Source organism: Phocoena phocoena, chromosome 1 (assembly GCF_963924675.1).
Source record: "Phocoena phocoena chromosome 1, mPhoPho1.1, whole genome shotgun sequence".
NCBI classification, from domain to species: Eukaryota; Metazoa; Chordata; class Mammalia; order Artiodactyla; family Phocoenidae; genus Phocoena; species Phocoena phocoena.
In genome coordinates, this window is record NC_089219.1 from 12,051,207 (window position 1) to 12,333,820 (window position 282,614).

The 282,614-nt window shown below is 48.7% G+C and overlaps 7 protein-coding genes and 1 pseudogene across 18 annotated transcripts; 4 read left to right on the forward strand and 4 right to left on the reverse strand.

Annotated features, from left to right (window-relative positions):
- The first annotated feature begins 4,885 nt into the window (after positions 1-4,885).
- Positions 4,886-21,168, forward strand: FBLIM1 (filamin binding LIM protein 1). Of its 2 annotated transcripts, XM_065893022.1 has the most exons (7): positions 4,886-5,135; positions 9,973-10,148; positions 10,712-10,829; positions 13,124-13,293; positions 15,960-16,138; positions 16,958-17,075; positions 21,055-21,168. In XM_065893022.1, the coding sequence occupies exons 1-7, from the start codon at positions 4,886-4,888 to the stop codon at positions 21,166-21,168; spliced, it is 1,125 nt and encodes a 374-aa protein (XP_065749094.1). The 2 variants fall into 2 exon arrangements, with proteins under 2 accessions (XP_065749094.1, XP_065749104.1); XM_065893032.1 differs by lacking the exons at positions 9,973-10,148; positions 10,712-10,829.
- A 26,381-nt stretch (positions 21,169-47,549) lies between these two features.
- Positions 47,550-48,389, reverse strand: LOC136119334 (dehydrodolichyl diphosphate synthase complex subunit NUS1 pseudogene; annotated as a pseudogene).
- A 28,220-nt stretch (positions 48,390-76,609) lies between these two features.
- SPEN (spen family transcriptional repressor) lies at positions 76,610-157,935 on the forward strand. The gene is made up of 15 exons (XM_065893708.1): positions 76,610-76,692; positions 100,964-101,284; positions 104,391-104,867; positions 130,124-130,284; positions 132,518-132,718; positions 136,269-136,420; positions 139,485-139,610; positions 139,958-140,071; positions 141,180-141,293; positions 142,261-142,361; positions 147,505-155,611; positions 156,035-156,508; positions 156,675-156,869; positions 157,200-157,358; positions 157,804-157,935. The coding sequence occupies exons 1-15, from the start codon at positions 76,610-76,612 to the stop codon at positions 157,933-157,935; spliced, it is 10,917 nt and encodes a 3,638-aa protein (XP_065749780.1).
- A 2,581-nt stretch (positions 157,936-160,516) lies between these two features.
- Positions 160,517-166,688, reverse strand: ZBTB17 (zinc finger and BTB domain containing 17). Of its 3 annotated transcripts, none has more exons than XM_065875706.1 (14): positions 166,484-166,688; positions 165,425-165,613; positions 164,646-164,786; positions 164,188-164,307; positions 163,392-163,630; positions 163,170-163,312; positions 162,772-163,072; positions 162,382-162,469; positions 162,184-162,300; positions 161,974-162,094; positions 161,619-161,749; positions 161,085-161,294; positions 160,877-160,966; positions 160,517-160,800 (listed from the first exon to the last, which is right to left on the reverse strand). In XM_065875706.1, exons 1-14 carry the CDS (start codon positions 166,686-166,688, stop codon positions 160,517-160,519), a joined length of 2,379 nt encoding a protein of 792 aa, XP_065731778.1. The 3 variants fall into 3 exon arrangements, with proteins under 3 accessions (XP_065731778.1, XP_065731777.1, XP_065731779.1); XM_065875705.1 differs by having other exon boundaries at positions 160,877-160,988; positions 161,083-161,294; XM_065875707.1 differs by lacking the exon at positions 165,425-165,613.
- A 29,888-nt stretch (positions 166,689-196,576) lies between these two features.
- Positions 196,577-199,091, forward strand: SRARP (steroid receptor associated and regulated protein). Its single transcript, XM_065872956.1, has 3 exons — positions 196,577-196,604; positions 197,205-197,357; positions 198,661-199,091. Exons 1-3 carry the CDS (start codon positions 196,577-196,579, stop codon positions 199,089-199,091), a joined length of 612 nt encoding a protein of 203 aa, XP_065729028.1.
- An 8,429-nt stretch (positions 199,092-207,520) lies between these two features.
- HSPB7 (heat shock protein family B (small) member 7) lies at positions 207,521-209,652 on the reverse strand. 6 transcript variants are annotated; one of them, XM_065891846.1, is made up of 3 exons: positions 209,472-209,652; positions 208,884-209,002; positions 207,521-207,700 (listed from the first exon to the last, which is right to left on the reverse strand). In XM_065891846.1, exons 1-3 carry the CDS (start codon positions 209,650-209,652, stop codon positions 207,521-207,523), a joined length of 480 nt encoding a protein of 159 aa, XP_065747918.1. The 6 variants fall into 6 exon arrangements, with proteins under 6 accessions (XP_065747918.1, XP_065747927.1, XP_065747890.1 ...); XM_065891855.1 differs by having other exon boundaries at positions 207,521-207,658; positions 208,869-209,002; XM_065891818.1 differs by having other exon boundaries at positions 208,869-209,002.
- Positions 209,653-214,762: 5,110 nt separating this feature from the next.
- LOC136138184 (chloride channel protein ClC-Ka) lies at positions 214,763-227,000 on the forward strand. Of its 4 annotated transcripts, none has more exons than XM_065896799.1 (19): positions 214,764-214,863; positions 215,522-215,650; positions 216,400-216,528; positions 217,494-217,633; positions 217,976-218,053; positions 218,147-218,225; positions 218,759-218,884; positions 219,258-219,342; positions 219,453-219,554; positions 220,101-220,185; positions 220,445-220,618; positions 221,083-221,152; positions 221,322-221,432; positions 221,796-222,009; positions 223,053-223,186; positions 224,861-224,949; positions 225,097-225,180; positions 225,938-226,024; positions 226,536-226,583. In XM_065896799.1, exons 1-19 carry the CDS (start codon positions 214,764-214,766, stop codon positions 226,581-226,583), a joined length of 2,064 nt encoding a protein of 687 aa, XP_065752871.1. The 4 variants fall into 4 exon arrangements, with proteins under 4 accessions (XP_065752887.1, XP_065752871.1, XP_065752879.1 ...); XM_065896807.1 differs by having other exon boundaries at positions 225,100-225,180; XM_065896815.1 differs by lacking the exon at positions 221,322-221,432 and having other exon boundaries at positions 214,763-214,863; positions 226,536-227,000.
- Positions 227,001-228,083: 1,083 nt separating this feature from the next.
- FAM131C (family with sequence similarity 131 member C) lies at positions 228,084-235,935 on the reverse strand. Its single transcript, XM_065873057.1, has 8 exons — positions 235,910-235,935; positions 234,740-234,789; positions 233,506-233,621; positions 232,584-232,619; positions 232,216-232,309; positions 229,564-229,746; positions 229,186-229,296; positions 228,084-228,352 (listed from the first exon to the last, which is right to left on the reverse strand). Exons 1-8 carry the CDS (start codon positions 235,933-235,935, stop codon positions 228,084-228,086), a joined length of 885 nt encoding a protein of 294 aa, XP_065729129.1.
- Between the last annotated feature and the right edge of the window lie 46,679 nt (positions 235,936-282,614).

Here is a 282,614-nt window from a genome sequence, read left to right on the forward strand (position 1 = left end):
CCCTCCCCATTCCACTTTTGGGGGATGGGGGTGCAGGAGGCGGGAGGGGGTCAGGTACAGGGCTCAGGGTGGCAAACCGGGTGACCTGATTGCCAGCTGGGCCCTGTCGACCAGGCCTCCTGGAGGAGCCTGTCCCCCAAGACTCTAGGACCCACCTGCAGAGGGCTTAAGGGCCCAGACAGGTCATTACCCCCATTTCAGAGGCGAAGAAACTGAGGCCCAGGAAGGTGGAGTGACTGCCTAGGGTCACATGATTCAATCCAGATCCACCTGACTCTTGAGACCTTGGGAGATCCCAGGCCAAACTGGTGGAGCCACCAACCCAGGTGACTGGGGGAGGGGGAGGGGAAGGACCACTCTGGGTTCACAAAGGACGAGGAGGGTGGGCAGCGGAGGAGGCCTCCCACCCTCCAGGCCTGGGTCGAGGGGAAGGGAGAAGTGGTCGAGGGAACAAAGGGAGCGGGGAGGGGGCGGCGCGGGGCGCGGCCGGGCAGGTGGGGGGGCAGGTAGGGGCCGCTTCCGCCCGGCGGGAATCCCGGGCCCCCTCCCCCAAGCTTCACCTTTTATGGTAAGGCGGCCGGGGCGGCGGGGCGGAGGGAGCCGAGGGGGCGGGGAGGGCGGAGGGGCGGGAGGCGCCGCGCCGCTCCCGGTTCTGCTCGATCGGGTGACCGACCGGAGCCGCCGGGGGCGCGGGCGGCCCAGGTAAGCGGGGCGGGGGTGGGGTGGGGGTCCTGTCCTTCCGTCCCCGCCCCGGCGACAGACAGGTGACAGCACGGGCAGCCCTCGGCCGGCGCCCACCCTGCTCCCCAGCCGGGACCCCAGCCCCGTCGCTCCCGGAGGGGGCCCGCGGGACGAGGGGCCGCGGGCTCTGTCCTTCTGTCTCAGTCCCTCGGTCTCTGTCCTCCGAGTGGAGGGAGGGCAGTTCCGGGGGGAAGGCTGGGGTCCCTGCCCGGGAGCGGCACGCGGAGAGCAGGGATGGGCAGGGCGGAAGCTCCCGCACAAAGAGGACAGCGTCCCGCACATGGATCGAATTAAAGTCCCCGGCAGCGCCCCACAGTGACCCGGCCGGCCGGCCCGCCGGGCTGCTTTGCTAGAGGGCGCTGGGTTTCCGGAGCTCCGGGGTGCTCCGGGCCCCTTTATCCAGCCAGGGTCAGGCGAGGGGAAGGAGAGGCCGCAGGGCTGCCCCCCTCTGGGCCTCAGATCCTCTCGGGGGCTGGGAAGGGGTGGGACTGGGCGATCCCCAAGGTGTGTGCCTGGGGCATCCTGGCCTGGGTCCTCCTGCAGCCCGGATCTGAGGACCCCGGGAAGAGGGTGGGCAGCACCCAGATCCCTGCTCTTCATAATGATGGAAGCTAAGTCCTGGTCCTCGCAGGCCCTCCAGGGGCTCCTCCTCCCACTCTGGGGCTGAATAACCAGTTAGCTTTCTCTTGGCACCTACCAAGTATCAAGATTTTGAGTACCCCCTCTCCTTTTATCCTCTCAGCCACCCTTCCAGAAAGACCTCATTCTTCTCACTCTATGAAAAAACTGAGGCCCAGAGAGGTTCAGTGACCTGCTCAGGGTCGCCCAGCAGGAAGGAGGGGGCCCAGGGTGAACTCAGCCCTTTGTGCCTCCTCTGCTTCCCTGGGGTGGGGGAAAGGAAGAGGGACCTCTTGTGCCAGGCTGCAAGGTCCCCTGCAGGGGGCGTGGGGCTCAGTCTCACTCCCACCTCCAGCAAAGTTTAGCTCCCAACCAAGCCTAGGCTACAGCTTAAAGGTAGTTCCAGAGGGTTCTGGAGGGGGTTAGAAGGAGTGTGACAGGGGACAGTGTGGCGGTGGGGGTGAGGTGGGGTAGACTACCCCACCCCTGGAGGCCCTCCAGCTCAGCCAGCCTGGGCCCTGCCCTGGGCTGCAGCCGAAAGCCCGGCTGGGTGGGTGGCTGGATCTCAGCCTCCTTCCTTCCTCTTGACAGGAAATGACTTTCCTTCCCTTTGTTTCCACTTTCTCCGCTTACCCAGCTGGATCTCAGATTCGCCCTCTGGGGGAGGAAGGGTGGCTGCCTAGGGTCTCCTGGGCTGGGCTGGCCGGGAGGCTGCCCCACAGGGAGCTCTCTCACCCACAGCCCACACTAGGGTGACCTGGGGGGCAGTGGGACCAGGGGGAAGCCGAGGCTCCCTTTCCTTCCCCGGGGCTGACTGGGCTTTGAAAATCCCTAGCCCGGCCTCTTCCCCTGGGGCCTGAAGTCCCTGCAGGAACCGCAGGGGAGGGATGGGGGTGGGGGAGTGCTGCCCAGCTGTGAACATCTGGTCTCAGTGCTGGGACGTTCGCCTTGGACATTTTCTGAGAAACCAGCAGATCTGATTTCCCGGCGGGGGTGAGCCGGGATGGAGTGGGGTTCAGGGCGGGAGGGGAGGGAGGCAGAGGAGGCATCCTCAGCTGTCTCTGGGGATGAGCCCAGGATATGCTGACCATCAGATAACTGGTCTGGACTGGGCCACCCTGGGGTAAGAACAGGCCTGGGAATTTTGCCCCCCCCCTCCCCCCCCCACCCCTAGCCATCCAGGGAAGAAAAAGTGTGTCCTCTCAGGCTCAAGGATACCCCCTGGACTTCCAGGTTGGATGGTGCCCTGTTAGAATTCCAAGTCTGCAACCTCTTGCTTGGGGCCTCACCTGGCCTCATCTATAAAGTGGGGGCATAACGCAGGCTGTGTTGAGAATTAGGTGACTTTTGAGGCTGGGAAAGCACTCTCCATAGTGACTGGCACAGGGCGAGCACTTTATCAGTGAGTGCCCTTGTTGTTTCTTGCATTTAAAGGTTAAATGCACTCTGAAAATTGTTTGCAAAAACAGATTCTTAAACTTGTAACGAAGTATGAAATTGAAGTGGAGGACAGCCAACAGAAGCAGATGTACTTTCAAACATCACTTACAAAACAAGAAACAAAAGAGAAGTACTTTAAAAGAACTTTTAAAGCCTTATTCATATATTGGTTTCTTATTCACGTTTCTTATCAGAATGACCTGCACGTTTTAACCAAACACAAATGAATTTAAAAGGAATTTAGGAGCCTATGTTGTTGTTTTGTTATTATTATTCTCCATCAGTCTCCAAGAGAGCCCACGGTGGCCAGTGGAGGGAAGGCTTTGAGTGGCCACTTGGGCTCCAAGTCCACATTAGGGTCCCTTGGGGCCTCAGCCCCACCTCTCCAGGTTCACTCTTTGGGTCCCTATTTACTCTCCTCCTCATGAATCTATGGGCCGGGCTCTGGGGCCATGTCGGCGTGGCCCATATGGAGAGTAAGATAGAAAAAGGGCACAGTCCTGAGCTGAGTGTGGTCGACTCACCCCAGCCCATGACCCCACTTCATCCCTAGCTCTGGAGCCTACTCTCTGCAGGAACCACCTGAGAGAAGGAAAATGGGCTCTCCCCGGTGGGGATGCCGCCCTGCTCCCAGATCCATGCTTTGATGTCTACTGTGAGCCGGACTTGGGTCACACAGATATCACAGACACAACTGAAGGTAGATGAGGTCACTTGTCAGTTGGTGGGGGGGGAGCAGACATAGTGATGGTGAGTCAGCTGTCATTGCCCTGTGGAATAGACAATCGCCCTGGAGTCGGGAATCAGGGGAGGCTTCATGGAGGAGGTGATGTTTGCTCTAGGCTTCTAAGGAAAAACTGAAATTCACCCTGCAGCAGGGAGGAGAGGAAAAACAGGTGGTGGAAACATGCCAGAGCAAGTAAGGGAGAAAGATGGTCCAGGAACTGTGCGTGGTCCAGGGTGGTCAAAAATAGGTTGAGTCCAGGGAAATTTAGACTTTATCTTGAAGGTAGTAGGGAGCCGTGGAAGGCTTTTGACTAGAGGAGAAACAGATTTATGCTCCAGAAAGATCACTCCAGAGACAGGGTAGGAGGCAGGTTTGGAGATCATTGAGGCACCCTCACCCCTGTGCCTGAACCAGGGCCGTGATTTTGGAGATGAGACTGAGTGAGACATTCTGGCCATACAATCAAGACTTGATTGGATGTGGACTCTGATGGCGGACAAAATGATGCTGGTTTGTGAGCTGGGCCGGGAGAGGGCAGAAGAGCCAAGTGGCCAAGAGCATGGGCTCTGTGTTCAGATCCCAGGTCTGCTGCTGCATGACCCTGAACAAATGACTTACACCTCTTCACCTGGGTTTCCTCATCTGTAAGATGGGCACGGTGAGTGTGCGGTAATAGTGCCTCTCCGCCGCAGTGGTGGGAGGATCTGTGAGTTAATGAACAGCAAGTGTTTAGGGCCCTGCTGGCACAGAACAGGGCTTGGTAAATGGTAGCTCTTTGTTCTTCTGTCCGCTTTGCCTCCTGGAATCCAGCCCTGATGTTCTGACGAGAGTCACACTGTTTCCCGCCCACCGTGGAGCTGGCCTGAACGTTGGGGACGTCACCTTTCCCAGGAAAATCCAGATCCCAGGTGAGGGAGTTCACTTGGGGTGTGGCCCTGGGCTGGGACGGGCAGTCAGCTGCCCTGGGAGTGGGGAGCTGCAGGAGTGGCCCCTCCCTCACGCTCCGTAGAGGAGGGAAATTAATCATTTGTGAGGTGAGCAGGGCAGGGCTGCCCTCTGCTCCTCCAGGTGTGTAGGTCCGGGGGAGGGGTATTCAGGACTGCCGGGTCCCACCCTTTGGCCAAGCCACCTGGTGGGCACCTACCCTTCCCTGTGGGACATCCGCAGCCCCTTCCGTGGCTGGGTGGGGCACTGGCACTGTGGAGTGGCTGCTCCTGTCTTGTTGGGAGGGGAGAGGCTCCCTGCCCTGGGGGTGTCTGCGTGCCCAGGTGGAGCACCTCTGCCCCGCCCCTGCCATGCCCTGAACCCTGCCCAAGCCTGCGCCTCACTCTGTCCCCAGCCCCACCAGAAGCTGAAGCAATGGCCTCAAAGCCTGAGAAGAGGGTCGCCTCATCTGTCTTTATCACCCTGGCACCTCCACGTCGAGATGAGGCTGTGGTTGAGGAGGTGAGGCGGGCAGCTTGTGAGGCCCGGCCTGGCTGCCCCCGGGAGTCTCCTGCTCCCACGAAGGCACCCGGGGCCGGCTCTGCGGGGAGGCTCCGTTCTTGGACACCCCCCAGCAGGGCTGCAGCCCCAGTGCCAGCTGTTCCACATCAGCTCTCCAGTGGAGGTAAGAGGGCGAGGGCGGCGGGTGGGAGACCCGGTGAGAGGCATCACCAAGGTGGGGAGGAAATGGCAGGCTCTGAGGTCATTCATTGAGCACCTACTGTGTCCCAGGCAGCCTCTGGAACCTTCCTGCCTGGGTTCGAATCCTGGCTGCTCCGCTTCTTGACTGTGTGACATTGGCAGGCAACTTAACCTCTCTGTTCCTCAGCTTCCTAATCTGTAAAATAGAGATAATGATAGTACCCACCTCAAAGGGTCCTTGTGAGGATTCGATGAGTTAATACATATGTAAAGTGTTCAGCCCAGCGCCTGCCATGTAGAAAGTGCTAAATACCCACCGTTATTATTCTGGGCCAGGCACTGGGAATGTGAAAAGAGAGAAGGTTTTCAGCATGCATGAAACTTACCTCCTGGTGGGGGAAACAGAGATAATAAAAACAAAATATAATATCAGGAAGACACAAACACTCTACTAGAATAGAACACAGTGAAGAGCCGGGGAGGTACAGCTTTTTATGGGGTGGTCAGGATGGCTTCTCAAAGAAGGTAACATCTCAGCTCAGTTAAGACCTAAATGACAGAGTGGAGCTAGAAGGGAAATGGGAACAGTATGTGCAAAGGCCCTGAGGCAGGAATGAATTTGGCAAGTTGAAGGACCTGAAATATAGTTTTGTTTTCTCTTGCGCTCTGCCATTCACTTGCTGTGTGGTCTTAGGCAAGCTGTTTCCTCACTCTGGGCCTCAGTTTCTTCCTCTGGAAAATGGAAATTTGGTCATGTATGTGATGTGAAATCTCAACTGTTGGGTAGAAGCAAGGAAGGATGACAACCTAGGGGCCCAAGGTGGCTCCTCATCTGATAGCGCACCAGCTCGAACAAGGAGGCACTGAGACGCTTAGTGCGAGAGGCCAGCCCGGGAAGGCAGGTGAACGCCCCGGAGTCCTCAGAGCGAGGCTAAGGCAGCCTTGTGCATCCATCACCATGGAAACCACCTAGAGTCCAATGGGAAGTGCCAATTATGGGAAGCCAAAAACAGATGGGAGAAGGGACCACACGTGGATACACGTGAGAGTACATGAATATTCGTGTAACATGCTTCTTCATTATGACGCAGCCTCTTAAACTGATCTTTCCTTCCTAACCACACGTGCCAAGAACAGCCTCCTGCTGCTTCTCTGTACAGGAGAACCAGGACCATGATGACCAAAATTCACACATCAGGACATTGATCCAATGGGAAAAAGAAAAATTATGGCCCTTCTGGGTAGGAGAGGGAACCTAGGAAATATAGTTTAGTTGCCCAAATGCCAAACTTTCCTGGACATTTTCATGGGGTATTGGAATTACAGGCAGAAGATCCAGGGAGCAGGTTTTGTGGTAGCAAAACCAGACCAGACCTTCCTCGGGCGAGATGGCCTTACAGTGGCTGGTCAGGCATGTTGCTGGCCAATTTGGCAAACACAGAGCACGGGGAATCTTGGGGTTCAGGCCCGCTGGGGTGAGATAAGTTCTAGGTGAGCAGCGGTCATGAGTCTGGTCTGACTGCAGAACACAGAGGTGGGCCCTGGGGGTCTGCCTTCTGCTCAAAGCCAGCTCTGCAGCAGGCTGTCATCTGACACCTCACCTATGCTTGTCCCCTTAGAAATCCACCAGCATTTCCTGAGCCCTTTCATCCTGGCAGAAATCCCCCCCATCTCTCTCTTGAATTCCTGCCCACCCTTCACAGCTGAATGTCTAGAACCTCAGGCAGGTCCTGGGAGAGGCCTCAGCTCTCCTGCTGTCTCTTCCTGACCTGGTTCCTGGCTCAGTCAGCTCACGTAGGGCAGAGTCTCACACTTTAGCAGCATCGGCATCCCCTGGGGGCTTGTTCTAACACAGCCAGCTGGGCCCTACCCTGGGCCTTCCTGATTCAGCAGGTCTGCGGTGGAGCCCGAGAATTTGCATTCCTTACATGTTTCCAGGTAAGGCTGATGCTCTGGTCTGGGGACCACACTTTGAGAACGACTGTTCCAGTCCAAAGGCGTTAATAGGTTAGACTTTCGGAAGAGAAGAGTAGTTCTCAAAGTGTGGCCTTTGAACCCGAAGCGTCGGTATCACCCAGGAAATGTAAATTCTAGTGTAAATTCAAAACACAATTCCAAAAAGGTCAATTCCCAGAGCTTACCCCAAACCTGCTGAAGCAGAAGCGCTGGGGTGGGCCCAGATATCTGCATTTGGACAAGCCCCCAGGCGATTCTGGGGCAGACTCACAGGTCTAGAGCAAGCTTCGCATCTGTATAGCCCTTGGGCAGAGGGGTTCTTACCTTTGTCAAATGGGTGGGAAACCTGAACCCAGAGAGGTGCCCCAGCGAACATGCAGGGAATGGGACCAGAGCCCAGGTCTTTAGGCAGCAGGGCCTTGAACATTCTCTGTCTGCTCTCCCAGGGTGTCTAGGGCAGTCTGACCTTGCTGGAGCCTGGCCTACCTTGGGCCCCCATGACAGGAGGTGGGCAGAGTGCCTCCATGCCCTCTATCCCGGGGTGCTATTAATAGCACTCCCCTTGAGCGTGGCAGTGGGCACAGCCCTGCGCTGCGGCCTCTCTCCCGAGTTGCCCAGTTGCCACTCCCCAGGGAGCTGGACAGCCCCTTGTCAGGGCAGCCTGCAGAGGTGGGATTACACTATAGTGAGTGTTCCTGGATGGAGGAGATCCTTCACACCCGCCTCCTCCCTCCCTGCCGGGGGCACCCGCTGGCTGGCAGATAGGGTGGAGGCCACCTCCTCACCCGCCATCGCCCCACACCATGCCACTCCTGTCCTCTGTGGGTATGTGTGTGTTTGCTGTTGGGTTGTTATTGTTTAACGAAACTTTTAAACATACACAGAAGTAGGGAAAACAGTACAAGGAACCCTGTATACCCCACATCCAGTTTCAACAGTTACCAAGATTTGGCTACCTTTGTTTCATCTGTTCCTTTTTTTCTTTTCCTTCGTGAAGTATTTAAAAGGAAATGCCAGTAATCAAGTCACTTCAGCCCCACATTCTTCAGGGTGTCATCTCTAAATATGGCCTTTCTCTTACATAACCCCAAGGCCAAACAATGCATAACAAAATCAACAGGAATGCCTTATGATTATCTAATAGTCAATCCATAATTAATTATCCCTAAACTGTCATAAAAATGCCTTTTAACTGTTGGATTGTAGAGGAATGGATTGTGTCTTGTATTTCTTTTGAGCTGTATCATTCAGTGGAATATTTAGCTTTTCCTTGTCTACAAAATGAGGAGAATTAAATGAGATGATTAATCCTTTGAATCAGAATCCAAATAAGGTCCATAGCAGTGCTGGCCGATAAAAACATCATGCAAGTCACAAATGCAAGCCTCCTATGTAATTAAAAACCTTCTAGCATCCACTATGAAAAAAGTGAAAAGAAATATATGATATTACTTTTAATGATATATATTATGCAACCCAATATATAAAATGTATTATCATTTCAGCACGTAATCATTATCAAAATTTTTTTTGTGTGTGTGTGTGTGTGGTATATGGGCCTCTCACTGTTGTGGCCTCTCCCGTTGCAGAGCACAGGCTCCGGACGCACAGGCTCAGTGGCCATGGCTCACGGGCCCAGCTGCTCCGCGGCATGTGGGATCTTCCCAGACCAGGGCATGAACCCGTGTCCCCTGCATTGGCAGGCAGACTCTCAACCACTGCGCCACCAGGGAAGCCCCTCACGTTGTTTTTTAGTACTAAGTTTTCCAGCACATCTCAATAGCCACATGTGGCTGGTGGCTTCTGTACTGGACAGCACAGATATATACATTATATATGGTCATTTTTCTTAGGTCTCTTAATTCTAGGGACATCTCCTCTCTTGGTCTCTCCCATGCCATTAACTTCTTGCAGAAACAGGGTCCGTTTCTGTAGAATATCCCACACCCTGATTTGTCCCTTTGCCTCCCCGTGGTCTCATCCAACTTGCCCCTCTGTTTTCCAAATTTATTATAAATGGAGTTAACTCTAGAAACCTGATTGGTTTGAGTTGGTTTTCTTTTTATGTTTTGGGTTGTTTTTTTTTTTAATAAGGCCATTTCATCAATAGTGCCCATCCCTTCCTATACATAACACGAGTCAGAAGACTCCTGATGTCCGCTGAGGTTAATCGGTGGCTTCAGGTGACGATAGCTGGACCTTTCCTTTGGAAAGTTCGCCCCCAACTGTCCGCTTGATACTTTCAACACCTAATGGTCTGACTCTATTATTTAACTAGGTGGTGGTTCCCAGCCTGGAGGGCTTTTTAAGCACCCCGTGACTGGAGCCAGCCCAAAGTTTCTGATTGTGTAGCTGCGTGGCAGGCCGAGAAGTTGTGTTTCTAACAAAGTCCCAGGTGGTGCCATGCTGCTGGTCCAGGAGCCACACCTTGGGAACCACAGTCTTGGGGGTTAGTTTTGCTTACATCTGCACAGGGCCCATCCAGCGGGGATTTCAGACGCCCTAACACCCGGGTAGGGGAGGCTTTGCTAGGAAGGGCTTTGGCGGCTACTGTTTTCTGAGCCTGTGCCACGTGCCAGCCACTGTGCCAAGCCCTCACCTGCATCATTTCATTTAATCCTCGTTAACAACCCTAAGCGATTGAGACCCACGTTCCAACTGAGCAAACTGAGGCTCAGAGAGATTGTTTCATGCCGAAGGACACACAGCAAGTCAGAGGCAGAGTCAGAGACGGAAGCCAGGTCCGGGTGACGCTGGACCTGGGCCTTTAGCCACTATATGCTGCACGGCCTCCTGGGCAAGTGTCACCTCCTCTGTGTACCTGCAGAGACTCTGGCCAACCCACCCTTCCCTTCCGGTTGCAGGATGTTCACTTCCTCCTCCTCCCCTGGATGGCGAGGACACACTCCCCGACCTGGACCTCCTCCCACCTCCGCCGCCGCCCCCTCCAGTGTACCTGCCTCCCGACGAGGAGCCCCCTGCCCCGATGGGGGCGTCACTCATTTCAGACTTAGAGCAGCTGCCCCCACCCCCGCCGCAGGTACTGCCAACCCTTGGTCCCTGACGGAGCCCCGTGGGTTGGGGAGGGAAGGTTGGGGTCTTTCGGTGTTCTAGGCCTAGAGGTTGTTTGGTCCCTCCTCCTACTTGAGGGCAGTCCCTCTTCAAAACTCTTTCAGGCTGGTAAAAATTAGACGTGGTTTTCAAGGTCCTTGGAGAAGGGGTGCCACACCCTTCCCCCCGCTAAGTGCCTCCTTCATCTCTGAGGACGGCATTCCGCTGTGTCTAACCTAAATCCCTTATGCTGCATAGAAAACCCATATTTAATCCTCTGCCCTTAACAGAGGCGTTGTAGAAATGGGAGAGGTTCCAGGCCAAGGGAAACCCTGATTCCAGGAGATTCCTTAGAAGCAGAGGGAAGTAGCTTTGAAGGAAGCTACTTCCCTGAGTGAAGGAACCCAGGGCAAGGAGCTGGGAGAGCTGGCCTCAGTTTCTGCCTCTGTACAAAGGGGCTAATTGCGCCTGGTGCCACCACATGAGGAGCAGAGCTGAGAGGGCTGTGTGCGGTCCTCACTGGGTGACTCTTCTCCCCTTCTATCCCCGCAGCCCCTCGTGGAGGGGCCTCCCCTGCAGCCTCGGCCCAATCATCTCAGACCCACAGAAGAGGAGCTGCCACCTCCCCCGGAGGAGCCTGTCGGCTTCCCCGAGAGAGAGGCCTCCACAGGTATGGGCATAGGGACGGAAGGACTGTGTGTGACTCCCAGGGGCCCTCGTGCGGCCAGCATGAGCTTCCAGGGGGAACCAGGAGAGCAGGGGCCACCGCGTCTGTCCCGGCTCACAGTGTGGTGATGGGCCTTATGGTTGTGCATGAATTGTATTTTTATTGCATTAACCTGTTTTCCTTTATAACTAAAGTCCATTTAAATATTGATCAGCAAAATTTGCCATGATAGCAAAAATGCCCTAAGTTTTTTCACTATGTAATTTTTTGAATACATAACACCCTTACATAGTACAAAATAAAAAGCACAAAAGGGCACACTGTGAAAAGTCTTTCCCCTTCCCCATCCCTGTATCATCTAGTTTCCCTGCAGATAGACAACCTGTTAATACCCTGTGTATAACCTTTCAGAGATATCTTACGCGTATGCAAGCGGATACAGATATATCCTTCCCCCATTTCCCCACAAATAGTAGCAAGCTCTGTGCTGTTTTGCACTTTGCTCTCATTCCTTTGTAGTCTTAGAGCTCACTCCACATCAGAACATAAAGAGGCTCCTTGTTCTTTTCCACAGCTGTGTAGTATTCCTTAGCAGGACCCAGCCACATGGATTTAACTAGTTGCCTGTGGACAGGTGCTCAGGTGGTAATGCTGAGTGAATCGCCTTGCACCTGATCATTTTGCTTGTGTGCAAGTTTGTGAGATAAATTCCTAGAAGAGGAAGCACTGTGATAGTTTTGCCACGTTGTCTTTCTTGGTCATCCAGATCTACATTCCCACCAACAGTGTCGGAGTGCCCGTCTGCCCACAGACTCTCCAGCACCGTGTGTTACTAATTTAATAAATGGCTATTAAGTGCCTACCATGTACCAAGGCCTTCTCTAGTCCAGGGTTGTAAAATAATTCTCCTCTGGTTTCTTCCAGTGTTCTTATGGTTTCCCTTTTCACATTTAGATCTTTGATACATTTGGAATTATCTGGGTGTAAGGTGTCACAACAGAGATCCCTCTTTTGACTTTTTTGCAGATGGCAACCCAGTTGTCCTAAGGCTATGTGTTTCTTTTTTTCTTCTTCTTTCTAGTTGTGGCGCGCGGGCTCCAGGGCACGCGGGGCTCTGTAATTGTGGCACGCGGGTTCCAGAGTGCATGTGCTCTGTAGTTTGCGGCACGCGGGCTCTCTTGTTGAGGCGCGCGAGCTCAGTAGTTGTGGCCGTGGGCTTAGTTCCCTCGCGGCATGTGGGATCTTAGTTCCCTGACCAGGGATTGAACTCACCGTGTCCCCTGCATTAGAAGGCGGATTCTTTACCACTGACCACCAGGGACGTCCCACACTATGTGTCTTGATTTTAGCTTTTTAAAGACCCTTTGCCTTTTTTTTTTTTTTTTTGGCCACACTGCTTGTGGGATCCTAGTTCCCCAACCAGGGAACCAGTGAAAGCATGGAGTCCTAACCACTGGCCTGCAAGGGAATTCCCCACCTTCCTTCTTTTTCATTTTTTTTTAAAGTTAAGGTTTTATTTATTTATTAATTATTATTAACGAGCTCAAGCTCGTTGCTGTGAGCGGGCTTCTCATTGCGGTGGCTTCTCTTGTTGTGGAGCTCGGGCTCTAGGTGCATGGGCTTCAGTAGTTATGGCACGCAGGCTCAGTAGTTGTGGCGCACGGGCTTAGTTGCTCCACGGCATGTGGGATCTTCCTGGACCAGGGCTCAAACCTGTGTCCCCTGCATTGGCAGGTGGAGTCTTAACCACTGTGCCACCAGGGAAGGTCCCCCATCTTCCTTCTTTTATTTATTTATTTATTCATTTATTTATTTTTGGCTGAGTTGGGTCTTCGTTGCTGCGCGCGGGCTTTCTCCAGTTGTGGCCAGCAGGGCTACTCTTTGTTGCGGTGCGCGGGCTTCTTGTTGCGGAGCACGGGCTCTAGGCGCACGGGCTTCAGTAGTTGTGGCTCGCGGACTCTAGAGCACAGGCTCAGTAGTTGTGGCGCACGGGCTTAGTTGCTCCGCGGCATGTGGGATCTTCCCGGACCAGGGCTGGAACCCGTGTATCCTGCACTGGCAGGCAGATTCTTAACCACTATGCCGCCACGGAATAGTCCCCCCACCTTCCTTCTTAATGCCCCTCATGACCCTGCCCATGAGCTGAGGCTGCATTTATAACACCCGGGGGTTTCAGACAGAGACCTGGCACTCTGGGCTGGTTCTGGGTGGCGACTGGGTACAGTTCTCCCAGGCTGGGCGGGTATATCCTCTACCCCAGGATATCCTGTATATAGCCTGTATATCCTCTACCTCAGACGTCTGTGCCTTCTGCCACAAGACCGTGTCCCCTCGAGAGCTGGCTGTGGAGGCCATGAAGAGGCAGTACCACGCCCAGTGCTTCACGTGCCGTATCTGCCGCCGCCAGCTGGCCGGACAGAGCTTCTACCAGAAGGATGGGCGGCCCCTCTGTGAACCCTGCTACCAGGTAAGCCCCAGGGCAGTTCCCCAGGTGCCTGGCACTGAGCTGGACACCTGGAAGATGTGGTATCATCTCTTTCTCCACAACAAGCTGGGGAGATAGGCACTAGTGACCCATTTTACAGATGAGGAAATTGAGGCTCAGGGAGAAGGAACTCAGCCAAGGTGTGTTTGTTCCCCGTGGCTGCCGTAACGAATGACCACAAACTCGGTGCCTTCGAACAGTACACATTTATCCTCCTATGGTTCTGGAGGTCCGAAGTCCAAAATCAGTTTCACTGAGTCAAAACCAGAGTTTTGCTCCCTCCAGAGGCTCTAGGGGAGAGTCAATTTCCTTGCCTTTTCCAGCTTCTAAAGCCATATTTCTTGGTTCCTTTGTCCATCTTCCAACTCAGCAGTGTGGCATCTTGCATCAGTATCTCTTTTCCTTCTGTGTCAAATCTCCCTCTGCCTCCCTCTTGTGAAGATACTTGCGATGACATTTGCGGCCCCCCTAGATAACCCAGGATAATCTCCCCATCCCAAGATCCTTAACTCAGTCACATCTGCAAAGTCTCTTTTGCCATGCAAGATGGTCGCAGACTCCAGGGCTTAGGATCCAGATATCTTTGGGGGCATCATCCAGCCTTTTCCACTGTCACCCCAGGGCTGTCTGGTTCTGAACCCTGCCCGTGGTTATTTATTTATTTATTTTTGTCCATGCCATGTGGCTTGCGGTATCTTAGTTCCCCAACCAGGGACTGAACCTGGGCCCTCGGCAGTGAAAGCACCGCGTCCAAACCACTGGACCACCAGGGAAGTCCCATCCTGCCCGTGGTCTTGCTGCTCCCTCACCTAGAGCCACAAGGTTCCAGTGCACGGTGTGACGGGGCATCTCTGGGTACCAAAGACAGTCTGAGAGAGCTAGTTTGGATGCCAGGGTGTTGGAATTGCTAACTCTCCTGTGGCGTGTGGTGGCGTTTTTCCAGGTAGTGTACAGAACTCCCACATATGCATCACCTGGGGGTACAGTGGATCTCACCTTGTCCTTATAGATTGGTAGCACCTGGCAATCTGCATTTTTAACAAGTCTCTCAGGTGATTCTGATACACATTGAAGTCTGAAAACTGCTGATTTAAGGTGTTAGAATATTTGGAGTCGGGACTATTTAGAAAACTCAAAATGATCTGATCCCAGGCAGTAAGGTGCTGTGGAAGGAGAAAGGAGCCAGGCCACCCCACCCTGACCCTCTGACCCCATCAACATGACAGTGGGGGGTGTCCTTACGCTCTTCCCCAGCTTGGAGCCAGGCAGGGGTGAGACACTGAGGTGAAGAAGGGGTGAGGGTGGGCTTACAGCTGGGAGCAGCCAGGAGGGGCTTCAGCAGTGTGCTGGTGAGACAAGGGCTGCCCCCAGGATGGTGGGGGGCGGGAAGCAGGGAGAAATGCTGCCCCCACCAAACGTATCTGTCCAGAGGAAATCAGGTTAAGATGAACAGGAAGGGGAAGAGACATGTAGGGGAAAAGGTGGATGGGTTAGCAAGAGGCCCTGTGTTCTGCCTCAGTGATACCTACACCTTTCTTTCTCCTTCTCTCTCTTTCTCTCCCTCTCTCTCTCTGTCTCTCTCTCTCTCATCCCTCCTCATTCCAGAAAGGATTTGAGGCAGCTTATAAGAATGCACATATACCTGTAGTCAATAATAATGTTGTAGGACTTCCCTGGTAGTCCACTGGTTAAAACTCCGTGCTTCCACTGCAGCGGGCATGGGTTCAGTCCCTAGTCGGGGAAGTTCTGCATGCTGCACGGTGTGGCCAAAAAATAAAAACAATGTTGTACACATAAAACTTTGTTGTTGGGCTTCCCAGGTGGCGCAGTGGTTGAGAGTCCGCCTGCCGATGCAGGGGACACGGGTTCGTCCCCCAGTCCGGGAAGATCCCACATGCCACGGAGCGGCTGGGCCCGTGAGCCATAGCTGCTGAGCCTGTGCATCCGGAGCCTGTGCTCCGCAACGGGAGAGGCCACAACAGTGAGAGGCCCGCGTACCGCAAACAAAACAAAACAAAAAAAACTTCGTTGTTAAGAGGATAGATCTCATATTAGGTATTCTTACCACAGTAACATAAAAAAAAATTTTAGAGGATACATATAATACCATGACATAGAAAATAAATAGATAAAACAGAGGAAAATCAAGGTAGACAGTTAATAGCCCAAAAATATGTGAATGAAAGACCCCTGTACTCATCCTAAAAGTGGAACATGGAATTGGACTGTGAGCTTCCAAGTGGCCAAATGGAAAAGTGTAATAAGTTTCAAGGTTTATCGTCCATAAAATAAAAAGCACAGCAATTCCTCTGGGAATGCCTTTTACTGACTCTGAAGTTTTAGAGAAATTTCTCCTATGGGCCCTTATGGACCCTGGCCTCAAGCATTTCCTAGTAACAAAAAAAAAATGCAGTCATAGCTTCATGGCAGGATTCCTGACTGTACACCAAGGATATAGCACCAAACTCGATCCCCTCTAAGCAATGTGGAGGTTTGGGGGTAGTAGTTCCATGCCAATTGCATGAATGTGAGCACCTCTCCCGTATCTCTGCCTTCCGGGCCCCTGTGGGTAGCCAGTCTGATGCCCCTTGTGGCTTGGAGTGGGCACACCCACGGGATGGCTCTGAGGCAGTGGCCCTCTGTCCCAGGACACCCTGGAGAAGTGTGGCAGGTGTGGCGAGGTGGTCCGGGAGCACATCATCAGGGCCTTGGGCCAGGCCTTCCACCCCACCTGCTTCACGTGTGTGACCTGCGCCCGGTGCATCGGGGATGAGAGCTTTGCCCTGGACAGTCAGAATGAGGTGTACTGCCTGGACGATTTCTACAGGTACAAGAGGGGTCCGGGCACTGCATGGGGCACGGAGGACAGGGTGGGGCTCAGGCGGGATGGAGGAGTCGAGCCTGAGTGCTGGGGGCTGGGTCAGAGCTGGCCTGCAGAATGCAGGACTGCCTGTTCCACATACCCTGTGTTTGACTTAGCACCTGCTTGCAGCTGACACTTTTTGAGCAATTCCCCTTGGGTTTAAGCCATTTAATCTCAAAACTATCTTACAGGCAGGCACTATTAAAGGTTCTGTTTTAGCAAATGTGGAAACTGAGGCATGCAGTACATAAGTACCTAAAGTCTCCCCGATCGTAAGTATGGAAGCTGCGATTCAACCCCCACTGACCTGATGTCCAGGCCTTGCTCTCAAACCCCAGACCGCAGTGCCTCCCCTCAGAGCTGGAGCCGTATGGAGTGGTAGCAACACACATCTGCAGGGCCCCATCCCTGCCCTCGAGTTGCTCGCTGCCCAAGGGGAGAGACAGGTGTGCCTAGTAAAAAAGGAAAGAAGAAAAAGCAGTGACCTACAATACAAGACAAATGAAATGGGTGCCCCCCTGCTTTCTTAAATTCTAATGTTCCCATCACTTCCTTGCCTTGAGCTAATTATACCCTGGGAAGCAGGGTCTAATTACACGGGTCTCTCCATCCGCTCCTGCCAGGAAGAAATAGGCATTTGTGGTCGTAGCTCCAGGTGTAGTTAGATAGCAACGGGTCTGAAATAGCTCTGGGAGGTGAACCAGAGCTGGCCCGCGTTCTGACAGCTAATTTCTGTGGTTGTCGATGTGAACGCCTCCTGAGCATAAGTTTCTTTCCCTCTAGGAAATTCGCCCCTGTGTGCAGCATCTGTGAGAATCCCATCATCCCCCGAGACGGGAAGGATGCCTTCAAAATCGAGTGCATGGGAAGAAACTTCCATGAGAATTGCTACAGGTGTGAGGTGAGTGGAGCAGTGCTGATTTAATAAGATGCAATTGATCCTGTTCAATCACCGGACAAGCCCTGTTGAAAGCCTGCTGTGTGCCAGGCCCTAGGCCAGGACAAGTCCAGGTTGGGGCTCTGCTCTCAGATTGCTCACCATCCAATAGCAGAGACAAATGAAAATGAAAATAATTACAAATATGCTCTATTAATCAGAACTCCTTGAGTTAATGATAGAAACCAAACTCAACCTGCTTTCCGCAAGAAAGGAGATCTTAACGGGAAGGCTCTTGATGGTGATACCACTGATGACATCGAATGGTATCGTAAGGCTCTCTCTCCATCTCTCGGTTCTGCCTTTCTTGTGTGTTTGCTTCATTTTCTCTTTCTGTGGGCTGGCATCCTCTGTGGGGCAGGGGGTACGGTGCGTGGCCATGGTTGGCTCAGGTTTATATCCTTCCAACTTAGAAACCCCATCTAGGGATCCCGTTCAGTCTCAAGAAGGCCTCTGATTCACCAAACATGGGTCACATGCCCATTCTAGACCAATCAGTGACCAGGGGCTATGATTGATAACCTCTGGGGCCAGGCAGGCAGGACTGTATGAAACAGATTGGGATTGATACAACCACTGGAAAGAAGAAAGGGATGCTGGGCAGACCCACACCACAGATGTCCTTTTCAGGTGCTAAGAAAGAGCATGTATAAATCAACGTTGGGACAAAGAAGGCAGTGATCAAGTGATCAAGGCTGGTGCAATCAAAGGCACTCTTTTAGAGGAGGCAGTGCTTAACCTGGGTTTTGCAGGTTGAGTAGGAGTTTGCCATGTATTCAGAGAGGGGAAATGAAGTCCAAAAGGAGGCATGGGCCTGTGAAATCCTACTGTGGCACAAACAGCCTGAAGAACTGGAGGAAGTAGAAGTTTCGAGGTGTGTCTGGAGTGTAGAGTGCTGGATGGTGTGGTAACAGTGACGCCAGAGAGCAGGAAAGGGCCCCCTGTGCCAAACGAATGAGTCTGGACTTCAGGCTGCAGGGAGTGGGGAGGCTGAGGTGGGGACGCTGGTTAGAAGCCGGTGCAGCAAGAAATGCCTGGGGAGTCGCACAGGCCCCACACTCAGAAGGGTCCTGTGCTTGCTTTGAAGCTCTGCTGTCATTTTCTTTTAATCTTTCTTTTTTTTTTTCTTTATGTGGTACGCGGTCCTCTCACTATCGTGGCCTCTCCCGTTGCGGAGCACAGGCTCCGGATGCGCAGGCTCAGCGGCCATGGCTCACGGGCCCAGCCGCTCCGCGGCATGTGGGATCCTCCTGGACCAGGGCACGAACCTGCGTCCCCTGCATCGGCAGGCGGACTCTCAACCACTGTGCCACCAGGGAAGCCCTAATTCTTCATTTTTGAATAAGGGATTCTGCATTTTCATTTTTCCCTGAACCTTGCAAATTATATAGCCAGTCCTGCTGGGGAGGCTGTAAGAGCCCTCCCCTACCTCTTCCTGTCACCTCCATGTCACCGATGTTTCTGTCTTCTCTGGTGATGGTGACAAAGGGGTCACCTAAGTGGGGACTCCAGAGCAAGTCTCTCTTTTTTTCTTTCTTTCTTTCTATTTTCTAATTGAAGTATAGTTGACTTACAATGCTGTGTTAGTTTCTGCTGTACAGCAAAGTGATTCAGTTATACATATATTTCTTTTTCATATTCTTTTCCATTATGGTTTATTACAGGATACTGAATATAGTTCCCTGTGCTATACAATAGGACCTTGTTGTTTATCTCTCCTATCTGTAATAGTTTGTAACAGAGTAAATCTCTTAATCAGCCAGTGGAGTGATTCCAAACATTTATTTGCTCACATTTAAACAGATATGTAGGGAGTTCTCTGGTGGTCTAGTAGTTAGGATTTGATGCTTTCACTGCCGTGGCCTGGGTTCAATCCCTGGTCAGGGAACTGAGATCCCACAAGCCTCGTGATGCAGCCAGAATTAAAATAATAATAATAATAATAACAGATATGTAGAACTAAGAAGCATTTTCGCTGAGGGTGACCAGGGAGTTGAGTCGAGAAGTTGACACATTGCTTCATGATTATGTTGATTTGTTCTGGTTCAAAGTCCGGCTCACAATGCATCTTGAAAGAACAATGGTAAAATTCAAGTGCTGTTATCGCCATAGCCCACATTAGATCCAGTGGTGACTGGCATTTCCCCGGGCCTGGCTGGTGAGCAAATAAGCCCTCCCTGCTCCTCCTTGGTCAGCTTGGCTGAGGCTACTGGGAACATTACCCAGGCTCTGCCATGAGTCAGAGTTCGGACTCCACCAGCTGCATTTCAGGCTGTAAGGCTCCAACCACAGTGGCCTAAGCAGATGTGGGTGCTGTTTCTCTAGGAAGGGAAATGGGTTTCAAGATGCCATCCACGCTCCCTCCACCATGCCTGCCTACCTTTTTTTTTCTTTTTTTTGGCTACACTGCCCTGCATATGGGATCTTAGTTCCCTGACCAGGGATCGAACCCGTGTCCTCTGCAGTGGAAGCTCAGAGGCTTAATCACTGGACCACCAGGGAATTCCCCATTCCTGCCTACTTTGTGGTCCATGTTATTTCTTACTATTGCTGGAAGGGGAACAATACCTTCATACTTGGCTAGTATCTTATTTATTTATTTATGTTTGGCTGCGTTGGGTCTTCATTGCTGCACGCGGGCTTTCTCTAGTTGCGGCGAGCAGGGTCTACTCTTCGTTGCGGTGCGCGGGCTTCTCATTGCGGTGGCTTCTCCTGTTGCGGAGCACGGGCTCTGGGTGTGCGGGCTTCAGTAGTTGTGGCACGCGGGCTTCAGCAGTTGTGGCACGCGGGCTTCAGCAGTTGTGGCACGCGGGCTTCAGTAGTTGTGGCACGCGGGCCCAGCCGCTCCGCGGCATGTGGGATCTTCCCGGAACAGGGCCCGAACCCGTGTCCGCTGCATCGGCAGGCGGACTCTCAACCACCGCGCCACCAGGGAAGCCCTCGGCTAGTATTTTTTAATATATAAAATGCTTTCGTGCTCGTCTCACCTTATTTAATCCTAATGATGATCTTTCGATATGGGAGTTCCCGTCTCCGTTTAAGATGAGGAAACTGAGGGTGAGAAGAGTGGTTTTGCCGCGTGTTCTTCTGGGCTGGGTTTGGGCAGCTTTCTGCCACCTGACAGCTCCTTCGCGAACTGTGTGACTCGGTCATGGTTGATTCTCATTAGGAAGAGGTCACGTGTGCCCCTGTGGGACTTTAGGCTTGGTACTTGGTGCTCTCAGAATGCCACACAACTGGCTGTTAGGGATAGCACAGGTCCTGGCACTAAATAGCCCAGAGTCCCCTTGAGACACTCGAGGTGCAGTTCCAGCGAAGAGACACACAAGGGTGTCCTCCCCAGCTGGCCCAAAGTTGTCCCTGTGGAGACCAACCCCTCTGTTCGGATCAGTGAAGCTTCCAGGGGACGCCAGCCGTGCCCTGAGCCGGGTCTCTGGACATGAATTCCTCCTGTTATTTCCTGTGTGTGCCCGAGTGAGGCCCAGAGGAGGTGCGGGCTCGTGGCAGAACGGTGAATTTGGCAGTTTGGGCCCCAAGTCCCCATCCTCCAAATTCTAAAATCGTTTGGTGATTTAGAAAATTGGAAACATTAAGGTTTGTGCTAGTGTCGTAGACGTTCAGGCAGTGGAACAACAAAAAGAACCCTGAACTCTGAGCCTGGAGACCCCATCCTCTCCCAGCTCTGGAACCAGCTGTGCGACCTGAGGCAGGCCGCACCCCTCCCCGGACCTCAGGGGGAGGGTGTTAAGGCCCTTCTAGCCCTTTCCACGATCCCTCAGGGGGCTTCTCCACCAAAGGGCCCCCTCTTCTCCCAGTGTCCTCGGTTCTCCCCTCAGCTGACTGAGTTAATTTCCTCAGCGGATGCTGGCGAGTCCCCCCTGCGCAGTCTCCGCGCCGCTGTGCTCAGGCCCGGGGTCCATCCACGTGTGCCTTGTTCCCGCAGGACTGCAGGATCCTCCTGTCTGTGGAGCCCACGGACCAAGGCTGCTACCCTCTGAACAACCGTCTCTTCTGCAAGCCGTGCCACGTGAAGCGGAGCGCTGCGGGCTGCTGCTGAGAGCACCTGTGGGCTGAGGGCCGTGGTCGCACACTAGCCCCACTCGGGGTCCCTCCCCAACTCGTTTCCCTTCCTGACGTGCTCTTGCACACTTTCCTTCCGAGCCACACAGGGACCAGCCTGCGGGCCTGCCCCTCGTGTCCGGGACCCAGGCCTCCTCCCAGCTCAGAGCGCCGTTTAGACTCTCAGCTGTTCCTTCTCTGCTCTGGGCACCAGGAGGCTTCCGTACCATGAGTGTCGTGCCTGGGGGTCCCATCTCCACGACTCTGGCCCCTCTTGAGCACTGGCCTTGACCTCCATTTCCAGGGGTGAGTTGGGGTGAGTCTCTAGATGGCACCCTGTGTCCCTAGCAGTGACACATTAGCTCTGGGGGTGCTGAGACCAGCTCTGCCTTGCAGGACTATACTATTTCAGGAAAACTGCAAAGTCCCTTAAAAAGCACTATTTTTAAAATTTGAAGTTTAAGTGATGAGAAACATTCTTCGGATTTTTTGGAGGGGAGGTGGGAATCTTAATAGAAAATGCCTTCCATTGTTCATAAATGTACAAGATTGTGACCTACTGGTGGCATGGCCATGGACTTCCCACACTGGGGACATGTCATGCTGACATGGGGCCGAGGCATGAACCTGAACATCAGAGGCAAGAGTGAAGGATGACATGCTGACACCCAAGGAAGTCGGCAACCCCTGCACCCTGGCTTCCAGCGCCTCCTTCTGTATGCGACAGTGATTCAACAGACATGGATTGAGTGCCTGTTGTATGCTGGGGAGCAGAGTACAGGGGCTCTGAGTGTTCGTCCTGCAGCAGCCTCGACTACGGCCGTGCACGCACACACACACTCCTCCAGGACAGCAACAGGGGTGTCCCCCAACCCCTACTCGGGCCCTCCAGCCCAGGCTGCCCTGTGACCACTGCCTTCTCAAGGCCACACCTAGAAGATTCTTCTTCTCTTTTAAGGAGAATCATTTTTGTTGCTTTGTCCCTTCTAAGACATTTTGTAGAACATGAACACATTAAACAAGATGTGCTTTCCTCCCTGGGGCTGTCTCGATGTACCATGTGCTCCCAGAGGATGCCCTGGGCTCCAAGTACCGGGAGAGATTCTCTGTAGGGCCCCTTAAGGGCTTCAGACCGGAGCACAGCTTCTTGCCCGAAGCTTAGAGCAGTGAGTCGCAAACTCCAGGTCTTCCCATACCTCCACAATTTCTATCATAAAAGGACCTCCTATTCTATTATCTCCTTAATATTTTCTTTAACTCAACATCCTTTTTTTTTTTTTTTTCTCACTTACCGATTTAGTCTTAGGTTAACCAAGCAATATTCCATGCAGTCACATGTCGATGTGCTAGTTATACATGAAAATAAATGCATAACTATTCGAAGTTTGTCTGTGTTCCAACTAAGACCTCACCTAGGTAAATGCTGGCCTTTGATAGTAGCACCAGAAAAATGTCTGGGCATATCTGCTCAGTGTGGCATGAGTGTCCAGCAAGTGCCTGTATCCCCTGCCCCCAAACTGGGGCTCTTCTCAGCAGGTCAAGAAGCTCCTGTCCCTTCTCATCCCCAGCAATGAAGATTTACCCAGGCCAGCTCGCAGGTGCACTGTTCCTGGACACACCCACCAGCCATGACGTGGCTGCTGGGTGACCAGGGTGGTCCCTGCAGGAGGCCCTCTAAGGCCACCAAGTCCTTTAGCAGAGTCAACACCACCCTCAGGATGTGCTCTCCGCACGTGGGCCACGCTGCCCGTGAGCTTGCTTGCCCGCTGCAGCTCGGACACCACCAGCTGGGCCTGGTGAGCGCAGCTCCGGAGAGAAGGCTACGGGGCCAGAAAGTGCGCTGGACCTGGAGGCAGGTGACCCCGGTCTCAGACCTGGCTCTGCTGCTCTACAGCCTGGACAAGTTATTAATCATCTGAGCCTTGCTTTTCTCATCTCTAAAATGGAAGCAATACTGGTATCTATCATAGAAGATTGCTGGGATTAGAAGTGTTGGGCTGGTGAGGTTTCTGAGAAGCTCTTGAGTCCCTTGTACCGTCTGGTGCTGGCTGGCAGTTCTTAGCCATCACTGCTGTCAGCGTTCCTCCACGGTCCTTTTGAAGCCCATCAACCAGAGACCACTGGGGACATGCCCGCGGTTCGCAAAGTTGGGTTTATCGTGCTGGCTGCAGGGGGCGGGGTGCATCTCGGCGAGAGTTGGGGGGCTCCTAGAACTTGGGTAGGTATTGAGGGGTTTGGGGAGGATTTAAGGAAGCGGGGGTTTGCTCCGAATGTGTGCTGTCGGGAAGCAGGGGCGTTCTATGCTTGAGAAGCTTGATTCTCTTCTATCTAGGATGTGGCACTGTAGCTGCGGTTGGTAGGGGAGCAGCAGCTGCTCACAGGATGAGGGATATTGGCCATTTGTGTATCTAGCCCAGAGGGGCTGGGCTCCAGGACACGCCTACAGTGCTCTGTGAGGTTGGAGCTCACCAAGGCCCAGAGATGAGGGCCGGGCTAGCAGCTCCCAGCTGTTGGGACACTTTTCTCTCTCAGTCGCCAAGTTTGGTTTGGTGTGTTTTTTCTTGTCATTAAATTGTCATCTTGTGCTGTGGTTCCTCGTGTCCCGGCCTCTTTCTGGTTGGTTGTGTTTGGAAGGGTGGCGTCTGGATGAAACTCTGGGGGGCGCCTCTGTCTTCTGGGCCGCACATTCATAAATCACAACAGAAGGGGACACTTCTAGGGAGATTTATGCAACGTAAAATAAGCCAGTCAGGAAAAGACAAGGCGCTGTGTGATTCCACATATGTGAGGTCTTAAGAGTAGTTAAATTCATAGAAGCGTGGTGGGTTAGGAGCTACCGGGGTTAGGGAGTTGTTCAGCGAGTACAAAATGTGAGTTTGCACCATGAAAAGTGGTCTGGAGATGAATGGGGGAGGTGGTTGCACACGGTGCCTAACACCGCTGAACACTTAAGAGCCCGCCTGCCGCGACTCAGGAAGCCCACGTGCCGCAACTAAGGAGCCCGCCTGCCGCGACTCAGGAAGCCCACGTGCCGCAACTAAGGAGCCCGCCTGCCGCGACTCAGGAAGCCCACGTGCTGCAACTAAGGAGCCCGCCTGCCGCGACTAAGACCCAGTGCAACCAAATAAATGTTAATATTTTTTTAAAAATGGTTATGGTGGTAATTTTATATTATGTACAATTTACCACAGTTTAATAGTATACATACTGAATGCTTGGAGACAGGGTGAGGAGCTGATAAAGTGATGTAAGAGTCCCGAGGGGGGGACGTGCCATGCCCCACACTGGGGTCCTAGGAAGGCTGTCCATTACTGTGCGCGAACCCAGTGAGTGAGATGCTGCAGGCTGACCTGGGCTTCCTGAAGGCAGGTGCTATGCACGGCCACTAGAGGGTAGCATGGGCTAGCGAACCGGACATTGAGCCCTGGGGAGCCAACGTTCTCATGCCCCTTACGGGGTCCTCAGCTTCTCCAGATGCAAAATGGGAATAATTCCTGCCTGCCCGCTGCACATGGTTGCAGTGAGGCTGAGAGAAGAAAACGACTTGGAAAACTAGAAAGTGAGCGATGTGGCTGTGGAATTGCTGCAAGTGGAACATGGGTGTTGGAGGGAGACCCATGTCAAGAGACTGAATTTCTCATCTGCCCAAACCCCTACCTGTTAGGAGGGTCCCCTGGGAGTTCCCATGCTGCCACCCCTGTAAGTCTATATCTGGGAACCTGGGCTCGGTAAGCATAGAATTGGGACAAGGGACACCGTGAGATTGCTAGGGAACCCTGAGCCTTCCAGTTTGTCACCCTGTCCCCAGAGTCCCCCTTAACCCGAGGCCACACCCAGCATGTGCCAACCCCTCCAGGGTAACCAAATGCTGCTCGCTACTCTGCTAGGGACACAAATGGTGGAAATGAGGGATTAAAGGAGAGCAGAAGGGGATCAAGTTTGGGGAGAGAAGAGAAGACTGGGCTGATAAGGAAGAATCCTAGTGGCCACAGGACATTTGCAAAGAAATGGTTTTATCAGTTTACAATACAGTTCTCATAAGGTGAATAGCTCCTCCTAAAAAATAGTAGTCTACAAAGTAGCTACTGTTAATATCCCGACTCAAAGACAAGCTGCACATCAGAGAATCAGAGAGATGGTGTGACTGTCGAGGGCTTCACATCAGAGTCAGGATCAAACCAGGTCCAGTAAAAACTACAGGCCAGGGCTACAGACGCAGATCACAAACACCCACATTCTAGAATGTTCCAGAACCCATCGTGTAACACAGATGCCAAAATCCATCTGAAAAAATTCTTAAATGTTTTGAGCCCTTCGTCTTAAGAGCTGCTGATTTTAGGCTGCAGGCCTGTTGCAAGTGAGATGTACTTTCCCGGATGCATTCAGAAAGGATCTTGCATTTATAGTGTGTGAATCACGCTAATCTCGTGAATGATCGTCAGCATAGAGACCTCGGGCTGTGCCCTACCCATGACCTTCCTTTTGCAGAAAATAAATGTTCACTTCAGTGGAAAACTACAGACTGTCCGCATGCAGCACCATCTTCCTGGTTATTGGATTCTAGCCTTTCATTGTCTTTCAGCTATTTTACAACTCTGTAAATTGTAGTAACTGATAAATCCCCTCCTTAGAGGTTCCCCCCATCCCCTTGTGGAAAACTCAGTTTCACCTACATCTGCCCATTCATTTCAATATTCCTGACTTATAAACGTGAACGTCCTTCTGCTGCCGGTTGTAACATCCACCTGGTTCCCTTCTGAGTTAAACAAAATGTTTAACACGTATTCATTTTTTTTTTTATCTGTATGGGAGTCATGATTAGTCATGATTTTATCTTTTCTTGAAAACGATCTTTTTTTTTTTTTTTTTTCCCTGTACGCGGACCTCTCACTGTTGTGGCCTCTCCCGTTGCAGAGCACAGGGTCCAGACGCTCAGGCTCAGCGGCCATGGCTCACGGGCCCAGCCGCTCCGCAGTATGTGATCCTCCCGGACCGGGGCACGAACCCGTGTCCCCTGCATCGGCAGGTGGACTCTCAACCACTGCGCCCGAAAACGATCTTTTAACACACGGTCTTAACGAGACCTGGCTCTCCCCCTGGTTAAGCCTCTAACCAGCTACTTGACCCGAAGACACAATCTCTTTAGGCCTGAGGGTAAGGAAGGGCAGAGGGAGCTGCCTTTCTGAGTTCTCGTTTGGGGCGAGGCTGGAGAGCTGGGGATGATTGATTATCCCTGACAGGGTTTCAGCAAGGATACGAAGCAGACGGAGGTGGACCTGGGATGGGCACCAGGCCTGCCTGACTGGGAGGCCCAGGCTGTGACCACCTGCCACTCGGTGGGGCCAGGGATGGCCCACACTAACTGATGCTGGGGGGCCGGCCCCTGCCCCACAGAGCCCTCCCCACATCCCCTCCTTACAGCTGAGGAAGCTGAGGTCCAGGGAGATGCCATGCACAGCCAGCGGCCACAGTGGGACCATACCCTGGGATTTCTAACTCAATCTTTAGGGCCTGCTCAAAGCAAGGTCGGTAGGGCCTGTCCTCTTCCCCCGTAAAGGGGCCCAGAGGGTGAGGGGCAGGGCCTCCTCTAGACATAACCCTTGACAAGAACTTGGGGTTGAAGAGATCTGGGCTTCTCAGTAATGATGACGCTGACAGTAATAACAACAGCTACCATCTCGTGGGCAGGAAATGCCCGCATGAAACAGGAGGGAAGTGGGCAGGGCACAACCTTTAAAAGAATGACATAGCCCGAGGACACGACATAAACTGATTAGAACCAAATGGGTCCAAGATGTCGGACGAGTCGACTTCCACTAGACGTTGAGCCTCAGTATACGCTCACCGAAACACGTCAACAAGCTGAATAACACACCCCCAGGCGCCATGACAGTTCCAAGGCCGACCATAAAGGTCAAAAAGTGGGCGGTGGCCCAATTTCTGGAAATCCCCGCCCCTTCCCCAAAATAGCTGGACTACTCCCCTCACTCACTGGGGGATGATACCCACCCCTATAAAACCTGACAACCCTGCACCCTGGTGCCTTTCTCGCCTTCTGAGATGGCCCACGCTCTGTCTGTGGAGTGTGTTTCTCTCTAAATAAATCCACGTCTTACCTATCACTTTGGCTCTCACTGAATTCTTTCTGTGATGAGACATCAAGAACCTGAGCTTCATTAAGTCCTGAGACCAGGTGTGTGATCTCAGTTAAAAGAACGTGGGTTCAAGTCCCAATCTGGGTTTTGGTTGGGTTCGAGTCACAGTATTACCGAGTCCAAGCTTGCTCTGCTCACCCCCAGTAAATCGGAGACGAGGCGTTGAGGCAAGGAATAACGACTTTATTCGGAAAGCCGGCAGAACGAGAAGATGGCAAACTAATGTCTCTGAAGAACCATCTTCGCGGGGTTTGGATGCCAGTTTTTCTTTTACAGAACGGAGAAGGGGAGGAGATGAGGAAGTCAAGTAAAAAGGCCATAAGATTTGCAAATGTCCCCTGGAATGGCCAGCCTCAGGGAGGGGATGTGTTCATTTCTTCTTTCTTTCTTTCTCTCTTTTTAAAAACTATTTATTTTATTTTTATATTTGGCTGCGTCAGGTCTTAGTTGAGGCACTCGGGATCTTTCATTGCAGTGCGGGCTTCTCTCTAGTTGTGGCATGTGGGGTTTCTTTCTCTCTAGTTGAGGCATGCGGGCTCAGTAGTTGTGGCATGCGGGCTTAGTTGCCCCACGGCATGTGGGATATTAGTTCCCCAACCAGGGATCGAAACCGTGCCTCCTGCATCGGAAGGCAGATTCTTTAACACTGGACCACCAGGGAAGTCCCAATTTCTTCTTTCTTGCAGCCATCCACAGGTGGACAGGGTCAGGATGTTTCCCTGAACAAAGGCACTTTGGTTTAACATTCAGGTAGAGGGGCAGGGTTCCCTGAGGCAGGCCACTTTGTATAGACAGTATCCTCTTAGTGAACAAAAGCAATGGGAAGCAAAGGTTAAAGTGAAAGAAACATATCCAACATGAAGTCAGATTTGACTCTTCCCTGTTACACCAGCACGTGGGTTCAAGTCCCAATCTGAGTTGCATGGTTTCACATAGACATGGTCTCTTTTAGTCCTTGCTCCTGCCATGAAGTAATTACCTGTGATCCCACCCTTCAGACAAGGAAACTAAGGCTCAGGTCGCACCACGAGTGGCTTCCAGCTCTAAATCCCTTTCCTCCACTGCTTTTGCTGCCTAGCAAGTCACTTACTCCTCTGATCTCTTCTTCCTTCTTCTGTAAAACAGAGATATTTATAATTTCCTCATCACAAATAGCATATGAAAATAGCGTATGACTAAGTGCAATGTGGTTCTCTGGATTGGATCCTGGAACGGAAAAAGGACATTGGTGGAAAAACTAGTGAATTGGATAAAGTGTGGAGTTTAGTGAATAGTTCTTTTTTTAATATAAATTTATTTATTTTATTTATTTTTATTTTTGGCTGCGTTGGGTCTTTGTTGCCACGCGCGGGCTTTCTCTAGTTGCAGCGTGCGGGGGCTACTCTTTGTTGTGGTGCGTGGGCTTCTCATTGGGTGGCTTCTCTTGTTGCAGAGCATGGGCTCTAGGCGCACAGGCTTCAGTAGTTGTGGCACTTGGGCTCAGTGGCTCATGGGCGCTAGAGTGCAGGCTCAGTAGTTGTGGCGCATGGGCTCAGTTGCTCCGTGGCATGTGGGATCTTCCAGGACCAGGGCTCGAACCCACGTCCCCTGCATTGGCAGGCAGATTCTTAACCACTGCACCACCAGGGAAGCCCCTAGTGAATAGTTTTGTACCACTGTTGTTTTCCTCGTTTGGACAAATGTGCTGTAGTTATGTAAGATGTTATCAAAAAGGAAACTGGTGAAATGTGTAAGATAACTCTCTTTGTAACATTTCTGGAAATCTAAAAATTATTCTAAAATTAAAAGTTTATTATTTTAAAAGTAACTGGACAGGGCTTCCCTGGTGGCGCAGTGGTTGAGAGTCCGCCTGCCGATGCAGGGGACACGGGTTCGTGCCCCGGTCTGGGAAGATCCCACATGCCGCGGAGCGGCTGGGCCCGTGAGCCATGGCCGCTGAGCCTGCGCGTCCGGAGCCTGTCCTCCGCAACGGGAGAGGCCACAACAGTGAGAGGCCCGCGTAACGCATAAAAAAAAAAAAAAAAAAAGTAACTGGACAAAGGAGAAGGCTGTGAGCTCCAGGAGGCACTGCCCTTCGCTGACAGGAAGACACGAGGACAAGAGGAGGCCATTCTGCAAATGAATCTGTTTGGCTGGGAGGAGGGGAAACGTCTGCAAAAGGGGAAGGGATCTACTGATCGAAGAGAGGGCAGGGAAGGAGAGGTGGGGGACCCAACCCAATTTATGTGGATTTCTGTTCTCAATAGTTCCCAGGATCAGAGCAAGCCCCTGGTGGCCCCATATGGCTGTGGCCAGGCAGGCAGTGTAAACAAAGCCTTGGGGCTGCCATTCCCCCACCCAGGGGGTCTCCGTATGGCCTGGGAGTCCTGGGGTGCAGTGGGGGACCACGGCAGCAACGAGGAGACAGATGCCAAATGAGGGGTGGGTGGAGAGGAGATTTCAGAAAATCAGGGTGAGCTTTAACCAGCGTGGGTGGCATTTTTTTTTTCCTTTCTGTAAACAGAGCAAGAATTCCTTGGGAAAGAAAATATAATCCAGCCCAAGAATCTTGAGCTGTTCCTTTAAAGCCAGCAGGGCTCTTGCAAAGTTCAAGTTGAGACTGGCTGGAGCAAGAGAGAAACCTGAGAGGTATTAGCCTGAAGGCAGATCCATAAAGGCCAGGGAGGGTTATGAAAGCTCTGTTTGGGGCCTCTGAGTCATGGGCCAGTCAGCTTGGGACTGTGGCCTGGCTGAGCCCAGCTGGAACCTCCCTTGAAAATCTACACCCCTCCATCAGCACCCCACCCCCACCTCCTGGGCAGGGCACAGCTCTGGGATGGCCACAAGCAGCTTGCCTGGAGCTTCCACTTCATTCATTTTTTCATTCATTCATTCAAATATTCCTTGACCCCTTCTGTTTGCCGTCATTGCCCTTGGCACAGAACTCAGTTTAATGAGGGAGAGAGAAAACAGAACAGCCTCTGCTGGGGGACACACATAACTGGCAGGTCAGGAGAGGAAAGCTGGAGAAAGCGTGATGTCCACTGTAGGATGAGTGGGGGTCAGCGAGCTGCTATTCCAGAGCATCCCAGGTGCTTGCTCTCTGAGCTGGGCAGCTGCATGTTGCTAGGAGCGTGGCAAGGGGCGGGAATGAGGTCCAGCCAAGGTCAGGACCAAATCAGCAAGGGCCCTTGGGTTGTGTGGAGAGGATGGGACTTTATCCCTGAGGGCAATGGCCGGATGGAAGAATCCCAAGCCCTGGTAGAAATCCAGAGCCAGGGAACCAGAGGACGTGAAATCCAGCTGCGCATTCTCACAGAAGTGGAGACTGGAGCCCAGAGAGGGTGTGAGACCTGCCAGGCTCACACAGCAGGGTAGCACCATGCCCAGGTGTCCTGATTTCCACAACAGGGTTTTTCCCGCCCCTCCCACTGTCTCTATTATCTTCCAAGACTTACTTGTGGACCCAGGCAGGTATCTGCAAACAACTCGAGGTAGAAGAACTAAGGGTGTGGGCGGGCGAATTGAGTCGGTGTTTTGAATAGCCTGACCCAGGGCAGAGGATCCCCTGGGGGAAGGAGGGCAGAGTTGACTTGCCCCAAAGGATGAAGTGAGTCACTGGGGAGCAAGGCTCGCACTTCCTCCTTCCTTTGGGCTTTGGTCTCAGTTCCCTAGAAGGAGGCACAGCCTGAATTCCTGGGGGCGGCCCCCCTCCGGGCAGGTCCAGACTGGGGTGCCGGGCCATCTGCAACCCCAACTCCTTCACACTCCCTTTCTGAGGCCCTGGTAAGTTTCCCTTTTGGCCCCTGGTCTGACTCAGGCTCAGCCCGTCACGTGGACATTGGCTGCAGAAAGGTGCATCCTCCCCGCTCCCACCCTGAGCTCAGCCACGCTTCCTCTGCCGTGGGCCACGCCCCCTCCTTTTTCTCCGGAGAAGGAGCCGCTCCGGCAAAGAACCCGTGGCTGCCCAGCCAGCGGAACAAAATACCGACTGCAGGGTAGGGCTCTTCGGAGACCAGGTCACCAGGAAGCCCCTGGACAAGAACCAGAGATAATGATCCCCCGTGGCTGTCACCGATTGAGGACCTACTATGTGTCAGGTGCTAACGCAGCCAACAGCCCCAGGAGGCAGAAATACTAGTGTCCCCATTTTACAGGGAGAAGAGAAGGTGGGCCACGGTCATGGGGAGTGAAGGATCGTGACATCCGGGTAGCCCCGGGGACCCACTCGGGACTCAGGTCACGGATTTTTTTTAAGTGGGGGCGGCTGGGAGAATTCCCTGGTGGTCCGGTGGTTAGGACTCCGTGCTTTCACTGACGATGGCCCAGGTTCAATCCCTGGTGGGGGAACTAAGATCCCGCAAGCCGCCGGGCACCGCCAAAAAAATAAAAAATAAAGTGAGGCGTCTGGCAAGGTGGCGTGTTTTGCTCCAGGCGCATCCAGCTGCCCAGGGGAGGCGCAGAGTGGGCGGGGAGTTGGGTTTGACTAGGGTTGGGGTCAGGAGCAGGGAAGGTGGTGGAAGCGTCAAGTGACTGGGTAGGAAGGGCAGGGAGGAAGGAGGGGCTGAGGGACAGTGAGCAGGGGGTGGGCTCCGTGACCGCTGGGGTTGGGGTACCAGAGGGAAGGGAGGAGGTGAGGGGCAGAGGTCAGTCAGTGGAAATCATCGAGGTGGTGCAGGCCCTGGCTCTGGGGCTCTGAACGTCGGGGCAGCCTTTGCTCGCAGGATGTGAGTTGTTTGCTTCCCTTTGTGTCCTCATCCCACAGGCTGCAGGGAACAGGCACTCCATGAATATTTATGGAGTGCTTAAGTGGCTACTTGGGGGAGTCTGGGGTGGGGTGACTTTCCTCTTTCTACTGTGGTTTTTTAATAACAGCTTTATTGAGCTATAATTTACATACCACAAAATTCAGCCTTTTGAAGTTGGGGGATTTTTTTAACAGTAGTTTTTGGTATATTCACAGAATTGTATGGCCATTGCCACTATCTAATGTCAGAACATTTGATCACCCCCAAAAGAAACCCCATACCCCCTTTCCCCATCCCCTCAGCCCCTGGCAATCACTAATCTACTTCCCATGGGTTTGCCTATTTTGGACATTTCTTTCTTTTTTTGATATCTGTTTATTTATTTGGCTTCATTGGGTCTTAGTTGAGGCACACGCAGATCTTAGTTCCCCAACCAGGGATCGAACCCATGTCCCCTGCATTGGAAGGTGGATTCTTAACTACTGGACCACCAGGGAAGTCCCATAGTTTGGACATTTCTGTCAGTGGAATCATACACTACATCGTGTTTTGCATCTGGCTTCTTTCACTTAGCACGTTTTCAAGGTTCATCCATGTTGTAGCTTGTGTCAGTACTTCATTCCTTTTTATTGTCAAATAATATTCCATTGTGTGAATATACCACATTTTGTTTATCCATTCATCAGCTCGTGGGCACTTGGGTTGTTTCCTTTTTTTGGCTGTTATGAATAATGCTGCTATAGGGCTTCCCTGGTGGCGCAGTGGTTGACAGTCCGCCTGCCGATGCAGGGGACACGGGTTCGTGCCCCGGTCCGGGAAGATTACACATGCCGCGGAGCGGCTGGGTCCGTGAGCCATGGCCGCTGAGCCTGCGCGTCCAGAGCCTGTGCTCCGCAACGGGAGAGGCCACAACAGTGAGAGGCCCGCGTAAAAAAATAAATAAATAAATAAAATAATGCTGCTATAAACATTCATGTACAGGTTTTTATGTGACTATATGTTTTCATTTCTCTTGGGTATCTACCTAAGAATGGAATTGTTGGGACAGTTCTTACATTGTTTGAATTCTTTAAAATGAGCACATAATTCTTTTACAAAAAACCAATTTAAAAAAAAGTCATTTTTTGGGGACTTCTCTGGCAGTCCAGTGGTTAATACTCTGTGCTTCCACTGCAGGGGCCACTGGTTTGATCCCCGGTCAGGGAACTAAGATCCTGCATGCCACACGGCGCAGCCAAAAAAAAAAATCGTTTTTCAAAAAAGATGATCTGAAGCCATAGAAAAAAACAGTGCACCAAAATCTGTGATAGGGAAGAAGTGAGGACGGCCAAGACCGAGGCCACCACCTGGTTGGTGTGTGACTTTGAGCAAATCACAGCCCTTCTCGGGGCCTGGCCTGTGAAATGGGGGTGGGGCAGGGTGGACAGGGCAGCAACAGAGGATTGAGCTGGAATGAAGACTTCTCAGGGCCCACCCAACCCTGACAGCTCAAGGTCTTGAGGCGGGCTGGGTTTCCACACCTGGTTAGAGAAACAGATGAAGGAAATGATCTGGTCTTTTGAGTTCTCTTGCTGAAAGAATAAACAACATGATACTGGTGGTCCAGGCAACAAGGCCAAATTCAACCCAGAGGAATGTTTTAGGTCACTCCCTCTACAGTTCCTCATTGAGATGAAGACATATTTAACTCTACCTGCTATTTATCTTCCACTCTGAACCAGTGCTTTGCAAACTAAAATGTGCATAGGAAATCCTGGGGATCTTAATATGCAAATACTGAATTGATAGGTCAGAGATTCTGCAATTCTAATGAGCTCCCAGGTGACGTCAATGCAGCTGGTACCCAGACCACAATTTAAATAGCAAGGGTCTAGGGACTTTCCCGGCCGTCAGCGCGGCCGAAATAAGTAGCAAGGCTCTCTCCCTTTGCAATTTTCTCATTATCCATTAGGACATCTGTCCATATTGGATGTATTTTTTTAAAATCGATCTCCTCCACTTCATTTTTTTTTTCAGTTTTACTTTTTGACCGCGCCCCGCGGCATCTTAGCTCCAATCGAACCCGCGCCCCCTGCAGTGGAAGCGCGGAATCTTAACCACTAGACCACCAGGGAAGTCCCTATTGGATGTATTTTAATGGATCTCTTGGAGTTGTTGGATGAGTAGGTGAATGAAAGAACGAAATGCTTATGTCTGTCCCAGGAAGAGCGTGAAGGGAAACAATGTCATTTCGTCCTTGCAAGAAGTTTGTCCCCATCTTGCAAATGGGGGGTGGGGGCGCGTTCTGAGAGGGCGGGCAAATGGCAGAGTTATGGCTTGTTCTTTGGTCTGACTCCAAACGTAGTGCCCGCGCCCTGGCACTGCTCGGTTCCCACTTCCCTCTCTCTCCTGCATCTCTAGAGCCGCCATTCAGCCTTGGATTTGGAAACACTTGCTGGCCCTAGATAGAAAAGGGGTTAAAGACACCTAAGCCCTAGGAGCTGCTCCCACAGACATGCAAATCTATGTGACAAAGATGTTCCCTGCAGCAGCCTTTATAACAGAGGAGAACTAGAAATTCCACTGCACACGGTGGAATTGCTAAAAGATGACTTAAAACTACAGAAACTGCCTTCCCGTTAGCTTGTATCACTTGTCATCTCCTTCTTGGCTTTCATGACTACTTCTTGTTTATTTCTTGTCTATGTCTGTCTCATCCACTAGAATGTAAATTATTTGAAAATAAGAACATTGTTGGGTCCCTAACTTCTGAGCAGGGGTTCAATTAATGTGGAATGAGTGAACCTAAGCATTTCGCAATAGCAAGTAAAGGAGCCGTTGCAGAATTTTATGCACAAGATTTTTTTTTTTTAATGTTTGAATGCAGGCAGAGAAAAATCTCTAAGACCATATATTAATTATCTTGGGGATTGGGACTGGGGATTAGGTGTGGGTGATCCTCATTTTCCATTGTTTCATTCTGGCTTTTTTTTACTACAAACATGAATTTCTTTAGTAATAATAAAAATAAATGTTTTTAAAAGAATAATCATCCAGACTTCTTTCTATGTATGCAAGCATGGATGTATGAGGATGTTTATTCCAGCACTATTTATACTGGCAAAAAAAAATGGAAATTATCATTTACCCACTTTAAGATATATATTGTTTTAATTTTTTACAATGAATATTGTAATGGACTGAATGTTTGTGTTCCCTCAAAATTCATGTGTTGAAATCCTAATCCCCGAGGTGATGATATTAGGAGGTGGGGCCTTTAGGAGCCCTCATGAATGAGATTAGCGTCCTTATAAAAGAGACCCCAGAGATATCCCTCACCCCTTCCACCATGTCAGGATACAGCAAAAAGATGGCCATCTATGAAGGAGGAAGCAGGAACTCACCAGATACCAAATTTGCCGGTGCCTTGACCTTGAACTTCTCAGTCTCCAAAACTGTGACAAAATAAATTTCTGTTGTTTATAAGCCACCCAGTCTATGGTATTTTGTCATAGCAACCCCTATGGACCAACATGGACTTGCACAGTTGAAACAAAAATTAACAAGAGGGTGATGTATAGGCTGGTTGGCTTATAACCCAGAGAGCAGCCAGCCAGAGAGGCTCCCTGCCAGGCCACAGTGCAGGGGCCACTGCACCTGCCAAGCTTATGTTGTTCTTTCTTCTCCCACGTGTCATGTGAGCAGTAGAAATAGTATCTAGCAACTGTGACCACAAGTGGGGAATAGGTGATCTGCTTTAGAGACCAAATGCCCAACCCTCTGCTGCTGCCTCCTTAGGGACAAAGGTCAAAAGCCCTGCTGAGGGCTTCCCTGGTGGCGCAGTGGTTGAGGGTCCGCCTACCGATGCCGGGGACACGGGTTCGTGCCCCGGTCCGGGAAGAACCCGCATGCCGTGGAGCGGCTGGGCGCGTGGGCCGTGGCCACTGAGCCTGCGCGTCTGGAGCCTGTGCTCCGCAACGGGAGAGGCCACAACAGTGAGAGGCCCGCGTACCACACACACACAAAAAAAGCCCTGCTGATGCCAGGGGCTTGTCCCTCAAATCAGTCCATTACCTCCCAACATCCCGGCTTGTCTCTGGAAGCTAGGTTTTCTCTCTCTGGCTCAGCCTTCATGGGCTACCAACCCATAATGACCACACACTCAGGACAGCATAAACAAAACCCTTGGATGAGAGAGAGCTGGGCTATGTTCTCGGAGCAATCTGGGGAAATAAAACTCAAGTCCAACGTCTGGCTCTGTTGGGAGATTTACTTGCCTCATTATTCATGGTAGTGAACCTCTCTTTTTTTTTTTAATATTTATTTATTTGTCTGGCTCTGCTGGGTCTTAGTTGTGACATGCGGGATCTAGTTCCCTGATGTTGACCTAAAAAAAAAATGTAGAATGTGAAAGTTGCGAGTTACGTTTTATTTGGGGCAAAATGAGGACGGTAGCCCAGGAGACCTCGTTTCAGATAGCTCTGAGAAACTGCTTGGTCGGGAAGTGAGGCGGGAGCCAGGTTGTCTAGAAGTTTCATAACAAATTCTTCTAGCCCCTTAAATATCTTTTAAAATTGGGGTAAATAGAACAGACTTGTTTGGCTTTTAATGCTGGGGACCAGTAGGGGGTCCCTTTTGGCCCATTTAACCTTAGGTAGTGTAGTAATATCGAAACTTTGTGTTTTAATCACATAAATGTCCATTTTTTTTATCCAATTTTAAATAACCATCTAAAGACTTCTTTATTCATTTGACATAATTCCTTTAAAATTTCTACCTTATTGGAAATAGTATCTAGACTCTCCTTACAGGATTTTTCATGTTAACATTAATTATTCTAATGCTTTTATTAGCATCTGTGAGACCCACTGAGGGAAAGTAAAGACCACAAATGAAGCTTCCCAAACCAGTTTTTCTTACTTGTTTTAAGTTAAAGAAGTTCTTAGGTTAATAATCTGATATATTTCTTTCTTCCACCTTTAATTTGATTTTTTTTTATAGGTACCAATAAAACAACTCTTTATAATGAGAGTGCTAGATTCACCAATTTGTTAGTTTCTCCAACTTTAAAAGGATCCCTCATTTGGCCATTAATAAAGTATATATATTTATAGTGATTCAAGCCATTAAGATGCAAAGGCTTTCCCATAAGAGAGCAGGGGAGGATGTAACCTAAGTAAGATCTGGAGAGTCTACTCTCAAAAATAGTATGGCAGAGGTCAAGTTTTCAAAACACGTACATACACACATAGACGTACATGGAACGTCTTAGGAAGATCAGGTAGGACATTTACATCTCAAAGACACAGAAAGAGAAATGCAAGTTTCCCCCAAAAGGCCTTTGTTTAAAGTCCGAATTCTGAAAAAATATTTTTATCAAGCAAGCTTTTTTAAAAAATAAGTTTATTTATTTATTTTTGGCTGCATTGGGTCTTCGTTGCTGCACGCAGGCTTTCTCTGGTTGTGGCGAGCGGGGGCTACTCTTCGTTGTGGTGTGTGGGCTTCTCATTTCGGTGGCTTCTCTTGTTGCAGAGCACGGGCTCTAGGTGCACAGACTTCAAAAGTTGTGGCACGTGGGCTCAGTAGTTGTGGCTCGCGGGCTCTAGAGCGCAGGCTCAGTAGTTGTGGCGCACGGGCTTAGTTGCTCCGCGGCATGTGGGATCTTCCCGGACCAGGGCTCGAATCCATGTCCCCTGCATTGGCAGGTGGATTCTTAACCACTGAGCCACCAGGGAAGCCCAAGCCAGCCTTTTAACCTTAATTTAACTGTGTACGCAATAAAAGAGCCTCCTCATTTTTAGGGTGAGATTTCCTTTAATTTCCAGTTAAATAAATACTAATTGTTATAGATCTGAAAACCCAGGCATGTAGGTCCAGATGGTTAACTCAAATTCCTTAGCAAATCCCAATGGATTCTGACTTGGATCTGGAAATTCCTTAGCCAAGGCTCTAAGTTCTGCTTGGGTCCAGGATGTATTCGTAAGCACAGAGGATGGTTCACTTCTCCCTGCAATAGGCTTCTCCTTAAAGGGAGCTATAATCACTTCTGATTTTTTATCCTCCTTTGCTGGGGAAGAGGGAACAGCAGGAGACAGAAGAGTTGGAAGAGAAAAAAAATGGCGTCTGGGTCAGGCAATTCTGATAGAAGAGGACATGTGGGAGGGGCAGAGGGACAGACAGAGTCAGAGACAGGGTGCTAGCAGCCTTTTTTAGTCCTGTTATAGTCTCAAAAAGTTACTCTACCATTTTCTCTTTTAGAAGCTTCTAGGTACCAATCAATGGAAGCATTCATTCAGTCTGTTTAATCTTACGGCCAGCTTTTTTTTTACAGTGTGTGCAACTATAGCAATTTGGGACTATCAGAAGAACCCCAATTTGGCTATTTTAGGTTGAGATCTCCCGTAGCATAATTTCTGCAATTAACTAGGTACCTGCAAGTATGAGCTCCATACAGTGTTGTACATGAATCCGGCTGGGGTGTTAGTTGGAGGTTGCTTTTCTGACATCCTCGTTTTTGTGTTTGAGAGATTCTAGTTCCCTTTTTAAGTTGAATTTGTCAGGGATAAAATTTACTAGTGAAATTGTGTGGTGGCCAGTGTGCTGCTTGTGAGCTTAACTCCTCTGGGCGTAACCCTAGAGTCGTTTCAGCCCCCTTATGTGTCTCAGTTTTTCCCTTCAGTGGCCTAAGACTACCGTGGGTGCTCGGATCGCTGAATGGCCAATTTTTATCTGTGACCCCTGGATAAGTAAGTGTTTTGATTAACGAGTGGGTTTCCCTATGGGACCGCTGCACGGTATGAGGCCTTTGCCTCCATCACTCCTGTAAATGTATCAGTCTCCTGAGAAAGCCATAACTGGCCGGGAGGAGTCTTGTCCCTTTTCTTTGGAGTAACACTCTCATGTCATATCTTCACTTTTATCCCGACAAATTCTATTAAGGCGGCTGAACTGAGGAAAAGCGTCAGATCAACCTCTTACCTAACCACTCAGCCAAGACCACTCAGTCTCCTACAACTGAGCAAACCCTGGTATCTTTCAACCAAGCCCCGCCCCCTCCCCCCACACAGTCTCTTTCAACTGCTCAGAAGCAGTTACCTCCTATACACCACCAAATAAAACTCAGGATCATCAACCAACACAGGAGATCCGAGAACCAGGAAAGACTTACCCAAATTCATCTGGACTCTCCAAGGAGGCAGACGAGTGCCAGGGGCCTCTGCTGGTACCAAGGCTCCAGTTCCTCGTAGAGTTCAGGTGAAGGAGAGAAGTCCACTCCGGATCCCTTCGTGATCGCCGTAACTGTTGACAAAAAGCACAATGTGAGAGTTGCAAGTTGTTTTATTTGAGGTAAAATGAGGACTGTAGCCCAGGAGACAGCATTTCAGATAGCTCTGAGAAACTGCTACAAGGAGGTGACGGGGAGAGCCAGGTTATATAGAAGTTTTATAACAAAAAGCAGGTAGTCTGAATATCAAAAGATTATTGTTAATTAAAGAAAACCAGATATCTCAAGTTAAGGAATTTAGCGGTTTTCTATGTATGGGGACATGCAAGAGTCTGGGCTCACTGACATCATTCCCTTGATATGCACCTCAGCTATTTGGGGCCAGTATCCCATGTTTTCACATCCTGAGTTTCCACAGGGCTGCAGTCTGATGGCTGCTAGATGGCAGGCATTCTCCTTTTTTAATTTAACTTTTTATTTTTTTAAAGACCCAAGCTCCCCGATGGCTTTTGGGGGAAGGGTTTTTCTTTTAATTTTATTTATTTGTTTGTCTGTTTGTTTGTGTTTAGCTGTGTTGGGTCTTGTTGCTGTTTGCAGGGTTTCTCTAGTTGGGGCGAGCGGGGGCTACTCTTTGTTGCGTTGCACAGGTGGCTTCCCATTGCCGTGGCTTCTCTTGTTGCAGAGTACAGGCTTCAGGTGCGCGGGCTTCAGTAGTTGTGGTGCATGGGCTCAGCAGTTGTGGCTCTAGAGCTCAGGCTTAGGTGTTGTGGCGCACAGGCTTAGTTGCTCCACAGCATGTGGGATCTTCCCGGACCAGAGATTGAACCGTGTCCCCTGCACTAGCAGGCAGATTGTTAAACACTGCACCACCAGGGAAGTTCCGCATGTATTCTTTTCAGCCCTGAGCTTCCTCAGGGCTCACCAGCTCACATTGGAGGGCTGCAATCATTGACGACTGTGAGTCCTTTGTTTAAATATTCCATTTATCACTGACCCGGGCCCCCTGCAGTGGAAGCGTGGAATCCTATCCACTGGACCACCAGCAAATTCCCAACCTCTCTTTGATAATGATCTCCCAGACAAATATTAACTCAGCCGTGGATAGAATGTTAGGAATACTTCTTACCTTCAAGGACCTGACAATGTACAAGTTCAACGGAGATAAGTACCTGCAATTTAGGTTCTGTAGAGACCAAGAGGGCCCTAGAATGCTTCCAGTCTGGGTGGTTCCCAGTTCATTACCCAATGAAGGGATGCTAAAATAGGTTTACAAAAATTATAGTACGTTCTAAATGTTTACATTAGACAAACTTTAAAAAAAAGTTTTATTTTATTTTTGGCTGCCTTGGGTCTTCATTGCTGCATGCAGGCTTTCTCTAGTTGTGGTGAGCAGGGGCTACTCTTCGTTGTGGTGCATGGGCTTCTCATTGTGGTGGCTTCTCTTGTTGCGGAGCACAGGCTCTAGGTGCGCGGGCTTCAGTAGTTGTGGCACACGGGCTCAGTAGGTGTGTCTCGCGAGCTCTAGAGCACAGGCTCAGTAGGTGCGGCATGCAGGCCCTAGAGTGCTCGGGCTTCAGTAGTTGTGACACATGGGCTTAATTGCTCTGCGGCATGTGGGATCCTCCTGGACCAGGGATCAAACCGTGTCTCCTGCATTGGTAGGTGGATTTTTAACCACTGTGCCACCAGGGAAGTCCTAAGCAAACTCTTTTAAAACACACATATATCACAATGCAATTATGCTAGTCACAAGATTATGGGAATTATAAAAATATTCACGCACAAGAGGCCACAGGCTGTGTGGCCAGGTAATGGGACAGAAGTTCATAGTTGTCTGATGGATATCTTCTTTCACTCCTGCCTGGGAATATCAGCCACAGTAGAGAATGTTTGGTGCCTCCCCCTGAATGGCCGTTTTCTGTCACATCACACACCTGGTTTTCATCTCCACACTTAACTCCATCAGATGTAGTCTTATTGGCAAAACAAACAAACAAACAAACAAAAAACATGAGGGACTTTCCTGGTGGTCCAGTGGTTAAGATGGCCAAAAAAGAAAAAAAAAGTTTCATTTGTTTCCTGATTTGCTGAATGCCCCCTTTAGAATAAGAGTGCCACAAGACAGAGATCTCTGTCCACTTCACCCCTGACTGGCACATGGTAGGCACTCCGTAAATTTTGGTTAAATGAATGGATATATGATATCCTCATTTATAAGAACTCATTTATGTTCACGTAAATGAGGCTACCCCCCCCCCACACGCACAGTTGGATTTAGTGATAAGAGAGACTAAATTCCCTAGGGCATGATATTTCCCAGGGCAGATTAGTAGATCAATGGTGTCCCTGGCCCCTGACCCCCTATGAATTCAGGGAGGTGATATTTGAGCTGGATTTAGGGAGATGAGTGTGGTGGGGATTTGTGGGGAAATCCATCTGCCCTTCTCTCTGAAGGACATTCTGAGGGAAAAGGCTGTTCGAGAGACTATTGCTAAGTGAAAAAGCAAGGTTCAGAAGCGTTTCTCTAAAATGATCCCATTTTTGCATAAATCAGTAATGTTACTACTTATAGAAAAGGTTGAGGAATACACACCATGTTGCTGATGGTCTTGACTCTGCAGAAGAGAGCATCTTAGGGAGATTTTACTTCTCTTGCTTTGGGTTTATATAGTGCTTAAATTTTATGTATTATGTCATGCATATTTGTTATCAGTAAAAAAAAAGATAAAAAATAACCTTACCTTGAATTGTCTTACAATGTTTAATATGCTTTCCTTTTTCCTTTCTTCATAGAGACTTGTTTTGTTTTCAGATGAGTCAAGATGATCAATTACAGGAATGCCCCCAGACTGCAGGACTTTGAGTTGATTTTAGGATGTACAAAAGAAAACATATATCAAGAAGCATAATGAACTGTGAACTTGCTGCTCAGTTTAGGAAGTAGAACATTACTGGTAATGTGTCCTTCTCTGTCCCATCCCCTGAGTCCCCACCAGAGGAAACCACTATTCTAAATTTTGTACGCGGGGAATTCTCTGGTAGTCCAGTGTTTAGGACTGTGCGTTTCCGCTGCTGGGGCCCTGGGTCTGATCCCTGATCAGGAAACTAATTCCCACAAGCTGCAGCGTGGCCAATAATTAAATAAATAAAATTTGTGTTCAATATTCTTTTCTTTTTATTGTTACTCCCTTTTAAAAAATAATTTTTGGCCTCTCACCTTCTGAGATGGCCCAAACTCTGTCTGTGGAGTGTGTTTTTCCCAAGGCTGTTCTCACCTTTTGAGATGGACTGAATTCTGTGTATGGAATGTGTATGTCTCTAAATAAATCCACTTCTTACCTAAGGAAAGTTTTTTAAATATAAAATAAAACATAATTTTTATGATAAATGCATACATCCTTGATCAATGTATTTGTAAAAATTCATCAAGCTGTATACCTACAACTTGTGTACTTTCCTATCTGTATGTATGAACATCCATCAAAAGTTAACAATAAAAAAAAAAAAAAAAGGGACTTCCCTGGTGGCGCAGTGGTTGAGAGTCCGCCTGCCGATGCAGGGGACACAGGTTCGTGCCCCGGTCCGCGGCTGGGCCCGTGAGCCACGGCCGCTGAGCCTGCGCGTCCGGAGCCTGTGCTCCGCAGCGGGAGAGGCCACAACAGTGAGATGCCTGTGTACGGCAAAAAAAAAAAAAAGAATTCACTCCAGCTATTAAACAGATGATGTATTTCTCCATTGAAAACACAATAAAAAAAAAAAAAAGAAAAAAAAAAGTTAACAATAAAAAGAGGACAGGGGGGCTTCCCTGGTGGTGCAGTGGTTGGGAGTCTGTCTGCCGATGCAGGGGACGCGGGTTCGTGCCCCGGTCCGGGAGGATCCCACGTGCCGCGGAGTGGCTGTGCCCGTGGGCCATGGCCGCTGAGCCTGCGCGTCCGGAGCCTGTGCTCTGCAACGGGAGAGGCCGTGGTGGTGAGAGGCCCGCGCACTGCAAAAAAAAGAAAAAAAAAAAAAGAGGACAGGTGCTCAGATAGTTCTGCCCTAAGACCAATGTAGGAGGAACCCCTGCCCTGGGCTCTGCTTTAGAAGACCCTGCTTAGTGGCAAGTCCCCAGAGCCCAAGGGATGAGCCCACCCAAAGCCCGTGGCCCAACCTCTCCACCTTGTTCCAGGGGGACTCTGGAATTTCTGGCCCCTATACTCTGAGTCAACTTCCCAGGCCTTCCCGGGACTCTTCCTGAGTCCATTCTTCTGAAAATTGACTGTCTTGCTGGTGTGTGGGCCCCTAAGCCAGAGGAGCGGCCAAGGGCTCTTTTTTTCTTTTTTTAAAGAATGTCACGGGGCTTCCCTGGTGGCGCAGTGGTTGAGAGTCCGCCTGCCGATGCAGGGGACACGGGTTCGTGCCCCAGTCCAGGAAGATCCCACATGCCGCGGAGTGGCTAGGCCCATGAGCCATGGCAGCTGAGCCTGTGCTCCGCAACGGAAGAGGCCACAGCAGTGAGAGGCCCGCGTACCGCAAAATAAATAAATAAATAAATAAAGTGCCAAAGAAATATAAATGATTATTAAAAAAAAAAAAAAAAAAATGTCACGGATGATTTCTCCAGAGGGTTCTTCCTTTCCTTTCCTTTTTAAAATTTTTTAAATTTATTTTTTGGCTGCGTTGGGTCTTTGTTGCTGTGCACAGGCTTCTCTAGTTGCGGCGAGCGGGGGCTACTCTTCGTTGCTGTGCACGGGCTTCTCATTGCGGTGGCTTCTCTTGTTGTGGAGTACGGGCTCTAGGCACGCGGGCTTCAGTAGTTGTGGCACGTTGGCAGGCTGGTTCTTAAACACTGCGCCCACCAGGGAAGTCCAGGGCTCTCTTTGTAGGAAGCGTGACTAGCTTCTAGACGCGGAGGCTGGGGCGCCCACACCTGTGTGCATGAGGCTCTAGGTGCGGAAGAGCAGTAGAGGTGGGAAGAGGAGAAAGGGGGAAAGGCTGCAGGCTAAGAGCCGACTCTCCTCCAACTGCCACCTCTAGTTTGGAACTCCAAAGAGTCAAAGAACTGTACATTTGAACCTGGACTTCCAAGCTATTATGAAGTTGTATTTGTCAAGATGGGAGAATAGAAAAATATTTGACTTAACAGTTTGTTTGCTTGAATTTTAAGTATTTAGACTCAGGTATATGAATCTCCATTGGTACTCTAGTTCCAGGTCCTGCAAATGTTAGGGATGAGGCTGTGCCCGGGGACCCACTCCCACAGGGAATATGGCCCGAGGATTTCTTTTTTCTTTCTTTTTTTTTTTTTTTGTGGTATGCGGGCCTCTCACTGTTGTGGCCTCTCCCGTTGTGGAGCACAGGCTCCAGACGCGCAGGCTCAGCGGCCATGGCTCATGGGCCCAGCCGCTCCGCGGCACGTGGGATCTTCCCGGACCAGGGCACGAACCCCTGTCCCCTGCATCGGCAGGTGGACTCTCAACCACTGCGCCACCAGGGAAGCCTCTGAGGATTTCTTAAAAGCCCCTCAGGTGATTCTCACGTGTAGCCAGAGTTGAGATCGTCTGTTTTAAGATATCTTTTGATTAGTGTTTTTTGTTTTTTTTTTTTTGGCTGCATTGGGTCTTTGTTGCTGTGCGCAGGCTTTCTCTAGTTGCTGTGAGCGGGGTCTAGGTTATTTTTCATACCTAATATTTAAACTAATCCATTCTATTTTTTTTTTTTTTTTTTGGCTGCGTCGCCCAGCTTTCGGGATCTTAGTTCCTAACCGTCAGAGAATTCCCTAAACTACTCCATTCTAAATGTACACTGTCGGGGGGAGTTCCCTGGTGATCCAGTGGTTAGGACTTGGCACTTTCACTGCAGTGGGCCTGGGTTCGATCCCTGGTCAGGGAACTAAGATCCTGCAAGCCGTAATGAGGGAAGAAATATTAAACAACTATCAAAAAATCATTTATTCATTTAAAAAACAACAGAACCGGGCTTCCCTGGTTGCGCAGTGGTTGAGAGTCCGCCTGCCGATGCAGCGGACACGGGTTTGTGCCCTGGTCCGGGAAGATCCCACATGCCGCGGAGCGGCTGGGCCCGTGAGCCATGGCCGCTGAGCCTGTGCGTCCGGAGCTTGTGCTCCGCAACGTGAGAGGCCACAACAGTGAGGGGCCCACGTACCGCAAAAAAAAAAAAAAAACAGAATCAGTGAACATGCAAAATTAAATTACTTTTGTAGACTTTGGTAATATTTTATTACCTACACAGAACTCAATCTTACTTAAAGATCTTTTTATGCAAAGTCACCATCAGGATTTACTGAGTAAAAATCGTGGGTATTCACCTGGCCCTAAATGTCCTATTCCAAAGAGGAACAGGTGACTTTTGAGGAAAAGAACTGCCTTGGTAACCTCCCTCAAATACTTATTTTAAATGAGCATAGTTAATGGAAATATTTTGTAAACCACCTTTGGGTACTACAGAGCACAAGGCTCACCAAATAGAAAAGGAAATCAAAACTTTCTTTCCTTATTCAGGAAACTTTCCACCTTTACTTTTAAGATTACAACTTTTTCACCTTTTTTTGACTGCTTCATGCAATTTTTAAATTTTTTAAAATTCTGCATTTCGATGTTGTAAGAGTTCTTTTTCAAACGATCTTCAGAACACAGACAACAGAGCAACACTTTCAAGCCATATTGTTTGACAGTCATGAAGAGATGAAAATGGACGGATGTCTGAAAAGAGGTATTCCCTCTGCTCCAAAGGTGAGCAAACTTTTAACATGTGAGCAACACAGAACTCCATTCCTCTGGCGATCTCTCAAACTCAGAATGCTTCCATTTAATAAGTCGATATATTATTCTTTTTTAAAATTTGATTTATTTATTTTTGGCTGCGTTGGGTCTTCGTTGCGTGCGGGCTTTCTCTAGTTGTGGCGAGTGGGGGCTACTCTTCGTTGCAGTGCGCGGGCTTCTCATTGTGGTAGCTTCTCTTGCTGCGGAGCACGGGCTCTAGGCACACGGGCTTCAGTAGTTGTGGCGCACAGGCTCAGTAGTTGTGGCTCACGTGCTTAGTTGCTCCGTGGCATGTGGGATCTTCCTGGACCAGGAATCAAACCCATGTCCCCCACACTGGCAGGCAGATTCTTAACCACTGGGCCACCATGGAAATCCCTGATATATTATTCTTAAAAATTAAAGTTGGATTACTAGGAAAGACTGAACAAAAGTTATTCCCCTTCCCCCCAAAACAACAAAACAGCTTTAATCACCTCCTCTCCCCACAAAAACAGGGAAGTAGTTGGGGTGGAAGCCTTTAAATCTGAAATCTCAGCTCCTAAAACATTGCTGCTCTTTGCTCAGAACTGCAAGTCCACATATTTTCTTCTCCAATATTTCCCCCATTTATAAGTTTATTTCCATACATGCATGCATGCACACACCCACACATACTCACTCACACGTGCTCTTAGTCTCAAGTAAGACACTTTTTTTGTGTCTGCTGATAAATTATGAGGATTATGAACTAGGTGTGTACAGGTTTTCAGAGGTGCTTTGTCAACATGAGTCACTTGAGTCCTTTTCTCCAAAAGCCTGAAATCAAATTACACAGCTGAAACTGTTAGGTGTCCGTTTGGGGGGCTCCGAAGAGCTCTGGTCCTTTATGTCTCAGCACAGAAAGAATTCAGTGAGAGGCAAAGTGATAGATAAGAAGTGATTTATTAGAATAGGATGCTATGAGGCTTACAAGTGGGCAAGCGAGAGGATGCTGCCCGGGAGAACTTAGTGGGCTACACTTTTATAATCAAAGGAAAAGTGGGGAGGAGGAAAAGACCACCTTCTGCCTCATTCTTGGGTAGATGTCATGCTTCCATCATTAGCTCCTCCTCCAAGTTGGGCAAGGGAGTTTTCTTGTCCCTACGTGGTCAACCTAGGGCTGTCATGGCACTATGGAAAAATTATTTTAGGTCTTAGTATAATGAGGGTCTTTCACTTTGAAATGTCACCTTTCCATAAATTATTGTTTTTAATGTGTGCAGAGAGCATGTCCTAGGGGTCACTAACTTACTGAGCTCACTGGGCAGGATGTGGGTCTCATGCCACCATTATTTTATTGTTTTGGGGCATGTCTCGTGCTTCTGTTGCATGGTTTTGTTGCTAAGCAAGCCTGCTTGGTTTCGTGGATAAGCAAACCTGCTTTTCTGAGTGATCATTAACTTAGGGGGGTCTCCCACACTTTTTTCTTTACTTACAATCCCCTAGTGGGATTGACTATTTAATTACCTAAATTTGTCCCTTTATTCTGTCCCTATCACAACCAAGGATCACTACTTTCCCAGATGCTGTTCACAGGCTGCATATTGACGAAGGGCAGATAAAAAGTCCTCATAACTGATGTTTAGGTAGGAAGGCAAAGAGACAATCTCTGTCAGGCTGATGTGCCAGGGCAGAAAGCCTAGTGTGCTGTCCTCAGGACTAAACTTCAGTACTAAATCAGGACCACGGGCACCATTCGAACTAAATAAACGGTCTGATACATCTACATCCAAATCTGTGGATTTCTTTTGCTGCTGGGCTACTAACTGGCAAAAGTCTTGAGCAGCTCTCACAATATCTGCTTTTGCATCTTCTGGGGACAGCACCTTCACTGCCGAATGGCAATCTTCATCATCACGATTTGCAAATTCTGGTGAGTATTTGGAACCATCTATGTCCAGAAGTTCCTGCTGCTGTTTTAAAATTTCATCCATCAATCTGGAGTTATTTCTTTTGAAAATTCCTTTGTGGTCGTAGACGCTAATGTAAGAGGTGCCCACTGCCATACATCACACCATGAGGCTTGCGATGTCGGAGAAGCTGGGCTCCGGCTCTTCGGAGATCACTAGGTCTACCTGCACAGGCAGCTTCTTCAAGGAGCTGGCGTCCTCGTGCCATTGCAGCCACGGGTGGGCGGCGAGCGGGGCGGGCTCCCCGCGCGGATGCCTGTGGTCAAGGCTGTTCCCGCCGATAGCCGGGGGCTGGCGGAGCGCGAAGCCGAGCGGCGCTAGGACCGCGGCGGAGGCGGCGCAGCAGCAGCTCCGCCAGGTCCAGTTCCAGGTGCCGAACCGCAAGCGGAGCCGGGAGGTGAAAGTGCGGTGCAGGCCGAGCAGAGCCTGTAGCCCCGTCATAGTCTCGTGGCGCCCGGGCGTCCTCTCCTCCCCCTCCCCCACCCGCGGCCAGACCGCTTCTTATCCGGCTATCGCCCCGCGTTCCCCGCCCCCCGCCCCCGAACCCCTTTTTATACACTTTTTTTTCCCAACCCCTTTCTGCTGCGAGCACTTAACCTCCGCCGCTAGCTCCCTCCAACACCAGACTGTTTGAACCACGCAGACCTGAGTTTGCACACTGGCTCTGCCAGCCTAAGGGCTTAATTTGGGTCCCAGTTTCCTCCTTTATAAAGTTAGGATAATACTGCCTCCATCAAACAGTTCTAATGAGCCAAAGTATTGGAAAGGGCTTTGTAACATGTACCAAATGTTAGCCCTATGGGTAAGATGTCCGTCTAACCTTCTGGATGACCGTCATCCCAAAAGATTACTCTCCATAGTCTTTCCTAAGCAAGAAGAAAAGAGATTTGTGAGAGTAAGTTTTGTAATTCACTTACCCTAATACCATTGGGCAAGAGCTGAATCACAACATGTGAATTACAGCCTGGACGAACGCTTGCTAGAAACATTCTCCAACATTTTTAGCTAAAAAGTTGTTCATTCCTCAGTGTTCTCCCTCTTTTGCATCCCACACCCATTCAAGGACTGACTCAGTCGTAAGGCAGAAGTAGCATGAATTCAGCAGCAACTTTATATTTAACATCTTCTTATATTCTTACACTGAGCCAAACTTCTTTAGGTAAGAAGAGCCCGGGAACTGGAGGTCTTCAAGAAACCGAATCAGAAGTTGCCAGAGATTTCGGGGATTCAGACATTAGGTGAGAGGTTGGACCAGATAAACACTAAGATCTCTTCCAACTGTAAAGGTCTACATAGAAGAGTTCCTGCCTCTAGAAGCATAGAATCTAATTAGGGAGATAAGACGCGAAGAACATGAAGGTGGTGTAGAAAAAAGGCCAAAATGAGTGACAATGAAGAAAATGCTATATGATCTCAGAGACCAGTGGGAGCTGGAGAGGGGTGCATTCTTTTTTTAAAAAAATTTATTTTATTTATTTTTGGCTGCGTTGGGTTTTCGTTGTGGTGAGCAGGCTTCTCACTGTGGTGGCTTCTCTTGTTGCAGAGCACAGGCGCTAGGTGCGTGGGCTTCAGTACTTGTGTCATGCGGGCTCAGCAGTTGTGGCTCACAGGCTCAACAGTTGTGGCTCACTGGCTCTAGAGCACAGGCTCAGTAGTTGTGGCACACAGGCTTAGTTGCTCCGTGGAATGTGGGATCTTCCGGGACCAGGGATCGAACCCATGTTCCCTGCATTGGCAAGTGGATTCTCAACCACTGTGCCACCAGGGAAGCCAGGGGTGCATTCTTGCAGGTGAATCTAGAGGTGAAGCTGGAGGGGTTTGTTGGATTGGGAAGGGGAAAGGGAAGAGAAAAATACATTTGTAGCAAGTGGCGATGGATGATATTATCCAAGGTTGGAATTCAATTCAACAACCATTTACTGAGTGCATCTGTGGGGCAGATACAAACATAACTCAGTATTTTAGTCCTGAAGAAATTCTGAAAAATCATCTTGGTGTCAGGTGAGTGACCTCCTCTTCAGACTGGTTGGTTCTATGGACAACGGGGTAGGCTGTTCTTTGATCCAGGGCAGTGATCCACTGGAGTATGTGGAAACCTGACCCAAGGATGGTCCATCAGCATCAAGACAAGAGTGGGCTTCTGGGCTCCTTCCTCCATTTGCTCCTCCAGCCCTCTCAACCCTTTTGCTATCAGTTGCCTACGTAAAATTCACTTCTATTTGAACTACCTAGACTATTTTCTGTGTTTCCTAACTGTTCTGATATAGCATTCGACAAATTGATAATTAAAAAAAAACAAAATATGGGAATTCCCTGGCAGTCCAGTGTTTGGGACTCCAAGCTCTCATTACTGAGGGCCCTGTTGAGGTTCCTGGTCGGGGAACTAGGATCCCACAAGACAAGCAGTGTGGCCAAAAAATTAAAAAATAAATTTAAAAACGCATTGTATGGTGATAGAAGTAGTCACTGGGCACCCAGAAGAGGCCCTGGACCCACGTAAGGCACAAACACTCATTGGGATAGCACTGAGATTGGTCTGGCTGGGGCAGGGATACTCTGGGAGGTGGCTAAGTCGAGAAGGAGAAGGCTGGAGAGATTCACTTCACTGAGTGCTTATTGCCAGAATTTCTTCTAGGCACTGGAGCTTACATTTCAGCGGGAGAGTAAACAAGAGATCGCAGATAGAAATAAGCACAAAGAACAGTAACATAAGGGAAAGATATAGGGCAACGGTGTGGGAGTGCTCTTGATGGTCACAAAGGACCTAAGGAAGTGCTAGCTGAGATCTAGCGATTGATGTCAAGGAGACTTGTGTGTGCAAATCTAGATGAAGAGACAGCAAAGAGAACGTCCTGAGGTGGGAATAAGCATTGTGTATTTGAATTACCACTGCAAGGAATGGTGGCAAGTTTTCAGCTGGGTGAGGCGTGAGGGTTTAACCCCTTGAGGCGCTCCTTCGAACTGAGAGGTATGGTTTAATAAGTCAGCGAATGTGACTTGGGACAACTAAAGTTGGCAGGCTTGGATTAGCTGTCACTCAAGGAAGGGTGGATCCTTGGTCTGTAACTGCCAATCAGGTTGTGGAGATTTTAGGGCAGCCGCAGCAGCAGCACTGCAGTTGAAGGAAGAGTACAGCCTGCCAGTCAGTGGGAGGCTAGAGGCAGCAGCTACCTGTCATCGCTACTTGCTTTCTGGAAACTGTTGGGATATCGTAGAGCTCACAAACTCTCATACATGTTCTTAGTTCTGTCGGGTACAGAGGATCTATTTTATTCTCATATTGTAGATGAGGAAACTTAGTGAAATGCCTTACCCTTTACCTAGTGAGCTACAGGTTAGGCTGAGACCCATTTATCCTGATCTCCAGATGAGTGCGTGTTCCTTAAAGATGGTCATGTGAACTCCAAGATATTAGGGACTTTAAAAAGTGGATGTGTGGGGAGAAGCTGACTTCTGTCTCACCCCAACTCTATGTTTTCAGTTGCATCTTGACTCCCCACCTTCCATTTCCAGACCCACACAATGATGATAGTTAAATGTTTTACTGCAAATGCAAGAATATAGCATTTGAATGTGAAACAAATCTGAAATCAATGAAACAGGTAACGTCCTGGAGCAGTGCTGTTCAGTAGAAACATGTCAGCCACGTATGTTACATTTTCTAGTAGCTCCTTTTTATAAATAAAAAGGGACAGAGTAAATTAATATCTTTAATTCAATATATCAAAAATATTTTTAAAACAATCAATATAAAATATTAATGAGACAGTTTAAATTCTAAGTCTTCAGAATCTGGTGTGCGTATTACACTTAAGGACATCTCAGTTTGGGCTAGCCATATTTCAAGTACTCAATTCGACTTGTAGCTTGGACAGTCTTGGTCAGTGCAGTTCTAGAAGTAGAATTGCTAGTCTTTGAGGCTGACAAGTGTGAAGTTGGCAGACATCTTTTTGGGGACAAGATGTCTTCTAACATCCCTCATGTCACATGAAATAAGCATGTACTAGGCCATCCTTCAAGAAAAGGAAATGAAAAGAACTATAGCTAAGTCAACTTTTTTTTTTTTTTTAATTTATTTTATTTATTTATTTTTGGCTTTGTTGGGTCTTTGCTGCTGTGCGCGGGTTTTCTCCAGTTGCGGCGAGCGGGGGCTACTCTTCGTTGCAGCGCGCGGGCTTCTCATTGCGGTGGCTTCTCTTGTTGCGGGGCACGGGCTCTAGGAGTGTGGGCTCAGTAGTTGTGGCTTGAGGGCTCTAGAGCGCAGGCTCAGTAGCTGTGGCTCGCGGGCTCTAGAGCACAGGCTCAGTAGTTGTGGCACACGGGCTTAGTTGCTCCGCGGCATGTGGGATCTTCCCGGAGCAGGGATGGAACCTGTGACCCCTGCATTGGCAGGCGGATTCTCAACCACTGCGCCACCAGGGAAGCCCTAAGTCAACTTTTTAAATTGTAAAAGATTGTATTGGAAGGGCTCTCTGAGATGACCTAGTCCAGAAGTTGGCAAACTTCAGCCCTGGGCCATATCTGGCTCACTGCCTGCTTTGTTTTTTTAAATTAAATTAATTAATTAGGCCGCGTGGGTTCTTTGTTGCTGTGCGCGGTCTTTCTCTAGTTGTGGCGAGCAGAGCTACTCTTCGTTGTCATGCGCGGGCTTCTCATTGCAGTGTCTTCTCTTGTTGCGGAGGACAGGCTCTAGGTGCATCGGTGTCAGTAGCTGCGGCTCGTGGGCTCTAGAGTGCAGGTTCAGTAGTTGTGACGCATGGGCTTAGTTGCTCTACAGCATGTGGGATCTTCCCGGAGCAGGGCTTGAACCTGTGTCCCCTGCATTGGCCAGCGGATTCTTAACCACTGCGCCGCCAGGGAAGTCCCTGCCTGTTTTTTTTCTGTGGCCTGAGAGCTAAAAAATGGTTTCTACATTTTTAAATGGTTAAAAAAAACTAAATGAAGAATAATGCTTCATGACGTGAATATTATATGAAATTCAAAATTCAGTGTCCATAAAATAAAGTTTTTTCAGAACACCTCCACCCTCATTTGCGTATTTTGTCTATGGCTGCTTTTGAGCTACAACGACAGAGTTGCCACAATGACAAGTGACCCACCAAGCTCTTTTACAGGAAATGTTGGCTGACTCCTGCACTGACCAGTCGTTCCCATTCTATTGGTAGGGAATTGAGGCACAAAGAAATGATGGGCCTGAGATCACACAGTCTGCCAGTGGCTTAAATGAGAACTCAGCAGTGCCCTGTTAAGTGTTCTTTTCACTATACCATCACGTAAAAGCAAAAGCTTCTCAGTTTATCATGATAATGTCTGCTTGGTCCTTTTACTTGCATATCTGCTTCTCACCCGCAGGCCTAACCTAGGTTTCAGTAGGGGCGGCTGCAATCTGTAACCTCGAGAGGGCAGCAATGGTTAAGGTGACTCCAGAGTGCAACCTCTTATCCAAGAAATAACCAAAAGAGAGTATACTGTCCCGACTTTAAAAAAAAAAAAAAAAAGGAAAAAAGAAAGCAGGTCAAAAAGGGCCTGAGTTGCTTTTGATGATGACATGCATACATACTAGTGCAAATGTAAGGCATTTTCAGTTTTTTTTTTTTTTTTTGGACAAATTGCCAAAGGTGAGTTCACGCTCAGAAAATCTCCACATCTAGCTGGAATTGAAAGAACAAAAGCCAAATCGGCAACGAAACAAAGGTAGGCATTTTAAGAGAAAAGCACCCATACATTAAAAAAAAAAAAAATCTATTTTCTGAGTATTGGGGGAACATGGAGTGGAAATTAGTCCTCCTCGAGCCCTAGGGACAGTTTTAAGTAGGCGAGCTGTGCTCATGACCCAGATTTGTCCTCGTTCTGAGTGGGCTGAAGAAGGGGTTCCATCTCTTCATTTGGGGGATATCTAATCATAAAATGTGTCTAGTGAGGCTTACAGCCTAGTATCTATGAGGTATTTATGAAGTAACATTAATATTTGCAGGGCTTCCCTGGTGGCGCAGTGGTTGAGAGTCCGCCTGCCGATGCAGGGGACACGGGTTCGTGCCCCGGTCCGGAAGATCCGCGGCTGGGCCCGTGAGCCATGGCCACTGAGCCTGCGCGTCCGGAGCCTGTGCTCTGCAACGGGAGAGGCCACAGCAGTGAGAGGCCCGCGTACCACAAAAAAAAAAAAAAAAAAAAAATTTGCAGTGGTATGTAAGATCCTTCATATTAAAAGGTGCCCTGTGCGAGATGCAAGATAGACTGGTGTTACTGTGAGGGCAGATATATTTTGTGGATGTCACCACTGTTGTTGTTTACTGAGGTGTCACGGGAAAAAAAAGTAGGTTAAGACCAGGTGGCACAGTCTTTCAACGTGACTCAGAACTGGGCCATAGGAACCTGTATAGGCAGACTATCACATCAGATGGTGTAGAGAAACCTCCCCAAGAATGCATAAATCCTCAGAGGCAGAATGGTTAGTTTCATGACACATAATCACGCCTGGAAGAAATCTGGTGGGGCTAATTAGAAAAACACATATGGCACTTCCGACTTTACAGGGAAGGGGACTGAATTTTATTACTCAGCAAATATTTTCCTCAGCCTGAGCTTGACTTCTGAGATTTTCTGAGAACTGAGCATTTTTTCTAAGTAATCCTAAAAGGCCTGGTGCTGGGTAACAGCAGGAACTAGGCTGGTAGCCTAATTAAGCATCCCAATACTGCAATACTTAAAAACACTTATGGGAACCCCAATGAGTTCCTAATTCCTAAATTTAATCCTAAAGTGCTCCACTGAATCCTCTTGTATGACCTTGGTTAATTATGTAATATCTAATCACCAGAGATAACGATGAAAAATTGAAAATGATGGCATGAGCTGATTCACTCTCCTTGCAGGTATTCCATCAGGACCAAAGATTAGGGCTTCTCCTAGGAATAAAACTTCAGCATATAGGAAATTGCTTTCAAACTCTAGCAATTAAGTGTATTACTTACTCTAGTCCCTGGAATGGTAAGAAAATGGAAATGAACTGAACGGGATTTTTTTTTTTTTCAGTCACAACTCTGGTCCAAATCAGTCCTATAATGTGGGAAGACCGTACAGAATTATCATGAAAATAGTCTGGTGTACTTGGAGTATGTTAAGAAATCCTCAGCAGAAATATCATTATGTTTAAACCTTTTTTCTTTTACCTAGAAAAGTAAATCCACAACTCCAATACTGTATTTACTTTGGAACTTATAAATTACCAGAAAATAAAACAAAGACAGGAAGAAAGAAAAGAAAAAGAGAGGTATTATACCACTCATATGCCCAGTATTGTAAATATAACTTGGAACTTAATTTACGACATTGCATAAAGCTAATTGACTTAGATGGTTTTGGTTTTCTGGCCTTTGTATATTTTTGTCAGTTCTGTAATGTTACATGGTTTATAGGATCAAATCCTATTTTACAAATTCAAATACAAAGGTTGTATTCCACCTTTGAATTTCAAACCAGTTGACAGAATCTTTAGGTCTTGGTATATCCCTCAAAGGAAAAAAAAATCCAACTTACCAATGACTCTGTTTCCATATTTATATTGTATTTCTCATTTAAGGAGTCAAAAACTCAGTGGACTTTACTCCAACTCTTTCTAACATAATACCTTGGATTTCAGTAGCATTTCTCAGATTATAAAGTACTTTTACATCCACTCTCTCATTTCATCGGGTCTTCAGAACAACCCTGTGGGTTAGGTATGGCATACATAGTATAGTTCTTTAATAATTTCCAAAAATTAATTCAATGAATATCTATTGAATGGCTATTGTTTGCCAGACACTCTATTAGATAATGACCATTCAGTGGAAAATAAAACACACCAAGGGCCTGCAAAAAATGTTTGTGATTTGCCCAAGACCATAGAAAGTAAATCCAAAACCTTTTGACTGTTCCCATCCTCAGCTGGAAAAACAGAGCATGGAAAACTTACTTATCTCGACTCTGTCTCTTAGTACAGTAGTGGCATTTCTTGTATAGACTTGCTCACCAGCATTTGCTCCCATACATTCCAGCTCCTGGTCTTTCACTAGATCAACTATTTTATACTCCCAGCTAAGGTCAATTCCTTGGGACTTCCCTGGTAGTCCAGTGGTTGAGAATCCTCCTTCCAATGGAGAAAAGTGGGTTCGATCCCTAGTCAGGGAACTAAGATCCCACATACCGCTGGGCAACTAAGCCCGAGTGCCACAACTACTGAGCTCACGCGCCTCAACTAGAGAGAGAAAAAACCTGCATGCCACAACTAGAGAGAAGCCTGCGCGCCGCAACGAAAGATCCCGCACGCTGCAACTAAGACTCGACACAGCCAAAAATAAATAAATAAAATAAGTCTTAAAAAAAAAAGTATTGAAATTTCTTCCCCCTTAAGAACAAACTTCTCGGGAATTCCCTGGCGGTCCAGTGGTTAGGACTCCACACTTTCACTGCCGAGGGTGTGGGTTCAATCCCTGGTTGGGGAACTAAGATCTGCAAGCCGTGCAGTGAGGCCAAAAAGAAAAAGAATAAATAAAATAAAAACAAACTTCTCTCAATCCTATTTCCCCCAGCCACTCTCCCCTTACCACTCCATTTTTCTTCTCTTCTTTCGCAGCAAACTGCTCCCATTCTCTAATTTATAAGTCAAATAAGTATTTATGGAACAGATGCAGAATAAATGAACTAGGAATGTTTCACATGAAGATAAGTAAGTTTGAATATTCAGAGGACTTGTAACAAAAAAAACCAAACCAAACAAAACTGGTTTTATATTTCTCCAAAAGGGAGAACTGTTAACCATTGGTTAGAAACATCCAGCATAATATTTGCACATACAGTTTCAATACAATGGATCCTACAGTTTTTCAAAGTAAGAAATGAGATATCTTTTTTTTTTTTAATAAATTTATTTATTTATATTTTATTTTTGGCTGCGTTGGGTCTTCGTTGATGCTTGCAGGCTTCCTCTAGTTGTGGCCAGCAGGAGCTACTCTTTTTTTTTTTTTTTTTTTTTAATTTATTAATTTATTAATTTATTTATTTTTGGCTGTGTTGGGTCTTCGTTTCTGTGCGAGGGCTTTCTCTAGTTGTGGCGAGCAGGGGCCACTCTTCATCGCGGTGCGCGGGCCTCTCACTATCGCGGCCTCTCTTGTTGTGGAGCACAAGCTCCAGACGCGCAGGCTCAGTAGTTGTGGCTCACGGGCCTAGTTGCTCTGCGGCATGTGGGATCTTCCCAGACCAGGGCTCAAACCTGTGTCCCCTGCATTGGCAGGCAGATTCTCAACCACTGTGCCACCAGGGAAGCCCGAGATATCTTTTTTTAAAAAAATAGTATTCTTGGACCTTCCAAGGAAGTCGATTTTTCATGACATATCCTCCACACCAGCAACTGATGCACTCATACCATCAGAAATACATCTCAAGTCAACTAACTGGTTTGTTAAGGAAGTGGTCTTTTGTTCTTCAGTTATATTTTAAGTTCCACATCAGGGATTCTCAGGAGGTATGAGAAAAGTCCTACAAAGCAGACATATCAGAATCCCTGGAATTCTGATATTCCATTCTAGGGAGACAGTCTCCCTTCAACCCCTGAATGAATCACTTACCAGTACAAATCAGTATGAATTGATGGAAGTATAGTCTGTGCTAGTACAAGAGAGTAATTAGAAAATATAAACTATATAATGAGCTAGGCTTCATAAGTAGAAATTGTTTCAACAATTATTAAGCATAAATGTTTCAGGATAAAATATACATAATACTTTATATTTTATCACAAGCTCCAATAAGGAATGATAAAGTAATACAGTTGAAAGTAAAAATTTTAATGTCTGTATTTATCAGAACACAAGATTCTGAAGGTGGAGCTTGAGCCCAGGATGATAAACACATTTTCAAATAAAGCATGTAGCAAAACTAGTTAACTGTTGTTCATTGGGGAACTACAGCAGGCTCCAATATGACAGGTGGAGAAAACCTGTTAAAAGGAAACTTCTGGGCACTTAACTTCTAGGGCATTACCATTCTTGTGATGGAGTCAGTTTGTCATCATCATTCTAATACTTTTACAGGAAGTCCAACAAAAGTTGCAAAGTCATCAGCAATTATTGAAGTATACACTTGAGAAACCAGGGTAAAGTCTGCCTTGTTGCATCTCCAAGCACTGCATGACTGGCTGGCTGAATCACCTCAGACCACTGGTGACCATCAATACTTATATAAATTCCAGGAAAATCTCTCTGCTAGATTCTTCGTCCTACTAACCAAATTCTTCTAAGTACTGACCAAATTCCAAGTTCAGAATTTTCAGATTTCATAAGATAGTATTCTTTCCCAAAGAAATCGTGCATTATTCAGATCATTATGGAACAGATACAAGGCTAGCAGCAGGCCATATCTTGAGAGTGTAATAACTCTTCCAAAAACCTAAAGGTTTTGAGTTTCTGATTCTTGCACTGATCCAGGAGCTTTTTGAAACTGACAGTACTTTATATCACCATAGTCCCTGGCATCTTTCTCTCCAAGTCCACTGTAGTACTTTTCCAAAGGTCAGACTTCATATACTAATTTTTTTCCTTCAACCCAGTCCAATCAAGCTTTTGTCCCCTCTGCTCCATTAAAACTGCTCTTGCCAAGATCACCACTGACCTCCACATTGCTCCAAGAGTCAATTCTCAGGCCTCACCTTAACCTCTCAGCAGCATTCCACAGTTGATCACTTCCTCCTCCTTCAGATATTTTCTTCACCTGAATTCCAGGACACTACTCATCTCTTGGCTTTCCTCCTGCCTAACTGGTTTGTTCCTACTCAGTTGCTCTGCAAGTTCCTTGCTTCTGAGACCTCTTAAGTGAGAAATGCCTCAGGGCTTTCCTGGTTCTCTTTCCTTCTGTATCTACACTTACTCTCTTGGTGATATCATTCAGTTTCAGACTTTAAATGCCATTTATATGCTAACAACTCCCAAATACACACGTACACACGATTATGCATTTTATATATATATATGTAAAACACATCTTCAGAACTTCATCCTGAACTAGACTCATATCCAACAGCCTACCTAATGTCTCCATTTGAATATTTAATAAATATCTCAAATTGAACATGTCCAAAACTGAACTCTTAATATTCCCCTGGATAATTGCTCTGTCTAGTGTTTCCTACTTCAGATGACTGCAACTTGATCTTTCTCGTTGCCCAGGTGAAAAACCTCAGGCTCACCCCTGACACCTTTTATGAACTCTATATTCAATCCTTCAAAAAGTCCTCTTGGATTTACCTTCAAAATATATCCAGGATCCCTTAGTCATTAAAGCTCTCTTATTTTTCATTTGGGTTACTGAAAGAGCCTCCTTTCTAGGTTCCTGCTTCTATCCTTGATTTTTTTTTTTTTAATTTATTTATTTTATCTTTGGCTGCACTGGGTCTTTGTTGCTGTGCATGGGCTTCCTCTAGTTGCGGTAAGCAGGGGCTACTCTTCGTTGCGGTGCGAGGGATTCGCCATCGCAGTCGTTTCTCTTGTTATGGAGCAGGGGCTCTAGGTGCGTGGGCTCAGTAGTTGTGGCGCACGGCCTTAGTTGCTCCGCGGCATGTGGGATCTTCCCAGACCAGGGCTCGAACAAGTGTCGCCTTCATTGGCAGGCAGACTCTTAACCACGGCGCCACCAGGGAAGCCCCTATCCTTCATCTCTTATTCTCAACGCTTCTCAAAACCTAAGTCATACCATGCAACATCTCACCAATTAAAAGCCAAAGCGTTCCTGCTATGGCCTACCAGGTAGTGTAGATCTGCCTCTCACTCCCTTTACCTCTTTGACATCCATCATATCTTATACTCTCTCCCTTGCTCATTCTGTTTCAGCCACACTGGTTTACCCTGCTGCTTTTCATGTGCCCGTCATGCTTCTACCTCAGGGTCTTTGGACTTGCTGTTCCCTCTCCCTGGAACCCCTTCCCTAGATATCCACAGTTTGCTCCCTTAGCTCCTTCAAGTCTTCAGTATTTTCTTGAGGCCTACCCTGGTTGCCCCATTTGAAACGACAACACATGCTTCCTCTCTCTTATCTTTATATTTCACCATCTTACTGCTATTATTTAATTTCCTTTTTATTATATTTATTGCCTCTTCTTCCCCTCTCCCCCACAATAAGCTTCATGAGAACAAGTATTTGTTTTATTCTGCAATGTGTCTTAAGTATTTAGAATAGGACCTGGCACAAGGGTGATGCTCAAAAATTATCTGTTGAGTAAAGACCCTGATTTTAGAAGTCTTTTTTTTTTTTTTTGCGCTACGCAGGCCTCTCACTGCTGCTGCGGCCTCTCCCGTTGCGGAGCACAGGCTCCGGACGCGCAGGCCCAGCGGCCATGGCTCACGGGCCCAGCCGCTCCGCGGCATGTGGGATCCTCCCGGACCAGGGCATGAACCCGTGTCCCCTGCAACGGCAGGCGGACTCTCAACCACTGCGCCACCAGGGAAGCCCCTTTAGAAGTCTTTTTGATGTGTTGTCTAACTTGGCCATTTAAACTGTGATGCCAAAATGATAAGCCTACAGGTTTCATATAATCTGCACAATTGTCTTGCTTTAGGGATGACCATATATACTCTGGCAGGACAAACAAATGTTGGGTTGTTCAGGAGTATTTTTAATTTGTAGAGATATATTTCTATTTTTCTAAACAATATACTGTTGGCTGCAAGGATTTGTTCTTTGAACTCCAGTACTTCTGGAGTGCTGAACTTCTCAGTTGTGCCTCAGAAGGGAAGAGACTATTACAGCTCTTTGTGGGAGTGCTTAACTACGGCCAAAAATATTTTGAAACACTTCTCATATTACTAAAGTCTTTAAAGAAGATCATTTATCTTTTCCAGGAAAAGGTTATTATTGTTTTAAATTTGCTTCTATGCCAGAGTTTGACATGAAAAGCTATCCTTTCCTGGAACAATGAATAGAGATATTTAATATTTCTATATGTTGTTTAGAAAAGTTGCACACAAGCTTCACCAAATGCCAAAAGATAAAATCAATGGCATGAGCCAAGGAGGCCTAGCACATACCTCTTCAATTCTACACCAGCTGTCTTAAGGATCTGGGTATAATTAAAGGTTTTGGTTAACACTTAATTTCTTTCAGGAAACACAAACTGCTACAAATTAATTCAAAACCTGTTTTAGAATAAGAAAGAAAAACTAAAGGAACAATGGATTGGTAATCCTGGAATTCACTAGTCCTGCCTGCTTCGACAAAGTGAAGAGACCCAGGACTACATATACAAACGTATTTTCACTCCTGGGGCAGATTATGAGACTATGAAGAGTTGGAAAATGTTTTGAGGCCAACAATAGAAGGGGAGAATGGGGAGGAGAGTTATTCCTGAATTTCTGTTCGACTGTTTTGCAAATGTATGGCATTGGTCATAAGGGAGAAGTGAACAGTGCAAGACACTACCTACTTTTTTTTTTTTAAGTGATATCACTTTTTAAGTTAACCATTTTTTAGAGCAGTTTTAGGTTCACAGCAAAATAGAGCAAAAAGTACAGAGTTCCTATATACCCCATGCCCTCAACACACACAGCCTCTCCAACTACCAACATCCCACATCAGAGCAGTAAATTTGTTACATTTGATGAATGTACATTGACACATCATCACCCAAAGTCCACAGTTTACATTAGGGTTCATTCTTGGTACTGTAAGTCTATGGGTTTTGACAAACATATAATGACACATATCCACCATTGTATCACTGCCCTAAAAAGCCCCTGTGCTCTGCCTATTCATTCATCCCTCTCCACTAACCCTTGGCAACCATTAATCTTTTTACTGTCTTCATAGTTTTGCTTTTTCTAGGATACAGTTGGAATCATATAGTACATACATAGATACTACCTACTCTTAAGAATATACGAATTGCGGGACTTCCCTGGTGGCACAGTGGTTGACAATCCGCCTGCATGCAAATGCAGAGGACACGGGTTTGAGCCCTGGTCTGGGAAGATCCCACATGCCCCAGAGCAACTAAGCCCGTGCGCCACAACTACTGAAGCCTGCGCGCCTAGAGCCTGAGCTCTGCAACAAGAGAAGCCACGACAATGAGAAGCCCACACACCACAACAAAGAGTAGCCCCCGCTCACCGCAACTAGAGAAAGCCCACGTGTAGCAACGAAGACCCAACAACGAAGACCCAATGCAGCCAAAAATAAACAAATAAAATAAAATGAATGGGATTATTGCAAAAAATATATATATATATACGAATTGCAAACATTTTTGTGTAAAAAAAGGATGTGCTTTTGTGTTAAATGTAATAGCTAAAGATGTGAAATAAGTACTCGTTTTATAAATTTAAAAAATTCGAATTAGAATTGTTTAAACATACTTCTATGTCTGTACAAAGTGAAAGAAAGGTTGTGCAATCATTCTCTGAATTTCAACTGCCTGGCTAATTAGGGGCATGATATTTTGTTTGCATTATTAGAATACCATATTCGAATTTCCCAATAAAACTAATAGTTTCATACTATTTAATTTTGGTTGTGTAGGCAAAAAGTAACAGCATTTAAAAATAACACATTTCAGGGACCTCCCTGGTGGCACAGTGGTTAAGAATCCGCCTGCCAATGCAGGGGACATGGGTTCAAGCCCTGGTCTGGGAAGATCCCACATGCCCCGGAGCAAGTAAGCCTGTGTGCCACAACTACTGAGCCTGCGCTCTAGAGCCCGGGAGCCACAACTACTGAGCCCACGTGCCGCAACTACTGAAGCCTGCGTGCCTAGAGCCCGTGCACCGCAACAAGAGAAGCCACTGCAATGAGAAGCCTGAGCCCCACAACGAAGACTAGCCCCCGCTCGCTGCAACTAGAGAAAGCCCGTGTGCAGCAACGAAGACCCCAGCACAGCCAAAAATAAATAAATAATTTAAAAATATACATTTCAGTAAATCAACTATACCCCAATATAAAATTAAATTTAAAAAGGAAAAAAAATGTTTCATAAACTCTCACAACCAAAAGAATGTACAGTATTCTGCTTCACAGAAATCTTGGGTATAAAAAATCAAAACTCTGTGCAGTGCTTTTAGTCATACTGGAACTGAAATAAAATTTGGAATCTAACATCCACTTCTCAGACACCTTTCATCTGGAAGCCATCAAATCCTGATCTGTTCCCTCAACAACAAATATATTTTTTACATTTCCATCCTATCATTATAGCTTACCCCCCCCCATTACTGAAACAGATAGCTGCCTATAATTAAACGTAGTAAGAAGAAGAAGAAAGAAAAACCTACTGTAGCTGTGACACCAAAAAACTTGAGCCAGAAGAGCCTGTTTAAATTATGAACTCAGGCTACTGTGGAAAAAAAAAAAAAGTTAAACAAAAATACCTTGTACAAAAAGCAAGTCTAGAAGACAAATTCAGCAGCATTACTGTTGAATTTCCTGGCTTTGTTGATTCGAGTCGCAAAGTTAAGATTAACAATGCCAAGATTCATATTTAAATATGTCCCTTGAAATCAGGAAAATAGCTCTTTCAGTATTTCAAAAGATACTGGAAGGCACAGAACGGAGATTTTATTGAGTCAATTTGTTATTCACATACTCACAAAGGATTTTAAAAAGAAGTCAAATGGAAGATATTCTCAATAGACAGAAATAAGACATTCCAATCTATTGTTCCAGTTTATAGCTCAGATATAAATAATGGGCTATAAAACCTGATCTGAAAATAGTTGCGCAGTGCGTGCTTCACAGCCAGCCAATGAAAAGCAACGTCTCGTTTCTCCTACAGCTGACAGCCCTCCAAACACACTACTTTTTTTTTTTTTTAAAGAGACCAACCTCTCGGTTACACTGGCGTTTAGCACCTTTGTTGGGTCTCCCAGCTCCGCAGTTTTAACTTCTATTTGCGGAACGCCACTGTGATTCAAGGCATGGCATTCCAGCGGGCTTAGTACCCCCGGCAGCACAGGGCTGCAGAAAGCGCCTCCACTCTCAGGGTGAAATTACAGCTTCCCACGCTCCAGTTCTGAGCACTACCTTGTAAAATCGATCCCTTTCACACTGCAAGGGTGGGGGTGAGCAATCCCACTTTTCAAGGGCTTAGAGAGCAGGAAGAATTCGGGACTCCGTGCACGCCTCTCGGAGCTTTTCAGAGGTTCACACGCCGCGCGCACCCGGCGCGTGTCCGGGGCGGGTCGCGGCACAGCCCGAGCCGAGCCCAGAGCCCAGAGGCGAAGAACAAAGGGGATTCGCCCGCCTTCGCTGCCGGAGGCTGCCCGCGCGCGCTCACCGGCCCCGCCCCTCCCCCCACCCCTGCGGCTGCGCGAAATGGCGGCCACACCACAAAATGGCAGCCCGAGCGGGCCCAGGCGGAGAAATGAAAGGCGCCGCGGACCCCTCCCCCACAGCACAGCAATGCCAGGCCGAGCTTTCTCCTGATGGCAGTCGGGGGCCTCGGCGCGCCTCCTTAGCCGCACGGAGACACCACGGCCTCCCCGCGGCGCCCCGCCGGGCAGCACCGTCCGCCACCCCGCCTCGAGTCCAAACGACGCAGCGGCTTTATGCCTGGACTGCCTCTGCTCTTCCAAACGGGCCCCTCTTCAGGAGTCCCTTACTTAAGGGGGTACAAACTGGAAAGAACTGAGCGTGGCACACCTGCCGGGCGACCCTTGCCCGCCCAGGTCGCCCCTCGGGCCGGGCGCGGGGAGGGAGCAACCTTTACTAGGGTCTCCACACTCGCAACTTTAGCTCCAGGTCACCAAAGTAAAGAGAGGAAAGGGGTGATCAAAGAAGCCCCCAAATGAGGGGGAACTAAGGAACCAGGGGCCAAAGCCCTAGACCACTCCTTCAGCAGCCACGTCGACCCCAACGCACTGAGCCCACACCCGAGAGCGCAGCGAAGAGCCGCTGGTGGCCCATCGTGCGCGGGCAGCTCCAGAGCGCGGATGTCGGCTTTCCCTCCACCACGCAAACATCCAGTGAGCGTTTTAGGTTTTTCATCGTTCCCCCCTGCCCTCTCCCTTCTCCCTGTGGTGAGGGGCCTCGGGGCCTGGGCACAGGTACAGGAAGGAGCGGTTGCTGTGGTCCCCTTGCTTTTTCCCCTGGCGTAAGGGTCTCGGTGGGCTTGGGCTTTGCTTTGGTCGTGGCTTGATGGAGGCAGGGTGGTGGCGGTGTGCTTTGGATTTTTCGCTTTTCCTTCTCTCAAACGCTCGCTTCCCTGCCCTCCCCATCCCCCAGCTTCCCCTGAGCTCCGTCTTTCCAGAAACTTCTCAGGGAAACTCAGCAAAAAGCCGTAGGCTCCGACACCACCTTCCTCCTGGAGCATGCGCGACGCACTAGGCGACAAGCTCAACGCCCGAGTGTACGAGTGTGAGAGTCGTAGGTGTGCGCGCGCGCGCTCGCCTCGTGGGGCGGGGCGGTTCTCTCACAATGAAGGGGATAGGTTTTTCTCCCCTCCCCCAACGTTCCATCGTTGCGCAAGCGCGTTGAGCCAACTCCCCTGGCCTTTTGAGAGTAGTGGGGGAGGGGCAGGCCCAAAGCTCTGGAGTCGCTGCTCCGCGCGCCTGCGCACTGGGTTGTCTTGGCCGCGATTTTTCCGCGCAGCTTGTGGTAGTGTCTTTGATGGTGAGGTGCGTCTGAACACCTCGGTTGTGCCCTACTCACTGTGTCCTCTATTCCCTCTGGCGGAAACTGTAGCCTCTTGAGGGGTTATTAATTACGTCCCGCGGGTTTCCTGAAGATTGGCCTTCCCTTTGTGTCTCAGGGCTAAGGTTGCACCGTGTCTCGTTGGCCCCCTTCCACCCCTGCCTGTGCCAGGACCCCAGACTGGAATCGGTGACTGGAGTGTGTTGGAGCCTTCTCCCAAGTGGGGGAAACAGCCCTGGCCAAAGGACTGGGTGATGGCCGCGCTGGCTTCCATCAGGAACTGCCTGCAGTTCTTGCTTACTAAGCCAAAATAAAGGTGTTCTTTATTTGGTACGCTGCCCTTGGTCCTCGACACCAGCCTCAGCTCGGGCTGGCGGGGCTGGCTGCTGGGTTGGTCCTCCGTGTATGGATACAGACAAAGAAAGGGCCTTGGCGTACCGCTCTGTCTTCATTTGCAGAATTGAGCTTGGAGCGTGGTAACCATAGTAACCGCATTTACTCTCTTAAGGTGCCTATTGTTTTGTTCTCCTTTCCTCTTCCTTTAGGAGTGTGATGGAAATTACTGCCAGAGTTGTAGGTTCTTAACCCGCCCCCCCCTCCCACCCCAAGCTCTTTACCTTGCCATGTAATCCACTTCCACCCAACCCTGTTTTTGAAATCCAGAAGGTTAAGTAAGGTCGTCTTGGCAGGGCATGGAGGCTTGCCACTTTTCCAGTCTGAGCTTTGTTTCCTTGCCACTCTTCCTTTTGAAGTACCTTCGTTTCCCCAGTGGAGTAATTGTCTTCCTATATTCGTTAGCCGGGTAACGTACCTTCAAAGCCTCAGAGATGTAAGGTTTAAAAGAGGGAGCTTGTTTGCGAAAACGGCACCTTTCGGGGCTCCAAAAGGCTGACGTGGCGGTTGCAATTTGGCATTTTATCATCGTGATAACTCGCCCGCAGGTGCTAGGGAGCCATTGACCACACCGAGTCCGAGGTCAGTCCAGGTCATCGCTATGGGAGGAGCCACTCAGTGGGTCCCACCTCAGGGAGATCTTTCTTCCTGGTGGGAATTTTGAGTTGGTGCCAGATTACCAGCAGGAACTCTTAGCTATCTCGAGGCTGTTGAAGTTCTAGCAAGCAATAGAATTCTACCCCTGCTAACAAGGCTATACTGTCATTTGAGGCTTGGAAATGACCAGATCAAGAGTCCCTTGAGTTTGCAGAACTTCTGTTAGAGATTCTGCCTTAACAAATTATGGTTAGTGAGAATATTTAAAGACAAAGTTCCTACAATAAGGATAATGCTACTAAAAAAGGGGAAGAAAAATTTGAGTATGTACGTTTTGCAATTTTAGATAGGCATAAAATCAAAGTTCTTATATGCTGTCTAATAATTAGAATCTTGCAAAACTGATCTCGAAGGAAACAATGTATTTAAGTTGAAAACTATGGAGAACAAAAGTAACCTAGTTTAAAGCCACTTTTTCGGGTGAATGTTTTTTAAGTAAAGGGTTTAGGTTTGGGTGTGAGTTTAAATTATCTTGTGGGGGTGGGCAAAACACAAACTCCTTTTATTAGTTCGTCTCACTGCACCCCTCCCACCAGCTAACAGTATACAGTGAAATCTTTAGTTGTGACTCTTGCTGGTTCTGTTTTCTTAGAAAAAAACATTTTAAGTTAATCTCCTATCTTCAAAGAGAGTTATCTTGGGACTTCCTTGGTGGTGCAGTTGTTAAGAATCCTCCTGCCAAAGCAGGGGACACGGGTTCGAGCTCTGTCTGGGAAGATCCCACATGCCGCGGAGAAGCTAAGCCCGTGAGCCACAACTACTGAGCCCGCGTGCCACAACTAACTGAAACCCGCGCGCCTAGAGCCCGTGCTTCACAAGAGAAGCCACTGCGATGAGAAGCCCGCGCACTGCAACGAAGAGTGGCCCCCACTCAACGCAACTAGAGAAAGCCCGGGCGCAGCAACGAAGATCCAACGCAGCCAAAAATAAATAAATAAATAAGAGAGAGTTATCTTGAGGCGAATGCTTTTCAGCCAAAGAATTTTCCAAATAAAACTGTAAGGGATGGTTCCTAGGACTTTTGTAGTATATAGCCTGAAAAAATTCTATTACCTCCTTTATCAAAATACTGAAATTTAACTTTTAAATATACATTTAAAAATAATTCCAGCATTTAACTCAGAAATGCATCATATCCTACCTAGCCTTTAAACAGAATGTGGCTTTATTTTAAGCCAAAGGTTTCAAGTGTCTAATTATGGAATATCATGTAAAATTAGCAATCATTACCATCCTGAAGATTAATAGCAAAATATTTAAGCAGTTACGTGATTTAAAGAAGCATTACTGGGACTTCCCTGGTGGCACAGTGGTTAAGAATCTGCCTACCAATGCAGGGGACACGGTTTCGAGCCCTGGTCCGGGAAGATTCCACATGCCGCGGAGCAAGTAAGCCTGTGTGCCACAACTACTGAGCCTGCGCTCTAGAGCCTGTGAGCCACAACTACTGAGCCCACATGCCACAACTACTGAAGCCCGTGTGCCTAGAGTCCGTGCTCTGCAATAAGAGAAGCCACTCATTCACTGCAGTGAAGAGTAGCCCCTGCTCGCTGCAACTAGAGAAATCCCGCGCGCAGCAAGGAAGACCCAACGCAGCCAAAAATAAATAAATAAAGGGCATTACTATTAAATAGCAATAATTTAATTAAAATGGAAACAGGTTTTTTTTAAAAACTAAATTTATTTATTTTTATTTTTGGCTGCATCGGGTCTTTGTTGCTGCGTGCGGGCTTTCTCTAGTTGTGGCGAGCGGGGGCTACTCTTCGTTACAGTGTCCGGTCTTCTCATTGGGTGGCTTCTCTTGTTGCAGAGCATGGGCTCTAGGCGCGTGGGCTTCAGTAGACGTGGCACTCAGGCTCAGTAGTTGTGGCTCGCGGGCTCTAGAGAGCAGGCTCAGTAGTTGTGGTGCACAGGCTTAGTTGCTCTGCGGCACGTAGGATCTTCCCGGACCAGGGCTCGAACCCATGTCCCCTGCATGACAGGCAGATTCTTAACCACTGCGCCACCAGGGAATCCCAGAAACAGTTTTAAAACATATTTGGAACAAGTTCATGATGTTTTGAATTCTCTACTTCAAACTAGAGCAAGGCTTTCAGAGGAGCAGTAGGGGAGCTTAACACCCGAAGTCTGAAAATGTCAAGACACATGTAATAAGTTACTAAATATATTTTATTTGGTATTATTGTTTTTGAGATCCCATCAAGTGCACTTTGATAGTCTTCTCTGAATTAAATAGTAGCCTTGATTTGCATTATGTGTATTCTGCTGACTTCCTGATGTTTAAGTGACAATCTCTTAGACCTGGGGGGTTTTTGCTATTGTATGTCATTTATAATGAAGAGGTTAAGTTTTTTCTCACATGAGGATTAGTAGTAGAATTTTAAAAGGTTGAATGAACTCTCTGAATTAACATAGAGAATAATAACGTTTTGTTCACGTGGAATCTGTTAACATAAATATGTTGATTTAATGTAGTGAAGTATCAGCATTTCAGAGGAGCCCTAAAGTAACCCAGATGCTGACTTCCAGCTCATTTTACTGTAACTTTTTCTAATTACAAGAGCAATATATGTTAACCAAAGAAAAGTTTAGAAAATATAGATGAATAAGAACTTTTAAAAAAATTGAATTCTACCACATAGGCACAACCATTATTAATATTTGCAAGTATCCTTCCAGTCTATCTTTTATTCAGTGCCATAAACATTAGTAAATTGTATTCACAATTCTAACTATTAGGTATAATCTACTGTATAGAGAACTCTGCTCAAAGTTATGTTGGCAGCCTGGATGGGAGGGGAGTTTGAGGGAGAATGGATACATGTATATGTATGGCTGAGTCCCTTTGCTATGTACCTGAAACTATCACAACATTGTTATTATTTATTTATTTACTTTAAAATTTTTATTTATTTCTTTATTTGGCTGTGTTGGGTCTTCGTTGCTTCACGCCAGCTTTCTCTAGTCCTGGCGAGCAGGGGCTATGCTTCGTTGCAGTGCGCGGGCTTCTCATTGCAGTGGTTTCTCTTGTTGCGGAGCACAGGCTCTAGGTGCACGGGCTTCAGTAGTTGTGGCTCGCGGGCTCTAGAACACAGGCTCAGTAGTTGTGGTGCACGGGCTTAGTTGTTCTGCAGCATGTGGGATCTTCCTGGACCAGGGCTCGAACCCGTGTCGCCTGCACTGGCGGGTGGATTCTTAACCACTGCTCCACCAGGGTAGTCCTTATCACAACACTGTTAATTGGTTATACTCCAATATAAAATAGAAAGTTAAAAAAAAAATAATAAAAGGTATATTAGCAGTATTTCCTCATAGGAGGAAGAAAGTTACCTTTAGCAACTTTCCAAGGAAATGGTGGAAATATAAAAATTGATTTTTTAAAAAGGAAAATATCAGCCATTATATTCATTTCTGGAAAACCCAAAACAATGTGGAATAAATTATTTAGCTTTCTTAGAGAATTGAACAGTAAAGTAGATTATGAAGTGTTATGCTGAAAGAATGATTTCGAGAAGGACTAGCTAGCTAATACTATTCAACTGATTGGCGTTTTGATCATTTATGTATACATAATTTCACTACAGTGAGCCTGCTATATCAAAATAAATCCGTTACTAGACTGGTCTGTCTTTTTCACTAGTTGACCCTCAGAACTAGCAAGATGTCAAACACTCTTTTTTTTTTTTTTTTCTTGCGGTACGCGGGCCTCTCACTGTTGTGGCCTCTCCCGCTGGGGAGCACAGGCTCCGGACGCACAGGCTCAGCGGCCATGGCTCACGGGCCCAGCCGCTCCGCGGCATGTGGGATCTTCCCGGACCGGGGCACGAACCCGTGTCCCCTGCATCGGCAGGCAGACTCTTAACCACTGCGCCACCAGGGAAGCCCTCAAACACTCTGACAATAATATATTAGTGTTGTCTGTTTTATTTTCTACTGTTTAGGAAAAAGCAAAAAACAAAAAACAAACGCTGATTCTAATAATAGGAGTTTGTTAGTATTGACAAGTTCTCATGTGGTTGGGTCTTTGATCATTTTAGAGCTAGTTAATATATATTTATATGATGCCTTTAGGAACAGTGTTTGTATTTTAAATATATGTTTTCTCATGAAACAGTTCAATTTTAATAGTGTGGAACTTGATTGGTAACAAAATTTTTGTTAAATATCTGGTAACTATTCTCTCCTGTTTAAATGGTGATAGTAATTTATCTGCTCTATTGGCTAGGTTAGCATTCAGAGCCTGAGTTTGAGGCTCAGATGCTTTCCCCAACTGGGCTTCCATTATGCATGACTGAACTCTTTGAGCACATCTAGCATGCTAAATACAGGTGCTCTTCACAGTGTGAAATAAGACCTGATTAAAAACACATCTTTTTTTTTTTTTTTTTTTTTTCGGTACGCGGGCCTCTCACTGTTGTGGCGTCTCCCGTTGCGGAGCACAGGCTTCGGACGCGCAGGCTCAGCGGCCATGGCTCACGGGCCTGGCCGCTCCGCAGCATATGGGATCTTCCCGGACCGTACGAACCCGTGTTCCCCGCATCGGCAGGCTGACTCTCAACCACTGCGCCACCAGGGAAGCCCAACACATCTGTTTTAATTCCACTTTTCAAATGCCTCTGCTTTAATGTCACCTTTCTGAATTGTCTTTCACACTCAAATGGGGAAATTCACTTCACCATCCATTTATCATAGATGAGAGAAGAGATCACACCCTACTTTTTGATCATTTTCAGTGAGCGTCAATTATTTTTTTATTTTTATTTTTTTTTCAATTATTAATTGTTAGACTAAATTAAAAAAATCAGGATAAGAGTGGGTTGTATTTCTATTGAAAACATACAAAAATAAATGCTTATGAAAAAAATTTGTAAATATTTGTAACAAGGACAGAAACAAAGAAAAGCTTTCCCAGTGTTTCCTGATACATTGCCAATGAACATGAAAGCACTGAGAAAACCCAACACTTGATTTGGGGCTGTGCAAAGGGCATGTACTTATCAGTTTTGGTGTTATTAAGAGTTTTGCAATAGAAAAAGTCAGCAAAAGAGTGCAAGGAACTTCGTACTTGATATGCAATCACTGCATGTTGATTTGATTATAAGACCTGGCTATAATCCTGAAAATGTTATAAATTGATCATGGTATGTTTTTAACTTCAACTGATGCTTACTTTTGGTATTCATATGAAATTAGCAGTCAACTTAATAGTATTCATGATATTTTTATTCTGTGTTACTTCCAAATACTTTTACATATATTATCTCATTTGATACTTCTAGCAACCTAGAAGTTTGATTTGATACTTTTTGATTTGATTTGATTTGATTTGATACTTCTAGCAACCTAGTTAGAGAAAACAGATATTTTTATCCTCATTTTGCAGATAAGGGTATTGAGACTTTGAGGATTTAATTGACTTTACCTAGGCTGTATAGCCAGTGACAAAATTGGAACTGGAATTTTTGACTCTTTATTTATTTTTAAAAATTTATTTATTTTTGGCTGCATTGGGTCTTCGTTGCTGTGCACGGGCTTTCTCAGAGCGGGGGGGCTACTCTTCGTTGCCGTGCGCAGGCTTCTCATTGCGGTGGCTTCTCTTGTTGTGGAGCATGGGGTCTAGAGCACAGGCTCAGTAGTTGTGGCACATGGGCTCAGTAGTTGTGGCTCACGGGCTCTAGAGCGCAGGCTCAGTAGTTGTGGTGCACAGGCTTAGTTGCTCCGCGGCACGTGGGATCTTCCCGGACCAGGGCTCGAACCCATGTCCCACTGCGCCACCAGGGAAGCCCCTGGAATTTTTGACTCTTAACCCAGAGGTACTTCCATTATACTATAATGTCTCTCATTCGTACCATCAGTGTTTTTCAGTATCTCCCAAAGTTCAAGGTCAAGTAGCATTATGCTGAAAGAATCTGTAAGGAGCATGGACATTACTTTTAACCTGCAAATATTAACTTTTATAGAGATGGATAGAATTCCCACCTGAATTGCTCATTTGAACTTAGCATCTATAATGTGAACTATTTTTCCTTCAAATGAATCTGTCTTATTGAAATTAGAATAATATTTTTTGGGGCATCGTAGGAACACATTAAAAATTTGAACAGAAATGAAATTTGTTTTACACATTAAATAATCTGCATGTCTATTTAAGCTGATGTATTGACATTTTATAAACTGAGAATTCTCTTTTGAGAAGTGTGTATCAGATTTTTTAAAACCCAAGAAGCTAAAATGAACACCTTGGGTGCCATTTTTGGTGTCTGTAATTCTGAAAACAAGTATTTTGATGAAAGTAACACTTCAAGAGAATCTGAGTATGAGGTGCTATCAAATGATGTTTAATGGAATTTTGCGAGCATATGTGTGTGTGTGTGTGTGTGTGTGTGTGTGTGTGGTGTGTTTGTGTGTGTGCACGTGCAGGCGCGTGCCTTGCTGCTTGTGGGATCTTAGTTCCCTGACCAGGGATTGAATCTGGGCCCTGGGCAGTGAAAGCGTGGAGTCCTAACCACTGGACTGCCAGGGAATTTCCTAGCCTTTATATTGTTAAACAGAGACGGTTTCTCAGTTGTTTGATAAATCTCTGGTAAAATGAGAAATGATAATTAACTTAATTTGGCATTTGCTAATCGTCTTTTTGATATCCTGTGATCTCTAAAGGTCTTTGGGAGAACTTTAACTCAACTTTGTTTAACAATTTGTATGTTAGTAATTTTCCATGCAATTTCTCTTCTGTTACCTCCCAAAGGTGGGGAGCTTGAAAGTATTTGCAAACAACTTTGTCCATTTCAAATTAAATTTTATATAAAAATTATGTATCTACTCTGCTTTCTACATGGGGAAACAGCACTGCTGTAACAAGACCTTTAGGATACTCTAAGATAACTACATTTAAAAAAAATTTAGCTGGCAAACATGTTGCTTTTAATTTTCATTTAATGTCTCCTTATTCTTGTGCCATGGAGAAAGTATAAATACCTCTTAGTTGGTTCTTTGTTTTAGCTTATCCTTTTACTGTTCTGTGGGAGTACATAGATGGATACAAAATACCACATTTAATAATGACTCTAACTAGGCTCTCTTCTAATGATTTTGCTCTGAAAGCCCCCCACCCTTTTCAGCCCTTTAATTTTCTTCAGCATGATTTTAACTGAAGGCTGCCTTCAAGGTGAGATATGCCTTTATTTCTCTAATTGCAAGGTAGTGTTTTCTGAATCCTCTTCTTTGTTGCCCCTTTTAGTGTGATTGAGCTCAGCCTTTTCTGTTCTTCCTGGTGACACCAAGAAGATGCAGCTAATTCAGGGCCTATCAGGTTTTATTTATTTCATTTTTAAAAATTTATTTATTTATTTTTGGCTGCGTTGGGTCTTCGTTGCTACACGCGGGCTTTCTCTAGTTGCGGCGAGCGGGGACTACTCTTTGTTGTGGTGTGCGGGCTTCTCATTGCGGTGGCTTCTCTTGTTGAGCACGGGCCCTAGGTGTGTGGGCTTCAGTAGTTGTGGCTCATGGGCTCAGTAGTTGTGGCTTGAGGGCTCTAGAGCACAGGCTCAGTAGTTGTGGTGCAAGGGCTTAGTTGGTCCGCGGCATGTGGGATCTTCCCGGACGGGGGCTCGAACCTGTGTCCCCTGTTTTGGCAGGCAGATTCTTAACTACTGCGCTCCTGATAGCCCCGCCTATCAGGTTTTACATGAGTAATTTACATAATATTTTAAAATATGTTTCAAATTGTGGTTGCTAATATTGAAATTTATGCTTCGTGGAAAAATGCCCATCAGTTCAACACTAACTGCAGCCACATATACAGAACTATGAAGTTCATGAGTTTAGGTAACAGTGTGCTGGCCTGACACTCCTTATGTGATAGTTGTGGCAAATGTAAATGGCTAATCCTACATCTGAATGTAGGTTGATTTGCTTTCACTTTTACTGAGGAATCAATTCCATAATATTTTCAAGAACAAAAATTTCCATATCATTTAATGACTGATTTGCATGAAGACAAGGTCAACCTCTGTGGTGGCGTTAAAGGCCTTAACTGAATTATGAATGAGTGCTGTTATTGTGGAGGTGCTTTTTCTAACTTTTCTAAACCACCTCTTTCCATTTCTGCCTGTTACTGGCCGGCCCCTTCCCCCGCAAAAAAAAGTGTGTTGAAATAGAAAATGTAAACATAAGCCAGAAAAATAGCATAGAAAAAAATTAAATTACCTGGCTCAAAATCTAGAATTTTTAGAAGTAACTTGTCAAAATTCCAAATATTATTTCAATGGATGGTAAGGTTATTACCTGAGCTAGCACATCTTGTTCTGTAATTGTTGCAACTGTGTAAGTAAGACAAGGGCTTGCTTAGCCTTCTAACATCCTGAGAGAGGAAGGAAGAGAGACGATCTTAGCTGAGAGTTGAGTAGACCTCCTGAGATCAAGTTTAAGTATAGTATAGACTATTAAACCAAATGCAAGAAAAGTTGATGTGACTCTCTGACACATCATTAAGAAGCTTATGTTAAACTATATGGCAAACAAAAAAACTACTTGGAGCTTTACCATCTGTGGAATTAAAGAAACAATTTATGCACAGGTGACCCCATATATTAGTGCTATTTATTATGGTGACCATATTTTCCAATTCAAAATAGCACAGTTTGATGATGTTGGCTTGTATCAATATTTATGGAGAAAGTGAATGAGATCGAATATTTAAAATATTTAAAATCTGGTCTGTACCGGTGATATTTTATTTCTGTAGATAGAAAATGTAAAAGAAAGCTGAGTTACTGACTGTTCTAAAAAATTCCATTTTTTCTGGACTCAGTACTGTTGCCTTAATTTTGTGGGTTTTCCCCGGGGTTCTGTAAACTAAAAGGTTCAACTGTAGGCTTTAAAATTTAAAAGCTTTTAGGCCTGGAAAGGCTGGAGTTCTAATCCCCTCCTCGGCTTAGATATTAAATTATATAGCAAATCCTCTGAGGGGAACACCATCAGACATGTAACCGTCTCACTTCATTCAGTTCTATTCCTGGTATGCCATAACGATCAGCAAAGAGAACGTGCAAACGGTTTCGCAAGATTCTATATAAAATGAAGTTGCTTAATGTTACATTCTTGGGAGGGATGGGTTTCTGAAGCCGTCACAGCTTAGCTGGGCCGTGAGAAGGGCGGCCTTGTTCTGACACTTTCCCAAGCAGGCGCGGCTCTAAGTGCCCGGAAACGCCAGAAGCTGGCCAAAGGTGAGCAGGGGAAGAGGTCCTGGCTTCTCCTAGCAGAGAAGCCTTGGCAGCCGCTTTGACACGCAGCCCTGTGAATACCAACCCCCTTTCTCTCTTTTATTCCCCCAGGCCAGCGCCTGGGACCCCCCTACTCGAGGGGCCGGAGGCTATGCCTACCTCTGCAAGCGCGGGGCCCCAGGCCTGACACGGCGCCCGCCCTAACAGAGTGCTGCGCGCCTGCGCACCGGGACCAAGCGCGCGAGCGTTCCTTCCTGGCCCTGCGTTCCTCCCTCCCCCGCGCGCCTGCGCATCGGCTGGGAGGAACTCGGCGTCTCAGCCTCGGCGGGCTGTCGGGAGGCTGCGCGCGCGCCCGAGGTGAGGGAGGCGGGTCGCGCGCGCCGGTGGGAAGCGTCCGGCTGCCACAGCGCCAGCTCCGTCGTAGTCGCTGCCGCCCGGGTCTCGCTCGCCCCTCCTACCCGCTCCCCCTCCCGCCGCCTCCCGAGCGCATGCGCCGCCGGAGCGCGGGGGTCGGCTTCGGGTGTGTGGTGGCGGCAGAGCGGAGCTGCGAGGCCCGAGAGTCAGAACCTGGGGGAGAGGGATGGTCTCTGCACGGGGGGGAGCCGGAGGAGCCGCCGCCGCTGCCGACGCCACCGCCGCAGCCGCCGCCGCCGCCGCCTCGGCGCCCGCCTCCCGGCGCTGACGGGCTCGTACGAAGCCGGCGAGGGGGAACCAGCACCAGCGGTCGCCGGCACACCGCCCAGCATGGTCCGGGAAACCAGGCACCTCTGGGTGGGCAACTTACCGGAGAATGTGCGGGAAGAGAAGATCATCGAGCATTTCAAACGGTGAGTGACATGAGGCCCGGGGCCGCGCTCTCTCCTCGGGCGCCGCTGGCCCCTCCGGCCCGTTGCCGGCCCCTCCCCGTGCGCGGAACTGGTGAGGAGACCGGGGCCAGACCCACGGACGGGTGCGGGAGGCGCCCGGCTGCCTGGCCGCTGCTCGGCCCGTGTCGCGGCGTTGGGCCTCGGGCCTCGGCGGAGCGGGCCCGGCTGCCGCCCTCTCCGTTCCCAATAAGGAGGCGGCTGTCTCTCGGCCTCCGCGAAGCCGGCGCCGGGAGGGTGCCCTCAGGCTGGCCAGCCGGCGGTGGGGTCGCGTCCTAGCGCGCCGCTACCACGGCTCCGAGCAGCCGCCCCCGCCGGCCCGGCAAATGCGGCGGAACCGAGCCGCCGACGGGCTGGGACCCGAACCCCTACCCCGCCCCGACAGCCCCCGGCCCGGCCGACTCCAGAGTCCCGCAGCAACTCGCGCTCCTCACCCTGCGGACGCGTGGACATGTCTGACCTAGAGAGGGTTTTGTGGGGAAAGGAAAGGTTATACAAAAACAAAAGTCTTGGTAGGTATCGTAGGGATATTTCGGAACTGGGAAGACCCTGCTGGATTTTAGGGACCTCTCACGGAAGGTTCACAGACCTAGAAGCGAAATGGAAATGGCAAACGCAAATGTTTTGATTTCTTCCTCTTGTTTATGTGGGGTCTGGTGGGGGGTGGTGTCTGAAAATAAGTTGGTGCGTCTGTTTCGGCTCTTTTCGCCTTCCTCCAGCGCTCTGGGGTCCCTGGATGAGGAGGGTGGTGGGGACCGAGTGCTCGCAGAGGAGGAGCCACCTCATGTAGCAGAGTCCCCACCGCGCTGTGCTCCCAGCCTCGGGAATCTCCGCTGCTGTGGCCGCGCCGGCGTTAACACCGCAGAGCCTTTTTTAAAAGGATGGTGTTTCCCTCCCACCCAGGATTCCTAAATCAGTGGTTAAAAAATGCATGCCTTTTCAGATTAGAAGATGTAGCTCTTTTAAAAAAAGATGTAGCTTTTAAAAACGTGCTTCCCAGAATATTTTTTTTTGTTCATAGCGGAGTAGGAATGAATGTTCTTATTACATTTTACTTATTTAGTAGCTTTTACCGTTTGATTTTGTTTTGTGAAATCTATGTGGGTCATAGCTGATAGAGCCCTCCATGTGAAATACTGAAAATGACGGTTTACTTACATTGGTGTAAATTGAGAAGGACTGTAGCAGATATGTGATTGCCCTCGAAAATTACTGTTTCTTGCGATATTAAAGACTGCGGAAGGTTTTAAGTTTGGTATACTCTAAATTCCTCTTACTATCTAGTGAGTGAAGGGGAAATTATGGAGCGCCCTTATTAGTGAGTCACCATGGGAAAAAGAGATTGCGTCGCTTGCTCTTAAGCAGCTTGCATAAGGAAATGGAAGCAGAGGCAGCGGAGCTCCGCTCTTTCAAATGGAGGATCATTGATTCTGTTGGTGGTTGCTGTTACTGGGGTATTAAACCTTCACCGCTGGAGCGCGCGTCTGCGCGTGTCCGCGTGTGAAAAGGAGCCTGGAATAGTGAGGCCGTTCATAACCCACTAAAGCTGTCTTCGTTAGGACTGGGGGAGGCGCGCTTCCAGGCACTCCCGGTGTTTACTACGTTGTGCTGAGAAATCAGGCAGCGGGAAGGCAGGAGCAAAAACTCGCCTCTGTCCCCTGTGACAAAGGGGAGATCTCGGGCTCAGTGGGGAAACAGATGGGAACTCTCCGTGGCGCTGCTCCACCCCTTACCCCATATGGAGGCCCCAGATCTTCAGTGTTTTGGTGGAAAAATCATTTAGGTGCAGATTATTGGACTGGAAAAGCCACTTAGATGTGCTCACTTTTATCTCCTTGTGGACCTTCTCTGTAGGTGTCTGCCTGGGAAATTCGTATGCACCGACGTGCAAACACGTGCATTGCAGCATTTGCTTTGCCCCCTCAGTATCATGTGGCCAGACGTGTCATTTCGCATTATGCAGATTCTAGAGACACTGTATGCCTATCGCGGGGAGTTTGACCCCTCTGCAAGATGAGGGGTTAGAGAGGAAAGAGGAAATCGTCCGAGGGAGTTTTGGAAGGTTTTTTAAGTGGATGGTGCTGCCGGCCGGCTTGTGTGAATGACTTTCTAAAATGGCGGCCAGGACCCACTTTAAGTGGGAATCAGCAGAGCAGATCTCAGAATGCACAGAGGGAGGAGCGGGCAGAGGATGCGAGCTGCCTTGGAAAGCGGCGGTCTGGAGGAACGTTGCTGTGTTAAAGAGGGCTTAGCTGGCACATTGCTCACGACTGCATTTAAAGGAGTGTGTTACGTATTGCAGAGCAAAAGCAGATGCTATTGATAAGATTATCTTAAAACTAAGTAGACCTAGTGTCCCTGAAATTCCTTTATTTTAAATGCAACTTTTGAAAATTTTAAACAAGTTTGCTTAGTTCTTTGGGTAGATGGTGCATTCTTAGTGGGTTTAAAGAGTGTAAAAAGGTTTACAGAGAAAAATCTCCTCTTTACCCCGACCCTGGGAATTCCAGTTCCCACTCTCCCCTTCCCATCTCCACCCCCTAACAGGTAATTTCTATTTCTGGCTTCTTGTGTATCCTTAAAACGGGTACAAGAAATGTTCTTGCTGATCCAGCTGTGAAGCTAAATGGACTTTGTTTGGAGAAATTCAAGGTCTTTTCTCCTTATTGTAGAAAATGTTTTGTAAAGTGTGTGGTTGCTACCGGGAGGAAAACTAAATGTGAATAATTTAAGTGAAAGGGATAAAACAGTGCTTGTACCAGAATGAGAGTTCTGCAAGAAAATTTAAGAACATCCAATTCTGATGTCTTTTAGAAATCATAATGAGAAAAACCATGCAATACCTATACTAAAACTGAGGTTGAAGTGCCTACTTTTACCGTTTTCCCTAGCTGATTTCAACATTAATAACTGTTTTACAGGATTAAGAGGTGTACACTGGGAATACATTATATAAAATGTTTTCAAAATGAATGTTCTCGTAACGGTGATTAGGCTTTTGTAGTAAGTATTTGGATTAAAAAAATGATTAAATGAGGCAGCTTTGGGAGCAGGGCAGTTTAAGAGGCATTTGGGATGGGGGAGGGTCAGAGCCAATTCTTTTATTTATATTTTGATTAGTGCTTTTGCTAGAAAATAGGTTGAGGGAAGGTTGCTGATTTGGCTTTTTTTTTCCCCTCTGTGCCAAAGAAAGAGCAAACCTTTAAAATGTAATCAGAACATTTTCAAAATTTGGCTTTACCTTCTTGCAATAAGAATAATCTGTTGTGCTCATGATTTTAACAGCATTCAATATGCTGATTGAAAAGAATTAAATGAGTATTTCTGAATCAGATTTAGTTAACAAAGATCCATTGCAGGGACTGAATTTGCACAATAGAGAAAGTCCTTTTCTTTGTATGGTATGTTAGCTGGATTGAAGGGGGAAGGGAGGAGTTATACAACAATTGGTCGCTGTCTTAGTTGTTAGAGGGAGAGAGGTGTGTGCAAAGGCGACTCCCTGAATTAGAATGAACAAATGAATAGAACCCTTTAAAGGACATAAAAGTCTCTGTATCTTATTTTCAGGTTTGAAGTAAATCACATATTCAGGTTCTTCCCATCCATTCTCCAGTTCTAGAGAATAAGTTAAAGATCACACAGAGGTTGAGCAAGGTAGCAGCTCATGTAAAAATTTTGTCAAAGAATGAAACTCATTTAAAAGTGTTTTGTTTTCTTAACTTTATTTTATCTTGCTGCGGTCACTTTCTTTAACCTCTTTATTGGAGTATAATTGCTTTACAATGCTGTGTTAGTGTCTGCTTTATAACAAAGTGAATCAGCTATACATATACATATATCCGCATATCTTCTCCCTCATTTTGCTAACTTTACATGTCCAATCATAATAGTTTTCCTGAGTTTAAATAGCTGGAATATATGTTATGTTACATGACTTTGGTTTACTTCTGGGACCCAATATGAAGTATTGTGGTAAAGTTTCCTTGCCCTTACATACTCCTATAACTAGAGATACTTTTAGACTTAAACAAATTTGACTCCCTAGCCCGCATCACTGCTACATGGTTTATTCTTTTGAGCTGGGCCAGTTTCTTTGAAGAAACACCTTTGTTTTTGAATGTTATAATTTTGAATACCTATTTTCATGACAGGCTTTTTGAACATTAAAAAAAGTAAAGTAAAATAATTTTACACTTATCTTGAGAAATAGCATTAGAAACTAATACAGAATACTTGTGATGTTGTATTTTATTTCCTGAGTTAGAATGCTTCTGGCAGATTGGAGGGAAACATAGGGTTCAGTGCCAAGAAGAATGATGGTGTTTGCCTTGTATAGAGGGCACCTTTTCCCAACTGCCTTTCTTGTGGACTCTTGATTGCTCAGGCGTTGTATTGTTTGGTATACTTATGAAGAGATTTCGGGCTTGATTTAGGAGACATTTTTAATCCTGTACGCACCAGTGGTTTGGAAAGACTTGTATAGAAGTTATAGAGATAGTGGTAATGTGGAAGTTTTTCCAAATATTCTTCCAAGTCTCATTTTCCTCTTAGTTTGAAATTTTGCCTAAATTAAAAAAAAATTGAAATGTTTCATGAAAACTAGCATATTCCAGTTGGAGACTATATATTTTTTTGCTTTTACTTTTAAGACTCCCTAGTGTTTGAGCTGTTTTTAACTAGTCACAGTATTTAGAGTAAACACTGTAGGCTGAAAAATACCTTGAGTATGTATATTCATTCAGATCGTGCTCCTGAATGTTGATATTGGATGATTTGAAATAAATAGTTGTTCAACTTTAAACTGACATATTAGTCTGCTGAACAAGGAGACTAAATAACGTAACACTTTTCTATAATTCAATTTCTAACCTTTACTGTTTGTTTTGTTTAATGTTTTCTTTATTATTATATGTCTTACAGCCACTCAAAAATTTTTAAAAATTTTCTTTCTTTTCTTTTCTTTTATATTTTGGCTGCGTTGGGTCTTCGTTGTTGCTCCCGGGCTTTCTCTAGTTGCGGCAGGCGGGGGCTACTCTTTGTTGCAGTGCGTGGGCTTCTCATTGTAGTGGTTTCTCTTGTTGTGGAGCATGGGCTGTAGGTGCGCGGGCTTCAGTAGTTGTGGCACGCGGGCTCAGTAGTTGTGGTTCACGGGCTCTAGAGCCCAGGCTCAGTAGTTGTGGCGCACGGGCTTAGTTGGTCCGCGGCATGTGGGATCTTTCCGGACCAGTGCTTGAACCCGTGTCCCCTGTATTGGCAGGCAGATTCTTAACCACTGCGCCACCAGGGAAGCCCACTACCCATATTTTGGATGAAAATAGCATACTCTATTGTGGAAACCGATTAGGATGTTTAATCAATTTATTAGAAATTATATAATTTTGTGTGCTGTCTAGCTGGTTTTTTGTGTGTGGAAATACGCTTTGCAGTGAAAAGATGTTCTTGGTATGATGTTAAAGTATTGCAACATTCTGATTTTTCCCCCTACATGTGTCACTGTCTGCCAAGTTGAAAATTATAAACATCTAAAAAAACCCCACAACGGGATGTCTCTATAAAACCCTAACTTAAATTCGGTGAATTTTTGGATTTAATTACTTAGGATTTCATTTTGAGTATAGGGATGAATTGAAATCTAACATGTTTAAAGATTTTTATTATATAAGAACTGCTCCACCTCTTACAGCTAAGGAATATTTCTGGGAAAATTCAAATGGAAGATACCTATTATTGCTTGTGTTATGCACTTGGTGCTAGATTTTTAGTCCAGCATTAAACTCTGGGGGTATGTGTATGTCTTTGTATCTTTGTATTAGATGCTGAGTTTGGGTTACATTGACAAATGAAATTAAGGTTTTTCTGTTTATATCTTGTATTGGCTTTGTTACATTCTTATCATGTTTACACACAGTATATGTACTTTTACATATAATACATTTATAGTTTATTTGATTCTTAAAATTGACTCTAATCTTTTAGAAAAATACCCCATCATTTTATTCCTTTGATTAAAAAACTAGGGGCTTCCCTGGTGGCGCAGTGGTTGAGAGTCCGCCTGCCGATGCAGGGGACACGGGTTCGTGCCCCGGTCCAGGAAGATCCCACATGCCGCGGAGCGGCTGCGCCCGTGAGCCATGGCCGCTGAGCCTGCGCGTCCGGAGCCTGTGCTCTGCAACGGGAGACGCCACAACAGTGAGAGGCCTGTGTACCGCAAAAAACAAACAAACAAAAAACCAAAAAACTAGGATATTTTTACTCAAAAACACTTTGTATTTTACAACTATATTGGATGTATAGTGATTTGCATCTTTTGTAAGTCAGTAAATTGGTAGGTGGTGGATTTTTGTTTCAACCGTTAATTTTTAAAATTTATGCTGTCTGCAATAAAGGCTCTTTTTCACTCAAGATACTTTTATTCTTTATTTTTAAAATTTTTTAATTTTTATGTTTTGGCCACGTGACACAGCATGCAGGATCTTAGTTCCCCGACCAGAGATCGAACCCATGCCCCCTGCAGTGGAAGCAAGGAACCCTAACTACTGGATTGCCAGGATATTCCCCACTTAAGATTATTTAAGTAACCTCGGATGAAAAGAAAAAAGATTTAAAAAGTTTATCACTTTATTATGTCAAAAGGGTGTTAGAATGAAAACTATTACTATTTAGACCAGAATTTAGGAGGAGGTACTTAAATTTGGATAGGAAAATAGTATGTCTTTATTTTCACTAACTTCTTAATCAGAATTTAGCATTTCCATCAATTATAACTATATTGTGGTGTAGTACCAACATGGTAGTATTAGTAGTACCTGTGATGATTTCACCACCAACGCCAGTCAGATGTATTTTCATATTTTACATTACAGTTGTTGCAGATATTTCATTTATGCTCATCACAACTTGGAAATGACAATAGCTATTAGACCTGCTGTTAAATACTTATATTTAATGCATCAATAAAGATGCATATATATATTACTGTATGATCAATCTGTGTTGTAGATATACTTTTAAACTTTACCTTGGAGAATTTTGAACATACACAAAAGTAGAAGAATAGTAAATAAATCTCATGTACCCATTGTTCAGCCCCAATGACCATCAACCAGAACGTATTCTGCCTTACGAGGAAAAAAGCAGAGGAGGGGATGGAGAGTAAATGCGGGTGGGAGTGACGAGGAAGGCCTCTTTGAAAATATGGCATTTGATACACAGGAATGAAGGCCTATCCATGCACGTAGATCCACTTCTCACCTTCCTATGTGTTTGTTTGTTGTTTTTCATTTAAAATTTATTTTGAAATAGTTCAGGAAAAGTGCAAAGAATTCCCACATTCCCTTCACACAAATTCCTCAGTTGTTAGCATTTTGCCACATTTGCTCCATTACCTTCTCTTGTCTTTTCCTGGCATGACATCCTTAAATTCTCCAGTGTATATCTCCCCAAAACTGCATTGCACCATACAGTATTTTCGGCAAGGAAATCAACATTGGTATAGCACTATTACTCAATCCATAGACCTCATTCAAATGATGCCAGCCATCCCAACAATGTCCCTCTTTCCTTTTTGGTCCAGGATCCTAGCCGGTACATGTTGTCTGTCTGGAACAGTTTCTTACCCAAATTCTCATGTGCCTGATAGTCTTAAAGAGCACAACTCTTTTTTTATTTTTAATTAATTAATTTATTTTTGCGTTGGGTCTTCATTGCTGCGTGCGGGCTTTCTCTAGTTGTGGCAAGTGGGGGCTACTCTTCTTTGCGGTGTGCGGGCTTCTCACTGCGGTGGCTTCTCTTGTTGCGGAGCACGGACTCTAGGTATGCAGGCTCAGTAGCTGTGGCTCGCGGGCTCTAGAGCGCAGGCTCAGTAGCTGTGGCTCGCGGGCTCTAGAGCACAGGCTCAGTAGTTGTGGCACACGGGCTTAGTTGCTCCGCGGCATGTGGGATATTCCCAGACCAGGGCTCGAACCCGTGTCCCCTGCATTGGCAGGCGGATTCTTAACCACTGAGCCACCAGGGAAGCCCAAGAGCATAGTTCTTTCATTCTGCAGGCTGACCCTCTACCCAGGTCTGTCCAGTATTACCTCATGACCAGATCAGGTCTTGCAATCTTGGCAGGAATACCAGAGAAATGATTCTGTGCTTTTTCAGAATATGGAGACAGTATTGGATCCATCCCACCAGTGGTGATGTTAACTTTGATCACCTAGTAAAGTTAGTGTGTTCACCGTTTTCCCCCCTTTATTTGATTAGCATTTTATGGAGAGATATTCCAGTATTGCACTGATAGTCTTTTCCATCATCAACCCTAAAGCCAGTAGTCTTAGCAGCTATTGATAACTTTTTGTAAAAATATTTATTTATTCATTTATTTTTGGCTGCATCGTGTCTTAGTTGCGGCATGCGGAATCTTTCGTTGCAGCATGCGGGCTTCTCTCTCTAGTTTTGGTGCACGGGCTCAGTAGTTGTGGCGCACGGGCTTAGTTGCCCTGTGGCATGTGGGATCTTAGTTCCCCGACCAGGGATCAAACCCACATCCCCTGCATTGGAAGGCAGACTCTTAACCACTGGACCCCCAGGGTAGTCCCCCATTGATAACGCTTGACTGTATTATATACTGCTGTGATTGTTGCCAAATGAGCATCTATTAATTGTTATTTCTTATACATTTATTCTGTAGGTAAGAATTTTCCATAATTTGATTTGGAAATATATATACACACACGCATATATATGATTTCCATTTTTTTCAATGGGTTTTAATTCAGGACTTGCTTATTTTGATACCCAAATCATTCTAGATTTGACCAGTGGGCACTCCTTCAAACTGGCTACTGTGTCCTTTTGATATCTCCGCACTACTCTTTTAAGCATTTCTTTATTTCTGGCAACAACAAAGGCTCATCTTGTATTTTCCCTTTCCCAGTCCTGTAATCAGCCATTCTCCAAGAGACTCTGGTTCCTTTTAGGGAGGGATGGTATTTAGAAACCCACGATCTGGGTGCACAGTTTACCCATTGCTGCAGAGCTAAGAGGATATGTATTGTGTGTGTACACATGTATATATGTTTACATGTATATATAATACATATATCTCTATATATTTTGAAACTATGTTCACACGTTTCAATACATGAGGATTCTTTCTAACCTCCCCATTTCCATGTTTATAAATCCCTTCTCAGACAGTGAGAAACTTCTTATTATTCTCAATATATTTACTTATTTGCCCAGTGTGTTCTTAGTGTAACTAATAGGCCAACCACTCTGCCTCCCCCACCGCTGCCTGCCACCTCTGGGCACCTCACGCCTGCTGCCTCTGCGTCAAATCACCTCCCTCTTGGCTTTTCTCGTTGGAAACCAACATTGTGGGGGAGGTGGAAGGCAAGGCAAGAAAAGGAAGGTGGGGCTGGAAATGACTTGCATGTTTTTGTCTTCAGTTTTTTCTCTCATAGGAGACAACTTGTGGATGAATGAATTACCTGCCTCTGGTACCATTTGTAAGCAGATTTCGAGCTACCCCACTTTTAAAATTTTAGTTTTGGTTCTACTTCGACCACTGACTTTATGACATGAGGTTAATTACAGGATCAGTATGAGCTGTATTATATGCTGAGTCATTCAGAAGAGGGGCTAGTAAGAAGGGAGTTTGTTTTTTAGGTATCATCATTGCTCCATTTATTTGGGCGTCAGTCACTCACTTTGTGTAGTATCTCAGCAAAATCTTGCCCTCACCCCACTTCCCCCCAGGCTTATTGACCTCAACCTTATTTCTTTTTTTGTTTGTTTTAACTTAAAATTTTTAATACTAATTTTAAATTAATAAGTTTTAATTAATTTAATTCTTAACTGAAGTGTAACTGACATATAACATTATATTGGTTTCAGGTGTACAACGTAATGATCTGGTATTTGTATATATTGCAAAATGATCACCACAGTGAGTCTAGTTAACATTCCTCACCATACATAGGTACAAAAAACGTTTTTTTTCCTTGTGATATGTACTTTCAAGATTTACTCTCTTAAAGTACTTTCAAGGTTTACTCTCTTAGGAACTTTCACATATGCAGTACAATATTAACTGTAGTCACTGTGCTGTACATTATATCCCCATGACTTATTCATTTTATAATTGGAAGTTTTTATCTTTTGAGCCCTTTCATTCCACCCGTCACTCCAACCCCCAACCACCAATCTGTTTTCTGTATCAATGACTTTTCTTTTTAAGATTCCACATATAAGTGAGATCTTATGGTATTTGTCTTTCTCTAACTTATTTCACTTAGCATAATGCTCTCAAGGTTTATCCATGTTGTTGCAAATGGCAAGATTTCCTTCTTTTTTACGGCTGAATAGTATTCCATTGTGTGCGCGTCTGTGTGTGTGTGCGTGCGCGCACACAACATGTGCACACACCACATATGCCACATGTTCTTTATCCATCCATCAATCCCTGGACACAGGTTGTTTCTGTATCTTGGCTTTGGTAAATAAAATGCTGCAATGAACATGGAGATGCATATCTTTTCAAATTGGTGTTTTCCATTTCCTTGGTTATGTACCCAGAAGTGGAATTGCTGTGTCATATGGTAATTCTATTTTTAACTTTTTGAGTCACCTCCATACTGCTTTCCATAGTGGCTGCATCACCTTTTTTTTTCTGCTCCCTCTACACTACTCTTCACCCCTGACCAGAGTTCCTTAATGAATTAAAATCTTATTCCTTTGCACAAGCCCTACAATGTGTATAGTTGGTATTATTTTGAAGTAGATCCCAGACATCTTATTTAATCCACAAGTATTTCAGTGTTTATCTCTAGAAGATCAGAACTGTTTAAAGATATTCAGCAATACTATGGTATATCCTTATTTCAAATACCCAGTCAGTGTTTTCAAATATCCAGCCAGTACTCGAATTTGTAATTGTTTTAAGAATCTTTTTTTTTTTTTTTACTCAGGCTCTAAATAAGGTACATAAGATATATTTTAAAATTTTTATTGAGGTATAATTTGCATACAGTAAAATGTACCTATTTCAATGTTGAGTTTGTTGAATTTTGAGAAATGTAGGCATCCTTGTAATCACCACCACCACAGTCAGGATACCACAGTTTATTTACTTACTGATGGACATGGGACTATTTCAGCCTTTTTTTTTTTTTTTTTTTTTCCGATACGCGGGCCTCTCACTGTTGTGGTCTCTCCCGTTGCGGAGCACAGGCTCCGGACGCGCAGGCTCAGCGGCCATGGCTTACGGGCCCAGCGGCTCCACGGCATGTGGGATCTTCCTGGACCGGGGCACGAACCCGTGTCCCCTGCATCGGCAGGCGGACTCTCAACCACTGCGCCACCAGGGAAGCCCTATTTCAGCCTTTTTTAATCCATAGGTTTTAATCTCTCTCTCTGCTTACAACTTAATTTGTTGGAAACCAAGTTGTAGAGTTTCTCAGTGTGTGTTTTGCTGATTACATGCCTGTCCTGTGGTATACATTAACATCACCTTTTGTCCTGTATTTCCTGTATGTTCAAAAGTTGATAATTGTATTTCAGTATAATTGGTTTCTTTGTAATTCGTGCATTTTACTTGATTAATTTAATAATAGTCCGAGAAAGGGTTTATAGGTTTCACTGGCTGTCAAAGCAGTCCGTGGAAAAAAGTGTAAGAAATATTGGTTTAGGCAAACCATTATGTTAAGAATAGAATGCTAGCAGTATATTTAAGTACTTAACTTTAGCTTTGACATAAAAAGGTTGAGGTTAAAAAGTTAAGAATCACCGAAAAACTTTAAGACTAGTAAACAAAACAAAGATAGTGTCCTGTGAATAGCTTTATTTTTCCCCTCCTCTTTTTCGTCATTGTAAACTTATAGGATTAGAACTGCTGTTTTTCTTGTGGGAATTTTTTTCTGGTTTTTCATCCACCGGCCCCCCCACCCCCACCCCGCCTCAGTTTTATCGTAGAAATCATGGAATCCTTAGATTTTTTAAGGTTGTTCCTTTTAGTCAGCTTGAATTCTTTCAATGAAATGAATTTCAAGCACATCCAATGTTAGAATTAAATGCTATAATAGATATTAATTTCTATTATGTGAGTGGGTTCAGCCTTAATCAAAGAAAACAAGATTTGCAAAAATCTCAATTTATAGAGAGTATCTAAGATTCAGTTAGTATGTGATGCTGTATATAAAAAAGACAGGGAATTCCCTGGCAGTCCAGTGGTTGGGACTCTGTGCTCTCACTGCCTAAGGACCAGGTTCAATCCCTGGTTGGGGAGCTAAGATCCTGCAAGTTGTGCGGCGCGGCCAAAAAAACAAAAACAAAAACAAAAACCAACTAAGACACCTTAAGTCTTCAGTAAAACGTTTATTTATTTAACTATTTACTTTGGCTGTGCTGGATCTTCGTTGTTGCACTTGGGATCTTCGTTGTGGCACGTGGGATCTTTGTTGCAGCATGTGGACTCTTAGTTGCAGCATGCGAACTGTTTAGTTGAGGCATGCATGTGGAATCTAGTTACCTGATGAGGGATTGAACATGGGGTCCCTGCATTGGGAGCGTGGAGTTTTACCCACTGGACTACCAGGGAAGTTCCCAGTAACACATTTATTATATAAAGTAGGTACATTTATTTTCTCCCATGAATTGAATGGGTCAGATTATAAGATTTATAAGGGGACTTCTCTGGTGGTGCAGTGGTTAAAAATCCGCCTGCCAGTGCAGGGGACACGGGTTTGATACCTGGTCCGGGAAGATCCCCCATGCCGCAGAGCAACTAAGCTCGTGCACCACAACTACTGAGCCTGTACTCTAGGGCCCACGTGCTGCAACTGCTGAGCCCCTGTGCTGCAGCTACTGAAACCCATGTGCCTAGAGCTCCGCAACAAGAGAAGCCACCGCAACGAGAAGCCCGAGCACCGCAATGAAGAGTAGCTTCCGCTCGCTGCAACTAGGGAAAACCCGCGCACAGCAACAAAGACCCAATGCAGCCAAAAAATAAATTAAAAAAAAAAAAAAGATTTCTAAGGTCTTTTTAGTTTAGAAAATCTTGTTCTAGGGCACACCGTGTTAGAACTGGCAAAGGGTCTTTATTGGCATGGAAAAATATTAAATGACAAAACAAGGTGTAAAATGGGACATGTAACATCTCTATGGGGTCAGTGAAAATCTATACATGACTCTCCTGTGTATATGCTCACTGTGTCAGATTTTGATACAAATGGTGTTTCCGTTGATAACTGAAAATGTAAAGTGAGAGATGAATAAGTATAATATTAAAAGCTCTCTCATGCAAAAAAAAAGAAAAGAAAATCTTATTCTAGCCATTCTTCATAGTGCATAAAGGTCACTGGAATGCTGTGAAGATTTTTAAAAAGTATATTTTGATGATTAGTTGGATTATAAAAGAGCGTAATATCTAGAAATACTGTGTAGCCATCATACAAAACATTGGTGTACCAGTTCCTTTCAGATAAATCATCTCCTAACCAGCTATGCTCATCAATCAAAAATAGTCTTTTTTGGGTTCAGACTTAAGTGGCATTTGTAAAGTTTCAAATAGTTTTAAATTATATTGCAGTTAATTTAAAAAAATGGTGTCTGTGCTTTGTTATACTAATCTAAGGTGTATAATGATATACTCTAGTTTTTCTTGTCACTTATACCTGTTTTTTGTTTTTTTTTTTTTAATGAAGTAGCCCTTTCCACGGTGGTTTTTGACTCATATTATTCCTTTTCAGCAAGTTTGCTATGCGGCTCTAAAAGTAGAGGTATAAAAGGAACTTTCGTCACAGCTTGGGGTCTCACAGGGTTATGACATTTGATTTCCTTTGTGTTGATCTTACTGGAAATTTGTATAAAGGTTTTGCTTGTAAAGAAAAGCTTTTTAGTTCTGGAGATTATAATTAATGACTAAAGTGTTGACTGGAGAAGTTTGCATATTTAACAAGTTTCAGGAATGATTGGCATAGAGACTGGTGACTTATTTCTTAATTTAATAGGCTTAATTTCATGCAGAGTTTTTATTGGGAAGCATGATTATTTAAAAGTTTATAAACCATTGGAAGTGAGTAGAAAAACCCAAAGACCTTTTAAGATTAAAGAGTGATAAAGAAGACCCATTTCCTTAATCTGGAAATATCGGTAGTCTTTAAAGATTTACAGAAATGCCGTGGTGGATGAAAAGAATATGGAATTTATGTATATTACAAAAAGATCACATTTGTCCTGATTCTGTTCTAAGTAACCATATATTGTGAAATAAGGATAGAAGTCTAATCAAGTGAAATATTAGAGGGAATTTATAAATTTCTCAAAGTCTGTTTTTAAACTGTTATTTTACTAAGAAGTAAGCCATAGGTAGAAGTTAATTTCCTTCTCAGCAGTTGTACTGTAATAGTCCTATTAAGCCAGGTAGGAAGCACATTTTCATAGTCCTTTGTGTTTATACCCCAGACTCTTGATGTGGATTTTTGTTAGTTTCTTGGCTTCTGCTACTTCAACTTTGTTTTCTCCAGCCTTCCCCTTTTGATCAACTTGCCTTGCTCCTTTTTTTCTTCATCTGTTTTATTTACTGCCATTACTTTAAGAAATGGTTAATCATGGTCATTTGCATTCTCTTTACAATTATACTTGAGCTTTTCTCAGTACTATGTAAATCAGACACATTTATGAAGTTGTTCATTAATTATTGTGAGAAGAAATGTCCAAAAGTTAACTTAGTGACCACCATCATTGTCTGTATTCCTGTACTGTGTGTGTGTGTATATATATATATATATATATATATATATATATATATTTATTTATTTGGATACACCCGGTCTTATGGCACGTGGGATTTTGTGGCGTGTGGGGTCTTTAGTTGCGGCATGTGGGATCTTTTAGTTGCGGCATGCGGGATCTAGTTCCCTGACCAGGGATCGAACTCAGGTCCTCTGCATTGGGAACATAGAGTCTTAACTGCTGGACTGCCAGAGGAGTCCCCTGCACTATATATTTTGACTTTTAGAGTGTAAACTCCTCCCTCCTATTCTCTGAAGAAGTACCTTATGAATTCTAAGATTGTGTAAAAGATTCAGGCTTCCTATTTTATGTAGCCAGTAACGTCTAAAGATCATAGAATCTTTCAGATTGTTTTCTCCTTATAATTGGATAATCTTTCAGAGGTTTACATATCAGTTGCGCACTCTCTTTTTGTTAACAATTAATTTTAGCTAGTAAATAGTTATTTTGCACCATTAGATTGGTGCAAAATAATGCATATACGTATTTTTTCACTGAAGTAATGGTGCCGTTAATAGTTCTGAAGAATTTTGTCATTCAAAGCTTTACTGAAAACATTGCCTTTTCCCAAGAGTTGTAGTCATCAAGTTTTCATGTACAGGAATCTAGGCACTAACCATGGATTTGATAAACAGCTGACTGTAGTTTTGTTGGTTGAATTAAGCTTATCTTCAGTGTTCAAGTTTTCTTAAACCTTTTCTAATTAGAGTCAATAAATCATTTCTCATCTTAAAAAAGTAATGTATTATGTTCATACAAGCATTTACAATAGCCAAAAGATAGAAGCAATCTAAGTGTTCATGACCCATGGAAGGTAAACAGAATGTGTGACAACAAAATACATATCACGGAGTATTATTCAGCCTTAGAAAGGAAGGGAATTCTTCTTTTTTAAATTGAAGTATTGTTGATTTACAATATTATGTTAGGAAAGGAAATTCTGACACATGCTTCAACATGGATGAACCTTGAAGACTTTATGCTAAGTGAAATAAGGCTGTCACAAATGGACAAATATTGTATGAGTCTACTTACATTAGCTTCCTGGAGCAGTCAAATTCATAGAGAAAGTGGAATGGTGCGTTCCTTTTTTTTTTTCTTCTTCTTTTTTTTCTTTCTTTCTTTTTTTTTTTTTAAACTGTTATAAGCAGTGTTGCTTACTAAGCAGTCTATCAAATGTCTTCCTAAGAGGTTTCTCTAATTTATACTCCCTGCAGACAGTGTTATGAAAGTATTTATTTTCTTAGACTCTAGCTAATATCTGGGTATTATTAAATTTAGGTCTTTGTGTTGCATGGCATTTTTTTTTTATTTGGATTTTTGAAATTTTGGGTGGAAATTGAGCAGCTTTTGTTTACCATTTTGTGTGTATGGGTGTATTTTTAAAGAATTTCCTGGAACTTCCCTGGTAGCGCAGTGGTTAAGACTCCGTGCTCCCAATGCAGGGGGCCTGGGTTCGATCCTTGGTCCGGGAACTAGATCCCACATGCATGCCTCAAGTAAGAGTTCGCATGCCACAACTAAGGAGCCAGCCTGCTGCAACTAAGACCTGACGCAACCAAATAAATAAATAAAATAAATATTAAAAAAAAATTTCCTATTTGGGTATTTTGCCTGTGTTTTGTTTGGACCTCTGTCTCCCTTGATTTGGAAGAATTTTTATATTTAGGAAATCGCTGATTTCTCATGTGCAAGTATTTTTCCCCATTTGTCTTTTGACTGTATTTTGCTATTTAGGAGCTGTAATTTTTATGTGGTTTAATTTATATGGTCTTTTCTTTTATGACATAGGGATTTTATCTCAGGCTGAGAGTCTTTCCCAGACTACAACAAACTAATATATATTTATTTATTTATTTATTTTTGGCAGAGAGAGAACACAAATCAAAATATTACAAATCATTCTCCCCCCGCCCTTCTTTTTCCACCTCTCCCCCATTCCTCCAAGTAGAGAAACATTTTACGATTTTAGCTTTTTCTAAAATGAGGCTAGGGTCCTGTGTTTGACTGTGCTTTGCTGGCTTTAGGGATTCTGAGTCTGTTTTTTTCATCTTTAGTAATCATTTGTACTTACTCCAAAGATAAAGTGATTAAAGGGAAATATATTAATTATTTAAGAATAATTTTAAAATCTTTTATACATAAATTTATTTCACAGTAGATTTCCCGAAAGAATTCTGTATCTCCATGAAGTGAAGATAGGTTTTGGCTGTCATCTAATGGGTTACTTATCTTTCCAGGCAGGCATGCTTGAAATAGAAAATGTCTTCCTTAAATGTGCCCATTTACAGGAAACATGGCAGGCAGTTGATTTGTATTGAGATAACGCAGACACTTGTGACTAAAGGACTTGTAAAATCTGTTGTATTAAAAGAGGTGACAGGGACTTCCCTGGTGGTCCAGTGGCTAAGGCTCTGTGCTCCCAGTGCAGGGGGCCCAGGTTCAGTCCCTGGGTCAGGGAACTAGATCCACATGCCGCAACTAAAGATCCCGCATGCCACAACTAAGACCCGGTACAGCCAAATAAATAAATATAAAAGACAGTGACAGGTACTATTTTTTGTCTTTTTTCTTTTAATAACAGTTTTAACGAGATATAATTTGCATGGCATAAAATTTTTCCTTGGAAAAGTGTACAGTTGTTTTTAGTATATTTGCAGAGTTATGCAGCCATCACCACTAATTTCAGAACATTTCCATCACTCCAGAATGAAACCCCCATACCCATTAGCAGTCATTCCCCATTCTTCCTTCTCCCCAGCTCCTGGAATCCACTAATCTATTTTCTATTTCTGTGTATTTGCCTATTTTGGCCCTTTCACATATATATGGAATCATAAAATATGTGATTGGCTTCTTTCCCTTATAGTGTTCTCGAGGTTCATCCATGTTGTAGCATGTATAAGAACTTCATTCCTTTTTATTGCCAAATGACATTCCATTGTATGGACATATACCACATTTTAAAAACTCCACTCAGCAGTTGAACATTTGGTTTGTTTCCATTTTTTTGGCTATTATGAATAATGATACTGTGAACATTTCTGTATGTGTTTTTATGTGGACTTCTCTTTTCAGTTCATACCCAGGAGTAGAATTGCTGGCTTATACGGTAATTCTAAGTTTAACATTTTGAGGAACTGCCAAATTGAATTCCAAAGTGGCTGTACCATTTTACAATCTCACCAGCAATTTATTAGGGTTTAGATTTCTCCTTATACTTGTTATTGTCTGTCGTTTTTATCAATATTCTAGCCATTCTATTTCGTGTGAAGTGGTATCTCATTGTGGTTTTGGTTTTTGTTTTCCTAAAGTCTAATGTTGTTAAGCAAATTTTTGTGTGTTTATTGGCTATTGGCTGTTTGTATATATTTTTAGAGAAATTGTCTATATCCTTTGCCTGTTTTTAAATTGGATTATATCTTTTTCATTGTAGAGTTGTAAGAGCTCCTATCAGATAAATAATTTGCAAATATTTTCTATTTTCTGGGTTTATATCAATTTTTGATCATTGTCTTTGGATAGAGTAAAACTGTTAACTTGTAATTTATCATTGTCATGCTAACAATTTAAATTTATCTTTGTCATTCTAGATAATTGTTAAAACAAGTTCTTCTTTTGGATTTTAACTTATTTTAACTGATATAATGAGACATATGACATATTAAAAATATTACTATCTTATTTGGTTATGTCCAAATTGCAGGAGTTTTGCCATCTGAGTATATGATTCTGAGCTACTTACTACATTTAATGGTTTGAAGTATGGGCGGTATCAGTAATTGTGAATGAGGTAGCTTTAATGTCTACCTCTACTATGTTGATAAGAAATAGCCGTGATTAATTTGAAAAGATTGGGATTGTACACTTAAAAATGGTTAAAATAGCTAATTTTATGTTATATTTTATCACAATAAAAATTTTGATCTGTGATTATGTAGGAAAAATGTGGCCAGTTCCAGTTTAAATGCTGTTATGATGCATTATTTAAGTTTCTAGGGGATTCTGCCTTTTGGCATTCTTGAAGTATTTGTAGTCACTGGTATAGAAAATAAAATAAAGGTCTAATACAGAGGGGAAACCAGTCTTTTGGTTTAAATATAGGATCAAGTGGTTGATTTATAAATTAGTAATTCCTTCATAAAAATTTTTTACTATGAAAGGGTTATATAAATAAGTGTTGATGTTACTGCATTATTGCAGATAATTTGGTGGTTGTAATGGGTATATTTATGACCCAACGGTCTGAGTTTGGAAGAGGAATGATTTTGAATATTTTCATAATATAAAAAATAAGTGGGCTTCCCTGGTGGCGCAGTGGTTGAGAGTCCGCCTGGCGATGCAGGGGATGCGGGTTCGTGCCCCGGTCCGGGAGGATTCCACATGCCGCGGAGCGGCTGGGCCCGTGGGCCGTGGCCGCTGAGCCTGCACGTCTGGAACCTGTGCTCCGCGGCGGGAGGGGCCACGGCAGTGAGAGGCCCGCATATGGCAAAAAAAAAAAAAAATAATAATAATAAGTAAACATAAACATTTATTGTTTCTGCTATTATAGGTCACCCAACCAGACTGTAATACTCATCTCTTAGGCCTTTTTATCCCTTACAGCATGCTCATTTGCTTTTCGCTTTCTGTCTATTCATACTTATTGATAGTTTTCTTTTGAATAAGGAACAGCTTAGCCATGATGGTGTGGAAGGGTGGAAAAGTGGGCAATACGCAAAGAATTGATAGTTTGATAAAATACGTAATCTTTGGAAAGTGATGTATTGGGTTTTAGATGAATGGGTGTTTTAGGTTAATTGCATGCCTCTTCAAAGAGGCAGATATTCTCCTCATTACAATTCCGTAAGTCTATCCTGAATAACAGGTAAATGTTTCAAGAATGACTTGGGGAGGATTGTTTTCTGTAGTAGGAGGACTTGTGTGAAAATGAATAGTGGCTATTCTTTGTTATTGCTTATTATTAGTAGGGTCACTTGCAAAAAAAGGTAGGATTAAAATTAATAATTGCATTCTTATTGATAAACCAGCTAATAAAAGATGAATGTAGTAACTTTTAGAAAGAAAGGGTATTGAGAGAATTCATTGGGTTTTAGCATACTAATGATCTTTAGCTTTATGTATTTGGTGTTGCTTTGGAAATTAACAAAGTAAGTTTCTTGTAGAGTTGAGGAAAAGTTTAGAATAGGAGGAATCTTCTTTTCACATATCAAGGAGCTGAAAATTGTAAATAAATCAATTCCATGAGACTAGGGATCTTTGTTTTATTCCCTGATATGCATCAAGTGCCTACAACAGTGCCTGTTAAGAACCATAAAATTAAGAATACTGATTCGGGATTAGAACCCCTACTCTTTTCTCATAGTGGAGGAAAAACATTAGAGTATATCACGATGCTCTCAAATGTAAAATGTGAGGCCATTAATACACTGCAATTATATTCTTCAAGGAGATGCTAAGGACTATATAAATTTGACTATATAAATAGTCACATGTTGAAAGACCAAACATCTCAGCAAATCTGGCATTGTTTTGGGTTATTTTAAAATTCTCTCTTAAAAACGTAGAAGAATTATAGTGTATGTTGATCAGTTTAATATTTTTTGATGGTGAATATTTTTGACCAAACAGAAACCAATTTAATGTTGTTTTTTGATTGTGTTTTTGAAGACAAACCCATTAGATTGTTATATACTGCAGCTTGTAGCAATCAAGCACACTTTCTTAATTTTATGTTCTTATTTTTAAAAAAAAAGGTTTTCTTGATTCTTTAAAAATTACAAATGAGTTTACTTATTACTACAACCTTTGACTATGTAATTTAAGAAAATATTTTGTGCATATTACTGGAGACTATTCCATAGGTTCTCTGAAAACCTGTAACTAAGGCTTTATGTTTAAAAAAAAAGAAATACTATTTAACTGTGGTTTTATTATTTTTGCTCTTTTTTCTTTTTTAATTAGTAGATGTCAGTAAATGTTTCATTTGAATACTTAAGGAATACTTGAATACTATAGGAACTGTGTTGTTTTGGAAAGAGTAGATAAAATCAGGACATCACATTTACATTTACCAGCTGAGTTCTCATGGCTGTGAAGAGTTAACAGGTTTTTTTTTTTTTTAGTATAGAAGAGTAATGTAATACCTGATAAAGTTCTCTTATGTTAAATTTGGAGATAAATTCGTATTTTGTTTCCAGAGTGTACTCTCCTTATGTAAAAACTATGGGAACCGTGAGCCCACCCTTTTGAGGACGGAGGGCCATTTGACTTTGTTCTGCATGCATAATCTATGCATTAAGTATTTGGTCCTTCTTTTCAGTATTGCATTTAGCTCTTTGTTATTAAGAATTTAAGCTTAAATATTTGTTTTCCCTGTATTACGCTTTGGCTAACTGACTTTTTTGATGGGGAATTGGCTGATGCTTCCCTCTTTTTTTCTTCTTTCTAATAGAAGAACCTATGTAGTCTTGGGCTTAGTGATAAGTTGTGTGTGTTAAAATATACAAAATTTATTATCTTAACCATTTTTAAGTGTACAATTCAGTGGCATTAAGTGCATTCACAGGGAATTCTCTGGCAGTCCAGTGGTTAGGACTCGGCGCTTTCACTGCCAGGGCCCAGGTTTGATCCCTGGTCGGGGAACTAAGATCCTACAAGCTGCTTGGCGTGGCCAAAAAAAAAGTGCATTCACAATGTTATGTAACCATTGACACTATCTATTTCTAGAATTTTTTTCATCCCACACAAAAACTCTGTGTCTCCCCAGTCCCTGTTAACTTCTGTTCTACTTTCTGTCTCCATGAATTTGTCTATTCCAGATACTTCATGTAAGTGGAGTCATAAACTAATTGTCCTTTTGTGTCTGGCTTATTTCATTTAATATGATGTTTTCAAGGTTTATCCATGTTGTAGTGTGTATCGAAACTTCATTTCTTTTTATGTTTTAATATAATATTCCATTGTTTGTATATGCCACATTTTGTTTATCCATTCATCCATTGATGGACAGTCGGGTTGTTTCCATCTTTTGGTTTTTGTGAATAATGATGCAGTGAACGTTTGTGCAATGTATCTTTTTGAGCCCCAGTTTTCAGTTCTCTTGGGTATATACCTAGGAATGGAATTGCCGGGTCATATGGTAATTCTGTGCTTAACTTTTGGAGAAAAATGCCACTTTCCACAGTGGCTGCGCCATTTTACAGTTCCACCAGCTATGCAGGAGGTTTCAAATTTCTCCATATCTTTGCCAATATGTGTTTTGTTCTGTTCTGTTCTCTTTTCCAATAGCAATCCTAGTGGGTGTGAAGTGGTATTTTATTGTGGTTTTGATTTGTATTTCCCTATGACTACTGATTTTGAGCATCTCTTTCTGTGCTTATCTGCCATCTGTATTTCTTCTTTGGTGAAGTGTTTTCCCTATTTTTAATTTTAATTTTTTTTTTTACAAATCTATCTATCTATCTATCTATCTATCTATCTATCTATCTATCTATCTATGTTGGGTCCTCGCTGCTGCGCGTGGGCTTTCTTCAGCTGTGGCGAGCGCGGGCCACTCTTCGCTGCGGTGCGCAGGCTTCTTATTGCGGTTGATTCTCCTGTCGTGGAGAACGGGCTCTAGGCACGTGGGTCTCAGTACTTGTGACTCACAGGTTCCAGAGCGCAGACTCAGCAGCTGCCACTCTGAGGCATGTGGGATCTTCCCAGATCAGGGCTCGAACCCGTGCCCCCTGCATTGGCCGGCAGATTATTAACCACTGAGCCACCAGGGAAGCCCATCTTCCCTATTTTTAAAAAATGGGTTGAGTTGTAAGATTTCTTATATTCTAGATACAAGTCCTTTGTCAGATACATTGGAAGGTATTTTTTTTAATGTTTGTATGGAAAGAACTATTTCAGTTTCTATTTTTCCCCCAAATTTAAGCGATCCTTTCATCAGTTAATTTACCCCAAGTAATTTCGTTACATCTAGTTCAGTGGCCTGATGAAACTGCATTTTAGGATTATGTTTCCCTTCTGAGAGGTAGTAACTTAAATCATACTGGAGGATATAAAAGGAAAGTTCGGCTTTCTGATAATGTTGTCAGCTTCTTCAGGGGAAGTGTAAAATTATGATCTTGGGGACTTCCCTGGTGGCACAGTGGTTAAGAATCCGCCTGCCCATGCGGGGGGCATGGGTTCGAGCCCTGGTCCAGGAAGATCCCACATGCTGCAGAGCAACTAAGCCCCTGTGCCACAACTACTGAGCCTGTGTGCCACAACTACTGAAGCCTGTGTGCCTAGAGCCTGTGCTCCAGAGCAAGAGAATCCACTACAATGAGAAGCCCACGCACTGCAGCAAATAGTAGCCCCCATTCACCACAACTAGAGAAAGGCTGTGCACAACAGCGAAGACCCAGTGCAGCCATAAATTTTACAAAAAATTATGATCTTGGATTTTCAGCATGTAAGAGTGCTATATTTAAAAGTACTGTGCCCTTCTTTCTAAAATGCCAAATTATAAGTATACGTAAGAGTCTGTCAGAAGATTTATTAACTTATATAAATAACAATTATACATAAATTATAAATTTTAACACTTTTTCTTTTAATCCCCTGGAAAAGAGAATTAAATGGCAAAAGATTACATTAAAAACTAGACACACTTGCAAATGCACAAAATATTTGAATTTATTTTGCCTTCCAGTAAGGAGTGTTTGAAGTCATCTCATTTTTTCACTAAGATCATTTTCACTTAATGAATTAAATTAAAATGAGATCTGTAAAGCAGCCATTTTTAGCTACAGTTTTTACTTTAATGAAAATCTCTTAAGATTGGTAAGTTACTTTGATTATCTTAGGTATAATATCCTTTTTTAGAATGTAAAAATTCCTAAAAACTTCTGAGAGTCATTTCAGCTAAGTGTTCCTGGAAGGTAAAAGGCAGTTTATAGTAAATACTATATTTAAAAAGTTAGAGCAATAAAATAATGTGGTAAAAATGTTTGTAAGGCACTTCCCTGGTGGCGCAGTGGTTAAGAATCTGCCTGCCAATGCAGGAGACACGCAGGGTTCGCGCCCTGGTCGGGGAAGCTCCCACATGCTGCGGAGCAGTTAAGCCCGTGTGCCACAACTACTGAGCCTGCGCTCTAGAGGCTGCGAGCCACAACTACTGAAGGCAATGAAAAGTAGCCCCCGCTCTCCGCAACGAGAGGAAGCCCCCGCGCAGCAACGAAGACTCAACACAGTAAAAAAATAAATAAATAAATAAATAAATTAAAAAAAAAACAAAAAACAAAATGTTTGTAAATATTTGCCTCAAAAAAGAAAAATGTGAGTTTAAAAGCCATTTTAAATTAACTCGCAACCCCTCCCCCATACATGCATAATGTAAATTGTTTAAAAATAAACAGTTTTTAAAACTATTTTTGGAAAATTATTACTATGCAACAATAACGTTGACTTTATTTTTTTTCAGATATGGCCGCGTGGAAAGTGTCAAAATTCTCCCCAAGAGGGGTTCTGAAGGAGGAGTGGCTGCCTTTGTGGATTTTGTGGACATCAAAAGTGCACAGAAGGCTCACAACTCAGTCAACAAAATGGGAGATAGAGACCTACGCACGGATTATAATGAACCAGGCACCATTCCGAGCGCTGCTCGGGGATTGGATGATACAGTTTCCATAGCATCTCGTAGTAGAGAGGTTTCTGGGTTCAGAGGAGGTGGTGGAGGGCCTGCTTATGGCCCCCCACCATCACTTCATGCACGAGAAGGACGTTATGAGCGGAGACTTGATGGGTAAGTTCCAAGGTTTCTGTAGGCAGGTATTTTGTATTTGATATGGTGAAACAGAAACTCGTATTTAGGGGCCCCAGATGGATTTAAAGTTTTGGGCATTCTCAATGTTTCCTATTTTGGGTTGGAAACGGAAGTGATTTCTATCCCAGTGGCTGGTATCTTATGGAATCGTAGAGGATATTTCCTGCAGCTGGTTGGATATCTACTCCTGAGATATAAAGTGGTGGAAGATTTTGTATTGCAGCATCATTTTTGGAGTTACCTGTCTTCTAGAATTAATTATTCCTTCTCTTGGATAATGTTAAGTCTTTCCTTGGATATATCCCTTCTACCTGATGGAGCTACTTGGCTACAGATTTTGTGGTTGTACTATATGGAATATTTCTGGAATATTAGAGCCTACAGATTCTTTTAGAATTTGATATCTGCTTCTCAGTTTTCACTACACAAAGTGTACAAACGAATTGGATTGTCACCAAAAAACCTAGCAGACCATACGATTCAACCTCTTGGATTCTACAAACAATACTTTAACCTGGAAATGTGTACTTGGATGAAGAAGAGTGAAGGCAATGCTTCATTTTTCCATTTTGGATCTACACAGTTTCCATGTTGGAATTATACTCCTTGATGGAATGGGGAAAAATTGAGATGATGGACGTTCCTAAATCCTGGAATATAGCCATTCTTTTCTGTTTGCTGGAATGTATGGGATGTCGTGCAGTCAAGATTCCATTAGCCCAGGAGAAGAGGATTACTATCTTGTTTCTTAAGCAAGTTGCTGTCCAATTAAAGGTACTTTAGCTTTGAACACATGGTGACGATCAGTTGTGGATACAGCGATCAAAATTGACTGTGCTGGATGGCTACAAAGGTGAACTGTTGGCGAGCAACTGTGCCTTCCTCATTTGGTGGAATTGTAGAGGATATTTCCTCTTCTGTCAGCTGCCTGATTCATACTTAGGGCTGGACATTTTTGTGAATGTGGATCAATTTATAATTTTCTGCTATCTCAAGAAAGAAGTCTGGGGGTTTGAGAGTTACAGTTTGTCTGGGACTGCTTGCTTCCAGTGGAATTATTTTATCTGGTCATTAAGATTTTTTTTTTCCTTGTGGTTCATCTAAATATCATTTGACACCCTTACCCATTAAGAAGGTGGATTACCCCCATAAGAGGGGCCAAAATTGGGGAAGTTATGTTCACAATTCTCTCCCTAGATTTAATTGGGATTATAGGTCGTGTTTCCACACTTGGAAAAGGTTGGTATGTCCTGACCTGTGTATATTAGCCCCTCTTCTAACCCAAGTCAAACTTTCTTTTTTTCCCACTAACTCTAGAATCATTTAGTACTAATAGATGAATCAAAGAATAGCTATTAGATTTCAGCTCTGCTAGCTCTTGTGCCTGCCTTCTATATCTTCCTAATGGTTAAGAACTTTGCATATTTATAAAATATCAGCTGTAGCAGTAATTCTCCTAGAACTATTGCCTGTTGCTTCTGTTATATCATTAATAACAGCTCTTACTGATTAACATTTGATAGGGTACTAATGGAATTATTTATGAAATTTTCTCTTGTCTCAAAGGAACACCTCTTGTTTGTTAGAAGTTGAAATATCTATTCAAATTCCAGAAATAGTGAATAAAAAAGGAGAAAGTCATTTAATATATTTAAGTAGGAAAGATAATACTGAATTTTTGCCATGCCAGTTGCTTTTAATAATAGCAGTAAAAAGAAAAAACAGCCTAGGAGAAGGTATGGTTGCTAAGTGAAATGGTGGGTGAAAATGAAGGTTAGTGGAGAGATTTGGAATCTAAGCACGTATTGGGGACATAGTATTAGTTGTAAGATTTTGCCACATATTCTTTATTGGAGAGATTCTAATTCTTCTATGTCTTTCATAATTCCTTAATCACTTTTGATAGAAGATAGACCCAAAGGTAAGGTTGAGAAGAGACTCAACCTCATGTTTGAGATTCAAGTGAAATTGTCTTTTAGGAACTCTCTTAAGTAGAGAACTTAAGATTTCTTTGTAGGATTGGAATCGGTTTTTAATATTAATACGTAATTGCATGTGTGTAATTGTACATGCAACAGTTTTTGTACTCTTCGATTGACAAGTATTCATGCCCTACAGGAAAATTTTTTAAAGTTAAACCATTGCTGATAGCAGTCTTTAGCGTATCTTAACGGTTTCCCAAGTTGACTTATTTCATCAGAGGCAATTTGAATATAGCTGAACCCTAAGAGAATGTATTTCCTGTAACCATTAAGTAATACATTAACACATTGAATCATGGAATAGGCATTTTAAAAATTATGTGGAATTTGATAGCACAGAAAATAAAATAACCATTATTCTTTAATTAGTTAAGTTCATCATAGACTAGCATGTGGCAGCCCAATATTTTTATATCCCAAGTGGTTTTTTGGTTTGATTTTCTTTTTAAAATTCCATTTTTATTATTAAATGTGATTGTTTGGGAACAACAATTTACATAATTTAGTAATTTTTATAATTACCCAAGAAGTTGAAAGTTAATAAGAAAAAGTTACACTTAACATTTTTTTCTGTACTTCTTTGAAAATGCCCTCCTATTTCTGGGACATGGGCATGCATTGCAATGGGGCTTTCATGTCTGTGTGAGAAATCGATCATGGAAATTTTGCCTGAAATACACTTGCAAAGTAAATAAAGTTTGGTATATATTTTAATCAGATGAAAGTATAGAAAACTTTCATATTAAAATGAAAGTCTCTACTTGTTCCATTAAATTTAAAATAAAAAGGAGATGGCATATGTATATTTCTGTTTACAAGCCAGAAAATCCCTAATAAAAAGAACAACTGACTTGCAGAACACTAGTCATGAAAGTCCAATATACAGTTACAACAGGGATTTCTCAGCTGTGAAAATAAGTTTTAGAGTCAAGTAAAATGTTAAGCTTATTAGTGTTTGCTTACTAAGTAGGTTAATGCTGTTTAGAAAATGACCAGTTGCAAAGACAAAGACAATGCTCAAGTGAATGTTTGCATGACTTGCTTTTAGTTTTGCTTTCCCCTTTCTGATTGATTAAATATTTTTCCCCCCCTCCTAAATGCAGGGCTTCAGATAACAGGGAGCGTGCTTATGAACATAGTGCCTATGGACACCATGAACGGGGGACGGGAGGATTTGATCGGACGAGACATTACGATCAGGATTACTATAGAGATCCTCGCGAGCGGACTTTACAACATGGGCTCTATTATACTTCTCGGAGTCGAAGTCCAAACCGTTTTGATGCTCATGATCCCCGATACGAACCTAGGGCTCGGGAGCAGTTTACACTGCCCAGTGTGGTACACAGGGATATCTACAGGGATGATATTACCCGGGAGGTACGAGGCAGAAGGCCAGAGCGGAATTACCAGCACAGCAGGAGTCGCTCACCACATTCATCCCAGTCTAGAAATCAGTCTCCTCAGAGGCTGGCTAGCCAAGCGTCTAGACCCGCAAGGTCCCCTAGCGGCAGCGGCTCTAGGAGTAGATCCTCCAGTAGTGATTCAATCAGCAGCAGCAGTAGTACCAGCAGTGACAGGTAGGTTAACAGCCTTTTGTTGTAACAGATGAGCTGTTGAATAAATTGTTACAAATTTGCTACTTTCAGTGGTACTGATTTTTAGTATAGTAATATTTTAAAAAGAAAGTAATCTTGGATCATGTGTATAATGAATGAAGAAACTTTGATTAGCATTGTGGCCATTGAATTAACCATTCTCCCAAGTACTTAAAGCTAAATGATGATTTGCAAATACTGTTTCATTCTCCAGTTGCTCAACATTAAAATTGCCAAAAAGGAAGAAAAGTAGTAACGTTAGTTGAATGAAACAAATCTTGTGCCACGTAATGAACTTTTAAAAGTTCTTAATTTCTTAGGTATATAATACTATTTCTATTATTTGGTTGAAAATTTGTAAAAGCGCTGTTTGGGTAAAGATGTATTGGTGAAATATATTGTTGACACACTTATTATCAATGTATAAATTAACTTATGTATATTTTAACTAATTTTAACATCAAGCTGGTAGTCAATTTATAAGCTCAAGTAGGAAAGCTTTCTTTAAATTCAGGTTGTAACTTTGCTGTTCACTAAGGCTGAGTAAGCTCATTTCATTAGTTGGGAATTTTTTTTACAAAGGAGTTTTATTCCAAAGATGAAAATAATAAATTGAAAATAATCTTAACAATAAACAGCTTAGAAGTTAGGTATATGGGTTTTGAAAAATAATAGATCAAGGTAGACAGTATACTACTTTTACAATCTTTGGACAAGTTACTTAAGCTCTCTAGGACTCAGCTTTCTCATCTTTTATAAGAACCATGCTTCATAAAGTTATTTTGAATATTAAAATGAAAAAATATGTAAAGTGCTTAGCTTGATACCCATATATGTTAAATAAATACAACCTTTAATAACTGCTAGCTATAATTATTACTGCTATTCAGTACTTCACATGTTGATAGTCTTTTGAGTATTTCCCATTTCTAGTGATTGTTATTCAATCTGTTAATCTCAGATATTCTAGTTTTAAATTTAGGTGGTGTGTATATTATTTATTTATTATTTTTTGTCTGCGTCGGGTCATAGTTTCGGCACGTGGGATCTTTCGTCGCAGCGTGCTGGCTTCGCTCTAGTTGTGTTGCGAGGACTCCAGAGTGCGCAGGCTCAGTAGCTGGGGCGTGTGAGGGCTTAGTTGCCCCGAGGCATGTGGGATCCTAGTTCCCCGACCAGGGATCCAACCATCATCCCCTGCATTGCAAGGCCAATTCTTAACCACTGGATCACCAGGGAAGTCCCAGGTGGTGTGTGTTTTAAATTTGCAAGATACAGATTCTTCAACCTGATTAAAAATGCCCAGATTATTTTTCCTTTAGTATTGCCTGTTTAGAATTAATTTAAGAAAAGTAAATGATCATGGAATTGATAAATGGCTCCTTTTAGGCCTCCTAAATTTTCAAATTCAAAATAATAAATGGAAACATTTTATACCTCTGTCTATCTAGATATAATTCAAACATTCTAGAAGATGTAGCATATTATAATGAAACAAGCACTTAGTTTAGGAATTCAGGAGAGTTAGTTTCTGGCTTCGGCTTTGCAGCTCTGTGACATGGGTAAAACTTTTGATTTCATTTGGTATATTATTGAGTTAAATGATTGACAGTATTCATTTGAATTCTATAAACTGATTATAAAATCTTGTCATGATTCACTTTCTCCTACATAGAATTGTCTAAGATACTCAAGTTTTTAGTCATTTTCCCCAAACCTACCTCATTAAAGGAATGGCACTGCATTCCACTGGATCAAACCTTTTTGAGAAGTCAACCAATTGTGGCAGTGTAGAAGTTAGAGGTGAAACATAATTCACGGCTTTCAGGATGGCATTGTACTTTGGTGGGAGTTACAGTGGTTTGAGATCTGGCCCTTGGCATTGTGGGCTCAGAAGCTTGAACCCAGAGGTGATTTGATGAATTTGATGGAGATAATTCCCTATTTACATAATCAAAAGAAACAGTTATATGCTTCTGAATATTTACATTTAGAAAGATAACTGCCACAAAGGCAGGATGAGCTTGGAAAATCTACATGGGGACTAAATTACAACCATAGAGGATATTTTCTCTTCTGTCAGCTGCCTGATCCATACTTAGGGCTGGCAGTTTTTATGATTTAGGGCTGTGAAGGATATGTATTCTTCTCTTCAACAAGAAGAGACGAATTTTAGGCTAGACAGGGAACATTGTGAGCAGAAGGAACAACTTGAAGAGATACGAGTGGGTGGAAGAATGTTTTGAGAACAGCAAATAATTTAGTATGACTTAACCACGCTAATGTTTTTGGGTTTTTTTCTTTATGCAGAGATGAGCCTTTGAAGGATTGAGAAGGGAAATATCTTGTTGAAATCTGCTTTAGGAAGGCATCTGGGGACTTAGAATAGGAAAGACAGAGATTCCAGTTAGGAGACTCTTTCAGTATTTCGGAGAAGACAAACTTGGACTATGAGAGTGCCTAACTTGGGAAAAGCGGAAGGGACATTGTGTTAAGAATCAGATTATGTTGATTTATGAAAAACAGCATCAACTTTTTTTGAAGATATGACCAAATGATGAGCCTTTTGGTGTCATCCTGTAAGAACAGGGTCAGGTCTTCCTTTGTGCACATTGCAGAGACAACCAAGTGTTTTTATTGCCCTTCTCTGAGTACATGTTCAAATAGTTGAAATACTTAGATACAATTCTTAGCCAATAGGAAGGTAAAAGCAAAATTGATGTAAATAGTTAAAAGATTTGTTCATTATATTGTGATTGAAGCAAGTACAGAGAAATAAAATTCTTTGGTGTTCAGAGTATATCCATTATCCCTGGGTTCATCCCCCCTTTTATCAGATGTCCTCTTTTCCTCTATAATTATATTGATTTTAGAATGTAATATTTTGAGGTGTTATGTCAACTCAGAATGTTTAATGCCCTTTGGAAGAACTAAGTTCTTTTTTGTAATCTTTAAAACTTGATTGTGAAATGGTGACATTCCAAGTCCTTAAAAAAGTTTAAAAGCAACATGTAATAGTAGACAAAATATAGCTTGTTTTATCTATAAAAACAAGTTTCTATTCTGTCTGTATGACTGGGAAATTAATCATCCTCCATCCCCCTTAATTGTTACAGCTTTGGTGAACAGATTCCTAGCAGTGCATTTCAAATGACTAAATGTGGGATTGATGAGAGTCTAGTTGTGAAGTCCTTATAAATGATACACTTAATGTTTCTGCCAAACTATTCACAGTATTTAGCTGGTGAGAAGTTTGGGGGAGGAGGGGGCCTTAATGTTACACACTTTCCTGTGTGCAGCCCTTTGCTGCTGTATGTCTGTTTTCTTTCTCTGCCTTGGTCATTTAGGGAGTCCCTTTGCTTTTCAACATAAAAATTTAAATACATAAATTCCACAGAAGCATTTATTTTAAGTCCTTGATTGAAGTTGAACGTATTTTATTTCTGTAGTTCCCTATCAGTTCTTTTTGTCTATCATGTTGTTAAGAACTTGTTTTAATTCAGGCTACAGGAGTTGAAGAATTTATTGAAATTAAATTAGCTCATAATATCCTTTCCTACTATCTTAAAGTAATTTTAATTGAGATTTGTTTCTCCGTTGTTTACTTTTTTTTTTTTTTTTTTTTTTGCGGTACGTGGGCCTCTCACTGTTGTGGCCTCTCCCGTTGAGGAGCACAGGCTCGGGACGCGCAGGCTCAGCGGCCATGGCTCACAGGCCCAGCCGCTCCGCGGCATGTGGGATCTTCCTGGACCAGGGCACGAACCTGCATCCCCTGCATCGGCAGGCGGACTCTCAACCACTGTGCCACCAGGGAAGCCCTCCATTGTTTACTTTGATCACAGCCAAAGATGATTAGGCTGGCTCAGGGTCCCTGAACCTTTTTTTTTTCCGGCTGTGCTGTGCAGCTTGTGGTGGGATCTTAGTTCCCTGACCAGGTATTGAACGCAGACCCTCAGCAGTGAGAGTGCGGAGTCCTAACCACTGGACTGCCACGGGATTCCCTTTTTAAATTTTATTATTATTATTTTTTTGGTCCCTGAATTTAGATGCAGGGGGAAAAATTACATCTTTTCACTAACCTGAAAGTGAATTAAGCATTGCCCCCCATTATATGAAAGTAGCCAACAAAAAACCAGTAGATTAGCAGTATGACTGACTTAGTTCTCAGTGTAAATTCACAGGTAATTTATGATTATTATAGTTGCAGAGATCTCAAAATTGGGCTTATATTAATCATGACTGGGAAATAGTTATTAAACTCAGTGTTAGGTATTATTTAATGTTAATAAAGACATTACTATATCACAAAAACTTAAAACATTTAATAACTGTGTCAGTATAATTTGTTTCCATTTAATTCCTATTTATTTTATTTTGTGCATTTAGAAACATTATTCTGAAAAGGAGTCCATAGACTTCACCAGATTGCTGAAAAGGGGTCCTGGCTCCTTTGGAGCTGCAGTTAGCCCTTGATTCTATATCCTGTAAAGGTTTACAGAATGAATGAGGGGAAATGGATGAAAAAGTAATGGGAGGGAGTTGTGATTTGGATAATCCAAAACCTTTTCTTATTTTATCCCTTCCCCCTCAGTAGATTACTTCCCTAAATCTTCTTTCAGTTTAGATAAAGTTAACTTTTTTTTGGAGGGGGGTGCCCTGCTGTGAGTCATGTGGCATCTTAGCTCCCCGACCAGGGATCGAACCTGCGCCCACTACATTGGAAGTGCAGAGTCTTAACCACTGGATCGTCTGGGAAGTCCTAAAGTTAACTTTTGAGTTTATATTCAGCCATCTATTTGTTTAACATATATTGCTTATTTTTTGCACCAAATTTATGAAATAAAATAGCTGGTTGTATGGAGTCCTAAAAATAGAGCCAGTTTGGATTAAACATTGGCTGTGGCTAATCCAAAACAAAATCTACATATGTCTAATTAAGAGTTAACATGTAATTAAATTAACCTGGGTGTCTATGGCTAGGTGCATCTTTACAGTTTTATCAAAGGCAACCCCATCTTCTGCCCCCTTAAAAATTTTGGAGGTGTCTTGTCAGCCTTTTTCTTTTTGTTCCTCTGAATCCTTTTGGTTTGTCTAAAGAAGAATATGTCAAGTAACTACAGACTTTCATTCTTTCTAATCACAGAAATAGGCATTTAGTTGGGAACGCTTAAAATAAATGTAGTAGGAGTAAGCACAGAAAAACTACATGAAAATAACTGTAGTGGGTGACATCTCATTGTCTCTTGTCTCTGTGGCTTTCAGGAAGCCCTGTGGCCTTAAATTGTGCTTAGTTTACCTGTTTGAAAAAATCAGAATTTTAGAGCAAGCTTTCTTCTTAAGTAGATTTTAAGAATTGAAATAAGTTGATTTAAAAACTGTATGTAGGGAGTTCCCTGGTGGTCCAGTGGTTAGGACTCCATGCTTTCACTGCCCAGGGCCTGGGTTCATAAGTTGGACTACATAAGGAAGAAGCTTGGAGACAGGAAGTGGGAGAAAAAGACACACATACAGTATCAGTTCCAGGACAGGAAAACTAGCATGTGAAATAGTCTTTGTGGTGTTTGTTTAATGTAGTAAGAAAAGCCTATAGACCTGCAGGCAATCAGACTTTTCAACTCTGATGCCGTATTAAGATAATGGCATGCTTTATGCCCATCTCTTGTCCAGTATATTAGCTTTGCATTAGAATAATTATTTTTTATTGAAAGGGAAATGAAAAGTATTTCTTACTGCTGGTATTATTTGTAGAACTTGTTTGTATATTTCTTTTATATGTTTTGAGTAAAATATATCAGGGCTTCCCTGGTGGCGCAGTGGTTGAGGGACTGCCTGCCGATGCAGGGGACACGGGTTTGTGCCCCGGTCCGGGAAGACCCCACATGTCGCGGAGCGGTTAGGCCCGTGAGCCATGGCCGCTAAGCCTGCGTGTCCGGAGCCTGTGCTCCGCAGCGGGAGAGGCCACAACAGTGAGAGGCCCGCGCACTGCAAAAATAAATAAATAAATTAAATATATCAAAAGTTGTCTATAACCGTATTAATTTTTTTCTGTTAGACAGTATAAGAATATTTTACCTGAATTATAGTTAAATAGTAATTAGAATATTGACCAAATTCTGGATTTTTACAACAGTTAAAAGTTAAAAGGGAATGTGACCCTTTTAACTAAATAAGGATTAACACGACGACAATCCCATATCTTTGTTTTTTCAACAAAGACCAATTCTACTAATCATTTTGTGAATGATCTAGACATTTTATTTTTATTTATTTTTGGCTGCATTGGGTCTTTGTTGCTGCGGGCAGGCTTTCTCTAGTTGCGGTGAGCGGGGGCTGCTCTTCATTGTGGTGCACAGCCTCTCATTGCGGTGCGCAGCCTCTCATTGCGGTGGCTTCTCTTGTTGCAGAGCACGGGCTCTAGGGTGTGCGGGTTTCAGTAGTTGTGGCATGTGGGCTCAGTAGTTGTGCACGGGTTTAGTTGCTCCGCGGCATGTGAGATCTTCCCCGACCAGGGATCGAACCCGTGTCCCCTGCATTGGCAGGAGGATTCTTTTTTTTTTTTAGGAGGATTCTTAACCACTGCGCCACCAGGGAAGTCCTGATCTAGATGTTTTAGATTTCTTAGAGGGGGAATTTTATTCAAATGTCCTTTTGTCTGATTTCATGAGGAAGTTTTGCAGTTCATTTAGTTTATGAGAGAGAACTTCCTTTCAAATTCATATAGAAAAATATTCAAAATTGCTGTCATTCTGAAGCTTTGTGGAAGAACATGGATGAAGCTGAAAATGTAGTTTCCGGTGGTTATTGGATATGGTTGCAATGCATGTATCAGAGTGATAGTGACAGTGTACTTTCCATTTCTCTTAAAGTCTGCCTATTTAGAATGTTGATTGGGGGAAGGAATGCTCATTTTATTACCTGGCTATATAATTTGTTATGATATATATTACGTGCTAGAACCTGTCTGATATGGCACCAGTTTTAACAAATACATATATGAAGTAAGAGTCAGTTTCTTAAAGTTGTTAAAGGAATTAATAATTAGTGGGTTTTTTGGTGATCATTGCAGTGCTTACTCATAAAAACACATTTGTCTGAAGTTTTATCATCAAAGGTGATCTTATCTATAATAATGAATAGTAGACAGATAATTTCTGTTTAGCCGTGTGTGCTTTGAAGAGAAATACACCCCCCATATATATTAATGTACACATAAATTTTTATTTATTTATTTGGCTGCACCGCACGGCATGTGGGATCTTAGCTCCCCGACCGGGGATCGAACTCGCGTCCCCTGCATTGGAAGCGCGAGTCTTAACCACTTGACCTCCAGGGAAGTCCCTATTTTTATTTTATTGGTAGTATTCTTTTCCATTCTCATCAGTGGCAGGCAAAATGAAGAGCCCATATTTTGGAAGCAACATTCCTTTGTAGGCTACTGTATAGTTTGTTACTGGGCAGTAAGCTACACACTTCTGCCTTTTGGGGTCATGTTAGCCAGCCAAGCCTTTTTTTGTGCTAAATATGGAAAATGGAAGTGTTTGCTTTCTAATTGCTCTGGTGGGCTTAACTTTCATTATGGAGATTTATAAATCAGACTAGTTCCTTTCTGTTTTTCCTTTTTTGTCAAGTACAGCATTTCAGTAAGGCTTTTGAGAGGTGTAGTTGTTGCCAGTTTTAGCGTTCTGTGCGGAATGGGCAGTTGGCTTCGGAAACAAGTGCGGGACTGACCCATATTTGCTGTACTGAGAACCTTGCTTTCATTTCGAGCCTCTGCTGCTAGGGAAGTGAGAATGAGGTAGGCTTAGATCTGAGAATACATGAGGAGAGTTCATTGTGCGCCGCCTGAGCAGCCAGTGCCTCTGAATATGGTGGGGAAAGCTAGGAACTGCTTGTTTGTGACTGAAACCAGACTAAACTGGAATCATCCAGTTTGAGTTGGCTGCTTGCCACCTCCCAGAGGCTTCCTTATTTTGCCAGAGTTTTTGCCTGGCCCTCAGCCCAGGGAGCGGGGCTTGCGCACTGTGACTGGCTGCTTAGGGGAGTAGAGGCTGTGAAGTGGGTGCCAGTTAACCTGGGTTTGTTCATGGGAAGGAGGCACTTCAAATAAAGGATTGAGGAGCCGAAGGCTGGAAGCTGTTGTGAATGCTACTATTTTCAATGCATCTTTCCCTTATTACTCCCTTGCTTTAACTGTAGCTTTCTGTCTTATGCCCCTTAGAAACTAAGGTTTGAAAAACAGCTTCTGTCATGCTGCTTCTTGGGTACATCACAGCATGGTCTGCGTTTAGTATTAAAGAATTTATTACCAAAAAATTAATTAATTACCAAAGTTCCCCAGGAACTTGCTTTTACTTGTTAGTCTGTTTGCAGTAAAGAACTCTCTCCCATGCCCCTTTTCATTCTTTCCGCTGGGGTTGTGCTGGAGTTTATTTTGGTTTGATTGATTGTTAGGTGGAAGGAATGAAAATAGGTTTCTGGGGTAAACTTGTGACTTGGTATCTTGTGAGTTTTAATTTAACCTTGAAGTAAATTTTTAAAATGTTGCCTTAAAAATTAGCAAAAAGTAATTCACATTAAAGTCCTAAACAGCAAACTTTAAAATTAAAAATGCTATGCTAGATTGTATTTGATTTAGAAGCAAACTCTTTAAAAAAATGCCTAAATTGGCATATTTTTAGTGTCATGACTGCTTTGTGCATAGCCTCTCTGTCAGCTTTCCTCTTTGACGAGGGAGTTAAACGTGGCCTAATTCCTGATCAGAGAACACTCAGAAGTCACTAAGAAATATTAAAGCCACAAATAAAGGGGTACATTTATTTTTGTCTTTATCAGCGCCAGGGCTATATAGAAAATGTAAGTTCCTATAACCTTGCTTATGTTTTAAACTTTTGGAATGACATTGAAACCTCTGTTAGTCTTTTTTACTTACAGTGAAAGTTTGCTCAGAGCAGTTTCAGAGACCTTGTTGTTCTCTTTTATCCTTTTTGGGTTGTTTTCACTTGGAGGCCTTCTATGGTCATTCTCAGAAGTCATGGTATAATTTTACCCTGCCCTGAACAAAGGGATCATCCATGCACAGAACTAAAGGAAAATGTGGTGTTCTCATTTTAAAATAAACATTAGCATTTTCTGAAGCTCAGAATTAGCCAAGATTTCATTACCCACACCCTCTCCTTAATTTTTTTAAAAAAATCTGTGTCTTAGACTACAACCTAAGTGCTTGTATTTATCTATAAAGGGTAGGTGGTTTTTTTTTGTTGTTTTTTTTTTGTTTTTTTGCAGTACGTGGGCCTCTCACTGCCATGGCCTCTCCCGTTGCAGAGCACAGGCTCCAGATGCGTGGCCTCAGCGGCCATGGCTCACGGGCCCAGCTGCTCCGCGGCATGTGGGATCCTCCCAGACCAGGGCATGAACCCGTGTCCCCCGCATCAGCAGGCGGACTCCCAACCACTGCACCACCAGGGAAGCCCTTAAGGGTAGTTTTGTGATTGCTTCTCCTATGAGAAAATGGAAAGAGCACCCTCTGATAATTTATTTACTTAAATTATTAGTCATTACTTAATCTAAATGCTGTTAGGGTTTCCTGCTGCTACAAATTGTATAAAGTCATTTCTGTGGAACATCTTCCTAAAAGTGTACTTTGTAGGATGAATGAACTTCCTCTTTCCAGGTAGACAAGATAGTGAAATATATTTTAAAATTAACTTTGCAAAACAGAGTTGGTTTTTCCTAAGAATCTGAGTTACACTCTTTTTAATTTAATTAATTTATTTATTAATATTTATTTATTTGGCTGCGTTGGGTCTTAGTTGCGGCACATGGGATCTTTCATTGCAGCTTGTGGGCTTCTCTCTAGTTGTGATGCATGGGCTCCAGAGTGCACGGGCTCAGTAGTTGTGGCATGAGGGCTCTCTAGTTGTGGCACATGGGCTCAGTAGTTGTGGCACCTGAGCTTAGTTGCGGTATGTGGGATCTTATTTCCCCAACCAGGGATCGAACCTGGGCCCCCTGCATTGGGAGCTTGGAATCCTAACCACTGGACCACCAGGGAAGTTCCTAACATGGTCTCTTATTTAAGGCTGATATGCTTGTTTATTGGGGAGCTTTCTGGTTCTAGAACTAGGTTGTCCAGTACTGTATCCACTAGCCACATGTGGCTGTTGAGCGCTTAAAATTTGGCTAGTCTGTGCACCAATACTGATCCACACTATAACATGGATGAACCTCAAAAAAATGCTTAGTGAAAGAAGATGGTACGAATCATATGATTCTCTTTATGTAAAATGTCCAGAATAGGTAATTACAGAGACAGAAAGTAGATTAGTGGTTACCAAGGCTGAGGATGGAAGAGAATGGAGAGTGCTGCTAATAGGTATGAGGTTTCCTTCTGGGGCAATGCAGATGTACCAAAGTTACATTATGGTGATGATTGCATAATTCCATAAATATACTAAAAACTATTATATACTTTTATTTATTTTTTGCTGTACGCGGGCCTCTCACTGTTGTGGCCTCTCCCGTTGTGGAGCACAGGCTCCGGACGCGCAGCCTCAGCGGCCATGGCTCACGGGCCCAGCCACTCTGCGGCATGTGGGATCTTCCCAGACCAGGGCACGAACCCGCGTCCCCTGCATCGGCAGGCGGACTCTCAACCACTGCACCACCAGGGTATCCCCTTTTTTATTTATTTTTTTATATTTTTAAAAATTTTATTTATTTTTGGCTGCGTCAGGTCTTTGTTGCTGTGCGCGGGCTTTCTCTAGTTGCAGCGAGCAGGGGCTACTCTTCATTGTGGTGCGTGGGCTTCTCATTGTGGTGGCTCTTGTTGCGGAGCATGGGCTCTAGGCACATGGGCTTCAGTAGTTGTGGCACGCGGGCTCAGTAGTTGTGGCTCACAGGCTCTAGAGTGCGTGGGCTTCAGTAGTTGTGGCACTTGGGCTTAGTTGCTCCGCGGTGTTTGGGATCTTCCTGGGCCAGGGATTGAACCTCTGTGCCCTACATTGGCAGGATTCTTAACCACTGTGCCACCAGGGAAGCCCCAGTAGAACTATTTTTAAAAATACAGAATTTTGATGATATAGCACACAAAAAAAAGTATTACTGGTTTTTATGTTGACCGCATGTTGAGATAATATTTCAAGTATATTACATTAAATAAAATACGTTATTAAATTTCACCTGTTCTTACTTTTTACATTTTATTTATTTTGGCTGTGCCGGATCTTAGTGCAGCACTTGCGATCTTCGTTGCGGCATGTTTAGTTGTGGCATGCGGACCTCTTAGTTGAGGCATGTGGACCTCTTAGTTGCGGCATGTATGTTGGATCTAGTTCCCTGACCAGGGATTGAACCCTGGCCCCTGCATTGGGAATGCAGATTCTCACCCACTGGACCACCAGTGGGTAAAAGTCCCTTACTTTTTAAAGTGTGGCTATTTAAAAATTTTTAATTACATTTTTGACTTCTATTAAATTTCTGTTGGACAGCACAGAATAGAAATGAGCTCTGTCAAGATAGAATGTCATGGAGTAATTTGTGTGTCCATTTACTGCTTTTCATTTTGTTTACAAGAATAGAGTCCACTATTTTATTCTCAACACCCTTCTACTCTTTTGAAATTATGGATTAATGGAAAAAGCTCTTGGGACGTATAAGCTTAAAATATATATTGAACTATTTTGCAGATTCTGTCTTTAACAAATTTAGGGTTGGTCAGGCTAAAATAGTAAAATGCATGTTGATTTCCAGGGTGGCCAAGGGAATGTCTCAGCTGTTGAAAAACTTTAATATTTAAGTCCCCAAATAAATTAGTTTAACCCTCCAAGAAGAAAATTAAGTCATCTTAACCAGAGTAATTTTTTTTAATTAAAAAAAAAAAAAACCACACACACAACCCCTTAATCTGAAGCTAATTTTGAAGCGATGGCTAATACTTTTGATAGAGGTTTAAAATGTGTCTATTAACAGGCATGGAGTTCTGGTGTTGGAATTAGAATAAGACACACATTTTATAGATGCTCGTCTTGCTTCTAGATACGATTTATGTAACCACACCTGGGGAGTTCCATGGTTCTTTGAATGTTATTTTTGATTGTGTGGGGAGGGGCACAGTAGCTTCCTGAATGTGCTGTGTCATGGTGGTTGGAGCCATTTGGAGTGTAGCTTTGTGTTTGTTTCCACTGATAGAAACTGCAGAGGAGTTGTTTAAGTAGAAGGACTTCAGGTTGGAGTTTCTTAGTGAGTAATTTGAAGTCATTTATAAATAATTAAACAAGTGCATCAAACAGTGGGTGGCTTTAGGCTTCCTGGTGGGGAGTTAGGTGCCCTTCTATCCTCTTGAGTATGGAGCTGCCTTAACAAAGAGTTCAGAAGTGGGAAATAGCAAACTTTTTTATTCTGGATAGTAAGGAGATGTAATTAGCACCAAAGTTAAATTGGAAAAAGGCAAAACCCAAAGTTCAAATTTACTTGCAGGTTTGGTAAAGGCTATGGCATTTGTACGTAACCATTTGGAACTTAACAACAACAAAACGGTTTCACATGATCTGTATGCTTTCTTGGTTTATGCCTTTTAAACCATTTAGTTGTTCATATAAGAAATATATCTAGTTTTTATACTGCATGTGGTTAAGGAAGTAAGAAATCCCGCTGTTACAATTAACAGTTTAGATTTCTCCTGAGTTTGTCCCTTGAGTGAGGCATCCATCCCGTGGATGTTCTAAGGGCTTTGCTGCCATACAGAAAGATTTCTTGTTCCTTAGGCAGGTGTGTTATATCTGCTTATTACTTCTAGGGCACCTGCATGTTTGATGGTTTTTGCTTTGAGTTACCTGAGTAGCAGGTTTTGTGAGTCTTAAGGGATTGCCAAGAATGTAATGACACTGCAGGCCTAGGCTCTTTGGAATTTAAGACAGAAGTACTCTTGGCCCTAAGGGCTGTGTTTTGGACACAGAATATGTAGAAAAATAATTTTTTCACTGTATCCTCTGTGAATTTTGTACTTAGCAGAATCTGTCTGTAGCAGAAAATGGTCACATATCTGCCCCCAAAAACCTGTTTTAAAAAAAAAAGGTAAGCTGCACTTTGTGACTAGGTCTCTGCTAACCCACCATCTTATAATTCTTAAAGTTAACTAGGGAATTTTTTAGAGTCCCATAAAGCCCACCAGCAAATACGCCACGCGATTCTTAGTGATAGATTTATAAGAGCATAGCCGCTTTCCATTTTTGCTATTGTTATTAGAATACTTAGATTTGAAACCACAAAATTATGCTTTTAATGCCAAAACTTGTAAGCCTTCAATTTTTAAAAAATTGTGGTAAAAATATACATAATGTGAAATTACCATTTTAACTATATATTTTTTAAAAAATTAGGTCTAAGTTTTCGTGTTTTCTTAAATTATTTATTTATTTATTTATTTATTTTTGGCTGCATTGGGTCTTCGTTGCTGTGCGCGGGCTTTCTCTAGTTGTGGCGAGCGGGGGCTACTCTTCATTGCGGTGCATGGGCTTCTCATTGCAGTGGCTTCTCTTGTTGTGGAACACGGGCTATAGGCATGTGGGCTCAGTAGTTGTGGTGCACAGGCTTAGTTGCTCTGCGGCATGTGGGATCCTCCCGGACCAGGGCTCGAACCCATGTGCCCTGCATTGGCAGGTGGATTCTTAACCACTTCACCACCAGGGAAGTCCTGTCTTCCTTTTTAAGACTGAAAAATATTCCTTCAGGCTTTTTTGGGGGTAACCTTTAATTATCCAGCAGTCATCCTATAGATAAACTATTTCCATATTCCTTTTAATTCTACTAAAAATAGTAGTAAGCTTAAAAACATTAACTTGTAGCTGTAATTGCATCCCAAAGAGTTACTTGTGCATAACCACACATAGCATATTTACGCTTAATTTTAAACAGTATTTTCCACCAAAATAAGGTGCTCTTTAAAAACCTGTCTTTAATGATTTTGTTTTTTCCTTCATTTATGTAAACTATTGGACTTTAGAATAGGAAGATAAATAAAACCAATTATTTTAATTACTGTGGTTGAATTTTTCACCACTTTAGTGACCATGAACACTGAACATGTTTAATCTTATCTACCTGTACAATGGAGCCAGTACCTGTCTAAGGTTTAGGCATGCTTGATATTTATAAATGCTCACAGGGGAAGGCCCCTAGAACTCAAGAAAAGTTAATTTTTGAGGTCTAGATTTTCTGTTATACTTAGAAATCCCTAGGAAATAAATTATTTTTTTATATCAGCAATAAAAACTGATTGCAGTGAAAGGAAAAAATACTGCTGGTGGATTATGGCTCTCTTTCTGCTTCTACCTGTTTCTATTAAGAGAAGACTTATACACACACACATACACACACACTTAGGAATATTACTCAGCCATAAAAAAGAATGAAATAATGCCACTTGCAGCAACGTGGATGGACCTAGAGATTACTATACTAAGCAAAGTAAGTCGGAGAGAGAAAGACAAATATCTTACGATATCACTTATGTGTAGCATCTAAAAAGATGATACAAGTGAACTTACAAAACAGAAATAGACTCACAGACATAGAAACAAGCTTATGGCTACCAAAGGGTAAAGGAGGGGGGAGGGATAAATTAGGAGTTTGGGATTAACAGGTACACACTACTATATATAAAATAGATAAACAGTAGGACCTACTGTATAGCACAGGGAACTATATTCAATATCTTGTAGTAACCTATAATGGAAGAGAATCTGAAAAAGAGAATATAAATAACTGAATCACTTTGCTGTACACCTGAATCTAACACAACATTGTAAATCAATTATACTTCAATTAGAAAAAAACAGATAAATGATGGAAAAAACAAGGAGAAAAAAACTTCCTCTGTTGTCAGTTTCACTCTATTAATTTATTTAGTCATAATTTTTTAAATCAGATCTTTTCCCATTAGAAGTCTTTGTGGTTTCTAATGATAGAAGAAGAAATATGTGGACCAAAACAAAATTGAAGTTAAAATATTGGTTCCATAATTTAAAAAATGCATTTTCACTGTTTAATATATTAATACAGTTTTTCTCAATAAGTATCCTAAATACCAAGAATTTAGGCAACTTTTCATTAACTTTGGCTCTAAAGAGTTTAATTTATCATTTATACAGTCGAGTCCTAAAGTGCTTTCCCCGTTTCTTTTGCAGTAGTTGCAGAATCACCAGTTAGAGCTGACTCATTTCTCTGAAATCATTTCAGATAAGCCAGGTTGTGAGACCTTTTGATTCAGCAGAGCCTTATTGACAAAACCCAGCAGGTAGCCTGTTACATTGACTGGTTTGGAATCTCATTTTTTTCTAAGGCGCAAAGAGAAGAACAGTTCATTTTTGTTTTTTTTAAAAAAATAATTTATTCATTTATTTGTTTTTTGGTTGAGCCGGTCTTAGTTGTGGCCTGTGGGCTCCTTAGTTGTGGCACATGGGCTCCTTCATTGCAGCACGTGAACTTTCAGTCCCAGCATGCATGCAGGATCTAGCTCCCTCACCGGGGATTGAACCCGGGCCCCCTGCCTTGGGAGTGCGGAGTTTTATCCACTGCGCCACTAGGGAAGTCCCAAGAAGAACAGTTCATTTTGTACTTTACTTCTTAGGTCATGTTTGTATGTGTGTGTGTGTGTGTGTGTGTGTGAAAATAACATAAAATTTACCTTTTTTTTTTTTTTTTTTTGCGGTACGCGGGCCTCTCACTGTTGTGGCCTCTCCCGTTGCAGAGCACAGGCTCCGGACACGCAGGCTCAGTGGCCATGGCTCACGGGCCCAGCTGCTCTGCAGCATGTGGGATCTTCCTGGACCGGGGCACGAACCCGTGTCCCCTGCATGGGCAGGCGGACTCTCAACCACTGCACCACCAGGGAAGCCCTAAAATTTACCATTTTAACCACTTTTAAGTGTACTGTTCAGTGGTATTAAGTACATTCACCTTGTGGTGTAGCAATCACCACTGTTCATCTCTAGAACCCTTTCATCTTTCCGTTAAACAACTCCCATTCTCCTCTGCCCCAGCCCCAGGCTATGCCACTATTCCTTCTGCCTTTATGAATTTGACTGCTGTAGTTCCCTCAAAAAAGCTGAATCATACAGCATTTGTCCTTTTCTGACTGGCTTATTTCACTTAGCATAATGTCCTCAGGGTTCATAAAAGTTTTAGCGTATGGCCGAATTTTCTTCCTTTTTAAGGCTGAATAATATTGCATTGTATATAGATACCACATTTTGTTTATCCAGTCATCTCTCGCTATATACTTGGGTTGCTTCTACCTTTTGGCTGTTAAACATGCTCTGAATGTGGGTAAACAAATATCTATTCAAGTACCTGCTTTCAGTTCTTTTTGTTATATATCCAGAAGTGGAATTGCTGAATAATTGTGGCAATTGTAAGTTTTTAAGGAACTACCGTACTGTTTTCTATAGTGTTTACACTATTTTACTTTTCCACCAGCAGTGCACAGGGGTTCCAGTTTCTTTACATCCTAGCCAACACTGTTATATTCTGTTTTTTGATAATAGCCATCCTAATGAGTGTGAAATGGTATCTTGCTGGTTTTTGGGGAGGTTTTTTTTGGTTTTTTTTGTGGTACGTGGGCCTCTCACTGTTGTGGCCTCTCCCATCCCGGAGCACAGGCTCCGGACGTGCAGGCCCAGTGGCCATGGCTCACCGGCCCAGCCGCTCCGCGGCATGTGGGATCTTCCCGGACCGGGGCACGAACCCGTGTCCCCTGCATCGGCAGGGGGACTCTCAACCACTGTGCCACCAGGGAAACCCTTGCTGTTGTTTTGATTTGAATTTCCGTAACAGTCATGTTGAGCATCTTTTCATGTGTGCCTTGGCCATTTATGTCTTCTTTGGAGAAATGTCTGTTCAAGTTCAAAGATGCCCATTTTTGCATCTGGTTGGTTGATTGGTTTTTTTGTTTTTGTTTTTGTTTTTTTTTGCTGTTGAGTTATGTTTTCATTCTTAAAGGCAAATTTAAAAATGTCTTAAAGTTATAAGACAAAATACCCCCTTAAGCTCTTTATGCAGAATAGAAGTTTTATTCATTCTCTGACCATGGTACTTGATGAGAAAAAATCTAGTTGTGATACTAAACTACCATCTTAAGTCCCTAGTTTGAGGGTAAACAAAGCTATTGAGCTGAGAAACAATTTTAACATGAATTGGAATAGTACCATTGATGTAAGCCTTACTAGAGTAGGGGTAGCAGTACTATATATTTCACCCATTATTTGTTCAAAATTATAAAATAGTTTTGTCTACAAATACTTTGACCCTGCTATTGACATGGCAAAACACGTACTGTAAAAAGCTATTTGCAGTTTCTCTTTTTGTCACGTTTGCCAGAATCGAGTGACATCAGAACGTTTTGGATCCCAGCTTCTTCTCAGTCTAATCTTTAGAAGTTGACCTTTTTTTTTTTTCCCCCTGTAAGTTTGGACTTATTCAAAGATTTTTATGAAGTGTTATGTTAGTAATAAGGAGGAACAGTGACACTAAGGATCCTGCATTTGAATCGCAGCTTAAAATTAGCATGTTGGATTTTCAGAAGAAGGGAAAGCAGTCAAAGAAGGTCATGTAGGCTGGGGTTTCTCAACCTTGGTACTATTCACTTTAAAAAAATAATAAATTTATTTATTTTTAATTTTATTTAGTTTTGGCTGCGTTGGGTCTTAGTTACTACGCGTGGGCTTTCTCTAGTTGCGGCAGGGGGAGGCTACTCTTCGTTGCAGTGTGCGGGCTTCTCATTGCCATGGCTTCGCTTGTCGCGGAGCATGGGCTCTAGGCACGCGGGCTCAGTAGTTGTGGTGCACAGGCTTAGTTGCTCCATGGCATGTGGGATCTTCCCGGACCAGGGATCAAACCCGTGTCCCCTGCATTGGCAGGCGGATTCTTAACCTCTGTGCCACCAGGGAAGCCCCCACTATTCACTTCTGAGGCCAGATAATTCCTTGTTGTGGGGCTGTCCTGTGCACCATAGGATGTTTAGCAGCATCCCTGGCTTCTACTCACTAAATGGCAGTAAGCTTTACCACCCACCCACAGTTGGACAGCCAAAAATGTCCTTTGGGGCGCAAAATGGCCCCAGTTGGTAGTCACTGATGCAGGTATTCACAATTATAGGATTTATGAATGAAATTGAATAGTGCAAAATCCACACTCTGGACTTTGTTAGATATTTAGAGCATTGTTTTACGTGTGATAATTGTGCTTTTGCTTTCATCCCAGAAAAATGTCTATTTAAAAATAATCATCTTCTACCAAGTTCTAGATGACAGGATCCATGAAGTGTTTTTGCTTTTACAGTTACAGTTAATTGGCTAGAACAGCCATTAACATTAAAGAAGAAAGACATACTTTGCAGTTTCCAACAAAGTAATATTTTCTCAGAAATGTTCATTTCACTCTTAGATACTGAATGTAGTTAATACCTTCATTTTATTGTGCTTGGTGTACTTTCCTAGGCATTAATTTCAGTTGCTTGGATAATTCAAATCAGTAACTTTCTGGAGTCACACATCCATTACATATTGGGCACCATGCTAGGCTCTGTTTACAAAGATGAATCTAGTCTTGGACTTTTAGGAGGCTGGTAAATGAGTAGTTATAATACAGAGTGAAAGGGGTTGAGATAGACATTGTAGTAAAAGAGGCTTAGAAATACACAACTAAGAAATCAATGAATGCTATGGGGCGGGGTGGGAATGTCAAGAACAGCTGCAGAGCAGGAGGTTAACACTGGAGCTAGCTAATCCTCGAAGGCAGGGCAAGCAGGGAGGGACAGAAAGGTGTCTTCAATAGGAATAGGTATGGACAAGAGCTCTCATATTCTTGCTGTATGCTAGGTAGAGTGCTAAGTACTTTACAATCACAAACTCATTAAATTCTCACCATAGCCCCTCACAAGTGATAGGTATTATCACCATTTACATACAAGAAAGTGAAGTATTAGAGAGGAAGTAATTTAACCAAGGACTTATATCTAATCAGAAAAAAAGGGGGGTGCCCATGATTAGAAACTGGTATACTCTTTTTTTGTTTGTTTTGGACACGCTTTGTGGCATGCGGGATCTTAATTCCTCGACCAGGGATGGAACCCATGCCCCCTGCTGTGGAAGTGCAGAGCCCTAACCACTTGGTGGCCATTCCTGGGCCACCAAGGAATTCCCAAAACTGGTATACTCTTATGTGGATAGATCATTAGTGGGTAGGTTAAAGAGTGACAAGGGAATGAGAATAAGCGACTAGAAAATTAGTTGGGGGCCAAGTTGTAAAGGGCCCCCTCTCTCCCTTGTTGGACAGTGTGGAGCTGTCAGAGCTGGAAGGTTTGGAGGTAGATGGAGAGTCATAGAACCCTAGAGTTAGCAGGACCTTTGAAGGTCATGAGGTCTGGTAACCCACTAGGGAAATTAAAGTTTAGAGAGGGAAAATGTGGTACCTTACCAGACTGAACAGTTGAGTATTTCCTTCCTGATTTTCTTATAAAACAAAAAAGACAGAGACTTAATTCAGGTTGTATCAGAAGTGGTAGCGTTGAAAATGGAATTAAGATCACATCAGAATGCCTACTAAGCTAGAGGGGTTTTTGTTTTTAGTTTAAACTTTCTGGGCTCAGGACCCTTTTACATTCTTAAATTATTGAGCTTTTGTTTACTTTGTAATATCTATTGAAATTTGCCATGTTAGAAATTTAAACTTCAATTTGAAAATTTTATTAATTCACCATAGCTTTTTTCTTTCCTTTTAAATTTTAATAGTTTATTTGAGCAAATATCTATTTGAATTGGGCAGCGCCAAACTGGAAATGGTTAGGAGCGCTCCATCAACAGGAGCTGCGGGAAAAGCTTTTATAGAGAAAAGCAAAGCAGAAAAATCAGTTGATGAGTTATAGCTTTAGCGTTTGCCTTATTTGGAAAAGCCTCATTGGCTGTTTGTTACTGGTTGTCCTTAGGCTTGATTTCTTAGCCTTGAGGCAGTTACAGGCTTAGGTTTTAGTTTGCTTATGTAGGGTTGCTAAGGTATTAGAACCACCTCAGTCTAATGGTCTCCTTGTTTAATTAATTTAACACATTCCCCCCTCCTTTTGGCCCTCCTCTCATATCGGAGAGTTTAACCAAAAATTTGGTGATAGTGCCACTCTTGGTCACCATCAGGTTGTTGTTTTTGTCTCGTTGTGAAACTCATAGGTTATGAGTCTGGTTTGTGGAAGAATTGTTTTGCTGTTCATCTCATTGTTTATTTCTCTGCAAGTGCAGTGAGACCATCTGATGTATTGCTGATGGCTACAGACATGAATTTAAGACCCTTGAGAGAACATAGCCCACCAGGGAGATTATAATGATGACGGTCAGTCGGATAATACCAAGAGACTGCATATGCTCCTTAGGGCTCCCTATGAACCAAACAAGTTCTTATCAAATAAAGCAAAGAATGTACCCAAAGGGCCATCAACCTGTTTTAAGTCAAGAGGCTTGTTTGTTAATTTCCTGTATTTACTATAGTATCGGAGGGTGTGATCCAGTTATAGCAGGAGGTTTTTGCTATGGCACAGACTTATGGCTTGTTTTGCCAGTAAGTAATCGAAAGCAATGCTATTATCCAAAACCACCTTAGCAAGAAATTTTAGGGACTTTGTTGTGGAGCTATGGCCTTAGTGGTAGATTTAGAGGCAGTTGCCAGAGTTAAGGAACATTGTCTTTCTGTGCATTTACAGAGAGCAAAAGCAAGAGGCAAAAAGGCAAACGGAATAAAGGTTTCATATTGGAGACAAAGATCTTCATCCATGATATTGGGAGAGCCAAATACCTCAAGATGTTGTCTGCTTCCGGAGAGGAAGCTCCAGTCTATTTTATTTTATTTATTTATTTTAAAAATTTCTTTATTTTTATTTTGGGCGGCGCTGGGTCTTCATTGCTGCACGCAGGCTTTCTCTAGTTGTGGTGAGTGGGGGCTACTCTTCGTTGCGTTGCGCGGGCTTCTCATTGCAGTGGCTTCTCTCTTTGTAGAGCACAGGCTCTAGGCACGTGGGCTCAGTAGTTGTGGCGCACAGGCTTAGTTGCTCCGCAGCATGTGGAATCTTCCCAGACTAGGGCTCAAACCCATGTCCCCTGTATTGGCAGGTGGATTCTTAACCACTGGGCCACCAGGGAAGTCCCTATAAACTTTTTATTGAAGTGAAGTTGATTTACAGTGTTGTGTTAGTTTCAGGTGTACAGCAAAGTGATTGAGTTATACATACATATATATCTTTTTTTTTCAAATTCTTTTCTTATAGGTTATTACAAAATATTGAGTATAGATCTCTGTGTTATACAGTAGGTCCTTGTTGGTTATCTGTTTTATATAGTGTGTATATGTTAATCCCAAACTCCTAATTAACCCTCCACTCCCTTTCCCCTTTGGTAACCATAAGTTTGTTTTCTGTGTCTGTGGGTCTATTTCTGTTTTGTATATAAATTCATTTGTATCATATTTTTTTTAGATTCCACATATAAGTGATATCATATATTTGTTTTTCTCTGTCTGGCTTACTTCAGTTAGTATGATAATCTCTAGGTCCATCCATGTTGCTGCAAATGGCATTATTTCATTCTTTTTTATGGCTGAGTAATATCCCATTGTATAAATATACCACATCTTCTTTATCCATTCATCTGTCATGGACATTTAGGTTGCTTTCATATCTTGGCTATTGTAAATAGTGCTTCAATGAATATTGGGGTGCGTGTATTTTTTCAAATTATGGTTTTCTCCAGATATATGCCCAGGAGTGGGATTATAGAATCATAAGGTAGCTCTCTTTTTAGTTTTTTAAGGAACCTCCACACTGTTCTCCATAGTGGCTGCACCAATCTACATTCCCACCAACAGTGTAGAAGGGTTCCTTTTTCTCTACACCCTCTTCAGCATTTATTATTTGTTGACTTTTTGATGCTGGCCATTCTGATCGATGTGAGGTGATACCTCATTGTAGTTTTGATTTGCATTTCTCTGATAATTAGCGATGTTGGAGATATTTTCATGTGCCTCTTGTGGCCAGGTAAATTTGAAGTTCACTTTCTTAAAACTATTAGTTGATGCACCGTCATTGCCACTACTTTAGACAATTTAGATTGAAAAGCTTCTTATTAACTACTTCTGGCTTTTAAGAAACAACTAAAATACTATATATCATAAGTTCTGGTGAATTCTTGTGATTCTTCTGTTTTAACAAGATTCTGAAAATAAGGATTTTTTAAAGTTAAAATTGACACACATATTCTGGGCATTTGGATTTTCTTTCAGTTTATAGGACTAAAAAGTATTTGCGGGGGCTTCCCTGGTGGCGCAGTGGTTGAGAGTCTGCCTGCCGATGCAGGGGACACGGGTTCGTGCCCCGGTCCGGGAAGATCCCACATGCTGCGGAGCGGCTGGGCCCGTGAGCCATGGCCGCTGAGCCTGCGCGTCGGAGCCTGTGCTCCGCAACGGGAGAGGCCACAACAGTGAGAAGCCCGCGTACCGCCAAAAAAAAAGTATTTGGGGGTCTAAATTTGTGCCCCTGTTTTGATTCAGGACCTTAAAATCCATAGTACATTTAATAGACTACACTGGAAATATACATTGCAGTTTTGGGTTAGCATATTTAAATGTGAACTCAAAAGTTGTATCATTTTATCACTTCATAATTTATTTAAAAACCTTTCCTTCTTTTTAGTTATAACTTCAAATTGGTCAACAGGTATTTCTGCCAGTTAAATTTTACATCTTGTTTCAAAATTGGTGTGGTAGCAGGGAATTCACCAAAAGTGTGATGACATTTATAACAAAACTAATTTCTGTCACTATTTTATACTTTAAAATCATTGCTCCCATTGATTCCTCTACATTTTTAAAATATGGACTTAAACAGAACTTTGTTGGCTCACTATTTTAGTACCCAGAAATTCTGCTCTTGCCCATATTTGTTTACTTCTTTTTTAAAAATTAAATTAAATTAATTAATTAGGCTGTGTTGGGTCTTCATTACTGCGCATGGGCTTTCTCTAGTTGTGGCGAGCGGGGGCTACGTTTCGTTGTGGTGTGCAGGCTTCTCATTAAGGTGGCTTCTCTTGTTGCAGAGCATGGGCTCTAGGCGCGCGGGCATCAGTAGTTGTGGCTCGCAGGCTCTAGAGCGCAGGCTCAGTAGTTGTGGCACACGGGCTTAGTTGCTCCATGGCATGTGGGATCTTCCCGGGCCAGGGATCGAACCCGTGTCTCCTGCATTGGCAGGCGGATTCTTAACCATTGTGCCACCAGGGCAGCCCCTATTTGTTTACTTCTTTACCCACTACTGCCATTGATTCCTCTACATTTTAAAAATATGGACTTAAACAGAACTTTGTTGGCTCATTATTTTAGTACCCAGAAATTCTGCTCTTGCCCATATTTGTTTACTTCTTTACCTACTACTGCTAAGGAATTTTGGTGTATATATTATTGGTGGTATTGTAATTAAAGTGTTTTCCTTAATGGTTATTTTATGATTCCTTGGAATTAAATTGATAAGTCACATACATATTCTATACTGTAGTCATCTGGTGGCCTTATGAATAATCTTGTATTGCTTGGAGTACGTTATACATGTAGAACATTTTTTTCTTTCTGTGCTGAAAACAGAAGATAAATTAATTTTGTTAACCCTTAATTTGAGAAAGTACAATGTCCTATTCACTTAGTACTAGTAATACTACTTTTGCTTAATGATATGGAAAAAAATTTATTGATGGGAAAATTGAAACCCAGTCATTTCTAGGAGGCTTGGCAGTGATGACTTGTGGTTCTACCTTGAGGCTTTTATCATAGTAGTTTGTGTTTTGTAACTCACGTATCTACTTTTGGCTCTTACTGGCATAGGTTTATTTCTTTATGTTTCAAACTGCAGAAAGCTCTGGTAACTTCATAAAGTTTTTAATCTTTTGCCTTATGTGAGAGCTAAATAAAAATGCTATGTAAATTCTATTTTCTTATGGTATTTCTTTTTTTAAAAAGCGATAGCAAATTTGTCTCAGATCCTGGAGTTAGACTTATTCATCTGGCTGGTTTAGAGTTTGTATTGGATGTGAGAGCTGTAGTCTGGGCGCAAATGACAAAAACTGTTGAACCTGTCCTCTACAGAGTGTGCCTAAAGTGGATTAACTGCCTGCACTCCCCGCCCCCCACCCCATGTTATTTGCTTTTAGGATTAAGTCTTCCTCAGCAAGGAGGGGAGAGTACAAAGCAAAATTTCAGAAACCTGTAAATAGCTTTTTATTAATGTATTTGAGAATGCTATAAAAGAACTTAAAACCATAGCAGTCTTGTACATGCAGTACTGAAATAATTTAATATTTCTCACATGGTTCTTGGGCATAATAAACTTGTTCTGACCATGTTGGTAATATTTTCTCCTTGTCTTTCAACTGTGACGGTCTCTCCCTTTGAGGTTTGTATTATACTGAAGAGAGAAATTAAATTTCATTGCCTCTCATTTCCCACATTATTCACAAAGAGCCTAAACTAACAAGACTCAAGTAACTTATATTTCTTTATTAGTCCTTCAAAAATTTAAAAATTAAAATTACCTGGGAAATTATTTTGGATGTCTATTTTTTCCTAAAGATTAATTTACCCATGAGCCGGTGGTGGTAGTAGTAGTAACAGTAATAGTAACAGAGCATTCCACTTCATTTATGGATTGCTGTCATATTCCAAACTCTGTTAGCCTGTGTGTTATTTTTTTAACCTCTTAACCTTGTGTTATTATTTCCATTTTACAGATGTAGAAACTGAGGCTTAGCAAGAGGTTAAGTGACTTGTCCAAGGATACATGCTGTATGTCTGAGCCAAGATTTGAATCGAGATCTCTGAATCCAAAACCCATATATCCACTATTCTGTTAATATTACCTTAAGTCATTTGTGTTTACTAGTCATATTTCATTTGGAAAAAATTGTTCAGATTTTGCACAGAACGAAACATTGGTCTTTCGGTGGCATGTGGTGATAAAAGATTGTTACTTTTACTTCCACATTCCCAGGCTGGTATTTGCTGTCTTCTGCCATCTCTGAAGGTAGAGTATGAAATAGATGTGGAGAAGGTAGGGTGTCTAGAAATCCCAGACCTGAAATTTAGACCTTTTAATTATTGCCATTTGTTAATTTTAAGAAGTTTTATATGCGACTCATTTCCTGTTTGATTTTTTTTCCCCCCTTCTGTAGCACTGATTCCAGCAGTAGTTCAAGTGATGACTCTCCAGCCCGATCAGTTCAATCTGCAGCAGTCCCAGCACCCACTTCCCAGTTGCTTTCATCCCTGGAAAAAGATGAGCCCCGTAAAAGTTTTGGGATCAAGGTTCAGAATCTTCCAGTACGCTCCACAGGTAGAATTTTGTGTTACTCTACTTTCCTCTCTGCTGCTGTTGGGGAATGAGAGATTGAGCAACTTAAATTCTATACTTTGTACAGAATTTGTTTAAATAGCTCTCTTTCTTATCTGACTGTGTTGGTAATATTTTCTATTTGTCTTTCAATTTGACTCTCTCCCCCTTTTTCTTTTTGTGGTTCATTGATATTTAATGCCATGTAATAAAAAGCAAGTGATTATAACTGTATGTAGTTTCTAGATTGTTATATATGTAAAGATTGCATGTTAAAAAAAAAAGATTGCATGTTACTTATACTTAATTATATACACATACATATATAAATACACATTATTACGCATATTATATGCATATACATATACACACATAAAGACTTTATGGTGCGTGTTATGTAAAGAAAGCATGGTTCATTTTTTATTATGAATGTATTTAAAAAAATTTTTTTTGGCTGCGTTGGGTCTTCATTGCTGTGCATGGACTTTCTCTAGTTGCAGTGAGTGGGGCCTACTCTTCGTTGCGGTGCGCGGGCTTCTCATTGCAGTGGCTTCTCTTGTTGTGAAGCACGGGCCCTAGGCATGTGGGCTTCAGTAGTTGTGGCTTGCAGGCTGTAGAGTGCAGGCTCAGTAGTTGTGGCGCACGGGCTTAGTTGTTCTGCGGCGTGTGGGATCTTCCCGGACCAGGGATCGAACCCATGTCCCCTGCATTGGCAGGAGGATTCTTAACCACTGCGCTACCAGGGAAGTCCCAAAGCATGGTTCATTTTTGAATAAAAATGCTTTCTGGATTAAGTATTTTGATATTAGGGAAAATTTGGTATGATGGAATTGTAGAAATACTATTTTCAGTTAGATTTATATTGGTCTGGAGTCCTGTGTGAAATAACTTGGATATAAAAAAATTATGATAGGAAATCCACTTCAAAATATTAACATTTTAAATGAGGAAAGTCATGAATAATCACTTTATATAGTTAAAAGCTATACCGTTGTCTTTTATTCCTAATGTTTTTGACTGACATTTGGCCATAATATATTTTTATTTCTATGTCAGGCATATTGAGTATGTGAACAACTGTTAGTAGATGGTCTAAACAACTGTTAGTAGATGGTCAAACCAACAAAGACCAAACTAAGCATTTCTTAGCTAAGTGCATTTTAATGATTACTTAAATTATTTATTAAAACAGCCTATAAAACCTACATACCAGGTTTATGAATAGAGATATTGAGACACAAATGTTGGTGAACTTTTGATTTAGATTACTTTGTAATTTAGGAATGGACAGGGGTTATAATTGGCTTGTCTTTCTCTACAATTTATTATTTATTTATTTATTTATTCTTTGCGGTACGTGGGCCTCTCACTGCTGTGGCCTCTCCCGTTGCGGAGCACAGGCTCCGGATGCGCGGGCTCAGTGGCTGTGGCTCACGGGCCCAGCCGCTCTGCGGCATGTGGGATCTTCCCGGACTGGGGCACAAACCTGTGTCCCCTGCATCGGCAGGCGGACTCTCAACCAGTGCGCCACCAGGGAAGCCCTACAATTTTACTTTTTATAATGAAGCAAATTAACACAAGACCTCCAGATAGTATAATTCATCTGTAAAAGGCCTTAACGTTGTTTAGCATGTTACATGCCATTTCCCACACAATTTTATCATCAACATGATGCTTGGAAAACTAGAAATATGGCTTTCTTTCTAAGTCTTTAAAGTTTTATATATGCATATATGTGTTTGTATAGTTTTTATCATGAAAAATTTAAATATACCCACAGTAGAAGGAGTATAGCAAAAATGAACTCCCCTTATACCATACCCCAGATTAAAAAATCATCAATATTTTGCCACATTTGCTTTGTCCGCCTCCCTGTTCCTTCTTTCCTGTTCTTTGTTACCTTTTTATCGTAAAGTAAATCCCTGATGTTACATCATTTCACACTTGACTTAAAAGATCTATACTTTTGTATTTATTTGTAAAATATAAGGGTATTTTCCTGTGTAAGCATGATATCATTCTTACCTAACAAATAACTAGTAATATCTTCTAACCCCCGGTTTATTTTCAGAATTGTACGGTAGTCTCTAAAATTCATTTTTAGAGTTATTTTATTTGAAAAAGTAAAGTTTTAATGCTAATTAGGTCAAAAATCAGACTAAAGATTTAGTATCTTACACTTTGAGTTGTAACTAAATTAGAAAAATAAGCAACTTGTTTTTGTTTGGGGATTTAGATACAAGTCTCAAAGATGGCCTTTTCCATGAATTTAAGAAATTTGGAAAGGTGACTTCAGTGCAGATACATGGAACTTCAGAAGAAAGGTATGGTCTGGTATTCTTCCGGCAGCAGGAGGACCAAGAAAAAGCATTGACTGCATCAAAAGGAAAACTTTTCTTCGGCATGCAGATTGAAGTAACAGCATGGATAGGGCCAGGTAAGAGACAAGGAAGCTGAGTTTTAGTGTAATTTTTATTCCATTATATGAAAGGGCCACATGTTATCCTGAATGTGGACAGTATTCCAGCTGTGTTTATTTTATTTTATATTTTTTTAACAATTTAAATTTATTTATTTATTTTGGGCTGTGTTGGGTCTTTGTTTCTGTGTGAGGGCTTTCTCTAGTTGTGGCAAGCAGGGGCCACTCTTCATCGCGGTGTGCGGGCCTCTCACTATCGCGGCCTCTCCTGTTGCGGAGCACAGGCTCCAGACGCGCAGGCTCAGTAGTTGTGGCTCACGGGCCTAGTTGCTCCGTGGCATGTGGGATCTTCCCAGACCAGGCCTTGAACCCATGTCCTCTGCATTAGCAGGCAGATTCTCAACCACTGCGCCACCAGGGAAGCCCCCAAGCTCTGTTTTTTAAAACATACCTTCGGTGTCTTCTGTTTTAAAGAGTGGTTACATTTTGTCATTCAACTTAATAAAATAGGTTGTTTTGGCTAGGAAGGGTTAAAGATTCTTCTGTTTCTGTTAGAGAGCATGCTAACTTTTAAGAGTTGTGAAAGGCAAAGTATAGTCCCTTGTTGAATCCTGCTTTCCCAAAAGGATTGAGTTGATTGAGATAAGGTGATAGTTCCAAGGAGAATGACAACAGAATTATTCTGAATTAGAAAACAGACTATATCAATTTGAGGGACTAGTTAGACCAGTTTTCTTTCCACTATGCCCAGCACAAATTGGATCTGTTATTCTAGCTTCCATGACCTTGAAAGATAGTGGCAGAGTGGCAGGACTAAGTCTTTTGAGTGCAACCCGTTGAAAATTTCAAGGGGACATTTTATTGTTTGAACCTACCTGTAAGACCTATCTATTCTAAGGCAGGCAGTCTTGTCAGCCATGACTTGGGTCAGTGTTTTTCCTGTTTCAGAACCACCTGCAGTGCTTGTTTAGAATACAGACTCTTTGATCATACCGCAGCTTACTGGTTTAGAATTTGCATACTCAAGTTTTAAAAACCCCTGATTTACTTGTGAGTGAATCTGTAGAAGAATGAATAGAAATGTTAAAATTATGCATTCACGTTAAGTGTGTGGGACAGTTGAACTTTAAGACTAAAACTTTGAGTGGAATTTATAGGGTAAACATAGCCCATTTTCTTGGAATATTCATTTTATGTGACAATTAAGAGGAAAAAAATAGAATTTCCTTGATAAGAATGTGTCATTTGTATATTAAAACAGGCACAGTCAGGGTTGTTAGAGTGAAGACTATGAAGTGTGCATAATTTTATGATAAAACAGGAATTCAAAGACATACTATTTTTTCAAAGGAATTATAAGTTATGCCTTCACATTCCCTCCTCTGCAAAGTTTGAGATGTACTGCCCTAACTTGTACTGGGCTAAGAGCAACTCAGGAGTTCTTATTTAACACAATTGGAACAGGTCAGAACTGACTTTGAGGAATAATATTTAGAATGTCGTATCATCTCTATAAGTTTTTAGAGCCATATATAATTATTAACTAGTGAGGATCTAACTCAGGGGCATTATCAATAGGTGACTTTCTAATCTCCCAAGTAGTGGGCTTAGCTTGAGATATTTATTGTAAAAAAAAATCATTTTACCTAATTAGTTAGCACCCAGGATGTTAATTGGGGCTTTTTAACCACCTGCCACTGAAGATGTTGAGAAGTTTGATTGGTTCAAGCATCGGAGAGCTGAAGGTACTTTTTCCAGATCGGACAGCATTGAAACACCAGTTTAAATGGGATATGTGAAAGCTGAGTTAGGGACACTTGGTTGGAATTATGCTGTTGGATGGTTGTCATAAATGTTTTATATTGAAACGTATGGAGCTGATTGCTTCCTTAGGTCAAGGACGTCTTGGAATTAAAAAGATCCAAATCCAAGAAACCTAACTCTGTAGACAGACCTCTGGTGGCTTCTAAGATTGTGCTTTTGTACTCCTATGCACAGCATTACAATCCCCTAAATATGAAATTGCAGGATAAAACAGTCTTTTCAATGATGTGTAGGACAGTAAGACTTAAAACTGGTCATGAAGGTTGAATAGATTACATGTGGAAAAGCCACTCCCTCCCTCCCCCCAACTGAATTTCTGATTTTGAAATTTTAAGTGGGCTATTTGGTAGAAATGAATTCATTACAGATTTTAATGGTTGCAAATCATGCTTTATCCTTCTCATTCTGCTTTTTTTTTTTTTTTTTATTCTACGCCACGTGGCTTACAGGATGTCAGTTCCCCAACCAGGGATTGAACATGGGCCATGGCAGTGAAAGCCCAGAATCCTAACCGCTAGGCCACCAGGGAACTCCCCTGATTCTGTCTTTTGAAGTACAAACCTCAAGATGTGCCTGAATTATTTTTTCCTTTTTCTCCTTTTAAATGAAATATTCCTAAGTATGTGCCCTCTGTTAGTTACATAATTTTAAGAAGACCTAATTGAGCTTAAAGTGAGATATACCCCTGAGAAATAAGATGAAAATGTAGAGATAGGTGTATGAGTGCTAGACAGTTTCTGGGTCCATCTGACTGAAAAAGTATGTAGTCTCTGATGACACAGGTAAGATTAAGCTGACCTGCCATTATCAAACTGGAATCAGGAGTGAGATGTGTTCTGGCTGAGTTCACCCAACATCTCAGAAGTTGAGTCTTTTTAATACCGGTGTTGTCATTGACATCATCAGTAATGTTTCAGTGGCTGGCACTAAACACTTTGATTTAGTCAGGTTGATCAAATACTAACTTTTTGGGATGGGTTTGTTTTACATTAAAAAAGAGAGCGAGAACATACAGGCTGTATTATAATTACTATCCAGAAAACGTTGAATGTCTCTGACCTAGACGAAGTTAATAAATGGAGCTTCAGAGAAAGCCTGTGATTGAATTAGACGTTGAACCAGGGCTTTTGATCATAAGAAGTAGAAACCTTAAGAGTCATTGAGTCTCTTTCTGTTTGTCATTGGGTACCATGCAACACCAAAAGAAGATATTTCATAAGCGTTACTTCAGTCAGTTTTCATACAAGTATTATTCTTGTATTTAAAAATTGCTGCATTTAGACAGTTGGGTATGGCAAACATAAAATGCTATTTTATTAAATGTTGAAATGTAAATTAAATAATGAAGCTGGACTATTTTTAGCTGAATTTTATGTTTATTTCAGATTATAGTTTTATACTGCACATTCAGAGCCTGCCACATAATTTTGGAACCTATTTTTTGCTGGGGATTAAAACCTATTTCTGTATTAGTGATTATTTTTTCAAACAAATCAACTTAGATTGAAATTCAGTCTTCTTTTCTATTTTAAAGATCAGGGTGTTAACTTTCTCTTAATTTTTTGGACAAGTTTCTCTAGCTCTGTATTCTTCTTTTGATTTGGAGCTGTTTCTGATGGTGTATATAATTTTTCAGATTATATGAGAATTAATCCCAATTTTTCAGAGATCTGATTTTTTAAAGTAGATTTTCCCATGATATATGAATATCTTAAAACACTCTCTGTCCCCATCCCACTTACAGAAACAGAAAGTGAAAATGAATTTCGCCCTTTGGATGAAAGGATAGATGAATTTCACCCCAAAGCAACAAGAACTCTCTTTATTGGTAACCTTGAAAAAACCACTACTTATCATGATCTTCGCAACATCTTCCAACGCTTTGGAGAAATTGTGGTATGTTTTGTTTTGTTTTGTTTTGTTTTTACAATAAAAACAGTGTTAGATCTTTGTCATAAAACATAAAGCATAGTAGAGATTATATTTGGAAAAACGATACTTAGATGGTATAATGAATATTTTTCCCATTTGCCCTATGTGTGTTTTTTTTAACATTTTTTTATTGGAGTATAATTGCTTTACAATGGTGTGTTAGTTTCTGCTTTATAACAAAGTGAATCAGTTATACATATACATATATCCCCATATCTCTTCCCTCTTGCATCTCCTGCCCTATGTGTTTTTAACTGCTGCTAAAAGATGATCTGGCAAAACCCAGCAGGGACTGCTTTATGTGTGTATGTAAAAATATGTAATTGTCTGTATTTTGTTTACATATATATTTTCCTTTCCACTTTGCTTATCTTTGTCCATCTGGTGCTGTTTTAATGCCATCTCTAGTCCTGTGGGTTGAAAGGAAAATCTGGAAGAGAAAACGTGTTTGTAAGAAAGAAGCAGCAGATTAGTGTATGATTATTTTTATCACAATGCACATCAGAAGTACCTTGGGGATTACTAGAATGTGGATAGCATGCTGGACACTCAGTTCTATTTTGAAATTCTAATTAGAATCATTTTTCAAATTATGCAAGTCATTGTTAGATTTAGGGATAGAAAGATTTTTCTATTCCCCATGACTTAAAACTTGAGTCAAATTATAGTGAAAATAGTTTGGTTGCAGCTTTGTACCCTTAGGATATACTATTTTGTTTTGTGTTTGAAAAAACAGGGAAATACTTCTGTTTTTCTAGATTTTCTCTATATTAATAACAGTGAAGAAAGTACTCTAGTATATTTGGACTTTGGAGAGTAAAAAAATGTTTTGGATAGAAACAGCTATTGTTAATCTTTTAAGGGTGTGTGTGATGTCCATTTATCCATCTGTATTTATACACTAATGCTCTAAACAAAAGATTCTTAATTTTTTTAATGGCATAATCTAGTCCTGTGAATAAAACATTACTTGTGCTTGTGGCTGAGCTAAACCTCATCTTTAGGGGCTTGAGGCAAGAGATTGAAGTGGTTGGTAGAAGTGAAGAAAAAAAGAGAGAAGCTGTATATTTAGATATACCAGCAAAACATTCATCTTTCTTTTTCAATTATTTCAACTTTTCTCAGTTTCGTATTTTTGTGAGGGTAGTGTATACTCTTTTTTAAATTTAAAGTCATTTATTTATTTTATTTTTGGCTGCATTGGGTCTTTGTTGCTGCACGCGGGCTTTCTCTAGTTGCGGCGAGCGGGGGCTGCTCTTCATTGTGGTGCGCGGGCTTCTCATTGCGGTGCCTTCTCTTGTTGTGGAGCACAGGCTCTAGGCACGCAGGCTTCAGTAGTTGTGGCTTGCGGGCTCTAGAGTGCAGGCTCAGTAGTTGTGGCACATGGGCTTAGTTGTTCCGCAGCATGTGGGATCTTTGCGGACCAGGGCTCGAACCCGTGTCCCCTGCATTGGCAGGCAGATTCTTAGCCACTGCGCCACTAGGGAAGCCCAGAGGGTAGTGTATACTCTTAATTCCAGCTCTACTGCCTACCTGGATGAGTGACTAGACGCTCAATTACCTATCTGGGCTCCAGCTTCTTCTGTCTTTATACCACGATCTGTTTTTTAATTTGCTGTTTGGCATTCATGAGGCTTTGAATTGATAAAACTTTCAAACATACTTTTATTGAATGTAGCTGCTATACTATAAATTTTGGAGGAGTATAAAAGTTGTATTTGGGCACATGGATACATTTTCATCACCAGGGTTGCTAAAAATGGGATGATTATTGTGTTTTAAGAGCTATGCTTATCAATAAGGTGGACATGTCAGTACTCTGTTTGAAAACTGTTATCTTACCATGTTTGTAATTGCTCATGATTGTCACTGTTTAATGACATACAGACTTTGAGAACATGGCCTTCTACTTATCCATAACGGATTATGCTGTAGCCAGAAGCACCTATTTAGTGAATCTACCCACCAATATTCCTTTGAAACATTTCTCTTAAGTAGAGCTATCCTGGGTTATTACATTCTACATAATGATGAAAACAGCTTCTGTTTACCATTACTTAGAAAAATTTTGAGTGTAAATTATTGCTTTTTTTTTTTTTAAAGACCCATCAAACAGCTCTTTAAATGCATTACTCATTTTGCTCTGTTTCAGGTTTTGATTATTGGCTTGTGACCCTTAAGGAGGCTTAGATAATCACAATACATAATCTGCACTATATGGCCCAGCTCATTATTGTTTAAGTACAAGTTTTGCCATCCAGGTGTCTGGTTTCTTTGGACCATTTTCCTGTGTAAGCCAGGTTTTTTCACTACCTCCTTTTAATAGGCAGGACCGGAATGTCAGATGTGACTACAGGTTTTGAGCATTCCAAAGAGATGGGGGTATTCCTTTATAGAGTGTTTCTTTAACCCAGGGATGGTGTTCTAATGCATCTTCACGGAGTAGTTCAGGTATTTATATAATCCATTCATTCTGGTTATGAGAGATTATTACCACATTTATCATCACCAGGTTTGATTCAGTTAGATATACTGATAGAATGAGTCTTCTAATTTAGGATTGCGTATTTTAAATCACTTTTTGAAAACTTGATTTCTTTATCATTCTTACTCTTCTCAGATACTATATTTTAAATGGCTTACCCCTAATAAGGATTTTAGATATTGCAGAAGAGAATTATTTCTTAGATTTTCATTAAATAGGCTGCTTTTTTTTCTTCTCATAAATGTCTCTTAACACAGGTGTTGTGGATTTAAAATTTTGAGTTTTGAGTTGCGCTGCAGTTGCTCTTCTGCAGAGAGCTTCACGTGAGAAGGATTTCATGGTTTGTGACTACAAATGCTGTGTTGAATAGTTTTTTAGGCTGTTAATTTACAGTTGCATTAAGATGTATAATTGTAACTAAGAAAATGATTTGGGGGAATATGACTATTTTGAGAAATATGTAGCTCATATGGACTTGGTTTATTCTGATTTATTTTTTTATTGGCATATCACTAAGTGGTATCCATCCATTGGCTTTTTCAGGATATTGATATTAAGAAAGTAAATGGAGTTCCTCAGTATGCGTTCTTGCAATACTGTGATATTGCCAGCGTTTGTAAGGCTATTAAGAAGATGGATGGGGAATACCTTGGAAATAATCGTCTCAAGGTAAAGGAATTTACATAAGTTATTGTGCTGTTAATAGTCGCTGCGTTTTTTTTAAGATTTGGAGTTTTCTGTTCATATGTCTAATTATTTAAAATTATAGTAGTACAGTTAGATAACCATAAAGGTGATAAACCTCTTCGCATCCTTATCCTGTTATACTGTAATCTGAGTTAATCCTCGCTTAGCCAGGCAGGATAATTTTTGTCAGTTTCTGTTTGATTTTAACCTGATGGTTCCCACTTGAGGTGTTGGTTTGATAAGATTCCTACAGAAGACAAGTTTTCTCAGAATTTTGTTGTTGAATAATTGGTGACTTAACTAATAGAAATTTTGCCTTTTGTATTCAGCTGGGTTTTGGAAAGAGCATGCCTACAAACTGTGTGTGGTTAGATGGGCTTTCTTCAAACGTATCGGATCAATATTTAACACGACATTTCTGCCGATATGGGCCTGTGGTGAAGGTAGGTGGGAGGTTTGGTTGTGTGGTTTAAAGTTACTTCTGACTCCCTTTTTTTGATATTCTGTCCTTTCAGTCCCAGTTTCTAGTACTGACTTTTTCTTTTCTTTAGTAACTCATACATTAAAATTCTCTTTTCCAAAATTGGGTTTAGAAGAGCATTTGCATCTATTAGCTTATGATATGAGTATTTTGAGAAACTATCTAGAACCCGCCAAAATGATTAATTTTGGAACTAATCTGCATAATACTGTTAAATAGAATATTTCTTAGGGATTTCTGTAACTTTATCTCACATTAGACAGTCTAATTGTATAATTACATTCACACTAACATGTAATTAGACTTGATTTTTTTTTAAACCATGATGACTTTAAAGGACACACAACAGAATACTCATCTAACCAATGTTTGTTATGTAACACATTCACAAACATAACAGGGAAAGGGTCTCTGGACCCCATTCCATTATGTGAAGGTAAAGATTTTAACTTCTTGAAAGCAGGTTCACACTGTGGTAGGTATGTTGCATAGCTTTGACTTTCTTTAAATGTAGCTTTTGTTGTTTGAAGAAGCACATCTTAAAGACTGTTTAGTATAAATTAAAAGTCCAAAAGCTTTAAGACAGTGCTGCTTATGACCAGAATTCATTGCAACTTACTGTGTTTTTCTTATTTTTCCTTTGCTATAGTGTAGTTTTTTCTTTTTCTTTTTTTTGCTGAAGTACAGTGGATGTACGATATGAAATTTATGTTGATTCAGTACTCTTTACTTTTTTCCCCCTTTTTCAGGGGTGTTGTTTTTTTGAGCCAAAATGAGTCAGTCAACATAAAATAAAGAAATACAGTAAAATAAAGTAAATACAGAAAAACAAAGTAAAGGCATAATATACCTCAAGCCACAATATCCATGATTCTAAATGGTCCCTACGACATTTTGTTGTGTTTTCAGTATAACATGCATCATCGGAAAAGCCTGAAATTTTTTCTAGAATAAAAAAATATATATATATTTTCTTAGCAGTGTCATTGTGATTTAGAATTTTGTTGGGACTGACACTAAGTCTAGTGGATGAGCCTCTTGTTTTTTTTTTGTCGTCGTTTTTTTTACAGGTGGTGTTTGACCGCTTAAAAGGCATGGCCCTGGTTCTCTACAATGAAATTGAATATGCACAAGCAGCTGTAAAAGAGACCAAGGGGAGGAAAATCGGTGGGAATAAAATTAAGGTGTGCAGAATGACTTCAAACAGAAGCAAAACAAAATCGTGTTCAGATCCCAGCCCCTTAATAATTGGCATTTTGTTGGTTTACAGGACATGCGGTATATATGGCCTCAGTTTCTAAGGGCGATACTACATTTTTTATATTTGGCTAGCTACTTAAGGGCACAGTGTCTTTTAAACCATTAGCCACAGAACCTTCCCTAAAAATCCTCTCATTCAAGGATGTGTGCTTCTCTATGCCCCAGGTACCTGATGCTCACTTGTGTGCTTTTAGTGCAGGCTGGCCCACAGTCACCTGTGGGTTTCTGCACACCCAGGAGCTCCAGGTATCAGTCCAGCTTCTTGAACGATCCTCTCTTCATCTTCTTTCCTCCTCTCCTAAAGAGTGGGTAACCACTGAAAGCACGATATTTGTCTGGTGTTTTTGTTTAGAAACTTTTGTTTATGATAGTTTGAAGGAATTTTTGCACTTAATAACTATGACAGTTAGCTTGAAATCAGTCTTTTCGAAATAAGATATTGATAGATGGTGGGTATCATGCTTTAAGTGACTCTGAGGCCTGGCTGTGAGTAAAGTTCAAATGTTCTTCCATATTTTATGTTCTAACTGTGTGGTTCCAGCAAATTATGCACAATAGATTACTGGATTTAGTTGGTCTGATTATTTAATTGACAACCTAGAATCATGATAGGTATGCTTCAGTTTTCCATATTGCTTTTTCCACTCCTCAGGATTGGGTTCTAGAACTTTAAATTGTACTTCTTTATCAAGATTTGTGTAGAATTTGAGAGCGATTTCAGGTTAAAAAAATACAGTTTTAGTTATGAGGACTGTTTCACTTAGATAAGTTACTTTTTCTTGAAATTTATCCAGAAGGCTATGTTGGGAAGAATTTTTCAAATTTGGTAACACTTTCCATCATTAAAATCTGAAACTTGGATTAAACACGCAGTATTCTTTTTTTTTAAAGGTGGATTTTGCAAATCGGGAAAGTCAGCTGGCATTTTATCACTGTATGGAAAAATCTGGTCAAGATATCAGAGACTTCTATGAAATGTTAGCAGAAAGAAGGTATGTATTTTAAACCTATCACCATAGCTTGAATTTTAAAATTTCTAATACGTAAAATTTAGATGGGATTAAATTTTGTTTTTTACCCCTTATTGCTACTCTCATTCCCCCCAAACTTATCCCTTTTATCCCCACATACAGAAAGAAACACATAAAAAACACATAAAGGGACTTCCCTGGTGGTCCAGTGGGTAAGAATCCGCCTTCCAACGCAGGGGACACCGGTTCGATCCCTGGTCTGGGAACTAAGATCCCACATGCCGTGGGACAGCTAAGCCTGCGTGCCGCAACTACTGAGCCTGCATCCTCTGGAGCCTGCGTGCCACAATGAAAGATCCCGCATGCCGCAACTAAGACCTGACGCAGCTGAATAAATATATATTTTTAAGAAACAAAACAAAAACAAACACACATAAAAACTGATTTTTATGGATCCAGTTTTCATGTAGCTCATGGGAGTTGGGGTATTTTCTCCCTGAGAATACTCATTAAAAGAGTTACTGTTTTCCAGATTATAACTATGTACAAATCATTTTGCCTTACAGTTTAAAATTAAATATAACTTGTTGAAATGCATTGTAAACTTTTTTTTTTTTAATTTATTTTTGGCTTTGTTGGGTCTTCATTGCTGTGCGGGCTTCCTCTAGTTGGGGCGAACAGGGGCTACTCTTCGTTGCGGTGCACAGGCGTCTCATTGTGGTGGCTTCTCGTTGCAGAGCACAGGCTCTAGGCACGTGGGCTTCAGTAGTTGTGGCACATGGGCTCAGTAGTTGTGGCTCGCGGGCTCTAGAGTGCAGGCTCAGTAGTTGTGGCACACAGGCTTAGTTGCTCCACGGCATGTGGGATCTTCCCGGACCAGGGCTCAAACCCGTGTCCCCTGCTTTGGCAGGCGGATTCTTAACCACTGTGCCACCAGGGAAGCCCCGCGTTGTAAACTATTAAATGCCCTGTGAATTTAGTAGTGACAACATCCAGGTTGTCACCACGCGTGAGCTCATAGAATTAATTTAAAAAAATAAAAACTTTCAAAAGACTGTCAAGAGCTTTAAATTCAGATCTCTTAAATTTGTGAATCAGTAAGCCAAAGCTGATATAAATTGGTAAGTTTAGCTGTGTAAAAAGTAAACCTTGGGAATTTCTTGGCGGTCCAGTGGTTAGGACTGGGTGATTTCACTGCTGTGGGCCTGGGTTCAATCCCTGGTCAGGGAACTAAGATCTCGCAAGCCATGAGGCACAACCAAAAAAAAAGAAAAGAAAAGTATACCTTACTTCTCCTTGTTAATGTTTTCAGTCATGGGACTGTAGTATTTTTTTCTGCAGCTTGTGGGAACATTTCACAATCATTTAAGGTCTCACAGTCTGAATCAGGCTGTCTCCGTTAGCTTAAAAATTGCCCCAGAACTGATGATTGATTCTTTTTTATACTAAATATATTAAAACACCCTAACAGTGTCACCAGGTTCTTCAGTAGCTGATCACATTTGAAAATGGAAACTATCATCCATATGATGAACCTGTTTGTCCAAACATGTCTCTGATTAAGTCTCCTGGAATGTTACTACTAGTTCTCCACCCCTTTAGATGTGTGTTAGACAAAAGACCGTTTGACAGATGCCTTTAGACACTCAAGTTCAAGTATAAAAGGGCTTTATGACAAGGATGAGGCAAAATCCTGATCGTGCTCCCAGAAACCTGTTGAATGCATTCCCTTTTTACTGCCTCTTCTTGCCACTTCATTTTTGTTTAAATCATAGAAGGTATATATTTCTTTTTCATTTCCTCATGGAGTATAGTGTAATGGTCATTGAATACTTGAGAGGTTTTTTAATGAAAAATGTCCCCTACAGCCAGATTTCCAAAAGGTTGAACTTCTAAGGTTTCGATGGTTTTTCACTAGTGGGTTGGAATCCACATTCTAAATTTCTCTCTCTCTCTCTCTCTCTCTCTCTCTCTGTGTGTGTGTGTGTGTGTGTGTGTGTATGTGTGTGTGTGAGAGAGAGAGAATGAACATATGTAAGAGAACGTAGGTGTCTGTAGGGAGGGTTCTCCATCTTGGTGGCCCTCATCCCCCACCGCAGCAGTCTGAAGTCATTGTTAATACTTTTAAGTGCTTATAGGAATTCATACCTATAAGTGAGTGAAAAGTGTGTTGATGGTCTAGTGGCACTTAAGACATAAAAATTCCATTAAAATTCTGTGTGCACATTAAATATTTTGCAAAGAACGGTATCTTGTGAGGGCTGGATAATGTTGTGTGGGTGTTAATCTTGTGAGGGCTGGATAATGTTGTGTGGGTGTTAATTTTTGTATGTTATCACTTAAATTCACTCACTTTACTGATGATCTGGCTCTGGCTTTGTTCTTTGGTTCTTACCTGTGGTTATTTATCTCTGTTGAATGGAGTTTATCTCCTAAAGTGGGAAGCAGGAGGGTGTGCGACTTCACTGTGACCCAGTTTTGCCCCATTTGGTTTCAGATGGCAGTGCTTCTGGAATGCATTCCTTGCAGTAGAACTTGAGAATCTTTGCCCTTTCCATAGAGTGGAAGGAAGTCATCCCACTGAATAGTTGATGAATAAGTTGGGGGGCGGGGGAGCTTTGCCCCTAATGACAGTTCAGGTCAGGAATGCAAATGATGATCCATTTACATAGTGCCCTGCAGTTTAAAAATAACATTTCTTTTATTCCCTCAAATACAGTGTCAGGGAAATAGGGCTGTGGCTCTTGTCATATATTACTTATGGTGGGAACTGAAGATCAGATGACTTTGCTGATAAGGTCATAGGCTAGTAAGTGGTTGGGCTGAGGGTAAACCCAGGGCTCCTACCTGCTAATGCATTGAGCCTTCCAGTTTACCAAAGTGATTCTCAAGACATTTATAGGGTCACATTATGCTTTAGATGAATTTCCCACCTACTTACGGTGGTTTGGATATTGTGCAGTCATGGGAACAGAGTTCTCTGAAAACCTGACATTTCAAAGTTCCTCAGAGCCCTGCCAGAGCCTTTTGTGTATAGTACCAGTGTGCAGTTGTATTGTCCCTTGCATAAGTTGAGTTCCTTGGTGGCAGGAATGCTCATTTCTTTTGGTAGAGCCTGGCAAAATATGTACAAAATCATCATCTATTAAAGTGAACAGGGCAGCACTAATGTTTACACGTATACCTTTTGACTTCTGTAACTTTTTTTTTCTTTCATATTTTGGATATAGTTTTAGTTTGCTTATTTTAGAAAATATCTGGAAACCATTTTTAAACGTACTTTTAATGCAGGCAGCAAACTAGTGGCCATTCTAGGTGTCTTAACCACTTTATATTAGAAAGTTAGGGAATTCCCTGGCGGTCCAGTGGTTAGGACTCGGCACTTTTATTGCCAGGGGCCCAGGTTCAGCCCCTGGTCAGGGAACTAAGATCCTACAAGCAGTGCTGTGGCCAAAGGAGAAAAGAAAGCTTGTAGTGTGTTCACCTTTACGTAATGAAAGGGATGCTTCCTTGGAGTTTGTATTTATGATGGTAATGAGTTAAATTAGCCTAATTTCATTCCTAGTAACATCTATTTGCAAGATGGCTGGCCAGTATTGAGGCAAAGAATCTGATTCCTGTGGAACTGTAGAAGGATCATCTTGAATCCAATCAAGTCAGATATCATAGCTATGTCATAAACTATTCTCTTTGAAATGAGAAAGCTCAGTATAAATACATATAATAATGTGTTATTGATGCTTCCAGTGTTTGAATGGTAAGTCTAGATGCTTCATTTGCTATTGAAAATGGGTTAGAACATTGCCCAGTAGCAACTTTGACATATTTTTCTAAGGTTCATTTTTTTCAACAAATGAGTACCTGCTGTGAGCCGAGAAGACAAAAGCTCATGCCTTCAGAGGTTTAAGTTCTAGGTTCGTTATGTTTCATTGAGCCGTCATTGACAGTACTATGTAGACTGAGTAAGCCATACCTGCTTGAAAGACAAAAGTGGAAAGTGAACAAGAGTAAAGGAATTGGCCTCTATCACAGGTGAATTTCATTTTATACACCATACATGTTCTTGAAATTTAATCTTATTTTGAATGCACTGGGACGTGTCACTGTGGGAGAAAATCTGAGGTGAATTCTTTTACAATTAAGGAATTATCTCACACAGTTTGTAATCACCTAATTTGTTAGTTGGCAGGTTGGGGAAAAGTAACATTTACTGAAGGCCAAGTATGTGCCTTGTATTATGTTAGGAAAGTTTTTACAAATGTTATCTTATTTAATCTTCTTAAGAGCTTTGTGAAGAAGAGCTATCATTTTGTAAGTGAGGAGACTGAGCCCAGGGAGACTGGCCCCCAGTGTGTGGGGGGATTTTTTTTGTTTTGTTTTTTTAATATTTATTTGGCTGCGCCGGGTCTTACTTGCGGCACATGGGATCTAGTTCCCTGACCAGGGATTGAACCCGGGCCCCCTGTATTGTGAGTGCGGACTCTTAGCCACTCGACCACCAGGGAAGTCCCCAATGTGATTTTTTAAATTGTGAATTGAGGTAGAGGTGTTACCAATATACAGGTTGCATAGGTGGGAAGATTTTAGTTAAATTGTTATCTTTTCAAACAGTACATTTGTCTCCCAAGTTGTGGTAAGAATATCTTTTGGCAGGAAAGTAATTATGAAAGACTTAGAAATGTGGGATGTGATACTGTTTAATACTAGTGCTCATCATAAGTCATGACAACTGATACCAAAAGAATAAAAAGGGGCTGAAGCACTGCTGTCCAAGTCCAATAGAAATGTAATGCAAGCTGTATATGTGGTTTTGCATTTTCTAGTAAAACTAAAGGTAAAATTAATTTTATTTAACCCAATATGTCTGAAATACTGTTTCAACATATACTCAATCTGAATAAATTATTGAAGTGTTTCTTTTTTTTGAAACTAAGTCTACCAAATCCAGTGTGTATTTTACACTCACACCTCAACTGAGACCAGCCAGATTTCAAGTTCTCAGTAGCCACGTGTGGCTTGTAGGTATGGTATTGGACAGTGCAGTTCTAATGATTAAAAAACGGAAAAGATTTTTGGAAGCAGGACTTTGTAATCTCATATGTATGATTAATGTGTAAGTGACGAGGAAACAAAAAACTAATACATTCTTTTTTGTCTTTGGCAGAGAAGAACGAAGGGGATCGTATGACTATAGCCAAGATCGTACATATTATGAGAATGTTCGTACTCCAGGCACATATGCTGAGGATTCCAGACGGGACTATCCAGCTCGAGGGAGAGAATTTTATTCAGAATGGGAAACTTACCAAGGAGACTACTATGAATCACGATATTACGATGATCCCCGGGAATATAGGGATTACAGAAATGATCCTTATGAACAAGATATTCGGGAATACAGTTACAGGCAAAGGGAACGAGAAAGAGAACGTGAAAGATTTGAGTCTGACCGGGACAGAGACCACGAGAGGAGGCCAATTGAACGCAGTCAGAGTCCAGTTCACTTGCGACGCCCACAGAGTCCTGGAGCATCACCCTCACAGTCAGAGAGATTGCCTAGTGATTCCGAGAGGAGGATTTACAGCCGATCCTCGGACCGGAGTGGAAGCTGTAGCTCACTTTCCCCTCCAAGATATGATAAACTTGACAAACCTCGTTTGGAACGCTATACAAAAAACGAAAAGACAGATAAAGAACGAACTTTTGATCCTGAGAGAGTGGAAAGAGAGAGACGTTTAATAAGGAAGGAAAAGGTGGAGAAGGACAAAACTGACAAGCAGAAACGGAAAGGAAAAGTTCATTCCCCTAGTTCTCAGTCTTCAGAAACAGACCAAGAAAATGAGAGAGAACAAAGCCCTGAAAAATCAAGGAGTTCTAATAAACTGAGCAGAGAGAAAGCTGACAAAGAAGGAGTAGCAAAAAACCGCTTGGAACTCATGCCTTGTGTGGTTTTGACTCGAGTGAAAGAAAAAGAGGGGAAGGTTATTGACCATACTCCTTTGGAAAAGCTGAAAGCCAAGCTTGATAATGACACTGTCAAGTCTTCTGCCTTAGATCAGAAACTTCAGGTCTCTCAGACAGAGCCTGCAAAATCTGAGTTGTCTAAACTAGAATCTGTTAGAATGAAAGCGCCAAAGGAAAGGGGGCTTTCAAGCCACATAGAAGTGGTAGATAAGGAAGGCAGGCCTAAACCCAGGAAGCACCTAAAACCAGAGCAAACTGTTGATGGGGTAAGTGCTGTGGATCTGGAGAAGCTGGAAGCGAGGAAAAGGCGTTTTGCAGATTCCAATTTGAAAGCAGAAAGGCAAAAATCAGATGTTAAGAAAAGTAGCCCAGAGATGGAAGATGCTCGGGTGCTTTTAAAGAAACAGCCTGACATATCATCTAGAGATGTCATTCTACTGAGGGAAGGAGAGTCTGAGAAAAAGACGGTGAGGAAAGAAATTCTTAAAAGAGAATCTAAAAAAATCAAACTAGACAGACTTAATGCTGTTCCCAGCTCCAGAGAGTGTCAGGAGCTTGCCAGCATTTCTGTGGGGACTGTATCAAGGCCCAACTCAGATCTGCAAGCAAGGCTGAGAGAACCAGTAGGTGAATCTGTGGAAAACCAAGAAATCCAGTCCAAAAAACCCACTCCTTCAAAACCACCACTTAAACAGCTGGAGCTATTAGATGATCAAGGACCAGAGAGAGAAGATAATAGGAAAAACTATTGCAGTCTTCGTGATGAACCACTTGAATGTAAATCAGGCCAAGATAAACCACATTCAGTAAATACTGAAGAAAAAATTGGCATTGATATTGATCACACGCAGAGTTACCGAAAACAAATGGAGCAGAGTCGTAGAAAACAGCAGATGGAGATGGAAATAGCCAAGTCCGAAAAGTTTGGCAGTCCTAAAAAAGATGTGGATGAATATGAAAGACGTAGTCTTGTTCACGAGGTCGGCAAACCCCCTCAGGATGTCACTGACGACTCTCCTCCCAGCAAAAAGAAGAGGATGGACCATGTTGATTTTGACATCTGCACCAAGAGAGAACGGAACTACAGAAGTTCACGCCAAATCAGTGAAGATTCTGAAAGGACTGGTGGTTCCCCCAGTGTCCGACATGGTTCCTTCCATGAGGAAGATGACCCTGTTGGTTCCCCTAGGGTAATGTCAATAAAAGGGTCTCCTAAAGTAGATGAAAAAGGTCTCCCGTATTCTAATATAACAGTCAGAGAAGAGTCCTTAAAATTTAATCCTTATGATTCTAGCAGGAGAGAACAGATGGCAGACATGGCCAAAATAAAGCTATCTGTCTTGAATCCTGAAGATGAACTAAGTCGGTGGGACTCTCAAATGAAACAAGATGCCAGCAGATTTGATGTGAGTTTCCCAAACAGCATAATTAAGAGAGACAGCCTTCGAAAGAGGTCTGTACGTGACTTGGAACCTGGTGAGGTGCCTTCTGATTCTGATGAAGATGGTGAACACAAATCTCACTCACCCAGAGCCTCTGCATTATTTGAAAGTTCTCGGTTGTCTTTTTTATTGAGGGACAGAGAAGACAAACTACGTGAGAGAGATGAAAGACTCTCCAGTTCTTTAGAAAGGAACAAATTTTATTCTTTTGCATTGGATAAGACAATCACACCAGACACTAAGGCTTTGCTTGAAAGAGCTAAATCCCTGTCTTCATCTCGAGAAGAAAATTGGTCTTTTCTTGATTGGGACTCCCGATTTGCTAATTTTCGAAACAACAAAGATAAAGAAAAGGTTGACTCTGCTCCAAGACCTATTCCATCCTGGTACATGAAAAAGAAGAAAATTCGGACTGATTCAGAAGGAAAAATGGATGATAAGAAAGATGACCATAAAGAAGAAGAACAGGAAAGGCAAGAGTTATTTGCTTCTCGTTTTTTACACAGCTCAATCTTTGAACAAGATTCTAAGCGATTGCAGCATCTAGAGAGAAAAGATGAAGAATCTGACTTCGTTTCTGGCAGGTTATATGGGAGGCAGACATCTGATGGAGTGAATAGCACAACTGATTTGATTCAAGAGCCAGTAGTTCTTTTCCATAGCAGATTTATGGAACTCACACGAATGCAACAGAAAGAAAAAGAAAAAGACCAAAAACCCAAAGAGGTCGAGAAACAGGAGGATACAGAGGATCACCCCAAGACCTCAGAATCTGCTTCTGAAAATAAAGAGTCAGAACTGAAAACTCCACCTTCGATTGGGCCTCCTAGTGTCACAGTTGTAGCTCCAGAGTCTGCAGCATCATCACTGGAGAAGACAGCTGCTGAAAGAACAGGAGAGGTGCCTTCAGTGACAGAAGAGAAGACCACTGAGCCAGCCTCTGTCTCAGAAGAAGCAAAACCTGTATCTGATCTGACTCCCATCGCTGTGGAACAACCTGAACAAGTAGACTTGCCCCCAGGAGTGGACACCAGGAAAGACGTTGCTGAGACTCCTTTAGTTGTTGAAGAAAACTCATCAGTCGATCAGCTGCCTTATTTGGACGCCAAGCCTCCAACTCCTGGGGCCTCATTTTCCCAGGTAGAGATCAGTGTAGATCCAGAGCCTGACAGTACCCAGACACTTTCAAAACCGACTCAGAAGCCTGAGGAAGCCGATGAGCCAAAAGTGGAGAAGCCAGACTCAGCTGCTAATGTCGAACCTAATGCAAGTCAAAACGCTGAAGATGTTCACGAGGTCCCGCCTCCAGCTACTGAAGGTGTAGAGGTTGACCCTCCAGTTGCTGCAAAAGATAAAAAGCCGAACAAAAGTAAACGTTCCAAGACCCCCATTCAGGCAGCTGCAGCAAGTATCGTGGAGAAGCCTGTCACAAGGAAGAGTGAGAGGATAGACCGGGAAAAGCTCAAGCGGTCCAGTTCTCCTCGGGGAGAAGCACAGAAGCTTTTAGAATTGAAGATGGAGGCAGAGAAGATTACAAGGGCTGCCTCTAAAAACTCATCCGCGGACCCTGAACACCCTGAGCCAAGCTTGCCCCTCAGCCGAACCAGGCGCCGGAATGTAAGGAGTGTCTACGCAACCATGGGTGACCATGAGAGCCGCTCTCCCGTCAAGGAGCCTGTTGAGCAACCACGAGTGACCAGGAAGAGACTGGAGCGGGAGCTGCAGGAGGCTGCAGTGGTTCCTACAACCCCTAGGAGGGGGAGGCCTCCAAAAGCACGCCGTCGAGCTGATGAAGATGATGAGACCGAGGCAAAAGAGCCAGTGGAGACAGTCAAGCCAGCCGAGGGGTGGAGGTCCCCACGCTCCCAGAAAGTAGCTGCTGGTGTCCAACAGGGGAAAAAGGGGAAAAATGAGCCAAAAGTTGATGCTGAACGTCCTGAGGCCACCACTGAGGTGAGTCCCCAATTAAACGTGAAAGAAAATAACACAAAATCCAAGACTGATAAAGAAGAAGCAGGAAGTGAACAAAAACGTGATAGAAAAGAAATTAGCACAGACAAAAATCCACCCGAAACCCCCCCAGTTGAAGTGGTGGAGAAAAAAACAGCCCCTGAGAAAAACTCCAAGTCCAAGAGAGGAAGATCTCGAAACTCGAGATCAGCGGTGGACAAATCTGCAAATCTGAGAAATGTGGAAGCCACTGTAAGTCCCGGCGCGGCTGCAGGCCCTGCGGGACTGCCGGCGGAGGAGACGGCTGCGGTCACGGCAGTTTCCCCTGAGAAGAGCGAGAGTCCCCAAGAGGAGGCTAGTTTATCGTTGCGTTTGAGCAGTGAGCCAGCTGATCTGGACAAGGAACCAGAGAAGGAAGATGGGTCTGCCTCTAAGCCGTCCCCGGAAGCAAATCAGTTAGCCAAGCAGATGGAGCTGGAGCAGGCCGTGGAGAACATCGAGAAGCTCGCGGAAACCTCCACCCCCACGGCTTTCAAGGCGGCAGCTGCAGATGCCCCAGAGCGCCTCTCCACAGAGGACCGGGACAAGCCCGCACACCAGGCCAGCGAAACAGAGCTGGCTGCGGCCATCGGTTCCATCATCAATGACATTTCTGGGGAGCCAGAAAACTTCCCAGCACCTCCACCTTACCCTGCAGAGTCTCAGACAGATCTTCAGTCTCCTGAGGAAGGAATGGAGCCTGAGACCGATGAGGCTGTGTCTGGCATCTTGGAGACTGAGGCTGCTACAGAATCTTCTAGGCCACCAGGCAGTGCACCTGACCCCTCAGCAGGCCCAGCAGATACCAAGGAAGCCAGAGAGAACAGCAGCGAAACCTCCCACCCAGTGCCGCAAGTCAAAGGATCAAAAGAAGCAGAAGTTACTCTTGCTCGGAAAGACAAAGGGCGCCAGAAGACCACTCGATCACGCCGCAAACGGAATACAAACAAGAAAACTGGGGGCGCTACAGAGACGCATGTCTCTGAACCTGACCAAGTTCAAAGCAAGAGCCCTGCTACAAGCGAGGGGGCCACGACACAGCCCCCAGAAACTCCACAGGAAGAAAAGCAGAGTGACAAGACCCAGTCCACTCCCCCTGAGTCATGTGCTTCTGACCCAAGCAAGACTACATCCCAGGGAAATTTGTCCCAAGAAAGCAGTGTTGAAGAAAAGACTCCAACCAAAGCATCTGCGCTCCCAGACCTTCCCCCGGCCTCACAGCCAGCCCCCGTGGATGACGAGCCTCGAGCCAGATTCAAGGTGCACTCCATCATTGAAAGTGACCCGGTGACCCCGCCCAGTGACTCAAGCATGCCCACTCCCCCAATTCCTTCCGTAACGATAGCAAAGCTCCCACCCCCTGTCGCTGCTGGGGGGATCCCACACCAGAGTCCGCCGACGAAGGTGACAGAGTGGATCACGAGGCAGGAGGAGCCACAGGCGCAATCCACCCCATCTCCGGCCCTTCCCCCAGACACAAAGGCCTCTGACATAGACACCAGCTCCAGTACGCTGAGGAAGATCCTCATGGACCCTAAATACGTATCTGCCACGGGCGTCACTTCCACGAGTGTCACAACTGCCATTGCAGAGCCTGTCAGTGCTGCCCCTTGCCTGCATGAGGCACTACCCCCTCCGGTTGAATCTAAAAAGCCTCTTTTAGAAGAAAAAGCAGCAGCTCCAGTAACTAACACCTCCGACACACAGGTCTCAGAGGTTCCAGTGGCCACTGACAAAGAAAAGGTGACTCCAGTCATTGCTCCCAAAATTACTTCTGTTATTAGCCGGATGCCTGTCAGCATTGATTTGGAGAATTCGCAAAAGATAACTCTGGCGAAGCCAGCTCCTCAGACCCTGACTGGCCTGGTGAGCGCCCTGACCGGCCTGGTGAATGTCTCCTTGGTTCCAGTGAATGCACTGGCCGGCCCAGTGAATGCCCTGAAAGGCCCTGTGAAGGGCTCAGTGGCCACGCTGAAAGGCTTGGTGAACACTCCCGCTGGCCCTGTGAATGTCCTAAAGGGACCAGTGAATGTTCTGACGGGGCCCGTGAATGTTCTCACGGCTCCAGTGAACGCCGCCACGGGCACAGTGAACACTGCCGCGGGTGCGGTGACAGTTTCCGCGGGTGCGGTGACTGCTGCATCTGGGGTTGTGACTGCCACGACAACAGGTGCAGTGACTGTGGCAGGTGCAGTGATTGCACCATCCGCAAAGTGCCGACAGAGATCCGGCACTAATGACAACAGTCGGTTCCACCCAGGGTCTGTGTCTGTGATTGATGACCGTCCGGCAGACGCGGGCTCTGGCGCCGGGCTGCGTGTGAACACTTCAGAAGGGGTTGTGCTGCTGAGCTATTCGGGGCAGAAGACTGAAGGCCCACAGCGGATCAGTGCCAAGATTAGCCAGATCCCCCCAGCAAGTGCAATGGACATTGAGTTTCAACAGTCGGTGTCCAAGTCCCAGGTCAAACCCGATTCTGTCACGCCATCTCAGCCTCCGCCCAAAGGCCCTCAGGCTCCTTCAGGCTATGCAAACGTGGCCACCCATTCTACTCTGGTACTAACTGCCCAGACCTATAACGCATCTCCTGTGATTTCATCGGTTAAGGCCGACCGTCCGTCCTTGGAGAAGCCTGAGCCCATTCATCTCTCTGTGTCCACACCCGTCACCCAGGGTGGCACAGTAAAGGTCCTCACCCAGGGCATAAACACACCCCCGGTGCTGGTTCACAACCAGCTGGTCCTCACCCCAAGCATAGTCACCACTAACAAAAAGCTTGCTGACCCCGTCACCCTCAAAATAGAGACTAAGGTCCTTCAGCCAGCAAACCTGGGGTCCACTCTTACACCCCACCACCCTCCTGCTCTGCCCAGCAAACTGCCTGCAGAAGTGAACCACGTCACCTCGGGGCCCAGCACCCCGACAGATCGGACTGTCTCCCATTTGGCAGCCACCAAGCCAGATGTGCATTCCCCTCGACCTAGCGGGCCGGCTCCGTCCCCATTCCCGAGGGCATGCCACCCCAGCAGCACCACATCCGCCGCGCTCTCCACTAATGCCACGGTCATGCTGGCTGCGGGCATTCCTGTGCCGCAGTTCATCTCTAGCATCCACCCAGAGCAGTCCGTCATCATGCCACCCCACAGCATCACCCAGACCGTGTCGCTCAGCCACCTGTCACAGGGCGAGGTGAGGATGAACACGCCCACGTTGCCCAGCATCACCTACAGCATCCGGCCAGAGACACTTCACTCTCCTCGGGCCCCCCTGCAGCCCCAGCAAATAGAGGTCCGGGCCCCGCAGCGTGCGGGCACCCCGCAGCCAGCCACAGCTGGTGTGCCTGCCCTGGCCTCCCAGCACCCTCCAGAGGAAGAAGTGCATTATCACCTCCCCGTTGCTCGAGCCGCAGCCCCTGTGCAGTCGGAGGTGCTGGTCATGCAGTCTGAGTACCGACTACACCCGTACACTGTGCCCCGGGATGTGAGGATCATGGTGCATCCTCACGTGACGGCCGTCAGCGAGCAGCCCCGGGCAGCGGACGGGGTGGTGAAAGTGCCACCAGCCAGCAAGGCCCCTCAGCAGCCAGGGAAAGAAGCCGCCAAGATGGCAGATGCCAAAGCCGCCCCCGCCCCCGCCCCCCACGGTGAGGCCCGCATCCTCACAGTCACACCCAGCAACCAGCTGCAGGGGCTGCCTCTGACCCCGCCTGTGGTGGTGACGCACGGGGTGCAGATCGTGCACTCCAGCGGGGAGCTCTTCCAGGAGTACAGGTACGGGGACATCCGCACCTACCACAGCCCGGCTCAGCTCGCGCACACGCAGTTTCCTGCTGCTGCCTCCATTGGCCTGCCTTCCCGGACCAAGGCTCCTGCTCAGGTGAGAGCGCCAGAAATCTGCCTTCTGGTCCACATGGTGGTGGAGGTGCCAGTAAGGTCCCTAAGATATGTTGTCCTTGTTGTGGATTTAAAGAGGCGCTTCCTAAATTTCAGGATGGAGGGGTGAATCACAGCACGGAGAGCCCGGGGACGTGGAGGGAGCTCATTGTGGGAGCGGGTGGCGGGGCGGCTCTTGCCTGCGGTGGGTGAGGAGGTAGGGAACAGGTGACCTTTCACCGGAACCCTCAATCCTGAACGCCCGGGAGCATGGCTGTCTGGTTAAAGCCCCTTCCGGGGGCCTGGCCCACAGGAGATGCCCTGCAGCTGGCCTGCCCAGGGGCTCACGTCTGCTTGGTTGGGGCAGGATGTTGTTGGTGCGTAACAGACTCTGACTCCGTTCCTTTCTCTTCTCGCCCAACTCCAGGGCCTCCCTCCCGAAGGCGAGCCCTCGCAGCCTCTGCAGCCCGCGCAGTCCGCACAGCCGGCCCAGTCCACGCAGACCTCCCAGCTCAGCCAGCCAGGCCAGCCACCAAGCAGCAAGATGCCTCCAGTCTCCCAGGAGGCAAAGGGCACCCAGACAGGAGTAGAGCAGCCGCGCCTCCCAAACGTACCTGGAAACAGGCCGGCGGAGCCTCATGCCCAGGTCCACAGGGCTCAGGCGGAAACAAGCCAGACCTCCTATCCTTCCCCCGTGTCTGTCTCGATGAAGCCTGACCTCCCGGCCCCTCTTCCTGCTCAGGCTGCCCCAAAGCAGCCGTTGTTTGTCCCTACACCCTCAGGCCCCAGCCCCCCTCCAGGACTGGCTCTGCCGCATACTGAAACCCAGCCCGCCCCCAAACAAGATTCCTCTCCTCATTTGACTTCCCAGAGACCTGTGGATATGGTCCAGCTTCTGAAGGTAAGCCTGGGCAGGGCCTCCCCTACCACCCTTCGAGCTTTGTGCTATTGTCAGTGTCCCGAGAGCCCCACTTGACTTAGATCAGCAAGTTGCTGCCTGGGGCCGTGGCCAGCACAGCTGTGTTCTCCAGCCGTGAGCTCACTTCTGTTTGTTTCCCTGTGAGCAGAAGTACCCCATCGTGTGGCAGGGCCTCCTGGCCCTCAAGAACGACACAGCTGCTGTGCAGCTCCACTTCGTCTCTGGCAACAATGTCCTGGCCCATCGGTCCCTGCCGCTCTCTGAAGGAGGGCCCCCCCTGAGGATTGCCCAGAGGATGCGGCTGGAGGCCTCACAGCTGGAGGGGGTTGCCCGAAGGATGACGGTAAGACTCAGGGCCCAGGTGAGCAAACTGCCCCGCCCACAGCAAGGGAAGGCACGGGTGGCCCCCCACTGCCTGTCTCCGTGGCTTGTCACGGGGTGCAGTAATGGCTTTCTTGGAGGGGATGATGAAGGGCATGTCCTCTCTCCACGAGGGGTGTAAAGTGCCTCTAGATCCAGAGATGCTTTTTTTCATTCAGCAAATATATGGGTGGCCCTCAGGGTCATCATAGAGGTGGGGATTTAGGAGCCGAATCACCTGGGTTGGACAGGCCTCTTCTTGGGCTCTTTTGTGAGGTGGCCCCCCGATCACTGACAGCTTCCTGTTCCCCAGGTGGAGACAGATTACTGTCTGCTGCTGGCTCTGCCCTGTGGCCGTGACCAAGAGGACGTCGTGAGCCAGACCGAGTCCCTCAAGGCTGCCTTCATCACGTATCTGCAGGCCAAGCAGGCGGCAGGCATCATCAACGTTCCCAACCCTGGCTCCAATCAGGTCAGCCCGGTGTCCTGCCTCGGCGCACACACGTGGGGCTGGTCTCGGCTGCTCAGGCCGTCTGACTGATCTGGTGGCGTGGGCCGCCAGTGCCAGCTAGGGTAGTCAGGACAGCTTCCCAGAGGAGCTGGACAAAGGGGCATTCTGGATAGAGGAAACCAGTGGAGTGCGTGGGCCAGTCAGTGGACGGCTGAGGCAGCAGCAGTTTTCCTTTAGCTTAAGGATAGAGAAGTTCTCAGGGGTTAGTTTCACATTAATTCTCTGATAACCTAGTTTTCTTCTGGTAGACAGTCTTGGAGACCTTAGCTGGTTGGGAAATTGACTCAGCCTGGCTCTCTGCTGGGCCTTTGGGCCCCCAGTTGGAAATGTTTTAGGGAAGAGTGGTAGTGGGGTGGGTGACGTGAAGACAGGAGGTCCCATTTTTCTCTCTTGTCCCTCTCTCCAGCCCGCCTACGTGCTGCAGATCTTCCCGCCCTGCGAATTCTCTGAGAGTCACCTGTCCCGTCTGGCCCCCGACCTCCTGGCCAGCATCTCCCACATTTCTCCCCACCTCATGATCGTCATTGCCTCCGTGTGAGCCACCGAATGGTCACCACTCGGCGTATCTTCCTGAGGCTCTGCAGCAAAAAATAAAACACAGGACAACCCAGCCAAGTGGAGGAAGAAGCTGCCGGGGGGGACAGACTCCACTGCCAGACGGCCAGCCTCGCTCTCCTACCCGCCCGCCCGCCCGCCCGGCTCAGTCAGACAGACCCCCCCTGGGCAGTGGTGCTGCTACTCGTATGTTTACATGACATTTAGCCCAAGGACAGACCACCAACCAATGGACTTGCAGACACCTTGAGGCTGGGTTTCTCTCTCCTCCTCTTGGAGAAAAGGAACAGGGCAGTGGAATTTTTTTGTTGTTTTTGTTTTTAAGAAACAAAACAGAACTGCCTTTGCACTAAATTAGTGACTTGGACTTTTGCACAGTGAAGACAGGCTGTGACACTCTGGATGTCTTGGTGTACGTGAACACACATGGCACACACATCGCAGACTCTCATGCAGGACTTCAAACTTCTGCTGAAACCTTGGGGTCAAGGAACATTTCATTGGGCTGTGTTGTCCCCACCCCTCCCTTCCCCTTGCTCATTTGGATGTCATCTCTCTTTAATTCTCCTGCTGCCACCATCTCTGATTCACCCAGGATGTACAGTTTACAATCAGAAAAGAGCAAACAGAAGGATTTTCTCTCTTGGTGGAATATGCAGAACTTGGGATGTGTGTATATATAAATATATAATATATATAAATATATATAATACTGACTTAAAAATCAAATTCCCCGACATACATTTTTTTTAATCTGTGCCAAAAATGTGTTTTCAGAGAAAATCTTATTTTCATACTCAGACTTTGTATTGTCACTCATTTGTATAAGTGCGCTTCGTTACAGCACGGGCCCTGCTCCCGCAACTTGGAAGTGTCACACACACAAAAAGACTGTACAAAAGACTGGCTTCCCTTCTTCCTGTGACCTTGACCTCTCCCCCCAACTTCCTAACACTTATTAATTTATGAAAACTGTTTTTCTCAGCGCAGTTTTGTTTTGTGTGTCCATTGGATTACAAACTTTATTAAAAAATACAGAACATGTCAAGTGTGGATGTGATTGTCGCTTGGATGGGAGGGCCAGGGGTCCTTGGCTTATGGGAACAGCTAGCCTTCGTCCCACTTTTGCTTTCAACCCCCCACCACGTCTGTATATGGAACCTATTATTTCTTTTCTGCCACTGATCCTCCCCAAGGATCATTTTACCTTGTACAAAAGAAGATTTTCATCACAGACTGAACTTGAACTGTTTTTCAGTGCTGTGGTGTTCATCTGACACTTCAAGGTCCCAACTGGCTCCTGCGTAATGTCGAAGGCACTTCAAATTTGACGATTGATTGATTAAAGAATAAAGCCACCTCTCACTCAAACTCAGAAACATCTTAAGGAAAGGAAGCCTTGGGGTCTTGCCTCTTGTCCCTTCCTCCTCCGGGTGTGGTGCAGGCTGGCCCTGCAGCAGCTGCCTCCCAGTAGGAGGATGGCACTGGTGGGCCGAGCTTCCCCAGCAGCTGGACCCACCACAAGCTGGGGAGTTGGGCGTGGGGGACGGGAACACAAGGACCACAGAGTTGCTGCTCTCACTTGCAGTATCCCTGGGGCTCCTCCAAACAGAGCTATGCTTTCGGTGCGAGATGGTACCATCTCTGAGTGAGGAATTACAGGTGCTGGGGACAAGCTGTATGGAAAAGCGGCAGAGATGGCATCTCATGTCTCCCTGCTGACAGGTAAGAATGAGCTGCTTCGCAGTCCGCACTGCTGCTCCTGGTTTAAGCAGTGCTGCCGTCTCCCACCTCCCCATCACAGCTCCTGGCTGCTCATTCCTGTCCCTCCAGGCTCTCGGCCTTGTAGAGACGCCACTGATTCAGGGCAAATAAACGTTCTCAAAAGATGACACTGGCTTGGCCCTGATCTCGCGGCCAGGGTTCCACCGTGAAGCGAGCGTGGAGCCTCTCCCTCTTCCCTAGGCCCAACAGAAGCGGGCCTGCGGCCTGTTGGGTCTGGTGCTCTGCCTACCTTGCTGTTCTGGCTGAATGGGCCCCCGAGCTGGGCTCTGTACGGGTGGCCTGGATCCTGGTAAGCAGTTGTGGCCAAGCCCTGTGGGCCCAGCTCCCAACACAAGGGCGCAGGGTCACAGCCGTGGCTCCACAGTGGAGGGAGGTGGAGAGGGGAGGTCCGATCCTCACGCCGAGCCGACGAGAAGCCTCCAACGAGGAGGCCAGATGGGGCTCGTGGAGCCGCAGTTTCTCTGGCCCGAGTGTGCTGCCCACACCCCAACTCAGGCAAAGCAACCAGCTTGCTTCTAGACGGGTCCCGGGGCTCCAGTCCCATTCTGCAAAGGGACAGCCTGGCTTCCCCCACAAGCAGGTCTCTGCCGACTGGTCGCTGGGTGGAGCAACCCTTCCCCGGCATCAGCCACAGCTGCCAGCTCCCCGCCCCAGCCCCACAGGGAGCTATAGGCAGCGTTAGAAAATAATCAGATTTATTCTCTCTAGGGAATGGGCTCACCCCTCTCAGTTCTAGGGTGCCGTCCAACCTTAAATAAACAGGAGGAGGGGGTGCCTGCTCACTCAGCAGACGGTGGACATTCAGGGGCTGTGGGAGGTGTCTCTGCCAGGGCCGGCTGCCCATCAGCCCCATCCCGAGGGCGGAAGACTAGCTCCCCAGTCTGCAGCACCTGCCCGGCCGGCCACGTGCTGCCTGGCCCGTACTGCTGGTAGAAGTCCGCATCCGTCTGGAACATGACCAGTGCCTGGGCCGTGTGGATCCGCACGTGCTGGGCCAGGCTGTTGGCATCCAGGAACTTATCTCCACAGGAGTCACAAGCGTAGAGGATGTGAGTGTTGGGATCTGTGGGAGTGGGGCTGCAGTTAGGAGAGGAAGGGCCCCTGGGTCCAGCAGCTTTCCCCCAGGCAGGCCCTCTCACCTTCTTCCTGCACTTGCTTCACAGCTTTGCTGATCTCGGCTTTAAGTACTTCTGTCTCATCTGCGGTCACCGCCGCCCCCACTGGCACCACTGTGGGCGGCATCGGCAGAGCCTGAGACCAGACTCACCTGCCCCTTTGCTGCCACCCCAGAGGCAACCCCTGCTGTGACCACCCCTGCTGCCCTGGGAGCTGAGTGACGGTCCGCACCTGTGAGCTGAGTGACGGCCGTTGCCGCCAGTGCCTCAGTGGCCAGCGTGACCATGTCATCGACGGTGACCACGCTGACCTCACCGCCCTCCTCCGGCTCCAGGATTTTGATGCCTGCCTTGCCCTGGTGCACAGTCTTCACATGGGAACGAAGGTTGTCCACCCGGTTGAAGCCGCGACCGCACTTGTCACACAGGTAAGGCTTCTCTCCTGGGGGGGGAGGCAAGGTTCTCTCCTGCCATTGGGGGGGGTGCAGGGGGGGGTAGGACCTCAGTGGCCTCCAGCTTCCCCCGCAGCCCTGTCTTTTCCAGCAGGAAGCGCTCTGGGGCGGCCACCTGAGGCACAGGGAAGCTTCCAGTGGCCCCTGCACCTTCCAGAAGCTCTGAAAAAATGGGGCCCTCCTTGGAGTTAAACTGCTTTCAAGGCCGCCTTCAGCAAGTGCCGGCACCGAAGGCTGGGGTCCGGGGCACCTCCCACCCCACCACGCGCCCCAGAGCCAGGGCTTGGGACAGAGAGGCGGGGGCACGCACTCACCAGTGTGGATGATGATATGCTTGGACAGGTCCCCCACGTTCACGAAGGCCTTACTGCACACGCTGCACTTGTGAGGACGGATGTTGTCATGGTGGCGGATGTGATTGGCCAGCTGGCTAGACTGGACAAATCTGCAGGGCCAGAAGGAAAGGCTTACACAGAACCGCCCAGGCCTGGGCCGGGGGTGCTGGGCTGGGGCCTCCCACCTCAGGGTCTAGATCGAGAGGACGCCGGGACCTGCGCCGGAGCAGTCTGCCGGGCTACCGACCGAGCCCTGGGCTTATTCTCTGACCCCCTCCACCCGCCGAGTGCCGGGACCCCACAGGACGCTGGCCGGGGGCCGGAAGGGCAGGACCTCTTTCCGCAACGCTCGCAGACGTAAGGCTTCTCCCCGGTGTGCTGGCGCACGTGGGCGATGAGGGAGCTGGCCTGGGTGAAGGCTTTGCCGCACATCACGCACTGGCATGGCTTCTCACCTGGGGACGGAGGCAGGGGACGGGAAGGTGTCGGCGCCTGCTCTCCTCCCTTGTGCCCGCACCCGGGCGCCGCCGGGCCGCTCACCCACCCGTGTGGATGCGGACGTGCCGCTGCAGGGCGCCGGGGTCAGCGAACTGCCGCTGGCAGTGGACGCACACGTAGGGCTTCTCACCACTGTGAATCCGAAGGTGCCGCTTCAGGTTCCCTGTGGCGAGACCGAGGGTGGGCCTGGCACTGGCGCCCGGGGCCGGGGGCGGGGCCGGGGGCGGGGCCAGCCGGGCCCTACCTGAGGTGGTGAACTGCTTCCCACACTCCCGGCACTTGAGGGGCCCGTCGGCGATGTGGATCTTCAGGTGGGCCTTCAGGTTCCCCACCTGCGCCCAGGCAGGGGGTCAGACGGCACGGAACCACCGATTCTCGGTCCTCCCGGGGGCCTGTGCGGGGCTCCCCCTTTCCTCAAGGCCGGGGGAAATGGGAAAACCACCCCCCTCAGTTCTTCCTGGCCCGCGCCCGCCCCCCAAGCCTGCCTTCCCAGTTTGCTCCGCAGCTCAGTCAAGAGCTCCACCGGCAGGATCAATTTCTGCTCAGCCAACACCACCTACTTCCCCGCCAGGCACCCCGGGCCCCCGAGACGGAAGCCGCCGGAGCACAGGGGCCCGGGGCCGGCTCCCCCCACCTGGTTGAACTTCTTGTCGCAGTGAGGGCACTTGTGCTCCTTGTCGGTGTCGTGCGTCTCCAGATGGCGCATCTTGGACGTGGGGTCGGAGAACGAGCGGCCGCAGTAGTCGCACTGGTAGGGCTTCTCGCCGCTGTGCACCAGCTGGTGCCGCTTGAGGTTGCCCGACGTGGTGAAGAGCTTGCCGCAGTCCTCGCAGCGGTAGCGCGCCTCGCCCGAGTGCCGCTTCTTGTGCAGGTTCAGCAGGCTGATGAGCCGGTAGCTCTTGCCGCACTCCTCGCAGCCGTACGGCTTCAGCGGGCTGGCGGCAGGACACGGGGACAGGAGGCTCGCGGGGCTCGCGGGGCTCGCGGGGCCGGGGCGGGTGGGCGGGCAGGGGGGGCGGCCGCTGGGCCTACCTGTGGGTCTTCTCGTGGGCCTTGCAGGCGGCCGGGTCAGAGAAGGCCTTGCTACACTCCCGGCACGAGAAGGGCTTCTCGCCCGTGTGGATGCGGATGTGCCGCTTGAAGTTGCCCGTGTGCGTGAACTCCTTCCCACAGTCCTGCGGGCACAGGGGGCGGGGTGTCGGGGGCGGCGCCGGGCGGGGGACCGGGGCGGGGCCGCCACTGCCCAAGGCGCACCTCGCACTTGTGGATGACGGAGCCGTAGGCCTTGGACTCCGTGCGGTCGCCGTAGGTGCCCGAGCGCAGGCCCCGCGCCTCCGCGCCGAGCTCCTGGCCCGAGTCCGTGCTGGCCGACTCCTCGCTCTCCTCGGGGGCCTCGCCCTTTTCCAGCGGCGGCCCCTCCTCCTTGACCACCGCGGGCACGGCGCCCTCCTCCTCTCGTTCTTCTCCCTTCCTGGCTGGCTCCACCTCCATTTCTGCCACAAGAGGGGCAGACGCTGAGGAAGCCGACCTGGCAACTGGCCAAGTGAGGCCTGGGCACGGCTCATCTCTGCACACACCCTCTCTCTGCGTGGGCGCCTCGCAGGGGCAGGGCAAGCCCAGGGGAGACCAATGACCGGGACAGTTGCCGCTTGGAGGATGCAGATGGGCCTCAGTCCACCGGAGGCCCCATATTTGGCGACACAGGTGGGAAGGGTACGTCAGCCAACAAGCACTGGGGGCGGGGGCTGGGGTGGGTGCCATGGCCGGCCAAGTTCCGCCACGGTGCTCAGCCCCCGGAAAAACAGCAGGGCCAGTACTGCGACAAGGACACTTCTGTGCTAAAGGGAAGCATGGCCAGGGTGTACAACCAAGAAACTGATGTCAAAATTCAAGAGTGAGGAAAGATGTCGGCCCAAAAGCTGATGTGAAAGACTGACTCACAGTGAGATCAGCTAAGGGAGGAAGAGAGCTGGCGGAAGGGGTGTGTGTGTGTGACGTGTGAGTGGGGGACGCCTGCGTGAGGGAGGGCGCCCCAGCTGGCGGAGGGTACCTTGCTCTGAGCTCTCTGACAAGGCGGCCTCGGCCTCAGCAGCAGCCATGCCGCTCGTGGGGTCCGGCTTGAGCTCCACAGGCTCCCGGGGGGCATCGGCCTTCTCCGTCTGCTCTGCACCTGGGGGTAGGGGTGTGGGGGCATCCGGGGCTGGACTGGCACCCTCTGTCCAGGGGCCGGTCGGCTCTCCTGGACCAGACCCCTGGAAGCGGCTATGGCCCCAGGGGTGGGGGGAGCACATCCAAGCTCGGGCTGCTTGAGCCTCTGCTCTGGCTTTAAGAGATGCCCCAGAAAAAATAACCGGTGGTTTTGGGTAACCTGAGTTCAAGGGATGCAGTTGCCTGTGCCTCCCTCCCTCCCTCCCCCAGGAGCCTCCTGAGAAAGCTGCTCACTGCGCTGGAGCCCACGCTGCTGGCAGGTGATGGACAGGCAGCCAGGTCCTCAGCATCGCAACTCACCGCTGGCCGCGCTCTCGGCCTGGCCGCCTCGCTCCTCTTTGGGCTCCCTGCCCAGCCCCGCGGGTGGACTGCTTCTGGCCAGGTCCAGCTCGTTCAGTGTAGTGGCAGCCGTCTTCTCTTCTTTGGCTCTCTTGTCCCCCACTGGAGGTGGAACAGGACAGACCTGCCATTTCCCATCAAGTGTCCACCACTTGGCGGGGTGAGGTGGCCCAGAGCTGGCAGCTCTTCCAAACCTCCCTGGGGATACGTCTAAGGAGCGGTTTGTTGGCTTTGCTCATTCAACAGATTATTCATAGGCACCGACATCACACCAGGCTGCCGCCGGGCCTGGGGTACAACAGTCATGGCTGCTGCTCCCACGGGGCTCGCGGACTGGTCGGGGAGACAGTCGTCACACGTGAAATGACGCTGATCAGAGATGGGTGCTTACAAGGAGAGGAGCGTGGTTCTCTGAAAGTGTGCCACAAGGCACGTGGCCCACACTGGGCCGCAAGGTGCCTTCCTGAGGCACTAAGGGGAGCAGGAGTAAGGGTGTGGGCGAGGAGACCTGCCGGGAGAGGGAAGTCCTGTGCAAAGGCCTCGAGCCAGGCATGGCTGCCGGTGCCCTCAGGCAGGGAGGGCAGACGGGGCCCCTCTGAGAGGCGTTCTCAGACTTCGCTGCAGCTGCTCCCCACGAGCTCCCCACAACACAGGCGAGGCCAAAGAGGTGACACAGAGAGGCGGGGGCAGAGCTCCCATCAGACGCCACCTGCTCAGGAACAGCCTGCCAAGAATCTTACCTTCCAAGGCCGAGGCCTCCATACTCTCCCCAGGGCTGGCAGCCGGCTCAGCCAGTGACTTGAGGGCATGGCAGGCCGTGATGATGTCCTGCATCTGCAGGAAGCTGGCCACAGCCAGCACATCGTCCACGTTCTCAGAGCTCAGGCTCAGCTTGGCCGTGTACATAAACTCCAGCACCTGCCCCAGGCCTGCCAAGGACACAGACAGCCATCACGGACCCACCTCGAGGCCTGGCCCCAGCAGCCTGTCCAGCTGCCCCACTCCGTGGCAGGATCCAGGGATTTGTGAAAAGCAGGGGGGCGGTGGCAGCCCACTGTCTCCCCATCTCCCGTGCCAGTGGAGAGGCGGGCAACCTGGGGATTCTCAACCCAGACAACAGCCTCCAAAAAGTAGCACACCCATAGAGGGCGGAGGGTGTGAGTGCCCACCCTGAACACTCTCTGCCCATCCACTGCACTTCACCACCAGAGGACAGAGCTTCTCACCACTGGCTTTCATCAGGGCTCTGCCACAAACTCTCTACCTGACCTCCAGGCCAGTCACCTGACCTCTCTGGGCCTCAGTTTCCGCATGTGTAAAATGGGGGAACGACACTTTGCCCGAACTTCTGGCAGCATGGCACGTCATTCTGGGTTGGGAACCTGAACCTAGGACCAGTTAGTTCCTTCCTCAATCCCAGGACCTTCCTGACACCCCTCCCGATCCCAACCCTTGCCGTTCCCATCAAGGTGAGCGCTGGGGTAGGGGGGTGAGGACTGACTCAGCAATGGAAAGGGACCAGGGCTCAGAGCCCTCCCGCTCTCTGTCCCTCCTGACGAGCTTGTCCTGTGTTCACTCCGGAGCTTATCATGAGCCCTTCCTGCCAGCTCTCCCCTTACCACCCTACTCCCAGTCAAAAGTGGCCCCACAAATGCGGTAAGAACTTGGTACCCACGCACTCATGGCCGAGTCTCGTGTGGGAGGTCTGGCGCACCCCACAGCTGGAAGGTGCTGCTCAAAGGAGGGCCTCACGTGGCACGGGGCCCGCCACAAGCTCGGCCCTGGACCCAGTGGGGTACCTGCCGCATTACTGATGTCCAGGTGCACCACATCCTTCTGGTCCACGAAGAGCATCTTGAAGTACTCGCTGCAGGCCGCCAGCACTGCTTTATGAGCCTTAAAGTCAACACCATCCACCACAAAAGTGCAGTCACACAAAAGCCCCAGTTGCCGCTGCTGGTTCAGCTGCTCCAAGACATGCTGGCTGTGCTGGGGAAAATCCATGGCTGGGGAAAGCCACAGAGCCCTCGAGTTAGCACGAGGGAGGACACCAACCAGCCCCAACAGCAATCCCAGCACTCCCAGGTGAGAAGCAGGGGGATGGGTGGGAGGGTGAAACCAAATCCACACAGGGCAGGTGTCTCTGCAGGCCCAGACCAACCGGGGGTGGCTTCTAGATTCCTGTGCTAACTGGTCAGGAAAGTTCCAAAACCCAAGAAGCATGGAGGGACCAACACAAAATAGCCACCTTTGTGCCTTGCCAGGTAATGACATTAAAAAATCAAAAACCAAGCACACACAAAACACTGATTACTGTCAGCATTTCAAAAAAAGAAAAAGACACGGTCGCTTAACTTTTTTATTACAAAAAGAATGCATGACATAATCTTAGACTAAAAGACAGATCTTTCTCGACTGGATAGATCTGGCTTCATGAAAATCTTTCTATTTTGTTCTCATTTTTCTCAGTTCGTCACGTACAGGTGAAATATGCACTTGGGAAGGCAGACATTTCATCATCCAGCATTTCAGGAATCAGCCCCTCTCCCGCTGCATCCACAGGGGTCTGTGCAGGTTCCCTTGTCCTCGGCAAAGCCTGGCCCTCGGGGGTGAGGATCCATCTCTCTCCCCTACTTCCCCAACCTCTGATTCATGGGCTTAGGGAACTACACGAGAGCTGGTGAGCCTTCTGCATCCAGAAACCTCTCTAGGCTGTCCCTCGAGAAAGAATGAACTCTGACCCTGAGGCCTGGAGTTGCTGGCCTGGCTGCAGTTTCTCTGTCAAAGGCCTCACTTGCTGCCTGGAAATTCCACAACTGTCTCAAGTAAAAATGCTCACAAAAACTCCATGGCCTGGTGCCGAATCATCCTGAACTGTACAAGCCAGGCCTAAGTTAAGTATCTAAAGCGGCTCTCCCCTCCCCCTCAACACCACACCAGAGTCAGTCTCAGGATCCGCATTTTCTAGGGAAAAGCAGCAGACTCTCCTTTCAAGAAAGAACCAATTTCTAAGTAAACGTCAGTGCCCACTCCTGGAACCACATTACATAGATCCAACCGGGCTGGGCCGTCACGCCTTGGCCTGGAATCTGATAAGTGGCAGTGGTTTCTCTTCCAGTTCTTCTAGAACCTTTCCTCTGAGGCCTGGGTCTGCTCAGAGCTGCCCCAGGTGGTTTCTGGGCAGGTGAGCATGACCCTGGGAGGCTCTCGGCCTCCAGGTTTCAACAGCCACTCACTGGCTCCGGCTGTTCCCCTGTTACATCAGCCTCTCGGGGCTGAGTCACCACGCTGCAGCTCTGGAGCTGCAGTGACCATGTATGGCTGTCTGGCTGTGATGAGACATAACGAAAGCCACGCCCCCGCCCACATAGCTTAGCCAGCACAGATCGGCTTTGAAGGATGCAAAGCCCACCCACCCATGGTGTCTGGAAACTTTTCACAAGTGGAAGGGTGTATTAGCTGAACTGGGAGAAGTCACTGAGTAGGTGGGTAGGGCTCCATCAAGTAAGAGGGGACAGGCAGTGGCAACAGGCCGTGTGCTATGGGGTGCCAGCCCCTGAGTCATGAGTTCAGAGTTGCTGCTGCTGGAGACTTGAAAATACCCTTTGTCTCCCTCCAACGTTCCCAGTACTGTCCTCTGGTCCCAGCCTCCACACACAAGCTCCCAGCCAGAGGCACAGTTTCTTGGACCGCTCAGATCATAAGTGGCTGAGGCTCAAGCTCTTGTATAAGCAGGGGAGAGCCGGAAGCCAGCCCTGGAGTCAAGAGGTCAGGCGCAAGGTGGCTGGGCCCACTGCGTCTGCTGAACAACCTGCTCGGTTACAAACCAGCCGGCACAGCACGGAGCCGCCGGAGCAAAGGCTGCTGCTGACCAGGACACCCCATGAAGGCATCCTCCTCTAGGTCTTCAGTCCCTAGAAAAAGCAAGTTCTCATTCGTGACCTCAAGGGATACAAGGGAGAAGTTCGGCTGTTCTGTTCCTGAGCAGGTCAAAGCTAAAACAGAGAAGTTTTGGAGGACATAGAAAAGAGCCAGTGTACAGCCTGTAGGGTTAAATAGGCAGGCTGGGCACTTAGGCCTAGGACCTAAAGGGGGTACACACAGGCAAGGTGTAAATGGAACCAAAGGCAGGTGGCAAGGAGAGGCCTGGGCCAAACCGACCTGAGCTGTCTTCTCTCTGCTGTGGAAAAAGCCACGTGAGCAGACAAACGTGTGCATGGGCAGCCCCTGAGCTCCCATCACCAGTTCACCCTCTTTGTCCTCAGGTGAAATACCCCCCAAGTGCAGAAAGGAAGGGCCCACCAGGGCCCACAGGTGCCTTCTCAATCAGCTGCAGAATAATCCCCTTCAGAACTTCCCAATCAGATCCAAACTCTTCCCTCCTGGCAGTGGGCCTGGCTCCCTCACCTTCACCAGGAGCCAACCCAAGAACTGAACTGGGAGGAAGAACCTCCCAGGCTCAGAAACAACTGGGGAGCACTGGCTGAGCACCCATGCCCTGCGCGCGCGCGCACACACACACACACACACACACACCCCGCCAGGTACAGAGTTGTTCCCAGGCCCCTGGGCTGGAGCCTGCCGAGAACAGAACCCTCCAGCCAGAAAGCGATCTGACTTGCTGGGAAGATAAACACGAGAAAAGGCTCCTGGCCAACAGGGTGGAAGGGACCTAGCAGCTCCAAGGTCAGGTGGTTACTGGCCTTGCCTGGGACCAAGGCCGAGAGGAGCCCTGGGGGGGGAGCGGGGACGACACGTCAGGACGGAGCGCACTCACTTCCAGAGGCCTTGGGAGGCGGCTGGTACAGGTCCCTGCGAGAGGGTGGGCGGTGGCCCAGCACCCCAGCCCCTCCCCGCCCCACACGGGGGAGCAGCTGCGCGCCACGAGTAATGTTTTCCACCCAAAGCTAACTGCAGTGTTCTGATGTGAGATGCCTGCCCAGAAGTGGGCTCCTCCCCAAATGTGGGTGTCGGGAGAACACCAGAGGCTTCTGGAATCCCTCTGAAGCCTCCAAAGCTGTTCCAACAAGAGAAACAGTCCTCAAAGAGCATCTGTTCTGACAAAATCAAAGAAAGAAGTGGACGAGAGAGAAAACACACGAGGATAAAAGGGAAGGAGGAAGCAGGGAAGGATGGGGGAAGTAGGGAGAGGAACTAGAAGGAAGGAAGAAGGGGAAAAAATGGCCATCCCCACAAACAGATAAACAGCGCTAAAACATGCACTCACAAGCCCCATCTTGTGACCGGCCCCCGCAGGGGGTGTGAGGGCCCTTGGGGGGCTTGCCGAGTGCTAAATGGTGTCACTTGTCAGCAGCACCGTGGATTTTACAATCGCACAGCCCCCAGGGGCAGTGGAGCTCAGAGCTCCCAGGCTGTTGTCCGGTGCTCACCCACTCACCTCCCCCAGCTGCCTGCCTGCTACAAAGCTCCAACAGCTCCCCTCTCTTCTCCCCAAGACGGTGTGGTGAGCCGGTGAGGGGCCAGCCGGCTCGGTCCTCCTCTCAGAGCGGCTGGGCTAGAAGCAAGCCGTGCCCCACCTCCAAACCTCGGTGGAACTGTTGTTCTAGAATGATCATGCAGTCCTCTGTCTCCTGTCTCCTCTTTTACACTCTACAGTGAAAGGAACCCACCAGGATCTGGCCAAGCTTAGAGGGGACCAGGAAAAGAGGTGAGCGCGTGGGGCAGGATGCACCTGCCCGGGCCACTCAGAGGGACATGCGGGCCCCGGGGCGGGCGGCGATGTGGGAGCCGCGTCCCGAGTGCACGCAAGGAGGGGGCGTTGTCTGAGGAGACCTGAACACAGTAACAAGATCAGCAGCCAGCCCGCTGCTCATTACCCGCAGTGGGGATCGAGTGCGGTTCTGCCAGCCCGCCCGCAGTGTGCGGTGCCCTCCGCTAAGCACGAGAGTGGGGTCCCCTCCTCCTTGTTCCATCTTGCTTCAAGGGTGCTACGTGTGGGCCTTAGTTAAAGCTGCTTCTAAGAAAGACCCCCAAAACACAGCACAACAGAAAACTCACACAGAACTAGACCGCAGAGCCCTCGTGTTTCCGACCAACTCCGGCCTGCGAGCGGGCACCTTCCACAACACTGCCGTCTGCTCAGTCCATATCCCTGACTGACGGGGCAGACCTCGGTGTCAGAGGTGGGATGCTCCCCTGAGGACAAGCAGCCTGCTGGACACAAGCCCTGGCCAGCCTCACAAGGAATTCATTTGGGAACGAAAACGTGAGGGACCTGGGGAAGCCCCGCAGCGTGGATGCAAAGAGGCAACCCGGACATGGATGTGCGGGCACCGTGGGCGCGGTCTCTGAGGACAGCGGCCAACAATCCCTCCCATCCGACCACACCTGCCGTGAGACTCCAGCTGAACCTGGGTGGCCCTGGGATGACTCTGACCAACAGGATGCAGTGACTCTGTGCCAGTTCCAGGCCTGGCCCTTAAGAGGTCTGGAAGATTCTGCTTTGCTTTCTTGGAACCCAGCCACCCCACTGCAGTGATGGCCGGGCGCTCCGGTTGTGGGGGAGAGAACACATGGAGGGGCCCTGGAGGAGACACCAATGTGCACGGGCCCCCTGAAGAAGAGCCGAGATGTCCCAGCTGACAGCGCCAGGGCTCCAGCCCAGCCACCGGCTGAATGATGGCACGCGAGTGACCTCAACACCTTGTAGAACAAAAACAACTGCCCAGTCGACCTACAAAATGGGGAGAAATAATAAACTGCTGATGGTTAAAGACACTAAGTTTCGAGGTGGTTTGCTTACAGCAAGAGATAACTGATACAGATGGTAAAACTGTAAAGCAAAGGGGATGACTGACAAACTATTTCAGGGCAACAGTTCTCTCTGGACAGGAGGGTCCTCTGAGACACTGGGGGCCCTCTCTTCATTTGGATACACCTAGGTTTATTAGTTAAATATGTGAATTTCATATACTTTTATATGGGAACATTTTTCAAAATTTAACAAAATTTGTAATAAGAAAAAAGTGAGGTAGAAGTGCCACACTCAATCCGTGCAGAGATGGGATGTTTCCAACCATGTTCCCAGACGCTCTGGCCAGGGCTGCCCTGAGGAGGGGAAAGAGCCGCAAAGGCGGACAGGAGTGACGGGGGGTGGAGCGCCGGAGAAAACACAATCCATCTCATTTGCCTTTCGGATCCAAAACATCCACACACAGACTGCTGCCGTGAGAAAAGTTTCTCCCTGGGTCGTGAAATCCACTCTGCTCAACTCAACAAAACCTGAATCCCAGATCCCCACAGTAACAACAAAATGGCATTTATGGAGGGTCTTCAACACGCCAAGCAGCACGGCACCACGTGTGGCACAGTCCAATCACCTAAAAACTAAGAGCATGGCTACACCAGGCCCCAAGCTCCGCCCTGCTGCCTCCAACAGTTAGGACTTGAGAGGCAGCTCGGCACCACGGAGGCAGCAGAGCCTCTGGGGCCAAAGCCAAGTAGGCTCACCTCCAGGTCCTGCCTCCTACCACACCCGCAGGTGACCTACAGCAAAGCTCTCCTCTGGCATAGTGGAGCCAGGGGGACTACTTCCCACGTTCTTTACAGGATTAAGCTAGGTAACTTTAGCAAAGGGCCTGCCCAGTGCCTGGCATGTGGTAAGCACTCAGCAAACGACTGTTACCAGGAAGCAGAGATGCTGACTCTATATATTTTTTTAGGCCAAAGACCACATCAGATGGTTTCTACATATCCTTTTACGCTGGGCACCTCGGATGTACTCAAAAACTACTTGGTGGGCTTCCCCGGTGGCGCAGTGGTTGAGAGTCCGCCTGCCAATGCAGGGGACACGGGTTCGTACGGTCCGGGAAGATCCCACATGCCGCGGAGCGGCTGGGCCCGTGAGCCATGACCACTGAACCTGCACGTCCGGAGCCTGTGCTCCGCAACGGGAGAGGCCACAACAGTGAGAGGCCCGCGTACCGCAAAAAAAACCCAAACCAAAACAAAACAAAAAATAACAAAAACAAAAAAACCCTACTTGGTGACTTGAACCTTGTTTAGATGTTGTAATCACAACCCATTATTCCTTCTAAATGCAGTCTGGAAAAATCCCGGAGCCCAATTAACATGAAGAGACGGGGGGCACTGGGCAAGAACCACTCAGAGCAATTTTCTCTGTCAGGGAAGCACTTTATATTGAACAACTGTTCCATAAACCCCAAGGGTGCTCCTGGCTGAAGGCTGGAGCACCTGCCCAGAGCTCTCAGTGGGTCCACAGAGCAACGCTCCATCTCAGAGTCAAATGGGCACCTGTCAAACATGAAATATTGCCCAGGTTATTAGCAAGCACTGAACTGCATGCATTTCCAAACTGCTGCACAGAGGGAAACCATTAGCCAGGAAACAACTGGCCTACCACCAGGAGATGCCCTCCAATCTTGATGAACAGCAGTCTCCAGCTCCCAGAACATGCTGTGCCAGTTGCAGGCCTGGACAGGAGACAGCCATCCAAGGGCCTCGAGGCACCTGAGAGCGATGACAGGGATCAGCGTTCCTGATTTTCCAGAAATACTGGTGGCTCGTGTACACAACCTGGCATACACAAACTCAGGCCAAGGGAACGGAAGTTCCCAGCAGGCCAGCCCTGCAAACATGAAAGCTACCTGCTCGACTCCACCAACCCACCTGCTGTGACAACCCGTCCCTTTTCAGCGCAACGTGGCAGAGAAGCAAATATCAACAAAACCAACCGTACTGGAACTTTCCTCCTTGCCCAGCAAACACAGCTCTTATATTAAGCTTGTGCTTCTCAAACTTTTAGAAGTCCATTTCCACTTTGTAAAAACACACAAACCTGACTCAGCCCTTCCTAACAGCCCCAAACGTTTCATCTTCTCCTGAATAGTGGCCCCCACCCTGAAAAACCACTGCTTCCTTCTACAGAATGCTCCCTGCCAAGATTCAGTACCGTTTGCTTTGAAGTTTGTGTTATTTTTATAACACTGACTTTTTTCTAAATCTAAAAATAATGTCTGAATATAAAATTAAACTGTGCTACTGACTTTGCTTTTCAAACTATACAACTTGTACTATCTCTAAATTTAACCACACTTCTGAAGAGGGAGTGGACATCCCTTTCCCTGACCCCCGATGGACCCCACTGCTCTAGGAACGTGGTTGAGCGGGAAGGCTGGCTGGCCCTGAAGAAAGTGCGTCCTGTATCCCAGCACCTGTGCCAGTTTAGAACCCATCATGCTAGTACTTGCTCTGGGGACTCTTGAAGCTTGACACGGGATAAATCAAGGGCCTTGCTACCAGAAAGACAAAATCAGAACATGTGGGACTGGCATGGGGTCTGATCATTCTCCCAACGTCCCCCCTGCTCCCCTCTGCCCAGTACTCCCTGAGTGGTGGTGGCACATGGACACAGCCTGAAATTATACTGGTAGGTGGACTCCCCTACCAAGTTTAATAAACTCATTGCTGGGTAGGCCGACTTCTTGTTTCTTCCTTACAGCTGTTTACAGCACCTACCCTAGGACTTTGCCCTCAAATCAAGTTGGGGTACAGGCCTGGTATAGAACCAATTCCTGGCCTTGTTGAATAGGACCAGCTCAAGGTCAAAATATTCTGTGGACCCTCATGAAATGATCATTGTACTTTTGGTGCTTGTTAACTGAAAAAATATAGACAAAAACCACTATGAAAAATGAATTTCCCATCTATTAATCACAACAGCACTAATAGGTGTTTGAGAAGCAGTTCTATGTGAGTGAATGATAAATCCCCCCTAACATACAGAAGGTCTGTGGTGTGATATAGCCGCACAACTGCTCATACATACTGCATTCCCCAGGGGTCCTCAGCCCACGAATTAAGAAACAGATACAAACGAAGACCAAAGATTTCTCAAACATTTCATGAGTGCCTACTCTGTGCTCACCTTAGGGGCAGTATTCTCACTTTGAGCCTGGCGGGGAAGACAGGTAATAAATCAATATAATACATAATGTCACATACTAAGTGCTGTGAAGAAAACCAAAGCAAGCCGAGGCAGAGGCTATTAACTATCTAAGAGAAGGGTCAAGGAGGACCTCTCTTGAGGAGGTGACATTTAAGCAAAGACCAGAATGAAGAGTGAGCCATGCTACCATAAGCCCAGGGACCATTACAGTAGGTACAAAGTAGAGCAAATGCAAAGGTCCTGAGACAGGTGTGACCTTGGCAAAAGGGGCCGGCGTGCCTGAAAAGGAGGAAGTGGGTGGGAGGATGAGAAGCGCTGAGGTTGGCAGCAGGAGAGGCTGCGATCACTCAGGGTTTTAGAGGCCAGTTAGGCTTTGGAGTTCTAAGTATGCTGGGGTGCCCTAGGAGGGTTGAGAGCAGAAGAGTGACTGCAAGGGGGCAAGCGTGGACATAGGAACACCAGGAAAGAAGCAAGAGAGGGAGGTGGCCTCCACCAAGGTGGAGGTGGAAAGAAGTAGATTAGGGATATGTTTTGGTGGAGCCAACATAATGGCTGATCAAGTAGATGTGGGTTGTGAGAAAAGAAAGGAGTCAAGGATGACACCAAAATTTTTAGCCTGAGAAACCTGGCCAAGTGGCAGTGCCACTTACTGAGGTGAGGAATGATTGTGGGAGCAAAGGTTTAGTGGGAGGAAAGCAAGAGTTCTGTTTTCGCCAATTACGGTTGAGATGTCAACAGCAGAGATGGTTGAACAGATCTCTTCACTTCATTCTAGTCTTTGCCACAAGATGGAATGGGACCACCCTGGGAGAGATTATTGTATAAAGAAGAGACAAGACGTATGGACTCAGACTCAAAGCACATGCATTTGAATCCTGGCTCCAATATTACCAACGGGGGCTCAAGCAAGCTTCCCTGAGTTCTAGATTGCTCACCCGTTCAACTGGAGAACCACCATATATACAAGGGCTGTGAGGATTAAAGAAGATAAATAACAGGGAGTATTGCACAAATCCCGGCAAAAGTAGAATTAGGTATTTTTTCTCTAACAAAGTCTGTGACTGATACACAGTGAAACAAACAAGGAAAAAATGAATTAATTAAAACAAAACAAACCAGGTTATCCCAGTGAAGTCCCTTTACCAGTGAATCGCATGGCTCCTTTTGGAAAAGGCAGCTGGTCAAGGCCTCGGGAAGGCAGTTGGAGACCAAGATAGCCACATTCTAGTCCAATGTGACAAAAAAGCACAAGGACTTTGTTCCTACCTGGCTTCAAACTTCTGCTGTCAGGTCTTTGTGATTGTGTGACTTAGGGCAGAAAGCCTGGGAAGAATCACCCACTCAAGTTAAATATAGATGGATTCGGGGTCCAATCTTTGCATGTGGTGGGCTGAGGGGACAGGGTAGTGGACAGTACTTTAAAGTCAACTGCAGAGCACTACCTAGTGCGGGTGCCCTGCTGGGAGCTGGCGGCTCCAAGGGGAGTAAGGCCAAGGCTGTCTGGGCACCCACTCTCGAGGACCTTCCCCCGGAGAGAAAGACCCAGACTGTCACTACCCACTGATGAGAGCTGAAAGGTGCCACTGAGTGCCAACCTGGAAGGAAGTGGTGCTTAGTACATCTAAAAACACACGAACAAAGGCAGGAAGGGCGTCCAGGTAAAGATCAGCACAAGCAACGGTGTTGGATGCATGACAGAGAGCGGTGTGCATGCTTGGGGACTGGGCCGGGGGAGAACAGCACGCTTCACATCATGAGATTAACAAGTGAGTGGAAAAAGTGGTGAGAAATGCAGCTGGAGGGACAGGCTGGAGGCCACACCTATCACACCAGGACTTAGCTTCATCCCCAGCTGATGGGAGTCACGCCAGGGGTTTAAGCAAGAGAGAGCCACGGTTAGACTCACATTTCTGAAAGGTCACTCTGGCTGCATGAGTATGGAGAACAGGCTGAAGGGGCAAGAGCAGAAGCAGAAAAACAACTCAGGAAGTCCCGCAGCGCTGGACCCTCAGGACGTGAAGAATGGGACAACGTCACCCCTCGCTGACACCAGGAAGATCTGGCTGGTGCCCAGAATCCAACACAATTACTGTGGATCTTTCTGAGCAGCCTGTGCAAGCGGCCCTCCTGCTGAATATTATAACATCCTTTGAAGGTTTTCAGTACCTCTTCCTCGAGTGCCTCAACGTCCCTTAATATTTAGTATCCGACCCTTCCTGGGAGAAGCTGGGCCATGCTGCTTGTCCAAAACCACATCCCAGGCTGAGAATTCCTACCTCTTACTCATGTTTCAAAGAAAACGCCCACATCTCTGGAGGGACATACAAGAAAGTGGTAACGGGGATCCCCTCAGAGCAGCAGGGGAAGGGTGGAAAGGACTTACACTTTTCACTCTGTATCCTTTCTGGATTTTTTGTTTGTTTGTTTTGTTTTACCATTTGTAAATGTTATCTATTAAAATATTAAAACTGAGAAAGTAAAACAAGGAGGGAAGGAGGGAAGAAAGAAAAAAGAGAGAAAAAAAGAAAATGTCCACAAAGTCAGAGTTTCTTTGTTTCTATTCACCGTAAAACCTTTCAGACATTCTCTACAAGACTTGGTGACTGAAAACTTCTCAACAGGAAAAACTTCTCATAAGGGAAATGGAAAATTATGATAATTTGCACAAAGAATGTGTCACTCGGGAAAACATGATGAGCAAAAATTCCTTAAGGGGACAAAATGGAAAATCCCCTAGAAGAGCAGCTGGTAGCCTTTTCCAGACCCAGATGAACCCCTCCGACACTTCGAAGGCACTGAAGGGCTCTCCTGGGAGAGTCACACACACTCAGGGGGCTGACTGACTCCCCACATCCGGTTAAAACCCCTGCCTTGGAATCCAGCCAAAGCTGGTTAAGTCCCTGGGGCAAGAGTTCTTAAATCTCTGCACCTCAATTCCCTTTCTGTAAAATGCAGATGATAGTAAAAGTTTCCACTTCACAGAGCTGCCGCTGGCCATCATCATTCTTTTATGACTACATATAAACCAATGCCAGCAACATCGATCTATTACAGGAAAATGGGGAACCCAATGCTCTCCTCCCGGCCCTATCTTCTAAAAATGGACGTAAAATCTCATCAGTAACCCAGGCACCCACGACAGATAAAGCTTCAACCTGAAAAAAGATCAGGAAAAGGCCCTGCAAACTGCAATGCTTATTCCACTCAACCGTAACCATAAGGCAAGGCAGAGGTGCTTTGTACTTGAAGGCAAAAGCTACCTTCTTTCTTTTTAATTAAAAAAAGTTATTTATTTATTTATTTATTTATGGCTGTGTCGGGCCTTCATTGCTGTGTGCGGGCTTTAGTTGCGGAGAGCAGGGGCTACTCTTCATTGTGGTGCGTGGGCTTCTCATTGCGGTGGCTTCTCTTGTTGTGGAACATGGGCTCTAGGCGCACAGGCTTCAGTAGTTGTGGCTCGTGGGCTCTAGAGAGCAGGCTCAGTAGTTGTGGCGCACGGGCTTAGCTGCTCTGTGGCGTGTGGGATCTTCCCGGACCAGGGATTGAACCCGTATCCTCTGCACTGGCAGGTGGATTCTTAACCACTGCGCCACCAGGGAAGTCCCACTAACTTCTTTCTACAAAGAACATGATGATTTTGGAGGAGCAACGAGGCTTTCATTGAGGAAGAGGATAGACTATAACAAGTCCAAAGGAAGGATTAGTTGTCCCATGGTATTAGTTAAGATCAAGAATCCAAAGCAAAAGAAAAAAGTAGGTTGAATACTAATTATTAGGAGGTAGATGTATATGGACTTCAACGTAGCACATGCTTTTCATCTGACTGACTTTTTCTGGGTTTGTTTCCTCATTACAATTAGTAACTGTGAAGGTCCCTTCTACTGTTAAGATTTAATAAATGTTGAGTAAATGATTTCATTAATAAGATTACAAATGCATGCATTTGAAGTATAACAGACACCATGTGAATGACAATAAAAATGAGATATTTATCTAGCATTTAGCAGAGTTTTTTTTTCATCTAAAACTTTCCCTATATTGGAAATCTTAAGATTTCCAACTATGAACATGAACTATGAATATGAACATATAGGACACGAACATCAACTACAAACTATATACGAACATCTATGAACTATATAAGCCAACGTCAAGTTGTACATTTACTATTCCAAATAGGATTAAACTAAAGTTAATATTCTGTAAAACTTGACTGGGCAAAAACTAAATGTGTAAGAGGATATTTTAGAGGAATATTCTAGGAGACCTCAAAAACTTAAGATAGGCCTGGACAGAAAGTGGTCAAGAATTCAATGTCTCAATTTCCAAGGATTTCTTAAAACTGTGAGGCTACTCAAATCCAGATGCTGGGTGTCGCTCCCGAAGAGAGTGTTTGGACAGCAGCCCTGGGAGGATTAGAAGCAGCTCAGGCCCCAGCGCTGGCCCTTGAAGAAACAGTGCTGCGGACCTCCTGCCCCTCCCACCCACCACCTGCAGCAGCGTGAGGCCTTTTAATGGATGACTTGCAACCCTGGCGGTTTTTCAGCCAGCTATTTTGAAGTGCGAGCGTCTGAGAGAAACTTGGAAACCACCCTAAGTGCTGCCTGGTTCTAGGGCAGGCAGGCTGAGAGACAGAGACACAGAGAAAGAGAGACAGAGAGAGCACCCGCACGGCCATGTAAGGAAGCCAGCCAGCCCCAAGGGGCTGCTTATGGGGACTAGGGTGGGGAAGTGAGGGTACACAAACTTAATTCTTAGGGGTATGAAAGACTTGTCAGAAACCTAAATGTTCTGTTTCATTCACATTTCTACCCTTATCTTCTCAACTTCCCAAATGCAAATATAAACTGGGGGAAAATGTTTACAGCCTATATGGAAAATAAGGGTTAATAGTCCTGATATATAAAAGGCTCTTAAAATTAGTCAACAATGAAAACGTACATCCACACAAAACTTGTAGACAAGTGTTCACAGCAGAGTTATTCATAACAGTCAAAAGGTCAAAACAGCCCAAATGTCTATTAACTAATGAATGGATAAATAAAACGTGGTATATCCATACAATAGAGTATTATTTGACAATAAGAAAAGTACTGATACGTGCTACAACCTGAACGAACATTGAAAATATTGTGCTACGTGAAAGAAGCCAGCCACAAAAGGCTACAAGTTGCGTGATTCCATTTATATGAAATGCCCAGAACAGGTAAATCCATAATGATAGAAAGTGGTTGCCTAGGTCTGGGGGAGATAGAGGTAAATGGGGAGTGACTGCTAATGGGCTGTGGGCTCCTTTTGGGGACGATGAAAATGTTCTGGTGGTGACGGCTGCACAGCTCTGTGACTAAACTAAAAGCCACTGAACCGTACACTTAAAACAGGTGAATTGTATGGTATGTGACTGTCTCAATAAAGCTGTTATTAAAATTAAACAACAAGAAAGAAATCTCCCAACAGAAAAATGAGTCAGAGAAATGAACAGGCAATTCCCAAAAGAAGAAATACGAGTGGTCAATATACTCGATACAGAAAAAAGATGTTCAACCTCACTAATAATCGAATATGAATAAGTACAAGTTACCACTTCCAGTTTCAAACTGGCAAAGACTGAAGAGACTGAGTTTCCACCGTAGGTCAGTGTATGTCCCCAGCGAGCAGAAGCAGAAGGCGGTACACTGGGTCAGACCTGTCAATACCGATGTAAGTTCTAAATACATTCACTGGTTAGGTACAAATTAATGCTTGGATGTAAGTAACTGATCAGACAGTCCCATGCAGAGGCTACAATTTCCCAGCCTGATGGGGTATTACCCAGCTGTAAGGAAATCGTGAGTCCTGGTAAAGGACTGTAGGTGGGACTGTGGGACTGCATCTAGAGAAAACACAGTCTTGATAATAATAAGTCCCACCATGCTAAATGCTTGAGGGGAGGTTACTGCCGAGAGAAATCGTAGGCTCGCTGTTTCCCAAGGGCAGCGACCTATGGAGAGCACACGTCTAACAGGGGCCACTAAGGGAGTAACTGGAGTAGCTGCTGTGGCAACCTGCCTGCAAAGTGTTTCATATATACATGCTACCTCATCCATACCCACGACAGTCCTCTGGGAGGGTATTAATATGATCACCCCCATTGCAGATGAGCAAAATGAGGCTTAGAGGGGTTGTCATCCGACCCAGGTCTCAATGACATGCCCAGATTCAAGGCCAAAGTCCACCACATTCTACAAGCTGTCCTCTTTTCACTTTAAACAAGGACAAAACTTCTGTGGACAGACACGGAATTCTGGGTTCACCAGGTCCTTAGTCTGTCCCAAAAGGGCAAATTCTCTGTCATTAATTGGCACTTACCAACTCCCTTTCCTTATACTAATCAGTGTCACAAAACATGTTATAAAAAAAAGTCAGAAGTGAACATTACTAAGTCTTAGTTCTAACCTGCAGAATTTGTTGCTGCCAAATGAAACACAAAATTGAAACTCTGAAGCATCTTAATTTCTGGAAGCACGGCACACCAGGTACCCTGGCTGGCTCGCATTACAAATGGCTACAAATACTGAAGAAAATGGTTTGACATCTTTTAAAATGCATCGAAGAACTGGCAAGTCAGTAAGGAATACTGACAGATGAAACAAACTTAAGCAAAAGCTGGAACCCAGAGAGCAAATGGAGCTATAAGGGTGGGCAGCGAGGGCATCTGCAGAACTGAGCGAGCTCGAGTTCTCCCCCTGCTGCCAAGAAGGGAGGTCTCTCGGGAGGGCCCTCCAGAATAAAGCTGGTCCCAAAGCGTTATATCTTAGTGGAAAGAAGATGGCACAAAAAAAGCCTATATGAAATCTTGGCACCAAATGGAGGGGTATAAAATTCTCCCTGGGAGAATCTGTAACCGTTAGATGGCCCCCAAATGGACTACAGCCCAAATTCACACATTATAAAAGGTACACTTCAGGTAGCTAAAAAGTGATCCCAGAATGAAAGTATTAAATGCAAGAAGGAGTGAGAACCAACTAGAGTAGTAAGTAAGAAATAAGTAAATCTAAACAAATACTGAACAAATGACGTCTTCTAAAATTGAAAAAGAACATACACACCTATAGAATAAAAGTTGAGGAGGGAGTGCTAGGAATTAAAGTGAATTAAGGTCCTAACTGCTTGAGAGTAAAGTGTAAAAACACTGACTAATGTTAGAATTTGCTAAGTTATGTAAATTGAGAGATATACCATATTCGTGGATCAGAAGATCAATATCATAAAAATGTCAACTCTATCCAAATTGATATGTAATAAATTCAATTCTAATAAAATTCAAAGAGTCTTCTAATAAAAGACTCCAACAATTTTTATGAATTTGATAAGCACAATCTAAAATGAAGATGGAAAAGCAAATGGCCAAAGCCTTACCAGATACCAAGAATTATTATATGAAAACTTAGAAATTAAGTCAGTGTGATACTGGCACACAGATAGAGAATAGATGGTAAAGAGGCCAGAAACAGACCCATCTATTTGTGGACACCTGATGTATGATAATGGTTACTGGTGACATTAAAGACCCACAAGAAAGGGATATATTTTTTCAATAAATAGTACTGGGACAATCTGATGTGCTTATTTTAAAAAAAGGAAAAAGAAATTAGCTCCTTATCTCACACCATACACAAAAATAATTATAAACAGACTAAAGAACTTAATGTAAAAGGCAAAATCATAAAATGTTTGGAAGACAATATATGGGGGAATACCTTTATAAACTTGACGTAGGAACTTCTTAAAAAGAAACAAATAGTGCTAACTATTAAAAAATTGATAAATGACATTAAAATTAAGAATTTCTGTTCATTGGGGACTTCTCTGGTGGTGCAGTGGTTAAGAATCTGCCTGCCAATACAGGGGACACAGGTTCGTGCCCTGGTCCAGGAGGATCCCACATGCCGCAGAGCAGCTAAGCCTGTGAGCCACAACTACTGAGCCTGCATGCCACAACTACTGAAGCCCACACGCCTAGAGCCTGTGCTCCACAAGAGAAGCCACCACAATGAGAAGCCCACACACCACAACAAAGACCCAACGCAGCCAAATAATTAATTAATTTAAAAAAAAAAAGAATTTCTTTTCATTAAAAAAAAAAGCTAGAGTGACAAGACAAGCCACAAACTGCAAGTGGATAATTACAACACATCTAACTGACAAAGGATTAGTATCAAAACAAAAAACAAGAAAAAAAGTCTACATATAAATAAAAAGACAAACAATTCAATTAAAAAAAAATGAGCAAAAGATTTAAGCAGTTGTTTCAGAGAAGCTGAAACCTGAATGATCCATTAATGCATGAAAAGATGCTCAACACACTAATAATCATGAAAATGCAAATCAAAACCACGAGGGGGCTGCCCTGGTGGCGCAGTGGTTAAGAATCCACCTGCCAACGCAGGAGACACAGGTTCGATCCCTGGTCTGGGAAGATCCCACATGCCGCGGAGCAACTAAGCCTGTGCACCACAGCTACTGAGCCTGTGCTCTAGAGCCCGTGAGCCACAGCTACTGAAGCCCGGGCACCTAGAGCCCGTGCTCCGCAACAAGAGAAGCCACCGCAATGAGAAGCCCGCGCACCACGAGGAAGACTAGCCCCCGCTCACCGCAACCAGAGAAAGCCCGCGTGCAGCAACGAAGACCCAATGCAGCCAAAAATAAATAAACAAAATAAATTTATTAAAAAAGAAAAAACCATATAAGGTATCACTAACCTTCCAACAGGTTAGTAAAAATTTTTCAATGTGATAATACCATTGTTTGGAGGATGTGAAGCAAACAGAATTGTCGGCTGAAGTGTAAATTGGGAAAACCACTTTGGAAACTATTTGGTATTATTTGGTCAAATTGAAGATGCATGCACCCTGTGTTCCAGTCCTCCTCCCAGGGGTGTACCCTGAGAGGCTATACACGTGTGTCCCAGGAATGGTCACAGCATCATTGTCTGTCTCAGCAAAATACTGGAAACAAATCAAATGTCCATCAATAACAGAAAGGATATGTTCTCATACAATGGAACATAATTCATCAGTGAAAATGAAATACACCTATATGTAACATGGCTTAATCTCAAGAACATATGTTAAGGAAAAAATTTAGATCACTGAAAAATAACACAATGATTTATTTAGTTCAAAAACATGCAAAATTGGGCTTCCCTGATGGCGCAGTGGTTGGGAGTCCGGCTGCCGATGCAGGGGACACGGGTTCGTGCCCTGGTCCGGGAGGATCCCACATGCCGCGGAGCGGCTGGGCCCGTGAGCCATGGTCGCTGGGCCTGCGCGTCCGGAGCCTGTGCTCCGCAACGGGAGAGGCCACGGCAGGGAGAGGCCCGCGTACCGCAAAAAAAAACAAACAAAAACAACAACAACAACAACATGCAAAATTAAACAATACATTGCTCAGCAATACAAACACATGTGGTAAAACTATAAAGAAAAGCTAGAGGTGGGAATTCCCCGGCGGTCCAGTGGTTAGGAGGCAGAACTTTCACGGCTGTGGCCCCGGTTCAATCCCTGGTCAGGGAACTAAAATCCCACAGGCAGGCTTGGCACTGCCAAAAAAAAAAAAGTAAAAAATAGAAAAGCAAGAGAATGATAAAAGCCAAATTCAGTGATTAGGTGGGGGTGGGAATGGGACAGGATCAGGGAGGGGCACTCCAAAGGTAATGGTAACATTCTTTTTTGTAAACTGGGCGATGGGTACATGGGTGTTCCTTGTATCCTTTTCCTTTATATGGTACAGTATTCTTTTGTATCTACTCAATATTTAAAAAGACAATTTACAAAATTAAACAATGTTCCTTCTGACTTTAAGCAATGATTTGAAGCATTAACTTGGGCAGCTGACTGAGTTACACTAAACCAGGAAAGTCCCTGACAGGGGCCCACCCAGCCCTGAGACTATAGTAATGAGAAGTGCTTCACCACCTGGCTCTGAAGCCAAAGCCGGAGAGATACAACTTCCCACTGAACCCTGGAGCCTTCCATTCAGGACAGGAAAATTACTGCTTAGATTAATCGGCCAGTACAGGAAGTAGTGCGGGTGGGGTGAGGAGAACAGGTTCTGCTGCCAGACCTTTTAAGACCAGAAGCTGAGTATGTTTTTGATGTTACAATGAACCCACCAAGCCTCCCTTCGGGCTAGGTCCCTACTCTCAGCTGGAATTGCCACCTCTGAGGCTTTGCATTCTGCGGTTTAGACATGAGTGAACAACTCTCAATTCTAACCATGCCCTTTGCTTCCTTCCTTTGAAGCTCAAGGCTGATCTCTCCAATTCATAACAAGCAGGTTTGAATGGAAGAGCCCATGCTCTGGTTTTCTGTAGGTATCTGTGACTACATTATTGAGGTCAATCTTAATTGGTCCTTGGACTGTTGAGCTACTGACACCCATGAGGACCTCCGAGAGTGCCAGGCACCTATGCTGACACTCAACACACACGTCTGCAGCAAATGCTGAAAGCACTCGGTGCTAAAATGCCTGCTCTTTGTGACCTCTATGATTTCAATCATTTAAAAATGTGGCCAGGACAATATGCTTTGTGCACAAAAGGTACTGGGAGTTTTTCATTTCCTCTAAGGTTGGGGTCCCTCCCTTTTGTGGTGCCTGTTACCCTGCCAGACACCATGTCTGAGTACCTCCGTGCCACCCACGTGGCACCATCTTGGGGGAATTCCAGGACGGTAGAGAGTGGGCCACCTGCTCTCTTCTGTGGCAAACTGTTAAAACTGAAGCTCTGCCCACAGAGGCTGCCCTTTCAGCGTTCTAAATGGAAGGTTCAGTATATGTGCAACAAAACCAGGCCATTTGGCACTTAAAAATGGTCCTCCCTATAAAAACATACAGACATATATATGCAAGGAAGAGCCCGGGCACGACACACAAACGCTGTTAATAGTTATCTGGGAGGGGAACCGGGTCACGCGTGGAGGGTGACTTACTTTCCCCAGTACTTTTGTTAGAACCTTCTGATTTTTGGACCTCATGCATGTATTCCTGTCCTAAACATTGTTTTCTTCCTCAACTCTGCACACTTTCTTTCTTGACCCTCACAGGGTCATCCTCTCCTAACACATAATAATGCTGGTTACCAATTATGGAGTCAAGGACTTGACTAAGCATTTTACATGCATTACCTCATTAATAATTCCACCCAATAAAGTTAGTGTGAGGTCATCATTATCTCCACTTCACACCCGAGGAAGTGGAGGCTTAAGAGAGGTCAAGTACTTTGCCCAAAGGCACACAGCTAGTAAGTATAAGGACCAGCTCAGGTGTGCTTGGCTTAGAAGTTCATGCTTCTAACCAGCACCCTGTACCTCAGGGGTTCTTAGCTGGGGGCAATTTTGCCCCAGGAGACGTATAGCCTCCTCTGGAGACATTTTCAGCTGCCATAGCTGGAGGTAGGTGGGGGCTACTGGCATCTGTGGGCAGAGGCCAGGGATGCTACTTGCATCCTGTGCACAGCACGGCCCCCAAGACAAAGACTCACTAAGCCCCAAATGGCAATAATGTCAACGTTGAGAAACCCTGCTCTACTGGAAAAAGAAAGACAGAGAAACTATCTCTGACCTAGACTCTCCTAGTTTAGGTCATAGTTCACCATGTCCACACCCCGTATTACACCCAAACACCAAACAAACCATCGGGTTGTCCTCTCCTTCATTAATAGTATGCCAAACCCTCATCACACTGGAGGTCTCTCCAGCCCCACTGGCCGATCATCCATTCATCCAACAATGTTTACTGAGCACCAACTGTGTGCCAGGAAATGACCTACCCAGTGGGAATACCAGAAGAAATAAGACCCTGTCTCTGCCCACAAGCTGCTGGTGGTCTCACAGGGAGACAGGCAAGAAAACCTATGATCATCATAGGAGGTAAGAATGTACTCCGAGGGGCTTCCCTGGTGGTGCAATGGTTAAGAATCCTCCTGCCAATGCAGGGGAGATGGGTTCGAGCCCTGGTCCGGGAAGATCTCACATGCTGCGGAGCAACTAACCCCGCGCGCCACAACTACTGAGGCTGCGCTCTAGAGCCCGAGAGCCACAGCTAATGAGCCCACGCGCCACAACTACTGAAGTCGCGTGTCTAGAGCCCGTGCTCCACAACAAGAGAAGCCACCACAATGAGAAGCCCATGCACCACAACGAAGGGTAGCCCCCACTTGCGGCAACTAGAGAGAGGCCGCACACAGCAACAAAGACCCAATGCAGCCAAAAAAAAAAGTACTGCAAGGTCATTGCAGGATGCTAAGAAATCACAGAGGAGGGGCTCCAAACTCAGCTGGGGCGGGGGTGCAGGGGTGAGTAGGGCTGGGAGAAGGTTTCCCAGAAGCATTTGAGCTTGAAGGAGTTAACCAGGCAGAGGGAATCCTTTCCTTCCCAAAGGACCCCTCACCAGAGCTTTCAGAATATGGTCTCTGAGAATCCAGGTTGACAACTTTAATTAGAACATTGGTGGAACTCCTGAGAAAAACAGGGAGTGCGCAGAGCAGTCCTTGATCCTCTGCGTACAACCTGGATAATTCCTGCCTCGAGAGGGACAGACTGCAACCTGGATTCCCTATCGGTCTGGGTGTTCTTCAACCGCAATCCTAACGTGTCTCTCTGGCTTCGAACCACCCTACACCTTGCAGCAGGAGGGAACTGACATGTTCACAGCAGATCCCGTGAATTACCTGCTTGACCTCACATAATTCTCAAAACAGTTCTCTGAAGTAAACATTGTTATCCCTATTTTACAGATGAGGAAACTGAGGAAGAGGAATGAAGTAACTGACCCTCAGGACAGAGAGCCACTAACCAGGGAAGCAGGGATTCACACCCAACTCCAGAGTCCTTGCCGCCTCTATCTGAGGGGACCTTTATAGTCATCAATCCAAAACATGTTATGTACTCTGAATCTTCACCACCTCAGTACAGCCTTCCAACGTCAGTCATCCTCCTTCTGTACACCACACACTTTTGAACAGGTATCTGTGGTGTTCCTTGTGTTGTACTGTGATCACCCATGTGGCTAAGAGCTCCTTGCTCCCAGGATCCAGTCTCACTTATCTTCACATCCCGAGCCCCCAGCGCAGTGTCTGACACGTCAGGCACAGAAAACACTGAATGAGTAAACAAGCCTGGACTCTCTGGGCCCAAGCAACACAAACTACCCAAAGCCAGGGGAGCCTGCCTTGGAGACCCAGAGGTCTGGGAAACACACCCCGCCCTCTTTCACCAGTGCAGTGGACTTCCCTTGGGCTGGGCCCAACCCCCAAAGCCAGCAATCTAGTCACACTGGGGACAGAGCAGGTTCTGTCAGCCAGCTTTCTCTCTAGCACTGGAATAGTCGTGATTCCTCCTTTGGTTGTACACCAGATGCTTGTGTTTGGGGACACGCTGTACAAAAATATGTATCTCTAAACATTAGAACCTTAAAAGGAATGAGCGTGTGCTCCCCACTCTGTCTTTCCCTCTCTGCCAGACAGAGTGCATCCGTGATGGCAGGAGCTAGAGCAGCCAGCTTAGTCCATGAGATGGAAGACTGGGTTTGAGCAAGGAGAGCCACATGATCAATGAAACTCTGTGTCTGGATAACTTCATGGAACAGAGTGAGCTGCCCTGACCAGCTCTGGACTGCCTACTTCCAGTCTCTGAAGGAGCGAGGAATAAATTTCTATTTCCTTTCAGCCACTGTATTTTGGAGCATTTTGGTTTGTACTTACTTAAAACAAGGTGTGAACATTGCCCAGGGATTAACCTAGCATGATCTTTGTTAGTAAAACGACAATAATGTTATCAACATTCTCCCAACCAAACTAACTAGGATTTTGTCATTACTGTATAATTTTAAAGAAAAAGCTATCTTGAAAGGGTGATTTGAATCACATTGAGCCTAGAGAAGAAGGACAAACAAACTGACCTCCTGGTTTGTTTCATCTTTGAGTATTACAGACATACCTCAGATTTCCAAGTAGCCCAGGCTACTCTGTTCTGACAGTTTGTCTGGGGCAACTCCAGCTTGGCGCTCCTCCTCCAGCTCATTACCTGAATCGAAGACCAAGTGGAAAAACTGATGAGAAACTGCAGGGTACCCACTCCCTAAGAGCTGCCCTTTCATCCACCAAGCACAGGCAAATGCAGAGCACTGAGCACAGAGCCTGGCACAAAGTGTTCAGTAAGCGTTAAATTGGATTGTTACTGGCCTGCTGCACGCCAGCCCCTGTGCTGGACATCTGAGACACAAAGATCAATAAAGCCAGTGCCATTCCCTACACTCAGGAACGCCTGCTGACCGAAAGACATAACACGAGGTCGACAAGCAAAAGCAATGAGGCTGTGTCCAAGTATCATTACAGCGTTAGCATTCCTCCGGGATGTCCCAGACACCGTGCTTCTCATTCCAGACCCTCACCCAGGTGACACATCCCTGCCCACAACTTTAGTGACCTTCGCTGGATGCTAGATCACCACTGGACAGCTCCACTTGGACGTTTTACAGGCACCTACTTTCAACATGTTCAAAACGAAATTTATCTTCCCTCCTCAGACCTGCCCCCCATCCTGCCCCCTATCCCACTGAGCGGCACCACCAGCCACCAGCCAAACGTGTGGGGTCAACCTGACTCCTCCCTGCCTCTAAACCCCTCATCTAAGTAATCACCAACTTTGGCCAAGTCTACCTCCAAAACATCTCTCCTCACCTTCTGCCTCTAATCTAACTCAAGTCCACCCTCGTTTCTCACCTGATAGTTCTAGTAACCTCTTAATTGGCCTCCGGGCCCACTCCCTTTAATACGTTCTTTAACTAGAGTGATCTTTCTAGCCCACAAATCTGAGTTTTAAATGGAGTCCCATTAACCTAAAATTTCAAGTCCACAGCTAAGTTTAAAAGGCCCTCTAGGGGACTTCCCTGGTGGTCCAGTGGTTAAGACTCCAGCTTCTACTGCTTCCACTGCAGGGGACACGGGTTCGATCCCTGGTCAGGGAACTAAGGATCCCGCATGCCACGTGGTGGCCAAAAAAAAAAAAAAAAAAGAAAAGTGGGGAGGGCCCCCTAGGACCAGACCAGACGCCTCTTTAGTCTTACCTCTAATCTCTGTCTCTAGGCAGAGAACTTCATTTAATTATTACACTGGCTTCCCAGCTTTCTCACAAACTCTATCTTCAACTGAGAATACTCTCCCTCTTTCCTGCCCGCGCTCCCCAAGCATCCTTCAGGTCTCAGTTTCCTGAGGAACAGAAGCCTCCCTGGATTCACCTAGACTGAGTGAGGTGCCTCTACTCAGTGTTTCCAGAGCGAGAACTTTTCTGCTTTTCTTCCATCATATCAGAATTGCCTATGTATCTGTATGTCTCCCACATGAATCTCTGAGCTCTGGGTGACGATGCTGATACGAAAGATAACAGCAACAAACACATACAGCGTTTACTTTGTGCCAGGAAGCGTTCTCAGTACTTTACACATATTACCTCATTTAATCTTTATAACCATCTTAGGAAGCAGGTTTTATTCTCAACTCTGCTTTAAGGATGAGGAAACCGTGACAGGGAGCGAGAGACTAACGAAGGACACAGTTGGCAAGCACAGAGTCGGGATTCAAACCTGGCTACCAGGCTCCACAGTTTAAACTTTTTAACCACTACGCCAGTCCGGATCACTCTCTCTCCTCAGAATCTATCAAGAGCTGAACCACTGTCTGTGGAACCAACGAATGAATGAAACAATCTTATACGGGGGCAGTGTCGGCCTCCTACACGGCAAGCTCCTCCTAGGCCCTGACAGGCTTGTGCCGTCGGGCCCCGCCGGCCAAAGAGAACTACGCCTGCACCCCGCCACCTCGCGGCCTCAGAACGCCCACCAGCAGCGGCGCGCGGGGTCAAGGGGCGGTGACAGCCGGGCGGCGGGGGCGAAGACGCGACCAGCTGGGGTGTCACCCAGCCCGGAGGCGACTCGCGCTCCCTCGCCGGGACGGCGGGTCCGGTCCGCCCGCCCACTCCCCGCCCGCTCGCCGGGCGGCGCCTCCCCCCCCATTTGCCCCGCACCCTCTTGTCCTGTGGGGTCCCCTCAGTCCGGGTTCCCTTCTCAGTCCACTTCCCTCCCCTCCCCCACACAACCGTCCCCGGCGTCCCGCCGCGCCCCATCCTGCGCCGCCTCCGCCCAACTCCTGGGACTCCTCCGGCCCCGGATGCTTGCTGACCCTCACCTGCCATGTCCTGGACCCCACCGCAGAGGGAGGTACATCACGGCAGCGAGGAGGCCGGGGACAGCACTTCAGAGCAGACAAAGGGCGCCGCCATGTTGGAGTCGGGCGGAACCGACCTCGCTGGCTTCCCGTCTGCAACTTCCGGCGCATGCGCAGCGTTCGCCCTAGCCGTAGCTCGTGGACGGGCGCATGCGCCTACTGTAATAACAGTTACTTCTACACTTAGAATTGTTCGCCTTGTAACCGTTTCCTGGTTTTCTATTCCAAATATCACAATAACAGCTCCTACGTGTTCAGCGCTTACTGTGTGCCAGGCACTGTGTTAAGCGCTTTATGTGCATTATCTCAAGTCCTCTCACCAACATACGATGTTTTTGTTTCCCTTTTGAAGAAGGGAAAACGGAGTTTCAGGGTAAATGAATTGCCAGCTGTCACGCATCTTACAAGTGATGAAGCAGAGATGTGAACCTAGTTGTGGCATCAAAGCTGCAGAACCACGATTATGTTTTTCTACTTTCTGAGCCAACCACTGGCCGCTTCCCTGTTTAGAGGAGATCCAGGATTAGCCTGGATGTGAATGAGGGTGCCTGGAAACAAAAGTCTGCCTGCAGACGTGACCAGCCACTCTGTGGCCTCTTTCCAACTTTTCAGCACCTTCAGGCCATTGACTTTTCTACTTCCAAACAGTTCCTCGGCTTTCTCCTTTCTTCACTTCCGACCCTATTTATTTTTCATGATCCATAATTTTAAAAACACTCTTGTCACAATCCAAAACTCCTTTGCCCTTTGTCTTTTTGTCACATGGATTTGGTAAAAATTTCAGCCCTGGGTGAATCCAACTGCTCCTTTTCCCTTTGCTGACACCTAAACAGCCAAACACAATTGGAGAAAGTACCCAGTGGGACAGACTGTTCCCTACAAATCCATGACTGCCAGCCTTAAGAGGGACTTCAGCAAATGTCAGTCTGGCCAATTGACTGCTCCTCTCTTCACAATAACTAGAGAAACTAAAAAACTCAGCAGCAGTTGACTTCACCCTTTCATTTACAGGAAAATGATAGCAAATCTGATAGGAACTCTCCTGTCTTCCCAATACTAAGCATGCAAATCTACTTCTGAGTCATCTGTGTTGGATGTAGTCAATTGAGACTCGGCATCCATCCCTTCCAGAATTTAAAAAGTTAAAATTTTATTTCCCAGACTCAGTAGCAGTTAGAATCCCAGATACAGATGGTTCTGCCAGTAGGTAAGATTTGGAGGGTGGAAGAGAGGGAGTAGCCACTGGCCTGCTGATGTTAGCTGATTTTTGCTGACAAGAAAGGTCATGCAAATGTGGGGGGTTGCAGCAGTGCATTGTGGCCAGTCTCCAGCTTCATGAGTGTTCAGAAGCATCTGTGAGATGTTGCCAGCCAAACTCAGCATTCTAGTGCCTGGGAACCAGCTTCTAGTCCCAAATTTAGATCCATGGACCCTTGCTGTGGTGATATGTTCTTGAGTGCAATAATCTCAGTGGTGGCCTCTCAATTCCCCATCTTCCTGATTGTGGCAGAAGTAATAGCTCCTAACTGGTGAGTTCAATGGTATTCTGGGAGCCATTAATAAAAGCCCAGTCTGAAGACCATTTTTTCAGCCCCTCCAGTAAGTTTATAAACATTTAATTCTCTGTATTAAATCCATTTCTAGTTAAAATGAGCTTAGAAACAAGGTAAGGGATCTTTGCATTGATGGAAATGTTCTGTACCTTGACTATGTCAATATAAATATCCTGGTTGTGATATTGTACTACAGTTTTGCAAGGTGTTACCATTGGGGGAAACTGGGTAAAAGATGGAGAGGGGGATGGAATTGCTCTGTATTGTTTCTTACAATTGCATGTGAACCTACAATTATTTCAAAATAAAAAGTTCAATTAAAGAGAAAGTCCAGCAATGTTTCTATTTCTGCAGGAAACTGATGCTCAAAGATGGAAATCAGGGCATTAAGTTTGAAGGTGATGCAGATCTAGTCTATTTCATGCAGGCAAAAAATAGTTACATAACTTACCATTCATCACAATAAGTATTGTTGCCTAGAGGAAAGTGCCTAAGGAAGGTAAGGCTGTAGATGGAGCAGTTGCTACAACTGACCATTATGGTGAGAGTGAGGACCACAAGGACTGTGGGGTGAACTGGCTGTTTATAATTACACTGAAGAGTTTCAAAAAAGAAATATTTAGGGTTTAAATTCTCAGCTCAAGACAGAGCCAGAGAACCAGGGCCCACTCCTGATTACTCTAAATATGTTTTCTCATCTCTTGTAGCCACAGGGTTTATGCAGTCAAAAATTGGATGGAGCTGATCCTGTGGGTTGCTAAACTGCGATGTAATTGCAATGTAAGGTGTAATATAATTGCAGTATAACTGCAACGGGCCAGATGCATTGACTGGGAACAAGGGACACTTAGGAGTCAAAATGGGGATGTTTGGGTGGATGCAGATGACTGAGTTCCCTGACTCTCCAAATCCAGAATTCAATGAAACTCTCGTGCCACAGAAGCAGCCCCTCCTCCCATGGAATGGGCTGGTCCTGCGTTCCCTGGAGAGCATGTAATAACCTCATAGTAGGAAGTTATTTTGCAAGGAGATGCTGGTTCCTTTCAGAGACCACTCCACCATCCTTTATTTGTCTCCAGATCTATAAAGAGAGTCTAATTCCAAAATGCCCCCGGGGAATAAGCACAGAGTCTGACTATGGAGATGGCTTACACACAAGAAAGAAAGAAGGAAAGGAAGGGAAGGGAAGGGGGGTGGAAGGAAAAGAAGGAAGGAGGGAGAGAAGGAGGAAGAGAAAGAGAGAGAGAGAGAGCACCTTAACTAATAAATGAGCTGAAACGGGAATATAGGTGTAACTGGATTCTAAAGGTGCTAGTTCCAGGAGGAAGGGAGATTACATTAGACTTGGCAGAATATCTCGATACAAATGCACATTACAGAGATTTGGGTGTTTTAATGTTCCAGCTGAGAATGGTTCTAACAGCACAGTTGGTTGAATAAAATCTGGACCCCACAGTTGTCTTCATTAAATGACGGTGAGATGACGGAAACTCGTTAGAGTAATAGAGAGGAAGAAATGCAAAAATTTGGGCAGGGTGGTTGTATACATGGGAGTAAGTATACATGTGTTGATTGAATGAGTGAAGGACTGACTTTCCTGGTTTCTCACTAGGGGCCATTCCTCCAGTGTACTACTAACTGGCCCCCTCACCCTGAGCTCCTCCCCCTCTAACCCCCTCTTCCCCTTAGCCCTCAGAGTGAGACACAGGTCCCGTCACCATCTCCAAAGTCTCCGGCCTAAACCTCATCCACCCCCTACCCTAAAGTCTTCCCAAAGCTCAGTCACTATTTACACATGGGCTACCTTGCATTTTCCCAATAAGGAGATTTTTTTTTAACTGGTTGGCCAGCTTGTGGATGTAAACTTGAAGCGCTGTAGATAAACTGACAGATGTCTATTTATACAATTTAGTTTATCATTTTGATTATAAACAGCTTAAAAATCATGAATTATATAACAGTGTATTAATTTATAAATGCTACTTTTCTTTTTCTCTGCTCACTTTTCATGTAATGGTTTCCTTTACTCTTCACAGACATCCTCGGCACACATCCTTGACATACACTTTTAAATTCCTTTTCATTTTGAAAACTTTGTTAAAGTACACAGGAGTAGTGAAAATAATGAAATATTTTCTATACGCCTATTACCCAGATTCAACAGTTAACTTTTGCTAAGTGTACTTAGGATATCCTTCCTTTCTTTCTTTCTTTTTTTATTTTTTAAGATATTGGGGGTGGGAGTTTATTAATTAATTTATTTATTTTTGCTGTGTTGGGTCTTCGTTTCTGTGTGAGGGCTTTCTCTAGTTGTGGCAAGCGGGGACCACTCTTCATCGCGGTGCGCGGGCCTCTCACTATCGCGGCCTCTCTTGTTGCGGAGCACAGGCTCCAGACGCGCAGGCTCAGTAGTTGTGGCTCACGGGCCTAGTTGCTCCGCGGCATGTGGGATCCTCCCAGACCAGGGCTGTGGGATCCTCCCAGACCAGGGCTCGAACCCGTGTCCCCTGCACTAGCAGGCAGTTCTCAACCACTGCGCCACCAGGGAAGCCCCTCTTTCTTTTTTTTTTGGCTGCACTGTGAGGCATGTGGATCTTAGCTCTCCCCACTGACCAGGGATGGAACCCGTGCACCCTGCAATGGGAGCGCGGAGTCTTAACCACTGGACCGTCAAGGAAGTCCCTATCCTTCCTTTCTTTTTTTTTTAAATTTATTTAACGTATTGGTTTTTGGCTGCGTTGGGTCTTTGTTGCTGTGTGCGGGCCTTCTCTAGTTGCGGCGAGTGGGGGCTACTCTTCGTTGCGGTGCGTGGGCTTCTCATTGTGGTGGCTTCTCTTGTTCAGCACGGGCTCTAGGGCACAGGCTCAGTAGTTGTGGCCCACAGGCTTAGTTGCTCCGCGGCATGTGGGATCTTCCCGGACCAGGGCCCGAACCCGTGTCCCCTGCATTGGCAGGCAGATTCTTAACCACTGCGCCACCAGGGAAGTCCCTGTCACATCTCTTTCTAACCCAGCCAGGAGAAGGTCTCCAATTATAAGGACTAGTGTGATTAGATTGAACTCACTCAGATAATCCAGAGCAATATCCCTATCTCAAAGTCCACACCTCTGATAAATATATATATTTAAATAAATATATATTTGGTCTTCTGGTTCCTGGCACAGAGCTCCTAACAGCCTTGAAATTTCCCAGGTCAGGAGAGTGAAAAGGGTGTCTTTTGTTATGTAACTGAGGTGAATTTTGGAAAGCCCCTGTGTCACCTAAGAATGTGGGCAGGAGAACCAACCACGTGATTAGAGGGTTGGAACTGTCAGTCCCACCGACCCACTGACCTCTGTGATGTGAGCGGGGCTGGAGATTGATGGCCACCAAAGGCCAGTGATTTGATCAGTCGTGCCTATGTAACGAACCTCCATTAAAACCCAAAAGAACAGGGTTTGGAGAGCTTCTGGGTTGCCGAACACGTGGAGACTGAGGAAAAGTGGCACTCTCAGACAGTGTGGAAGCTCCTAGCCCTCCACACATACCTCGCCTGTGCATCTCTTCCATCTGGCTGTTCCTGAGTTATATTCTTTTATAACAAACTAGTAATCTAGCAAGTAAAATGTTTCTCTGAGTTCTGTGATCTGCTCTAGCAAACTAATCGAATCCAAGGAGTGCATTGTGGGACCCTCCCATCTGTAGGTCAGAAGCACAGGTGACAAACCAGGACTTGTGATTGATGTCTGTGACGGGCAGTCTTGTAGGACTGACCTCTTAGCCTGTGAGATGTGAAGCTATCTCCAGGTAGGTCATGTCAGAAATGAATTAATTGGTTGGTAATGTGGAACAAAACAAAACAAAACACATCAGAACTGGTGTCAGAATTGGAATACCTTTAATCACACCTGCAAAGACGCTTTTGCTGTGTAAGGTGACATTTTTCACAGGTTCTGGGGATTAAGGCATGGACATCTTTGGGGTACCATCTTCTACCATACATAGTTACTTATTTATAGTAGTACTACTGTTTCTGTTTAATGAAGCCATACCAAGTTTCCTCTTGTGGACAAAGAATGTCACCTGCCATAACAGTAAACAAAGGATGTTGCAGCCATCAAGCCACCAGCCAATGCAGCCACCCCAACAGTGCAACCTGAAGGGATCCAGGATGGAGAAAAACAGGATACTGACCCTAGGTAAGGTGGAGCCCTCATGATGGGGTTAGTGCCCTTGTAAAAGGGACCCCAGAGAGCTTTCTTGCACTTTCTGTGAGGTGAAGACACAGTGGAAAGATAGCCATCTATGAACCAGTAGACAGGTCCTTACCAAACACTAAAGTCTACAGGCGCCTTGATCTCAGACTTCCCAGCATCCAGAACTGTGAGAAACAAACGTTTGTGGTTTAACTCCCCTAGTCTATTACTGCTCGAACTGACTAAGACATGGACATATTGTCAGCAGTATTCCATATAGTCCTTAGGTAGAAAAGAAGCAAAACTCAAAACAACTAAAAACTGGGAATGCAGCCAGAGAATGACTGAGGTTTGGGAAACTGAGGCCTGGATGAGAAGGTTCCAAGGCTTGTCTCAAGTGAGGAAGCAGCTGGAGTTGGAGGAAACAACATCTGTTTGGCAGAAGGCCTACCTCCCAGTGAGCCGACAGCAATCCTGTTGACATAACCCCGTTGACCAAAGCGATCCCCCAACTGCTCCAAGCCAGTTCCTGTGGCACGTGGTGGAATTCACTCAGCGGATCCGGAGCTGGTAAATATAAAACGTTTGGTCCTTGGGTGGGAGCTGCATCCTGGAAAAGGCCGCTGACGACGGCTCCCTCTGCCAGTGCTAAGCCAGGCGCTATGGAATCAGTAACAGTCCCAACAGAAGACCCCAGAGACCTGAGAGCCTGCCCCAAAGTCAGGGGCCTGGAGATGGGCCTGGAGACTAGCTCAGGTAAGAGGTGGCAGAGGGTGCCTCAGCCCTGAAGCTGAGGGGGGCTGGGCAGGCTGGGGGGTGCTGGCAGCAGAGGGCAGACACCCTCCCCTCCGGGGCCGCCAGGATTCTCAAGCCATGGGTGGGCTTCATTTACAGTTGAACCTTGAACAACTTGGGGGTTAAGGGCGCTGACCCTCCACGCAGGAGAAAATCCGCCTATAACTACAATCCGCCCTTCGTATCTGAGGTTCCACATCCACCGATTCAGCCTACTACGGATTGTGTAGTAATTGGTATTTATTGAAAAACATCTGCATATAAGTGGACCTGCGGTTCAAACCCGTGTTGTTCAAGGATCGACTGTATTTCCTGTGTTAACTAACCTACCAGCACAGAAGCTTCCTTCTGAAGCCTGTGTCGTAGTGAAGAGCACGTAGCGAAGAGGATGGATTTGTTTATTATTTGGGTAACTTGAAACGTTGCTTTTCTAAGAGCACAGCCTTTGGGTTCAGAGAGACCTGCTCTGGCCTTGCTTCACCGATAAATCGATTGATTGGCTCTTGGCTTCTCCCCGTTTGGCGGGGTGGACAGAGCAGAGATCCCCAGGGCAGAGGGGACCGCCGGACGAGGTTATGGTGGGGAAGGAAGGACAGCACGATGTTCCCTGAGGACCACCAACATCTGTACAAGCTGAGCCTGAGTTTCCTCACCTGTAGAAGGTGGCCGGGGCTCTCCTCTTACTCCTCACTACAGCGCGGCCCGTGGACCAGCAGTACCGGCATTCCCTGGGAGCTTGTTAGAAACGCAGACCCGCAGGCTCCACTCCAGACCCGCTCGCTGTACCAGAATCTGCATGTTCACAAGATGCTCAGGCAGCTCGTGGGCACAGCGGGGTTGAGAGGTTCTGATGCAGTGGCCTCCATGTTCCTGGAAGGCAGAGAGCTGATAGGGGGAAGCCAGGTTTAAACTCAGGTCTCCCCAGTGCTGAAATCCACGCTCTTAGGCCCCGCTGTCTTCCCATCTTTGTGCGTCAACTAACACGCAGTTAAATCCCTGTTAACTCTACTCAGTATTCTGTAATAACCTATACGGGAAGAGAATCCGAAAAAGAATGTATGTATGTATATGTATAACTGAATCGCTGTGCTGTACACCTGAAACTAACACAACATGGTAAATCAACTACACTCCAATATAAAATAAAAATTAAATTAAAAAAAGTCCCTGTTGAAGGAATGAACAAGTTAATGAACACATGAACTAATGGAACCATATCCCTTTCAGTGCTAACACAAATCTTTGGTCTTTTCCTTCCTTCTAGGTGGAAAGCCGGCCCGCCATCAGAAGGCCATCCCCAAAGCTCACTTAACTTTCGTTATCGACTGTACTCGTGGGAAACACATCTCCCTGGCAGCACTCCCAGGGCCACCCCGCGTCCCTAGTCCCAACTTAGGACCTGTCATCCCTCCAATGAAGACTTACATCTTGTTATGTGGGGAAAACCAGCCCCCCCATATAAATCAGGAGGCTCCCCTAGGTGGGGGAGGCCTTGCCCAGACCAGGGGGCCCCTGCCACCCTGCAGAGAGACTACAGCCCCAGATTCCTCCCCAGCCAGCCCACTCTGCCTCCAGGGGGCTCCTGAAGCCAAGGGGGGCCCTGCGAAGACGGTGTCCTCGAGGTCTTCAGCTTGGGGAACGGTCATCGTCTCGCTCAAAGCCCTCTCCTCCTGTGTCTGTGCGCAGGCTGATTAACTGGAAGAGCCTGGCCAAGGGAGGAGAGGGCTGGCGACCCAAGCTCCAGAGTTCAGCAGATGCAGTTCCCAGGGTTCACTCCCTCTTCCCCAGCCAAGCAGAAGTCTTTTGTGCCTGAGCCAGGGAAGGAGCATTAGATCCCTAAAGGACATCTGAAACAGCCACGAGTATCCTACTTCTCCATCCGCTCCATCTTTGTTCACCTTTCAGCGGAAGCCAGATAAGGCAATGCCACATAGAAAGAGACTCATCCACTAATACAGCGAATTCTGAAGGAGCATCTCCCACACGCCAGGCCCCGCAAAGTGCTAAAGAAGACCCTACAGCTTTCCTGGAGCTTGTACTCTTGGGCGTGGGGAAGAAAGGTTAAACAACGACACTACAGCTTTCCTGGAGCTTGTACTCTTGGGCGTGGGGAAGAAAGGTTAAACAACGACACTACAGCTTTCCTGGAGCTTGTACTCTTGGGCGTGGGGAAGAAAGGTTAAACAACGACACTACAGCTTTCCTGGAGCTTGTACTCTTGGGGGTGGGGAAGAAAGGTTAAACAACCTAATAAAGATGATCTTGGACAGTGTAATGAGTGCTGTGTAGAAACTGAAACAGGGTGCTGGGATGGAAAATGATGGGGCAAAGAGCTTTTCTGATACACTGATTGGGAAAGGCCTCTCTGAGTGGGTAATGAAGTATGATCTGAAAGATGAGAAGGAGCCAGCACTGCGAACCATCCTCCCTAGGGTCACCTGGTTGGCATCTCATCCCAGAGCAGGAGTCAGAACCTCCCAGCACAATGGGCAGGGGTAGCACATTGCCTGCTGTCAGCTCACGTGCAAGTGTGTAGGTCACTAGGGATCACCCGGAGGGCACAGGACTCAGGATGGGAGAATCAAGGGCCCAGGTGGGATGGGAAGTAAGGGGAACTGGCTTCTCAAGAGGGGGCAGAAGTGCTCAGAAAGGGAATGGAGTACCATGTTTGAATGAATGAAAATAAGAGATGTTATTTATTGAGCTGCATGCCAGGATTATACTGCCCTCTAGGGATACAGAAAAGGGGGCTGGGGGCTTTGTCCCTACCCCGCAGGGCAGTCCTGTCCTCAGCAGGAAGTAGGGGTTGCTGTGAGGGGAAGTGTAGGTCTAAGAGATGCACAGAGCTGTGTGAGATTCATCTGAGGAAGAGTGTCTCAAGGCTCTTGGATTAAAATTGCTGAATGTTCATTTATTCAATGACGGTTTTACTAGGTTCCTACAAACACTAGTGGCTAACATGTACTGACCATTTGGTCTGTGCCAGGGATGTGACATCCTCCAGGTGTCAGTACCGGGAAGCACTGTTTTGTACCCATTTCACAAATTAGAGAATCGAGGCACAGAGAGGTTGAGGAATGCACTCAAGGTCTCATAGACTGGTGCAGTTGGGATTCGAACCCAAGCCAGCCTGGTGCTCAATTTCTTCCTCTTAACTGTAGAGCAGATGGCCTCTCATCCTGGCAGGGTCTCTTCTAAACAGAGGGGATCTAGAGAGAGCAGACGCTGTCCTCAACGAGCTCACAGCCTGGTGGGGGAGGCAAGAAGAAGGTGACTATTGCAATAGCTTCTGGTAAGTGCAACAGTAAGGGCACAGAGAATGATGTTAGTGCTGGAGGAGGATGCCCAGCCCATTAGGGACAGGAGATCAAGGAGGGCTTCCTGCAGGAAGTGGCATCTAAACTAAAATCTGACCAGTGAGTGAGTCATACAAAGGCAAGGGGGCCGGGGTGGGGAGTGTTCCAAGGAGAAGGACCAAAGTTATTCAGTCTGGCTGGAGTATTCATTCACTCACCAAGTATTTGTTGGGCACCCACTGTGTGCTAATCTCTGGGCTAGACCCTGGGATGGAGCAGTGATAGACAGACAAGGCCCTGCCATGAAGGAGCTTATCCTCCAGCTGGGGGAGACAATGCATGTACACACTCGAAACAGAGAGGCCCGAGAAGTGACAGGGACCATTTCATGTGAGGCCTTGCAGGCCACGATGAGGTCTTTGTTTTTTGTTTGTTTGTTGTTTTTTGGGCAGCGCTGCATGGCTTGGCTTGGCTTGTGGGATCTTAATTCCCCCATCAGGGACCGAACCTGGGCCCCCCGCAGTGAGAGCACGGAGTCCTAACCACTGGACCGCCAGGAATTCCCGAGGTCTTTTTATTTTATTCTGAGATGGGGATCGTTGGAAATTGTGAGCAGACAGCAACATGACCTACCTTTAAAAACAATTCCTTAGCTCTTGCGCTGGGATAGGAAGGCAGAGGAGGAAGCTGAGGAGGCTGCACCTTAATCCAGGCAAAGGGGGTGATAGTCTGGATTAGGGAGGTGGTGAGAGAATAGTCTGGATCACATTTACCCGCCTCCTCTTTCCTCCCCCTGCTGAGAATCACTGGACTAGAAAAGCCCAAAGACGTCGCTGCAAAGGGAGTTTGAGACCCACAAGGAAAAGTGTGGGGCTGCGGGTCTAGCTTTGCGCCAGAAGGTGTCGCCCTATCATCAGAATGGAGGCACCACTCCATGGTCTGGGTGGGGAGGGCGGCAACCTGCGCGCCGAGGGGCCGGCTCCATGGGGCCAGCCATCTGGTGGGGTCAAGTTTTCAGAAGCCAGACTTTCATTCTAACCAGAATCCCTCTCATCTAGAAAAATAACTACTGATGTTTTTCTATGCACCACACGTCACCTCAGTTCTTCTCACACTAGACTCAGGAGGTGGGTATAATTTTTGTTGCCGTTTTACAGGTGAAGAAACTGAGGCACAGAGAGATGAAATGATTTGCCCAAGGTCACCAACTAGAAAGAGGCAGAGCCCAAATCCCAATCCCAGGCAGTGTGACTATGTAGTCATAGCATCATAACCCTGTACTATGCTGTAGGTGCTCTGTTCTTGTGTGTTGAATGAGTGAGTGAAGGAAGAATGACATTCTCCAAGGACCCAGCCTAGGGCCTGGCAGTGTGTAGGGAGTGTGTGGGGGTCAAACACGTGAGTGAGGCCCTCACTGAGCTGCGGGTGCACCGGTGCAGGAGAACAGCTCAGTCTCTTCACCACAGTCCTGTGAGGTGCTGTCCCATTTTACACATGTGGAAACTGAGGCTCGGGCAGGTTAAGCAACTGGCCCACGGTCACACAGATAGTAAGTGGCAGAGCCAGGGTTGAAATGGAGGTAGTTCGCCCTCCGAGCTTTACCTACCCACAATACTGCAGGAATTGACTGAAAAGCTGTTGAGAGAAAGAATCAACAAAGAGATGAAAGACCTTACTGAACCGGTGAGTGGAATGTGTGAATCAGTGAATGTGTTTCCAGGTTGGCAGTCATGCCTAATCACGACGGTGTCCCCAGTGCCCTAAAAGTGCCTGGTACGTAATAGGTGGTCAAGAATTGTGTGGGAAGGAAAGAAGTAAGGAAGGGAGGAGTGAGGGAGGAAGGAAGGAAGGAAGGAAGGAAGGAAGGAAGGGATGAAGGGGCAGATTTGCTGTCCTGCTGTCTCCTCTCTGGCTCCCTGGGGCCAGCAGCCTCGCTTTGCGCCCTTCAGGGAGGCACCTCAGAGGGCCCCCACCCGGTCTAGCAGCCCTCAGGCTCCCATGGAAGGTTGACCCTGGGTCCAGGCCCTGGAGGGCCTCAGAGCTCAGGACTGGCCTGGCTGGCTGCCCAGGGTGAGCCCCAGGCCAGCTGTGCTGACTGTAAACAATACCTCCTCCCCTGCCCAGAGGCTCCTGCTGGCCGACTCAAGTCACCATGCCCCTCAGGACCCTCTCTTGTTTGAGGGCAGAGCCAGAGGGTGGAAGCTCGGTTTTCCCTGTTCAGAAAACAAGCACAGCGATTTTAACAGGAGCTTAGCATTTATCACGCTTATACTAAAACACCATCTCTCTCTGGTTGCTCACAGCAGCCCTGGGAGGGGGTTACTTGATCTTTGTTTGTGATGAGAAATTAAGGTTTCCAGGTGCTTTTCTCCCCCACCTCTACCCCCAGGGCCCAGACAGGTCTTCTGAGAGGACCCTGGGGAACATACCTTTTAGCTCCGCCTCACCTGCTTTTCCTGGAAAGAAGACCCCAGGTACAGGGCAGCTCCTCTGCCCTACCAGCCCAAGTCTTGGTCTTTTTTCTTTTTTAATCTATTTATTTGGTTGCACCAGGTCTTAGTTGCAGCAGGCAGGCTCCTTAGTTGCAGCAGGAGGTCTTCCTTAGTTGCAGTAGGAGGGCTCCTTAGTTGTGGCTCGCGGGCTACTTAGTTGCGTCACGAGAACTCTTAGTTGTGGCATGCATGTGGGATCCAGTTCCCTGACCAGGGATTGAACCTGGGCCTCCTGCAGTGGGAGCACAGAGTCTTAACCACTGTGCCGCCAGGGAAGTCCGCCAAGTCTTGGTCTTGATGGAGCCAGAGACAGTGTGGGTGAACTGGGGGTGTCAGGATCCAAATCTAAATAAAATAACAGGGCTCTAAATGAGCCCTTCTGGGCATTTTCAATGCATGGCATATGTGGGCTAGAGTCAACCACCATGTGCCAAGCCCCTTAAGTGAACTACAGAACAACCACAGCAGGTAGATCCTATTAAGCACCATTTTATGGTGCAATGGAGGCACAGAGAGGTTAAGTTACTTACTCAAGATCACAAAGCTCAGAAGCAGCAGAGCCAAGATTTGAAGCCAGGCGGTGTGACTCCAGAGTCCGCAATTGACCCTCCACCCTCTACTGAGGCTTCTTAACTTTAAAAAAAATTCTACAAACATTTACTTAGCTCCTTTCCCATGCCAGGCTCGGGAGCAGGAGGGCAGAATAAGGCATCTTCTGCCATGGCAGAACTGGGATCCAAGGCAGACTGGGAAGAGGATGGGGGAAGGGGGGAGATGGACGCGTACAATGTTGGAGGTGAGTCGGGGAAGGGTGGCCTGGGGATGGGGGGTTGGTCTGGTAGAGAAGCTCTGGCCTGCAGTTCTAGAGTCCTGGGTCTTCACCTCATCTCTGCCACTGACTTGCTGTGTGACCCTGGGCAAGATCCTACCCCTCCCTGGGCCTAGGTCCCACCATCAAACCATGAGTTTGGAATAACTCCCAGAGGACACAGGGCTGGCCAACCAAGCCTCAGGGTCTGCCCTCACTCCCAGGCATGTGCTCCTTTCATCTGAATTTGAGCTTCTTTTAAAGACAAGTTTTGGACCTAGGGTTCTTTGGGCTCTGTCTGTGACTCCGAGCTGGTAGCTCTGGAGGGCTTTCTGGAGGAGGAGGCTTTTGGCCTGGGCTAGGACTTTGAAAGTGATGGAACCTCCTAAGTCCTCCACACCCCTCTGGCACCACCTGACCTGGACCTTCTTGCAGGTCTCTAGCCCTAGAAGGCTGCATCTTTTCAACCGCCTCGGCCTCCTGCCCACCCCCACTCCAAAAGCTCTAAGATGTAGGAGCTCCCCTTCCCTATACAGGAAGGGAGCAGGGGAGCTGCCTCGGCCCTTTGGTGGTGGGGGACTGATCTGGGGTGACCCAGCAGAGGACCTTCTAGAGTCACAGACAATGATTCAAATTCCAGCCATACCACTTCTAAGCTGGGTGACCTTGGGCCAGTTGCTTGACCTCTCTGAACCTCCTGTCCTCCTTGGTACCTACCTTGTGTTTGTGATTGTTGTGGGGACGAGCATGTGTTTGGCACACACTAGGTGCTCAATGGATGCGGCTGCTATAATCATTCTTCACGGGGCGGGGGCGGGGCCCAGGGCCCGCAGCCAGGCCTATATTTAGCCTAGAAAGTGTGGGGGGCCAGTGGAGACAAAGCGTGGCGGCCAGCCCAGGCGCCAGGGGGCGGAGCCAGCGAAAGAAAGCCTGCAGTCCCCACGTCCCCGCCCTCCTCTTCCGCAGGGTCACCTTGGCAGGAGGGCACCTTCACTCTAGGCGTGCCTAGTCCCAGCGGCCGCTCTGTCCGCGGCGCAGCCCTCATCCTCTAAAACCGGGATCTGGGGAGGGGCCTGCTGGGGCCTGCGGGGTGGGGAGTATTCGGCCCCACTGGTGACTTAAGGAAATGCCCCCTTTCGCAGCCCAGCTTCCTGCCAGCCCGGCCCAGGGAGGGACGCCACTGGGGTCGGGACGCCAAGGTGAGCCTGACCCCAAGTGGGGGTCGAGGGAGGGGGAAAGCTGGTCCGGCGCCTCCCCTCAACTCCTCGCCGATGAGTGTCGGGCTGCAAATAGCCCAGTGGAATCAGTGAGTCACGGAGGCTGGAAATACCGCGCCCCCGCTTCCCTCCCCTCCTCCCGTCTGCACCGAGCTGCGCGGAGGAGCTCTGCGGAGGAACTCCGATTTCAGTAGCGCCTGGGGGTGTGCGTGTGAGTCCCTCCAAAGGGTACTCAGACTCCCTGAACCAGTCAGCTTCCCAGCCAGGTTTCAGCCGGGCTATGCCCCTGGGGCTGTGTGACTCTAGGCTAGTCACTCAGCCTCTCTGGTCCTCAGAACCCATCTGGTACGAGATAGGCTTCAAGAGCAACCCAGTGCAGCTGGCCCAACTTTGGTGTCCTTGTGCCTGGGACAGTGCCTGGCAGGTAGTAGCAGGGGCTGGCAGTTGGAAGAGAAGGCGATGCAAGGTTTTTCAGAGAAATAATTCCCAGATTATTGCCCTGGTGGACCTGGGAGCCAAAGGAGGGGGCCGAAGGACACCCACATTTCTGTGAGGTCTTGAACTTTGCTTGAGCTACCACCCCTGCCCCCAAATCTCAAGAAAGGTATGTCTGTTCATCCCTGGCCTTCGCACTCTGCTGCCTCCATCCCCATCCCAAGTTTGAGAACTTCAGGCGGGTGATCTCCAGAAGTCCATGGTTCTGTCGTTTATTGTGTGTGCGGGGTACAATGCCAGAACCCTGCTCTGCGCCCCCCACCCCGAGTCATTTCCTAAGGGCCCCAGAATGGCAGGGGTGAGAGGGCACCTTACAGAACACTGACCAAAGAGGTGCAGAGGGCCGAGGCTGGCCTTGCTACTTGCTCCAGGGGCCCCGACTAACTGGGAACCACCCTTACCCATCACCCCTGCTTCTGTATGTGGGAGACTGAGCCAGGGTCACGGGGGGCAGTTGGGGCTCCCCAGAATGAAGGGAGGTCCTTGCCCTGGACTGGGGACTGGGAGGGAGCTGGGGTGGGGACTCTTCCTGTGATTAGGACATTCTCTAGCAGGAAACTGTGGGCGCAGGGCGCACAGGCTGAGAGGCAGAATAAGGGGAACTACCCCCCACTGCACGGAGGGCTGGGAGGGCGGTTTGAGAGCAGCTTCTGACATCGTGGGTTCAAATCCGACCATCAGTGGTTAAGCTGGGCGCTCAACTGTTCAGACTCTGTCCCCATTGAGAAGAATGGAGATTGCAAATCTGATTTTAGAACATTCCGGATTTGGCTTTAACCAGTGGTAATGTTTAGTGTTTGAAGGACAAAGATAAGTGTGCATGTGTGTACGCCTGTTTGCGTGTGTGTGTGTGTGTGTGTGTGTGTGTGTGGTATACACACACCAAGCCTATAGCTTCACGGATTATAGAGGACGGGATGGGGGAGGTGAATGGCCACAAGGGAAGGTTGGCAGGAAGCTGGGGTCCTACCTTGAGGACCCAAAGCCCCATGCATGCTTCCTCTGTGGGGTAAGCTGTCTGCAGTGGAGGCAGCCCCGGGAGCCCAGGTCTCTGGCTGGGAGGGAGAAGGATCAGCCCCACCCCTTGGCCCAGGTTTACCTGGGGGCATATGAGCAGGTAACAGACGGTTCACACAGTTTATCACGAACCAGCTGTATTGGAAAAACCCCATCTATATACAGACACAATGTGGCCCTGCGCTGGCACAGCTGGCTGGCTGGGGCACCTTGTGGGCAGACAGCCTGGCAGCTGGTTCGGGGCTTGGAGGGCAGCATAGGGGAAGCGGACCATCATGGCTGTCTCTGGCCTCCCTGTGCCCGGCCAGTTCACTTTAGCTGGGAACCTCTGCCTGTGATCTCCCTCTGCCTCTCCCGCTCCCCTTGGCCAAGGGGGTCCCAGGTCCCCAGGTCCCCAGTCCCCCTGCCCCTGCCCTGCAGAGACTCCATAGATCAGAATTTGTCTGTCTGTCCTGCAGATTATTTGCCCAGAGATCCTGCCTGTCCCAATCCCCCTTCCCCAAACTGGCTTCTTCGGGATCTCCTGTTCTCCATCCCAATCCCTTTATTCTGGATTAAGTGAACGAGGCCATATCTGGAATCTGGGCGCCATGCGTGAAGCAAGGGGGTCCCTGGCCTGCCCTGGGTAGAGCAGAAGCCCACATTTGGAGGGGATGACCCACCTGGGGTCTGGGGTTGAGGTGTCAGGGCCTGAACCTGGGCTGAGATGTCCCGGAAGCTGTCATGAGGGGGTCAGGAGAGCCACTCTGGCCGGCCAGTGGGGAAGATGGGGGAGCTGGGGGAAGGGAGGGGGAGGCCCTCAGATTTTTATCTCGGTCCGGAAGATCTGCTGGACGTGCTCCGTGTGTGGTTGGCGCCGAGCCCGGATGGTGAGGCTGCCGTCCTCCCTCAGGGCCGAGGTCACCGACGTGGGGTCCACGTCCTCCGGCAGTTGGCACTTGTGAGCAAAGGTGTTCATGACCGTGCCATCGGCTGCCAGCTGGGGAAGGGGTAGTGGGTCAGGGCAGGCTGACCCCACCCTTGTCCTGCTCACGTCCAGCCACAGCCCCTGCTCCCCAGTCTAACCCCAGCTGGGACCCCCTGTGCCGAGGGGTTCTGCTCTCAGGTGCAGAGGCCCGGTCTAGGGGCTGGCCAGGGCTGAGCAGGGACAGGTACCGAGGTGCTTAGAGGAGCTCCAGTGGTCCTGGGGGAGAGGCAAGGGCTTGGTGGGGGAGCTCCGATGGGGAGGAGACTCAGTGGCAGAATCTGGGGCTCCTGAGCAGCAAGGAGGTGGCACAGAGCAGAGCTGAGCCCTCTTGGGTACCCGGATACACGGTGTCCACCGTCAGGGCTCAGCCGGCGGCCCCTCCTGCGTGACTCAGCCAGCACATGGTGTCCAGAGGAGCCTGGGGCGGCTGAGTCACTGGCGAGGGTGGCAGGGCTGGCACGTGCTGCCCACTGGTCCTGGTGCGCACAGTCCTTGGCTTCCCTGAGAGGCGCCCCTCGGGCATCCAGCCTCCTGTGCTCAGGGGAGAAAGCCAGGCCGAGGGGGATCCAGAGGCAGCCTTGGGCCAAGCCTCATCCCTAAGGAGCAGCAGTGGCTCTGGCCCGTGGGGGGCAGCATCCCTGTTCAGCCAGGGCCACACCCTCCTCCAGGGTGCAGGCCTCCTGGGAGCTGGGACTCAGAGACCCTAGTGACCAAGTGACCCTGAGACCTGTGGGTGGAGGGAGTGTGGGGTTTGGGGTGTGTGTGACCCTGAAGTGCAGGACCTCTGTGCAACCGTGGGCCTAATTCAGGGGTCCAGAGGTGAGGGACCAGTGAGCCCCCCACCTCTCCAGATGCCCACAGGAAGGGCTATCCTGCCTCAGCCATGATCTCCTTCCTCTCATCTCCCTTCTCACCTCCCTGCAGCATCCCTCCCCCCCTCCCCCATCCCCTGTGGCTTCCTCAGCTGCCCTGGACTCCGGAAGAAAGCATCTGGGAGCCTGGGGCAGAGAGAGGCAGCAACAGGGGGTCCCGTGGCCCACCAGCTACAGGAGCGAGGCCTCTAGTTTGTCCTGGGGGTTGGGGGGTACTGGGCAGGATGCGGGGTCCCGGGATGAGTGGGGACACAGGGCAGAGGGTACAGGCGTGGGGCCCAGGGTCTGGGGGCAGGGAGCGGGCTCACCTTCTCAGCTCGCACTTCGATGTTGTTGTTGGAGGTGGTGACGATGATGTCTTCAGGTGAGAAGTCGCTCACGTCCACGGCAAACTCATAGGCATCGCCCAGGGTCTTGATGTTGCCCTGCCCCCCGGGACGGGCTGTGGGGAGGGCTGCCGTAAGCAGAGCAGCGGGCGGGCTGGCACTCAGAACCCAGGTCTCAGGGCTCCCCCTCTGGAGGGAAGGGGCTGGCCACCCGGGCCTGAGCTCCCCCTCAGCCGTAGCTGCCACCCTCCCTGCCACCCGCCCTCTTGCAGCACACCTTTTCCGCCTGGGGGATGGGGCCTTACCCAGCACAGGTAGGGTGGTGTGTGTATATGTCTGTAGTGACCCACCCCAGGCCTGGAGTAGGGGTGCGTGTAGCTGAGCCCCAGGCCAGAGCTGTTTCTTGAAGGCCTGCCTGTTCTCACGGCCACATCTGTCTCTGTGGCCGCACCTGTCCCAGTGGTCACCCGCGGCTGCAGCTGTACGGAACTTGCTCCCAGCAGCTCGGCAGCTGCATCCATGTCGGGGGTGCCCTGGAGCAGGTGTCCCCTCCCTGGGTGCCTCCCCTCCCCACGGAGGACTTGCCTGGGAAGGCCAGGGGCTCCGAGTGGGGCCGCATGAAGCTGCCGAAATCCTCGGAGAACATGCTCAACGCCTTCTCCATGGGCGGCTCCTGGGCGGGAAGGGTGTGGGAGGCTGAGGAGGAGGAGGAGGAAGAATGGAAGCTTCTCTCCGCTCTGAAGGTGGAGGAGGTCCTGTGGCTCATCCACGGGAGGGCGGCCGGGCCCTGGCCAGTGGGCAGGGTGGACAGGAGGGCGCGTGGGCAGCAGGCTCGGAGGGAGCGTGCCGGGCCCCGGCTGCCGCCGCTTTATAAGGCCCAACCGTCCCTGGGCGCGGGGCCAGCCCCTTGTCTACCAGCTAAATTTAGTCCTCTCGGTGGCCCAGAGGGGCTGGAAATCTTCTCCAGTGAGACGGCGCTGCTGACAGTCCAACACAGGCAGGCCCAGGAGGCTGAGCTCACTGCCCAGCATTCCAGGCCGATAACTCCAGCCCTGGAGCCTCCCACGGCAACGAGATGGGGACCCATGCTGTCCCCTCGCCACTCAGACCCCTGGGCCCGCCTCAGGACCTTGTGTGTGTTCCGTGTTTCTGTGTCCCCCCCCACCAGACTGCAAGCTCCTTGAGGCCAGGGTTTCCTCTCTCTCCATCCCCTCTCCCCCTAAGTTCCAGCCCTTGGGGAGAGGGATGTAGGTATGAGTGATCAGGGCAGAAAGGCCCAAGCCCCTGGCTCTGGGGAGAGTGGGAGATGCGAGGTCAGGAGGTCAGGGGTGCATGGAGGACCCCCACCTGCTGGACCCCTGTGTGAGGCGAGGGGTTCCCTCCCTCAGGGCAGATAATGTTCACAGCCATCTCTTAGGAAGGACTGAGACAGCCCCGGAGGGGGGTATAGAACGTGCAACTGTTCCCCTGCCAGCTCCCACGGGGACCCAGATTTCATGCTTACCTCCCTCCCCACCCTCCACCTCCCAACTCTGGAACATTTCGGGACCCAAGAGGAGAAAGCTGAGGCCGGGCTGGGGCTTGGGCCTGGACTCAGGGGTGGAGAGCAGATCATTTAGTAATGGTCCTTAACAGTATAGAAGGTTATGTTCCCAGGAAATGTCTGCTTGACCTCCAGCTCAGAGGAGATGCTGGGGGTGGCAGCGGGCAGGGTCTTAGTCAGAGGTAGAGGAGAGTTCCGCAAGACAATCATTCTAGCTCTGACTTCTGAGATGCCTGCTGGGCACCGGCTCCTGGCTGTGAGCTCTCCAGCATGGCCTCATTTGATCCCCGCACGGCTCAGGAAGGAGATGGTATTCCCATTTTATAGATAGAGAAACAGAGCCTCACAGAGAGCCTGGGGCTTGCACACGAACAAGTGGCAGAGCTGGGATTTGAACCCTGTCTTATCTGATCCAAACCCTCCAGGAGGCCAGGGTGGGCTGAACATTTGTGTATGGAGACAGTCTGGTCCCGAATGCCCCTGAGAAGCACCTCTGCCCGTGCACAGATCATGCGGGACCAGGGGATGAAGCAGGGAAGGCCGTTCTGGGAGGCCGGGGGTCCTCTGCTGCCCAAGTTGCAGTGTGGGGCCTCTGCTCCCCCCTCCAAATCCTGCCCTTCCTTCCCAGATCAGCTCCGGTTCCTCCTCCTCCATGGAGCCCTCTCTGATTGCTGCAGCCCACACAGGGGGGCCTGCCCAGATGCCCGCTGCACCAACTGGCTTTGCCCACCCCAGCACCTGAGTGTGACATGGTCCTCCTGGGTCCTCTCTCCCCTATCAGACTGGCAGTTCCCTGGGTTAGGGGTTCACCTGTCTCCCCGTTAGATTGGGGGCTCCTGAAGGTAGGGACTGTTTCTCTTTTCTCTGGCTCCCACAACACTTCCTCCCTGCGGTGGTGGGCGGGGGGGTCCATCAACACGGGTAACCACTGGTGCCGGTAGTCCGTGAAGTGGGGTCAGAGTGGTGGCTGGAGCCAAAGGGGTCTGTTTGTCTGTCTAGTGGAGATTCCTGCCCGGCTTGTGTCACCCATCCTGGCCGACGGGGTTCCAGTAGGGCTGCCAGGAAGTTACCAGCACTGAGGTGAGATGGAAAGAGGGTGGGGTGGGGGTGGGGGACCAAGAAGCCTGCCACCCGCCAGGGAAACAGGAGCCAGTGGCTAAATGCAGACACAAGGTCATGGCGCTGAGGCCTGAGTCACTGCTCCTGGACGTCAGATCTCATTACCTACCCCCGCCCACCATTCCTCCCCCCGCTTACCCCATCCCTAAGGCATCACCCACACATGCACTGGATCCACTGACTTCAATGGCCAGGAGGGACCCTGAAATGTCATCAAGGCCGTTCCCCTGTTTCTGTGCATGTCTCTCCTTTCAGATCCCAGGGACAGAAGGAGCTTCAGAGATGATCCAATGCCTTGAATCCCATACCTGCCAGGGCACCCCAGTCACTTGGAGGGACTTGCAACAAACACAGACTCTTCTCATGTACCCCAAGATTCTGATCTGGGGTCTAGGGAAGGGACCAGGAATCGGCTCCCATCAGGTCCCCACTCAGCCAGCCCACAGGCCAGTGTTCGGAAACCACTCATCACTCAGCAGGTATCTACTGAACACCTGCTATGTGCCGGGCACCGTTGAGGCTCTGGGGAACTCGTGATGAACGAGGCAGAGATAGGGCCCTGCCGCCATGGCTCTCAGGCTCCCCTCATTGGACAGAAGAGGAAACTGAGGCTCCGAGTGGTGAAGGACCCATTAGGGATGGGAGAGCTGCTCGGCATCAAGCTCTCACCCTTCGCTGCTTGATGCGGGAGAGGGAGAAGCTGGGGGCTGGCATGAGGGGGAAATGGCTTTGGGAGGGACTTGCCACCAGCACCATGTCCCTTTGCTTCCCTCTTCCCAGTTTCCTGGTGCTCACAGGGCCGGAGGTGAGGGTGTGGACGTGCGGTGCTGGCTGGCTGGCCGATGCTGGCTATGAGTTGGAGCCAGCAGCTGCCCGAGACCAGAGACGGGTTTGGGATGTCAACAGGGCGGCCAATTATCCTGTTACTGTACACAGGTTGGGGCAGCCGAGGCAACGGTGGGCCCAGGTCCACGCAGAGCAGCAAGCCTCCACCTCACCGCTCACAACACACACATGCTCCTAGTTGGGATTAACTTGGCTGACATCTAGGGGCAGAGGGTGGCTCAGGGCCTCAGGATTTTAACAAGTCATTGAAGGGCCATCATGATTTTCAGAAAGGGGGCTTTGTCTGGAAGAGCAGCGAGGGGCGGGGGGGCGGGCGGGGGCAGGGGCGGGTGTTATCCCAGATCTCTTGCCCAAATCTTCTAAAAATGGTATCAGGCACAAATCCTCTGCTTTGTGCCCAAACCCTTGCCCTGAAGGCTTAAGCCACAGGTGCTGGAGGAGCTCTGGGAAGAGGGAGAGCCACAGAATCGAAGTCTGGGTTCCGCCTCTGCTTTGTGACCTTAGATGAGTGACTGCACCTCTCTGATCCTCCATTATTATCTGCAAAATGGTGATGTTGTGCTTGACCCACAAGGGTGCTGGGAGGATGAACTGGGTTCCAGACCTAGTGTGCATGTTCCTACATTCCGCTGTGGTGGGACAGGGTCTGTGGCATTTACGTAGAAGCCCCAAGCAGAGCCACTGCCCATTGGGTGCTGTGGTTTGAGGCAGTCTTCTCAGACTGGAGGGTCTGGACATGAGGATCTAGCCCAATTCCCTTCCCCCGCTCCAGCTCGTCGGCCCCCTCGCCAGCTCTGAGCAAGGCAGTTCTTCAAGGCAGGACCTCGGAGAGGTGTGAAGCCTTTGGAGTCAGGCAAACCTGGATGGAACTTTTGACTTTGTGCCTCAGCCTCTGTGACCCTGGGCAAGCAAGCAGCCTCAATTCTCCGAAACTCCGTTTCTTTATTTAAATATTTCTTTATTTATTTATTCCTTATTCATTTATTTTGGCTGGGCCGTGTCTTAGTTGTGGCACTCAGAATCTTTGTTGTGGCACGTGGGATCTTTAGTTGCAACGTGCGGACTTCTTAGTTGCGTAATGCACGCGGGATCTACTTCCGTGACCAGGGATCAAACCCTGGCCTCCTGCACTGGGAGCGTGGAGTCTTACCCACTGGACCACCAGGGAAGTTCTGAAACTCCATTTCTTTAAAATGGCCTAATACTGCCCACCTCACTGGGTTTCTCTGAGCACTCACTGATTTGGAGGAGGGTTGCACACAGTGCCTGGCATATAGCAAAGGTGCAGTAATAATAGCACCCCTTCCCTATGGGTCCTTCTCCTCTTCCTTCTCTGCTCTTTCAAACCCCTCCCATGCCCAGCTCTGAGAACCCAGAGCCCTGACCTTCAGCCCCTGCAGATGACCCCTCACCATCCTGCTGTGTCATGAGCTTCCCCCTCCCAGGCCCTTTGTACCCCAGCCGGTAGCTGGGTTGGGTGCCACCCGCCTCTGTGTGGCTCTGGTAGGTTGGGGAGCCCCTGCCCCTCGTCCCTCCTGGCTGCTCTGGCCTGCACCACTCAGCTGGCCAGGGCAGTTCCAGTTGGTTTGTCAAGGACATTCTTAATGGCCAGGGTAAACCCCGGCGGGGTGGGGCGGGGAGGAGGGGGGGCCAGGATGTTGATTGGTGGAACACACACCCGTCCAGGTGCACCTGAGCTGCAAGCAAAGGAGTCTCTGTCAGAGGAGGGCTGGCTGGGGCCACAGCAGAGCGGACTGACAAAGGTGAGGGGCCGCCGGGTGCAGAGCTGGGGCAGGGACTTGGATGGAACCTGCCAGGACCAGGGCAGGCAGGGCAGGAGCAGGAAGCTGGGGGGCAGGGAGCCAGCACCTCCTTTGGACCCTCACGGCTTCTCCTTCTGGGCCTGGGGTTTTCCTGACTCTGGCCTGAGCCGAGGGGTTGGAGGCTCCGGGATGGGCATGGGGAGTCAGAGTGGTCCATGGGGTCCCCACAGTGAGACAGTGACTCCCCTGGGCAAGGAGACTGCTCTGAGCAGTGGGAGCAGACAAGCGTCCAGGGAGGGTAGGAGTGGCAGCCACAGGATGGGGAAGGGGGCTCTGAGCCTGGGGTCCGGCCTTGATCAACCTGCTGCTGGACATGTAGGGGACAGCTAGGAACCACTGCCCTCATCCTAAACATTAACACACACACTCGCACCCTCGGGGTCACCCCCTCAGGAATGAAGGCACACCAGACCCACGTTCCCTCCTGAAAATGCCACCTTTCCCTTCTATCTGGGAAGTAGATATTGGAAGGGCCCAGTGGCTGAGTAAGGGCGTTGGAGCAGCTCACCAAGGGTCCGTCTGCCTGTCCACTCTTTCAGGGGCCTGATGGAGGAGCTGGTAGGGCTTCGTGAGGGCTCCTCGGGGAATCCTGTGACACTTCAGGAGCTATGGGGCCCGTGTCCCCGCATCCGCCGAGGCATCCGAGGTGACAGCTAGGTTCCCTTCCGCTCCCTGTCGAAACCCCCTCGGGACATCACCCTCCCCGGGTCCGCCTCCCCACCCACCTTGGAGCCCAAGAGCTGCCCCCATCCTGGGCGGCAGGGAGGGTGGGGATCTCTCTGCCAGTCTGTGGGACAGATGTGCTAGAGGTCTGCTCTCTGCCTTTTGGGAACGCAGCCCCCAGGCCTGATCACTCCGCCAGGGACCTCGCTAGGGGCCCAGTGGGTGCTCTCTGGCCTGACACCAGGACAGCCCCACTGGTCCTCGGACAACAGAGCAGTCTCTCTAGACTCTCATGTCCTCTAAGCTATGTCCCCTGCGGAGATGCTGGAGAAAGTGTAGTTTCCAGCTCTCCCTCCACACCCTGCCCCCTCTGTCATTCTTCCATAAGTACCTCAGGAAGGGGCAGGGGTGGGGAGGGCGAGTAGGTCAAAAGCTCCCTCCTGGCGGGGCCAATAGGCCTGGTGCCCACCGTGCTGCCACTTTCACTTGCACAAATCCTGCTGTCTCTCACGTGAGGCAGAGCCCCCTCCCATCTTCCCTGGATCCGACCACCTGGCCCCAGCCCCACACAGCCCCTGCCCCCCGCCCCCGCCCCGTGCCCTCACTGGGCCCTGGGCTACCCCCTGATGCCCCTGCCCCAGGTGGCCTCGAGTGGTTGAAGCAGAAGCTGTTCCGCATGGGTGAGGACTGGTACTTCCTGATGACCCTCGGGGTGCTCATGGCCCTGATCAGCTACACCATGAGCTTCACTGTTGGCCGTGTGGTCCGAGGTAACCCCTCCCTGGCACGCACGCCTGCTCTGGACCCGGGGCTTTCGAGCACGCTTTCGGGATGCCAGATGGGCCGCCAGGTGCAGCCGGGGTGGGGGAGGGCTCTGGGTGGGGAGGAGGCCTGGGTCTAGTCCTGGCTTTGCTCTTGACTTGCTGTGTGACCCTGGGCAGGCTCCTGCCCCTCTCTGGGCCTCAGTCTCCTCATCTGCCCAGTGAATGAAAGACCAAATAGTCCTTCTTCCTCTGAACTCTATGCCCACTGCTTCCTGCCGCCCCTGCTCCCTTCTCCTCCCTCCTTGCTCTCAGCTCAGTAACTGTGAGGGAGAACACTTGTCTAGACCACCAGGCATAGAACATTCTCTCCCCATGCTTCGGCAGGCTCTCTCCACCCTGAGGTCTCCTGGAAGAGGGGGCACAGGGCAGGAAGGGTCTAACACACCTTCTCTGTGAGACTTGCTCAGGTGGCATTACGAGGACCTGCCATGCACCAGACCTCATCTGAGAGCCCATTTGACAGATAGGGAAACAGAGGCTCAGAGATGTTGAATGGCTTGCAAAAGGTCACTCAGTTAGGGAGTGGCAACACTGGGATGTGATCCAGGGTCCTACTCTTGCCTCCTCTTGGGGATCTGCCACTTATTGGGTGGTCCTGGGCCACCGCCCTCTGAGCCTCCATTTCCTGGCCAGCAAGTGGGCGTCTGAGGGCTGCAGAGCCCGTGGATGGCTCCCTGACTCCCAGCTGTCCCCAGCACACAAGTGGCTGTACCGGGAGATTGGGGACAGCCACCTACTCCGGTATCTCTCCTGGACCGTGTACCCCGTGGCCCTGGTCTCCTTCTCCTCAGGCTTTTCCCAGAGCATCACGCCCTTCTCGGGAGGTAAGCCCATTGCCACACCATTCACCTGTTCACCTTGCTCCGCAGTGCCCACTGCCCAAAGCCTTTTCCTGTCCTTCGGGGCTCCTGATGGGGGGAGGCAGGAAACAGTAACCCCACTTCACAGCCAGAGAAGCCAGGCTCAGAAGAGTTGTGTAAGTTGCCTGAAGTCACACAGTGAGAAGGACAGATCTTTTTTTTTTTAAATAAATAAATTTATTTATTTTTGGCTGTGTTGGGTCTTTGGTGCTGCATGCGGGCTTTCTCTAGTTGCGGTGAGCGGGGGCTACTCTTCGTTGGGGTGCTCTGGCTTCTCATTGTCGTGGCTTCTCTTGTTGCGGAACATGGGCTCTAGGCACGCAGGCTTCAGTAGTTGTGGCACGTGGGCTCAGTAGTTGTGGCGCACGGGCTTAGTTGCTCCGCGGCATGTGGGATCTTCCCGGACCAGGGCTCGAACCCGTGTCCCTTGCATTGGCAGGCGGATTCTTAACCACTGCGCCACCAGGGAAGCCCCAGAAGGACAGATCTTGCTTGACTCGGGTCACTGTTGGCTCTGCTCCCTTTTTGAGGGCTCCTCTGGGCCAGCACCATGGTTCCCCAGGGAGGGGCTCACGGAGGGGCGCATCTCTTCCAGGCCTCTCAGCTCTGCTTTCAGCTCCAGGCCAGCCACACAGGGGAGCTGCAGGGATGCATCTGGGTGGCCTGAGATTCTCTCCTAGGTTCCCCCCATCCTGCAATAGCTGACTGGCAGGACCAGCTGGAAGAACGTAGGCAATTCACATCCCCTCTCTGACCCGCAGCTCCCTCATCTGCAACACGAGTTTAGGAATCCTAAACTCACAGGGTTTAGGAGAGCTGATGAGGTCATGACGTGAAGCCCTGTGCAGGGTAAAGCGATAAGGGTTTATCTAGATATTGTCCCTCCTCTTCCTCCCTACCCCCACCCCGTCCATCCGTCCCCTGCCAAGGTTCTGGAATTCCGGAGCTGAAGACCATCCTGTCGGGCGTGGTCTTGGAGGACTACCTGGATATCAAGAACTTCGGGGCCAAGGTGGTGGGCCTCACCTGCACCCTGGCCACGGGCAGCACCATCTTCCTGGGCAAAGTGGTATGGACGGGCATGAGAGCACCCCACCCCGTCCCACCCGGCCCTCCTGTCCCCTCTGCCTTTTCTCCATCCCCACCGAAGCTAGGTCAGGGGGAACTCAGGCCAGGGCCTGCCTTCACAGGGCTCAGTCTTGGGGAGGAGACAGGCCAGGTCCCCAGAGTATGACAAAGGAACTGGGGAGATGGAGGCATAGGGAGTAGGTGGGGCAGCCGAGCTGTCTCTGGATGAGGCTCCCTCTACCCCCCAACCCTGGGCCCCGGAGCGGGAGAAGGAGCGGAGCAAGGGCCCCAGCTCCCCCCAAGGGGCGGACCCTGTGCCCTGTGCGCACACCTCCTCTGGCAGGGCCCCTTCGTGCACCTGTCTGTGATGATCGCTGCCTACCTGGGCCGCCTGCGCACCAAGGCCATTGGGGAGTCTGAGGTAAGGGGCTCATGGGCACCCCCCTCCTTGGAGGAAACAGACGGAGGGGAGGGCGGGGGCTGGCTCTCAGCGCGGGACTCCGGATCCCCCCAGAACAAGAGCAAGCAAAACGAAATGCTGGTGGCGGCAGCGGCAGTGGGCGTGGCCACAGTGTTCGCAGCGCCCTTCAGCGGTGAGGCCCTCCCCCTGCACCCCAGGCTCCCACTCCCGACCCCCCAGTCCCTCCCCTGGCGGACTGACCAGCTCGCTCCTCCGCCCAGTGGAGGAACCCGCAGGGAGGATGGCGGCTAATCCGGTCTTGGTTGTTACTTCAGTCTTACCGGGAGGGCAGAGCCGCCCCAGGGTGGGGGTGGGCGTCGAGATGCTTCACGGTCACATTAGACAGACTTGGGTTTGAAACTCAGCTCGCCTTGCGTGACCCTGGGCCGGTGAGTTCAGTCCTCAGCCTCATTTTCTCATCTGTAAAATGGGGATTGTAATCGTCCCCACCCCAAAGGCTGTTGCAAGGTTTGAGATGGCCGAGAGGAGCGCCTACAAGCCTGTTCCCTGGGCAGGGGGCTCCCGCCCTGCCCTCCTCTCCCCTCAGCTCAGGACCAAAGAGAAGGGGTGGCCCTGTCTGTTCGGGCTGTGGGAGAGCAGGACGGGAGTGGTCAGGGCGCTGGGATGGGCGTGGTGGTGTCTGTCGAAGCTCAGTGTTGCCCCCAGGCGTCCTGTTCAGCATCGAGGTCATGTCCTCCCACTTCTCGGTCTGGGATTACTGGAGGGGCTTCTTCGCTGCCACCTGTGGGGCCTTCATGTTCCGCCTCCTGGCTGTCTTCAACAGCGAGCAGGGTGAGCCCCGCCCTAGACCCTGCCCCCTGCCCCGCCTTCCCTCCCTCCTCCCTCCTCCCCCCTCCCCTCCCTTCTCCCCTCTCTCTTCCCTTTTCCCTCCTCCTCCCCTCCTCTCCCTCCTCCCTCCTTTCTCCTCTCTCTTCTCTTCTCTTCTTCCTTTCCGCTCCCCTCCTTCTACAAGTATGGAAACGAATTGACCTGGATTGGGCATGAAGGATGGGAGCCCCGAGGGTAGAAGGGGGAGGCAGGGCCAGGGAAAGGGTATTTGGGGGCAGGACGTGGCAGCACCTCCACTCCTGTCTGTTAATTCTGAGCCTTCGGTTTGGCTGGGGTAGGAGTGTGGTCCCTGATCCCCACTCCCCTCCTTTTCCAGAGACCATCACCTCCCTCTACAAGACCAGTTTCCGGGTAGACGTCCCCTTTGACCTGCCAGAGATCTTCTTTTTTGTGGCGCTGGGGTGAGTGGATGCCTCTAGCCCCTCAAGAGCCCAACTGGGGGCCTCCCTCAGCCTGAACTGCTGCCCTCGGTTCTGGCGAGGGGCTCTGGACTCCCCTCCCCTCCCTGCAGGGCCATCTGTGGCATCCTGAGCTGTGCTTACCTCTTCTGTCAGCGAACGTTCCTCGGCTTTGTCAAGACCAATCGGGTCCTCTCCAAACTGCTGGCCACCAGGTGGGCTCTGAATGGGGGCCAGGGACCCCACAGGGTGATGCCCCTAGACTCTCCTGAGCCTTATATGGAGATCCCCACCCCTCACTAACACCCCTGTCCAGGTCCCCATAGTAACTGCTCCCCCACTTACTAGGCTCCCAACCCCAACATTTGAGCCCTCCCTCCCTCACTAACCTCCCTCCCCCTCACTGAACCCCTACTTCCCCGTGGAGCCCCAGGCCCCTTACTGAGCCCCCTCTCCTTCCCAACCTTGTCTGCCCCCTGGCGCTGGCATTTCAGAATCAGCCCTCCTCCACCTTGGCCGGTCCTGCCCTGGTCCCACCTGCCTGGCGGGCAGCCCGCCTGTGTCCCAAGCTCTCCTATCAGCCCCGACCCCTGCTTAACCGAGCCGTGTGGGGCTGACCCCCACCCGTCCCCTGCTCCTGTGCCTCTTTCTCCTGTCCCTGCCTCAGCGTCAGCCAGCAGGGTGGCGGCCCGCTCCGTGGGGTGGGGGGAGGGGAAGAGGACGGCTGGCACTGGAGCTGGCCCTCCGCCCCCACCCCACAGCAAGCCTCTGTATTCCGCTCTGGCGGCCTTGGTTCTCGCCTCCATCACCTATCCCCCTGGCGTGGGCCGCTTCATGGCTTCTCGGGTAAGGGGTGCTGAGCTGGGGTGGCCAGAGGGGGGAATGCCCAGTCGTTGTCCAACTTGTGCCCATCATCTCAATCCCCACAACACCTATAAGGGGATGGCTGTGCAGCTCCAAGAGGGCCAGAGCCCTTCCCCAGGTCTCCCCGCAACAGGAAGTGGCAGACGAGGATTTGAGGCAGGGTCAGGCAGTTGGGGGGATGGGGGTGGCAGGGACTGCTGCCCGGCCCTCACGCAGAACTCCAAGCTGCCCCCTTCTCCAGCTGTCCATGAGGGAGCATCTGGACTCACTGTTCGACAATAACTCGTGGGTGCTGATGACCCGGAACTCGTCCCCACCCTGGCCCTCGGAGCCCGACCCACAGAACCTATGGTTCGAATGGTACCACCCGCAGTTCACCATCTTTGGGACCCTCGCCTTCTTCCTGGTTATGAAGGTGGGCTCCCGGGGCTCCCAGGGATGTGCGCAGAGCTGAGGCCAGCCTTGGGTAGGATGGGGTACCTCCCCATAGCATGTACATAGCACAGGGCCTAGGCCTTCATGCAGACTCCCTGGCCTGACCTCTGCCCGCTGTGTGGTCCTGGGCAAGTTGCTTCAGCTCTCTGAGCCTCAGTTTCCTCGTCTTTAAAATGGGCTAGTTACTGTGCTTACATCAAGGAAGGTTGAGAGGGAAGAAAGGAGAGTCCCTGGAACAGTGCCAGGCACACAGTAGGCACTTTGCCAGGGTGGGGATCCTTCCCCTGGGCACACCTTCCCTCACACCAGATACTGGCAATGGGAGTGTGCCTGGGCATCCTCCTTCTCCCTGGGAAACCCCCCTGTCCCCTGTCTTGTCCCTCCCTTGCCTACTTTTGTCCAGCTGCCTCTAACCTCTGCCCCCTCGGTTCCCACCACCCACAGTTCTGGATGATAATTCTGGCCACCACAATCCCCATGCCCGCTGGGTACTTCATGCCCATATTTATCTTCGGTGAGTCTGGGGTGTTGAGGGTCTGAGAGACTCAGGGTTATCGGGTCAGGGCCATGGCTACTGGTCCACCCACCTCCCCAGGATGGTACTGAGGTTGATCCCCAGGGATGGAGGGCTGTGGGGACTGGGTCAGCCTGGCTCCCTGCCCTCACCCTAAATCTGCGACCAGGAGCTGCCATCGGACGCCTCATAGGGGAGGCCCTCTCTGTTGCCTTCCCAGAGGGCATCGTGGCTGGAGGTGTCACCAACCCCATCATGCCTGGGGGGTATGCCCTGGCAGGTGAGTAAACCGGGTTCCCACCGGATGGGCAAACATCATGGGTCTGGGCTGGACCCGGAGAATCAGCCAGTAGTTCTGCAGGGCATGGGGAGGTCATTAGCCTCCCAATGAGCCCCACCCTTCCCTGAGCCCCCCGCCTTAGGCTCCATTACTTTTTCTAGCTCCTGTCTTGTCCCTGGTGCCCCTTCTTCCTTACTGCTCTTTCCCTCACCAAGCCCAGGCATAGGGCACTTCCAACAGTGGCCAATGTGTGGCCTCTGGACAATTCCCACCCCAGCCCATGGCCATAGTCACAGCAGCCTTGCCCTTTGCATGAAGCTGTCTCCTGGCCTGAGCCCCCCTCCCTGGCTCTGCCCTCTGCAGGGGCTGCGGCTTTCTCAGGGGCTGTGACCCACACCATCTCCACAGCATTGCTGGCCTTTGAGCTGACCGGCCAGATCGTGCACGCACTACCTGTGCTGATGGCGGTGCTGGCGGCCAACGCCATCGCCCAGAGCTGCCAGCCTTCCTTCTATGACGGCACCATCATTGTCAAGAAACTGCCATACCTTCCGTGGATCCGGTGCCGAAAAATCAGGTGAGCGGTGTCTGCTCAGGCTGGCTGACAGGTGATGGTGTCTGGGTGGGCTGACCTTGGACATGGGTGAGCGTGGGAGGGGCCGACACATGGCTGCTCCCTAGTCTCCATTCTCTCCAGCTCCCTGTGTGACCTTGGGGGAGTCCTTGGCCTCAGTGTCTTACTGGTCATCAGTCGGTCTCCACAACAGTAGGACAGATATTGCCCATTTGTCAGAAAGTGGGGCTCAGAGAGGTGCCATGTCTTGCTCCAGGTCACACAGAGAGTCAGCACCAGCTCTGGGACCTGACTGGTCCCAGAGGAGGGAGGAGGCATTCCCTCTACCTTCCTCTTGGACCTGGGAGGGTCAGGCCCAGGAATGGGTAAGCAGGGCATTGTACCTATCAGGCACCTGGATCCAAAACCGGGCTCTGCAACTGTGTGACCTTGGGCAAGTCACTTCACCTCTCTGAACCTCAGCTCCCACCCCTCCCCCTGCTCCTGCTCTGCTGTCCTCACTGGGGCGTTGGGAGCTGGAGGTGGGACTGGAATACTGCAATGGAAACGAGCTTTGAGGTCCTGACTCAACCAGACAGGGCCGAGCAGCCTCTGTCCCCAGAAAAGCAGGACTAAGAGGCTCTGAGAGCCCTGGGTCCAAGGCCCAGCTCCAAACATGTGCAAGCTGCCCCCTTCTCCAGACTCAGTTTCCCCATCTGTTAAATGGGGGTGGTTACTCCCGTGATTTTCAAACTTTAAAGCTCTTTTTTCCCTTTATGCCATAAAACTTTTCTTCAAATGAAATTCTCCAGCGATGGCTTCTGAATAAAACAGGTCAAAGTAGAGCTGGTCTAGGGGGGAGATAGGGGTCCAGAGGGCATAGGCCAGCTGGTCCCCAGGTTCCTCTCTCCCTACCTTGGAGTGCTAGGAGCTGTTCATCCCAGGAATCTCTTAGACCCTGCCCATGCTGAAGAACCGGCAAAACTCCTCCCAGCTCGCCCCAGCTTGTCCAGGGGTCTGGATAACCCCCCACCCCAGGACCTGATGGGAGCATCCCTCTGCCCCAGCTCTCACCATGTAATTGTGGAGCACTTCATGAACTGTACCATCACCACGCTGGCCAAGGACACACCGCAGGAGGAGGTGGTCAAGGTCGTGACCTCCACAGACACTGCCAAGTACCCCCTGGTGGAGAGCACAGGTGCCCAACAAGAAGGGGGAGCACGAATGGGGAGGAGGCATTCCCTCTACCTTCCTCTTGGACCTGGGAGGGTCAGGCCCAGGAATGGGTAAGCAGGACATTGTACCTATCAGGCACCTGGATCCAAAACCGGGCTCTGCAACTGTGTGACCTTGGGCAAGTCACTTCACCTCTCTGAGCCTCAGTTTCCTCATTGGTAAAATGGAGGTAATAGCCATCCTACTTGCGGAGCAGGGGTAGGATGATAGGAACACTACTAGGGCCTCCCAGAAGGCTCCTTCCCTCAGTCTCCCCTTCAGGCATTCCCCAACTGAGTCACCTCCCTCAACCCTGTTGCCATGGGAAAGACATCCTTTTAGAGAAAAATGAGTGGGGGCCCTTGTTAAAAGACACATAAACTGAATTTTGGGAGAGGACCTAGCTAGAGCATCATTTCCCTCTAGGACAAGTACAGTATGAGTGGGAAAGATAAGCTGGGGGGTAGGGAGGGGACAGCCATGCCCTACTCAGGGCCACTGTCAGCGCATATGTCCCCTTTGTGCAAATGAAACAAAATGCACACTTGGCAAGCATAGCACAGCTGGACTTTTTTTTTTTTTTTTCACAGCTGGACTTTGATCCCCACTTGTCCTTTGGGCAGGTATCTTGTGCAGTGAGCAACCTGCACAACCGTATGGGTCATCCCCATACCTACCCCAAAAGGCATAAAGCTATTTATGAGCAGCAGAACTGTAGTAAATCCCTTAAGCTCTATGAACTGCAGTTACCACATCTGGAAAATAGGGAGGACAGAGTTGTCAGAGGTTCTCATCCCAAAGGCCAGGCCCTTCTCCCCACCCAAATTGGGACACCTATAACATTATCCCACAGAACACGCCAAATATCACACTTGAAAATACCTGCACATGGGTGACCCCTCAAGAAGCTTCACCCCCCTGCTAGAACAAGACAAACTCCACTTCTACCCTTAGAGCCACAGGAAGCAAAGAGTTCCCAACCAGCACAGGCCCAGCCTGTGGGACCCTGCTGCTCATCCAAGAAATAGCTTTAATTGTTTCTGTTTTTAAACAGGGAGCCTTTGTATGTCCAGTTGTAAAGTTTTTATTTTACTGGACAAAAATCAAAAATATCAGGCTGTCCCTCAAAACTAAATACCTGCAGACTCCAGCGATACCCTGGAGTGAGGCTTGCCAAGCCTCCAGCACACAGGAGGACCTCAGAACATGGTGGCCTTCCAGGTTCGTGCCTTCATTGGGCTGAGCCAGTGCAACTTCCTATGGGAAATGAGGGACAAAGCCCAGCCCTGATGCACAGACAGTTTCATGCAGGTGTCCCAAACCTGCTCCTGCCTTGAGGCCCTGCCAGGTGGGGCATTTTGGGGTGGGCAGGTTACCTCCCGGCCCCCTGGCAGCCTTACCTGGCCACCCTCAGCTACCACTCCTCCACGTCAGAAGCTGAGTGACCTTGGGCAAGACAACTAACCTCTCTGTGCCTCTGAGCCTCGGTTTCCTCTTCTGTAAAATGGGTGATAATAGTTCCTGACCCACAGGTGCTGTATGTTCCCGAGAGTCATGAGAACACCCAGCATAGTTCTTGGCACATCGTAGCAGTCCAGTAAACGAAAGTTCCTTTTTCATAATGTGGCTTTTTTCCTCTCCCTCTCCACTTGTCCAGAGTCTCAGATACTGGTGGGCACCGTGCAAAGGGCACACCTAGTGCAGGCCCTCCAGGCTGAGCCACCCTCCTGGGTTCCAGGACACCAGGTGAGTGCTCATATGAGGTGTCAGTAGAGGATGGGGAGTCAGCAGGGTTGTGAGGGGAGTGGCCAGCTGATAGCCTATGGTTTGAGAGGGGCTGCCTGGGGAAGGGGGAGCTGTCCCAGGCCCCCATAACCCTTCCCTCATCCCCAGCAGTGTCTGCAGGACATCTTGGCTGGGGGCTGCCCCATGGAACCAGTGACCCTGAAGCTGTCCCCGGAGACCTCTCTGCACCAGGTAATGGGGGAAATTTGTGCTGTGGGCAGACAGGGGCCCTGGGATAGAGGGGAAGAGCCTGAGAGGGAAACTTGGCTCCAGCTTCCCGGACATGCTATGTGGCTCTCTGTTCCTCCTGGGCCTGCTTCCTCACCTGTGGAACGGGCATGCAGTTCCCACCCTGTCTGTCTCTCAGTTCCAGGGCTGTTGGGATGATGCAGAGACTAGGGAAGAGGGATAGCTTGGGAACCAGAAGATTCTGGATGGAAAGAAACAGTGGTTAAAAATATGTCTTTTCATCAAGGCACACATGGGTTTCAATTTCAGGTCTACCACATTCTGCCTGTGTGATCTTGGGCAAAGTACTTAATCACTCTGAATGCTGATCCCCTCCCCCCTGCAAGCACAGAGCCTGGCACATGGGTGATGGAGGGACAGAAGCAGGTTGGGGACCTAAGGGTGGACCCAACCCCTCTGTGTCAGTGGATGCCGGCTGATGCTGAAAAACGTGTCCTTTCCAAGAGTCCCTTGTGTGGACTCTGGGGGCCCCTGGTGGTCACATTGGACATTGCAGGCCCAGGTCTTGGTCTCCCACCCACCATCACAGCTGTCCAGCCCTCCCAGGCTCAGGAACAAGGTGGGGTGGGCACCACTGGGACAGAGCCTGGCCCGGGCCTTCACCTCTGCTCAAAGCTGCCAAGCTAGGAAGAAACTGAAGCCAGAGGGTTCGGGTGGGTGCCACCTATCCTCCAGTGTTTCCTAACCGCCCCCCCTGCAGGCACACAACCTCTTCGAGCTGTTGAACCTTCAGTCCCTCTTCGTGACGTCTCAGGGCAGAGCTGTGGGCTTCGTGTCTTGGGTGGAGGTACCATGGTTCCGAGGGTGGAGCAAAGGGGAGGAGCCATGTTCAAACAGGCTGGGGAGGTGGGGGGTCACCAAAATTCTGCCATCAAATTTGGAGGGGCCTTGGGACTTCCCTGGTGGTCCCGTGGTTAAGATTCTGCTCTTCCACTGCAGGGGGCGTGGGTTCGATCCCTGGTCGGGGAACTAAGATCTCACATGTCGCACAGCATGGCCAAAAAAAAAAAAAAAAACTTGGAGGGGCCTCATGGAATTCTGATGAGCCTCACTTCCTGGCCCAGAGTAGCCAGCCACGTGGTCCAGCTACCTCTATCTTATTTTGTGGCCAGCCCTGCCATTCTCTGGGCCTCAATGACCTGATCTATGCAATAGGGAGGCACTGGCTCTAAAGTTCACTCCAGAATCAACCCTTAGGGGAGTCAAACTATACTGGTGCACCAGTATAGTTGCACTTGCAACTTGCACTTGCACTTGCAATCTCCTCTACATCCTCCCCACTCTGTTCTCCGTTCTAGTTGAAGAAAGCAATTTCCAACCTGACAAACCCTCCGGCCCCAAAGTGAGCCAGCCTGGCAAGATGAAACAGGGCCCCTCAGCTGCCCTGGTGAAGGAGATGGGGCAGAGACCCTGCCTTTCTCCCCCCCCCCCCCCGCCATCATAACGCACCCCTCCCCTCCAGCCCAGCTCAACTCCTCGGAGAAGTAGGCAGCTAAGCTAGCACTGAAGAGGCCCCATAGTCACCACGTCCTATTCTCCATGAAACAAGTGCTACCCGCCTTGAAGGACAAATCCCCCTCTGGACAGAACTCAGAATGCAAGACAGCAGAAAACCAGCATATGGTGGGTGCTCCATGAAAGAATCAAATTCACGAATGAAGACATTGGGATATTCTGTCGCCAAGGGCACGCAGAGATGCCCTCTGAGGGTTGTATGACTCCCAACCAGAGGTTCCTGAGAAAAAATAAAGCTGATTGCCAGAGCCGTCTGTCCCTCATCTCAGCATCCAGGGTGTTATCTTGCCACCTCAGCAAGGCCACATTCGCCAGCCCTGAGTGAGCTCTTGGGGGCTCCCTGGTGGTCATGTGGGCCTTTGCAGGCCTGGGGCCTGGTTTCCCACGCCTCCTCATGTCCCCCTTCCTGGCAGGGAGTTATGAAAGCAGGTTCCCACCAGCTCTTGTGATGCCTGTCGTCATCTGTAAGCACGACCCTGTGGCCCAGTTTCCCTCACTCCAGCAGCCTCAGCCTCCTCCTTGGCTGAGCCAGGGTTGACACAGCGGGGTCCCCACGTGTGGTTCCTTGGAGAGTCCACAGAGCCTTAAGCATCCTCCACGGGGACCCTCCTGGCTGCTGGCAGCAGGTTGACCAGCTGTCTGTGTATTTGGGGGGTAGGGGCCCTCTCCAAAGTCCTTCTAGAGCTCCCCCCACCAGGGCCTGAGGACATGCCATCCCCAGCAGAGACCAGGCCAAGTTCCTCCAGGGTGAATCCACCACTTTAATGTCTTCAGAAAACCTTCAGGGAGATGGGAGGGGGGAGCAGGGCACCAGGGAGCAGATCCAGAGAGTGACGGACAGACAGACACTCCAGAGACAGAATCCGCGTGAAGAGCACTAAGGAACAGATGTTAGGTACCCCAAGAGGCTACCCCGCCTCTGGTGGGGGGCAGGAACACAGAGGGGAGGGGCGAGGAACCGAGCCCTGGGGTCGAGGCGGGTCTCCCAGGCCCCTCCGCGGTTGTCTGCCTGGGAACCTGGCTGTTGGCCCCTCTGGGCGGCCTGCTGCTGTCTGCTGAGAGGCCTTGAGCTCGCTGATGGCAGTAACTGCAGGGGAAGGTGCCCGCCTGAGCCAAGTAAAGAGGGAGAAGGGGATTACGGCTCCCACTGCGGGGGGCAGGTCCACAGAGGCACGGAATGGTCCCCAAGGAATGCTGGCCCCCATCCCTGCCGCACCCACCCCGTGCCTGCCCTGAGGGGTCAAGAGACGCCCAGCCAGACCCTGGTGTCCTGATACACCTGGGCTGCCCACCAGGCAAGGTCACGGCGTGAGCAGGCTCCGGCCCCCGCCTCAGTTATAGAACACCTCGTCCTCCTCCGAGAGGGAGCCACTGTCCACCGACGGGAGGGAGCCCTGCAGGCGGGCCCCACCCTCGGGCCCCGGGGCCCCCAGTAGCCGCTGCCAGCGCTGCTGTTCGGGGCTGGGGGGCTGCGGGCCAGAGGCTATGGTGGGGGGCTCGTCAGATGAGGGCCATCCATCGGGGGAGGAGAAGGCCAGAAGACTGTCATCCTGCGAGGGGACACTCAGAAGACTGTCTTGAAGGTAGATGCTCTCCAGGTCTGGAAAAGCAGCAGGGGTGTGGGGGTGAGGAAAGGAGTTCAGAAGAGCCAGCTCCGCACCCTCTCCGGGAGTGTGAGGCAGGGAGAGGGGCAGAAGACCTGCCTCCAAATCTGGCTTTGTCACTGCCAAGCTGTGTGACCTTGGTCACGTCACTGAACCTCTCTGAGCCCCAGTTTCTCCCTGGGGGGGTTGACAGGGTGGTGGTGGCAGTGGCAGTGAGCAGAATAGTTAAGAGCAGGCTCTGGAGCCAGAGCCCTCAAATCCCTCTGCGCTCTGAGAAGTGGGACAACCAGTGCTCTTCCCAGGCCTCCACTCCCTTCCCTGCCCTGTCGCAGGGAGGAGCAGATGAGATAGTGGGTGCAGGTGCCACCTAGGACCCAGGCTCCCTGAAGCCCTCGGTAGTAACCTGGGGTCCTAGAAAGGTGGTTGACTGTGCTTGGTGTTAAGGCTCAGATCCCGGCTCTGATGCCTGTAGCTGTGTGATCTGAGGTGAGTGTCTTGATGCCTCCGTTTCCCTCATTTGTAAAATGGAGATAACAGCACCTACTTCCTAGAGCTGTCATAAGAACAAAGTGAAATAACACATGTAAAGCACTTAGCACAGTGAGCACTTAATTCATGTTATCTATCTGTCTATCATCTATCTTTCTCTCCTTTATGCTTGTGGCACTCCTTGGGCAATGGGCAGGGCAAGGATCACCAGCCCCATTTTTCAGATGAAGAAAAACTAAGGCTGAGGGACAGAGAGGCTTGTCTGAGGTCACAGGGCAGAGCGGGCATGCAGCCCCAGCTCTGCCACACCCAGCCCGCCCTGGCGCCCGCCGGGCTGTACCCTGTAGCTGGATGATGTCCTGGGGGCTGTTCTCTGGGGGCAGCTCCTCGTCGTCCAGCGAGGACCAGGCACTCAGTGTGGCCTCCGTGATGGCAAACTGCTCGGCAACCCCTGTAGGGGACGGACCCGGCTCAGCAGGGGCACGGGCAGAGGGTGTGGGGGGCATCCGGTGCCAGGTCAGGCTGGCACCAGACACTGCCTCTTGGGGCTGCCCATCCATGCCCGGGCATGCTGGTCCGCATGTGCCCACCAATGCCCCGTCCACCCCATGGCATTATTCTTGCCTGCCCAGACGATGCCCAGGTGGTGGCCCTGGGTCCCCTAAGGACTACAGCCCCGGCCAGTCCCCGTCCCCAAGCTCCCCCTCCGCCCTCTGACCTGCGGCAAAGCGGGCCTCACGCAGCTCATCTGGGAGGCAGCAGTAATGCTCGTCCTGGGCTGCGGACAACTCCCAGCCTGAGCGCTGGGCACTCCAGCCCTTCCACTCGATGAGGTGGGCCACGCGACCACGTGCCATGGCCGTGGGCTTTGTGATGTGGTCCTTGATGCTCTGCACCACTCCTGGGGCAATTGAGGGCAGCTGAGTGATGGCTCTGACCCAAGGCCCAGCTCAGGGCTCCGCCCCCAATACCTCAGGCCCTCCAGTACCTCAGGGCAATCCAATGGCCCGTACCGCACATCCATTCAGTGCCCCGTCCTCTCCCAGTGCCCTGCGTCCGCAAAACCCACACCCACAGAGCCTGTACCTGTCCAGTTCCTCCCGCCAGGACAATGCCTTGTGCCCGCTGCCCACCTGCCCCATGCCCTCCCACAGCCTGAGGCCCTCTCACGTAGATGCTCCCCACACATCTGCAGGCCCCATGCCCCCCGCTGTGTCCTGCTTCCAATCAATGCTCCTGCCCACCTGGTGCTTCTTCTCCAGACCTGTCGCACCCTTCATTCCCTCTGTGTCCAAGCTTAGACCCTTCTGCTCAAGGAGATTCACTCAAGGATCCGTTCAAGATCCACCCAGCCCTCCCTGTATCCATTAGTTAACAAGTTCCGAGAGAGCAGCCCCTAGGCCTAGGACACTGCCCACTCTGCTGAGGGTGAGACCTGTAGCAGGCAGGGAAGGTTTCCTGGAAGAGGTAGACTGGAGTCCAGCTTGGAAGGCAGCTTGAATTGGATAAACAGAGGCAAGACTGGAGGCTATTCCAGAGATGAGAAGAGGATGAAGGCATAGAAGAGTCTGGCATGGTTCCAGGACTACTGGGGACAAGACATGGGGCAACACGAGGAGCAGGGAGGCAGGAGAGGCTGGGAAGCCCAACAGGGGCCAGACCGGGGGTGCCACTGTTCTGCTTAGAGCAATGGGGAGCCGTAGCAGGGTAATGAGCAAGAGAGTGACAAGCCAGACCCGTCGTTTAGGAAGAACATTAGGGGCCATTTAGAAGAGGATTAGGGGCCAAGGGTGGAGACAGGGGGACATTAGGGGCCATTGAAGGGATCCAGCAAGAGACAGGACAGGGCTGGGCAGATGGGGAGGAGGGCCTGGAGGGGTTCTTGTGAGTAGACCAGTCACATGTGGAAGATGATAGATAGAATGTTGTCAAGAATGATTCGGCATCTCCTTTAACCCAGGCTGAGAACTTAGATCTGGGAGTCACTGGTCCCATAAGCCATGACGTGAAAGCAGCAATATTTAAGAAAGAAAAGCATCCGTGAAGGAAACTGAGACATAAAACTCCGGGGAAATGGGAAAGGTGGAGGTGGAAAGAAGGGGAAGACCCCCCCACACACAGGTTGGGGAGTGCTGGCAACCAGAGAAGGTTTCTGGAGGCGGTGGTTCAGTGGCCCCCCGAGGCGCAGGTGAGGTGGAGGGACAGGGGCAAATGTGCGGGGGCAGCAAGGGCCCTCTGGGGAGCTGTGAGGGATGTAAAGAAATGGGAGCCTGAGGATCAAGGAGCAAAGCTGCGAGCAGAGGCTGGCTGGCTGAGAAGAGCCGGTGCTGTGGTCAACGCGGGGCAGATGCCGTGCTGGTCCGGCATGCCCACCCCCTGCCGCTCACACCTGTGCCCTTCTTGGGAGCCTTGCCCTTAGCTGATGGGAGCTGCCTCACCCAGAGGTGCTCGGAAGGTGGCAGCCAGTGATGGACCGATGGAGGAGTAATATGAAACCAGCCACCCTGGGACTTCCCTGGTGGCGCAGTGGTTAAGAATCCACCTGCCAATGCAGGGGACATGGGTTCGAGCCCTGGTCCCGGAAGATCCCACATGCCGTGGAGCAACTAAGCCCACGAGCCACCACTACTGAGCCCGCGAGCCACCACTACTGAGCCCGCGTGCCACGACTACTGAAGCCCGCGCGCCTAGAGCCCGCGCTCCACAAAGAAGAGTGGCCCCCACTCATGCAACTAGAGAAAGTCCGTGCACAGCAGTGAAGACCCAACACAGCCAAAACAAACATACAAACAAACAAATACATTTATAAAAACAAAACCCAGCCACCTCGCCACAAAGTGCCATGAATTCTATGGTGCAAGTCACGCTCCTGTGCTCCCCCTGGGATCAGGCTGAGAAAGACAAGACTTCCGCAGCTACACCTCTGCTGAGCTCCCTCCCCCGCCCTGTCCTGCTGCCCTTGCTCCCTACAGGCTTCCTCCGAGAATAACCTCTCAGGAAATCACTAGCACAATTCCCCTCTTGGGCTCTGCTTCTAGGGAATCTGACCCAAGTTGGCACGAGGGCAGGTTTCATGTGCTGCAGAGAAGCAGGGAGACCACCGCTGGCAGACACCTGGAAAATTGGGGCCATCCCCTCGGAACTTGTGGAGAACCCAACAATTTAACCCATGGCGGGGTCGGGGTGGGGGTGGGGGTGGGCAGGAGCCCTAAGTCCTGCAGAGCTCAGCACGGAACCTGGCATTTAGAAAATGCTGAATCCAGCAGGGCCGCAGTCCTTCCAGCTGCAATTCAGCTTTGACCTTTCCACCGCCAGTGCCTGGGGGTTGCTGTGCGAACTTCCAGGACAGGAGAGGGCAGCTGGAGCTTACCCACGAGGGACGAGGTGGCCAGGGCTGCCACGTTGTAGTTGCTGGAGCAGGATCTGGAGTCGGACAGGTAGCCGTTGGTGGTCTGGAAGCACCTCTGGAGAAACAGGGGGGGGGGGGGGTAGTGGTGAGCAGGGTGGGGCAGACCTGCAAGATGATTTCCCCCCACCCCTCCCATCCCCATTACGCACCCTCCCCACATCCTCTGGCCATCTTGCCAGCCCCCCACAGGACCATTCCCAGCCCTGTTTCCATCAGGCTCCCCTCCCCCAGGGCTGGCAGCCCTGTGTGCCCAGGCTGGGCCCAGCAGAGGGAGGGGCAATGGTGTCAGCTGGGGCTGGCTAGACTGGGGGATGGGCAAGTGCACTGACCTGCCAAGGATCCCAACAGAAATCCATCTGTTTGTCCTAAAACAAGAGGAGAAAGAGGAACAGGCAGGGTCTGGCCCACTGTGCCAGCAGATGGCGCGAATCCTGGAGCCCTGGCTGGTGGTGTGGGTCAGCCTTCTGGTCGCCCCTGAGGTCGGGGTCTGCCTATTCATGGGTCATGCCCTGGTATCCCCTGGCATGCAGAGAGAGGAGCGGGGGGTGGGGGGGTGCAATGATGGCTCTGCCAGGAGACGCAGTGGGTTAGGGGATAGATCAGACCTGGGCTGGCCTTTGACTCTGCCACTTCCACCTGGGTATCCTTGGACTAGTGACTTAACATCTCAGAACATCAGCTTCGTCCTCTGTAAAATGGTAACAATGCCATTTATCTCACAGGTTGTGCTGAAGCGTAAATGACATAACGTAGGCAAAGTGACTAGCACAACGCTTAGCATGTGGTATATGCTCAAAAAAAAAAAAAAGGGTAATTATATCAACTGGTAGGTTAAAGCCACAACCTCTGGGGCAAAGATGGAAATTATGCACGGGATTTGAGGCCCTAGCAAGATCGTCCTGATCTACCTGGACTGAGAATTCCATTCCTTTACTCTCCAGGTGGAGTGCGGGCTGCTAAGGAGTCCGTGGGCTGGTAACAGAACATCTAATCTGCAAGGCTGAGTTAATTTGGGTGGGAAGCCCTTCAGCGTGGGACTCTCTTTTCTAAATAGGTCTGGTCCAGTCCCTGATGCCCAGCCCGATTCAGACCTTCATCCAGCTGAATACCAACCCTGAGGGGTAGCGGCCAAGTTCGGCAGGGACAGAGGAGGCTGAAATGGTTTCTGCTCCCTGTGGGGAGCCGTAGGGCACAGGCCAGGAACCAGGGCATATGTGGGGGTGAAGGTGGGGACGAAGCGTGACCAGTTACCTTGCCAATGACATGGTCTGGAGCCACGATGGGTGGGCGGCTGGAGGGCAAGTCTGGGCTCAGGGGGGCCGTGCCCTGGGGCATGGGGCAGTCCTTGCGGGTACTTGTGAGCAAATCTGGAAAAAAAAAAAGACAAGGAACTTAGAAAAGCCCAGAGCTCTCTTGCTCACGAAGCTTGTTCAAGCCAGTCCTGAGAGATGGGCGTTACTATATTATTACATCATTTCGTAGAAAACAGACTCAAGCTCACAGCAGGTGAGGAGTCCAGCCAGATTCCCTCAGTGGGGGTTACTTGCTCACCTGCTTGTTACTCCATTTGCACTAATTCTAGTACCCACACTCCAGCAATTTTTTGACCTCACGGAGACCTCCAATCCACTTATTCTACCTTCCACTAACTCCTCATGTCCTCACTTCCCTCCTGGCCCAGCTAAGACTTACTGGCACATCCTACAAGCTCTCCTTTGCAGACACCCTTGACTCTCTTAACCCTGTTTAGTCTAACCCTCTGCCTGCTTCGTGCCTGGACCCTTCGAGCTGCATGTCGCTGGGGAAAGTCACGGGCGTCATGTTAAACCGGCGCCTGCCGGCCTCACACAGCCCACTACCCAAGGATCCTTCTAGGTTTCTCTGATTCCTGCTCGTTTGCGTCCTGCGAGGTTGACTACCTCATCCTCTTTCCTTCTTGAACTCCTGACACTGACACCCCTGCTGCTCCCCGGACCTTGCTGCTGGCTTCTCTCCAGCCCTCAATGCAACCCTGGAGCCGTCAGAAGGCATCACCCCACTCTCTCCACCTCAAATCATTGCCCTGCCCCCATGCCACATAGTCTGCTTTCCCTCTTGTGACAAAGGAATAACTGTCCCCCTTCGGTCCAAGACCAGTCCCTCCCCCCCCACCCGGGGTCTGGGCTCCGTCTCTGCCCTCCGTCCAGGGCGGGCTTCTGCACTTTCTCGCGTTGCCTGTGTTCCCTCCCCACCAAGTCAGCCCATCAGCGTGGCACGGGCTGCAATGCCTCTCGGCCCAGGGACTCTTGCCAGCATCCCCTCTCCTCTCTTCTGCCTCATGGAGTCCCCTCACCTCTGGGCCAGCCCCCAGCCCCACCTCTTCCCCCCTTTAAAGACCTACTCCCAGCCCCTGCTTCCCTCTACTCCGTGCTCACTCCTCTGTCCCCTTCGTGGCCAGACTTGTGTCCGACCTCTACTTCCCATCTTTTCCCATTTTCTCCTCCACCTGTCCCAACCAGCCTTTCATGAGACAGCCCTTGGCAAGTGGCCAGAATCCTGCACGGGGGGGGGGGGGGGGGGGGGGGGGGGGGGCAAGTTCAGCGGCCTCATCTTCGGTGGCCACCCAGGAGGCACAAGGGTGTCGCCCATCCCTCCTTCCCTTTCCAGCCACACCCTTCTCCCGGCTTCCCTCCCACCTCCATGGCACTCTTCTTCATCCTCCCTCACTGCTCATCCCCTGAGCCCGCCCCACCGCTCCATCCCGGGCCCCTTGCCTCCCTTTTCTCTCTCCCAAGAGATCTCACCCATACGAAGCTGACACCCACATTTACACCTCCAGCTCCGACTCTTTGCTTGAGCTCTTGAATGAGTTTCCAGCTCCCTACGTAGATGCCCAACAGGCATCTCAAGCAAACCCCGGGCAAAACGAACTTGCAAACCTGAGTCCATCTTCCTTTACTTCCCCAATTTTAGAAAATGATGCAATGGTCCGCCCAGCTGTACCAACAAAAAAATCCAGGAGCTTTCTGGGTGTCCTGCTTTCCCCACCTCTCCCCACCAACCCCATCCAATCAACCAGCAAGTCCCACTGGCTCTCTCTCAGAGCTCCATTCCAGATTTATCCTTCTCCATACCCACCGCTGTTCCCCTGGTGGGACCCATCACCTTCTCTCACCAACAGTCACCTGCTTCCCCTCCTGGCCCTGCCATCCACTCTCTACCCAGCAGCACAGGGACATCGCATTCCAGGTCAGACTGTCTTCACCTGTCCTGGCTTCCTTGCATCGCACTTTAGGAGACTGTCTTCACCTGTCCTGGCTTCCTTGCATCGCACTTGAGGAGAAGAGCCAGCCCCTCGCCGTACACCTCAGCTCGCCCACTCCTGACCTCAGTCCTCTGCCCGCCCCCTCGCTCACTGTATCGGCCACTCTGGCTGCCTCTTTGCTGCTCCTCAAATGGCCAAGCTTGTTCTTTGGCCTTGCTGTCCCCTCCCCTGTGCCTGGAACACTCTCTCCCCAGATCTTCCTGAACCTCATCATCCAGGACTCAGCTTAAGAGAGCCCTTCCCTGGCCACGCTGTTCAATGTGGCCCTCCCTGTCCCCATGCCGGCCACCAGTCATCACCCTCTGATATTTCTGTTTATTTAAGAGTCCAACCGCTCTCCCCACAACGAACGTGAGCACCTTGCGCACGGAGACCATGGCAGCCCTGCTCAGCGCTCTGCGTCCCAAGCGTAGAACCCCGCCTGCACTTAGTAGGTGCTCTGTAAACATCTGTGGGGATGATTTCCACCTTTATTACAGCATTTAGCACAGGATGGCTGGTAAAATTATTTATGTGTGTGGTGGGGGCAGGGCAGGGATCGGCCTGCCCCTGATGCATCCCTAGGGCCTACCACACTGTAGGTTCACAGTCGTTGCTGAGGGAATGAACACCTTGACCTGAGCAGCTGGAATTGCTGGACTGAATCCTTGGGCCAAATTGAAGAGGACTCCTCCACCCCCCCCCAGGATGACAGAGAACACCATTATCATTCATTTGATTAATGCATTTAGTTACTCTTCCATTCACTGAAAAGTATTAGCTGAGCACCTACTATGCGCCTCGCACTGTTCTGAGTACTGGGGACACAATGGTGAAGAAGACAGAGATGGTTTCTGCCCTCATGGAGCTGACGTTCTAGTGAGGGAGAGAGACTATTAACCGAAAACTCACAAATGAGTAAGACCTATTAGGAAACAATAATAGCTATGAAGAAAAAAATGACAGCGTAAGTAGGAGAGGCTGGAGAGGGCTTCTCAGAGCTGAGGCCTGAGTATCAGGAAAAGCCCAGTTATGTCAAGATCTGGGGGACGATCGTTCATTCATTCGTTCATCCATCCATCCATCCGTCCATGCAGCCATTCATTCCTTCACCCGCTGAGCACCCATCTACTGGATGTCTACACTGTGCAAGCACCTGGAGACGAGGTAGGATTAACTCCATCCCTGCCCTTGGGGAGCTCACAGTTTGATGCAGGAACACCTCCCCCGCAGAGCCCCTCATTCAAACACAAGGCTGAGCCAGGGGAACAGCAGTACCAGGGGACCGCTCTGCTTTCTACATTCTCCTTTCTCAGTGTGATGGCAGAGTCCTCACCTTGACCTAGAGAGGAAGGAATCTGTGGCTCAACTTGGCAGGTGAGGAAACTGAGGCACAGGTGAGGAAACTGAGGCACAGATGGGGAAGCCACTAGCCCCAGGCACACAGTCAGTCGCCGGCAGTCAGGACCTGAGTCCTGTGGGTCTGACGCCGAGCTTCACTTCCAAAGCACAAAAAGAGTTTTGATGAGTTCGGGGTGGGGATTGGGGGCTGCGCAGGAGAGCTGATGGCAGGGAGCTGGCCAGGAGGTAGGCGGTCCAGGAGAGCTGGGGATGGTGGTGCGGGAAGACGGTGGGGACGGCGCGGGTGGGCGGGGCTTGCACGAAGCCATGGGGTCTGGAAGGAGTCTGCCAGGAGCAGCAGCGTCTGGGCTGCCACAGGGAGGGGGGCCCTCTGCAGGACACTGGTCCCAGCCTGCAGCCTATCCAGCCCTGGGCACTGGCTCCCACCACCCCTTTCTGGCTTGGGCCAGCGCGGGCAGAGGCGGAGGAGCTGACGGAATGGAAGCCGACAGGGCTTCCTAGAGGAAGCTGAGGCCAGGGAGGGTCTGAGGCTGGAGATGAGAGACGTCAGGCAACCCCAGAGACGGGGCTGGGGGCGCCACTGGTGGATGGAGGAGAGTGGGCTGAACTGGAGACTCGGGGCAACAGGGAGGGAAGAACTGGGTGGCAGGGGATGGTGTGGCTGCTGCAACCAATCCCCCAGATCCCGGTGGATCTGTTTCTCCCGTTTTTGTGCACCCACAGTCCCCTCCCCACGTACTTTGCTTCCAACAGGCAGCACCTGAGGCTCTTTCTAGGCGGGCTGCCCGCGGGCAACTAGGCTGAAACTGAGAAGTGATGCTGCTCCCACCGGAGCAGCCCTTAGCCCATGACTGGAGGGGCAGGACCCCAGCTCCTCTGTTTTGGGTGGGAAAACACTGAGCTTCACTTACATCCCAGAGTTCCCTGTGGGATTAGGCGGAAACCACCCCCCGCAGGACGACAGACACCCTTTCCTGGCTGCATCTCCTCTGCCTCACTCTCTCCACTCCTGTACCGGTTTCCTCTGTAAGATTTCCTTCACATTCCAGCTGTACCCCCATCCCCGTTTCAGGGTCTGCTCCTGAGGAACTGCTCCTAAGACAGCTGGGTGAGGCTTTGGTGCCAGATTGCCCGGTTCAAATCCTGGGTCTGCCCTTTATTACCGTGGGACCTTGAACAAGTGACTTTGCCTCTCCAAGCCTCTATTTCCACATCTGTAAAATAGGCAGCTGAGGGGGACTGCTCCTGTTCCTCAGGAATTGTCTACCAGGATCCAAACTGAGAACCAAGACGCTTTGAGGGCCCCGCTTTTGAAGAAAGTCGCTGTCAGGGGGTGGAGGCGGGATGGGGGTAGCAGACGCTCTCTTCAAAGTGGCTGAAACCGGCTCTGCTACCCCAGCCATCAACCCCCTTCTGACTCTGACTACCTATTTCTCCCCACGGGGGCTCCCAGAGACTCACCTGCAGAAATCTGGGAAGCCTGCAAAGGGGAATATTGTGTTGTCAAGGGTCAAGTAGACACTGAGGAAGGGGCCAGGTTTGAGCCTTGCTCCGCCCAAGGCTCCATTTTTGCTCCATTCTTGAGCAGTCCCCTAAGAGGGCTGCCTGAAGGCAAGAGGACCCCAGCCCCAAGAGGCTGCAGGGTGGATCACTTTAGGGGGAAAAGGGAATTCAGCAGGGAATGCAAGAGGTCAAATCAGGTCAGATCTCCCACGACATGGGCTCTATAGTGGGGAGCCCCTCCCGCCGCCACCATGGCTCCCCAGAGAATTCACACATGCTAACCCGAGAGACCCTGGCCCCCCTCCCACCTCATGTCCCTCCTCTCCTCCTCTCCCTCCAACACACTCCTGCCTCAGGGCCTTTGCACTGCCCGTTTGTTCCTTTCCTCCATCTGGGACGCTCCTGCCACCTACAGGTTCACTCCCTCCCTCTGTTCATGTCTCTGCTCAAATGTTACAACCTCAGCGAGGCCTCCCCCAACCATCTTATTTAATATGACACCCGACTCTTTCTATCCCCTCACCCTGTTTTACACCCATCACTCCACAATGTGTGTGTCTGTTTCCTTGTTCATGGTTTCTCACTGGAACATGAGCTCTGTGAGGACTGGGACCTGGTGTTATTTGCAACATTAGTCCCAGCACCTGCCTAGGGCCTGGCACATAGTAGGTGCTCATTAAACATTTGTTGTAAGAATGAAGGAATGAATATTTGCTTGCCTATAACACAGAGGCTTCATCGCTGAGCCAGTGGTAGCCAAGGGAGACCACTAGAACTCCAGATAAATACAAATGTCTAGGCCATTTTTTCTCAAGTTCCTCATGCCAGACCCCACCATGTCAGAGAAGAAAGGGACCCAGAGAGGGAGGCCTGCAGAGTAAAGAGCAGCCAGCCATGGCCGACGGGGAGAAGGAGAGGGTCAGAAGGGATGCGAGATGAAAGTTGTCATCCTAACTGGGTGGACTGGACTTACTGTCCAGAAGAGGCTAGAGAGTTCTGGAATCTGCCCGAAGGCTGTTACGGGCAGGCAGGTCAGGGAGGTTCAAGTGAGACTGTCTGGAGAGGGGACCAGAGAAAAGGAAAGTGGAGCCAGTTTAAGCCCCCACCCGCTGAATCCACAGCTCAGTGACCCGGGTGCTAAGAGCAGCGAGGGCAGCGTGGGATCATGGGGGCTAAGCCGTGCACCCTGTAGTGTCCAATACATCTTGCTCTTTATGCCCAGTCCTGGCTGTGGGACCCTGACAGAGTCCTGCCCCCCTCTGGGCATCAGAGTTTCCATGTGTACAAAGGCAACATCCCAGGTCCCTCAAAGGTGGTGTTCAAACCAGGGGCGCATCCTTTAGTGGGTCAAGCAAGCAGTTTACTAGGTCATATTTTAAAAGAATGAAGTATAATTGAGTAGAATAGAAACTATCAGAACCCACTGCAGAGACAGGCTAAGTCTTATTTCACGAAGCCTCTGTTTAAATTGTACAGACACACGTGTGCACCTGTGTGTGTACTGGATTACAATGCAAAATAATGTATTCTTATGGGTCCAGTCAAAAAAGTTGGAAAGTCGCACTCTTAAGGTGCCAGCATGCACAAGCTGGGGCCTCCAAGGTGGAGACAGGGTGATGCTGGCTACAGACGACCCCTGGGAACTCTGAAGGGTGAGGGAATATCTCCAGGCCCCTGCCCATCGCCCGAAGCTGTTTTAAAACTCTGCAACCACAGGCCAGGGAGCAAGGAGAGCTGGCAGGTGATGTCCAAGGCCTGGAGGGACGTGACTTGAACAAAGTTATCTGTCGACGTGGTGGCGGACGTGGGCTCCTGGCTCCCAGCCCCCTCCCCAGCTTTCCTGCCCCGCACCTCAGCTGGGGTGCAGGCGCCTCTGCCAAAGCTGCCTTCTCCCCTGAGGACTTTGGCCCCGTGATGTCACAGGCTGGTTGCTACGGAGACGTCAGGTAATGAACCAGCCCAGGGTGAAATCACAGGCTGCTTTTCGCCCAGCTGGGACCGGCAGCCACGTCACCACCGGCAACTGGAAAAACACGGCTTTCATGTGGGGTGGGGGCTGGGGGATAGCCTGAGGAGACCCCTAGCCTCTGCTCCTGTGGGCACCTTCCTCTCCCAAGGGAGCTGTGGGGATACCCCCCCCTTTCCCAGTCCACACCCTACTCCCCTGAACTCAAGGTCTGAGGCTCCTTCTCAGACTGCCCCCCTCCCCCACCTGCCCTGGCCACAGAAGTGACGGGCCTCTGGTTGCCATGGCAGCCTGGACGGGGCCACCCTGATCCTTCAAAGAGAGGGGTGTCATCTAGATGTCCTCTCCATCCCTCTGCCTTCAACCGGAGCTTCTCTGTGAACCAAGGATGCTTCCTGCCTTCCCATGCCAGCTCCTCAACCTGCTAGAGTCCAGCCACCCGAGCAGACCCTCCTGTTGTTTCACCTAAACCCCCCTGGCGGCAAACACTCCCACACTGGTTTTCTCTGCTCGTTCCTTGGGTGCGTCTGCAACATTACCACCCAGATTCTTCTCACCTCCCTTCCAGTCGTCCAGCCCCTTGAGCTGTTCCTTGGTGCCTATGTCCCAGCCCACTTGTCATCGTGGCTGCCACCTCCCCCAAAGTGTCTCCCAGGGCTCCACACCCCAGGAGGACATAGTGGTTCCAGGCTTCACCTTGCTCCTTCTCAGCAGCCCAGAGAGGGTAGACCTCCTCTTGAAAGCACACAGTAAACTGAGCAGAGCCGAAGCCCCTCGTGATGACCCTCCCTGGACAGTCACAGGCCTCCCCACTAAGCTTCTTGGGACCCCTGCGGCCAAGTGCAAGATGCGGTCCTCCAGCCATCCGCGCCCTATGTGTGTGCCGCGCAGCTGTGACATGCCAGGTTCCTGCCTTGCACCGAAGGCAGCACAGCGGGCAAGGCCTTCCTTGCACAGTCCCTGCCTGGGTTTAAATCCCGGCTTTTCACTGTCAGCTTCAGGGCTATGGGCCTGTGATGCGGCCCCTGGGGGCCTCAGGGTTCTCATCTGTGAAATGAGAATACTGGCGGGTGGCCGTGAGGATGAAGCCCTCCATAAACGACAGCGGCTCTGTCCCCCCTCTCCTCCCAGACCTCACATCATCTTTCTGGACCTGGGACAGATCTCAGGCACCACTCCTCTGGTCCTTCCCCAGGGCTGGAGCTTGCCCTGGGGGACTCTGCAGAGGGAGGCCACCAAGGGTGAGTCCTTGTGAGTCACTGCCATGGCTGCAGTCCGTCCCTCTGAACTTGGCAGTGGCCTGGCCTTTAGGAGACAAAGTGCCCCCCGCCCCCCAGGACACTGATTTACAGGTCACCAGGTCCACGTCCACGGCAGAAGCTCCATAAGTGAGTTGAGCTGCCCAGAGGGGTCCCTTTCCATGTTCTCTTCAGGACTTTCCACACATCCTAGCTCCTTTTTACTCCCTCTGCCATCCTGTGGCCCAACTTCTTTGAACACCCTGATCTAGCCTCACCTCCTCCAGGCAGCCTGCCTAGATTGTCTTCAGGTGTATTAGGCTATTACCTTACCAGCAGCCCTAGTGGGCAAAGTCTGGCATGCAGTGATTTGCTTGCACTGTTTATTGAACACCTACTATGTGTCAGGTACTATCCTAGGCCTTTCGATCCATTATCTCTGATTCAATCTTAATAACAACCCAGTAAAGTAGGTACCATTATGCCCATTTTACATATGGGGAAACTGAGGCTCAGAGAGGTTAAATCACCTCTGTAAGGTCACCTACTAGTAAGTGGCAGAAATGAGGTTCAAACCTAGGCCAGTCTGAAACGCCAAAGCTTGTGCTCCAACCATTGACCAGCGCTGATCTCCTGAGAGGGTCCTCAGGCTGTTTTTCCACCTGTGTCTCCTGCCTCCCCCACTAGACAACTCCAAGGGCAAGGCTGTGTCTCCCTCCTCAGACTGTGACCTTCTAAACGGCAAGGCCGGTGGGGGCGGGGGATGAATTGGGAGATTGGGATTGACATATATACACTATTGATGCTATGTATAAAATAGGTAACTAATGAGAACATACTGTATAGACAGGGAACTCTACTCAATGCTCTGTGGTGACCTAAATGGGAAGGAAATCCAAAACAGAGGGGATATATGTATACGTATACCTGATTCACTTTGCTGTACAGCAGAAACTAACACAACAGTGTAAAGCAACTATACTCGAATAAAAATTTTTTTTAAAAGGGGGGGAAAAGGCCCCATCTACCCCTTCCTCAGTCTCTCCACCATGCCCAGGGGGACTCTGCTCACGGGCTCTGCTAGGGCCAAGGTGAGACGGGCCTTGGGGAGCTGGGAATGGAGGGGTCACAGTCACTGGGCCTGAGTACTGGGGGTGGTTCTGGTCGGCTCCTTTAGAGCTTGTGCCTCCTCCCAGACATAATCAGATGCCTGGCCTTCCAGAAGGAACTCCTTGGTCTCCAGTTTCTGCTCTCACCACCCGCCAGTGCCAGTGCCTGATGCACTAGACCCAGGTGGGAGGTGCGCGGGGGCGGGGGGTGGGGGGTGGGGGTGGGGCAAGAGGCTGATGGGTTGGCCTGGAGGAGTGGGCTGGGGCGGAAAGGGACAGGCAGAGAGGCTCCGGAGCCAGGGGCATGGGATGGGCACTGAGAGACCCAGAGCTGGGGGGTAGACAGAGATTGCTCTGTACAGATCGTCGCCATCGGTGGTAGCAAAGCCCAAACCGAATGCTAACACCGGAGTTATTCCAGAGGCTGAATTTCTTGAGCGTTGGCCACACGCTCGGTACCTCCCTCCATGTGGGGACAAGAGAAAGCAAAGAGCAGGTGTTCCGTGCTCAGGCTCTGGGACCACACAGTCCTGGATTCAAATCCTGCCTCTCTGTGTTCTGGCTGTGTGACCTCAGGTAAGACCCTTCCCATCTCTGAGCCCTACACCCCCCTCCAGGGCTGAATGAGGACTAATGAGGTCAGGGGAGTGATGCCTCAGGCAGCGCAGGACAAGCACCCAACAAATGGTGGCTTCAAAATAGACAATGAACACAAAGTAGCCTCCAGAAACAGCGTTTGTTGCCTTAATCTGGTCCCAATCACTTTCCTCCATGGTCTCAGCACCTCAAATGCTTGTTTCTTTTCCCATGAGGCAGGACGGTGCTGGAAGCCTCTGTAGCTTGCCCTTTCCCAGCCAAGAGAGGGTCTGGATTAGCTGTCTACACAGAACGGTAATAATAAAAATTAAAGTGACAGCTAACACAGTGTTTACTACATGCCAGGTACTGGTCTGAGTGCTTTACGTGAATTAAGTCATTTAATCCCCTCCCAGTAACTCTAAGATGTCAATACCAGTATTATTCCCATTTTACGGACGAGAACACTGAGATACATATACAAGGTTAAGTAACTTGCTGAGGTCACAAAGCTAGTGGATGGCGGAGCAGGGATGCAAACCCAGGCTAGCCGGCTCCAGAGTCCGCACTCTTTTTTTAAAATAATTAATTTACTTTTGGCTGCGTTGGGTCTTTGTTGCTGCATGCGGGCTTTCTCTAGTTGCGTCGAGTGGGGGCTACTCTTCGTTGTGGTGCATGGGCTCTAGGCGTGCAGGATTCAGTAGTTGTGGTGCATGGGCTTAGTTTCTCCGTCACATGTGGGATCTTCCTGGACCAGGGCTCAACCCGTGTCCCCTGCATTGGCAGGTGGATTCTTAACCACTGTGCCACCAGGGAAGTCCCAGAGTCTGCACTCTTAGCCTCCCAGGCCTGGCTCGCAGAAGCTAACTGCTGCCCAGTGCTGGGATGGGGTGGCTCTCCCAGGTGTGGCTTGCACCTGGGGTTTGGCTGGGGTGGCCCCAGTTGCACGTGGGCTCTGGACTTGGTATGGGCGTCAGCAGGAGGTCAGCAATTCCTGGCCTGGCTGCAGGTTGAGCCCTTGACACAGGGAAGTGCTTCAAGTAACAGGGCTGTTGTTAGCAACTGGTGCAGGTGTGGAGACTCAGAGGCTTGTGGGGGCTCCAGCTGGCAGCTGGAGAGGAGTAGGACGGCCCGGCCCTGGGTCCGAGGGCTGGCTGTGTGGTGCAGAGGACAAGGGCCCAGGCTCCAGAGTCAGCGTGACTGGGTTCAAGTCCTGCTTCTGCTCTTTCTTTCTTTCCTTCTCCCTTTCTCTCTCCCTTCCTTTGTTCTTTCAAAATATTTATTTATTTATTTTTGGCTGCATCGGGTCTTAGTCGCCGCACTTAGTTGCAGCATGCGGGATCTTTCACTGTGGCACGCGGGCTTCTCTCTAGTTGTGGCACGAGGGCTTAGTTGCCCCGCAGCATGTGGGATCTTACTTCCCTGACCAGGGATCGAACCCGTGTCCCCTGCATTGGAAGGCGGATTCTTAACCACTGGACCACCAGGGAAGCCCTGCTCTTTCTTAGCTATGCAGCCTCGGGCTCTGCTCAGTTTCCCTGCTTGTAAAAATGGGAACTGTGATAGTATAAGACCCCAAGTTAGCTAGTTGCACCTTGAATGTTCCCACCGGTACTTGGTAAGCTGTAAGCACTCTGGGAGCATTAGTGATCACTAGAGGGGTGGGTGGCCTCCACTTAGTGGTTTGGTCACCCAGAACCCGGAGTACTGGGACGATGGCTGTCCTCTGCTGAAGTGGTCTCACACCTTCTTTACGAGCATCCAACTCGCCTGTGTGCGTGTTGAGACTGGAAGTAGGCCGACCCCTCAGGACGGGGACAAGGTCAGAATACACAACGAGGAGCCCAAGCCACTGAAGGAAGGGTGGAGAAGGCCCATCTCAGGCCAGTGTGACCTCAGACAGGCAGGGCAGAGGGTTCCAGCACCAGGTATGGGGTAGCAGCCAGAGGACCTGGGTTCCAGCCCCAATCCTGGCACCACCTGGCAGCCTGACCTTGGTCTGCAGGTCACAGGCAAGTCCACCTGGGGCTGGGCCTCCAGCACCTGGCACTGGATGGCCAAGTGATGGTGGAGGGACACAGTCAACAAGGAAACACCAGATCCCCAACACCTGGATCCTGCCCAGAGCCTTCGAGGTTTCTGGAGACACACTGAGAGCCTGTGGGTTCTGAAGAACACGAAATACTCTTCACTCTTAATACTACCTTCCCCTCTGGCCAGGCTGTAGGCCTCAGAGCACATGCTGTGCTGGGCTCACCGCCTCTGGGTGCCCAGCATGTACACAGTGCCTGGCGCACAGTAGGTGTCATGCTAACATCAGCTTAATGAATGAATAAGTGAATGAACCTCACACAGCCTAAGCCCCACCCATGATCCCAGCCCTGACACCCTCCTGAGACATCCTAAGCCACTTGCCTGAATGTCCCACAGGGACTTGTGGGCAGAGCCCCATAGAGGCCAGAGGATGGGGGGAGGGGTTGTGCTCCTTCCCCAACATCTCCCAGGACAAGGTCCCCTCCAGAACCTGCCCAGCCCCTCCCCAAGGCCTGGTCATCTCTCCACACCTGAGTAGGCTACTGGGGGTGATGGGTGAGGTGGCAGCCCCCCAAGGTCATGGTTGGAGTCAGTGGATTTGGCTTCAGCCTGCAGAGCTGGAGCCAAGGCCTCAGTCACCCCCTCACCTCACCCCCCGCAACTGGTCCCACTGTGGGGTGAAGTTACCAGGGTGGGAGAATGACCCAGCCAGCCTCTTCTACGATGCTGCTCAACAGCCTGTCGGAAAACTGATGGTGGGGAGGGTTCCAAAGACCCATCTGCCCATCCCCCCTGCTCTGTGTATAAGTCCCTGCCACCCCCAAACCTCCCCCCACCCAGGGCAGCTCTCTCAGGCTCCCTGGGGACCACCTTGGGGAGAGCCATGGAGCTCAGGCACGGAAGGAGAGCGGGATAGTGCCCAGTCAAAGGCCCAGGGGTTACTGGGAACATCAGCTGTCTCTGTCCCTTCCTGTCCCCTGACCGAGGATGGGGGTGGGGCTGAGGAGTTAGGGATGAGGGTGGGGGAAGGGGAACCTCCTTTATAACCTGTTCATCTCCATTAACCCCTTGCTGCCAATGGGGTTCAGGGACTCTGAAGACAGGGGCGTGGGGTAAGGGGACAGAGTGGGGACACTGAACTACTAAGGCCCGTGTCTTGGGGGATGTGGGAAGGAGGGTCTGCTTGCTCTCCTGGTGCCCTGCAGTGACCCCGGAGAAGCCAGGAGCAAGTAGAAGCCTCCGTCCCTTCCGAGGCACACGGCAGGGGGTGTGTGGCTGGCTGCTGGAAAGGAAGCGACCCTGCTTCTGCCGCCTGGTGCGGTGTGGGTCTAAGCGGGGCTGGGGATGCGGTGACCTCCCCACGCTCTCTCTCCGCGCTGCTACCCCCACACACAACGCCCTGTCCCCCTCGGGGCACCGTGTCCCCTGGGGCTCGGCGGGGGTGGGGTGCGGCCGGCCGGGAAGGGCGGGTCGTCCCCCCTACCCCCACCGAGGTTCTTTGGAGCGGCCGAGGGGACGTGCGCGCGTCCCCGGCGCGGGGCCTCAGGCGCCCGATCTCCTTCCCTTACGGTCCGCGGCCCCCTCACCTCGCGACACGCAGGAGCCCATCACGGGGCCGCGGGGCCGGGCCGCTGCGCCTTGGGTGCGCCGGGCCGCCGGGCGCTCATGTCTCCTCGGGCTCGGGGCTCACGCGCGGCGCTGGCGCAGCGGAAGCGCGGACGAGCGGAGAAGGGGACGGGGCTCCTCTCGCCTCAGCCGCCGCTCCCGCCGGGTCGTCCCCGCCAACGCCGCAGCGCCCGGCTCGACTCGCGCCGCCGCCTCGCGAGCCGCGCCCGCCCCTGCCAGACGCGGGCAGCACGGCGGGCGGGGCGGCCCCGGGGAGCGCTCGCCCGGAGCCCCGAGCCCCGAGCGCGGAGCCCGCGAGGCCGCTCCGCCCCCAGCGCGCCCGCCGCCTGCAGACCTGTTGCAGCAGCCCGGCCGGGGGGTGGCGGCGGGGTAAGCAGGAGCCTGGCGGCGGGGCGGGGGGAGGGGAAGGGGAGCCAGAGGGGGAACTTCTGGCCCTCCCGCCTCCCGCGCCACTAGGCGACAGGGGCTGAAGGTCAGGGAAGAGGGCTGTGGGGGCGGGGAGATTCCGGCATTTGGGGCACAAGCTGGCCGAGCGCAGTAACAGCAATTACATTGTACCCATTTTGCAGGGGAAGAAACAGGCTCACGGAGGTCGGGTGCCTCGCCTGAGGTCCCTTAGCTGTGAGGGACATCGAGTTTTGACCATCAGCTTGTCACTGGGGTGACGGCGGCCCAGGCTGGGGATACAGAGGGTGGGGATGGTGTACCAGTGTCCTCACTGACGGATGAGAGTTAAACTTCACTCCACGGGGTCAGGCGGGTGAGAGGCCTGGGCTGCCTCAGCCCTGCGCCTGCCGTCCGATGGGGCCACAGTGGCCCCTCTGATCACTCACACTCTCTCACGTACCTACTCACGAACACATGTGTGTACGCACTTGCACGTGCACATCCACACGCTAACAGCCACACACACTCATATTTACACACAGACGCCCCGCCCCACCCCCCAGCTCCACAGCAAACCTTCCCCTCACTTTCACATCCTTCTGTCTCACTCCATCTTTACAGCTACCTGTGCACCAGGCAGGGCAGGTGTCACTGTCTCCCTTTTACAAGGGAAGAAGCCAGGTTCACTGGTTCTCTTCGAAAACCTGGTGATGGCCCAGCAGGACTCTGAAGGAGGAACGAGGTTTGAGGCAGGGGTGCGGGTGGAGCGGGAGGCCTCTAGCAGGGCAGGATCTGGGTCCTGTGGGACTGCTGGGTGGCGGTGGGGTGAGCAGTGGGGCGGGTGCTGCCGTTTTTCTCTTTCCCCAGGCCTGGTGCCCTCTTCAGAGTAAAGTCCTGATGGGGAGTGACCCTGGCCACGGGTGTCAGCAGAACTGGTGTGAATGTGGCTTCAACTCACACAAGCTGTGTGACCTTGGGCAAGTTGCTTCACTTCTCTGAGCCTCAGATATTTTCTTCGTTAACTGGGGTAAAAATTTTACCTCATGGGATTGCTATAAGAATCAATGAGATAATTGTGCAAAGTGACTGACACATAGTAGGTTCTTAGAGCTAAAAATAATGAACGGTGATGGTGGACACAGGTGTGATGCACTATTGCTTCACCAAGTGTCCCTACCCCCACGGGAATCCTGAAGAAACTCCATTCAGTGGATGTGCTGGTGTGAATAAGACGCCGGTCCTAGAGTCCAGTGCTGTACTCAGACATGGGTGCTCAGAGCCCTCCGTGCTCTGCCCCCATCAGACGAGCCTCCCCCACCCCCCAAGTCTGGTTTGGGGGAGGCTAGCTCTGAAGGGACGAATGCCTTGCTCAGTGCCAGCCCTTGTGTGGAGAAGGAAAGGCTGGCCTGCCTGCAGCCAGGCTCTGGGGTCCTGTGCTACGTGGCCCAGGGTTGGGGCGGCAGAGGTGTCCTTTCTCTTCTTCCTGTCATGGAGTGGCTGGATCTGGCTTGGAGGGAGGGCTCTGACTCACCATGACGCAGGACGCTCGGTCACAGCTGCAGATGCTCCCAGCTGGCAGCCTGGCAGCTCTGGGGACAGAGGGGATGGGGAGGAGGACCCAGGCGGAGACGATGTGCATCTCACAGGGGAGAGAATGGCTGGGGGGCCACTGCGCCCCCTTCAGCCCAAGACAGAGACAGGTGGATGGGTCTGGGCCGTGGCCCCTCCCAGGGTCCCTTGCTCACCAACTCAGAGACATGTCTGGGGTGGGGGTCTGGCTATCTTAGCCTCTAGCGTTCGTGCTGGTCAGTTCCACCCTGACTCAATCCTTTCATTGTACAGATGGGCGCTCAGAGAGGGGCAGGGGCTTGTCCAAGGTCACACAGTAAACTGGCGGCAGCGTGAAAACTAGAACCCAGGCCTCCTGCCTGTCAGCCCAGCCCTGGCACCAGCCTGAGACTGGGCCATGTGGGGTGGGCAGCTCCCCTTGCACACCCATATTCACCTTCCCAGTCCTTGGAATTCTGCTGAAGTGGACGATTCCCAGACAGCTCTAAGATGTGTGGTTATCCTTCCCTGGGGCAGGCCGTCCTTTCCCAGCTCAGCCCACAGCCCATCTGCCCAGCGACCTTCCGCTACACTCTCACCAGCCATCCAGGGGATGAGGGAAGAGGGGGACTCCTGGTGGGTGAGGGGACCAGGGGAGAGTGCCCAGGCCATGCCCTTCACACTGTGAATCTCACATCATGATTTGGGGGACCCAGCCAGAGCCCCCTCTCCTGTGGCCTGCCCCACTTACTCCTATTCAACAATGGACATCCACTAGTCCTGAGTGCCTGGCCCCGGGCTGGGCGCTGGAGTGTGGAGAGCAGTTGCTGCAGAGTTTGATCGGAGGGAGATTAATCAACGGGAGCCTTTAGAGTGACGAATCAGACTCAGTCCTTGCCCAGGCAGCCCCGGGAGGGGGGACGGTGCGGTGCATGGGGAGCCACGTGCATAAGTAACTCGGGTCAGGGCGGACAGCAGTGCATCCCCATGCCAGCCAAGTGTGGTAAGAGGAGGGGTGCTTCTGCCAAGGGTCACGAGGATGGTTTCAAGGCGACAGTGACCCTGCAATGGAATTTTGAAGGTTAAGTGGGATGCTGGCAGATGGAGAGGGAGGAGCGCTCTGTGTACACAAAGACTTGGAGGCAGGGATGCTGAGGAGCCCATGGGGGACTGGCATCTATAACATCCGGGGGTCCAGTGGGAGAGGACGAGACTTCAGACTGGAGTTGCCCACCTCCCAGCCTCAAACATCTCCTCAATATTTGTTTTCTCAGGAAAGGCAGGCAGAGCTGGATAAACAGAAAGAGAACAGAATTGGAAACCAGACAGATCTAGGTTTAACTCCTGTGCCCAGAATAATACATAGTAGATGCTCAATAAATATTTGTTAACTGAAGGCAAGAAAGTGAGACTTGTCCAAGGCCACACATCTTGAAAGTGGTTGCAGCCAGGACTGATTCAACCTCTCATTCACCCAGCAAATATTTATTGAGCACCTACTATATGCCCCGCTCTGAGTGGTGCTGAAATTTCGGCATGATTGAGACAGGTCCCCGTTCACTGGGGGAGGGAGAACAGACTGGTTGGGGAGGTTGGCATTAACCCAATAATGACCCAGGCAAATTGAGACTCACAGCTCCGGAAAGTTCTAGGGAAGAGCTCTTGAGAGGGTAGAAGAGAAGGACTTGATCTGGTCTCGCAGGTGGAGGGAGCATCCAAGGGAGGTGACAGTGACTGAGTCCACAGCTGAAAGACGAGTGGGACCTGGCTTGGCAGAGAGAACAGCACAGGCAATGGTGTGGAGGAGGGGGGAAGTGTTCAATTCCCAGGAAGGAGAGAGGGCCAGGGTGGCTGGAGCACAGAGGATGAGACGGGGGCAGGGGTGGCAGGAGTGGGCTGCTGCAGGGCCTCACGCTGGGATCTGGTCTTTATCCAGAGAGCACTGGGAAGCCCCAACCTCTGTTTCTTCATCTGCAAACCGACTTTCCTTCCAGTTATTTTTGGGATGGGGGGTTGTTGAGGCCCAGATGAGGGTCCCAATACAGTTCCCTGTTTCTCTAGAGGCCCAGCCTGGCCTGAGGGGCCCAAGGACCAGGGCTTGGGGCCTTTCTGGGATGCCTGGACAGAGAGAAGGCCACAGGCTGACCTCAGAATGTGTCCACTCTTAGCTCCAGCCTTGGGCCTGGGGGCTTCTAGCCAGAGTGGGGTGACTGGTCAGAGTTCCCTGTCTTCCCCCAGGAAACAAGCTGGACTGAGTGGGATAGGGAGAGGGAGAAGGGTAAGCCCACAGTCTGATGGGGCGGGGGAGACAGAGTGTTCAGGGACTTCCAAGTCTGCTGGAGGAGACACTGTGATAGGCACTGGTGACACGGGTGAAACCAGCCCCGGCCCTGGGGAGGCTTCTAGCCTGGTGAGTGAACAGGTACACTGAGTTCATCTCTAAAATGCCTGACCCAGGCCTGGTCTACAGTGGCTGCTTCATGACAGGATCCCTTTCTCAGGGTTCAGAGGCTGGTACTCTGACTCCTGGACTTCAGGATCTCTGCAGGCAGGGAGGAGGCCCCCCTGCTAGGACCAGGGTAGAGACACTGGGTAAGGCTCACCTGAGATGCTTTTCCTGAGCCATGTGTGTCATGTGGCATATGGCCACCAGGAGGCAGCCTGAGACAGCATCATTCTTTACTGCTTCCATTTTCCTTCCTCTCTTGGCCAATTGACCCAGAAAGTGCCACGTTTGGCAACTCAGACCGTCCAGCCACGGTTCAAGGCTGTGCATCATGTGCCCTGCACAGAGGTGCCCAGCTGAGGGGGAGGACACTGAAACCCTGCCTGTGCTCTGGTCACCAAGCCCTGAGCTCTGGCATGGGCTGGGTCTGCCCTAGTATGCGGAGCCTTTTCCTTAGCGCAAAGTTGTCATCTGGTTTCCACGCTCTGTACTGCAAGGTTGCATCCACCCACATTCGCACAGAGTCTCCATCTAGGCCAGCAACACTCCTGAGCTCAGACATCACCTGGTCCTAACCCCCACGGTACAGATGTGGAGACAGACCAAGGGAACCGAGGCCAGTTAGTAGCAGAGCTGGGACTGAAACCCCACAGCCAGCAGGACTGCCTGCTCCACCTGGAGACTTCAGGTGCCAGGTGCTACCTCTTGGAGGCCTGGCCCTGCCTAGGGGCCCCGGGAACCAGGGATTGAGACCTTTCAGGAAGCCTGAGAAAAGAGGCCACAGGCTGACCTCAGAATGTGCCCACTCTCAGCTCTAGGCTCAAGACTGGGGGCTTCCAGCTGGACTGGGATGACAGGTCAGAGTCTCTCCCAGGCAACCAGCTGGACTAGATGGGGAGGGACAGAGAATAAGCCCCCAGTCTGATGGAGGAGGCACAGCTACTGTGCTGGGCACTGGGGAGTCACCAGCCCCTGCCCTCGGGAAGCTTCCAGCCTGGTGAGTAAACAGGTGGTGAGGTGTCTCCAGCATTAGGACCGATGTCCCCCAGCTCCTTGAGAGACAGGCATTCTCATGGTCATTACAGGCGCACCCCCTGCTGACCTCGGTGGGGCCATTGGTAGGGGTTTGGGGCACAGTTTCAGGTGTTTGGATTAATAATAGCAACAAGAATAATCATGGCAGCTGAGACCTTCCCGTGTGCCAGTGCTGAGACCCTTTCTGGTCCCGTCCTGTTTAATCCTCCCAGTAACCTTAGGAGGTGTGTCCGAGCCGTGGCCATGCTGGGGCAGCCCTGAGAACCCCAGAATTCCTCCTCTGTCTTGACCTTGGGGGCGCTTATGAGCCTGGTAGCTCCTGGGACCTGGCAGCATCGCCTCCATTCCTGCCTCTGGACCTTTGCACAGACTGTGTGCTTCCCCTCGATTAGTCCATGTCACATGTATCCCTCAAGTCTCAGCCGCAGAGGTCTTCCCTGTTTCCCTCCTCATTCCTGTCTACATTCATCAAATATTGATCAAATCAGCACCTGCAATGTGCTGTCTGCTCAAATAAGGGGATATAATTGAGAGTAATCAGACAGGTCCCAGCTGTCTTGGAGATTAGAGTAGGTGTCAGCAAACTATATCTGTGGGCCAAATCTGGCTCTTGGCCTATTTTTGTAAATAAAGTTTTATTGAAACATATCCATGCTCATTTGTTTACCTATTTTCGATGGCTCTTTGCAACGGCAGAATTGCGTACTTGCAACAGAAATCTTATGGCCCTCAAAGCCGAAAATATTTGCTATCTGGCCCTTTGCAGAAAAAGTTTGCCAGCACCTGGCTTAGAGTCTTGCAGAGAAGGCAAACATTAACAAGCCACTGGAGGGACTTCCTGGGTGGCGCGGTGGTTAAGAATCCGCCTCCCAACGCAGGAGACACGGGTTTGAGCCCTGGTCTGGGAAGACCCTTCATGCCGTGGAGCAACTAAGCCCGTGCACCACAAGCCTGCAAGCCTGCGCTACTGAGCCTGCGCTCTAGAGCCTGCGAGCCACAACGAATGAAGCCCACGCACCTAGAGCCTATACTCCGCCACAAGAGAAGCCACCGCAAAGAAGAGTAGCCCCCGCTCACCGCAACTAGAGAAAGCCCGCATGCAGCAACGAAGACCCAACGCAGCCAATAAATAAATAAATAAATAAATAAACAAACAAGCCACTGGAATAAATAATAAATTGACAAATTGTGAGAAGTGCCAGGAGGGGCATAACAGAGGCAGGAATTCAGACTTGGGGTTAGACTGGTCACCATTTCTTCTTACCTTCCACCCTTGATACCCTGATCAGGTCAGTGGAGGCAGGATGTGGGCAGCATATACAATGTGCTGGCCCGTCTGAAGGTCAAGCCTTAGACTGGAGTCTCCTCCTGGGTTGTGTTTATGGCAGAGGTGAGGGTCCTGCTGAAATCTGCAGTTTGGGCCACTGCCCTCATTCTCACATCACCAGACCTCAGAGTCAGTCATGAGCGCTCTCACGTCCTCCATCTCTCGTCCCCTGGGATCCCCTGGGAGGCAGGCAGAGCGGGAAGTACCGTTCCTTTTACAAATGGGACAACAGAGGCTCGTTATGTTTAATGACTTGGCCAAGTCTTGCTGAGCTGCAGGCAGAGATCTTGATGTGGGAAAGCCCTGGACAGTATTTAGGACAACAGGGTTCTAGCCCAGGAATCATTTGGGCAAGTCTGTTCCCCTCTGGGCCTCAGTTTGTTCATCTGTAACGGAGGAGGTTAGGGAAAGGAGCTCTTTTCTGGATCTGCCAGCAGCACGCTGGGGCTCACCCCATCCCTCTCCAGGCCTTGGTTTGTCTCTGTAAAGTGGGGAGAGAAATGCTGGGCCCTCGCACACTCCTGGGGCTGGGCCCGGGCTAGGCAGATCACAGATGGGAAAGTCCTTTGAGCTCAGGGGAAGAAAGGAGCTGTATAAACCCAGGGGGTTATTAGGGTGATGGGGCCCGAGCTGATGGTCCCAAGGCCCCAGGGCAGTGTGTGATTTGACCAGCAGAGGGCACTGTGGGGAAGCTATGGCCAGCTCCTGACCTGGAATTATTGTCCCTCCTGGGACACAGGTCGAGGCCCCTCTGTGTGCCTAACCTGCAGTGCTGGATGTGGGGACACGGCTGTGAATGAATGGGACCCGAGATGCTCCCAATCTAGGGATGGGGTTGGGGTGGGGACTTGAAGCAAACAGGCCTTGCTGGAGGCTCATGGGAAATCAGAGGTCAGAGGTCTGAGCTGGACAGCCAGAGAAGTGAGGCATACGGGCTGCCTGGGCTTGAATCCTGGCTCTGTCACCTATAGACAAGTTACTTCACCTCTCTAGACCTCATGCTCCTCACCTGTAAAATGGGAATCATAATTGCACCCCCCTCACAGAGCTGTTGTAAGGACTAAATTAGCTACACCTGGGTAACACCTTAGAACAGGGCCTGACTCGTGCAAGTTCCTTAAATGTTGCTGTTGTGACCTGAACTGGACAGTTTGGACATTGGCAGCTAAAGCCACGACGGGTTCTCCTCCACGGATAAGGACAGGGCTGAGGATGGAGCCACCTGGAGAAGAAAGAGGAAAAGGAGAGGCACTGCCGGAGAGGGGGAGGGGAGCACAAGATTGGGGAGGAGGGGGTTTGGAGGAGGAAAGAGTAGCTAAGCACCCAGTGCAGCCCCAAACTAAACTCCCTGCTGAGTCACCCCTCCCAGCCCCCTTCCCAGCTGTGTGCTCTCAGGCATGCCCTCGGGCCTCTCTGAGCCTCAGTCTCCTCCTCTGTAAAATGGGGTAATATCTCCCGCATCACAGGGCTTCAAGGCTTCCTTAAGATGGCTTGGCTCTGAGAGGAGTGGAAATGCCTCCTGCCATCTTGTACTGTAACCCTCGGTCCCATGAGGGGGTGGGTCTGGCTCTGGCCCCACAGACTCCCGGGCCTTTTGTTTAGAAAAGCAGCCAAAGAGGAAAACCCCCCAAACAAACACAGCCCAGCCGGTCTCTGCAGCCCTGCCCTGCCCACTCCTGCCTTCCCAGCCCAAGAAGTGGGTGGGGTGAGTGGGGGGAGAAACTGACACTCTGGGAAAGTGTTTCTCCCAGTGCAGGGCAGGCAGTAACCAGGTCAGGGCGGAGTTGACGGAAGGGCCCCCAGGACTCACCTGAGGGATGAGATGTTCCCGTTCCAGCAGGTAGGCAGTGAGGATCAGAATCCCCTGGGAAGCTGGTTAAACATGCAGGTTCCAGAGCCCTGCTGCCTCCTCCCCCCAACCCCGCCACCCAGGTCCTGATTCCCTAATCTTGTGATGACCCCAAGCCCTAGGGGATTAGATGGAGGAGGCCCAGCTGGGCCTGCTGGGAAAGGCAGAAGCCAATTTCGGGAAGGGCCTGGGGTGGGGTTTGTCTGAGGATGGGGGACTCTTCCAGCAGGCTTGGAGGCCGAGGACATGGCAACCACGGAAATAAGGAAGCCAGAAGTGCAGGAGAAGAGGGGGTGGGAAAAGACACACAGAGGGATGGCAAATAAATTCAATTAAAAATAAAAATTCTGGGCTTCCCTGGTGGCGCAGTGGTCGAGAGTCCGCCTGCCGATGCAGGGGACACGGGTTCGTGCCCCGGTCCGGGAGGATCCCACATGCCGAGGAGCGGCTGCGCCCGTGAGCCATGGCCGCTGGGCCTGCGCGTCCGGAGCCTGTGCTCTGCGACGGGAGAGGCCACAACAGTGAGAGGCCCACTTACCACAAAAAAAATAAAAATAAAAAAAATAAAACAATAAAAATTCTTAGGATTCTGCATCTCACTGTGTGAAGGTTTTGGGTTTTTTTTTTTTTGGCAGCGCTGGCATGTAGGGTCTTACTTAACTCCCTGACCAGGGGTAGAACCAGCACCCCCTGCACTGGAAGCACAGAGTCTTAACCATTGGATTGACAGGGAAGTCCCCTGGGTGAAGGCTTTTTATACATTGTCCTTTCGGTCCTTATCACCAGCCTAGGAAGTGGGGGTTATTTTCAGGACCATTGTACAGATGAGGAAACTGAGGCTCTGAGAGACAAGGGCCAGGATGCCATATCCCATCTGCCTAGGAGAGCACGGGAGGCAGTGCTCTCTATGTCAGGATGTGGAGATGGGGTGCAGGAGGTAAGGATGGGTCACCGGGGCTTTGTCTAAGGCTGGTCCCTTTGGGGACCCTGAGCTTCAGAGTAGAGTCGTTGTGACACTTCCAGCCCTGGCAGGGGGCAGGATGAAGGTCATGGCTGGCCAGCAGCAAGGTCCAGAGCCTTCTAATCCTGGAGCGCTAGGGAAGAGGCAGGCATCAAGGGTGTTGCCGGGCTCTGGACACACCCTGAGGAGGGGGAGACATGGCCGCGGGGACAGTAGCTACTTCCCCTGCCCCCAGGGAAGCCGCAGTGTCCTGGCTGAAAGCTGTCTCCGCTGCCTGATTCTCATCCAGAAAACTCTGCACTGCTCTGAGGAAGACCCTCCCTGGGGGCCCTGCTTTCCCAGGAACACACCTGTGCAGACCCTGATCCACGGCACAGTCAGGCAGCGGGGCTCTGGGGTCCATCCTGGGTCAGTATCACTGTGGGAGTGTAACCCACTTCCCCTCTCCCCACCACTGAGAAGATCTAGTTCACGGTCAGGCCCTGGTTCAAATCTGGAGGTGAATAAGAGGTTGTCCAGGCTGGGGGTGCTCCTGTGGTAGAGGGGAAGACAGGCGGGGAGGCAGGAGCTAATTCTGCAGGACTTCAGGCTCCCAGCCTTGGAAACCCCCTGGCTGGGGACTTGTCAAGGGATTCTCGGTCCCAAACTGCCTGGCTCCCTCCCTGGCCAGGCTGCAGGCCATCTTCAGCTTTCAGTCTCTCTCCCTTCTACCTCACTTTACACCCATTTTCAGTTCCTCTTCCCATGTCTCCCTAACCCTCTCCCCCACGGCTAGCTAGGGCCCGCAGGCCTGGACCACCTCGGGCCAAGTGCCCTCTGATCTAATTTGGACCAACACTTCCTCTCATTCTTAACCCCAGTGTGGGCTGGGCGCCTCCTGAGAGGAGGAGGGCGAAGACACGGGGGCTGCAGGGTGGAGATGGGGTTGGGGAAGCAGATCTCCAAGCGGGAGATGGGAAGAAGCTCTGGGATGCTGGACTGCAAAGGGAGATTCAACTGTGGCCAAGTGACTTAACCTTGCTCTGCCCCAACCTTCCGGGGTGGCTGTGAGGATTAGGGGATGCTGCACCTGGCATGCACTTAGTCTTCAAGGAAAGTTTGCTGTCATCCTCATTGGAGAATGGCCTCACATGACCTTGTCTCACCCCCTCACTTCTCACTGGGGAAACCATGGCTCAGAGAGGGTGTGGGCCCTGTCCCGCGTCACACAGCACTCAGATGGCTAGGCCTGCGCCTTCCTGTGTGGCAGGCTCCATTGTGCTCTCCCCAGCAGGAAACCGCTGTGCTCAGCAGCCTGGGCAGCAGAAAGGAGGAACGAGTTTGACTACGTGATCTGCAGGCCCCGGAGGCTGAACCAGGCCCAGCACCAGAAAACAACCTGCTGGGGGCAGCCTGGGCAGGGCAAGAGGGGTGGGCACCAGGGCGGAGACCTCCCTGCCTGGAAATGGAGATGTGGGCTGAGCTGCAGCCTTACCCTGGGCCCCAAACCTGTCTGCAGGAGGGCAGCTGCTTGGGGGAGGAGAGGGCACACAGGTGGGCAGCAGGGCCAAATGGGCACCTGCGGCACCTGGGGGTGACTTGCACAGGCTGCCCCCCTGCTCATCAGCTCCGGTTTACAGGGATTTGGGGGACAAGAGGGTGAGGGCTCGGCCCTGGGCTGGGCCTCTGCTGGGCTGCCCGGGTGGGGTTCAGAGAATGGTGGAGTGTCTCTTTGGGCCTCAGTTCTCCTGGTGACTCATGAGGGGACAGTTGCGTCCCTCACTCTGGACACAGGGCTGACTCGGGGCCAGGAACCCAGCTTGAGGAGAAGGCCCTCTGGGCCCAGCTGGTTCATGGCCGGGCTGGTCACCACAGGGAGGGCCCTGGAGGCCAGACCCAGCAGCCAGTGCGCTACCAGGAAGCACAGTGGTGCCACTGAAGGATCCAGCACAGGGGTGGGTGCCGGTCAGATGAGGCTGCTGGAAGGGGCAGACTGGAGGACGGGAGGCCAGAGGCGAGGCCACAGTGTGGGCAGCAGAAGGGGTCTGGAACAGGATGGAGGGAAACAAAGTTTCACAGAGGCCGAGTAGATGAGGCTGGAAGCGTGGGTGCCGGAGCGGGCTGCCTGGGGCCCGCCCCCAGCTCCTCGTAATGCTGTGTAACACGTGGCGGCATATTGATGGTGTGTTAAGTCCCCTGCACCTTGTTCTTTGCACGTAATACAAAAGTGAGTTTGGAACTGGGTCAGAACAGAAAACCCCCTGCCTCGTTCTCTGGACGCCCCAGCACAAATGCTCCGACCAGAGGATGCCTAGAGCAGGACAACGGGGCATAAAGAAGCGGGAGCCGGCACGGGCTGGGAGGCAGAGCTCTGGCCTGGACAGCAGAGGGGCTGGCGAGGAAACTGGTGTCCCTTGGGGCAGGTCCAAGAAGCCAAGGGCGGCCTCGTGAGCTGGGGTGGTGGGCGTTGGGTAGAACCTCAGCTGGTGGGGTCTGGACGCCAGTGTCATTAGGGGAGCCAGCTGTGCAGCTGGGACCCATTGCTGAAGGAACTAAAACTCGGGGAGGCGACTGGAAGGGAACACCCTGTCTGGATGACGAGAACCCCTTGTGATGGGGCCAGCTGCAACCCTGAACGGAGCTGCTGGTCTCTTCTCCTTCTGCAAACTGCCACACATCCAGGCCACAATCTGAGACTCTGCCTCACTCATCTGCTCTCTGAGACAGAACAGGGGCCGCCACAGGACGCATATCTCCCAGCTTACCAGCCTTGGACTCTCTAAGCCCCAGTTTTCTCATCTGTAAAATGGGGCTACAATGATGCTTGCCTCAGGGTGCCGATGGGAGGAATAAATTAAACCATGCGTGGCAGACACAAATTGCCTGGCACATCTGGCTGCTGACGTGACATGGTGTGTCCTCACATAGACCCTGAGAGGCAGATACACTCTGCCCATCATACAGAAGAGGAAAACTGAGGCTCAGAGAGGTTAAAGCGATTTGCCCTGCAATTCTAACCAAGCAGCTCCCAACCGTGGTTCTCTCCATGGTGATGGCAGGCAACGTGGAAAGGAATGGGTGGGTGGGTAGGTTTGGGACGGGATCCACATGCCCTTCACCTGGTATCAGGAGAGGTGACCTGGCTCCCCAGTCGCATCCTACATCTCTCCTGGCCCATCTTACCACTCCTGCCAAAGGCAGACCCTAGAGGGGTCAGGTCAGCAGCTCCATAAGCCTCCCTTGCTGAGTCCGTCATGCCTCCTTGGGCTACACTGACTCTTGGGTCTAGGTTGAATCTTTCCCACTTTAGCTACAGCCTGTTTCCTCCTCACCTGCTGCTGGGCTGGCAAGTGGCAGCCACCCTTACTGAGATGCACCCCCAGTCTACTGGTGTGGAAGAGAAGTCATCAACCCCTTCCCGGGGGCATTGTCCTTTCGGCCCAGGGGTGCCCTGAAGCACTACCGGCCTCCCCCAGGAGGAGGGTCTGCAGTTCCTCAGACTCAGAGGAGTTGCTGTGGGCCCGGGACAGAAATCAGGCAGAGAGAAAAATCAGACATCTAGTTGTAAGCAAGAGTCTGGAGTCATCCTCCTCCAGCTGTGCCTGCTGGTGCCCAAATCCAGCGGGGCCAGAGCATCGAATGCCGACTGGAGCTGGGCAGAAGCCAACCAGCTTCTCCTGGCATGCCTGCAGGTGAGCAGACAGTGAAGCCAAGAGCCGGCTCATCGCTTGGGTGTAAACGGCAGCCCAGCGGGAAGTTGGCAGCCACCTCCTCTGCCCTTTCCCCAGCCCCCTCCCCGGGAGCCCAGCCCAGGGAAAAGAGGGTGTCCTGACTCGTTGGAGGAGTTCCCATCCCACACCTGTGCCCATATCGGGTGGGTGTGTGGGGTGACTGAAGGGGGCCCGCAGAGAATCGTTGTCCTTCTGACCCGTCCCAACCCCACGTCTTCTCGCAGCTGGTGCTGGGAAGGCTCCAGGGTTCTTGGAATGCCGAGGCCCCCATCTCATCCACCCCAGCCCAGATGCCTTTGCTACTCACTCCCAGGGCCCATGCCAGCAGGGCAGAACAAGCGCCATCTGGGAGCTGGATCGTGCCCCGAAGGGGGCCCCTTGGCTCCCGTTCCCACCAGCTGAGAGCTGTGTCCCTTGGAAGGAGGGGTGCAGCTCCAAGGTTTCCAGAACAAGGAAGAAAACAAGTCTCCACAGAGCGCTAAGACCCGATGCCCTGCGCTTTACAGACACCGTCTGCCTTGTTTGTCGCTGTCTCCCCAATGGCAGCCACACAGCGAGAGAGCAAGGTCTACTTGTGGAGTGAATGAATGAATGAGGTCCAGAGAAGGCAAGCGATCTGGCCAAGGTCACATAGTCAGAAGGTCGTTCGACTGAGAATTGACCCTGGCTAGTTTGAGCCCTAAACCCAGGCTGTTTCTGACACCCACCTACCATGGTGGGAGCATCACACAGGCACACATGCAGGTACACCTCCCCTGCTGTCAAAGTCCTGCCCGCACACATCCACACACCTACACACACAACCCTCAGCTAAGAGACCCCCCCTGCCATACCACTTAAGCCCATGTAAGGGGCCCTCCCCATGCCATCTCCGGCAGGTACATCAACCTCCGTCTGTGCGGGCCTCACACCCTCCTCTGTCGCCACCCACTCCTCCACGCCTGGAGAAGGCAGGACGGTGCATGCCCTCTTCTACCTCCACAGACCTGGCACCCTCTCTGCCTCTCCGGGCCCCAGTAACCACATCAGCACCACGGAACATCGATGCTGGGAGGGCACCCCATAGTGTACAGATGGTCAGACTTGGGCCAAAGAGTGGGCACCATCCAGGACATGGTGCTGGAGCTGGTACCTGGGCAGAGCCGGGGGTTCGGCTGCCTTCGGGGCAATTCCAAGATTTGGGGCCACCTCCCCTCTGTGTCACATGGTTCAGCCCCAGGAAGCAGCTGAACCTGCAGACCAGAGGGGCCAGGACCTCCTCCTGCTTTGTACAGCCCCAGACCCGCTTGGTGACCAGCTGGCATCTCGGGTCCCTGGGACTCACTCTCCAAAGCAGGCTGAACCTGGAATGGGCCCCTTGTCCTGCTTCCCCACTAATACAGGGCCCACAAGGCAGGGGTGGTCGGGGAGAGTCAGGGACCCCTAGGAAGAACAGATGGCACGTGTGCTAGAGATGCTCCACACAAGTTTTCATTGAACTTCACAGCAACCCTGGGAGACAGACAGGGACCAGTCTCATTCCCATTTTCTAGAGGGGTAAACTGAGTCCCAGAGTGCTAAGGATCTTGCCCAAGGTCCCCCATCCCTGGCATACAGTAGGTGCTTGCTAAGTATTTGTTGAGTGGATGCAGTTGCAAGGGAGGGGAAGGAGGCTTGTCTAAGAGCATGCACAGAGGCAGAATTTGAACCCAGGTCTGACTCCAAAGGCTCTTGGCTTTCCTGTCTCAACTGAGTTTCCTCGGCAGCCTTGGGACCCACACACAAGTCATAGCTGACATTTACCCGTTATGGGTCTCCTGTGTGATGTGGCCAGCTTTCCAAGGCTCTGCGCTGTTTCCTTTCACACTGAGAAAAAGAAAAGCAGCCCCTGACATCCAGGAGCTGGCTCGGTGCTCCTGGCTAGACCACCGTGCAGTCCTGTTAAGCATAAGCAATTCCATAGATCCCCAGCGTCACACAAGGCCCCTCGAGGACCACGTTGGATCAAGACAGAAAACAAGACCACTCCGTAATCATGTCTGAACACAGACAAAAAGTGAATGTGGTCCAAACCACAAAAATGACCAAACACCCCAGCTGAATGAGTGACGACTGCTTCTTTGCCAGTCACAGCCTGAGCTTCAATTCATCCCTCTTCCCTTCCAGATTAAAGCCATTAAGATACCCAATCACAGAATCACCCCCACTTCCTGATGCATCCAACCCAGAGCAAAGCTCTACTCCCTCAAGCCCTCCCCAAAGCTCCTAACACCAGCCCAGATCCCTTCCCAAGTCCTGCCTAACTCCCGCTCACGGAGCTGTCCCTCAGTTTGGTCCCTCAGTTTCCTCCCTCGTTGCAACGAGCAGTAAAGCCAACTTTGTTCGGGTGTGTTTCTGGTGGTCTCTGGCTGGGAGGCATTGACAAAGTCTTAGAAAAACTGCACAAGACATGTTTTGCTCAGCCCATTGTGTTGATGGCCCTAGAGCCACAGGCCAGGAACGTGTCAGCCTCTGATGAAGCATGACGGGGTGGGAGAGGAGCCCGTAATCTCCCTCTGTTCCCAGGAGGCCAACTTTCAGGCTCTGGGGCTGGAGAACAGTTAACTCCTTGGTTAACTCCTGCCACCCCAAATGTGAGCCTTGAAACCTCCCCTCCCCACACCCCCCCCCCCGGCAGGTGTCAGACATTTGTGCTGGGGGGGGGGACCGGAGAAGGGAGTGAGTACTGGGCCAGGGGCAGGAGACCTGGGTTCAGCTCTTGCCTCTGCCTCTCATTGGCCATGTGACCTGAGCCTCCGTTTATCCATCTGGACAATAGGGTGGGGCTGGGTCTGAGTGGGATAAAGGAACCCCTCTCCAGGTATGATCAGTTACACAACTCCCTGCTATAACCCTTCAGTGGTCAGGACAGAGATCTCCTAGTCTCCCCTCTCAGCTCCTGGTTCCCTGAGGGTTAACCAAACTTCCCTTCCAGGCTTGATGTCTGGGTGACCTGGGGGCAGGTGAGGGACTGGGGGTCCTATATGTCCCCAGTCACTAGAATTCTGGCTGGATAGAGAAGAGCGTTACTCGTGACCGTTTCTGAGGGCTCAGGGCTTGGCCTCTGCACCCCGTCACACCCATCCCTCCAGGTTCCCTAGATCAGGGACCACATCCAAGCCAAACAGGACGGGAGAATGGAGCCGGAGGTGCCGCAGGAAGGGCCTCGGGGCCTGTACGGAGGACTCTCTGGCAGAGGCCGTGGAGGAAGACAGTCTGTGTAGCTTCATTCAGCTCTATATCCTGCTTCTCTTGCGACAAGGGGATGTGGCCATTCCCCATTCTGCCCCAGGCAGGAGGAGAGGAAGGAGGCCGAAGCTGAGGGATTGGGGCGAGCCAAGGATGGGTGACCTTTCCTGAAAGGGATCGTTTGGTGCGGAAGGTCAAGGGAGTTTGCCTTTCCACAAGTGTGGGGTCCTCTAATCTTTGCAGCCCCGTCTTTGGGAGGGGAAGAGGGAAAAGGAGAATCCATAAAGCAGTCAGAGGTGCTGCACCCACCTCCCAGCTTTACCCTGTCTCCTCCTCCCTCGCACCTCATTCTTTTTTTTTTTTTTTTTCTTTTTTTGCGGTACGCGGGCCTCTCACTGTTGTGGCCTCTCCCGTTGCGGAGCACAGGCTCCGGACGCGCAGGCTCAGCGGCCATGGCTCACAGGCCCAGCCACTCCACGGCATGTGGGATCTTCCCGGACTGGGGCAAGAACCCGTGTCCCCTGCATCGGCAGGCGGACTCTCAACCACTGTGCCACCAGGGAAGCCCTCGTACCCCATTCTGATTCACCAACTCCACTCTGCACCTTCACAGATGATCACTCTGCCTGTAATGCACTTCCCTGCCCCACTTGTATTTGCTGGGTAATTGCTACACAACCCTCAAGCTTCAGCTTAAATATTACTTCCTCTTGGAAGCCTCCCCTGGTTGAGTCTCCTTGCAATGTACTCCGTGGCTCCCTCTGCTTCTTCCTCCCAACCTTGATCCCACTGGGTTGTGAACAACTGTTTATTACCCTCCTCGAGGGTAAGGGGCAGCCTCTGTGTTGTTCCCCGTTGAATCCCCAGGGCCTAGGTTGGGCCTGGCAAACTGTGGGTACCATATAAATGTTCGATGGTAAATAAATACAGTGATGGAGATATGGACTCTGGGTACCAGGGCTGAGAGCAAGGTACCTTGATTTGGGAGAGCCTCTGGTGGCAGAATTCTGGGTAGGGCTTTGAGAGTAAGAGTGCCTGAGATGAGTAGGGAGGGGGTACATCCTGAGCACAGCCTGGGCAAAGGTAAGGAGATGCCAGTGGGAAATTATGGATTTGCAGAGACTTCCGCCTCCAGTGATGGTGGGATATGTAATTTGGACCAACCCTCCTGCTGAAGACACGAGTCCCTAGATCCAATTCAGAAACATCATGTTCTTAAGACCATCGAACAATTAACAAGAATTCCCTAGTAAGAATCTAGGAGAAGGCAAAAATCCACAGAGGAAAGCCCAGTGTGGAGATCACATGTGCCAATCTGGAAGAAAAAGCTTTGAAACTGAGCTGTGGTTTTGATGGCCTCAAGGGGGGCAGGGAAGGAGGAAGAATAAAAGGTAAGCCTAGCCTTTTGTCCAAGATGGGGAGCCTGATATCCCACACCTTCTTTAACCAGAGACATCCTCAGAATAAGGGTGAACCAGAAGAAAACCAAGCCTTGAGCCCAGTCACCCGGGTGACGCATGAAACTCAAGACTTGAACTTGAATTACAGTGGCCTTAGATTAGCAGTGCCTCCAGGTGCTTGGTGGAAGCAAACAAGACACTTGTCTGGAGGGAGGTGTCATCGTCTTAGGCCTCATGTTATTTTCACAAATAATTTTCAAATACAGTGAGCTGAACACAGTCAAAGATAATTAGGTACATAAGGAACAAGACACCACGAGCAAGAACCAGCACAAACAGAAGACAACAGGAATAAGAATTATGTATCATGATAGAGGTGGTAACTAACACTATGGTGGTAGTCGTATTGCAATATATAAATGTATCAAACCAACATCCTGTACACCTTAAACTTACACAATGTTATATGTCAAATATTTCAATAAGTTTGAAAAAATATGACAGAAATAGACCACAATGACTTCATATATTGGAATTATCAAAAATTATGGCCTTAGAATCACAGGTTCAAGAACTTCTCTGGTGGCGCAATGGTTAAGAATCCACCTGCCGGGCTTCCCTGGTGGCACAGTGGTTGAGAGTCCACCTGCCGATGCAGGGGACGCGGGTTCGTGCCCCGGTCTGGGAAGATCGCACATGCCGCGGAGCGGCTGGGCCCGTGAGCCATGGCTGCTGAGCCTGCGCGTCCGGAGCCTGTGCTCCGCAATGGGAGAGGCCACAACAGTGAGAGGCCCGCAGAGCAACTGAGCCTGTGCGCCACAACTACTGAGCCTGTTCTCTAGAGCCCGCGAGCCACAACTACTGAGCCCGCATACTGCAACTACTGAAGCCTGTGCACCTAGAGCCCGTATTCCGCAACAAGAGAAGCCACTGCAGTGAGAAGCCCATGCACCGCAACAAAGAGAAGCCCCTGCTCACCGCAACTAGAGAAAGCTCATGCACAGCAACGGAGACCCAATGCAGCCAAAGCTAGGGGAAAAAAAAAGACCAAGTGTTCTGAAGCCAGACACCCCCCAAAAAAGATTTCTTACAACTCAACAGTAAAAACGACAAACAACCCAATTTAAAAATGAGCAAGGGATTTGAACAAATATTTCTCTAAAAAAGATATATGAGGGCTTCCCTGGTGGCGCAGTGGTTGAGAGTCCGCTTGCTGATGCAGGGGACACGGGTTCGTGCCCCGGTCCGGGAAGGTCCCACATGCCGCGGAGTGGCTGGGCCCGTGAGCCATGGCCGCTGAGCCTGCGCGTCCGGAGCCTGTAGTCCACAACGGGAGAGGCCCCAATAGTGAGAGGCCCGTGTACCGCAAAAAAAAAAAAAAAAAAGATATATGAATGGCCAATAAGTACATGAAAAGGTGTTCAACATCATTAGTCACAGGAAAATGTAAATCAAACCCACAAGTAGACACCATTCACACCCACTAAGATGGTTACAATAAAAAAGACATTAACAAGTGTTGGCAAGCGTACAGAGAAACTGGAATCCTCATGCATTGCTGGTAGGAATATAAACTGGTGCAACCACTTTGGAAAAGAGTTTGGCAATTCCTCAGAAAGCTAAATGTGATCCAGCAATTCCATTCCAACAGAGATATCCAAGAGAATGAAAAACATATGTTTACATAAAACTTCGACTTGAATGTTTATAACAGCATTATTCATAATAGCCAAAAAGTGGAAACAATCCAAATGTCCGTCAACAGATATGGTATGTTCATACAATGGAATATTTTTCAGCCATGTAAAGGAATGTAGTACTGAAACATTGTAAATGAACCTTGAAAACATTATGTTAAGTGAAAGAAGCCAGATACAAAACTGTGTATTCCGTTTATATGAAATGTCCAGGATAGGCTAAGTCATAGAGATAGAAGTTAGATTAGCGGTACGTAAACCGTAGCAATATGTCTTTGGATCTGTTTCCTAAAGCAAAGGGAATAAAAGCAAAAATAAACAAATGGGACCTAATTAAACATAACAGCTTTTGCACAGCAAAGGAAACCATTGACAAAATGAAAAATTCAACCTACTGAAGGGGAGAAAATATTTGCAAATGATACGACTGATAAGGGGTTAATATCCAAAATATATAAACAGCTCATACAACTCAACATCAAAAAAAGAAAAGCCTGATTTAACAAATGGGTAGAAGACCTAGATAGACATTTTTCCAAAGAGGAAATGCAGATGGCCAATAGGCACATGAGAAGATGCTCAACATTGCTAATCATCAGGGAAATGCAAATTGAAACCACAGTGAGATATCACCTCACACCTGTCAGAATGGAGATCATCAAAAGGAGCACAAATAACAAATGTTGGCCAGGATGTGGAGAAAAGGGAACCCTTGTACACTGTTGGTTGGAATGTAGATTGGTGCAGCCACTGTGGAAAATGGTATGGAGGTTTCTCAAAAAACTAAAAATAGAACTATCAGATGATCCAGTGATTCCAATCCTAGGTAGATATCTGAAAAAAAACTAAACCACTAATTTGAAAAGATACATGCACCCCAATGTTCATAGCAGCATTATTTATAATTGCCAAGATATGGAAGCAACCTAAATGTCCATCAACAGATGAATGGATAAAGAAGATGTGGTATATATATATATATATATATATATATATATATATATATATGATGGAATACTACTCAGCCATAAAAAAAGAATGAAATTTTGCCATTTGCAACAACATAGATGGACTTGGAGGGTATTATGTTAAGTGAAATAAGTCAGACAAGAAAGACAAATACTGTATGATATCGCTTACATGTGGAATCTAAAAAATACAACAAACTAGTGAATATAACAAAAAAGAAACAGACCCACAGATATAGAGAACAAACTAGTGGTTACTCGTGGGGAGAGAGAAGGGAAGAGGGGCCAGATAGGAGTAGGAGATTAGGAGGTACAAACTATTATGTATAAAATAAACTACCAGGGTATATTGTACAACATAAGGAATATAGCCAATATTGTATAAAGACTGTAAATGGAGTGTAACATTTAAGAATCGCAAATCACTATATTGTACACCTATAACATACAGTGTTGTAATATAAACTATACTTCAATAAGAAAAATTTTTTAATAAAAAAAGAAGGTAGATTAGTGGGTGCCAGGAGTGGGGGATGGGAGAGAATGGGGAAAAGCTGACAGGTACAGGGTTTCATTTTGGGGTGACGAGCACGTCTCGGGATTAGACAGTGTTGATGATTACACAGTCTTGTGAATATAGTAAAAGTGACTCAAGTGTATATTTTAAAAGGGTGAATTTTATAGTATGTAACTTATATCTCAATTTTTAAAAAGATCCTCAGAGATAATGTTAGCTAATAATAAGGGCTAACATCTGTGAAGCACTATGTATCAGACCTGTTCTAAGCACTTTACATGTATTAATTCACTTATTCCTCTCAGCATTCCTGGAGGTAGGTACTGTTACTGTTCCATTTTACAGACAAAAACTCAGATGGAGAGAGGTCACTTGCCTAAGGTCATCCAAGTCAACCGGTCATTGTTCAGACAGGGAACCTGAGGCCCAGAGGCCCAGGTCACACAGCAATGTAATGGCAAACTCAGAACCAGAACCCAGGGCTCCTGCATGGTTTCCTTCAGGAGGCCTTCAGAACCAGGTCTTGTTTGGGCTGGGGGTTGCCATTAGGGGTCTGTGTGCCCCTAGAGGCCCCAGGAAAGTTTTTGCAAAGGATTAAAAAAAGGAAGAGCTCCTGAGGCTGGAACACTTACCACAAGCCAGGCACTATGCTCAACGCTCTATGCCTCATCCCAGTGAAACCTCCAAAACCCCTGTTTATCTTCCCTCACATTTTTTTTTTTTTTTTTGGCTGTGTTGGGTCTTCATTGCTGTGCACGGGCTTTCTCTAGTTGCGGTGAGCGGGGGCTACTCTTTGTTGCGGTGCGCGGGCTTCTCATTGTGGTGGCTTCTCTTGTTGCGGAGCACAGGCTCTAGGTGCACGGGCTTCAGTAGTTGTGGCGCGGGAGCTCAGTAGTTGTGGCTCGCCAGCTCTAGAGCGCAGGCTCAGTAGTTGTGGCGCATGGGCTTAGTTGCTCCGCGGCATGTGGGATCTTCCCGGACAAGGGCTCGTACCTGTGTCCCCGGCATTGGCAGGAGATTCTTAACTACTGCGCCACCAGGGAAGTCCCTCTTCCCCCTTTTCACTGTTGCAAACTGGGGCCTCAGAGAGATGATGGGACTTTCCCAGGATCACACAGCTAGTAAGTGGTGAAGCAAAATATTAACTCAGCCCTTGGGATTAGCATCCATGCTCTAACCACCACACGATGGAAGGATGCATGAATGAACGAATGAATGAATGAGAATTAAGGAGTTCCCTGGCAGATCCCAGGCCCAGAGTGTCACTCGATTGTCATCACAGATGTTGGAGGAGGGGACAGGACCAGGGAAAGAAGTTATGGGGACATGGGACAGGACCATGCAGCTGCTGGTTGAGTCAAGAGTTACCAGGGCCTGGCAGAGAGGACCCAGCAATGTGAAAAGCGGGGCGGTCAGTGGGCTCTGGACTGGGAGGGGCCTCCTGCTAGGAATCTGGGCAGCAAACAGCTCTGGGCAGCCTTCCAAGTTCCCCTCCCCGTCCCCGACAGACCAGGGCACCCACAGCTTGCTGGTGAGAGCTTCTTCCTCTCCCTGCCGTGATGGCCCCTCTAGGTTGTAGTTCTTCATTAGGGGCTGCCAGCTGGGGCAGGGAGGGCCCCAGTGGGGAGCTGAGCACAGCCCTCAGACTCAGCCCGGGCTCAGCCCAACCTGCCCTGCCAGGGAGGCACGAGGAAGGAGGACACCTCCTGTCCAGCGCCCAGGAGTGCCTGGCAGAGTCCACAGTGACTCAGGGTAGTGGATGTGGCCCCCATGTGGTGACTACGGGGGTGGTATCCCCACGGTGTGGAGCCCTCCTGTCTGGGTCCCCAAGTCTCCTCACTGTAGGAATCTGCAAAGATGAACCTTATCTCCCTGCTGACTTGGAGTGGAAAGAACGCCCTGACCTCCTCCTTCTCAGAAGCCTCAGCTCCACTGACAGCAGCACCCTAGACCTGGGGTGGGGAGCAAGGGGACGGTGGGGTGAGGGGACGGTGGGGCGAGGGGACGGTGGAGCGAGGGGACGGTGGGGCGTGGGGACGGTGGGGTGAGGGGACGGTGGGGCGAGGGGACGGTGGAGCAAGGGGACGCTGGAGAGAGGGGACGGTGGAGCGAGAGGACGGTGGGGGAGGCTTTCTCAGGGAGAGAGAGAGACGGGGTTCTGGATTGCTGGGACATGCATCCTGGTGACCAGTTCAGCTCACAGTGGTGACAGCCACTCAGCTCACTGAGTGAGCTGATTTGCTGGGGTTCAAATCCCAGCTCGGGCATTGGCTAGCTGTGTCACTTTGGGCAAGTCACTTGATATCTCTGAGCCTTGGTTTCCCCTTCTGTGAAAATGGGCATCACAATGGTGCCTACCTCATAGGACTGAGCTAAGGAAAGTTCTTAAAACAGCCCCTGCTGTTTTAAGTGAGCTTCAATCCTTTCACCCAGTGCTCAGCATCTGGGTCCCGCTGGGAGCCAAAGTCCCCAGGCTTCATGGAGCGCACAGCCAAGTGGAGGGTAGACAAACTATAAATAAGGATTTGAATAAATAAACAAGATCTTCAGGATTTGGCGATAAGTGCTAGGAGGGAAATACTCAGAGGTTTATGATGGAGAGTGCAGGAGGGAATGGGGGTGTCAGGGAAAACCACTCTAAGGAGGGAATATTTAAGCAGATTCTGGAAGGATGAGAAGGCAAGCAGCTATGTGATGTTCTGGGGAGAGTGAATTCCAAGCAGGGCCAACAGCACGTGCAAAGGCCCCGAGGCAGGAACTTTGGCACGCCTGGGAACAGAAGGGTGATGGGTATGCTGGACAATTCTTGGTTGTACAGGCTGTCCTATAGGATGTTTAGCAGCATGCCTGGCCTCTACCAATAGACACCAGTAGCACACACACACACACACACACACACACACACACACTCACACACACACACACCAATTCTGACAAACAAAAATGTCTTCAGACATTGTCAGATGTCCCACTGGGGCAAAATCACCACGCTTGAGAACCACTGGGTTAGGGTAAGCACAGTGAGAAGTCAGCCAGGTTGCCGGGCCCATGGCGCCTCATAAGCCACTTAAGGGGTGTTGGATGGTGGGAGAGCCAAAAACGGACTGGGGATGTGGCTGGTGAGAAGCAGACGCCTGGTCCCTGCCCCAGCCCTGCCAGGGTGTGGCCCAGACCCAGCTTTGCACAGCCTCCTGGATGACCCCCATGCTGTTCCTCCATCTGAATTGCCCCTACTGTCTCTGCCAGCCTCCCTTCTTTGCCCCCCCATCCTCTCAGGGCACACTCTGGGACCACTCCCTGGCCTCCTCAGCCTCTGGGCTTTTGCTCCTTTAGGTAGACCACACCCTGGCATGCACAGATAAGAGGTCCTCAGAATATCGCCTTAGGCAGAAACAGAGACACAGATGTAGAGAACAAACGCATGGACACCAAGGAGGGAAGGTGGGCGCGGGGTGATGGTGGGATGAATTGGGAGATTGGGATTGACATGTATACACTAATATGTATAAAACGGATAATTAATAAGAACCTGCTGTATAAAAAATAAGTAAAATAAAATTCAAAATAAAATAAAATAAAAATCATGGTTCTTATAATCCCCTCCAAAAAAATATTGCCTTAGGGACGGGTGATCTTAGACCCACTGACCAGAACAAAAGCAGATATAAGGAGTCCTCCCTTGGTCCCCTACTCAGGGGAGGCATGGGCGGGAAGCTGCCTAGACTACAGCCCCCTTCCCTCCAGGGGAGCCCCACCCCTCCCCCATCTCTGCTCTCTGGCTCCCTTTCTCCAATTCGCCCTCTTCCTGGGCATCTCTTGTCTCCCCTCCACCAAACCGACATCCGCCATCATCCTGTCTGTCTGTCTGCCTCCCACCCCACCTCATCCCTCTGGCTCTGTCCTTCCCTGTTTCTCTCCCCACTGCCTTGGTCTCTTTCCCTCCCTCAGCACCCCCTACTCCCTGCCTTCCCCCACCCCGAGTCTGTCTCTCTCTCCCCTAGTGGCTCCAGTGGTTTGGACAAGCTCAGCTCCCTTCTGCCCAGATGACCTCACTTCCCCACCACACGCAGGCACGCACACACTCACTGTCACACACAAATACAAGCTACACACACACATGCACGCACCCTGGTCCCTGGCTGGGTTTCCCTCAGAATCGGAAGGGCCCCAGCCCCAGCGCTGGTCTACCTGGCCAGGTCCGAGGGTGGTGGAGAACCATTCACGTGCCCTGCACCTGGCCTGCACCCTGCCTGGTCGCTGCACAGCAGTCCCTCAACCCCCGCCCAGCAACCTCCCTCCCATCTCCCCCTGGGGCTGCGGGGGCAGGCTCATGTTTCAGGGTCCCCCCTCCACTCCCCAGGAAGGACTAGCCAACTCCACTGTCCCCCACCCTCCCCTCTGCCTTCTACAAAGGGACCAGCCCTGGCCTGGGAGCTGGAAACCTGGGTCCAGCTGGCTTAGCCTCCAACACCCTGGGGGACCGTGAGCTCGTGCCTCAGTTTCTTCCTCTGTTGAATGGACCTTGACGTCCGTCTTGCAGTACTTCTGGAAGGATCAAATGTGCTAATTCAGCCCCGTGCCTGGCGCACAGCAGGCACTCGCAGACACAGACACGAGGATTCTGGGGACAGACGCCCGCCTGCCTGGCTCCCACCCCAGTCTAAGCCCTGGGCACCTCTGTAGTTAGCCCCCCACCAGCGGTCTGTCTCTAGGAGAACTTCCCGGCAGACTTGAGGGGTCGGAGGGAAGGGGGAGCCAGCCTCCTGCCTTCTAATTTAGATTCCTGGGTTTATGGCAGGAAGCACAGTGAGGCTGACGCTGTAATTAAGGCAATTCCTGAGGCTGCGGCAGGAGGCAGGGAGAGGAGCCCACCGCAGGGCTGGCCCCCTCTTCTCTCTACCCCTCTGCCAGAGGCCCCGGCCTCAGACCTTCAGCAGGCTCCTCGGCCTGCAGTCCCCTGCTCCTGCACTCCGTTTTGCAGCCCGGGAAACCAGAGACGGGTAGCTGCATTCCAAGGGTCACACAGCACTCAGGGACACACGCCTGAGCCACCCTCGGGGGTTCCCCTCTGCCAGCTATGGTCCAGCCCAGGGTGCAGGGAGAGTCCAGACACGTGGCTTCTTTGTTCTGTCCACCCCTGGACCCCAGGCCCCATCTTCCCTGAGTCCCCCTCCCCCCACATTCCTGAGGTGTCTGGGCAGAATCTGGCCAGGGCTGTGGCAGGAGGGCAGAGCCCGCTCAGGGGTCAAGACCAGGGCAGCAGCCTGGGCCTGAACACCCGCCTCCCTCCTCCCAGTTGGGCCTGCCCTAGCTGAGGCCTGGGACTGTACTGGGGTCTGTGGTGGCCAGGGAGGGGACCTGGGGGCTCAGCATCTCTGACAATCCATGCCAACCGTAGGGCCCCAGGGCTGCAGCTCAAATCCTCGCTCTGCTCCTCGCTGGGTAACCTTGGGCCACTCCCCTCCAAAGCTCAGTGTTCTCATCTGTACAAAGGGTGCAGCCATTACCAGGGAGGCCAGTTCTCCCCACTGCCCCTGGCTAGGCTCAGAATGAGATCCCACCAGAGTGTGTATGGCCTTCACCGGTCCCTACGCTCCCTCTAGGCCCAGCCCGACAAGGCTCTGTGGCCCTGGGCAAACCTCTTGCCCATCCTGGTCCTCTGCATCCTCCTTGGGAAAAATAAGGGGCTTGAACAGAATCAGGGGCTCAGACCCTGGGATTTCACCAATTCAAAAAATAAGGGCAGGCGTGGGTGGGGCTGTGACTTCTTGCTTTGCCAAGTTTGGATATTTTTAACAACATCATCAAGTGCAAAGACACAGGAAGAGCAAGGTGAGGCAGGGCGCTCACACTCTGTGGGCCCTTCTTCCTTCGTAACCTGCTGCAGACATCTTTGCCCCAGACTGCCTCGGATTCTGGACTGGGCTCAGGGCTCCGACCCAAGGGCTGGGCTGTTTGGTGCTCGCGCACATGTATGTGTGTGTGTTTGTGTGTGTGTGTGTGTGTGTGTGTGTGCTCGTGCGAGTGTGTGTGTGTGAGATGGTGGGCAGGGGAGGCTGCTGAGGGGCGGGAGTGGCACTCTCACACTGTAAGGGGCCAGCGCTGCCCAGAGGCTCAGGGCAGAGCCAGTGCCCAGCCTGGGCCCCATGGAGTGAACGCTAGGCCTCGGTAATAGATATTGATGGGGCGGGGGCAGGAGGGGGTGCCGGGCATTCTTCAGGCTGGGGAGAAACAGGACTTTGTTGTCTGAAACCAAGCTACTCCTGGCCTCTTTGCATGCCCAGGCACTCTGCCAAGGATGGAGAAACCCACTTGGGAGGCGGTAGGGGTGCTGCCGAGGCCTCTCCTGGAGCTGTACCTACCCCCACCTAGGTGTCCCCAGCCGACAGTCGAGGCCCCAGACAGGTTCCAGATGCCAGCCTGGAAGAGCTTGGTGGAGGGTTGAAACCCAAGGAGAGACGGAGGTGGGGCAGGGGTGCCAGGCCTAGGGACTCCCTGCCCCCACCTCCAGCTGAGGGTGCGGTGAGGGTGGGTTAATGATTTGGAGGAGAGTTCTGGGTGCTCATACTGTCTCGTCCAGCCCTCAGGACAACCCCTGAGAGGGGTACAGTTAGTTCCATTCTATGGATGTGTAAACGGAGGCTCAGTAAGGGAGAGCAAGCAAGTTAGTGGCCGAGGAGGAACTGCAAACCTGGTCCTCTGACCCCAGAGCTTGAGCCTCAGGAGTCCTGCCCCCTCCTCCCTCAGGGACCCCTGAGTCCCTGTCCAAAGTGGCCAGGCCTGGGGTTGGTGCTGGCTACCACCATCCAGGGTTTCAAGGATCAGACGACCAAGCCACAGCACGGACTAGTATGGCTCTCAGTAGGCGTTGTATAAATGTTCACAGACGCTGCTGGGTGACAAGCTCTGTCCCTCTCTAGGCCTCGGTCCTCCATCTGTGCGCAGAGACTGCTTCCCCCAGGTCTGTCTTTCAGGGACTTCTGCCATCTGACTCCAGCTGACTCTGCTCCTTTGCCCCGCCCGGGGCCCCCTGGAGCCCCCAGGGCCTCCCGTCCTCATCTCAGGGTGACTGTCATGTCAGGCGTCCAGGAGGGTTTTCTGCCTCTAGCCTCCTCCTCACAGGTTCTGGCCCCAGAGCTGAGGGCGACCTGGTGCGGGAGGTGCAGGGCCTGGACTCTCTTTATCTCTGCTGTCCTACTTGCTGGGAGCCCAGCGAGGAGCCCTGGGGGCATGGAGGCAGCGACTGGTGGTGGCAGCAGGGCCTCCAGCCCGACCTGGAGACACAGCTAGGGGAGGTGGCAGGCTTTGGAATGCAAAACCTCTTGCTGTCCCCTCCCTCTGCAGCCAGTGACTCGCTTCAGACAGGGTTAAAGTACAAAGCGCCTTCCTTTGTTCCCAGCCCGTGCTTAATGGGATTTGGCAGGGGGTGGGGAGCGGGCCTCTGGGGGGGGCACCTCCCTCTCCATGGCCACAATGAGGCCCTGTGACATCATGCTACCCCCCGCCGTGATGTCAGAGGCCACCACAATGGACCTTCCCACACAGATGGCTGGGGATGTGGTGGGAAGGGTGTGGGACCGGGACACCTGCATCCTCCGGGACACAGTCCTGTTCTGGAGAGCAGGCCCTGCAGGGCCAGGCAGGCAGTAGCTCTGGTCTTACAAACGGCAGGCAAAAAATTTTACAAGGGGACAACACAATCCTGAAAAAAAAAAAAAGTTGAGATTTTTCTTGCCCAACCTCCGCCCCCCATGTTAAGAATCCGCTCCTTGGTGCCACCCTCGGGATCGAAATTAAATCCCTAGCAGGCCAACGAGACCATCTCAGAAGGCCAGCCACACTGGCTGTCCTTTGGCTTCTGAGATGAACTTACCACCTCATCCTTCAAGTCAGGTTAGAGGCTGCCTCTTCCAGGAAGCCTTCCCTGACCCACCCCAGACTGACCAAGTTGCTCTTTCTCTGGGTCATAGCACACAGCACTGAACTTTTGAGTATTCTTGTTTCCATGAGTGTCTCTCCCCAGGCAGACTGGGGGGTAGGGGGTTCTGTGAGGGGACCACTTGGATTCTCCCACTACCCACCCTTTCCCTAGTACCAAGAACCATTCACCGATTCCTACATTAAATACGTGAGGGCAGCCCACAGGAGTCAGGTCTGGGGATCCAGGAGCCACAAAACAGGCCTGCCCTGGCCCTCATGGAACTGGCTGGCGGGCAGGAGGTGGCATCTATGACAGACGATTATCACATCATGTGAGCCTGTAGCTGCAAAGAGTCAAAAGTGCATGAAGGGGGCTTCCCTGGTGGCGCAGTGGTTGAGAATCTGCCTGCCAATGCAGGGGACACAGGTTCGAGCCCTGGTCTGGGAAGATCCCACATGCCGCGGAGCAACTGGGCCCGTGAGCCACAGCTACTGAGCCTGCGTGTCTGGAGCCTGTGCTCCGCAACAAGAAAGGCTGCGATAGTGAGAGGCCCGCGCACCGCGATGAAGAGTGGCCCCCACTTGCTGCAACTAGAGAAAGCCCTCGCACAGAAACGAAGACCCAGCACAGCCAAAAATAAATAAATAAATAAATTAGTTTAAAAAAAAGTGCATGAAGGAGATATGGTGGGGGTCGTGGGTACCTTTAAGTTGGGTGATGGGGGATCCTCTCTGAGGCTGTGATGCATGTGTTGAAAGGTCAGAGGAAGCTGGTGGGTCATGCCAAGGGTGTGTGGGAAAGAGGTCCAGGCAGTGGGTGGCACAGAGTAGGCCCTGGAGAAAGCCTAGTCTCGTTCACTCAGAAACCCATCAGTGAATATGGGGAGGGGGAAGGGTAAGCTGGGACAAGGCGAGAGAGAGGCATGGACATACATACACTACCAAACGTAAAATAGATAGCTAGTGGGAAGCAGCCGCACAGCACAGGGAGATCAGCTCGGTGCTTTGTGACCGCCTGGAGGGGTGGGATAGGGAGGGTGGGGAGGAGGGAGACGCAAGAGGGAAGAGATATGGGAACATGTGTATATGTAAAACTGATTCACTTTGTTATAAAGCAGAAACTAACACACCATTGTAAAGCAATTATACTCCAATAAAGATGTAAAAAAAAAAAAAAAAAGATTCAAAAAGAAAGAAAAGAAGCCCATCAGCGGGGAGCAGGGCTCTGGGCCAACGTACCAGGTTCTGATCCTGACTCTGCCACTTGCCAGCTGCGGGGCTTTGGGCAAGCCTTTCCCTTCTGTATACCCCACGGTAGGGTGACCAAGTAAGTTATCATGGGCAAAGTTATCATGGGCAAATGGTCACGGTAGGGTGACCAAGTAAGTTATCACAGTCCCCCTGCCCATGGGGTAGATGATAACAGTTCCAGTTCATGGAGTTCTTGAAGAAAGGGATACGGAGGGAACTTCTGTCCCTCACTTGCTCAGAGGAGCTAGTGAGGGACAGACGGACCCACCTTGAATGTCATTCCAGCCCCATTGTGGTCCATGTGCTGAAGCCGCATGGGAGAATGGGGCTGGTTTTTCCTAAATCAGATGGTAGCAGGAATGGTTCTGGAGGTCTCCTGGAGGATGGAGAACTTGAGTTGGGCCTGGAAGAGTGAGTGCAGTTTCCTCAAGCATAAATGAAGGAGGGGAGTCTGTGCAGAGATGGGGGAGGGCTCAGATGGGGAATTGCGAACAGGTTGGGGTGTCTGGAAGGAGCAATGGCAGAGGTGTGGAGTTTGGGGGAAGAGGCGTGTGGAGACGTCCTGGGGCTTTGGAGTGTAACTGTCTGGGCCCAGATGCTGGGACTGGTTTGCCTGGCCCCGAGGCTTGGTCCCTGGGGGAAGGACCCCTCCGCCCAGCGGGAGACCTGGTCACGCAGCTGCCTGGCTGCCAGACCAGAGTGGAAACTGCATCCGTCCATCCAGGCTGCCGAGGCCGCTGGGGAATGTGATGAGGCTGCGGAAATGGGGCCCCTGGCAGGGGGGATGCAGCCGCGGCTTCCCAGAAACCCCAGTCTGGTTCTGCCAACAGAGAATAGCTGATAAGGTTTGCATTAGAAAGCCAGACCCTGAGGGGCTGGAGTGGGGCCGGCTGCCTGGAGCTGCCTGGGGAGAGGGTGCCAGGAGTGGGGGTGGGCAATCTATGGTTGGGGAGCAGGAGCCCCTCAGCCCAGCCTGGATGGACTTCCTTGCACCCTCCATATGACAAATGGAAAAACCGAGATGCAGCGCCCCAAGGGACGCGACCAGGGTCCCACAGCAAGGTCATCAGGAGGTGACAGAGCTCCCTTTTACTTCTAGTCAAGGGTCTTCCTGCTGCCCTGCTTCCTAAGAACCCCACAAACTCCCAGATGTCACTCAGCAGCAGGCAGTGGGATGAGATAGCCCTTGTCTCATATTCTGCTCTGTCACCTCCTGGCTGTGGGATCTTGGTCTGCTACCATAACCTCGCTGAGCCTCAGTGTCCCCATCTGTATAATGGGGATAATCCATGCCTTGCAGAGTCATTGTGATCTTTCAATAAGACAATGTGGGTCTCGGGCTTAGCACACTGACTGGCACATAGTGGGTGCTCAGAAATGCTCAATCCCTTCTCCTTTACTGCTTGCATGCGTGGTCCTGGCCAGTCAGCGAGAGCTGAGGCCATCTGCATAGCATGCCTCCCGGACACAACCCACACGTGGGGATATTGAATAATCTGCCTCCATATGGCTCCAGTGAGCCCCCAGATCCCAAAAGCGTGGCCCCTCTCTCCTTCATTATTCGTTTATTGAGCAAATATTTATTGAGGGCCTAGTGGGTGCCAAACACTGCTCTGGGGAGGGGGCCACGAAGGCATGGCGATCATGCGCAAAGGCACAGAAGACCAGACATGAGAATGCAAGCACTTTACACACCGCAAGCATCCAACCCCTGTTCTAGCGGCATCTGTTGTGTACCAGGCCCTACCCTCAGCCCTGGGCCACAGCTAAAGGTGGGGAATGGGGTGAGGAGGAGGGGCAGAGGGCTTGCCCACTCCTCTATGATTTACTAATTAACTAGAAGACCCAAGGCCGGTACCTGGTGATAGTTTTTACTTGCCATCCAGACCGGGAGCAGAAGAGAAAGAGGGCAACTCCCCACCCAGCGTCCTTGCAGTTGCTGCCTTCGCCTCCTTTAGGGCTTTGCTGGGTGCATCAGAGGGCTGCCAAGGCCCCTGCAGCTCAGAGCCCAGGGAGCGCAGTGGGCTGCAGGCCCACTTCCCAGCTGAGATGACTGAGGCCAGAGATGAAGGTTCTGCTTGGGGTGGGAACGAGAGCAGGGCTGGCGACATAGGGCTGCTCGTGGCGCAACAGTCAGGGGCCAGGGTGGCCTTGGAACCAGCGCAGGGCTTGTCCTGGTCAGATGAGGGAGACTCAGGCCCCACTCACAAAGGTCTGGAGTATGGAGGGCAGGGACAAGCTCTTCTGGGGACCCTTCTCTCCCCCTCACCTGATGGACTCCCTCTTGACCTTGGCCTCAACTTGGATGGCTTCTCTTCTTGCAAGAAGCCTGCCTGAACCTTCCAGGCTGAGTCAGGTGCCCCCCTCTGGCTCCTATGATACCCAGCTCCTCTCCTTCTTGGCCTGAGTCCTGCTGTGTTGCCACTGCTGGCCCTGCCTGGCTAAGAGCTCCTTGAGAGCAGAGAAGGACCTTATTCATCCCTACCGCCCCAATGCCCAGCATGGCCCAGAGCGGGAGGAAGCAGCAAACAGTCTCCAACCTCTCCCCTCCCCACTCCAATCTGGGTGCCTGGGGCGTTGGGCCCCTGTGGTATTTGGAGACCTTGGGCAGGTTACGTGGCCTCAGTTTCCGGAGGTGCCCATTATAGCAGAGAGAGGAGAAGGTCCTGTCTTGGCAGTTGAAGGTGGCAAACGGAAAAGCATTTTGTCAAGGCCCCAGACCGCCTGGGCTCATCTCCTGCTCCTTCTGTACCTGAGCCAGTGGCTCTGGAGAGTTACTTAACCTCCCTGTGCCTCACTGTTCAAATCTATAAAATGGGATAATGATGGTACCTACCTCGAAGGGTTGCTGGAAAGATTAAATGAATAAATATGGGCAAAGCACTTGGAGCAGTGGGTGGCACCTGGTAACTCCTGTGTGTTTGCTGACATCCAATCAAATTCAAGCAACATATTCCTGGGTTTGTTTGTTTGTTTTTTCACTGATGATGTTAACCTAGTTATGGTGGTGTTTGCCAGGTTTCTCTACTGTAAACATTTTTTTCTTTTTCTTTCTTTTTTTTTAAACCCTTTTTATATTTCCTTTCTTTGGAGGGTTTCACTAGGTCCAGTCCACACTCAGAGAAGTGGGGGAACTAAGCTCCACCTCCTGGAGGGGGAAAACCTACATGAATTATTTGAAATTCTTCTGTAAGGGAGATGTGTCTAGTCTCCCCCATTTATTTATTTCTTCAATCATTATATCAGTACGGACTCATGGATATTTATTTTATACTTTGGATGATAATCTAATTCTGTTATTTGCTCCGTTGCTCACCCTGGTTTAGGTTTGGCCATTGGGATCTCTTTCAGGTTGGCTCCTGTTCTGATATCCCACCACCTGTTTATTTTTTGAGCATTTCCCTACTCTCTAGCACTGCAAGATGCTCCAGACTCATCTTGCATTTTTCCCTGCCTCGGCCCTGGAATCAGTCATTTCTCTAAGGAGCTCTGATTCCTTTTATTAGAGAGTGGTGTTTAGGAACCAAGATCTGGGGGCTGGATGTGCTCATTGCTACCAGGATGTCACAGCTTCTAGGCCCTTTAGAGGGGAGAACTGGGTTTGCCTTCACTTAAAAAATTAAGTTTCCCCTCTTGCTAATTGTGGGGTCTGTTGGAGGCTCCAGACGGCTGCCCACTGGCCTTTGACCCAGTCTGTAGGCCACAGGCCTGTGCAATGTCATAGGCCCTTAGTAGGCCTTACGTCCACTGTGAGAGAGTGAGCGAGGGAACACAGGCCGCCACCTCCGCAGCACGCGGAGCCACCTCTCGTGTCCACTGGTGCTCACCAGTGGGGCCATAGGGTGGCTGAGTCGCTTTGGGAATGGGACCGAGCCTGGTCTCAGGTGCCCTCACAGCCCAGACCACTGGGGGATTCTAGACTTGCTCCTTGCTGGACCAACAGCTTTGTCAACAGTGGTGGCAGCTGCCATAGCCCAGCAACAGAGCCACGGTGGCCACCTGGGGCACGACAGGCAAGGGTCAGGTTCCAGGAAGGCCCGACGCAGCCACCATGCCCAGCACACCCAGGTGGCCCAGTGCTAACGGGAGAAAGGTCTGGTGAGCTGGTCCCTGTCCTCTCTTACCTTTCCCAACCCCAGCCCCGCCCAACACTTCAGGAAACACTGATGCTCAGTGGGCCGGGACCCAGAGCTCCCCATGGAGGCAGCTCTCCTGCAGCTGTAGGGAGTCAGGGCGGAGTAGGCACCTTGAGGCCCCAAGGCAAGCTGAGCGCCCTCCCAACTTTGCCAGGATGTCTCCTGTCTCCCCATAGCTCTAGGCTGGGAATCAAGAGGCCCGAGTTCTGGGCCTGCCTCTACCAGTGACTTCTGTTTGGGGCAATGTAATCACATCTCTTCCTCTTTAGAGTCTTGAGTGTCTCCCCATCGCCCTCAACTTAAAATCCCCACTCCTGGAACTGCCTTACAAGGCCCTGGAGATCTCTTCAGCACCCTACATCACGCCCCAATAACACCAAATTGCTCGTGGTTCCTCCTTACAACATCACTCGGTTTCCTACCTCCACAGTTTACTCTGCCTGCATCACCCTCTCCCAGTGCTTCACTGGTTAATTCCTACTTGTCCCTGAGCTCTTAGCTCTGGATCACCTCCTCCAGGAAGGCTTCCTTCTGTGCCCCAGACCACTTCTGCTCATCTGGTCCTGTCTCTGGTCACCTGTGCGTGACACCTTCCTAAGGCCCACTGTGAACAACCTCTGGCATACCAGGCAGCAACCTTGTACAGTGGAGAAGGTTTGGGGTGTAATATCCGGGCTTTGGCTTCCCTCAAAGCCCCTGCTCCTTCCTGCTGTGTGACTTCGGGCAAGTCACTGCACATCTCTGAGTCTCAGTCGCCCCTCTGTGAGAAAAGCATCTAACTGGGATTCAAGGCCCTGCTTTCAAGTCTGGCCTCTGCCTCTAACTCACTGTGTAGCCTTGGGCAAGCCCTGTCACTGGGCCTGGCCTCAGTTTTCTTCTTCTGTAAAATGGGGCTACCCACAAAACTCGGAGTGCTAAGGCTCCAACAAGCCCAAACTTGTGAAAAGTTTTGTAAACCTCAGAGCCCTACATGGATGAAGAATCTATTTCAACAACTCCGTGGAGATGTGTGGGAGGGAGGCTGATGGGTGTTCTCACCGTTCTCCCCCCGCCCCACCCCCACCCCCTAAGCCCTCCAGAAGCCTTGAGATCAAAGGTGACAGAGGCCTGTTGGCGTGGAAGCCAGACTCGGCAGGGCCCACTCCCTGGCCCTCCGCCCACTTTCCACCCACCCCATTCCCAGCGTTACATGACATGTGCGCCTTGCGTAAGAAGCTCTGTTTAAACACTCTGGGTGGGGTGAGCCCTCCGCCACCCACTGCTGACACAAAGCCTCTCCAACCCCGCTGTTTGACAATCTGCAG

Bases quoted from the DNA above. Each gene is read 5' to 3' on its own strand.
- FBLIM1 (XM_065893022.1), top strand. From the start codon at position 4,886: ATGGCCTCAAAGCCTGAGAAGAGGGTCGCCTCATCTGTCTTTATCACC. The intron at 10,149-10,711 runs GTACTGCCAACC...CTATCCCCGCAG, and splicing joins TGCCCCCACCCCCGCCGCAG to CCCCTCGTGGAGGGGCCTCC. The intron at 17,076-21,054 runs GTGAGTGGAGCA...TTGTTCCCGCAG, and splicing joins AGAATTGCTACAGGTGTGAG to GACTGCAGGATCCTCCTGTC.
- SPEN (XM_065893708.1), top strand. From the start codon at position 76,610: ATGGTCCGGGAAACCAGGCACCTCTGGGTGGGCAACTTACCGGAGAAT. The intron at 136,421-139,484 runs GTATGTTTTGTT...TGGCTTTTTCAG, and splicing joins AACGCTTTGGAGAAATTGTG to GATATTGATATTAAGAAAGT. The intron at 155,612-156,034 runs GTGAGAGCGCCA...GCCCAACTCCAG, and splicing joins GGACCAAGGCTCCTGCTCAG to GGCCTCCCTCCCGAAGGCGA.
- ZBTB17 (XM_065875705.1), bottom strand. From the start codon at position 166,688: ATGGATTTTCCCCAGCACAGCCAGCATGTCTTGGAGCAGCTGAACCAG. The intron at 163,313-163,391 runs GTGCGCCTTGGG...CTGTGCCCGCAG, and splicing joins CCGTCATCCACAAGTGCGAG to GACTGTGGGAAGGAGTTCAC. The intron at 160,801-160,876 runs GTGAGAGGGCCT...CCACTCCCACAG, and splicing joins GAAGCAAGTGCAGGAAGAAG to ATCCCAACACTCACATCCTC.
- SRARP (XM_065872956.1), top strand. From the start codon at position 196,577: ATGGAGAAAAACAGGATACTGACCCTAG. The intron at 196,605-197,204 runs GTAAGGTGGAGC...CTTGGGTGGGAG, and splicing joins AAACAGGATACTGACCCTAG to CTGCATCCTGGAAAAGGCCG. The intron at 197,358-198,660 runs GTAAGAGGTGGC...CCTTCCTTCTAG, and splicing joins GGGCCTGGAGACTAGCTCAG to GTGGAAAGCCGGCCCGCCAT.
- HSPB7 (XM_065891809.1), bottom strand. From the start codon at position 209,652: ATGAGCCACAGGACCTCCTCCACCTTCAGAGCGGAGAGAAGCTTCCAT. The intron at 209,015-209,471 runs GCAAGTCCTCCG...TGCTTACGGCAG, and splicing joins GGAGCCCCTGGCCTTCCCAG to CCCTCCCCACAGCCCGTCCC. The intron at 207,701-208,868 runs GTGAGCCCGCTC...CCCCTTCCCCAG, and splicing joins TCGAAGTGCGAGCTGAGAAG to CTGGCAGCCGATGGCACGGT.
- LOC136138184 (XM_065896799.1), top strand. From the start codon at position 214,764: ATGGAGGAGCTGGTAGGGCTTCGTGAGGGCTCCTCGGGGAATCCTGTG. The intron at 219,343-219,452 runs GTGAGTGGATGC...CCCTCCCTGCAG, and splicing joins TTCTTTTTTGTGGCGCTGGG to GGCCATCTGTGGCATCCTGA. The intron at 220,619-221,082 runs GTGGGCTCCCGG...CACCACCCACAG, and splicing joins CCTTCTTCCTGGTTATGAAG to TTCTGGATGATAATTCTGGC.
- FAM131C (XM_065873057.1), bottom strand. From the start codon at position 235,935: ATGGTCTCCGTGCGCAAGGTGCTCAC. The intron at 234,790-235,909 runs GTTCGTTGTGGG...CCCCCCGTGCAG, and splicing joins TCCGTGCGCAAGGTGCTCAC to GATTCTGGCCACTTGCCAAG. The intron at 228,353-229,185 runs GTACAGCCCGGC...CTGCTTTTCCAG, and splicing joins GGACATCATCCAGCTACAGG to ACCTGGAGAGCATCTACCTT.